Below are 288,358 nucleotides of genomic sequence, written 5' to 3'. Positions count from 1 at the left end.
AAACCATCCAGCTTTCTCTTCTTTCTGTGCAAAAGGCTCGGCAGCACCCAGAGGTGCAGAGTCAGCTTTTAGATTCTCTCGTGGGCTGAAAGTACTAAGGAGGAAAAGGTGTCATCGAGGCCTGGATCTTTTAGAAACAAAGATACACGGAGATAAAGATAAAAGAAACCCGAGAGTGTGCTATGAAATCATAGGAGTTGAAAACCGAAAATGGTCTGTTAGAGTTAATATAAATTCCTCGTTTTACAACTAAAGAAACTAACATGCAAACAGATAAGATGGCTTGCCCAGAGGGGAGGCACAGCAGCTGGGACTGGGAGCCAGACTTCCCCACCCCGGCCAGTGCCCCTTCCTTGCCTGGGAAGACCTCTCTCCCCCCATCACAGCACTTGGACCTACAACCCTGAAAATGACTTCGGAGGATCTGGTCCAACCACCGCTAATAAGGTCACCAGTCTCAGGGGCAAGCTGCCTTCCCTCCAAGCCTGGGTTTCCCAGCAGCCAGGATGAGTTGCTGCAACTCTGCCTCCTGGGGCCCGGCTTCCAGAACTCAGGGAAACAGGAAGGCTTCTGATGGAGTTTCCACCTAGGACCTGGCTCATCAGTAAGAAGGTCATGAACTCGTTCAGGATCAGAAGCATTTAATTATTGGTGGACATCAGAGCTAGAAGGACCCTGCCCTCCATTTAAGTGACAGAAACAGAGGCCAAGAAGGGATATGGCTTGTCCAGGGGCACCAGCAGGTCAGTGCAGGGCTGGGAGTGGGATTCTGCTTTCACAGGGCTGGTCCTGCAGTCCCCCGCTGCCTCTGCCGAGCTTCTCCTTCGTTTGGGTTTTTTGTCCTTCATGTATTCTCCCAATCGATTCCCTCTACCAAGTGCCTACTGTGTACCAGGCACGGTTCTAGTGCTAAGGATACAATATGGAGCAAAGACAAGATTCCGACGCTGGGGATTTTATGTTCCACAAACTCCACATGACCCGCATCAGCCTATGAGACATGGGACTCCTGCACAGACTAAGGAGGTTTCCCCACCTCAGCTTCCGCTAGAAAATGCTTTCCTTCAAGCATGCGCATCCTGTCCCATGGCTCCTGATCACCTACAAGATGAAGCCCAAGTTCAAAGCCTCCATGACAGGTTCTGCCCACTTTTCCCACATTTCTTCCACCACCCCCACCTGCCAAATTGTGCTGCAGGCACACAGATCCATAAGATCCACCTGGAACTCCTGCGCGGGGCATTGCTCAGCCCGCCACCCACCTGGGGCGCCTTTCTTCTTACTCTTCCTCTCCTACTCTGCGGACCCTCTTCCCAAAGCAAGGCATGGGCCATTTGCTGCGTTCTAATTGCATGTCTGATAGTCTGTGAAGTGCTTTACAGATGCTACCTCACCTAACCCCACAGCGTCACTGAAGAGACCACCGGCTCAGCCTTGCATGCCTGAGAATCACCTGGAGGCGCAGTAAAATATAATGCCTCCAGGTCCCACCCAAGATCCTCATGTATTTGGACTCTGGTGCTTGGGCATTAGAAGCTGTAAATGGTCCCCTTGGGATTTCAATGTGCAGCCAAGACTGAGGACAACTAAGTAAGGTAATAGTCTCTCCATTTTGCAAATAAAGGAGAGAGGTGCAAAAAAATTACCAAATATGCCAACATAAATTCATTGATTCCCATTTCTGTTAAAAAAGATTAAAAAGGCTGGGCACGGTGGCTCACACCTGTAATCCCAGCGCTTTGGGAGGCCAGGGGCAGGTGGATCACCTGAGGTCAGGAGATCAGGACCAGCCTGGCCAACATGGTGAAACTCTGTCTCTAATAAACAATACAAAAATTAGCCAGGTGTGCTGGCAGGCGCCTGTAATCCCAGCTACTCGGGAGAATTGCTTGAACCTGGGAGGCGGAGGTTGCAGTGAGCTGAGATCGCACCATTGCACTCCAGCCTGAGTGACAAGAACGAAACTCTGTCTCAAAAAAAAAAAAAAATAGATTAAAAAAAGCAGTTTATGTGAAAATGGGATTTCTCTCTCAGGTGTCTGCTGTAAGGATCTCCAGTGTAGGGTGGCCAGATTTAGCAAACAAAAATGCAAGACACCCAGTTACATTTGAATTTCAGATCAATAACAAGTACTTTGGTATAAGTATGTCTCAAATATTGGACATACTCATGCTAAAAAATATTTGTTGTTAATCTGAAATTCAAATGTAACTAAGCATCCTGTATTTTATCTGGCAACTCTACTCCGGTGAATCAACATAAACAGAAGACTGAAAATAGTCGTATATTATTAGGAGACAAATCCCCAGAAAGTGCTTTCAAGTTGTTACGTAAAATTTGACTCTTGCCCTGACTTTACCTGCATAGTCGTATATTTACTAAAGACTCACAAACAGGATGTCTATAATGCAAAAAATAAAATAGAGACAGGTGAGCTTTCTTTTTTTTTTTTTTTGAGACACGGTCTCGCTCTGTTGTCCAGGCTGGAGTGCAGTGGCATGATCTCAGCTCACTGTAACCTCTGCCTCTCTCTGCCTCTCAGGTTCAGGTGATTCTCATGCTTCAGCCTCCCAAGCAGCTGGGATTACAGGTGCCCACCATGACACTGGTGTAATTTTTGTATTTTTAGTAGAGATGGGGTTTCATCATGTTAGTCAAGTTGGTCTTGAACTCCTGACCTCAAGTGATCTGCCCACCTCAGCCTCCCAAAGTGCTGGGATTACAGGCATGAGCCACCACACCCAGCCCAGGTGAGCTTTCTAGACCTCTGTATGCCTGCTCTTTTATGTGCCTAATAATAAATCTCTCAGTTCAGGCTGGCATTGCACTGGAGATTTTTCAGCGCATTTTGTATATGTATATTATCTTTTGGTTCTCACAACCAACACGTAAGAGAAACAGGTTTGGTACTATTATTCCCCGTTTACAGATGGACAAGTGCTGATAGTGGTAATTATTCAAAGCCACATGGACCTGGGCAGAATTAGAAGCCACATATTTTAGCATCAATGTTGATTTTTAGAAGATACAGTGCTGCTAAAGGTGAAGGTTCACGCTTAGGTTTTATTATCTCAGCTCCAAAGTTCACAAATGTAAAAGCAGTAAATGAATGGCTAGCTGAATAATTGAAATAATTTTATTTCATAAAATCACACCCTCAAGAAAGGCAGGCCTTCAGGAAGCCCATGGTCATAGCCCTGTGGTTCAGCCAGCCCCACTCAGAAAGGTGAGGAGGGGGGCTGGCTTTCAGCCCCCACCCGAGACTCCACAACTGTCCACCTGCCTCACCCTTTGCTTGCTGTACTTGCAGCCTGTTTCTTCCTGCCCTGCCCTCGAAAACACCGCAGCTCCCCACCTTCCTCTGAGCATAATACTTCCATACAATTATCGTAACAATTCAGACAATTTCAACAATTTCAAACAAGTATTGAAAACCCCTCAACCCACGATCTTCTGAAACGTCCATATCAGGTATTGGCAAATTGTTACAGTGCCTGCACCAAAAATAAACAAGGACAACAGAGATGGAGGAAAATTCTCTTCCTGCTCTTTAAACTCCCACAAGCACCAACAACCTTCAGTGTTAAAACATATCTTCAGCTTTGTTTATTAAGTCTCAAGACTTCAAGTGAGGACACACCCTCTGCCAGCTAGCTGGCCCAGCCCTTGTCTCGTTCCACGGGGCAAAGGTCAGGAGAGACCGACCCTCTGGTCGCTTCTTCAGCTTTGAGGAGCAGCCACCGAGGCAGCCTCTCAGATGCCACATCACCCCCACGGTGTCACTGTGTCACCTTCTGGCCACCGGGCGGGCCACACAGGAGCTGCAGTGCTCATCCAGTGTATCAGCCAGGGTGCCCCAGAGGAACAGAACGAATAAGATAGATTATAAATAGAGAAGAGGAGGTTTATTCTGGGAAGTGCCTCACACGGTTGGAGGCTGAGAAGTCCCACGATCTGCCGTCTGCAATCTGGAGACCAGGAAAGCTGGGGGTGTGGTTCAGTCTCAGTCCAAAGGCCCAAGAACCAGGAGCACCAGTGTAGGACAGCAGGAAAAGACAGACGTCCCCGCTCCACCCAAGAAAAGAGAACCGCCCGCTTCTTCCCCCTTTATGTTGGGTTCAGGCTGTCAGCAGGCTGGCTGATGCCTGCCCACACTGGGGAGGGCAGGTCTTCTTTACTCAGTCCTCAGACACACCCAGGAGTCATGCTTACCAGCTGCCCGGGCATCCCTTAGCCCAATCACGTTGACTCTTAAAATTAACCGTCATATCCAATTATACCTTTTGATCCAGCTGGTTAGCAGAACCAAGCTCAGAGAGCCTCCTGCCTGCCCACCCAAATATAGCCCTAAGGCCAAACAGATGCATATTTAACTGGAGCCTCAAACTTAGAAAGACAGAAAACAGAAAGGCAAGTAAAAAGTAACTGTTTTGGTCGATAACCCATGTATTCATCACTTCACTGACAGAGCTTATCGTATGTAAGTTCCTCATAGCAGACGGGCGCATGACCTGTGCACACATGCAGGCCTGCACACTCACATGCACGCACACACACAGGACAGGTTAATCCCTGTATCATTGGCTGCCATGGATTTCCTAAGAAGCTTAACAGGGCATGTTCTGATTTCACCAATGACCTGCTAATGGTTTTACATTTTTCCCAAGTATTATAACCCATCTTTGTCCCCCTTGTCTCCTAATGAAATCAATAAGTTGAGGTGACTGCAAGAGGGAGCGCAAAGGAAGCACCAGAGCTAAGGGCGCCGTGAGACTCTACTAAGCCACAAACCATCATCTTGAGGTGATTATCAGACCTTGACTTTTGCTTCGAGAAATGAAGTTGCAGATATCCTGGTGAAACAAATTTTCTTTCTGTTTTACTTAAAAAAGAAGAATGCAGCCCGTATAGTTGTGATTTTTCTAACACTGAGAAAGCTGTCTCTCACTGCACTCTCCATTTGTGTGCCTTTTCCGCAGCCTATAGTTACAGCATGTGGCATTTCAAACTTCTGTCCCTTTTTTTTTAATTAATTTATTTTTTTTTTGACTCTCGCTCTGTCATCCAGGCTGGAGTGCAGTGGCGCAATCTCAGCTCACTGCAACCTCCACCTCCCTGGTTCAAGCAATTCCCCGGCCTCAGCCTCCCCAGTAGCTGGGATTACAGGCACATGCCACCACGCCCAGCTAACTTTTTTATATTTTTAGTAGAGAAGAAGTTTCACCATGTTGGCCAGACTGATCTCGAACTCCTGACCTCAGGCAATCCACCCGCCTTGGCCTCCCAAATTGCTGAGATTACAGGTGCGAGCCACTGTGCCCAGCCCCTTCTATCCCCTTTCTAAAGTGTGTTCATAGCCATCAATACGCAGGGGCGCAGTTCAGGTTTATTCCCACAATTTGCCTTGATCCTTTTTAAAGGTGGGTGATTTGGCCCTGCATTCATCTTTCTCTCCAAGTTGCAAAAATCATTTTATATATTTAGTTACTTATTTCTTACCAGTCCTCCCTAGCTCTGGGACACATCCCATCAGTCACCACCAGCCACTACCTTCTGCTTAAATTACTTTCAAGGCTTCTCATTACTAGTAGGAATCAACCACAGCAGCCAAGGTCCTTAAAATGGTCTCCACCTACTTCACCCAGAGTCCCTCCCCTTCGCTGCCCTGGCTTCAGCCAGGCTGTTCTGCTCTCATCTCCTTCTAACACACGGCTTTGCATACACTCGTCCCTCCTAGAGCACTTTCACCCCGGCCTGCACATCTCAGGGGTCCCTAGTCCGCCTCTGGACTTCCCTCCAACTGTCCCTTTCCCAGGGATCCTTCCTGGTCTCCCTCCCTAAGTTAACTCTCCTTCTTACACTGCTTGCCAGCACTGCACACCCTTTCTCTCACATCACCTAGTGCAGCTATGGTTTTACATTTATTTCAGTGGTTATTTGATTAGAGTCTGTCTTCTTCCCTGGATAGTAAGTTTCATGAGGGCCAAGGCTAGATAGCCCTAGGACCTAGCACAGAAAGCAGCATGTAATAAACATTCCTCATATATTCCATGGATGAAAAATACAGGCACCCACCCTAGTTAAAGGACACGAAGAGTCTGATGCTATTTTCTCAATTACAGTCCTATTCCACATGATGCACAGACAGAAGTCAGATCGCAGGATTACTGTGACTCAGCTGCAGTCATTCCCAATCAGAGTGGCCCTTTGTTCCAAGTCTCAGGTCCCCTAAGTGTCAGATTATCCCACATACGGCCAGGTTGAATGAGCCTTTGTCAGGGGAAAAGGGTCATATAGTACAGACATATCCACAGTTGCCTGCCCAGTGGGCCATGAAGCCTCCCCAAAATAAGAAACAATGAACTGAGCAGGCACCCCAAAAGTCATTCAACTGCTTCCTATCATTTAGCTACACGGGAAACGCAACACAACACAACACACACACACCCATAACATTATCCCATGCATTCAGAATTATCCCTGCCTAACACCATACACTGATGGAAACATTCCCCTTCCCAACGAAGACAGGTCAAGTTGATCCCAAGGCAAGGCCACCCCACCGCCACTCCAACATCAGAGCTCATCAGAGTCCAAGGTCCCCGGTGACCCTCCTGGATTTCCCTTAGGATGATGCCTTGTGAGCGAAACAGTAAAGGTAACCACACAAACACACTTGGATTTCAAGGGGGAGGAAAAGAAAGAGGAATGAGAACAAATATCTCTCCCTGCAGGCTGGACCTCTAGAGAGGAGCTAGAGGAACCGAGGAATCCAGGAGAGGATTGGTGCGCATGAGGGGCATTGGTCTGGAGGCCAGTGTCTCAGCACATGGGGAGAGGGGAGCCACTCAGCATACCAGAAAAACATTTGAAAATCCTGATTTGACTGCCCCAGGATGACCCTCACTTTCCCCTTCCATGCCAACCTCTCCCCAGCACCGTGTGTGGTATGTTCCAGGCCAGCCCTTCTCAGGCTCACACGTGTGGCTGGAGTTTCCAGGGATGGGCTGCTGGCTTGTTTACATGAAGCCAGGCCTCCAAAGGTTTGAGATTCCACACTTTTTTTTTTTTTTTTTTGAGACTGAGTTTCACTCTTGTTGCCCAGGCTGGAGTGCAATGGCACAATCTCGGCTCACCACAACCTCCACCTCCCGGGTTCAAGCGATTCTCCTGCCTCAGCCTCCCAGGTAGCTGGGATCACAGGCATGCACCCCCACACCCAGTTACTTTTGTATTTTTTAGTAGAGACGGGGTTTCTCCATGTTGGTCAGGCTGGTCTCGAACTCCCAACCTCAGGTGATCCGCCCGCCTCAGCCTCCCAAAGTGCTGGGATTACAGGCGTGAGCCACTGTGCCCAGCTGAGATTCCACTCTTCTAATGAGCTCCCAGATGGCCCCTCTGCCCTGGCCCAGGGACCACGCTTTGAATACAAGGTTCTAGGATTCATTAGACATCCGCATAGCTCTAAGTCAGGCTAAAAGTCAGCAAATAACTAACTGGCCACCAGTCCTTTTGGTTGGCTGTCTAGACTATGTAAGGCATAAATCCACAGACTTCACCCTGTCCTTGATGACTTGCATGAAATGGCTTTGACCTCCCTCCTGCATGCCCAGGGAACAACTCCAAGTCCTCCCCAGATGCCTTTTAATTTGAGTCACTGATATTGCCAGGGGTGGCTCTTGCCCACACCTCACCTCATCTGACCCCATCGGGGACTGTCGTTCCTCTGCCTCACAACAAACCCATGGCAGCTCCCAGCTGACCTGTCCCCAAACACCATCACACCAATTAATGCTAAGGTTTAGCTTGCAGCACACTTGGCCAAAGATTTGGAGTAAAGGGGTTTTGTTACATCAGGGGCCTTCACTGCCAGGGACATGTAACTTGAATTTTAGATGCCCTTGTTCTCAAGAGTCCCATCAGCTCTGTAAGAAAAGATGTTTGCTCACCTCCACAGGCCTCTCCTTCCCATCTCCACCCTCAGTTACTCATTTCTTCATGCAAAATAGGGTACTTTTATATCCGTTTATGGTTTTCTTCCAAACTATGCCTTTCATCCCAAGCAGGAATTTTGCTTAAAAAGAAAACAGCATATACTCCGAACAGAATTTACACTGTTCTCTTAACCACAACACATTGCAGTTGAGGTCTGCATTAAAACTTTTTATTTTCCTCTGCACAACACCTGGGTTAGACTAAGCCATGGAGAATCACTTATTCCACTGAGTCTTAGCAGCTGGCCTGGGACAGCTACGGGGGTTCACACAATCCACAGCACACCATGACCTTCCTACCTGCTTTCCCAGAGATCGACTTTCATGATCATTTCAACATTAGTCCCTTGTAGCAAAATTAGAGCAGCAAGTCTGATGAATTGAAGGGAAAAGAATAATCCAGGCCATTCATTAATTGGAATGATCCATGCCACCCCATCTTTCAGCAGCATGGATAACTGAAAGTTGACTGTACTGTTAAATTAACATCAACATTAAGCTTTCACTATAATTAAACCTGCATTACATTATTCTTTAGGGCCAAGGCATAAATCCCTTGGTGGCTCATGAGTCAACACACCCAAGCCCAGGAGCTGGCTTTCATACGCACGCAGCCAGCCCGTGGAGGAGCCACACTAGCAGTCCTTATAACAAGAAGGCATCCTATTTTTATTCCAAAAGTCCTGGACCAAAAATCAGAAAGCGAAGCCGAAAGCATCTGAAAAGAAATGCACCATTTGGTTTGCCTCCAAACACACTTGTAAAGACACACGCCCTTCTGTTTCTGTATTTTCCCCTTCAGATTTATGACGTACACAAACAGCGAGAAGACAAACGTCCCCATTAAAACAAATTAATCCTGTAATGATAAAAATTATAATAAAACAATTGAGAGGAAGCTCACAGGTAGCAGGTATCCTCCAGGTCCTGGATAACCGTCCATCATGGCAGGTGTCCTGGAACATTCTAGCCGTCGGAAAATAAGACTTGAGAGGGGTGGGTGCAGAGAGTCCTGGTTCACGTGCGTCTCCACAAGGATGGATGCTTGCTACTCCAAGTGTATCTGGACTCTGTGCCTGATCATGATGTGCAACTCGAAAACGTGTTTCCTTTTAGTTTTTTTCCCTTTGAACAAACAAAACCAAAACATGGGCATTAGTGCAATTGAGCCCCTTTATAAGAATCCCAGCTGCCAAATGAGAATGGAACACTGTCAGAATGACAGGAATCAGGCCCAGGAAGAACTGGGGCCCTGACGCGCAGGGGCAGCTCAAAGGTGGCACTCCTGACACAATGACACCATGCCACAGTTGCACCAGCAAATGCGCTTTAGAGGGAGAGGAGAAGAAGAGCAGGGAGAGAGAAGAGAGATCATCCCAGAGTATGGAAAACTCACAGGATTTGACCCCAACCGAAGGAGCAAGTATAGCCTGACCAGGACTTGAGTCTCAGAACCCGTTTTGCAAAATGAGTGATATGGCATGGCTCAGTCCCTGCCTGATCAGGAGCAGAGACTGTGCAGAGGGGGAGCTGCTGTGAGAAGTCATGGTCGGAGTGTGGAAGCACCCCTCAGTCTAACTGTCCTCAGCCATGAAGCTAAGCTGCTGGCTTTCCTCCCTAGTTCTCACCACCCCCAAGGCAAGGGGGACATATCCCATTTGGAGAGTGTTTCTAAGGGATATTAGTGCCCGATCTCATTCAATCTATGCACAAGCTGCAGGTGGGGCTGGGTGGTGGCGTGGTCACCCCTACTTTACAGCCAAGCACACACTACAAATAGTAGTAGTTACAGCAGAGAGATGCCCCCTATTCAGGTCTTCTAAACCCCAAACGCACAGCAACCGGTCCCTTCAGCTGATTATTATATCACCAAGACCTGCACACCCAGAAAGCTTGTACAATTTCCATGAAAGAAAAGAAACAACAAGAGCACCCTTTATAGTTTCCACATTATGGTGGGTAGACATTGAAACTAATTCAACAAATCTTGAAACATTAGAGGAAAGCTCTTTGCCCTTTACGCAGCGTTTTGATGATAAAATGCAAAATCAGCATCAATTAACTAAACATTTTGTTAACTTTATGCTACAAATAATCACTGACTTCTGTTCTTATCTTTGTTTCTAAGCAATGGATAATGCGAATTATTGTTATTATTATTATTATTAATGAGAATTGAGAGCTTTTTATTCACAAAGATACTTGGTCAACAACTTTTCAAGGATTCTTTTAAAGGAAAAAACAAAAGCAAAAATCTTGGAACTATGTTTCAAACATTAAACTTAAAGTAAGATATTTAAGATTTACAACCAATTTATTTCTACTTTGACTTATGATTTTTCCTAGGTATACAGGGATGGTTCAATATAAAAAATATATATCAGTGGAATTCACCACATTAACAGATTTAAGGGAAAAAGTTATAAGGTTAGCTCATTCGATGCAGAAAAAGCATTCAATAAATTTCAAAATTCCTTTAAGAAAAAAAAGCTTCTGAGCAATATATAAGAATTTCTTTAGCTACAGAAATAGTATTTAGCCAAACTTTCCACAATATCATCCTAAATAGTGCAAACTGACCTCTTTCCCATCAATATCAGTAACAAAGTATATTAGTCCATTCTCAGGCTGCTGATAAAGACATACCTAAGACTGGGTACTTTATTTTAAAAAAAAAAAAAAAAAGAGGTTTAATGGTCTCACAAATCCACATGTCTGGGGAGGCCTCACAATCATGGCAGAAGGTGAAAGGCACATCTTACATGGCGGCAAGCAAGAGAGAATGAGAGCCAGGCAAAAGGGGCTTCCCCTTATAAAACCATCAGATCTCATGAGACGTATTCACTACCACGAGAACAGTATGGGGGAAACTGCCCCCATGATTCAATTATCTCCCTCCTTCCTCCCACAACATGTAGAAGTTATAGAAGCTACAATTCAAGATGACATTTGGGTGGGGACACAGCCCAACCATGTCACAAAGCAATAGTCCCTACAGATGCCACTGCTACTCACGAGAGGGGTGGGAAACATTGACCCTAAAGCCAAACTATCAGGATTTCAAACCTAGCTGGGCTCTTACTATTGTGTCATCTCAGGCAAGATTTAAATTCTGTGCACCTCAGTTGCTTACTGGCAGACTCTCTCCTCCACCAAACTTCAGTCAAGCTCGTCTGAGCCCTCTTTTCAACTGAGCCTCATCTTTGGGCCCTGCCTTTAGCCCACCTCTTCCAGTTGTAGCAAGAATTCCACTAAGTCAGTTTATTGGGAATCCTTGCCTTGATATCTGATCACCCTCCATAGGTGATCAGTTCCTCATCTTCCACCTGTGATATCTAAGTCTCCCACCTACCTTCAGCAAGAATCCCCTACTCTTGATGTCTCCTCTTAGTCATTTTCTATCTACACTCCACCCCACTCCCACTCTGCTCCTTGGCCTTAAAGCCCCAATTGTCTCGCTGTATTCACGGTCGAGCCCTATCTCTCTCCCAATTGCCACAGTCTTGACACCTATTTGTATCACCCCAAATAAAGTCTTCTTTACTGTTTTAACAAATGTCTGAATTATTTTTTCTTTACCACTACCAATAAAATAGGAATAAAGATACAACACACCTCATAGAGTTGTCACAAGGATGAAAAGAGTTAATGCATGCAAAGTGTTGAGAAGACTATCTAGCACTTAAAAAAACCTCTATAAACATTAATAATTTTTATCGTACAGTTATACATAAAAATATAAATGAGTGGAAAGCAATCGAGGAAAATGTTACAAAAAGTATAAGAAAACCACAAATAAATTATTAAATATAAAGCTGCTGGGGCACAAAACCAGTTTTAAAAATCAATAGCAGTAACAGGCTGGGCGCAGTGGCTCACACCTGTAATCTCAGCATTTTAGGAGGCTGAGGCAGGCGATCGCTGAGATCAGGAGTTCGAGACCAGCCTGACCAACACAGAGAAACCCCATCTCTACTAAAAATACAAAATCAGCCAGGCGTGGTGGCGCATGCCTGTAGTCCCAGCTACTCGGGAAGCTGAGGCAGGAGAATCACTTGAACCCAGGAGGTGGAGGTTGTGGTGAGCTGAGATCACGCCATTGCACTCCAGCCTGGGCAATAAGAGCAAAACTCTAACTCAAAACCAAAACAAAACAAAACAAAAAATCAATAGCAGTTAAAAACCAACACAATTTTTAAGTTAAACAAAATAAAATAATGTTTAAGTAACAACATAAAAATTCTTTAGTAGCAACAAACTATAAGTTGCCTGGAAATAACCTAACAAAAAATGGGTAAGACATTTATGAGGAACAATAGAGAGAATTTTTCAAAGGCAGGAAGACAAAGTAAGTTGAGAAGTGTATGTTTACATGTGGAAAGACTCAATAATCTATGCAATTCTCTCAAAATAATCTATAAATTCAATACTGTTGCAATCAAAATCTTAATATTGCTTTTCTCAGAGCAAGCAGAAAAATAGCAATGTTTGCTATGTTTACTCTCAGATATCAAGATTACTATAAAGCTATAGTACTTGAATTGCTCATCATTGATATAGATATGGTATACTAAACCAATGATACAAAATAGAGAACCCCAAAGCAGACTTACAAAAAATAAAAATTATAATACTTTAAACGAGATAGTTAACATTCACGGAGTATTAGTGCCAGGTTCTGCATGAAGGAATCAAAGTGCAGTATTGCTAGTTTAATACTCAAAAAGTAGTTACTCATAGTTTCTCCTCTTACAAGTACAGAGAACTGGGGCAGAGATGCAGAGAGTGTGTGTAAGCAGTCAAAGATGGCACACTTACCTCCTCATCAGTCATGGAGCCAGATTTTGGAGACAGGCTGTATGCCTCCATGACCGCTGCTGTACTATGTCTTTTAGAAACATGGTACTCTACAGAAGCAGCCTTAAAATTCAGTGGGTAAAAACTAGAATATTCATTAAATTGTGATGAACAATTGGCTAACCATATCTAACACACACACAGACACGCACACACACATTCCAGAATGATTAGACCTCAATTTAGAAAGTAAAATTTTAGAAGATTTAATTGAATGCCTTCATAGCGTTGGGAAGAGCTTTCCTAAACAAGTTACGAAAGCACTAACATTTTAGAAAAAGATTGATAAACTTAGCTATATTAAAATTTCAAATTTTTCTACTGCTTCTCACACTTGTGCATGAAGATTTAGGCACATAGATGTTCACTGCAGTGGTGTGCAGTGAATTTTACCATTAAATGCCTAACAACAGGAAAATGATTAACTATGTTGTCCTATGTTTATATGATAGTTATTAAAGTGAATGAGGCCAATCTATGTATATTAACATGTCTACACTTCAAATATAATTCTAAAAACATCAAGTGCCAGAAACATCGAATACAAAACACTTATGTAAAGTGTAAAAACATATCACACAATGCCATCTATCCTTGGTGAGGGCTGGGGACAGGATTAAGGAGGAAAAAATAGAAGACTTCACAAGCATGTGATCATTTCTTTGTTTAAAAAGATGATATAAAATAAAATGTTAACAACATTAAATCTAGGTGATAAATACCTGGATGCTCACTTTATCACTCTCTGTATGTTTTGGAAGGTTTTAAATTATTGCTAATAAAAGTAGTTACTAAAAAATCACGCTTGGGGCAAGGCAGGGTGACTCATACCTGTAATCCCAGTGCTTTGGGAGGCTGATGTGGGTAGATCACTTGAAGCCAGGAGTTCGAGACCAGCATTGCCAACATGGTGAAACCCCATCTCTACTATAAACACAAAAAATAGCTGGGCATGGTGGTGGGCACCTGTAATCCCAGCTACTCAGGAGGCTGAGATAGGAGAATTGCATGAACCTGGGAGGCAGAAGTTGCAGTGAGCTGAGATCGTGCCACTGCACTCCAGCCTGGGCGACAGAGCAAGATTCCATCTCAAAACAACAACAACAAAAACCTCAATCTTGGGTGAAAGGTAGACCTCAGACGGGAAAAGCAGAAACAAAGACAGCAGTTGAGTGGCTGCTTCTCAAGCCCAGGCAGGAGGTGGAGGAAGCATGGAATCAGTGATGGCAGCTGAGGTACTTTGCTCATAGATTAAATGCAGGAGGTAGATAAAGTAAATTAGAATAATCCAGAAGACTCCTGAGTTTTTCTTCAGGTAACAAAGTGGATGGTGGAGCCATTAACAGCGATAGGAAGGGTGCAGAAAAACAGGTTTGGGGGAGAAATTCAGAGGCTTTTGTAGATATTTTGAGTTTGAGATCATTATTAAACATCCACATGAATTGTTGGGTAGACAATGCACACAGGTGGATACGAATACAAACCTGGAACTCAGGGGCAATGTCCGGAGTAGAGATAGAATTTGAAAAACCCCAGCTCAAAGAATGCATTTACAGCCACAGTCCTTGGTGAGCTCTTTTCCTCAGAGAGTGTGGATGGAGAAGAGAAGTGAGCAGAGAACCAAATTTGGGGTGCTCCAAAATTAAGAGGTGAATTTAGGGAGAGGGATTGTGGTCTGCTGAATAATGACCCCTCCAAGGTGTGTCCACGTCCTCATCCCCAGCACCTGTGAGTCATTCTATTATGTGGGAAAACAGACCTTGCAGATGAGCTCAGGATGCTGCAATGGGGAGGATTATCCTGGATCACCTGGGTGGGCGCCTGTTTGACAAGGGCCCTTAGAAGAGGAGGCAGAAGAGTTCAAAGCAGGGAAAGAAGATGTAAGACAGAAGCAGAGGCCAAAGAGGAGAGAAGATGCTAGGCTCTTAGCTTTGAAGATAGAGGAAGAGGTCACAAGCCAAGGACTGCAGGTGGCCTCTAGGATCTGGAAAAAGCAAGGAAGGAATTTCTCCCTTATAACCACCAGCAGGAACACAGCCCTGCCACCCCCTTGGTGTTAGCCCAGAAAGATCCTTGTTGAATTTCTAACCTACAAAAGGGTAAAATATCAAATTCACATTGTTTTAAGCCACTAAGTTTGTGGTGATTTTTCACAACAGAATAGGAAATTAATGCAGGGAGTCACTACCAGAGAAAGAGTGGCCAGGGAACCCGGGGAGAACAGCAGCCATAAGATTGTTTGTGTCCCACAAATCCATCGGGGAAACTATTTCTAAAAGAAAGGAGCAGAGCTCTGTGCCAGACTTTGCTGAAAGATACCACTAATGTAGAGAAAGAACTTTGCGTAGGATTTGTTAAGGTAGAGGTAACCTTGATGGAGCAGCTTCATGAAGTATAGGCTTACAACCTGCATTGATTGGAGAGAATTAGAGAGTGAGGCATCTCAGCAGAGGTCTCCTGTAAGGAGCTTGAGAGGCACGGGAGGTCAAACAAGGGTCCTGGGTTTACTTGAGAGGAGTTTGAATGCTGATGGGAACGTGCAGTAGAAACTGAAGAACAGGTCTTCATACAGAGGCAAAGCCAAGGAGTGCTAGGGGGATAGAGTGCAGGGCACGCTCCAAGACACTGGCCACAGAGAGAAGTTACAGGGGGAAAGGTGGGAGTGGAGGCAGCTCCCACCCTTCATCTCTGAAGTTGTGATGGGCCTTCAGATTTCTTCCAAGCTGAGACAAGGACTGGTCCTTTGCATTCCTGTATCAGCCAGGAATTGAACATGAGCCAACCTCCAGAAGGTGACTGACCTTTGAGTAAGGCAGTTCCCTATGGCTGAGGGCAATTCTCAGAGCAAGAGGCAAGCCACCCCCAGCTCCTGTCTGTCACAACTCAACAATGGATGTGTTGGCCCTGAAGAAAGATCTGGGGAGAGCACCACAGTCTCCTCTACAGCCCACCCTCCTTTACATTCACTTGTTTCTTCTAATAAGTGTGCCCCATCAGGGAACAGCTCTGCCAGGATCTTGGTTGGACTGGTTACCTGGGAAATTTACAAGAGAAGATTAGATAAATAAATTTCAACCACCACTGCTGCGATTGATCTCAAGTATGGAATGTGCATAGGAAGATATGGGTGAAAAGATGAAGTCGTTACCTGGGTGCCTCTGTCTGCTTAGGGACGTGAGATGGAGGAGAAAGGAAGGGAAGGGAAAGGGTTTAGGAGGTTGGAGGGGATCCGGGAAGTGAAGGTGTCATTTGGCAGAGCAGAAAAATGTCCCACCATTTATCAGGTAGAAGACCAAGGACAAGTTACTTAACTGCAGAGTTTCCATTTCCTACCTTCCCACCAGTCCCATTCTTCAATGGTATGTTTCTTGAGTGCAGAATCCACTTCAAAACTGAAGCATCAATAGTCTAAGGTAAAAGGACACTAAAATAAATCATAGGTTTTCTCTTATATTCCCTAGTAAAAAACTTACAAATTCTCCCAAATATCATGCCTTGTGTTTTGAGGAAAACAAATCTTAAAGGCAAAGCCCGTTTCGCGAACTTGAACATCAGTAAGATGGTCCCAAAGAATTGAGTTCAACAACTCAAGGTTCTCTGGAACAAGTTCAAAACATTAAAATTTAGTTTTCAGTGTAATGGTTATTAAAAGTCAATATGGGCCGGGTGCGGTGGCTCACGCCTGTAATCCCAGCACTTTGGGAGGCCGAGATGGGTGGATCACGAGGTCAGGAGATCGAGACCATCCTGGCTAACACGGTGAAACCCCTGTCTCTACTAAAAATACAAAAAATTAACTGGGCGTGGTGGCGGGCGCCTGTAGTCCCAGCTACTCGGGAGGCTGAGGCAGGAGAATGGTGTGAACCCTGGAGGCAGAGCTTGCAGTGAGCCGAGATAGCGCCACTGCCCTCCAGCCTGGGCGACAGCGAGACTCCGTCTCAAAAAAAAAAAAAAAAAAATTCAACACGAAGTTTCTCATCAGCTATATAAAACCTGTTATCATTTCTTAGCCTTTGTGGAACACAAATCTACATTGCTAACTGTGTGTTTCCAGAGGAAAAGTCTGCTATCACTGCCTCTGCATTTAATGAACTATTTTGTAACCATAAAAATGTGATTAGTTTATTTATATTTAATCAAAGCACACTACAAAAACTTGATAAACTTACTCCTGAGAGCTTTGCATCATTGATGAAAGATTAGAAAAAAGTATTCAGCAACTTAATCTGATTTACCATCATAAATATTCAAATTTTACATATTTATTCCTCAAAACAGTTGTTTAAGTGGCTTTAATTTATTTTCAATTTTATTGTCTCAACTGTATAATGCAAATCAATTGTTGAAATTGTTCGGAAACACAATCCAATAAATGTAAAACAGTCTCTCTCTCTCTCTCCTCTCTCTCATAAAGTGAACTAAAATGAACATGATGGAGCCTCAGGATCCCATAGTGCATCATGCCAATTTCAAAGTGTATATTTGCATCATACCAATTAAACGAGTTCCCTGCATGTGCAAAGTGAGTAGATGCTAAAATTTCACCATTATCGAAGTTTTCTTTGTTTAAAAAATTACCTCTAGGATTTCTGTTTCCAGTAACATGCAAGGCTGAGTATTTTGATCAAACACTAAAAATTCTGGATTAAAATGTTTTAAAATTCTTAAAAACATCTTTATTACATAATAAGGAATTATCAGGTCAAAATCTAAGGGAAAGTCGGTAACAAGAAATAAGAAGAGCAATGAAATAATTTCTGCCTTGAAAGCCAATCTGGTGAACTTTCATTTTCACAGCCTTTATGAAAAAGCCCAGGTCCCATTAAAAAGTAGAGTCCAATAGGAGAGGCTTCTTCCGTAAGTCTGGGATCCCAAAATATTATATCCTCATTGTAAGGGCATAGGGGAAGTAAATCCCACATCCACAAACACACAGGGACCGCCCTTGGTGCTGAGAAGACTGGACTGAGAGCAGGGGAAGGCTTTGAGAATTTACAATGAAAAATAGGCTTTCTACTCAAATCAATGCAAATTTGCATTAACTAAAACAAAACTTATAGCTTGAAGATTTTTGGTCTTTCCGGCAAATATCACTACCAATAAAATGAAATTAGCTCTATGAATATCAGACGAAAATAAATTTTAAAGCAAAACATCCTTAGGGATAAAGAGAGTCACAGCCACAGCACAATAATAAAAGAAAATTCACTGAGAAACTTTTGTCCGAAGTTACATTGTTTTGTTTTATTTTGTTTTTGTTTAGTGAGGAGTCATTATTACCCTCACTCATGATTGTTTTTTCTAGAACCTGACATATTCCATAAAGCCTAATATCCTAAAGGCCTGGGATGTTCTAAAATCCAGCTTACAGGAAACAGCCTGAAATTGCATGAAAAAGGTTACTGAGAAGTGATATGGTTTAGCTGTGTCCCCACCCAAATCTTATCTTGAATTGTAGCTGGCATAATTCCCACATGTCATAGGAGGAATTTAATGGGAGGTGAGTAGATGCTAAAATTTCATGGGGGTGGCTCTTTTTCATGCTGTTCTCATGACAGTGAATACGTCTCAAGAGATCTGATGATTGTATGAAGGGGAATTCCCTGCACACCCCCTCTTCCTTGCCACCATGTAAATAAGACGTGACTTTGCTTCTCATTCGCCTTCTGCCATGGTGGTGAGGCCTCCCCAGCCATGTGGAACTGTGAGTCCATTAAACCTCCTTCCTTTATAAATTACCCAGTCTAGGGCATGTCTTTATTAGCAGCATGAGAAGAGATTAATACAAGAAGTGTTCTCAAAGAAACCTCTTTAAGGAAGGAAGGCAGAGTTGGGCAGAGAGAGAAGACAACTCACACCATAAGGTTGCAGCGGAGACCTCAGCCTTCTACAAGGATCTCTGAAGCTGTGATGGGCCTTCAGATTTATTCCAAGCTGAGACAAGGGCCAGGACTTCATATTCCTGTGTCAACCAGTAATTGAACATGGGCCTCCTCAAGGAGATGCCTTAACCCTGAATGAGTTCCCTACTGCTGAGGTCAATTCCCAGTGAGAGAGGTGAGCCACCCCTGACTCCTGTCTATCACAGCTGAGCAATGGATGTGTTGGCCCTGAAGAAAGATCTGGGGAAAGCATCACAGATTTGGTGGTGAACTCCCCTACAGTTCACCCCGCTTTAAATTCACTTGCTTCTTCTAGGAAGTGTGCTGCATCAGGGAACAGCTGTCCCAGGATTTTGGTTGAACTGGTTACCTGGGAAATTTACAACGGAAGATTAGTAGAATAAATTTCAACCCCCATTGCTGCAGTTGATCTCAAGGCTATAACCAATAGTCATCATTCTCCTCCTCCACCCTTGGTTGGAGATTCCCCCTAACCTCAATTCGCACCTCTGCTCGTCTACGTAGCTTGCCTGGTGGGGCAGTCCAGACCATCATCTCTGAAGGGTCTGCACCTCTAGTTATCATCTCCTTTGCAAGCTTTGACATCTGCACTTGGCCACTTGTAGTTACAATTGAGCCTGGGAGCACCAAGAGACACCCCGGTGCATCCTCCGAGCAACAATCACATTCTTCCCTGGCCGCTGTGCATCATCAGCCCCACTTCCCCTAGTCAGCTGTGCCCACCAGGATGATATCTCCCTTTCTTTATGGCTGATCCTTGTCATGAGAGACTCTAAGTGACAAAGTGGCTGGTGTAAATTAAAGTTCATTGGGACTTTTGCTGTGTCCTCCTGCAGAGGCATTCTTGCTCTGCAAGCCAGGATCTCTGCACCCACAGAACCTCATATGTGAGAGAAAGAAAGCACACATTCCCTAAGTAGGTCACTGGGGGTGATGGTAAGTAAGGCTGCTCCTACTACTATTCTTTTCTTTGGTTCCAACCTATTTGGGACACAGCAGCATTGACGTAGTATGTGCACTGTCCTGGAGGACAGTGGCCCATCCTCATAGGATATCATCTCTAATCTGGGCCCTTAACTATTTATAGAAGGCTCATCCACCTCTCTGTCAAGCTGGTAGCTTCTGGTGATGTCATATGTGATGGGGAAAGTGGAACCCATGGTCATGTGCCTACTGCTGAATTTCCATTGTGATAAAATGGGTTTCTTGACCTAAAGCACTGTTAGGTGGAATCCTGTGTTGGTGGATGATGATGCTGGCATAGGCCCTGCAGGCAGGAACGGTAAACTTATGCCAAGACTATCTGATGACCCAAGTCTAGAGGAGTCTCTATCCCCTGCATGGGAGAAAAGGTCCACAGAGCCAACTTGCTACCAAATAATTGATTAGTCTCTTAGAAAGATTAATATGGGGGCTTGGTGTTGCTAGTCTCTGCTGCTAACAGATTAGACATTCAGCAGCAGCAGCATGTAGAAGAGCCATGGAGAGTGGGAGCCTGTGCTGATGGGCTCTTGCACGGCCTCATTTCTGCAACTAGGGCATCCACTGTTCCTGCACTGGGTGAGGCAATGACAGGCTCACTAATGTCCACCGGCCAAGTCGCCTATGTGGTTGTTTCTGCCCCTTCCACAGTGAGTGCTCTTTGCTGGTGATCACCATGTGATACCCAGATCTTCACACTCCGCACTCACCCTGATAGGTCCATCCACAGGCCCCTTTCCCAGACTTCCTTGTCTCTTGTGTTCCAATCTTTCTCTTTTTCTAACATCTTACTGCCCGTGAGCCTTGCCATAAATGTCACAGGGCACATATGCTTACCTCAGGCCACCTCACTTTCCCTACAAAGTGGATGACCAGAGGACCTCCCCAGATAGAAGTGCATCAGAAGATTTCCCCTCACTGCTGTCTCCCAGGGCCATCCCTGAGTGTTGCTGCCTGCAATCCGTGTTAAATGCACATGCACCAATGCATCAAGCCATCCTGGCCTGAGAGAAGGCAATCAGTGTAAGCAGATGGAGAAAGAGCAGAAGAAGAGTGGTGGGTGACCTGAGGGCCAAGAAAACCATTTGTGCAACTTCCTTGTTCTCTCTGGCCCTGCTCATGTTCAGTCCTAGATATCCTACTTCCCCTTCTGTTGGGCCCACCCAAGTGTATAAGCAATTGAGTCTGACAGAAACCAGCCTAGCCATGTGGTTACTCAACCTCCCATGATGAAATGCTTCATCTCTATCAGGGCTGAGAAGCACACCAGGAGCTACTTCTCAAATGATGTATTCTCTGGTGCTGATGGCATGGCCTTTCTCCAGAATGCCAGGAGTGCAGTGATTCTCCCAGGGCTTGCCATGAGCTCCGTACGATGTCCTTTCCATACCTCTGTGATGTATCATACGTGCATGTAGTGCCATCAAGTTCTGCCACACCACACCATAAATGCCACAGAGTACCATACAGTTGTCCAGGTCATATGGCACAAATGACAAGGTTACTTGCACCATCATCACCTGGACCTACTGAGAATGCTTTTCTTTCTAGGTCCCAATCAAAGATGACAGCCTTCCACACCACCCAGAAAATGGGCTCAAGCTGTGTTCACGAGGGCCGACTATGCTTCCTCCAAAAGCTAAAGAGGCGCCTCAGCACCGTGCTGCTTCTTTAATGGGAGGAGGTATGAAATGCGATCTCTCTTTACTTTGGAGGGACTCTCCTGTTAAGTCCCTAAAAACTCCACCAATGTGGAAGGCCTCTAAGTCTTCACAGGGCTGACCTCCCAGCCTCGCTATGCATGTGGCTTAACAAGACCTCCAATCCACTTGCCACTGCTTGCTTATCTGGTCCAATGAGCGTGCCACATCGAAGTCGTGGGTAAAAGTGGTAGTCTATAGAATGTCCAGACAGAGCAGGTGACTTCAGACTAAAAAACAACAAAAGTTAGCATGCTTAAAAAATAACTGGGTAATTCTAAGCTCCTCAGAGAAAACTGAAATTTGCCTCATTTAAAAACTAAAGATGCATTTAGAAATATAAAATCAACAAACTATAATATATGATTTAATCTCTACCATTATCAAAATATTATGATTTTATTTATTATATGAGGAGTCTGTTTTAGAAACAAATACGCAAAATAAACCATAAATAAGAATTTTTTTAAGCAACAAAGTGAGAGAGTTCACATGGACTTGGAGTGGGACCATAAAAGTATTCTTTGTTTGTTCCAGGTCAACGTGAACTGCTTCTGATCCTCCTTTGTTCAAGGATGAAAAACAACAGTTCACCAAGTCAATAGCTTCCTTAGAGAGGCTAAAGACTCCGTTTAATCTTCTCTAGCAAAAGTTCCACTCTTGGCACAGCCACTGCAGGTGGAGATATGACTTGACTCACTGTATGGATATTTACTGTCCCCCATCATGGCCCACCAGGTCTGTGTGAGGGGCAGCCTGGTGAATTAAATGAGGCTATGGCAAGGGCCACAGCCCCTGCATCCTTTAAGTCTTTGAGGGTAACATTCATCTCTGACATTCCTGCCATCAACACAAGATGTGGTCATATCTGTGGTTTACGATCTCGTAGGGGAAGAGGCCTACCCCACTACAACATCTTTTATTCTAGGCCAAGGGGCCAACGTGCAGGTTCTGCCAATGAACCTGCCATTGACTCCTATTATACTAGAGAACCAGGGAAACGAAGAATGTGAGCTAGTCTTGAACCAAGATTCCATTTATTACCTGCCTTCCTGGTCTCCAGTCTAATACGGCTACGGTAGCATCTTGGGTCTCCAAATATCAATGTTAGTTTCATAGTCCTTGAAAAGCTAAGGCATTCCTCTTTCCCCAGTGTGCATTTGCCTGAATAAATGTCCTAGATACCTTTAGGAGAGAAGTGGGGGAATTATCGCTGAATGCACCTGCTGTAATATGGTACCATCCTTCCTGGGAGGAGCTCTGCTTCTCCTTCAGTCAACAGATTCTGGGGCTGAGAATTAGCTCCATTCAAGAAACTAGGCAAGAGATCCTGACTATTGTACCTCCTGGTAATCCACACATGCTTTCTTGGAGAAATTAAGCATTGCCTTTGTTGGGTGCCCATCTATCTTCCTCCTAAAACAATGAGCCTATTGAGAGCTCTCTGCAGGGCAGGAACCCCCTGGGTGCCCCACTGCTCTCATCTCTCATTGTGATCATGGCCTCTGCCTTGCATCCAATGGTGAGCACACCACCCAGCCTTTGTAATCCCAGGATCCTGTCATCCCTATTGCTACCAGGAGCCAGTTCTGTGATGTCATCATCTGTCATCAGCTCTGGCACATAGAGCACAGCCATTCCTGAGCTCAGTGACTTTGGGGCCACTCTCACCAGTGCATTCCTTTGTACATGGGAAGTCCTCGAGGCCATCACGCTAAGATAGTCAGCACCATGGATGCTAGCATGTCCACTCCAGCATGCCCAATTCTCTGAGCCATTTGGTCCCTCCCTCCACCATCTGCCTGAGTGTGGGTCACTGCTTTCTCTAGACTTTTAAGCATCATCTGAGTTGAGTCTTAGCGTTCTCTCCAGGGATCTTGACCAAGATGCTTAATCCTGTACCACCTAGAGTGCTCCCTCTCAATAAACTCAACCTGATTCAATTTTATATCTACACTCTTTGATCCAATCCCATGAATATATTCCCAGGTCCTCTGGGACATATTAGCTCGACCCCCCCACAGCTCCTTCACCTGATATCCCCTTTTAGCCAAGCCAGCCCACTCATCCCTAGTCAGGCTGTGCTGAGATTTGGTTCTTGTTATTTTTCTGGTTTTGCCAACAGGAAAGATGAGGGTAGATCCTGATGGATCAAGCATTGTCTTGTATGATGCCTACCTCATTTGAGACCTCTGTATGATCTTCAAAAAAGGAAAGTCTTCCTTTTTTTTTTTTTTTGATCGAGTCTCGCTCTGTTGCCCAAGCTGGAGCGCAATGGTGCAATCTCGGCTCACTGCAAGCTCCACCTCCCAGGTTCAAGCAGTCTACAATCTTCTACATGACATGAGAAATAGGCCATTTCTGCAGGCCCAGGGAACTCAGAGGCATGTAAGTGTTCAGGGTTCCCAACTGTCCAGGGCTCCCACCCTAAGTGTAAGGGTCTCACCTCTTTCCCATTAGAGCCCTGTGTCTGAAGGACTGAGAACTTAACCTACTCAGGGTTCAGACCAGTCCTCCAGCCGACCTGCCTTCCAGCTGCAGATCATCGGGGTTTTCTTAAATGCTGCCAAGGAAGTGCTCTGGCTTTCACAGTTTGCTTGCTTGAAACCAGTGATGAGTCATCCTGCACCTCTGCCTCTCTCTCTCTTCAGCACTCAGTAGCCCCAGCCTCAGCCACCCAAGCCCACAGGCCTTCTGGTTATCATTTCATCAGCCGGCCACCTGCTTCCTCTCCAATTTTTCATTAGGGTCTGCGACTCACAACCACGTCCAGTGTCAGCTGCCTGAAAGGCTTCCTAGAAACAGAGTCTGAGATGGAACTTGCATGCAGAGTGCTGATCAGGGGGTGTTCTTGGGAGATTCTCCTGTAAAGAATCAGAAAGGCAGGATGCTGCAGAAGCTGAAGCTGGCTGCAATGAGGCTACACTTGGAGCCACACCCAGCCAATCCTAAGTGGCACTCTCGAGCTAGGACGGCCCATCAGAGTTGTCCCAAGTTGAGGCAAGAGGGCCGAGCCTTTGCATTCCCTCCTCGGTCAGTTTCAGAACCTGGGGGATATGACCTGAAATGAGGCCCTTCCCTGCAGCAGGAGGAGGCATCCAGTGCGGGCTCTGCCATGGCCATCATCAACTGTCACTGCAGCAAGCGGGGAGACCTGGGCAGAGCACCCCAGGGGTCACTGCAGCCGAAACAGGACTGCTTGTCTTTCTGCTCTCACACTCCTTCCCTAGGGAAGAGCAGAGAAACAGTTGCTTGAATGGGATGAATAGCAAAGGGAACAAAGAAATCCCAATGAGGGGAAACCTCTCAGTGCACCAGCCTCACTGTGTACTGAGAGGCACCCACTCCCTTCCCTGCACTCCTTAGATCTTGTTCACGGGTTGTTGTTGTTGTTGTTGTTGTTTTTAATGTAAGAAACAGAATCTTGCTGTGTTGACCAGGCTGGTCTCAAACTCCTGGCCTCAAGCGATCCTCCCCCCTCGGCCTCCCAAAGCACTGTGATTACAGGCGTGAGCCACTGCATCCAGCCTCACTCATCTTTTTGTACCACATTCTCTGCCCCACCACTCAAATATATCTCAGGTGCTGTGCTAGTGTCTTACACATCTTGGACCCTCAAGGCTTAGCATGGTAGCACCAAAAGGTGTGAAATACAGAAATGAAATCATTAAGTGAGTCATTCATACCCATCATGGTTATTTATATGGTAATTTATATGGTCAAGCTTGACCGTCTTGGAGGGCCACTGTCATCACAAAGCAGAAGGCCCACCAGGGCACCCTGATTTCGTGCAGTGAGCCGGCCCTCAGGCTTGCACAACAACAACCCCCAAACCCTGGCATGTTCCCAGCTGAGCCAACATGCACCAGACCCACCCAAACGTGGCCACATCGGAGGCATCTAGAAACCGATTTGAACACTGCTTCTTGTGGTGAGGGACAGGAAACCAAGAGGACACAGGGGGCCATGTCGAGGTTAACAGGGAGGGCTGCAAGCCCAGATCTCTGGTTTCTGTTCCTCTCCAGCGTTCGTCCTCTCCTACTGTTGTTAAAAATCAAACGTAAGATGCAGAGACCCAGTCCAGGCTGTCCAGAGGACAGGGCTGAGCCTCGCTCCCCACTCCATCCCCAGGGCCCAGCACAGGGCCTGGCACAGAGGCCATATCACAAGTCAAGAAGGAAATCTTTCCTTTCTGCCAACCCTGGATCTTCCCAGAGAGGAACCCTGTGTCCCCTTGAGGGCAGGATGGGTGGTCAAGGCAGGGACGCAGTAAAAACTAAGGTCGTACACCAGCAAGCTATCGACAAGCATTTGGAAAGCTGTGTCTCAACCAAGATAGTTATTGCAGCTTTATTTGTGTCATCAACAGTCAAAAAAAAGGGGGGGTGGGAAGACAACTTACTCTGAGCCCTAGGGTGCTTTGTCATAGGAAGTTCTGGGGGTAGGTACACAGTTACTATTTATCTCATGAATAAAAGGGTGGATGGAAATAGGCCAGGAGTTGGGGAACTTCATACAACAAAATCCAAACTGAATGACGGTGACCAAAACACAAAAATAATACAAAAGACCCCAAATTGTTACTGTATTTAGAAATAAGATGCAAATTATTATTAAAAAAATTGTCAGATTGCTACAAGGCAATTTTTGGGGTGTTATAAAAGGCCTCTGGCCCAGGGGCCTAACAGCCTCCTAAAAGAGAATATCGGGAAAAGCAAGTGGCTAAACAGAAGAAAATAAAGGAAAAGGAACTTGTCATTCAAACTGCATCCTGCCTAGGAGGGAATCCACACACTCAGGGAATCTCAGACCCCAGGACTTCAGACTGAAATGGACACGGCGTCTCTGGCCAATGAGAACCAAAGTCCTTCACGCATCGTGCTCCCTGAGACAAGAAAACGTAGGTGGGCTTTAGGGGAAAAACAAAAACAGACAAGGGCAGTGGGAGTTTTGATTAGCATAATCTTTACAAATCCTTGCTTTGGAATTCCAGCTCGGCCACCTACTACATCATTTGGGCAAGTTTCTGAACGTCCCAGAACCTCAGTGTCCTCATCTGTAAAATGACAATTATAAGAATGCTACCTACTTCATCATAGTGTCGTAAAGACTTACTAAGATAATTTCTGTTAAGTGCTTAGCACGTTGCCCTCCATGCAGTCTGTTATTTTTGTGATAGCGTCAATGTCACCATTCACCTGCTGTGCAGTTTTGAGCAGATGATGAACGCATGTGTCCTCCAGGGGCTCCTTCTGCAATATCCCCTAGGCAGCCCGACATGACTCAGCAACACAGTGCTAGGGCCAGATCCCCGGCTAGACACCTAGGTGTGGGTGGGGCCCTTGTCTCTGACCTGCCATTGAGCCACAGTGTGAAGCCTGAGCAAAGCCATTTCTCTAGGGACCTTGGCTTAGTTTTCCGGTAAAATACAAGTTTCATTCTAGGTGTTCTCTCAGCTACTTCCAGGCTGTTTTGGAGCCTGTGAATTGATACAAACACAGGCTCATGCTGGAGCAGGGATGGCCATGGACATCCTTAACTCTCCTAAGAGCCACCCAGGGCCTCTCAAGTCACCTCATCAGCTGTCCTCACAGGGAGCCACCCTCTGGGAGTATTTATATCCCTCTGCTTTGATTACAGCTGATTAGTAAATTTACAATGTGTTTGAATTTCACTAGACTTACATTTCACAACAGAGAGCAAGGTTTAGTCAACACTTTCATTTGCTAAGGGCAACCATCCAGGCTTAATAAGGCTTTCCCTAAACAGACACCTTCTTTAGAAACTTCTAGGAAGCCAAGTGTCAAACAAAAGTCTAACGTGAGACTTTTCTCTTGATTCCCTATTATGGGCATTTGCAGTTTGCTTTGCAATTGCATTAGCAAGTGCACACTTGCACACGTGCCTGGAAATGTGCACACACGCACAACGGAGCAATGTCCCAGGGTGACGGTTCCTGATGGCCAAGAACAGCACTGGGTACTTGCGTGAATAAGACTTTAACAGCGTGAACAGGATTTTCTGAACAAGTCTGGGGATAAAATACCTACCAGCTGCCAGAGTAAATTACCAAAAAAAGCAAAGGAGAAAAGCAGTTCTTCCAAAAGACAGTCATCCAACCTCCTTACTCCCTGCGCGCAAATTACCAGGCTTCCCGGAAGCCAATCTTAGGTGAGATGAGGAGAAATGGAAGCTATTTACAAGTTTAAAAAAATCAAATTTTTGCTTCTGGACTCCCATGCTATGACGTCACTATCCTGTTGCACTGGTCTGAGAAAAAGAATTAGATCTCTATGGGCCTCAGTTTCCCCATATGTGAAATGAGAGTTTCAATTAAGCACTATCTCAGATCCTTTCTGCCTTCAAAATCATGGGAAATCTCTGTCACAGATTTTTTAACCCATGTGAGGCCTTGGGTCACTATGAGTATCTGACAAACAGGTGGGTCTTCTCTCCAGAAATACAGACAAAGGCTCATAAACATGGAGAAGTTTACACAGAGTGGGAAAGAGGATTGGGAGAACCCCTGAAGCCTGTCCCGGAGGATGGGTTGAAAACTCTCAACTCTGGAGGAGATGTTGAAAGACAATTTCTCCAAAAGAGAAGGAGAAGATACAGTAGCTAGGGAAGTCTGGAAGTCTGAATTTTTAATTTATAAATAGATATTGTGATTTTGTTGTGAGCTTTGAAAAATTGAGCCATGATTCTGTATAACGCCTCTAAGACAAGATAAGATGTTAAAGCAGGTTCATGACCGTGGTCAGCTATGGAAGCGGTACACAAGGCCAGTTAGCAGTGTGGAGTAAGGTTCTGAGAGATGAGGTGGTATGGGAATGTCTGGGGCTGTGGGTAATAAGTTGAGTGTTTTCCCAGATGTTCTCTCCGTGTTCCAGAGAAGGTAGAAAGCTGACTACCGACCAAATCCGATTTTGACATTCCTGTAAGATAGTGCCAAGCACTCAGATCTCATCGGCCCCGTGTCAGAGGCAGCAAGGCACCACACCATGGTTGGATAACCCCACATTCAATCCATTTTACTGAAAGCAGCACAAATAAACTAAGAATCAGAGCACTCAATGACTCATATCAGTGGTATGAATTGAAAGTCAACACTTGTGTATAATCTAACTGAAGGAGAGTTTATAGCGCAGAATTCTCTCTGTTGAAAAGAAAAACTCCAAATGCGTGTGTGTTTCTATGTGTGCACACTCACCATCTTACGCAGCACTGCTCAATCTCAGAAAACGAGAAAGAAGAAGAAAAGGCAACTCAAAACTTTTGTTTGATTTAGAAACAAAATTAAAGAATAATTGTCAAAGCTATCGCTGGAATAATGATATTAAAAGAGTGATTCATTCTGGTATATTTCTAGAGACAATGTTTACCAGGAACTCCCTACTCCCTCTGTACCCATCACTCAGCATGATATGTTTGCCCTGGCTTCAATTCTCTTTTTCAAAGGAATATTTTGGAGTATGCAGCTACCTGTACCTCTCTGTTTAGTGATGATGCCACTCAGCACTGTGTGTCAATTTAATACATGGGAACCTTCATCCCCTACTAGACTGTAGTAATATGCTTACAGGCCAAGGCCCTACACTCCTTGTTGGTGCAGCCCCACGACACCTAGCGTGATGCTTGGCACATAGGTGATCATAAGTGTTGGTAAATTACATTAAAAGTTCGCTCTGGGCCAGGCGCAGTGGCTCACGCCTGTAATTCCAGCACTTTGGGAGGCAAATCACCCGGGGTCAGGAGTTCGAGACCAGCCTGGCCAACATGGCGAAACCCTGTCTCTACTAAAAGTACAAAAATTAGCTGGGTGTGGTGGCGGGCACCTGTAATCTCAGCTACTCAGGAGGCTGAGGCAGGAGAATTGCTCGAACCCAGGAGGCAGAGGTTGTAGTGAGCCGAGAACTGAACGTAAAGTAATGGCGAAAACACGGGCTGCGAGGCAAGGCACCGAGTCCTCATTTTGCCACTCACTAGTTGCTTTAACTTCAGAACTTCTTTTAACTTCCGCCAGCCTCAACTTCCTTAATAAAATCAAGAGTTTGGATCAAGTGTGAAATCCAAGTCCAATTTGGTTTTATCTTCTATGTGGGATTGTTACCGAAGGACTCAGCTTCAGAAGCGACTCACCTGAGCTCCTGCCCATCCAAGTAATCAGAGTATAAAGACACAGGCAACCCTTCAGGCTTGACGTGCTGGCTCTGGGCCTTGGCGGTGCATGGGTGGATGTATGGAGGCTGGCTTCCCTGTTTCGAGTGCCTTCTGATTTACATGGAGCCTGAAACCTATTCTGGAGGCTATCTGCATTTTAAAGGCCTTTTTAAATGGTCTTATCTGAGGATTGCATTTGAAACTTGCACTAAAGGCCCACTTGCCTCAGGAAGAACCTGCGCTTATCAAAGCTCACAGGTAGTGAAATGGCCTTTATTTGGGGAAGCCTTTAGAATCCATTACAGTCATTGGAACGTGGGGCTCTGGGGGGCTCTGGGTGGAGAAGCAGCTCCACTTTCCTGAACCCACTTGAATGCTGCCGAAAAGTGAAAAGAAAGGGAAAAAGAAGGGAGAGAAAGGAAGGGACGCAGGTGGTCAACCTCAGGAGGTCTGTTTTTCCCCCTTGACCGAGTGATCCCAAATGATCTCCCAGACGCCAAAGCAAGAAGCTTTGGTGGGAAATCAGGCAGCACGGTCATGGAAAGGCGGCCTGCAGACTCAGGGTGCATCTCCTGCCGACCTCAGGGCCCTGCTCTCTGGCTCTTCTGCCTCAGGGTGACTTCTCCGTTCTCTCTCCTCCTGGGCGGGTTCTTCCCTGACCCCTCTTCCACCCCCCACATACCATGCCCTTCCCTGCCACCAGGCCTGGCTCTCCTGAATGCCTGTCTTGTCTCCACTGCTGTGTTCACCTCATTGCAAGATGATGATCTGTGTACATTTGCGTCTCCCCTATTGGAATGAAGTTTCTTTGAGGCTAAAAGGTGGTGTATGTACTTTCTGTACTTAGCACACAGCTGGCACACAATACAAGTTCAACGAAAGACTAACTGAATGAGTGAACAAACGAATGAACAAAACTGGGAAGGTGGGGATGACCCAGGAATACATTTATCCAATAAACTCTTACTGAGGGCCAACTCTGTTGCTAGACTGAGGGGACAGTGGGACTCACAGGGTGGTGGGAAGACAGGGATGTTCTCAAGCTTTGCCCCCTCTCAAGAGGCAGGCGCCCTTCTAGTACTTACTGGAGTGCATTGCAATTCTGAATTCTGTGTCTATGTCTTTGGTCTCCCAGCTAAATAACCCAGCATGGAAACAAGGCAGCAAGTGCTGATAAGGGTCACTGCTGGTCACTTCTGGTCCACCGGGACATGCTTTGGAAGGTCCTGTCCTGTAAACGATCAGCTTCCCCTGGAAAAGAGCTGAGAAGCTGACAAGACTGGCAACCTGGGAGAAGGCAGCAGTGTTCTGAAAAGGAAAGCTGCGATCTGTGTCAGGCCAGACCCTCTAGGACAGCCAAGATCCAGCATGCTCAGCGCGCAGAGGGAACAGGACATTGACACAGCTGCAGCGATGGCCAGAGTGTGAAGGAAGAAGCTGCAGCAGGAACCCAGGAGGTGGGGAGTCCAGGCAGGGGACTGAAGCCCCGGCCAGGGCCAAGGCAGGATGTCTGTGCCTGATTTGCTCTGTCTTGTTCCAGCCTCCTGGGACAACTTACCAGGTCTGAGGTCAGGTCTATGACAGTACAGTGGGATAGAGTCTGAAGTTAGCACATCAGAGCCCTGACAATCCTTTCTTTCACCCTAACATCCGGGACACAGTGGTCTTGAGTATTTCACACTGTAAAGCATATGTGTCCACATATACATAGATTTTGAAACTGGACTGCTTGTGTTCAAATTCTGGCTCTGTCGATTACTAACTATGAGACCTTGGGCAAATTCCTTAACCTCTCTGTATCTCAGTTTCCTCACATGAAAATGGGATAATCATAGTATCTACCTAACAGAATCGTTAGGATTATAAGAGGTAATTTATGCAAGTCACTCTGAATAAGCCCTGGCACATAGTCAGTGCTATATATGTTGTTGTTATCACGATTGTTAATATTATTTATATATTAACATACAGTTATGGAAAGGGGGGCATATGTACCCTGATTTTATAGTGCTGTATATTAAATGATGACAGGGAGAGAAGAGTCACCTGGTTAACACGGCTATGTTAAAAGAGAGGGACTTTTACTCCATCTGAAACCAAGTGGCAGAGGGCGTGTGGTGGCAATGGGTGGGGGTGGCTGGGTATGTCTGCTTTCCCTGGATGGAAATTTATAGCGAAACGGGTTGCAATCATTTCTGGTTGTTAGATTACTTACCTGACACGGGGCTAATAATTAAGAGTCGCTGAGAAAGGCAGATGTAGTTTAGAGCAGAAGGGCACAGGGTCCCATCTCCAAGTCCCACAGTAAAGTGGCTGTGTGTGGCCTGGTCAAGCCGCCCACCGTGGCTGGGACTGGTGTTCCTCCTTTAAAATACAAGGGGACTTAAACTAGAAGCGGCGTGGAGAATGACTAGCACCCCAGCTCAGCACCCTGGTGGCTTCCCGTGATTTACTCCTCCAACGTCTCGGCAGCTCCGAGAGACAGGCAAGCAGACCGAGCAGCTTAACTTTACAGATGGCGGCAAAGGTGTGGCTCTCATGGGAGGCGGTGACCTGTCCTTGAGCTCGGATCTCTTGACCTCTGGGGTCTAAAAAAATTACCAAGGCAAGCCTGGGGGAGTGGGCCCCAGAGAAGGAGGGTGCCCCACAAGTAAACAGGAGAAGTGGGGTGTCTTTCTAACGAACCCTCTTAACAGCGTTCCGAGTATTTGCACTCAAATGGTTAACCAAAGTGACACCCAAGGCAGAAACGGGCCTGGAAAGGTCTCTGATGAACAGAGGCTGGTGCGGCGGGAGGGTGTGTGGGAGGAGGGGAGGAAGTGGCACTCTGGTGGCTTTGTGCAATTATTTTCCAAGACTAACAGGATGCTGTTTTCTTCAAACAAATCTGATGTCCTTGTGCCCTATTGCCCTTGATTTAGATCAGTTTCAAAGACAACTTCCCCCAAGGTGATCCGGGCACGTGATGCTGCTTTTAAATTGTCCTTCAGAATGCCTTTGAAGTATTGGTCCTTGCTAGTGGGTACATTTTCCTTGGCCCAGCTAACTATCAAGTCGTTTTCAAAGTAGTTTCTTTCAAAAGTAGCCCCTTTGAAGTAGTTTCTCAGTAGACATTTCAGCACCAAGCTGTACAGACATTTATGTAAAACATCACATCAGCCACCAGGCTGCTTCAGAGGCCAAAAGCAGCCCAGGCTTTATCAAGATCTGAGCGTCCCACCCAGCAAGTGAGAGAGGGCTCCCGAAAAGGCAGAACAGAGGCGAAGGTTGAAAAGCAAAGCCATCTCACTCCCTTGGTCACTTGCCCACTCATTTCAAAGAGGCATAAGGAGCCCCAAGTCTGCATTACCTCTATTCTAGAGATGAATGAGGCACAGTTCCCGCCGTCAAGAACCCTGCAGAATGCAAGGAAAGGCTGACACCAGCCACAGTGATGAGAGGGAAGTGCAGGACAGGTTAGGAGGCTCTGGAGGGCAGAGAGGCTATTGGCTGAGGCTAGAGGAGGCTTCTGGGATGGATCCTGGAAGGATAAATGGGGTTCCTCCATGTGCTCTATCTATCTCTAGAATGCAGTGGCTTATCCAGAGGTGGGCTCAGTTGAAAAAAATAAAACTTGATTTTCAATGTTTGCCAATTTCCTTGTTGTAAACACTCCCACCTAAGAATAGCAAATTTTAAGTTACCGATGGAGACCAATGTGACTTCACTGAATGCAGAGTTGGGAAGAGACATGCAGTGGCCACCATGATATAGTATGTCACCCTACAGATGGGAGAGGCATAGAATACATTCAGGAAAATAGATCATAGCAAAATCATTAGGAAGTGATGGATTTGAGTATTTATCATCTTTTTGCTACTGTTTGTTTTGTTGTAAATTTTTTAAATTTAATGTTTAATAATGGCTGTGTTTAATAACCAGCTTCCCAGATTCCTCAAAGTGTAATAGTCAGCTCTCATGAACTGACACACGGCAGCTCGCACACTCCGGGCTATTTCTTCACTCACCTCTACAGCTGTGGTTTGAGCTACCATCGCATCTGCAGGAATGCGACTCTATCCTTCTGCTCGGTCTCCCTGCCTCAAAAGCAGTGGCTACTCCTCCCGTTGTATCCTGTTTCCAACCCATTCTCCACAGGGTAGCTGCGGGAATCTTTCTAAAAGGCAAGTGTGACCCTGCCATTCCCCTGATTGAACCCTGTGATGGTTCTCTGTGTTTTTTCATTGTCCCCATGGTGTGGACCCCTGCCCATGCCCTGAGTCCTCCCAGCCCCATCTCCTGCTCTCTACATTCACAGGACCCCAGGACTGCCCTGCCCCAGATGTCTGGAAGCCCCTTCTCTCGTTCTTTTTTTTTTTTTTTTTTTTTATTGAATGTATTTTTTTTTTTTTATTATACTTTAAGGTTTTAGGGTACATGTGCACAATGTGCAGGTTTGTTACATATGTATCCATGTGCCATGTTGATTTCTTGCACCCATTAACTCGTCATTTAGCATTAGGTGTATCTCCTAATGCTGTCCCTCCCCCCTCCCCCCACCCCACAACAGTCCCCGGAGCGTGATGTTCCCCTTCCTGTGTCCATGAGTTCTCATTGTTCAATTCCCACCTATGAGTGAGAACATGCGGTGTTTGGTTTTTTGTCCTTGCGATAGCTTACTGAGAATGATGGTTTCCAGTTTCATCCATGTCCCTACAAAGGACACGAACTCATCATTTTTTATGGCTGCATAGTATTCCATGGTGTATATGTGCCACATTTTCTTAATCCAGTCTATCGTTGTTGGACATTTGGGTTGGTTCCAACTCTTTGCTATTGTGAATAGTGCCGCAATAAACATACGTGTGCATGTGTCTTTATAGCAGCATGATTTATAGTCCTTTGGGTATATACCCAGTAATGGGATGGCTGGGTCAAATGGTATTTCTAGTTCGAGATCCCTGAGGAATCGCCACACTGACTTCCACAATGGTTGAACTAGTTTACAGTCCCACCAACAGTGTAAAAGTGTTCCTATTTCTCCACATCCTCTCCAGCACCTGTTGTTTCCTGATTTTTTAATGATGGCCATTCTAACTGGTGTGAGATGGTATCTCACTGTGGTTTTGATTTGCATTTCTCTGATGGCCAGTGATGAGGAGCATTTCTTCATGTGTTTTTTGGCTGCATAAATGTCTTCTTTTGAGAAGTGTCTGTTCATGTCCTCTGCCCACTTTTTGATGGGGTTGTTTGTTTTTTTCTTGTAAATTTGTTTGAGTTCATTGTAGATTCTGGATATTAGCCCTTTGTCAGATGAGTAGGTTGCAAAAATTTTCTCCCATTGTGTAGGTTGCCTATTCACTCTGATGATAGTTTCTTTTGCTGTGCAGAAGCTCTTTAGTTTAATGAGATCCCATTTGTCGATTTTGGCTTTTGTTGCCATTGCTTTTGGTGTTTTAGACATGAAGTCCTTGCCCACGCCTATGTCCTGAATGGTATTGCCTAGGTTTTCTTGTAGGATTTTAATGGTTTTAGGTCTAACATATAAGTCTTTAATCCATCTTGAATTAATTTTTGTATAAGGTGTAAGGAAGGGATCCAGTTGCAGCTTTCTACATATGGCTAGCCAGTTTTCCCAGCACCATTTATTAAATAGGGAATCCTTTCCCCATTGCTTGTTTTTGTCAGGTTTGTCAAAGATCAGATAGTTGTAGCTATGCGGCATCATTTCTGAGGGCTCTGTTCTGTTCCATTGATCTATGTCTCTGTTGTGGTACCAGTACCATGCTGTTTTGGTTACTGTAGCCTTGTAGTAGAGTTTAAAGTCAGGTTCTTTTGGCTTAGGATTGACTTGGCGATGCGGGCTCTTTTTTGGTTCCATATGAACTTTAAAGTAGTTTTTTCCAATTCTGTGAAGAAAGTCATTGGTAGCTTGATGGGGATGGCATTGAATCTATAAATTACCTTGGGCAGTATGGCCATTTTCACGATATTGATTCTTCCAACCCATGAGCATGGAATGTTCTTCCATTTGTTTGTATCCTCTTTTATTTCATTGAGCAGTGGTTTGTAGTTCTCCTTGAAGAGGTCCTTTACATCCCTTGTAAGTTGGATTCCTAGGTATTTTATTCTCTTTGAAGCAATTGTGAATGGGAGTTCACTCATGATTTGGCTCTCTGTTTGTCTGTTATTGGCGTACAAGAATGCTTGTGATTTTTGTACATTAATTTTGTATCCTGAGACTTTGCTGAAGTTGCTAATCAGCTTAAGGAGATTTTGGGCTGAGACAATGGGGTTTTCTAGATATACAATCATGTCATCTGCAAACAGGGACAATTTGACTTCTTCTTTTCCTAATTGAATACCCTTTATTTCCTTCTCCCGCCTGATTGCTCTGGCCAGAACTTCCAGCACTATGTTGAATAGGAGCGGTGAGAGAGGGCATCCCTGTCTTGTGCCAGTTTTCAGAGGGAATGCTTCCAGTTTTTGCCCATTCAGTATGATATTGGCTGTGGGTTTGTTGTAGATAGCTCTTATTATTTTGAGATACGTCCCATCAATACCTAATTTATTGAGAGTTTTTAGCATGAAGGGTTGTTGAATTTTGTCAAAGGCCTTTTCTGCATCTATTGAGATAATCATGTGGTTTTTGTCTTTGGTTCTGTTTATATGCTGGATTACATTTATTGATTTGCGTATGTTGAACCAGCCTTGCATCCCAGGGATGAAGCCCACTTGATCATGGTGGATAAGCTTTTTGATGTGCTGCTGGATTCGGTTTGCCAGTATTTTATTGAGGATTTTTGCATCAATGTTCATCAAGGATATTGGTCTGAAATTCTCTTTTTTGGTTATGTCTCTGCCAGGTTTTGGTATCAGGACGATGCTGGCTTCGTAAAATGTGTTAGGGAGGATTCCCTCTTTTTCTATTGATTGGAATAGTTTCAGAAGGAATGGTACCAGTTCCTCCTTGTACCTCTGGTAGAATTCAGCTGTGAATCCATCAGGTCCTGGACTCTTTTTGGTTGGTAAGCTATTGATTATTGCCACAATTTCAGAACCTGTTATTGGTCTATTCAGAGATTCAACTTCTTCCTGGTTTAGTCTTGGGAGGGTGTATTTGTCGAGGAATTTATCCATTTCTTCTAGATTTTCTAGTTTATTTGCATAGAGGTGTTTGTAGTATTCTCTGATGGTAGTTTGTATTTCTGTGGGATCGGTGGTGATATCCCCTTTTTCGTTTTTTATTGCATCTATTTGATTCTTCTCTCTTTTCTTCTTTATTAGTCTTGCTAGCGGTCCATCAATTTTGTTGATCTTTTCAAAAAACCAGCTCCTGGATTCATTAATTTTTTGAAGGGTTTTTTGTGTCTCTATTTCCTTCAGTTCTGCTCTGATTTTAGTTATTTCTAGCCTTCTGCTAGCTTTTGAATGTGTTTGCTCTTGCTTTTCTAGTTCTTTTAATTGTGATGTTAGGGTGTCAATTTTGGATCTTTCCTGCTTTCTCTTGTGGGCATTTAGTGCTATAAATTTCCCTCTACACACTGCTTTGAACGTGTCCCAGAGATTCTGGTATGTTGTGTCTTTGTTCTCGTTGGTTTCAAAGAACATCTTTATTTCTGCCTTCATTTCATTATGTACCCAATAGTCATTCAGGAGCAGGTTGTTCAGTTTCCATGTAGTTGAGTGGTTTTGACTGAGTTTCTTAATCCTGAGTTCTAGTTTGATTGCACTGTGGTCTGAGAGACAGTTTGTTATAATCTCTGTTCTTTTACATTTGCTGAGAAGAGCTTTACTTCCAACTATGTGGTCAATTTTGGAATAGGTGTGGTGTGGTGCTGAAAAAAATGTATATTCTGTTGATTTGGGGTGGAGAGTTCTGTAGATGTCTATTAGGTCCACTTTATGTAGAGCTGAGTTCAATTCCTGGATATCCTTGTTAACTTTCTGTCTCGTTGATCTGTCTAATGCTGACAGTGGGGTGTTAAAATCTCCCATTATTATTGTGTGGGAGTTTAAGTCCCTTTGTAGGTCACTGAGGACTTGCTTTATGAATCTGGGTGCTCCTGTGTTGGGTGCATATATATTTAGGATAGTTAGCTCATCTTGTTGAATTGATCCCTTTACCATTATGTAATGGCCTTCTTTGTCTCTTTTGATCTTTGTTGGTTTAAAGTCTATTTTATCAGAGACTAGGATTGCAACCCCTGCCTTTTTTTGTTTTCCAGTTGCTTGATAGATCTTCCTCCATCCCTTTATTTTGAGTCTATGTGTGTCTCTGCACGTGAGATGGGTTTCCTGAATACAGCACACTGATGGGTCCTGACTCCTTATCCAGTTTGCCAGTCTGTGTCTTTTGATTGGAGCATTTAGCCCATTTACATTTAACGTGAATATTGTTATGTGTGAATCTGATCCTGTCATTATGATGTTAGTTGGTTATTTTGCTCATTAGTTGCTATAGTTTCTTCCTAGCCTCGATGGTCTTTACAATTTGGCATGTTTTTGCAGGGGCTGGTACCTGTTGTTCCTTTCCATGTTTAGTGCTTCCTTCAGGAGCTCTTTTAGGGCAGGCCTGGTGGTGACAAAATCACTCAGCGTTTGCTTGTCTGTAAAGTATTTTATTTCTCCTTCACTTATGAAGCTTAGTTTGGCGGGATAGGAAATTCTGGGTTGAAAATTCTTTTCTTTAAGAATGTTGAATATCGGCCCCCACTCTCTTCTCGTTCTTTATGACGGGCAAGCTCCCGCCTATCCTTTCAGATCTTCACTTAGATTTGACGTCCCCTGGGAGATTTTCGTTGGCCCCTGAGATCAGAGGTGGTGCCTCCTCTGTGTGCTGGTGGGGTCCTAGGCTCTAGCCACAGAAGCACCTGTCAGCTAGATGTTGGTGAGATGGGTTTTATGGCACCTGGATCAGCGCGGGTCCTGATGCAGACGGTCCAGGTGTGACCCCTGGCTCTGCCATTCACTGGCTTTGTGTCCTCTGAAAAGCCACGTCACACCCCTAAGCCTCTTTCTTTCCCTGTAGACTGAGGATAACAGCAGCCTCTCCATCCTCCCTCAGAGGGTTATTTTGAGCCTTGAATGCTTTCATGTGGACTGAGTGCCTTGAACATGGACGTATTGTCAGTGTTAAATACGAGTTAACTAATACCCGCTTTGTCTCCTGTGTCTGCCCCACACCTGATCCCCATGCCTGTGGAGGCTGTTTCCATCTTTCGTCTGTGGTCTCCATAAGTGAAGCCAGTGTTGAACACCCAGGAGAGGCTCAGGCACTGCTGAAATGGAAAATCCAGAGAATGAGGGGCCCATAGAAGGCAGAAGACGTGGGCCCGCCTGCTGAGGGAGAGCAGGTGAGGAGGCCAGAAACTTATTCCTCACAGTTTTGGAGGTTGGAAGTCCAGAGTGAAAGTCCAGCAGGATTGGTTTCTGGTGACGGCCACCTGCTGGCTATGTCTCCACATGGCCAGAAATATGCACATAAACTGAGGGGCAGGGAGCTCTCTGCTATGTCTTCTTGTAAAGACACAAATCCGATTAAGTCAAGGCTCCACCGTTATGACTCATTTAACCTTAATTACTTCCTTAGAGGCCCCATCTCCAAATACAGCCACACAGGCGGTTAGGGCTTTAGCATAGGAATTGCAGAGACACAAACATTCAGTCCACAGCAACCTTCTTGCCCTAGCCCCCTGGCTCTGTACATACACAGAAAGAACAACACTGTCCTCCCCGCATTCTCTAGTGTGGAGAGGTGAAAGGGAAAATCATCTCATCAGCACTCCACCTAAGCCAGCTGCTCTAGCCACGACTGCTAATGACCAGCTAAGCATGTCCATTGATTCTAGAGCCTGAGAATTTTTTTTTTTTTTTTAACAAGGGACGTTATTAGCTGCTAACTGCTGAGATGAGAAATTGTGGTCAGACCATTCAGGTGCTCAGCCTTTCAGCTGAAGTCCCCTCCCAGGGGCCTGCCTCTGCCTCGGCATACTCAGAATTTTCCAGCCAGTTCGGTTTCTGTCAAGTAATTATTTACAAATTAGATTCCCAGGGAATACATGATCAGAGAATGTAAGCATGGCACCCTTAAATCGCAACAAACTATTGCACAATAAAAGACAAACCACTAACCCAATAGCCGATGTTAGAAAACTCAGGGTCCTGCCACAGTACCAGCCCACAACTAAGAGCATTTATCACCACTTAGTCTTCCTGAGTACAGCTGAGAATTTATACAGGGACAGTGACAGATAGATGCTCTCTAGTCTTAGGGTATCAGTACACAGTACTTTTTTTCAAATCATTTTCTCAATTCAAAATACTTGAGCACTCTATAAAATACGGGAATTATTTGTGGTTTCATTAAAGCTATCATAATTGCTTGTTTTAAAGCATGTACTATTGCTAGGAATAGGTTAGGTATTATGACATATCCTGCAAAATATCTTCAAATAGCCAGTCCCTCTGCCTCCCTAGAACACGGCATATGTTACTCAATGTTACAGACATTCCACTGGAAAGACTACATTTACCACCCTCTCTCTGGCTGCGTGTGGTCATCTGAGCTCTGGCAAAGGCTGTGCAAGATGAAATGTATATGTCGGGGTGAAATGGCAAGGGGGGGGGCTTTCAGAAAGGCTGCCTCATAAAAGCAAAAGGGAAGGGAGTGGCACTCTTTTCCCTCTTTCTCTCTTCTGCTTTCTGAAATATGGATGTGATATCTAGAACACCCACAAATATCTTGACCATGCGATAACCTTGAGATATAAGCAAGCCGTGAGCTAGGATAGTTGAAGAATAAGACAGGAGGGTCCTGAGTAGGGGTGACCATGCCACAGTCACCCAGCCATCCACAGCTTGCACAGAGAGAGTGAACTAGGCTTTGTGTCATCAGAGCCTCTGTTCGTGATGTGCACCCGCACCTGTTCCTCAGTGCTGCCATGCCCATGTCACGCTAGGGTCCACAGCGGGCACATTCATCTGAAACCCGGAGCTCATTTACAGACAGCGCATTTGGGATTCTTTCATTGATTCACTCACAAATTATTTGCTGAAGCTCTGTTTGCCAAGCTTCCAAAAGCCAATTCTGTCCCCTAAGGTTTCCAATCTAGTTCAGACATAAAATCAGTCATTATGTTGTTAAGATATAAGGCAAGATATCTCAAGCAGGACGACTCTCCTGTGCTAGAATTGTACTAGTGTCAAAATATTGGAATTGGATATGGCTAGTCTTTCTTTCTTTTTGAAGGTCTTCAGGATAGAAATTTGGGAGAGAGGTGGCCAACAGGGCAATGCGTGTGCTTGTGTGTGTGTGCATACATGTGCTCTTGTGCATGTGAGGATGTTGGAAGATAGAGAAGGAAAGATAGAGAAACAGAAGAAAAGCACGTGACGCTGCAGATAAATGCAACCAAATTAACATTTCCTCCCAAAGTACCATGATTCTTAACATTTACATATAAGCACTAACTTATCTGCACTTAAGGGCTGTGAAAACTCTAGCCACCATAGCAAAAAATTTAGTATAATAGCTCAACTCCATATAATTTTATTATTTCCAATAAAAACAAAATGTTAAGTATATAACTAAATAGAATTGAGTTTTTATGTTTATGTAAGACTCTTCACATCATTGGACTCACCCATCTATAAACTGCATTTTCTACCATGGCCCCAACTATAAAAAGGATGATATGATTACCGTAATCTCAAGACATCTACACAATCCTGGGAAAAACCCAAACAACTATGAATCTCCCAGTGGGGGAAAGGTCATTTTGATATTTCTCTGATGTTAGTTATTACTAAACTCACAAATTTCAAATTATAGTCATATTATTTGAAATTATAAATATGATATGCCTAGAATAAGCCCCACTAACATGTGAGCACAGCTCGGAGGTAGAATCAGCCACATCATGTACTTTACACTGAAATTCCACTCTTTTTCAAGAGTGTGTTAATGGCCTCTGCCTGCAAGTGTGGGCCCATGTGCTTTTTTCCAAAAACCAAAATGACAATAATTAAACCAGGCAGCTGCTGCCCCTAGCAATATGACAACCTCTCCCTGCTCCCTGGAATTTGCTGGAATCACCCTACTCGAGCTCATCCCGTTCGAATTAGCTGCTCCCTCCCTGTGCCCTGGCAATCTGGGTGAGTTTCCCATCTATTAGCTGAATTATTCAGATGTTTTCCCACAATGGCCCTAGCAGTCCTCATATAACTAGTTTCTAAATCAACAGTGAATTACATTATTGACAATCTGAGCAGATTAATTAAGAAATCTGTCAGGAATGACGAGATGAGAGCTGGCTCCTGTTCAAGGCGGATCCGCGTTCTTCAAGACAGAAGGACGCCTGATGTGACTTCAGAAGTGAGGGGTGACGAACAGCAGCAGACCCAGGCACAGGCCACACCCACTGGGCTTAGCAGCACAGCCGCGTGGACAGGCTGGGCTGGAGGTAGTAAGTCTCACACTCACACAGCTTCACAGGGCTGCCGGCTGGCTTGCATCAACTAAAGTGTGGGGCTGAAAAAAACATTCTGTGCACCCTCAAGCACTTTTTTAATGTGAGCTATGTATTGTTATTCCCATGCGCAGATCCTGGGTGACAGAAACCATCATAGCTATGTCAGAAGAGGCTACTTGGCTTTTAGGCTTTTAAATGCCTGTGTTTTGGGGGGCTTTCAGGCCCCCCAAAAGCCAAACATCCTGGAAAACCCATTCTGGTGCCCAGCAACAAGAAAGCAACTTCTATTCTATATCCATCTATTCCTTCATGCATTAGTCCGTTTTCACACTGCTATAAAGAAATGCCTGAGAGTGGGTAATTTATAAACAAAAGAGGTTTCATTGATTCACAGTTCCACTTGGCTGGGGAGACCTCAGGAAACTTACCATCGTGACAGAAGGGGGAGCAAGGCACGTCTTACATGGCAGCAGGTGAAAGAGGGAGTGAGCAAGGGAAACTGCCACTTTAAAACCATCAGATCTCGTGAGAACTCCTTAAAACCATCAGATCATGTGAGAACTCCCTCACTATGAGAACAGCACAGAGGAAACTGCCCACATGATTCAATCACCTCCCACCAGGCCCCTCCCTCGACATGTGGGGATTACAATTCCGGATGAGATTTGGGTGGAGACACAGAGCCGAACCATATCACTTCATAATAAAATTATAGTTGCTTTCGCCACAGAATCTTGCAATCGAAACCCAACATAAATGCAAGTAAATAAATAAGAATTAAAAATCAGAATATCACAGAGTTCTGTTTGATCTAATTGATTTAATTTGAGGATTTTTTTGAGACCCTACTAGATCCGTCAGCAATAATTTTGCAAATTTTCAGTGGATAACACAAAAGATGTAAATTCCGAGGTCCTAGGTTCAAGTTTGAATGAAGCCCTTAGGAACTGGGTAGCCTTGGACCCGCCACTCCCAAAGCTGAGTGTTTTCACCTGCAAAGAAAAGATCCCTGCCTCCCACGCTGCTGTGAGGATCAGGTAGAAAAATGTGTTTGAAAGAGGGAATGGCTGATGTGTTATCCAACACACAAATATCTCATTTCATTTAATATTTACAACAACCTGCGATAAATGCATTATCTCTGTTTTAAGAATAAGAACATGGAGGCTTAAGGAAGGTGAGTACATTTGTCGATATCAGAGGGTTGCTAGTAGCAGAGGCTGGCCCTGAGTCCCAGGCATCAGGCTCCCACATGAGGTTAGGGGTGTCCTGGGGAACTTGGTTTGTAGCTGAGCTCCAGAGGGTGAGTCAAGGTTTTCAGATGATAGGGAACATGGTGAGGACAGGAATGCTGGGAAGGAGGGTGCCCTGGGCATGCTGTAGAGGAGCCACTGTAGGACCGGGTTGCTGTGTAGGGGCACGGTGTGTCTGAGAACCAGCAAGTCATCTAATGAAGCCAAGTGGTGCCAAAGGAGCCAGGCAGAAGGTGAAAGAGAGGCCGTGACAATTATCCTAATAGCAACAACCACAACAGCAACCTGATTGACACTAACGAGAATGAGCTAGGGGTCTGATGGCATTCAGGGTGTTTCACACATGCTAATTAACCCAGTGCTCCTCTCACCACGTGATCAATGAAGACAGTGAGGCCGAGAGGGGTGATGTCACTGGACATTGGTTATGAAGTGGACTTTGAGAGCCTGAAGGACAAGAGGAAATGTGTGGCCCCGAACAACAAGAGACCATCATGAGAAGGGCAGGTGGCCGCATGAGCAGTGAGCTTCCCATCACTGAAGCTTTCAGACAGGAGTTAGAAGAACATTTTCCTGGGATGTTGTAAAGCAATTCTGACATTTTATCTCTTCCACCTCCAGATTCTGTAAGGCTCAGAATTGGGATCAGTCTCCTGACCTGGTGTTCTTAAAAGTCCTCATTGTGCACACCCAGTCACCTGACAGAACCTAAGGCAAAGAAGGGTAGAGTTTACCAAAAATGGGAATAAATTAAAAGGAATATCTTCCTAGATCAGAGACGAGACCGTTCAATCCATGATGATATGCAGTTGGCACACGGTCAGGAATGAAAAGAAGCTACAGAAATGCAAGTCAGGAAGAGAGACCTTGACCAGAAGGAATGAATGCAGATAAGACTGTCTCCAAAGACTCAGGGCAGGCCAGGCACAGTAGCTCATGCCTGTAATCCCAGCACTTTGAGAGGCTGAGGTGGGTGGATCACTTGAGCCCAGGAGTTCAAAACCAGCCTGGGCAACATGGTGAAACCCTTTCTCTACCAAAAATATAATAATTAGCCAGGCATGGTGGTGCATACCTGTAGTCCCAGCTAGTCAGGAGACTGAGGAGGGAGGATCACTTGAGCCCAGGAGGTAGAGGTTATTGTGAGCCATAATCTGCCACTGCAATCCAGCCCAGGCAACAGAGCAAGACCCTGTCTCAAAAAAAAAAAAAAAAAAAAAAAAAAGACTCAGGGCTGCCTGCTGGACCTGCTTGGACCTGCAGGGTGGGTGCTGATTTAGGACAAGAATAGTATCAATTCGAGATGGATTCTAGAAGCCACTACTCTACAGCGGCCTCACATCTCATCACTCACTGCTGTTTGCTTGGAAATCTGCAGTCTTTAGTTCCACTACTCAACTGAAGCATCCAGAGCTCTGGGGGTTCCTCTCAGGGACAGGCTTGGGGCATCAAGCATCCTTTTCAAGCATTCCCCTTCCCCCAACCTCAGCCAGAGCAAGAGTCTCTGATTAATTCATCATATTTGGTTTATCTTTGAGACTGTGTTGAATAGAAGGGTTTGGCTGCTTTTGTAGACTAAAAACGCTCTCCAAAAACATTAAAGACTGTTTTTAACCTGCTCTGTAAAACACCTAATTCTGTGCACTATGCTGAAATATTTTTGGGGGTGGCAATGTAGATTTTCACATAAGAGTGTCCTGATTTTCCCGAAATTCTTAGATTCTAAAATTCTGCATTTTCTGACATTCTGATTTCCTACTGCCAATCAAAGAGTGACAGTCCACACCTGCCTCTTCGCCCCAGGTTTTCTGTGGTAGAAACTTCCTCTCCTTAATGAGCTGGAAGAGTTTTTGAAAACATTAGACAGGAGACAATATTAAAATGACAAAGCCTGTGAGTAGAAAAAATTCAAGACCAGAGAATAGAAGAAAGTCTCCTGCTTTAGTTACTGAGACATTCTCCACGAGGTAGCCAGCCAGAGGGACATACAGTGATGGAGATAGCCACGTTCATCACACAAAAAGCCAAACCCCTCCATGAACCCACCCAAGCATATACCTGTCTCCAGGCTTACGTAGTGGAGACTGAATCATTCCTTAAGTTGCTAAAATCTACCTTTAAAGGTTCCTGAAAGATGTTGCAATCATTGTGGGAAATAGATCTATGTGTCATGCAAAATGAGCTCATCAACATGATGCATAAATTGGGCACCAATACAAAGTTTAATATTTCAGAGTAAATGGTGAATCTTTAGGAATTCATCTATTTAGAAACCAACAACTGACTAGGAGGATACATTATTTCTTTTGATGGGCTTTTTACCTATATTATCTCATCTAATCCTTCAACAACTCTCAGCATAGCTGCTATTATCCCCATTTTATAGATACAAGAACTAGGGCTCTGCAACCTCACATGAGCTACTTGCCCAAGCTATCGGTACTTGAGCCCAGGTCCTCTGATTAAGCATCTTGCATTCTTACTCCTACACTGAAGGCTTTCAAACAGTGGCCCACAGAGACCCCAAACTAACAACAACAGTAATAATAATGATCCTAACAGCCATGATAATAGCTCACACGTATTGAGTACTTAATATCTACCAGCCACTCTGTTGAGTGTTTTAGACACTTTATCCTTTTAACTTTCTCTGGAATCCCATGAATGATTCCATCACTTGACCAAAGTCACACAGATAACATAGGGCGAAGCTGAGCTGAAACCCAGGAGGCATCAGGTTGACCCACCAGCACCTCTCCTTCCATGGGATACTTCAGAGACCATTTCTGTAGGTGGGAAAATGAGAGGTGGGCACAGCAGCAGGTCTTGGGGCTCCCAATTATTCCTCAAACAGAGCAGCTCTTCTTTCTGTCTTAGGATTCCATGAAGGCATTGATAGAGCAGAGGGTCACAGTAGGTCTTCAACGTGGCCTTTAGCCCTACCTTCTCTGGACTTACACAATCTCCTACCCACCACAAATGAACACATCCACAAATTAGAAACAAGATTCTTTCTATGCAAACACAGGTGCAAGGCAAGTCCTCAACCAAAGGACTCATCTTCACACCCAGGTACCACTTGGGATTTCATTTAATGAAAGGGTTCTGTGGCAAGCATAAATAATTTACTTAATTAAAGTTTCCAAATGGCTGCAGTGGCAGCCAAGCAATGGTATTTCTACTATTCCAAGAGAGGGTGCTTCAGACTCTTGCTTCTCAAAGAAATAGCCCACGGACCGGCAGTGTCAGCCCCACCTGCCAGTTAGTTAGAAACTCACAACCCAGTAGATTCCACCCAAACTGATGAGTCAGAACCTGTATTTTCATAAGATCTCCATGAGATTTGCATGGAGATGAAAATTCGCAACATAGGGCTCTAAAAGACCACCAAGTAAGGCGATTTGAAAAATGGGACGAGATTCCAAAACTTTCAAGTGATTTCCAGCACTGACTTGGGATCTCTCTTCTCCATTATCCATTTGATGAAGGCTGTGCCTTCAGAAATCCCTCAGCATTGGTCCATTTGTCCTCATTAACATCGCATAGTTCATCGCAGACTTATCCTGGTACAGCGCTTGCCCCTGGGAGTGGAGCAGAGGCCAATTATGGTAGCCTCACACAGAAGCATATGACTTTCTTTTAATCCTCGAATGGGGAAGTGAAGTCATCTTTGGAGGTCTGAAGCTGTCAAAGATGAGAAACTTCTTTTATAATAAAACCCAGAGGGAATTACACCTTGTTTACTTTAAAAGTTTTAAACGGAACACATGTGCACTTAGATTCGGAGTCCATGGAGAGGATTAATCATATTTTACATGAAGAAAGACCTACTCACAGGACCCTGGGCAAGTTGCATAGACTTTCTGAGCCCCAATTATTTTCATCCATAAAATAGAAATAATAGTATCGACTTCACAGCATTGATTGAATATGCGCAAAGTGCCCAGAAGACACAATAAGTATGTATATGGCACACACACACACACACATACACAGAGAGAAAAGAGTTAAAAGTTAGTGTGTTATTTCTGCACAGTTAAATTCCAGAAGTAGGGCAGTTATTATCTTCTTCCTTACACTATTCTGTATTTTCAAATTTTCTACAATGACTGTTATTTTAATAATCAGAAAAGATAATCATTTTTAATGAGGATGATATGTCACTACAAATGGCTAACGGAAAGCCATGACTTCTGGAAGGCTGGTGGTGGAGAAGCTGTGGAGGATAATGAGAAAAGCACAGAATTACCACATCGTGACCTTGCCACTTCGGGGCAATTATACCTTGGCCAAGTCCCTTTGCCTCTCCAGACCTCATTTCATCATTGGCAAAATGGAATCACAACGTCTTCTCTGTAACTCCACTGCATTTCTAAGAAGGTCAAATCTGATCATGTATATAATGTGCTTTCTGTAATATAAAAGGCCTCCCTGTTATTATTTCTGTATTATTATTATTATTATCATTTATGGGCAGAAAACATGAACACTCAAGAAAAAATATATTCACATTTTTTACTTTATATGAAAATGTTGACATAGATTATATCCGTTCTTTTAGGAATATTACGTTGGAGATGAAAATAACACGGGTCCCTTCTAATATGGTTGAGTTTTACTGATATTCATTTATCTATTGATACAGGTTGAACTGCTTTAAAATATAATTGATTAAACAAAAAGCTCAACCAGTGATGTGGTGAGTAAGAAAACAGCTTCCTCATATCATTCTTCCCAGTTTTAAGATGAAAAGCTATAGACTGTTGAGTCCAGACTGGGTGGGGGCTCCTTCACTAGGAATACAACATACTGTTGAGAATTATTTCCCCCTGGGCAGTTTTCCTTGGTCCTGACACTTTCTTCTTCAATCTATCTAACTAAAATATATTTACCCTTAGCAAGTTCAATCCTTTTCAGAAAAAACTACAAATGGTCATGTCAAATAATCACGAATTTATTTATTCTAAATATTATTACCACAGAAACCTGCAGTGTAAAATACTTTCTAACCTCGCACTCCACATTCAAACAAAACGTATTGTGCAGACTCTTCTTAACTTATGACCAAGAAAATGCAGCTAGAAAGATGGAATCTTCTCATTTCAGATGATTCCGTAAATGAAAACAAGAGGTTTGTCATTAAGTGGTATTGATGATACCCACAGTGTTCATATGTTTGTCAATTTCATTAACCTCTCAAATTAGGTATTCATAATGTGTTAATGACAGTGTAACACATCATTACATTATTCAATGTAATTTTGTGGATATTATGTATAGTTTGTAATGTTAGAATCTCTTGTCTTTACAGCTGTTAGAAAACATTATACTTTCCAAGATGATTAGGGACATGTGAATACCAAACGGCAGAATCCACAGCTCAAACAATGGTCCCTGCTTGGCCTTGAATTCTGATCAGGGTATGACTAGACAGTTTCCACTGACAAAAGACTAAGCTCCCTTTAACGTGTTATACAAGAACTAAAGAATCAGAAAGCTGACAGAGAGCTTGAGAATTTGTCAATCAAATTTCTTCCCTTCAGGTTGGTGGTGATAAATTGAATTATTATCTATCAAACAGTCCCTCCCTCTCTCATTGGAATAGAGCACACTTTGCTGCCCCACTGACTATTGGGGGGATTAGCCAGTGTCTTGTTTTGGCCAAGGAAATGTAAGCAAACCTGATAAAAGCAAAGGTTTTAAATGTCCTCTCATGGCTGGTTTGTCCTCTTGCACTCCTGTAATCCAGCATGAGAAGAATATGGCCCAGAGAGCCCCTTCCCCTTTAGTGTAGGCCCCAGAATAAGCCCCCTGGAGCAACCCTGAGCCTGAACTCAGCTTGGAACAAAGCCTGCTCAAGCCCAATAAGATTAGCAGAACCTCAGCCAAACCACAGATGCACGGCTAGCTAAGAAACACAAATATTCATTACAAGACACTGAGAATCCAAACTTTTTTGTTACACAGCATTCTCGGGGCAATGGTAGACTCATACAATGGCAGAACTCTTTAACTGTTCTGTTAAACTGACAACTGTTGCAATAGGATCATGGAATCTTCTGAGCTTTGATTTCAGAAGACAGCATTTCTGTCTCTTTCATTAAAATCTTGGCACTTATACAAAATGATATTGGGTATATCGCTTAACTGTTTGTGTGTACTTCAGTTTTTTAATTCATTCATTTGATAAGTCAGTCACATACTTTTTTTAAGTTCTTGTCATGTGTGTTCATGTTTATTATGCTAACCACTGCAAATAAAATAGGGAATAAAATAGACATGTGTTTTTTGTTCTGTTTTTTAACTACAGGTACCCACATTCTATAAAATGGGTGTAACTCCTGGTCTGTTAACCTCATGAGGTAAGTGGAAGAGATTATAAAAGACAGAATGCAGTAAGATCATCTTTGTGAAAGTACTATAAGAGTTGAAAGCAGGGCTGGGCGCGGTGGCTCACGCTTGTAATCCCAGCACTTTGGGAGGCCGAGGCGGGCAGATCACGAGGTCAGGAGATCGAGATCACAGTGAAACCCCGTCTCTACTAAAAATACAAAAAATTAGCCGGGCGTGGTGGCGGGCGCCTGTAGTCCCAGCTACTCGGAGAGGCTGAGGCAGGAGAATGGCGTGAACCCGGGAGGCGAAGCTTGCAGTGAGCCGAGATTGTGCCACTGCACTCCAGCCTGGGTGACAGAGCGAGACTCCGTCTCAAAAAAAAAAAAAAAGAAGAGTTGAAAGCCATGAGCAAATTTGAGGGAATTTTATTTTGAATTTTTAGGACTTTTACTGTTTGAAATCTATCCCAAATTTTAAAAGATCCATGATCCTGCTTATGATAAGTCTATGTCCAACTCTGAAACAGCTCTTCTTATCTTCAGCTTGCAGGAAAATGGAAATTTTCATTTGTTTCATCAAATAGTGTATGTGTTTGATATTAGCCAAGTTCTGAATCCAGCATAAGAAAACCAAGAATCCCTTACTTCATCTCTAAGGCTATTAGAGAAAAGATGACTGAATTCTTCCCTTCCAATTTTTTCGGATTTATTTATATTTATCGAATTTGTGTGTGAATTGATGCTAATTCCTTCACTTTGGCGATTGTTTAGTAACAAGGTTTAAAATGGATGCATTTGAATGGCAGGACTTGGTAAGTGCGTGTCAGTGAAGTGAGAGACAGCCCAAGGATCACAGACAAGTCAACTCCTAGAGCAGCCCCCACCCGCATATGCAAAAGCTCAAACCCAGTGGCTGCAGGACCATACTTCCGAAGAGCAAGAATGACACTGGCAGCTCTCGACCACAGTCCCATGTCCTCACTTTAGTTAAACTTTACAGAAAGTGAAACAATCAGCTAAGAAAAAAAACCAACAGGCAAGTATCTTTCATCTGCGATGCTCAGTTCTGGGTTGGGAGATGGGTAGTAGAGATGTATGTACTTACCCAGAAAGCATTTCCAGTCTCTAGGTGATCTGATCAGCTCAGCCAGGCAGCCTCCTTCAAAGTCATCATGTGCTTTTTCTCTCTGAACCATCGAACCCAGCAGTCAGTTGGGCCCCCGCAAGGCGCTTATCTTGTTTCTGGCTGTTGGGGTAATGATGTGTCACTGACAGCTGTTGCCCACATTTGCTCCTTCACTCTCCCTTCTGTGTAAACATACAGACGCAGTTCGCATCCGTGGAGCACCCTCTATCCTCTCTATCCAGTGGCTTTGTTTTCACTCTCTCCTGGCCCACCAGCTGTATATTAAAGTAAAAGTAAGTGACTTGAAACAGCCCTCTCTACTTCTTTGCATGTATTTTACTTCTGATCTTTGCAACTCTTTGAGGTATCCATTATTATCCTCCTTTTACAGATGAGGAAATCAAAGCTCAGAAACTAGCTTGCCTAGGGTCCCACTGTTAATAAATATCTGAACCAAAATTCAAATCCAGATCTGCCTTCAAAACATTTCCCCTTCGCACAAAGGCACACTTCTTAACAACGGAAGGAGCTCTGCAGCCACATGGCTTTTTCTGCAGATGAATCCAGCTGGTCCTACTTCTAAAACCCACAAATATCAAATGAAGCAGGAAAATGAAAACTGGGAATTTCATTTGCATTTCACTCAGCTCTATAGCGTTACCTATGCTGATAAAGCCCTTCTACATTTCCTCTAAAAAGGAAATCAAAAGGTTCTTTGTAATACCTGAAACTCACCCAAGATCTTGTCATCCTGCCTCACAGCCCTTAAAGCCCCATTCGCATCCGTCTGGAAAGTATCTCTTGGTTATCACAGTTTAGAAAGAGGCATTAATCTCACTAAGCTACTGGAGGGGTGAGTTAGACAAGCAACCCAGTAAGGTTTAAAAATATATATAAAGCACAAGATGTTCTTATATCTGCCAGTGAGAGCATGTTCCCTGAGACTCAGAGAAGAGGCAGGGGAGGCAGCATGGGGAGAACATGGCCAAGCTCAACCTAGAAGAGAATCAGGGGTGAGCACTTAGTTAATGACTGCAAAGTGCTTTGAAAATGAAAGTGTATCTTAATCCCAACACCTGCCTGGTAAACCATGGTTTTTCCCGTCTTGTCACCCCAGAGTAGTGGATGGAGCCAGTCAATGCTCTCCCAAAAAAGCCAACAGTGGTGGTCACCGCCTTACATAGTCCTCATGCCTCACCCAAGATGACAACATATTCAAAGTGGAGAAAGAAGTCCTTTTTTGCATCAACTTAAAAATAATAACAGTTCTGCTTCCACTGCTTAAGGCCATAGCAATCTTTCTCTTGTGGGGAGTGAATGATGGAGCTCAACTCTGCATCCATAGAAAAGGTTAATTTGACCCACTGAAGGCTGCCTTTCTCATGGCTGTTCACATTTACCAGGGACTGTCTAAACACACTGTCCTGTTCTCAGAGGAGACAGGCATTTTGTGTCATCAGCAGACGTCTGACAGACACAGCTGACCCAACTGTCCCCAGTGCAGGACTTCAGCTGCCCTCCTGACTTGGGAAGTGGCTGCGGCATTGAGTGCAATGGTGAGAACCAGGTCCCCTAGGGTCCTGGGCTTGGTGGACTTGCCTCTCAGAGTCAGGCTGTTCTTTTCACACCTTCAAGTGAAGCCAAACTCTGTTTGTCAGCTTTACAGCACTGTTGTACCCATCGACAGAAGCCTGCTTGCTGGCAGCCCCTGCCTGGAGCTTGCCTCTTTGCCTCCTTCACCCCCAAACCCCGCCTTTGGTGGAAGCCCTCTACTGTGGCCCAACATCTGGTCTTTCTCTTTATACTTCAAAGTCAGCTCTGGAAGCTCCATGGTGAAAAGATGGAGCTGGTGTTCCTGGGAGAAAGGGAAGAATGAAAACCTGCTTCAGTGTCATGGAGTGGAAAGAATATAGGCTTCTGCATCAGGCAAACCTGGGTACAGCTTCCAACTCAAGTCATTCACCATCCAGGGGACCTTAAGCCTCAGTTTCCTCATTATTAAATGCCAAAGAGTCAAGTGAATGAACTTGGGCAAAGTTTTGGGGACATGGAAGATAATAAATGGTAACAATTATTAACTATTTCAAGAGAAATTAAGTCAAGGAGGGTAGACTTCCACTGAGTAGCTCCAAGTGACAACTGACATTTATCACACACTTACTGTGTGTCTGGCTTTGATCTTCTCTCATTTACTCTTATTTCATTTACTCTGCTCAACAATCCTATGATGCAAACATTGTCAATATCTGCATTTTCCACAAGATGACTGTAAAGCCCAGAAGGATTAAGTAGCTTCCCCAAGGTCACACAGTAAGTACTGTGATTCAGACACAGACAATCACCCAACAGAGGCCATTCTCTTAAGCACCAGGACATATCTGCCCCCTCCACGGAAGCTGGTGAGGCTCAGGGTTTCCATCTGAGGACCTGTCATTCCATGGCTCTCTGTTGTTGTTTTTCACCAGGGAAGTCAGAGTAGAAGAAAAGTTGACAAGTGTTTATGAATGCTGGGAAAAATTAGTGCCAGAGCAAGAGCGGAGCGGAGAATTGTCTGCAGAATGAGAAAACACAGGTGGCAGCAGCTACCTGCAGACGTGACTTAGCCCAGATTCCCCACGAAGCAGAAACTGAGGCCAACTTAGATGCTAACGTTTTATTGAAAGATCCAATCCCTGGGTAGAAACAATGAGAGGAAAGGGAAGGATTGAAAGCAAGCACAGGGTCGGTGTGTAAACACGTGGTCGTTGCTTCCCAAGCCACCAAGAGATTTAAGGGTCCCTGGGCCATGTGGGGCCCCTGGAAACAGGCTGCACAGAGAACCGCCCTAGAGCAGCCTCCCCAGGAGGCCAGGGGAGGAAGTGGTCTGCCAGCTCCCTCATCTCCCACCTCCTGTTAGTCACAGTCACCCCACAGGCAGTGACACCCATACTTCCTAGGGGGTCATCTAGCTTCTCCAGGTAGCTACAGGGGACACAGATCCCCCTCTGAGGCATTTCACTCTGGCCTGGGAGGGGCAGGGGTCAGGGGCCCCCCAAGCCTAGTGCAGCCTCAGCCAACAGAGTATGAGAGTGGCCATGTGGCGTCTGTCGTCACCTCCCAGGGATCGGGGGCACAGGAGGGTAGCAGCTACCTGGGTGCTTCACAAGTAAGAACCCAAGGCTCCTGGAGACAAGTGAGGCCCAGAGAACTCGAGGACCCAAGAGGGGCCTTAAAATTGTGCCTAAATAGGACCTGGAGTCCCTCTGAGAAGTCACGGGCCAGGCACAGGAGGCCATGCCAAGCTGCAGTCCTGGGCTAACTCACAAGTCTAGGGGCTTGGAGGGGCTCCATCCAAGAATACCAGAGGTTCCCGGGCACCCAGAGCCATAGAGTCAGGCCAGCTAGGGCAGCACACATGGCTGTCCCCACTCTTAAGACAGACCAGAGCCCAGGCCGCCCCCAGGGCTGGGCAGGAATCATTCTGACCACCGGCCTGGGGAAGGCCACTCATCCCAAGGGCTGGTGTCAGAAAGAGGCTCCTGGACTCGGAATGAGAAGTTGCCAATTCATGACCCCCCCGGCCTCCTGCTAGCTGCACACCTTTAGATGAGGCCTTGAACCTCTTCTCTGCAAAAGCAATCCTAGCCAGGCCCTGCCAGCCCCTGGAGCCTCTGTCTCCTCACCTGTAAAATGGGGTAAGGGTCCAGGCTGGTCCAACTCCTGGGGCTACTGTGAGGATCACGGGGCTTTGCCGATGAAAACCCTACTGCCCTGCCCTGCCCTGCAGGTCTGTCCTGCGTGCCCCTGCTCATCCACCGGGCCCATGGGCCTGAGGTCAGGGCAAGGCATGGCCACCCTAGCTCAGTGTCAGCCCAACCCTTCCTATCGGAGGGAAGCAGAGATTGCCCTGTGCAGCCTGCTTCCTGCCCCATGACGAGGGGCTTCCCCTTAAGATGATTTTGTTTGTCACAGCCCATAAGGGGAAGGGTATTCCCTGAACCAGCACAGCCCTTTGATGGGACCAGGGGGCCCCTGTCCTGCGTCCAGCACTCCTATCATGAAGAGAGGGACAGGAGAGTCGATGGGGGAGGGCACAAGCCTTCCCAGGGAGACCTGACCCCATCCACGCCTTGTACCCAAGCCCCCAGAATTCCTAGCCTAGATGTTTCCAAACCTACTTCCAGGGCCCAAGTCCGATCCCCTGGACATCCCAGAGCCTGGGGAGGCCCAAGGCCCACCCCTGTGGGTGGAGCACCCTGGCAGGGAAGAGTGAAGTCCAGGAAGGGAGGAGAGGAGACGTGAAAGGGGGAGGGGAGGCCGAGGGCAGCAGGGGCTGGAAGCAGCTTCCTCCAAGGCCTTCTGCCGGCCTGAAGTCTCAAGGAGTCTGAATTCCAAATTTGAATCCAGCCATCAAGGTCAAGGTAGTAGGAGAGAAACCATTTTACTCAACAACACATAAGCAGAATGTGTCATTTTTTTAAATATGAAGATCTTTACCACGTGGGCCCCATTTGAACTCTTGCTCTGGGGACCTGAACATGTTCGGGAGCTATGTCCTTTTACTCAGACTCCTTCCAGCACCTTCCACCCTCTGCTGCCCTAAACCTCATAGCCCCAGGTGCAGTAATCTCCTAAAACCTGGCTACTCCCTTCTGGTCCGCAGGGCATCTGTTCTAAGGCATTCACCTTGCCTTGATCATGAAAGGAACATCCTTTGAAAAGGCCGCTGTCCAAAATATTCCCTGCTGTCCATTCCTTCACTCATTCATTCCTTTATTCAACAAATGCTTGTGTATCTCCTTCTGTGCCAGGCCACACTCTGGAGATAGTGCAATGAATAACACTGGCAGGAGGCCCTGCCCTCATGAGCTTCTATCCTGGTGGACAAAGACACACAGCAAGCCAGTGAGCACGTGAGATGAACAGAGCATCAGGAAGGGCCACCAGCACCCCGTGCCTGCACACCCACTGTGACTGCCCACGGCTGGGGGCCTGGCCCACAGCACTTCACACAGTAGACAACGAAGCCCTGAGGACTCCCTGTGGCCCTTAACTCCTAAGCGACTGGGCTGGGATTCCCACTCAGATGGTGCTGAGGCCAAAGGTCTCAAAGGCTTTCCACCGCCAGGTCCCTCCTGAGTCAGGACTAGCATTAATTATAGTAACAGTATCAATTAGCTCCTCTTGGCTCCAAAATATAATGGCTGCTTCCTCTGGTACAATATTAGGAGCAGGCACCAGATGAAAAAGCAAACGGATCGAACACCACCCACAGAGATAAACTGGCCTTGTGATCAACGATGGTGGATTTTTTTTCAACACAGATAAACAGGAAAGGAGTTTTGGTTTTGAAAATCAACCGATTTCCTTGCTGTAGCCGTATCTAGGTTGGGTATCGAAGAAAACAAAAATAATTCTGGGCACAGAAGGAAGATGGAATATTTCTGCACTCAACACTGGGCCAGTTTGGCTCATTCCCAGACATAAAGAATTATGGTGTCCCTTTTTAAATAAAAATAAATAAAGCAGTTCAACCCAGATGGGGGTGCCAGCAGATGTGACAGAACCATGGAGAGTGGGTGGGTGGTGTGCAGCACTTGCCCATTGCTGACAGCAGCCCTGTTGTGAAGCACACAGCTGGGAGGACGGCACAGGTGCGCTCACACAGCCGGCATTCCCACAGGCCCGCCCACTGCCCTGATTGCGGGCCACCGCTGACCGCAGGAGCCTCCCAAAAGAGGACGCAGGCGTGGGAGGGCGGCTGCTGCCAGGCCACCGCCCCTGAAAGGGTCAGTCCCTGCTCTCTCTGCAAGGCCCCCTGCCCCCAGCAGCCCTGGATCCCCTTCAATCCAAGGCCCAGCTCCTAGACCTGAGGCCACAGGCTCTGCTTCCTGGCTGCCTCTCGCTGCCTGAAAGCCTCACAAGCAACTTAATTAGATTAAAAAATACCAAAGGCTACTTAATAATAATTGAGCATATATTTTCAAACAGCCAGAAGAGAGGATTTTGAATGTTCCCAATACACGGAAATGACAGATGTTTGAGGTGATGGATATGTTAATGCCCCTGAATTGATCATTACCCATTGGATCCATGTATCAAAATCACTCTGTACCCCATAAATAGGTGCAATTATTACATGTCGATTAAAAATAAAATACCAAAGGCAGGACTAGGATAGGACAGGCTTCATGGGGGATTTCAGGAAGTTCCACGTTCAAATCTTGGCTTAGGTGAGTCAACCCCTGAGCATCAAGTTACTTATGGGAGCTGAGAAGAATCTCAACCGTGCATGTAAGTATCTCAGCATAGCAGTAAGTAGTAGTAGTTCTTTATGATAATTTTAGCAGCGATACCGGGGAGGTTTCTGGAACAAGTTAAATTTAATAAAGGTGAAAACCTCTTTCACGATGTTAAAAGTTTGTCTCGCTCTGCCGTAATCCCACCTACACACACAAGAGACCTTTTCCTGGCTTTTCATGTTCTATATGTTTGAGGGGTATAGAATTATTTTTCCAAGCACCTTTTGTTCTGTCAAACAGATAAAGAATTGATAGATACATAGAAAGTATTGGCATTCTTGGGGTTATTTCTAATGGTAAATGTCATAATTTCATTAAACGAGACAAATATTTAAAAGACAACAAGTTGACAGTGTTGGATGCCTTTGGTGTGGTTCATTTTGCGTGACAGGTGACAATTCCGTTTCTTCTTTCAAGTGCAATGTTTCTAAAACCAGATGGAGCCGGGGGCCCTGAGTGCTCCTGAAATTGTGTATGTGTACTCCTTTTTCCACAAGAGTATCCAAGCTCTTACTGGCATCTCGAAAAGCCTCCAAGCTACCTATGGGGATCACCCTCTCTGGCACCAAAGGGGATTAAACACCTGTTTGCTGAAGACCAACTAGACATCATCAGTTTTCCCCTTTCAGGACCCACCCGTGAGCACCAGGTATGTTCCTGTACCCCGTTTTTAGTTCTCCCTTCACTTTCTCTGTCTGCCTACTTCACATACTCAGGTGCATCTTACAGGGATCCTTTTTCTGAAAATAAACACTTGGACATAGCATAGTGCAAGAAGGCAGGGGAGTGTGGTGCCAGGAAAATGGAAGCAGTATAGTGAGCCTGCGGGTCAGGGGGCAGTGGGGACAGTGGGGCAGCATCCTCCCCACTGCCCCCACCTCCAGGCCCTGCTTGCTAAGGGGCCCACCCCCAGCCACCTCGGTGCTGTAAGGGCACTTTCGCTGGGGCCAGAAGAGAGGCCAGTTTCGCTTTTTATGAACTTGATCATTGAGTTATCCTGGTCACCTACTGCAGGCCGTGGGGGCCGGACACGGGAGATTCAACAACAGGGAGGCCCTGCGGCCTCTGCTCCACCGAGCAAGGCCAGGCCTAGGATCCTTCTAGCTCTCCCAGGAGACCTTTGAGCACCTGGTTCCCAGTGGCTTGAATCAAACAAGGTGATACTTACACGGTTGAAAACAAAAAGAGCTGCTAGTTGGATAAATGAACTTATGCACATGCTAGAGTTTGATTTCAGTTCTGTAATGTACCTTGCTTTCTCCCCAACCATGGGGTGGCCTTGGGAGCACCCACCAAAGGACCCAGGCAGGGACCATCTCCAGGCAGTGACCAGTGCCACCACCAGCAGCCATGAGACTGTGAACATGTTTATTTGTTCATTTGTTCATCCGATTCCTTTAGAGCCAGCTACTCTGGGTTTCCGAGAAGCCTCACTCTGCCGCTGTACTACCAGCTGTGTGGCCAGACCTAAGTTACAGCTTCTGCTGACCTTGATTTCCTCATCTATAAAAGTGAGGAGAGTTCTGCATTCCTCAGAGGTTTGTTGTGAGGATGGAATGAAATAATTATGTAAAGCACATAACACCACACCTGGCAGGTAACAGGCATTCAATAAATACTATGAGTTGGATGGCATCCTGGCCCCAGCATCGGGGTAGAGAACATTCAGACATTGTTAGCTGCCACTTGACCAAGGTTCACAGATTCAAAAGAAATAAATGAGTGAGTGCTGAAATAAACAAAAGGGGTGGGGTGGGTGCTAGAGGAGCCGTCACAAGCACTGTAAGCGACAGTGCAAAGCTGGCTTGCTCGTGGCTTGTCATAAATGCCCCAGGCAGCTGGGGCTCTGGCTGGGAGACAGGCGGGCTGCTATGTGGCCCTGGAATCCGGGTAGCCCATAAATGATGCATCAAGAGCAGAGCTGGCCACAAACCATGGCGATGCAGGCCACGGGAACATCTGTGCAGACTGAGAGGCCTCCGAGCAAAGGCAGCCCCAGCTGTGCAGGCCTGCCTCTGCAACCCCACACTCCCCACCCCTGCACACCCTCACCCCCACACCCCCACACACCCCACCCCCGCTGCAGGTGACCACTCACCCTAACTGTCCAATGGTGCACCCTCAAGCAAGTCCACCCCATGGTCCCCAGCTCTGGTTTACACAGCAAATGACATTTATTGCAACCTTTAGACATATAAAATGTTTTAAAGAAGACAGGCACAAGGGTCCCCAATGGCAGTACATGCTCTTTTCTCTACTATTAGGTGGGAGGATGGAAAGGAAAATCTTATCTCTGACTCCGAACACAGAGCCCTGTAGGAACGTCCCCCATTTAGTGACCCTAGCAAGTCCCAGTGCCCAACTCAGGCCTGGCACACAGGGTCCCAGGTGAGGCGCCGGAGCAAGTGTTCTTGCAGAGCCAGTGACCGTGGAGCCTGTGACCACGCAGAGGGAGACAAACACTGGTGGGAGAAGTTGGGAATCACCCTGTCCAACATTCTCGTTCCCTGGGAACCTTCCCTCTTCTTGTCTCCACCCAATCTGTCTTGAGGGAACTCTAATTTTTTCAGCAATTTTAATCTCAGAAATGAGCAGGGAAGGACTCTAGTATATGTGAAAGAGAAGGATCCTGAAAACAAGTAAATATCCTGGCCATGGACACTCAGTGAATGTTTAACCTTGCAGGACGGCTGCACTGGTACTTGGTGACCCAACAGGTGATCGGGATCTGCTGGTGATCTTGGTTCACTGGGTGATCCGTGGTCCTCTGGGTGCTCTGATCTGCCAGGTGATCCTCCAGGGCACTTTAGAGCTATAATCATAGCTTCAGAGGAACACAGTAGAATGGAATCTTGCTCCACCACTGCAACAGCCGCCCGACCCTGCCCAAGCCCTTTAACCCCTGGGGCCTGGGTCTTCTCATTTGTAAAGTGGGGGAGACCGATCTCTATCTCACAGGGTTGCAATGAGTATTAAATGAATTATTGTTAGTAAAGTGCCCATCAATGATAGACTGGACAAACAAAATGTGGTACATCTATACCATGGAATGCTATGCCACCATAAAAAGGAATGAGAAAGAAAAGGGACATGGATGGAGCTGGAAGCCATTATCCTCAGCAAACTAACACAGGAACAGAAAACCAAACACTGCATGTTCTCACTTATAAGTGGAAGTTGAACAATGAGAATACACGGACACAGGGAGGGGAAGAACACACGCTGGGGCCTGTCTGTGGGTTGGGTGGTGGGAGGAGGGGGAGCATCAGGATAAGTAGCTAATGCATGTGGGGCTGAATACCTAGGTGATGGGTTGATAGGTGCAGCAAACCACCATGGCACACATTTACCTATGTAACAAACCTGCACATCCTGCACATGTATCCCAGAACTTAAAATTAAAATTTAAATGTATTTTTTTAAAAGTATCTTAGCAGGACTGCCACAGCAGAGTGCTCTGTGGTTTGCTATCTTTTCAATACTAGTTTTAAATTACAATAAAATTAAATGTGTCTAAGACCATAAGTGCAAACTGCAGAAACCCTTAATGCAACTATTCGTACTATTATTATTATTTTCATGGGGAATGGAGAGGGAAGGGTAAATTATAATAATAAGATGATATGTTTATCAGATAAGACTCCTATCTGAGAAAGGATATTAAGAAAAGTAAAAACTAGCCCAAAGAACCTATCTGTCTCTGCGCTCATTTCTTTTACATAACGACTTCGGAGAAAATGTTTTCATTCATCAAATGGTCAAACAAATGTTAAAGCCCTGAAGATTATTTGGAAAATCCAGTCTAAACTAACACAAGATGAGATTTCCCATGGGTTAATCCAATGGGAGGTTTCACTTGGTCCTGAATTTCCTCATAAAATTATTTAAAATGCTCTTTTGTTCCTATTCTCCTTTGCTACCAATTTAAAGGAAAGAAAAGTGGGTCATGCATTCAACAGAAGAATGAACCAGGCCGCAAAACAAGCCGAGAGTGAAAAGGGAAGTTTTCTGACAGCGTATGTGGCCTCCAACACTAAGCGGTGAGAAGCGCAGAAAACTCAGTCTAAGGAGCAATTATATTTTAGAGTCAAGAATGGGAACACTGTTTCAAAGAGGAGCAGAATTTAGAAAAGCACTTAACTGTCTAAGACTGCCGAACCCAAACTCTGTCCAGAGACCTGGCCACAAGCAGAGCTGCCGGCAGCCGGGCTTGAGGCAGTTATCTGCTGAGAGGGTGGTCAGCGGTCAGCGTCCAGGGCTGCACGCTCACGGCTCTGCACACGCGGCTGCTAACCCTAAGGCCACTGCCAGGAAGGCGCCCCAGGGACACTTGGACTGCCCACGATGAGAAAAGCAGAAACAGCAGCTGCTGTCCTGCGTGTCACCAGCATCACCACCTCAACTGCTGTGCAGAAACACCTGCCCAGAAACACCAAGAGCTTGTCCACCAGCGCTGTGCATAGCAAGCTGTCCTGTAGAGTGGGCCAGCAACCATTCTCCTAACACACAGAGCACAACTTACACGTCCAACCATCCAGATCAACTCGTAGTCAGTTTCTCAAAGGCAGACAGAATGGGTCATCCATTGCTCTATGTTATCCTTCCCAAAACATAGTCAAATAATTTGCATAAAATAGACGCTCAGTTAGAGTTGGTGAAATCACTTAATAAATGATGAGAGGAAAGAATCCTCATTCCACAGATCCAGTTCAGCTTAAACCTGATCCAACAGATGAGCAGTTCTCAAACTTTTGGTCTGAGGACCCTTTGCACTCCCAACAATTGAGAATTCCAAACAGTTTTTGTTTATGAGGGTTATCAATGTTTACTGCATAAATAATTAAAACAGCCCACACATTAAGTCACTAGGAATTGAGAGCAAAATGTTCAGTGTTCAACCAAGCTTCCCGTAGGTAAAACGTGTACAGAATGAAGCTGTATGGCAGTCACCAGTAGGTGCAGGGGAAACCCAGAACAAGCCATACAGCACAGACCAGCCACAGGCGCCAGGTGAAGGGTCTAGACGCACACCTGCAAACAAATCAGTACCCTGTCAAAACTAATTGTGATCACTTTTGAGAGCTGAGCAGTTCCAGCATAGGGAGTGGCACTGTGCTTGGCATTTTCACATATGTCACCTTGAATGATTCTCCTAACACTACAAGGATCCATACTACCTCTGTTTATCAGAAGCTCTAAAGAAGAGTCAATGAGATTCACTTAACTAGCATCAAACAGCTCCTAGAGGCTGGAGAGGGATTCCAGTGGGGCCATCCATATTTCCAAAATCCTTGCTGTCTCCACGGATCAAGCCGTTTTCCTAAAATTGATCATTTCTTTATTTCGGGTCCCCAGATCACTGCCACCGTTGTTCAGAAATGAACAATATGAGAATGTTCACAGCAGGCTACTGTTATACATTCTTTGTTGGTTTGTCTTCTTGAAAAAAAATTTGATTAAGGGCGAACAGAGAATGGTCGCTCAATGTTTTGAATCAGAAATTACATTTTTAAGATTTCAGAAGTGGTAGAGCTAATTCCTATTAATGTATATTCTTGGACAGGGCTGACCTTCCCAGGGGCTGGAATTGTTACTCATTCACGTGTCCCCAGGGTCTGGTATGGTCCTGGCTCACAGAGACGTTCAATATAGATTTGTTGAATTGCCTATTAAGTATATGTATTATATGTTGAATATATACATATATAGATAGATTCTCTGATTAAAATTTATTTTTTCAAATTATATTAGAATAACACTAAAGGAAACCTATAGTAATTGCTGTTAATCTGATAAGGCCAATGGAAAAATTATACAGCCATAATGAAATTTTCTTTTTCCTTTAGACATTTTATTTGCATTTATTATTATTAACAGGTACCATATATTGAGCCCTTTTTTAACATGTCAGTCCCATTTTAACTTATTTATGATGACATGTACTACTTGCTGACTGGTTTAGACCTTTCTTATAAATTAGTAAAAAAGCATAATTTAAGGATATATGTGGATAAGTAATTTAGACAGAGGATGAAAAAGGGCAATCATTATCCTAGAATATAAAAAATTATAATTTCACCAAAATTGCTGAGACACGTTTTTCTGTAGAATGTTCCTCCAGAACTCCAGCAAGCTTCCACAGAAGCATGAGGTTCATCAACACATTGGATACCAGATGTTGCCGATCAGAAAGCTGGATTGAGTAGAGGTGATGGGGTGAGGCTAGAGTGACTCTTTCATAAAAGAGAGGGGGACAGGGCAAAATAGAGCAATCTTGTCAACTTATAAATAAGTCCTTTATTCATAACCACGAGCTAATGTGAACCAACATTAACCATGAGCAATTTAAAAAAAAAAAAAAAACAGAAAATTAGGACTCCCAAATAACCATTTAACAAGCATTTTTTGAACACTTTCAAACCTAGAAAAAAAACAAATTGGGCCTTTAAAAAAAGAAGGAGCAGAAAGAGACAAGTCAACCAAGCAGTTCCTATCGCCGCTCGAGCCTGGCGTTGCTCTGAGCTGTGCATTTCAATGTCATCCTTTTTGCTTGTTCTTTCTCTGATTCAGAGATTAGCCCAGCATATTATATGTATGTTTCCCACTTCCTGACCACACACTTTTATCTAAATTTCTTCAAGGTCTCACAATGAGACACCAGCAACTTCTTTAAGAACTGATGTCTTTTTCTTAGCCAGCTCTTGTGTAATCATTTCTTGTTACAATTTCCAGATGGCATAAGTGCCTTTGTTCATTCAACAAATGTTTATCGAGCTTTTTTGTAGGTACCTAGGACCCGGATTTGAGCAGGTGGAAAAGGGCCTTGCCTGCATGGAACTTGCATTCTAGTTTTAAGGGGCAGAAAATAACAGAGGTGATGAGTCAGACTGGAATTATACTGCATAGTACAGCCTAGAACCAGAATGGGGAGAAGGTAACAGGCTGTGTGACAAGTTTTGGAAGAATATTCCAAGAGGAATTGAAAATATATGAATGCTTTGGGACAGGAATAAGCTAGGCACGTGGAAAAACAAAACAAAATTATAAGTCTAAAATGTCTGAAATACAATAACAAAAACATCCAAAATGAGATGAAGGAGGAAAAACAGGTAGAGGCCAGACCCTATAGAGATTTCTAGGTCATAGTGAGGATATTGAAATTGACGCTAGGGGCAATGGAAGTTCACGGGAATATTTCAAGCAAAGTAGTCAGAAAGTGTGATTTATCTTTCAGAAAGTTTTGACTAATACTTTTAAATACACCACTCCAAATTCTAGCCCCAAGTTCTTCTTTAATGGCATGAATGCCACACAGATTACATGGAGATAGAGCAGAGGCTATTAGGACATCTATTAGAAATTCCATTTTTAATAGATTTCTGATTCTAGCAAAAGAAAATAGCTCTAGTCTGATAACTCAGCTTGGCATATATTAAAAATCTGTTTGGAAGCAAACTGTTTTAAAAGTACCTTTGGTTTTAATTAGTTTAGCATTTTAATTCTAAGAAAGCATGAGAAACCTTAATAAGAAGCATTTTCCATTTGGGTGTTTAAATCTGCACCATAATGTTACATTAAAATCGTTTCTGGTGTGTTAATTAATAATTATCTTAGGAATATTGCAAATGTGAAAGGCCACTGTGACTCACCGAGCTTCATTTGAGCTCATTCCATTTTAAAATTCTATTAATCCTTGTTATAAATGACAGGATCATTTAATTTCTTAAGTGAGACATTTTTATTACACATTGGGCCTTTCATCTAAGTGAATTTTATTGGCTATGACGGTCCTAAAACTCATTTTTATTTTTCAAAATGCATTTTGTCAAATATTTTGCCTCTAATGAATGAATGTTTTGACTCCAAATAAATCCGGCTATGCTTCCCCAGTTCTCCTCCCAAGGATCTGAAGAGCACTCACTGTATACAGAGCTCAACGGGGTAAGAACAGAACAGACAGGTGTCACTCAAGTCCAGGGTACATCCATGAGCTTTGCAATCACAACCAAAGCAACCACGTGGAAAGGCGCTTTTGTGCACATAAATGGCCTTTTACCATTTTTAATTTGCAGCCTATAAACAGCAGTATGATGGATAAGATAAAATCATTCAAAATGTTAAAAAGATAAATAATTTAATGTTTATAGCAAGTTAGGATACATCGAAAGGCTTGTATTGGGGTTACAGAAAATCGATGTCCTCTAAGAGGTGACTGCCCCATCTAATCCTTCCTTTCCACAGTCATCAACATTGGTTTAAAAATATTAAAACATTTAAAATATTGTTCCTGAAGAGGCTCCTTGGTCAAAGGCTGGAAGAGTTGCATTCACTTTTATGCTAAACTCACTCAACAGTTTGGCATTTTCCACATTGCAAGGGAGCCAGAAGTCTGTGGGGTTCAAGTAGTTTGCTCAACTCCTAAATCTTATTATCGCTAGTATTCTAATGATACTATTAGTATCCACCCCTTCTAATTTCATATCTCTTCTACTTGCTAAAAAGTAATAGGAATAGCAGCCCCTTTGATGGAAAAAAATGTTTTGTTATTGGGTGCTTTGTTTTTTATTCCTTTTTTTACCTCTTTTTAAAAGTAAAGATCCTTCTTAAAGGTACAGATCCTTGCTGTGACCTGTGTGGTCATTTTGATAACCATGAAACAAGTGGGGAAAACTGAGGCTCCAAGAGATTAAGGTACTTGCCTCAGGTAATGCAGGATTCACAGGCAGATGTATCTGGAACTTTCCACGGGTGCTACGCTGCCTGCTGTGTTAAGGTTATTGTGACTTGAGGCAAATTGTGGCCTGGAGTCACTAAGCACTCAAGACCACATATGAAGGCACAGAAAGCATCAGCACTTACAGTTTCTAGGTCTCAAACAGTGAGTACATCTCAGGAGAACTTCGGTGGGGGTGGCAAATTAAAGAAAGCCACACATTGTTTGACACTTGTCTCACGGAGATAGGAGTTCTATTTTCCCTCCCCTTGGACCTGGACTGACCAGGGGCTGCTTTGACAAATAGAGGATTATGAAAGTGACTCCAGGCTATGGCTGTCAGAAAAAATACACAACACCCAGCCCCATTTGAATTTCAGATAAATTACAATTTCTGCATGACTATGTTCCATGCAATATTTGAGACACTCTTATACTAATAATTAGTGTTATTCATCTGGAATTGAAACTGAACTGGGCATTCTCTCATATTTGCTAAAGCTGGCAACCCTACTCTAGGCCAGTTCCAAGACTTGCCTTTAGGAGAACTGGAAGGTTTCACCTTGGCCCCTTGGAGTCCTGAGCTCTCATGTAAGGAGTCTCTATTGCCCTGATGGAGAGACTGTGTGAAGAAGACTTGAGGGGACAGGGAGGTAGGGAGGGTCCCATTGAGCCCAACCCTGCAGCCCACCCTGCCAAGGCTCTAAGTATGGGAATGAAGCTGTCTGGGATGGTCCAGACCAGCCCCCAGTGAACTCCACTGTGCAGTCCTGGTCCACACCAAGTGAAACAGAAGGCTCATCAGTTAGGCCCTTCCTGAAACCCTTATCCACAACATCATAAAGCATGATAAAATGGTTATTGGCCAGACGCAGTGGCTCAGGCCGAATCCCAGCACTTTGGGAGGCCGAAACAGGTGGATCACAAGGTCAAGAGATCGAAACCATCCTGGCCAACATAGTGAAACCCTGTCTCTACTAAAAATACAAAATGTAGCCAGGCGTGGTGGGGTACACCTGTAGTCCCAGCTACTTGGGAGGCTGAGGCAGGAGAATGGTTTGAATCCAGGAGGCAGAGCTTTGTTGAGCTGAGATCATGCCACTGCACTCCAGCCTGGCAACAGAGCAAGACTCTGTCTCAAAAAATTAAAAAATTGTTATTATATTTAGTCACTACATTGTGATGATATGGTTTGGGTGTGTCCCCACCCAAATCTCATCTTGAATTGCAGTTCCCATAATCCCTATGTGTTGTGGGAAGAACCCATGGGAGTTAATTGAATCATGGGGGCAGGATTTTCCCATGCTGTTCTTGTGATAGTGAATAAGTCTCTGAGATCTGATGGTTTTATACAGGGCAGTTCCCCGCACATGCTCTCTCTTGCCTGCCGCGATGTAAGATGTGCCTTTGCTCCTCCTTCGCCTTCTGCCATGATTGTGAGGCCTCCCCAGCTATGTGGAACTGTGAGCCCATTAAACCTCTTTCCCTTATAAATTACCCCATCTAGAGTATGTCTTCATAGCAGAATGAGAATGACTAATACATGTGGGGTAGTTTACTATGCAGCAATAGATCACTGGAACAGAACTGAAAAAAGAAAGAGGAGCAAAAGTGAAATCAAAGCTAAGGCCCACAACCATTGGAGGGTAACAAAAATCACAAAATGGCCTTGAGACTTTGGAAAACAGACAACTGTTTATTCCACATTAATTTTTAAATTAAAGTGTTGAATTTATTGTAACCTTTACTTTGGCTTTTTGAGTGAAAGTTGATAATTCACAAATACAGTTTTAAAAATATGCCCTGAAACATAAAAACAATTCTAAGGAATATTTCTCAATCTTCACCTCGATAGGTCTTTCCCTTTACTGCATGGTACTTTTTAAAGAATAATTTAGAATAGCTTGTTTATGAGATATCAGCAGCTGTTGATTCATTTGCTAATTAATGATTCAGGCAAAATCAGTGTATAATATCCAGTGATAACCAGTTTATAATTACGAGTTCCTTCCTTGTCATAAACCTTATAAATTACAGACAATTTCAGAATTTTTACTCATCATTAGCTGCTGAATAGACTCTTCAAATGATTCCATTCATCTTCTCATGAATTACATGCAAGCAAGAGGCCTGAGCTTTTTTCTTTGTCTTTCCTTCTTTATTATCTCCCAGGACCAGTCAAGGACCAACACCTGTGGATCCTGCCTCCTAAATCGCTTTCAAGGCCATGCCCTTCTCTTTACCCCCTCGTGGTTTAGGACAATGATGACAATATTTTAACCAGTCATCTTGCCACCATCATTGTTCCTGGGCCAACCGAATGGTATCCTTCAGATCCCAGGAACCTCTTTGAATTTGTTACCTTACCCGGCAAAAGGGACTTCACAGCTGTGATTAAATAAAGGCTGCTGAGGTAGGGGGATTTTCCTGAATAATCTGGGTGTGCCTCGTGTGATCACAGGATTCACATAAGAGGGAAACAGTCCGTTACAGTCAGAAAGAGTGAAGGTGATGGGACAACAGAATGAGAGGCTGGAGTGATGTGCTCTGAAGACCGAGGAAGGAACCATGAGCCAAGGAACACAGGAGGCCTTGAGGAAACAGAAAAATCGAGGAGACAGACTCTCTCCTGAAGCCTCTAGGAGAAACACAGCTCTGCTGACACTTCGATTTCGACTTCTGACCTCCAGACAGTAACAGAAGAAATATGTGCTGTTTTAAGCCACCAAACTGGTGGTAATTTATTACAGCAGCAATGGGAAACTAACCCACTCCCTGATTAGTTCTTCACACCAGCAGGTCTCTTTAAGACACACATATGTTCATATCACCCCCTGGCATAAAACTTTTTATAAAGACTTCCAATTTATATTGGAATAAAGTCAAAATTCCTGAACGTGGCCCACAGGAGCTGTTCCAGCCTAACCTTTGTCCTCGTTTGTTTTCATTCATCCCCTTGCTTGCCAAACTCTAAGCAAAGTGGCCTTCTTTTTGTTCATCTAACAGTCCAAGTTCTTCCTGCCTCAAGACCTGGGACAGAGATCAGAACCTGTCACAAACCTCATCTGTTTTCTTCCTAGTGCCATAAAGAGGCTATACTTCGAGTCTCCCTTGAAGTTACCTAGGACCATGTGACTCTTTGGTCCATAGACGAAATAGAAGACTGATCTCTACCCCTGCTGACCCAGGCCCCTGCAATTCACCCTGCCACGCTCTGCTTCCCTCTGATAGCTGAACGCACAGGACATGGGGTTTGGAGGTTGGTAGAGTCCAGTTACCATGTGGCTGAATGAATTTCACTTTGGCAGTGATGTGAACAGTGGTGGATTGGGATAGAAAGACTGGAGGTAGAGGGACCAGTTAGGAAACCACTGGAAAAAGAATAACAAAAATAAATGTATATTGTTACATTGTTAACATTTATTATATCATAAGTATAATATATACCAAGCACTGCACTAAGAATGGAATCCCATTAAATCTCATTTACTCTTCATAACAACCATAGGGGTAAGACCATATAATTAAGCCTATTTTACAGATATGAAAACTGAAACAGAGAAGTTAAGTAACTTCCCAAGATCATACAGCCAGTGAGCAATGGCGTGACAATTTGAACCCAGGCAGTCTGGCCAAGTCCAATGCTTTTAACTACTACTTTATACTGGGGTTGCTGTTACTTTCAAGGACAGTGACAGCAGAGAAAGAATTCCCAATGTAAGGAAAAAGATGTCAGACATGACACAAAGTGTTTAACCACAGTGAAAACAGAGGAGGTGTGTTATTCTGGCTCTTTCCAGCGTTTAATTTAGTCTCATACAAAATCCCCTGGATACTAGATTCCCCTTTTTAATAGAAACCAAGCCTTGGAATCAAGTAACATTCCACCATTAAGGTGTCCTCAAACCTGTGCCTGGTTACTTCTGCCCTTTCGCTCCACATCTCTCACAACCTCTAGACAAGGAGAGGCCAAGAGAATATTGCAGGGAACTAAACAGAGATCACAGCCAAGGGTAAAAATGAGGACATTGCTTCTTGGGAAGTTGGAGTGAGTACTTGGGATCACTCCAAACAATTGTAATTCTCTTGGGTGCTTGTCACCTTTGCCTTTCCAGTCCTAATCTCAGTGGTAGGTATTTATAAACAGTACCTGTATTAGTTCATTTTCATACTGCTATAAAGAACTGCCTGAGACTGGGTAATTTATAAAGGAAACAGGTTTAATTGACTCACAGTTCTGCACAGCTGGGGAGGCCTCAGGAAACTTAGAGTCACGGTGGAAAGGAAAGCAAGGCACCTTCACAAGGCAGCAGGAAGGAGAAGTGCCTGGCGAAGCAGGGAAGAGCCCCTTATAAAACCATCAGATCTCATGAGAACTCACTCACTATCACGAGAACAGCATGAGAGAAATTGCACCCCCATGATTCAATTACCTCCACCTGGTCTCTCCCTTGACACTTGGGGATTATGGGGATTAAAATTCAAGATGAGATCTGGGTGGGGACACAAAGCCTAACCATATCAGTGCCCAATCCAGCTGCTCCTGATTAGGGAGTGACATTAATAGAAGGCCCCTCCATAGTCCTGGATTCATAAAGAGTTCTCTGCACTTAGGTCCCCTATTGATTTGATCACATGACTTTTTTTTAAATTATTTCTTCAAATAACAAGTCTAGGCCTGCATGCAGGCTTGCTTCAATTAGAGGCCAGCACTACAATAATTGTAATTTTTTCCTTTGGTATGCGTGAATGTTCCCATAGGAACGTAATTTAGCTGGACATATTAAATCATGTCATCGGCAGTCACAAGCCAAATGAATTATTGATCAGTGGCTGTGAAATCAAAGTGCATCTGCAGAATTACATTTGGGAGCAGGGATTCATTTACAGCAAACTTGACTCTGGAAGCGCTCCATGTGACTGAGTGCAGGGTGGAGGGATCTTTCCATGGCTTTACTTCTTATTCTCTAAGTATCTGTATTGTGTCTTTGAAAGGGCCTTGCTGACTCTAAAGTAAATAAAAATGCTGCAGTGATTATCATTTCAGGTGATTGTCTTCTATTTATGAGTAGAAATAGAAAATTGGATTTTCCAGCCTGTATATTACCTCCTACCCAAAATGACACCTCCACTACCAATATTCCTCAGCAGCCATTGAGTCACGCTGTGGCAGGCACTGCCCTCCACTTGCGGGGCTCCTTTGCTGGCCTTCCTTGCTGGGATTGTTCTTCCCTCATACAGCCACATGGCTAGTTCCCTTGCCCCTTAGGTGTCATGCTGTTTAATCGTCTCCACCCTGTTAGGCCAGCACAATTATTATCCCCACTGGACAAACAAGGAAACAGGCAGGGTTAAAGAACTCTCCCAGAACTGCACAGCTAGCAAGCAGGACAGGTAAGATTCAAACCCAGGCGGCGTAAGTCCAGATCAGATGTGCAGCGTCTCTACCCATGGGAGACAGGAAAGAAGAACGTGGGCAGCAGGTGTCTGGGGAGCCTACCTGGCTAGTATCTGAACAGGCCATGGAATGTAGCGTGGGGGTGATTTTATCTTCATACCCCTCCTCCCCATCTCCCATAGGCACTTTTCAAATTTGCACACAGGTCACGTGGGTCTTCTGAAAATACAGATTCTGACTCCCTCGGAACAGGGTAGGCCAGAGGTCTTGCATTGCCAACAAACTCAGGTAGTGCTGATGCTCCTGGCCCATGGCCAGGTCTGGAAGGCTGGGTCAGGGGAGGAAGGCTGAGTGAAGAGGCTGGTACATCTGTCAGGGTCCTGGCGGACCAAGATGGCACATCCAAGGGCTATTGAAGAGCTTATTGAAGAGACTGTTTCCAGAGGGGCGCTCAGGTTAAAGGAACCAGCAGGGTGACTTAAAGACCCAGGACCTAGCAGCAGGAAGCTGCTACCCAGGTCTGAAGGGGGATGAGGAGGGGGGTCTGGCCCTGGAAGAGGGGCCATCAGGGGAATCATTTCCAAAGGAATCATCTGGTGCCTGCGCCTCTGCTAAAGAGGTGGTTAGTTTGTGTGGTCTCCTGCATATAGTGTTCAGCTACACCTTGGCCTCTTGAGCAAGGAAAGCCATGCCCCCTCTGGGCACCCTGTAACCATAGTCTCAAGGATCCCACACCTCCAGTAACCTCCATCCTCTCCCACATGGAGCCACAAGAACCTGAGACCTCTTCTACACCTTCTAATGGACTCGGAAAGCTGGAATGGGGTGAGGGTGACCTGCGTCTTTCTCCCAGGCATATAATACTGTGGTCTCAGCTTGCCTCCTGCCTTCAGAAATCTCTGGACCCAAAATAGACAACAGCCTCTATGGCTGAGCACATCCTCCAACTGCAGGGAACCTGTGTGAAGCTCTCCTAAAGACTCCCCCAGATTCCACTTTGACAGCAGCACCAAGACGGGACCTGGGACTTCTGGAGCTCAGCAAGTGTCCAGAGGGAGAAAGCTGCCAGGCTCGTCATGATGCAGACACTTCCATGGGCCCTAATAATTCCCCTGGAGACCTGCCCTTGACTTCAAGGAAAGACACCACCCTCTACCGTGGAACTCCCCCACCGCCACAGACTCCATGCACCCAAGAACGCCAGCCACCCGACTTCCTGGGGATGGCAGTGCTAGGATGGTGGCTGGTGTTTATAGGGCCTATGGAAGGTGTCCAACATTAATTTCTAACACTCTCTTTAGAATATGAGAACACTTAACACATTTTGTTTTCAACTATGGGTCTTAGTTGCACAAGAAAAGCTTCATGCATCATCTTACTACAAATGAAACCAGAACATACCCGTAGATGGACTTGTTAACAATGCTGGTAAAAGTGTGGTTAGGAGAGGTGGCTGCACCTTCTCAGAGAAGTGAGCTTTGGCTTTGGGTTTTATTGCAACTCTCACCTTTACTGCAACTGTAACTGAGCCTCGTTACAAATCCTGCGCATTTACTCTTCCCAAGGGCCTTGTGTGTGACGGATACTCAAATATTTTTTGATGTCTGTAATGCAACCCCATGTTCTTTGTCAGATGGATTTTAAGCATGTGATTAGAGGTCATAGCTGCAAAACCAGCTGGTGCCAGAGGTCCTTCCTCCTCCATCTGAAGCAGCATTTCCTCAGAGAGTCCATGGAGTTTGGGAGAAATGGACAAGAAAGAGCTGAAGGAAAGGGGATCCCCACAACGTCAGCTACACCAGCCAAATAAACAGAGGCCATGGGAGGGGTGACAGATGTTGCTGTCAAAACACATCATCATGAGCATTGTGACACTAAGCTGATACTGTGTCTAGTAATAAGATTGACATATGAGGTTCAAGTCATACAATCTGGGAGGTTTTGTTATAAAATGATCAAAATACCTGCAATTTCTCTCAGGACTTCATCTCTCTATATATTGTTGGAAGGCATCTGATTCCAACTATACTGGCCACTCCTAATGGGTTTTTCTTCAAGCAAATTTTATGGCCTTCAGGCTCCAAGAAGCATGATATCCACTTTGTAAGTCCTTCCTAATTGGTTATCCACATTCCTACGCACTGCACCCTATGTCCCAGGGGCATGTGGTGGCTGTGGAAGGCCTGCTTTTTCATGATTCTGTTCAGCTGAGCATTCTCTTTGAGGAGTAGGATCCAATTTCAGTCTGGATTGTTAATGGTATTATAATAACCATAATACCTAACAATCATGATGTGCTTACTGCATGCCAGGCTCTGTTTTAAGAACATTACATGTGTTACTTCACTTAACCCTCCAATAATCATACGACACATGTGCAGATTAGGAAACTGAGGCACAAAGCTGGATAGACTACAGTGACCAGTGACAGGGTGAATCATTGAGTCAGTGAAAAAAACAGAGATGAGGACTCAATGCACCTGCTTTCTACTCCAAATTTCTATGGGTGATCCTTTATGTTTTCCCTCTCTGCTGACTAGCAGATGACAAATAACTCTGTATTTGCGAGAAGAATCTCTCAGGTGTCCACACACGGTTCACTTTCACTCTGTAAGTCTAACTGCAAGACTTCTTTAGGGAACATCACCCAACAGCATAGACCTCATAGTGATGCAAAACAAGTAAGTCACATTTGTGATAACCAAAAATTGCTTTGTGTAGTAAAGCGTGACTTTAATAATTTACAATGGATATACTCTAATAGCACCATTTCTATAGCTCACACCCTGGCAAAAATTTTAAAGCCTAACTTCCATTGGAAAAATAATTTTCTCTTTTGCAAGTGGTCTCTAAATGAGAAAAGGCATTTGTATCAATTACTTGACACAGGAGACATAGTGTTGATCTACAAAATGAATTTTAGAAGGGAAAGGGATGAGAAGAGAGAGAGAAAATAATTTTAAGTAAATTGCATGCCGGACCTGGCACAAGAGTGTCTGGGTCCCAGCAAGAAGAGAACCTAGTTACTCCAAGGCAACTCACACCTCACGCTCTCTTTCCACTGCCACTTGTTCAATTGCACCTAACACCTAGTCCCACTGTACTCATGTACATTATTTACCTATTGAGGCAAAGCCTACAACAGTAGAAATGGTCACAGAAGTGTTGCTTAGAGAAAGGAACATCATTTGAACAGCTGAAGACTGCGCGTTATTTATCAGGATATTCAACCAAGCCAAAGGAAAAAGCAGCCACCGTGCATAGGGAGTTACAGCCCTGCTTGGCCCAGCGGTGACACAAATGGAGTGACAAAGTGAGCTGGGAGAAGAGAGCAAAAACATCCTCCCAGGTTCTCCTGGACAGAAAGCGGGACCTCTCCATCCCCTCTACAAGCATAATTCGTGTGCTTTTCAAGCTCATTTCAAAACAATGGAATCCTTGAAATCAAATTCCAAACAGCCTGGAAAAAGAAGATACTGACAGTTATGAGAACCAGAGATGGTTATTTCTAGGTAGGTTCTGATTTTTTTAGTTACTTGTTTTCATCTGTTCCGCACTATACCATGCATATTACACATCGTACTGGAAAAAAATGCATTGATTCTGAGGCCACACATCAATAAATCAATTCCTGCTAGACAAGACATAGACAAATGAGTATTGCAGAATGGGAGGAGCAGATAGCCAAAAGGGCTCGTGACCTAGCCCCACTGCCTCCTCCACAAATTCTGACTTTCAGCCGCTCACCAAAGCCCTTTGAGCCTTGTTTTCATATTTTAAAACAGCATTATTTTAGTATTTTATCTGTCTGTGTCAGGCCTGATTTTTCTGCCTGAAATTGTATCAACTGAGTTCATGGTGCAAAAGGATTCTGCATTTTGTAAACCTGTCTTTAAAAGCCTCCCTTGCAGACAAGGTACCTGTTAGAGCCTCCTGGGGTTAGCTGGGGCCTTTTGACTGTTTGAGCAAATAGAATGGGTAGAAATGGGCCAGGTGCAGTGGCTCACACCTGTAATCCCAGCACTCTGGGAGGCCGAGGCGGGTGGATCACCTGAGGTCAGGCATTTAAGACCAGCCTGACCAACATGGTGAAACCCCGTCTCTACTAAATATACAAAAATTAGCCAGGGGTGGTGGCACATGCTTGTAATCCCAGTTACTTGGGAGGCTGAAGAAAGAGAATGAATCACTTGAAACTGGGAGGCAGATGTTGCAATGAGCCAAGATCGCGCCATTGCACTCCAGCCTGGGCAATAGAGTGAGACTCCATCTCAAAAAAGAAAAAAAAAAAAAAAGAATCGGTAGAAATGCATTCTGCATGTGAGAAATACATGAATTTTTAGGGGCCAGAGGATGGATTAAATTATGGCCCCACCCCCATAAATCTTTGCCGTTCGTGGAAATGGGGGCTGAGGGACTCTCTTTGTTTGTTTGGGCTGCTGGAACAGAATCCCAGAGACTGAGCAATTAATGAAAAACAGAAATGCATTCCTCACTTCTGGGGCCTGGGAAGTCGAAGATCAAGGTGCCAGCATATGGTAAGGGCCTTCTTACTGTGTCCTCACGTGGCAGAAGGCAGAGGGCAAGAGAAAACAAACTCCCCGCATTGAGCCCCCTTATAAAGGGACCTGATCCCACCATCTACAAGAGAGCAACCTCATGGCCTAGTCACCTCTCAAAGGTCCCACCTCTTAATACCATCACATCAGCAGCACCTGAATTTTGGAGGAGGCACATTGAAACCATAACAAGGATCAACACAGTGAAGGCACCAGAGATGAAGACAGGATAGGGGAGAAAGCACCAAAAGAAAGTGGAGCTCACAGACTGAAGCCGGCACTTACGAAGAAGTCTGAGTTTTGAGGCAACCCAGGGAAAAGCGGAGTAGATGATTATCCACAGTGGGAATAAGGAAGAGGTGGTGAAAATGGGCACTAGGCTAGAAATGCCTTCCTGCCATCACAACAGCCTAAATTGGGGCTGGGACACCATCTTGAAGTCCAGCTGTTCACAGACAAACCCTCACAGGTAGTAATACCCCATTGACAAAGCATCTTCCTTTCCCTACCAGAAAGCAGCCCCCATGGGGAATGGGGATAAGGGAAATGATGGGAGAGCCAGAAGTCTTCATCACACCCTAAAATGCCAGGACACGAATCCTTTCACCAAATTCTCAAAAGATCCATCATTCTATACTACTCAGCCACAATATGGAACACAGTAATGGCCTTGGCAGCAACTTGGATGGAGCTGGAAGCCATTATTCTAAGTGAAGTAACTCAGGAATGGAAAACCAAATATCGTATGTTCTCACTTATAAGTGGGAGCTAAGCTATGAGGATGCAAAGGCATAAGAATGATATAATGGACTTTGGGGACTCAGGGGAAGGGTGGGAGAGGGATGAGGGATAAAAGACTACTTATTAGGTATAGTGTACACTGCTCAGAAATTACCACTAAAAAGCTTATCCCTGTAACCAAAAACCACCTGTACCCAAAAAACTGCTGAATTTTAAAAAATAATAACTACATGTGAAAAAAAATCTATCCCAATAATTCTCAAACAAGATTCCCTGCACCCAGCATATCATTGATTCTCACAGAATTCCCCTAACCAGGTGGATTTATCCAAATGTATTGATGGTTATGCAAACACCTACCTAGCAACAGTCCTGGGTTGAATTGTCTGGAGCCTAGAAGGAGGTGGAACCTCCAAGATTCATATCTGAGAATGGACACCATTCCTGGACATCCCAGGGAAGGTCTAAGCTGTAAGGAGATGCATAAGCATGGGTAGACACAGTGGCATTGTGGCCAGGAACTCATTGTAGGGACAGAGAGGCAGTCCAGTCTGCTGGTCACAGCACATGGTAGATGTTTCAGTGAGGGCACCATCTCTATGTGTGACAGACCCCAGGAACGGAGCTCTGCAGAGCATCGGTCAGCAGGTTGCAGGATTCCTGTGACCACACCTTCGGTGGGAGGCGCACATCAACACCAGGGAAGATCAACAGAGGAGATGCTGCTGGGAGACCTGGGATGCTGGTAGATTACAAGGCAAGGACTTAAGGACAGAAATCGGCAATAAAAAAAAAAATTAATAAATAAATAAAAAATCAAGGACTGGGATTGGGACTCAGTGACAAGGCAGAATTCCAGAAAGGCAAACTGAGCAGCCCTACTGTAAACTCAGCTCTAGAACATGGAGCCCCAGAAAACCTAGCTCATGGGCCTCTGCCCACAGTCAGGCAGGCAATGGGGACAGGGAACACACAGTTGGGCCAGCAGGAAGAAAAAGGTGGTTCCTGGTTCTGAGAAGTAAGAGATTTCAGGGTCTTGGAAATAAGCCCAGGCCTGAGAGACAAAACCAACAGCTTTAGGGTTATTTTTTTCTATATACTAAAATAACAGTAATGTTGTTTAGAAAATCAGATAATAAAAACACAAAAAAGAAAGGTAACCCATATTGATTCTCCTAAGTGATATCCATCATTAACACCCTGATATATAAACTTTCAGATTTTTCCTATACACACATACACACACACATATATATATATATACACATATACATTTGTGGGTTTTACATATATCAATATGCAAATTTTATCCAAAAAATGTATTTATATGAACTGGCTGTTTCATGACCAGCTTTTTAAACTTAGCAATATATAATGCATATTTTCTCATTTCCATAAATATAGATCAATATTCATTATTTTGCATAACTGATATAGTATTTATTTTATACATGTAGCATAATGTGCTTTACAAAACCCCCAATGCTAAACATTACTTTCCACCTTTTTGAATTCATAAATGGTGCTGCAGGAAACATCCTGTATGTTATTTCCTCAGTCTAAGTTTGCGAAGGTGAAATCATCAGATCTAAGCCCATTTTTAGTTGTTACGTATTGCCAAACTGACTCCATGTAGCAGCTTGCACGCTCATGAATATTTATGTGAGAGGTCCAGGATCCTGTCACTGCCATCTTTCACACCTCAAGGGCATCTATCACTTGGAATGTCACTTGTTTATGTCATTCAGAAGGGGTCTCAGGTCACTCGTAGCTCCCTTCCCCCCAGGTAAGATCTCAATACGACACCTGCAACTCACGAGAGCACAGACCCCAAGAACCATGTAAATCATATCTTCTTGGGAAAATGTATGTGTCTTTACTCATTTTTACTTCCATATTAAAATCTTTTCTTGGAAATTTTTAATATTCTATTTGAATATGGCTTCTGTTTCTCACAATTCAGATCAATGGGCCACCAAACAAATCTAATAACATAACAAAAAATTGCCTTACAAGAAACATTTAATATCACCCTCATTATTTGATTCCATTTAAGCAGTATTAATAGTCCTAGCCTTGTGCAAGCAGAGGCATTGAGTCATGGTGATGAGAAGCCACATGCTACACTGCATTTGGATTGGAGCTGCTGTGCACGTTGCATGTAGACTGAGCCATCCAAAACATAAGCACAATTATGGGAGAGGGTGCACATAGCTTCCTCTTACAGCAATACCTAACTAGAATTTTAGAGAAGAGAAGAAGATACTTGGGGGAGAAAGAAAGACTACAAGTCTATTTAGACTTTCAAAAAAAGATATTTCACAAAGTCTCAAAGACTGTGTGTTAGTAATAGAGATGTTTTTGTCACGAATGTGACATTGGGTAAGAACTGGGAAAGATAGGCATAGACGAATATAGACTGAATGAGGAAACACACCAGGAAATCTTTGAGTTCCCTTAGTCCATGGAGGGCTCTGGTCTGCAGGAAGCTTTCCCAAAGCTAAAGAGAAGAGAAAGGGAAGGGGAGGGGAGGGGAGGGAAAAAAGGAAAGGAAAAGGGTAAAAGGAAAGGAAAGAGGAAAGGGAAGGGAGGGAAGAGGAGGGGAGGGAAGAGGAAGGAAGGGGAGAGGAGGGAAGGGGAGAGGAGGGGAGGGAAGGGGAGAGGAGGAGAGGGAAGGGGAGAGGAGGGGAGGAAAGGGGAGAGGAGGGGAGGCAAGGGGAGAGGAGGGAAGGAAAAAAGAAAGAAAAAAGGAAAGAAAGGAGGGAGCAAGTAAGATGCATCTAAGATAATACATTCAGGAGAAGTAATCTAAGCCAGGATTTCATAGGGGCCAGTGACATAATAATAGATAGATATTCTGGGGAAAGGCAGTTCTTTGGATAAATAATTGAAGGAAACACCTCATTTTCAATATCTCCCTCTCTTTCTAGAATATTCCCAATGCACATTATCATTTTTAAAGGCTATAAGAAGTCCTTTGATTAGGAAAATCATCTTTAATTGTGTTTATCCCACAATTATTTAAAAACCCATTTATAAATGAGTACCTAGTATGGTCTCACAGAATACCAATGTTTCATGAACCATAAGTTAATCTAAATTGCACATATGAAACCCTGGTTGCCAGAATTCTTGTTTATAACCAGTGGTATGATAGTAAACTGGCTCACCATTAAAAAAGAAAGAAAAACAAAAAAAAACCTGATTTGAAGTGTTTGCCAATTCCCATGGTGTAAATACTCCTACTGTGGCTGATTTGAAGGAGGGCTGTTTAACAACCAAGGAAGGTTTTAAGGAATGGTGTAGACTATTTCTCAAAATCCCAGAGTGTTCTGCTATCCTGTACAGCAAGCCAAACTATTAAACATAACCATAAATGTAAGCAAAAAGCATTTCTCAGCCTTTACAGAGTTGACGATCCATAGTTCTTAGGAAAAACGATGAGATTAAATCTTTGTGAAATGGTAAATGGATTAATTTCCCCGTGATATACCTCATTCTTTTCTGGTGAATATGTCTACATGTCTATATAAAGAGATTAGAGAACTAGAGGAAGGGCAACAAAAATAATAAAGATTAGAGGAGCTTCTGTGTGAAAGTAGAGTCTGCAACAGTGAAAACTGAGACTGAACTGATTGAGGCCTGCAAAGGCACTAAACGGTACATGAAAAGGGAGAACATTTTTTAAAATACCATTTGTTGATCAATTCTGTGTGTTCGGTAGTGATTATACAAACAGAGCCTTCAGGGAAGGCGTCTTCTGGCTTAAGTCTTCTAGGCATAAGTAGGAGTTTTTCAGATACACAGAGGAGAAGAGAGCATTTGAGGCAAGAGAACCCACGAACACCCCAAAAGTCTGAAGGAATCGGTACTCATTTATTTCAAAATAAATTCAAAAATACACCCCCATATTAAATTAATGACATAACATATTGAACTGATAGCCTTGAGTCAGCCACCTCGGGCTGAGCAAAAAGTTGGTGCCACCAAACCCCTCTGATGGTAGAGACCACAAAAGGTGGTCATCACATAGAGACGCTACAGTTCTGCCCCAAATCACCCTCACTGTCCAGCCCTGAGGAGGGAACACAGCATCTCTGGGCAGGGAAGATCTGTTCATTGCCCAGCCCTCCTCCTCGTCCTTCACCATCAGTGTCAGGTAGGCTGATGACGAGGAGTTGGAAGCCAAACTTCTCATTGACACAGTGTGCATTTGAAAGCAAGCATGCCTTGGCTGTTCCCCAAAAGACCTACTGGGAAGGATTGTTTTTGTCATGCTGTTGTCATGTTGTCAAATTGCTAGGCCTGAGAAAGTTCTACTCTTCATAATGAGGACTTTAAAAATCAACTTTCCTGATACTGGGTATGCTTTCTTTCAGCCCTTACTTGCCAGTTTCGAACTCTGGAGTCCTGAACTCAGGGAAGGAGAACTGCTAAAAACACATTACATGGCCCTCTCAGTCAGTTCCAGGCTGCTGTAATAAAATACCTTAGACTAGGTAATTTATAAGTCATAGACATCTATTGCTTACAGTTCTGGAGGCTGGGAAGTCCAAGATCAAGGTGACGGCAGGTGTGGTCCTGGTGAGGGCTGCCCTCTGCCTCACTGAGGCACCTCTTGCTATGTCCTCACATGGGCAAAAGGGCAGGAGGGCAAGAAGGGACATGTCTCTAAGGACATTAACCCTTCAGGAGGTTGGAGCCCTCCTATTCAATCACTGCCCCAAAGGTCCCACCTCTTAATACCATTGCATTGGAGACTGTTTCAACATGAATTTTAAAGGGACATAAACACTCAAACCATAGTAATATTTTTCCCTAACACATGTGTAAGCATGATGTAATTTGGGAGCAATCAAACAGTGTACCATTCCTATGGAAGGCACAAAAAGAAATCTGGACTTCCCCTATTTTTAATCAGGAATGGAGGTCTAAGTTATCAGGAGCTGCCCAATGAGACTGACACAGTTTCGTGGGTCACATGGCAGTCAGCTGCACGGAGCCTCCAGGGACCCAGACACTAAGTACACAAGATGTTCATGCACCACAATTAGGATTAAATGAGCATATGGCAGAAGAAATTTGCTTGCAGGAGGAAAAAAAATGAAAACTAATATTGCAGGGAAAATGGCACAAATTAGGCAGAGTCACTCGTGGATCTGTGAACAGGAGAGTACCAACCTGCAGAACCACTGCTAGGGAGCAGGGCATGGTGGGAAAGTTCCTGGAATAAGGCTGCATGCAGAAGTGCAGATCACGCTTCGTTCCTGCATACAACTTAAAAATCCAACTGTCCTGCTCCCTGGTGATGTGTATGTCTCTGGCAATGATTTAGCAAGCAACATGGCTTGCTTTGAAGAAGCCATCCTTTAACTATAATTGAAAGATAACTTCCTAGAGAAGGAATGAGCAGCCAGTTTAATTTCTCATCTTAACTTATATTCAGTTGCTCTGGCTTCAGAGAGGATTTCCCTGAATACTCCTCATAAGCAGACACATGGGTCAAGGAGCCAGACAGGACATGGGTACTCCCTAATCAGGAGGCGGAACAGTTGTGCAAATAAGCCCTCACTTCTTTTTTTTTTTTTTTTTTTTTGAGACAGAGTCTCGCTCTGTCGCCCGGGCTGGAGTGCAGTGGCGCAATCTCGGCTCACTGCAAGCTCTGCCTCCCGGGTTCACGCCATTCTCCTGCCTCAGCCTCCGAGTAGCTGGGACTACAGGCGCCCGCCACCGCGCCCAGCTAATTTTTTTGTATTTTTTAGTAGAGACGGGGTTTCACCGTGGTCTCGATCTCCTGACCTCGTGATCCGCCCGCCTCGGCCTCCCAAAGTGCTGGGATTACAAGCGTGAGCCACCGCGCCCGGCCCAGCCCTCACTTCTTAAAATCAGGCTTAAAGGCTTTATAAAAGGCATCCTTTCTTAAGTCATTTTGTAGCAATCAAATTGGCCAGAAATGTGTTCCTAGTCCCCATTACTGGGAAACTTTGGCCCCTGGTTGGGTTGTCAGGGGAGCTCTAGGCTTGGACATTTGTACATAGTCATCCCGGCTCTTGTTAAGGGGACCTAGATATTAAATCTGACACTCTTCTGGTTCAGTTTTCTTACACAAAGAAAATCAATTTTGTGGTGCTATTGCCAGTTAAAGTTCTTTACAATCATCAAGTTCTTGACAAAGTTATATCATTAATCAGGAGGAAGGTAGAACTCAGTGCAAACTAAATATTATTGCCTGAAACACACTTGTAGTAACTACTCTCCAAAGGCGTCCCCCCCCCTTCACCGCCAGTTAACCACACCTCCCAATACTTAAGCCCTTCTGTAGCCCTTCCCACATTCTGGCTGGCTGGTGTAGCCAATAAAATGCGATGGAAGCAATGCTGCTTGACTTCTGAGACAGGGTGCAAGTTTCCATATTTGTCTCCTGAAAGACTTATTTTGGAGAAAGCCAGCCACTATGCAAGAAGCCTAAATACTCTGATCCTGCCATGCTATGAGGAAGCCCAAGCTACCATGTGGAGGAGCAGTATGTAGAGAGGCCCAGGCAACCGCAGTTGTTTCAGCCATCTTAGTTGGGTGCCAATCATATGAGAGAAGAAGTCATCTAGGACCCCAATCCAGACAAACTTTCAGATGAATTTTAATTATAGTCACCATCTGACTGTAAGCACATGAGATTCCATGTCAGAACTGCCCAGCTGAGTTCAGCTGAGCCACAGAGCTCTAAGACACACAATACATTATTTTTTTATATGACTAAGTCATATAGCATACAGCAATAGATAGAAGGACCAGTGTTCCCCTCATATTTCACACCCAAGGTTTGAACACTGTCTTGGAGTCAAGAGGCAAATGCATATGCTCATTGAACAGAGAATGTTCATTCAGAATGAAGCAGAGTATAGCAGGAGGTAGAAGTGTCATACCATGAAGGGTAGCGGATTGCAGGAACTGGTGCCATCTGGGCCGCCATCATTGCCTAAGGGACTAGACAAAACTCTTCCACAACCACAGCTCTCTCACACCCTCCTAAATTTGCACAAGGATTCACCATTGCCCAGGGAGCTTTCCTCTGAATGTCTGCCTGAAAACTTCGTACTCATCATTTAAGTTGTGACCTCAATGCTTACCCCTCCAGAAGCCTTCCTGCCCTTTTCAGGTGGCCTTTCCCCTGACTCATATCTGACTTTCTACCAAGCATCTTATAGCCCAATCGGTTGCCTGCCACCATCGTATGGGTGCCTGCCACCATCATATGGGTGCCTGCCTGCATCTTTAGCTCCTGTGCAGCGGAGCCCCTGAGGGCAGGGACAGTAACTGTATTAGCCTCCTAGGCTGCAGTCAGAGAGAATCACAGACTGGAAGCTTCAACTCCAGAAATTTATTTTTTCACAATTCTGGAGCCCAGAAGTGGAAATCGACGTATGAGTAGGGTTGGATCCTTGTGAGGCTGTGAGGGAAGGACCCTTCCAGGCTCTCTCCTGGCCACGGAGATGGCTTTCTCCCCGTCTCTTCATATCATCATCTCCCGCTACGTGTGTCTCTGTCCAAATTGTCTTTTCTTAAAAGGACACTGGGCATATTGGATTAGGGCCCATCTTGGACCTCAGTTTTAACTGAATTGCCTCTGTAAAGACCCTGTTTTAAAACAGTCAAATTCTGAGATAATGGACCTTGGATTCAAACATATGGATTTATTTGGGGTGAGGAGCAGTTCAGACCACAGCAGAGGCTTGTTCTTCCCTGTGATCCCAACTCTTAGCTCTCAGAAGGAACCAACCCTGCTCACACCTCAATTTCTACCCTGGTCTCCAGAACTGTGAAAAAATCAATGTCTGCTGTTGAATCTGTCAGGCTGTGGTTCTCTCTGACAGCAGCCTGGGAGACTAATACTGGTACCATCCCTGCCCTCAAGGCTCCCTCTGTACAGGAGCTAAGGATGCAGGCAGGACCCATAAGACAGCGGCAGGCACTCTTTAACTATAGGAAGCTCAGTAGAAATTCAGACGGAGGTCTTAGCAAGTAGATGCTCTAGGAGGCAAGAGGAGTAGGAAGGCCACAAGGCAGAGGCAGGAGATGGAGGGTGGGAAAGAGAAAAAAGGGAAGAGGGGTGCGGACTCAGTGTGGCTCAGCAGGAACGAAACCACCCTGTCAGAGTTTGCTGCAACTTTGAAAAGGCAGCTCCTAGAGTTGTCCATACGTAATCTGAAAGAATAAGAAACAAACAAGATAATAACAGTATAGAAAAAGGAACGTTGGCAAGACATGAAAAGTGGTTTGGAGAGGAGAGTGAGTAGAAGAGCAGAGAGGAGGCAGGGAAGAGATGCTAAGAATGGGAACTGAAAGCTGCTGTCCCCAGCACACTGAGTGCAGGAATCACATAAAATGCCACCAGGGAAAGAGATGAAATCTAATCCTCCCACCTTGACTACCAGACTAGAAAACATTAGGATAATAAACGCACAAGAGAAAATAGAAAGAAAATAAGTGGACGGGGCTCTGACTCAAAATAACAGAATTTCCTGTGAGCACCAAAATGGAAACATATCCATACAAACCTTCACAATTATATACATAGGAATATATGTAATCAGAGCACAAACACATCGTGATATTCACAGCTTTGCCGCATTCAATTTAAAATATCAAGGCCAGGCATGGTGATTCACACCCGTAATCCCAGCACTTTGGGAGGCCAAGGCGGGGAGGATCACTTGAGCTTAGGAGTTTGAGACCAGCCTGGACAATATAGCAAGACCCCAGTCTCTACAAAACATACAAAAATTAGCCAGATGTGGTGTAGCACACCTATAGTCCCACTACTCAGGAGGCTGAAGTGGGAGGATCACTTGAGCCCGAGAGGTTGAGGCTGCAGGGAGCTGTGATCAGGCCAGTGCATTCCAGCATGGGCAATAGAGTGAGACCCTGGCTCAAATAACAAGAATAATAATAATATCAAGAAATATTCTTGAATCACTTTGTCTAATTATTAGTGAATAATGTAAATATTTAGACATGTGATGAACAAGATGGGGAAAACCCACCTTCACCTGTGACTTTAATTCTATGAGAGAAAAACATTTATTTTACATCTAACAATCATGACCTAAATAGATGTTTTATAAACATAGCACCAAGTAAATATCTTGATCCCTACAATTCTTGAAATTATTTAGGTTGTTAAAAAAAAATGGTTAGGAAAGGCCGGGTGCAGTGGCACATGCCTGTAATCCCAGCACTTTGGGAGGCCGAGGCGGGCGGATCACGAGGACAGGAGATCGAGACCATCCTGGCTATCATGGTGAAACCCCATCTCTACTAAAAATACAAAAAATTAGCCTGGCGTGGCGGCGGGCGCCTGTAGTCCCAGCTACTCAGGAGGCTGAGGCAGGAGAATGGCGTGAACCCAGGAGGCAGAGCTTGCAGTGAGCCGAGATCCCGCCACTGCACTCCAGCCTGGCCGACAGAGAGAGACTCCGTCTCAAAAAAAACAAACAAACAAACAAACAAACAAACAAAAATGATTGGGAAAATATTCTACATGAGACATACAATCTCCTACCACTTTGCAAAGGGCACAAGCACACCCACCGACGTTTAAGCAACATGCATGCAGCTGTTTGCAAGTTGGTCTGCAATAGGCGCCATGGCTTCTTTATAAACAATACATTGTTTAACGAAACCCCCTAGTCCACTTAGAAAAGATTGTTTTAAACCCAACAGTAGCCAATATAGACAGCGTTTGGAAGTTTTCAACAGTAACGTGCAAACAGACTCACTATTTTCTGAAAACAACACTCCTCCAGTTATCCCGGCGCTGGAGAATCAGGCACCGGATGGGAAAGAGCACGTGGATAAAACGTTCTCCTGATTAAATGTAGGCCAGAAGTCAGGGGAGGTGGGGAGGTGGGGAGAAGATAGCCATGTGCTTAGAAATTCCCGGCTTCTCATTATTAAAGTGCTCTCGGCTCACCTGCTACATCCAAATCAAACTGGCGGGATTGGCGTCAGCACCCGCAAATCGGTATTGTCTGAGCAGTGGGCAGCTGGAACCCCCTGAGCGTCTTCTCTTGTCAGGGATGAATCAATCATCTCGAAAGATGTCAGCATCTGCCCAAACCATTTTATATTAGAATAAATGGCAGATGGTGGTGTTTTTATATTTAATCAGTTCCACCAAATGCAGTTTCATCTCTTATAAAACGAAACCATCTGCAGCATGTAGGTGCACAGATCTTGCTAAATGCCCACCATTGAGCCCTTTCCCTGAAAGGTACAGCTAGACATGTGAACATTTGCTGACATTAGGCACGATAAGCCCAGAAATCCTTTAAAATAAAGCCCCATGTTTTTAATAAATACTTGCACGTAATCATGCTAAATATTTCTGATTGATGTGCCCTCCATATGCAGTCTGAAACAGAGGTTTCCCTTTCATGCCCAGCATAGGTTTCAAACATTTCTGGAAGCCTCTCATTCTAAAATGCCTGAAAATATTCTCATAACAAAAAGGGTCATTTTTTTTTTTTTTTTGCCTGTGAATCTTCTTTATAAGAATTTTATCTTTACTTTGACATGAATTCTTTCAGAGCAGGTTGGCTATGGCTGCCACAGTAGTCAACTTCACACACACACACACACGCCCACAACAACAATATAAAATATCATTTACACTTACATTTGCGTATCACCATTTGGGTGGGTTCTGACCAGATGCAAAAAAAAAAAAAAAAAAAAAAAAAAAAAACAAAAAATAAAAGACCTACTTATTTCAAAATGCTGGCAGATGGAACCCCTACGTTTTGGCCACAGAAAGCAGCAAGCAATCTTACCACCAACAGGACTTTCTATGCTTTATCTCTCCTAGAAGTGGAAGCCAGGGTCAGCATAACGGGGTCCCGAGAGGGAGCTCTGTTCTTACCGTGAGTGCTGGCTGGGCCCCCTCTCCCCAGGAGGCAGAAGGCTGCAAGGCTGGGTGATCCGGAGTCTTTGATCCCACTGGGAATGGAGGAAGCAGCGTGCTTTTCCCATCAGACTTGTATAGTCAGCAGGTGAGACGCCATTCAACCTCACGACGTCCTTTTATTATTGTTTTGAACTTTGACCAGCTCCAGCCTCTCAGAGCCCAAATTCCTAAGCTTGGCCTCCAGAGCTCTTCCAACCTGGCCCCAGCCTGCTTCACTCTCCAGCTCTGCTTCCTGAACTGCCCATCACAGACATGTTCCATACATCTTATTTTATAAAACAGATGTCCCCCAAATCCCCCCAAAGGAATCCTCATCAATCTGAGCCTCAACGTCTGTTTCCTATCAATAGGTGTCCCGGAACCTGCCATGTGCAGTCTACCTCTGTTGAAGAAACAGTCTCTTACCCATTCACAGAAGTTCATATAGAAATTAGACATAAACTCTCTTGGAATATAATGCTAGAAAAGATAGGTATAATAGTGCCTACCCGAGCAGAGAAATCTTTATTGCCCCTGAAAAACTGATTTGCTTTCAAATGTCAGATTGTTTCTCTCTTTGCCCTGGCTGCCAGGAACCTCTGAGTTGAATGTGATGTCAAATCCTACTTACTATTACCACCCTTCATGTTTCACCCTCTGCTTCCTGCTTTATTCCCCGAAGTTTCTATTTTATCTTTGTTAAACGTAGCGAGTTCTCATTATTGCTACCCTTTGGGTTGGTTGATGTTCCATTTGTAGGTATATTATAAGGGCATATGTGACTGAGTATTTCAAGATATAAAAAAGCCTCAGATGCTTTTGAAAATAGAATCATATAATAAAATTCAAAGTTTTAGATCTGATTTCTTTTAACCTGGGTATGTGTTTTATGAGAGTGGCGATGGGGGAGAGAAATTAAATTCATTCTCTTTTGATAGTGGCGGTGAGAGGGCCCTGATATGATTTGTGTGTTTGTGCCCTCTAAATCTCGTGTTGAAATGTGACCCCAATGTTGCAGGTGGGGCCTGGTGGGAAGTGATTGGATCATGGGGTGGATCCTTTATGAATGGTTTAGCACCGTCCTCTTGGTGATGAGTGAGTTCTCGCTTGGTTCACGTGAGATCTGGTTGTTTAAAAGAGAGTGTCACTTCCTTCCCCGCCCTCCCCCTTGCTCCCATTCTCACCATGTGACATGTCTGCTCCCACTTCAACTTTTGCCATGACTGGAAGCTTCCTGAGGCCTCATCAGAAGCAGATGCTGGCACCATGCTTCCTGTACACCCTGTAGAACCATGAGCCAATTAAACCTCTTTTCTTTTTAAGTTACCGAAATGCCTCCAGTATTTCTTTAAAGCAATGCAAGAGCAGCCTCACACAGGCTGTCTTTAGGCATCGGGAGTCTGTCCTGACTCCTGGGCATGAGCCCTGCAGTTCAGCAGGTGATCTTCTGCACACAGTGAAGGGATGAGAAGGCAGCCAGGGATCAAACAAGGTGTGAGGGAAGAAATGTGGAATGGGGAGATAAAACTCCTTCCTACTGGGAAAACAGTTTTGTTCAAACTAAATAGGGAAGAAAAGAAGGAAAGGAGAATGTTTGGGTTGGGAGGAACTGGTAAATGTTTAACCAATTGAATGGCAAACAGGTCTTTGAATTCATAGTGACTGCCCTTTCTCCCTGGTGGATTCCGTTGCTACTTTTGCCCAGCATCCCTGCTTTCCACCTTCATCCAGTGAAAATCAGCCAGAGAATCTCATCGCCTTGGCCACAGTCAAATGAGTAAACCTGTGCCCAGGACAGAACATCAGACTCCTTCCTTGGAATCTGATGTAAGGATACTTGGAGGAAAGAGCTAATTTTTCTCTAAGTGTCCTCCCCTGGGGTGGGAGGCTGCTGCTGTCACTGCCATGTCTCTCACTGCCTAAAGGAAGCAGATTTGTAGGCCAACATAAAGAAGCTCAAGCTCACAGAACCTGAGTTTCTGTCACTTGTATCTGAAAGAATTCTGCACTCACATAGTCTCATTTTACAAGTCAGGGGAGAGAAGCCCAGACAAGCGAAGGAACTTCCTGTGGCCACCTAGCAAGGGGTCTGGGGCTCCCAACCTTGCTCAAGGCCATCCTAGCTGCACCCTGCCACTCAGTTCCCCTGTGTAGGCTGGAGGTAACGAATGCCCTATGTTCAGAGTTCACTCCCAGGAAGAGGAAAGACCGCAATCTTCAATGAGTTCCCTCTCAGTCCCCTTCATCCTTGTCCTTTCCCCTCCCTTATCCTAAATTCACAGGGAAGAAAAAAAAAACTACATGACTATGCACACTCTCTGAAAAACTACCAAAATTAGGAACTCAGCCATTCCCCTGAGCCCTGCTCCCAACTGGTACCAGTAAAGACGTTGCCATTTTTTTCAATAAGGAAGAACTTGCGTGGTGAGATTTCACATGTGTTTGAACAACAATTCATGTTTGTCTCAGCCTCCCTCTGGCTGAAAACCCCCAACTGCTTTGCAAAAATGATACTTGCCATTCTCTCCATGGAGAAGAGGAAAACAGTGAGAAGGAAGCAGAGGTGTTTCTCCCAGGTCCTCTATCACAGCCGCACAGAGAAGCGGCGTCTTGATTCACACCATGTTGGAGGGAGCCTTGGGATCAACCCCTGACCTAAGCCCCATTTAGTGACTGTGCCAAGGGGGTGAGTTACTTCCTATCCTGAGTCTCCTTTTTTTTTTTCACCCATAAAATGGAGATAATAGGAATGTGATTCAGTGAAATCCTGTATTCAGAGCACCTGACACAGGTCTTGGAACACGGCAGGTCCTGTGTTAATGTTAATTTCCTCCTCCTTCCTGTCTCTGCTGATGAGGAAAAGAGTGTTTCCTGTGGTACACCACTCTACCTGCTCCCAAGTAAGCCACACAGAATTATCATATCTTCTCATACATAAATATACATCAGATGAATGGTGTAACATTATTAGCATAATGAATATTCTAATTATGGCTGTAACATTAAAACTGGCACCAAACATTAATCTCTAGGGAATACCAATTGCCAAGGTTGTAATTACCAACCTGTGATGGGGGGGTACAGAAGGGATTGAACTTGTGAAATCAAGGAGCCATTACATTTTTCAAAACACAGGAGGAAATCTATTACAATAGAGCATTCACACACACACACACACACCAGCATCCCGCCACTCTGATATCATTTCTTTTTATATCACGTTACTGAAATGACAGAACAGGTGAGTGCCATAAATTTAACTAGGACCACTGACAGAAGATCTACAAAGGCTAGGAGCTAGCTAGGAAACTTCCCCATATTTCTCTAACAACAGCCCTAGGCAGGTTTTCAGCAGAACAGGCCCATTTCCCACTTGGGAATCTGAGGTGTAGAGAGGTTAAGTAATAATAATTGTAACCAAAACAAAAAGTAACAATTTTAAGTGTTTTTTATCAGCAACATTTCCAGAGTGATTTACACAAATTATAGTTATTATCACCCCTGTTGTATTCCATGATACAAACACTTAGCAAAAGTCATTTGGCTAAATTTTGGTGGTGCCAGCGTGAAACCAAGGTTGTCCCGGAAATGCTAAGAAACCCTTCCCAATGTCCAAGCTCACACAGGTCCATAGTCAGGAAGCTGTGATTAGAACCCCACTCTGGAATATGGCAAAGTCTACACTCTAGACAATCATTTCTGGCATTCAGCAATTAATGTGACATGATTTCTTATGGGTTTCTGGAAAATAAAAGAAATATAGGTTCAGCTGGTTGCCTAACTGAACTGGAGTGCTGATCACAGAATTTCTGGTAACCCAGGGCAAAGTCGGTCCCAGGCATTGTCAGACACCAGACTTGAGTCAACAACTCAGATGGGAACAAATGAGGTCACAGCTTATAATTTTAGAAGACAAGAATATAGGCAGAAGAATGTGCAGATGAGACTAGGGTGCTAACACTGGGGAATGCATACGCGTCTCAGCTATCTCATCAGCAACATAGGCCTGGCTTTGTCTGGAGTTCAGGATTTAAAGCCCCGCTTGTCCACATCCTTATTTGTTTTCTGTAATGCACCTGAGCCCACTCTTGGCCTCAGGCATCCAGGGGCAACTGAGGTCCAGAAGCCTAAGCCTTGAGTGGATATTGTACCTGCTCAGTTAAAGAAAGTGTGTGTGCCTCCATCCACAGGCACCACGGGTGCCACGTGCTGGGCCAAGTCCGTGTGCCCCTGTGTGTTCAGCACTGGAGACCACGTGGGGCAGAGCATCCAAGAGCCGGTGCTTGGACCTCCTTTGGGGTTTCAAGTGAGAGCCTTCACAGCCACAGAAGCCACGATCATTTGTCTCTCTACACACTCTGCCTTTGCTTTCCCCAAATCCCAATCAATCCTTCCATCAATGTGTCCATTCACTCAGGCACTCATGTGTTCATTATTCAGTGCGCATCCTTGACAGGTGGAGACGCTGACCCCGCCCCAGCTCTGGGAGTGAGCAGGCTAGCCTGGCGTCCTCTGGGGTTTGATGAGGGCCAGGCATGATTAAAGTCCATTGGAATTAAGCCTGGACATTTGCTGCTGGGGGTTACATGGGGGCAGCCTGACAACAAAGTCTCAGAGGAAGCCAAAGCCATGCAATGCAGAGAACAAACGGGTCTGATGACGCCAGCCAACCCAGCTCTCCACTCCCGACTCCCTGGCACATTTCAGTAAGCAAAGCCAATAAAGCCCTTCCTCCATCCTTTTTTTTTTTTTTCCACTTTAAATCTGCTTGAATTAGGTTTCTTGTCATTGCTTCTGGAAGAATCCTGACTTATAAATCAGCCTTCAAGGCCCAGCTCATGGCCTGCTTCCTCCGCAGAACTCTTCCCTCGGTGAAAGGAGAAAGCAGCCCCTGCCTGGCTCTATGGCGGATTGAGAGCCATGCTACTGTGTGCTTTCCCCCAGTGCCTCCCCCGCCTGGCTCTATTGCGGATTGAGAGCCATGCTACTGTGTGCTTTCCCCTAATGCCTCCCCCGCCTGGCTCTATGGCGGATTGAGAGCCATGCTACTGTGTGCTTCCTCCCTCCCCCGCCTGGCTCTATGGCGGATTGAGAGCCATGCTACTGTGTGCTTTCTCCTAATGCCTTCTCAATCAAATGCTGAGCTCCTGAACCAGGCAAGCCTCTTACTTTACATTCTGGGATGCCACAGGACCTGAGTGCTGAGTAATAAATGCTGGGTCAACCGGACTTACTGCTTATTTGCTGTCTCGCACACTTTTAGCCGCTCTGCTTTCATTCAGTAGAATTTTTCCCAAAGCAATCCCTATCTGTCCCCTGACCATCTTTCAGAGGGAATATTCCACAAACTAGCCCTATTCGTGCATTCAATCAGCGGATATATCCTTTAGCGCTTAGTATGTGCCGGACCTTGGTGCTGGGTACAGGTGGCACAGGCGTCAGTATGTCCTCGTGGCCTAGTTGGCAAACAAGTGGCCCTCAGTGTGAGAAAGGTCATGGCAAAGGATGAAGATGCTACAAGAACCCACAGGAGGAAGCACCACCTCTAACTTTGATATGATCTGTCATGTGGCTGCTGATGCAGAACTGGAGACGGGATCTGGATGTACAGACAGGTGGGGATGATAGGAGGCTGAAAGAGCTGATAACTTCAGGAAAAATTAGCATGCTGTTTGTATAAGGGAACATATATTGAAATCCATCTGTCATGGTCTCCAAGGAGATTCTGCAATATAAAATCGGTATAAAAATACAAGAAAAAATAAGCACTCACATGACATCATAAATAAATAGGTTTGGCAAATACTCACAGAATTGGCAATTTGTTACCAGAGGCCACAAACTCATAGCTCCCTTCAAATTTTAATTTAAAAACTTACAAATGCAGACGAAAACATCTGCATTGTATTTCCAGAGGAATACAGCCCTGTGACTTCAGAACCTTATATTCTCAGTTTCCCAGGGAACCAAATCAAAGGAATCCATCTTGATATGCCTCCTCTCTCTGAAATCTTACAGCAAATTCATTCAGTGAATGCTTCTAAAACCCTATATATGTTAAGCAATATGTTAGAGGACCACAATACAATGGTATATGTTCCCAGAACTTCTAGTCTGATGGCAGATCGAATCAGGAAACATTCATTGATCACTTGCTATGCACTGTGAACCGATGGTATTTCTACGGAATGCCACAGTCAGTGATGACAGGCTGATAGTATTCTGACTGTGCATTGCTTTGCTGTGTGTATTGCTATATTTGCCTATCTAACACCTATGGCCTCTACTTTGGGGGAAAGGACCATGCTGACCTTTTAGGGTCCTCTCACCCCCTCTCAGTCCAGATAGTGTGGGTAGGACTGGCAAGCAGTCCTGACTCCTAGAAAGGATAGGAAGCCCAGGGCTAGGCAATGAGAACTTTCCATCACTCTGTCCGCAGCCACTGGGTCAAGGGAGAATGTGACCCAGTATGGGCCAGTTAGAGCCAGAGCATCAACCTTGAGAATGCTAGAGACAAACAGGAGACTGAAGATCGCTTTCCGTTGGCTTAGTGACCTGAGAGGACAGAAGCCTGAAGTCTCCTGGATCCACTATGTAGGGAGCATGCCCCTGAATATGAAGCCACGGGAAGGGAACAGATTCTGTCCCACTGATTTCAGTAACCACTGCTCTAGTTCTGCTCACTGGAAGCAGATGGTTCTGCCCTGACACTTTTTAATTGCATGAACCCACAAATTCCCTCCTTTGGCTTAAGCAGTAGAAAAGAATTGCTGTCACTTGCAATCAAAACATCTTAATTAATACTGTGTTGAATCCACTCAACTCTGGGGTAATCAATTAAGGTGAGAGCCATGTATCTTTTCCTGTGTACTCCACTGGCCCTTGTCCAGTGCTCCCTGAAGGACCCACGCAGCAAGTACTCACTAGGAGGATGAACAACCCCGATTATAACTTTACAGGGTAATTCACACCATGTTCATGGAGCAGGACCCACACCCTGGTTCAAAGTGTTTTAGCAAACGGGTATCAGTGACTGAGTCTGGAGGCCATAAAGTTGTTCTTAGCTTTGTGACTTCTCCCCAGGGCAAGCTGGCTCTGGGAAACTAACAGGTTCAGATGAAACTCACAGGAGAATGATTAAAGCAGATGGTAATTTATTAATAACAATAGTAGCTGCCAGTCATTGAACAGTTACCATGAGACGGACTCTAGGCTAGACATTTACACATCTCATCTCTGTTGCTGTATTATAGGCTCAGGAAAGAAAAACAACATCCCTCATCCGTCTTCTCTTTCAGAAAGGGTCGTGACAGCCAAGGATGGCTTTGTAAGCAGATGCCATCTGCTGATGCAGCCTAAGCAGCAGGTCCCTTGCTTGCCAAGGCCCCTTCCACGGCCCTGCGTGCTCTCCTTGGAGGGCATGGAAGGAAGGAAGGAGGGCACGGAGGAGGAAGCGTGCAGCTCTGCCCCAGCCTGGGGTCTTCCTCTTCGCCCTGGTGATGGTCCTGAGCATGGGGCAGAGTCGATAGGCTGCAGCGCTCTCTCTCCGCCACACCAGTGTCCAGCCCGTCTCTGACCCTAACAGGAAGAATCTGAAGAAGCAGCTGCTTTGGTCCTGCTCCGTGTTTGGAGGTATCACACCCAATCTCACTCTCAAGGGCCAAGTCACCCCCAACCATCGTGGGGGTTGGAGGGCAGGGTGGTGCATGGACCTGGCTAAGCAGCACCAGCCACTGTGGCAGTAGTGCGACAGCCCATGCCTAGTGAGACCCACAGGTGACAGTTGCCCAAGGTCATCTCTGGGAAGCAGCTCTGCACAAGCAAGAAATGGCAGGGGCGGTCCCAATGAGCGCAGTGAACAGTCCTGCAGGTGAAAGGGACTTCCCTAAACCACCGAGAATCCGCAGCAAGCTCCATCAGCCATCCCTGAAGAAAGATTGAATTCTTTCCACTCACTCAAAAGAAAATAACATTACAAAACTATCGTCATATGAAGATGTTGTGGTTTTTTCCCCATTCTAAATAAATTTTAATGCCCATACCTTATTGTGTATTTAAAATCTGTACTTTTTTTTTTAAGAGAGCACCAAAAACTGTATAAGCTTTCGACTCCACACAACCTGGATGTATCCTTGGCTTTGAGAAATCCGACATATCAAAAGTTAACTCCCCATTCTCCAGCATAAGGCCTACATCTGTTTTCTTTATTTATCAATAGAGATGCATCCCTTATTTTTAAACCTAAAGGGGGGAATACTTTTGACTACTTTTTTTTGTTTTTTTATTTTTATATATATATTTTTATTATACTTTAAGTTATTGGGTACATGTACACAGCGTGCAGGTTTGTTACATATATATACATGTACCATGTTGGTGTGCTGCACCCATTAACTCGTCATTTACATTAGGTATATCTCCTAATGCTATGCCTCCCCGCTCCCCCCGCCCCACAACAGTCCCCAGTGTGTGATGTTCCCCTTCCTGTGTCCCTGTGTTCTCATTGTTCAATTCCCACCTATGAGTGAGAACATGCGGTGTTTGGGTTTAGCCTAACAAGGTTGATGAAGGTGAGAAACGCCAGTTCAGTACCTGGAATTCACCCCTGGGGCTGCAAGAGGGTGAGAACCCCTGACAGACAACCAGTCAGAAGGAGAAGTGGAGGCGTCCAAAGAAAACATGAAACTATTCCATAGTTGTATACAGGATCAGTGCTGAGGATAAGAACCCTCTTCCCACTACAGCCAGCTGATTAACTGCCAAGACAAACCTGGACTCCACCAAATCCAAAGCTGTCAAGTGGTGGCCATTTCCAAGTTTCTCCACTCTGTGTCCACACCCAAACCCGCTATCACCCAAGCCTGGGTGGCTTTCTGCCCTGATCTCCGCCATCAGCCACTGGCCTGTCCTTTCTGCCGCGTTTTCCATTTCCTCCTCCCACCCACAGCATGGGAGGGAAGAAACTCCCAAACAGAAGCCACCTTAATCCTACTGGCCTTCAAGTTTAATTCCATGCATCCTCTCCAGATAATCTCAGCCAGCACCCATCAGCTTCCCTAGAAATTGCCAAGTCTGAGCTTCTGCTTATAAACTCCCCCGCAGCCTGCAAGGGAATGCTCTCTGTCCTGGTCTTCCCGGTCTCCTCCCTCATCTGCCCAGGGGCTATCCAGTCCTCTTCTTGCACAAGCTGGACATGTCACCACCTCTCCCGCCCCCTCACCAGGGTCTCATATTGGTCCAAGAGTTGCCACACAGAATTTGAGTCCCTCTCAAGGCCCCCATTCTCTGCTTAAGAAGTAAGCCCCCAAACAGATGGATGCAAAAAATCAAGGATGCAGAAACACTCCATAGAAGTTGGTATAACTAAAATACTTAATTCAGTGATGTGTCTCAAGAAGGGAGAATTGATAAAGCCATGGACTTAAAAAAAACAAAACAAAAAACAGTGAACTCTGCATGCTTGTAATACAGTGGCCAGCACATGCCTGATGTCCCCTGGGAGAGGGCCAGTCTTGGAGTCTGTTGGGATACCCTGGAGCTGGGCTATCAACTCCTCTGGGAGGAACTCCCCAGCAGATCTACCTGCTGCAAAAGCTCCTTGTGTGAGCAGACAGATGAGGGGGCCACTTGCTCAAGTGGGCAAACAGCTGCCAAGAGTGTGATTTAAAGGATGCTATGAAGACACTGTGCCCCACACATCTCCCTGCTATGCCCCCCAGCACACTCTGGCTGGGACTAAAGTACCCATCATTGGAGCTGCAGGCACCCAGCCTTCTCAGTTACTGAGCAGAGAATGCATAGATGTCTCCACTGACCTTCTGGTGCCCAGAGCCTAAATGCAGGTGAGGGGTAAAACAAGCACATTTCCCGCAAGGACAGGTGGGGCACACACAAAGAGGAGGATCTCACTCTGTTGCTTACTTCTGTTCCTTCCATTTTTTCCCCTCTGCCATGCCACATTCCACACAGGATTTAAGGCAGCTCCAGGCGTTTTCTGGCCTCCACCATCATGAGCACGTCCCAAGGGTCAGCATGAAGAATGCTGGACTGGTCCCTTCAGAAGGTGACTGCGACCCAGTGCTGAGGGAGCCAGAAGAGGCAGGAAGGACACAAAAGCCACAGGGGCTGTGCTAAAAGCCAAAGGCTAAGATGGCCCAGGCCATGCCAGGGAGGGGTTATGAGAACAAAGAGGTGTTATTTTGCAAGTCTCATCCCATGCTTTCCGTATGAGCCACCTCTGCAGAAGACCAGCCACCCCTTCTTATCTCCACTCTACCTCAAACCAGCTCCTACTCTGCCCTGGCAATTACTTCCCTGTATCTTCAGTTTACACATCCAGTTCTCTACTTCCTGGCAGTGATTGTTGAACAAGAAAGTTATGAAAGCCTTTTAATGATTTTAAAGACACATTAAAAATGATAAAATGTGGAATCACCAAATATTTGCATTCGTGGCTATACTCTCATTTTGCAATATAAGAAGTGTATATTTAATTTTTAAAAAAGAAAAATCTGTTAGGAGAATATAGCATACAGCATACAGTGGGGAGAATAACTGTAAACACTGCCCAGGGATTTGGAAATGAATAACATAGACCCTCTCTCCTTTTTCTAAAGAAATTTAGAAATTATGTTGCTGCTAAATGCAAACTATTCGATATACTATCTGGCCACTGAAATTCAACCAAGAGACGCTAAAAGTCACCTGCTCCCTTTTGGAAGGTCTGTTGCATTTCTACCTCCATAATGACCGGATGTGTAAATGTAAAAGAAAAAAAATGTTGAGGCCACAGTTATGTGAAGCTCCTCATCCAAGCTCTTCAGGTCAGCAAATTACAGAAATCATTTTCCATCCAAGGGTCGAGGCTAATGCAATAAGCCCAAATCAAATACGACATGGAGAAATCACATATGCTGATAGTAGATAAACAAACTAAGCCAACTTTAACTTACCAAAGAACAAAGGGGTAAGATGATATTGAAGGAAGGTTATGTAATTTCTGCGTTAAATATTGGATAAGGTACTCACAAGCAGTTCTTTACACAAGGCCACAGACTCACTTTTGCATATGATGCTATTCACATTGAAACATAAAAAATGCTGTTGATACTTAATATATCTCTGTAGTTTGTGTAATGACATTAAACTGTTGTACTTTCTAATTATGCTATTTTTAATTTTGATGCAATAATCATGTCAGTCAACCCAAAGATCCTAATTCAATTAACTGTACATAGAGAATATTCCTGAAAATTTTATCATTAAGATTTTGACATATTTAGCACCACCTGATGGTACAAAAGAGAGATGGGAATGGGTCTTAATATTTGAACCACAGAAAGGGAAATTATGTCTTATTATATTAATGTATATGTCTTAAAACACAAATATTTTGAGAATTTTAGGATGGGGCATCAATTTAGAAGATTTTCATGTAAAATCTATCAAAATTATATTTATATAGAAAAAATAAAACTGAGAATAAGAATTTACAAATCACATCATTATTTCTTCATATCAAAACATTTTATTTGATAATCTAAGTTATAAAGAATAACCCATATACAATTATGTATTTAACAAAAGCCCTTGAAATGCCAAAAAAAAATGCCAATAGAGAATACCAAATATCACACATGTTGCCACATGATGCTTCCCAAAATTTGGACTCTTCCATATTTAAAATACAAAGACTTAAAATATGATGGAGAATTCCAGTTTTATTATGAAACAGAAAAAAGCTATTTTAAGCCTCTTGCAAAACCAATCGGCAAGTTGTGACAAAACTCAGAGGCCTAGGCAACCCAAATTATAACATATGAGGAGTAGAAGCTGAGTCTACACTCAAACAGGAGAGAGGGTTGCAGGGCTACAGAGTTTAGACAAGGGTCAGAGGGCAAGGGTCCCAAAGGAAATGGCGTACTCATAGAGTCAAATGAACCTCCGTTGTTGGGGACAGCAGGGAGAGGTGGGGAGTGGGTGGCTTCCATGGACACAGAAAAGGAAAGCAAGACATGGTGAGCTAGATGGGAAATCTATCAGACACGCCATAAATGCAGGAAGCAGACTGTCAGTGAGGCAGGAAGCAGAAGAAATAGTATTATGGGCAGGGTTTCATCTACACATTTCAGATGACTTTCAAAGTAAAGGCTGGAAAGAATGCCCTCAAACAGGCTGTGTCCTGTGAAGAATTCCTGCTAACGCATTCGTGGCCCTGCCCTCCAGTGTGTCACTCTGCAATTAACTGGACCAGAAATAATTTGCTTCATTCAAATATAATTATAAGAAAAAAAAGCCAGCACCCAGATCAATGAAAAGAAAAAATACTGCAGGAAAAGAAGTAAATCTTACATAAACTAAAGACAAATATCAACTAGAAAAATGTTACTATGGAGAAGCTCAAAAGTATGATCTATAACATATCAGCATGTGTTTAAAAGAATTAGGCAAATCACCTTGACAGAATATGATCTCGAAGTAGCTGCGAGAACTCAGGGAAACTACATTTCACCAACAACGGGTGATAAAACAAGTTGGTAGTACTCAGAAAAGATTTGGAAGACAAATTAAAACCATCACAGAAACAAAAGCCCCATTGACAGCAGTTTTGAGGAATAGAGAAACTGGTAACCTAGCAAGACATAGTAATCAAAAGACTGAGAAATGCAATCGATCAAAATAAAGTTAGAATAAGCAAAGGTTTAAAAGAGCCAGAGAGAAAATGAAAGATAAGGAAGACAAACCAAGAGATCCAACATATGCCTAATTGGTATCTCCAAGATGAAACAGTTAAAATATGCTTATATTTGTATATATCTAAATACATTAAGAAAACTTTTGAAAAATAAAATGTTTTGATCTATAGAATCAAAAAACATATCCCAGAGAAAACTGAGAGTCAAAAAAAATTTAAGAAATTGAAGACTAAGTGTATTCTATAAAATGATAAAAGAGAACATTAAAACAAATACAAACTTTGAAAATTGTTGAAACAAATACACAGATAAGAAAATATTAAGTCACAAAAGAAACCTCAATTAATTCCTCAAATTAGAAATAATAAAATGCCCTGATCAAAATGAACAAAGCTAGAAATTAGTAATAAAACTAAAACATAAAACTAACAAACAAATTCCTACCACTTGGAAACTTAAAGGCTTTTTCTCAATTCATAGTTAAATAAGAAATCAAAACTGGAATTTTGTTATAATTAGAAAACAGCAAAAATTAAAATGCTATTCAGTAGAACCAATGGGTTACATCTAGAGTGGAACTCAGGGAAACACCCATAACCCCAAATACATATATTAATAAACAGAAAAAACTAAAAATATTTGAACAGATCATCCAAAGGAAAATAATAGAAAATAGATCAAGCAAAGTCAAGAATAACAGAAGGAATGAATTAGCAAGCATAAAATATGAAATTCATTAGGAAACTAAAAAAATGATAGTAATGATAAATCCAAGAGCTATAAATAACTGAATATATAAATATATAAGTTAATTATTTTCTAACCTAATTTTAACAAATAAAAAATACACAAATACACACTGTAAAACATGATAAAGGGAGAAATTTTAGGACTCATAAGAGATCACTTTACTGAATTGTCTGTAACTCTAAGAATCTGAGTAGGTGAAATTATTTTCTAGAAAAGATAAATCACCAAAACTTTCATCAAAAAATTTAGGAATTCTAAGTAGACCAATTACTCTAGAAGAAATAGAGAGAATTGTCAAAGTGCTAATACCTCCCCGGAGCAGTGAGTTTAGATAGCTTGACACGAGAATTCTATGAAACCTTTAAAAAACAGAAGTCTCCAGCATTCTTTCGAACTATTCTAGATGGTGAAAAAATAAAAAAGACTCTTATTATTTTCTTTTTTTTGAGACAGGGTCTTGCTCTGTTGCCCAGGCTGGAGTACAGTGGCACTATCATGGCTCACTGCAGCAGCCTCCACCTTCCAGGCTTAAGCAATACCCCGACCTCAGCCTCCCAAGGAGCTAGGACCAAGGGAACATGTCACGATGCCCAGCTAGTTTTCCGGATGTTTTGTAGATATGAGATCTCACTGTGTTGCTCAGGCTGGTCTTGAACTCCTGAGCTCAAGTGATCCACCTTTGCCTCCCAAAGTGCTGGGATTATGCTTGGGCCACCGTGCCCAGCCTCCATTCTTTCTAAAGCAAGCATTATATTGATGAACAACAACAAAGAGGACCCAAAACAAGAAAATCTCGTTTTAGAAGAACAGTGAAAAATCCTTAACAGAAATATTAAAAGAACAATATATGACAACCAAGCAATATAAATTTCAGAATATAAGAATTATTAAATATCACTGAATCTATTAATATAAATCATTATATCAAAAGAAAAATCAAAAGATCACCTCCATATGTGATGGAAAAGGCATTTGACATAAGTCAACATCTATTTCTATTAATTATTCTTAAATATGGTAATAGGTAGATGATTTCTCAATTTGATATAAAAATATAACATTTATTTTAAAATGCCAATTAAATGTGTTTGTGTATATTTAGTTTGTGTGGGTGTGTGTTATCTAAAAGTCAGACTTTCTAATAGAGGAAAGCTAGAAGCTTCCAATTTAGTCAAGAAAAAGATAAGAAAGCTCATGATCACAACTACTGACTTTGTTTCACAGGTATTTGGCCATCCAACTAATAAGAAAAATACATATGAAGTATAAAACTTGGAAAAAGAAATTCAGATTATATGACTTTCAGCTTGGAAAATAAAAGGAAATCATTGAAAAACTATCACAGATAATTTAGTAAGATAGCTGGATGCATATTTTATATAAAGAAATCAATCACTTTTCCAACTCATGGTCAGATTGATGAAATTCAATATGCTGCTATAGACCAAGTTCATATTAACTTCAGCATATAATTTAAAGTGAAAATAGCAAAGCACTGAAGTATTTATATGTAGTAAATTACTGGCCAGGCACAGTGGCTCATGCTTGCTATCCCAGCACTTTGGGAGGCTGAGGTGAGTGGATCACTTGAGGTCAGGACTTCAAGACCAGCCTGGCCAACATGGTGAAACTCCGTCTCTACCAAAAATACAAAAAATTAGCTGGGCATGGTGGCGGGTGCCTGTGGTCCCAGCTACTCGGAAGGCTGTGGCAGCAGAATAATTTGAACCCACGAGGTAGAGGTTGCAGTGAGCTGAGATCATACCAATGTACTCCAACCTGGGTGACAGAGTGAGACTCATTTTTAAATAAATAAATAAATACATGTGTGCCCTCCCCACCAAAAAAATTTAAAATAACGTATGTAGACACATAAGCTTACATATGCGTAAAACATCTATAGAAGGAAACTCCTAACACTGGTTGCCTCTAAGGAAGGGAATCAGATATGGAAGGGAGGCTGCCTTTTCACTGTACTCTCTTTATACTTTTGAGTGTTGTATCATATGCATATAAGAACTGTCCAAAATATAAATAAAATATATTTTGACCAACATGAAGGAAATATATACTTACTGGCAGTGTTTCTCATTCCACAGTTAGTTCTTAAGGATTCTTATCTTTGGAGTCTTAAAATACTCCTAAAAATTCTGGGTCTCAAAATTTATATCTTGGAAACTGTTGAGAAAAACAATAACTATTCTAATCATGATTCTCTTATAACATTTAAAGTTGTTTTAAACTAAAAGCATAGCCTTATATCTTTTTATGTTGATTTTAACCACAAAGCATCTTAGCATCATTATAATGTGACTGTGTCATCCATTGTGTGGCATTTTGCCTTCCTCAGAAGGGAGGGAGGGAGGCAGTGGGTCAAAACAACGTGAGTCTGCACGGGGCCTGCTATCCAGATCACCAGAACTCAAGCCACAGTGCTGGCACCTACAAGCTGGTGACCCTGAGCAAATTCCGCATCTGTAAAATAAGGATGATCATAGCCTCCCTCTCAAAAGGCCGTTGTGTGGACATTGAGTGAACTCATTCTTACAGAACACTGCACGAGTTACCAGCCCATGGTAAATAGTATAGACGTGCAGCTAGGATGGTTTTTCAGATTTGGGATCTCAGCTCAGTTCTTTTGGAAAGTGGTGTGCCCTCTTAGATGGCCCTGCTGAGGAAGAAGAGCCTATGCCGCTTGACTCTTTCAGTCCTAATTCCCCGTTTGTGGTTTCTTTGTGTGGGAAGGTAAGAAGTCTGAAAAGCAAGAAACGCGTGCCCTACTTCTGAGTGTGGCACAAAGGATACCCACAGTTTGTGGGCTCCTCCTATTTTAAAATTCTAATTCTCAAAAACAAAAACCACTGCTTTCTTCCGTTGGGTCAGCGAGGCAGTGGATCACTAAGCAAAATTATTTTTCACTTTAGAAGAAACATGCTGATTTGTATACAAAGAAAAAATAGGCTTTTTCAATGCAGAGTAAACTTAACAAGAGATTGTAAAAAGATCATCCTTATATCCAAGATAGCCATTAAATTACAAACTACAATTACATTTTCTTCTACTACTAATTGTTTAGTGTTAAAAAGGGATCAAGGAAATAAAAATTTAAGAGTTAACTTATTCTCCTGCAAACACGAACTTAGCGTCTGTTCTGTGCCAGGCAATAGCGTTAATTATTGAGTATGGAAAACAATACCAGAGTTCGTTCTTCTGAGCACTTCAACCTAGCACCTCCTCTAATATGCTGCAATAATCAATGTTTTAAGATCTCAATTAAAGAAGGTTTAATTCTGTATCATATTTGCATTTTGGAAAACATATCTTACTCAGATATTGTCTTTACAAATCCTGGTTTCTATCTGTGTTGCTAAAACACCCTTTTCTACTTTTTGCCTAAAGAACAAATCAAAAGTGGGTCAAATGTCTTCTTCTTCAGAAACTTGTCCCAATACCCCTCCATGCCCCCATCAACTCCACTGGGTTGGCTGGCACAGGGCCTAGGCTCTCTGGGGTATCCTTGCCATAGCCCTGAACATGCTCCGTTACCAGAGTCTCTCTTTCCTGAGAAGCCCCAGCTCCTTGAGGGCATAGATTCCATTGTCCTCATCACTATATTCTCAGCACCAATTACAATGCCTGCACTGCAACAGGTATTTCATAAACGGTGGATGAAGGAATGGATGAGCAGTTTCAGAACCATTCTGGCCCTCCCTTTACCCACCTGGCTCAACCTCAGCTTCCCCCCGGGATTTCTATGGCATGGCCACTGTCTTAGCTAAAATCCACTGAGCACTGCTTACAGTGCTACCAGCAACTATGTGCAAATCTAGAAAATACTGACAATCAGTAGGACATCTTTAGGCCATATCATTCTCTAATATGATGGACTAATTCATTCTCTAATATCATGATTTATAATTTGAGTAGAAACAGAACATTTGGTATTCAGTGAAAATAATTTGTTTTGGGAAAAAAAGGATAAGAATATCCAAGAATACCCAAATCGATAGTAATAGCATGCAGATGTTCTTTGTCATGAACTTTACTGTCAGCGCACTGTTAGGAATTCCCTTCTGTCCTTGAAAGAATAGACTTCGAGTTCAACCTGAAACTGCAAAGTACACAAATGCAAAACCGCACACACTAATGGGTACAAAATCATCACCAAACCAAAAACAGGTAGTAGCTTACAAGATGACTAGTCTGTCTCAGTCATTCTAGGCAAAGCCTCCCATGCATGGTTCTCTGAGCCTTTTGCATCTCTTCCCTTCTGTTGGTTTTCGGGCATTTTTCTACTCTCTTGATCATTTCAGTACCAGCAGGAGGGTAGGAGAGGCAAATAGAGATGAAATCATAATCCTCTTTCCTTCCCCCTCATGGTATTTATGATAAAAGGCTTGAGGGAAAAGAGAGCTAAATTTAAGAGCTGAAATGAGGGCTTTGAATAACCCTAGGGTTTTGATTCTTCATGGCAATGGCTCTCTCCTGTTTTCACAGACATTTGATTCAAGTCAACAAGTGCATCCTGAGAATCTATTCTTTCCCAAACAAAGTGCTAGGCATTTTGAGAAATACAAGAGAACCAAAGATTCCAGCTCTGCTCTCAGGAAGTTTTTCATCTCTTGAGCAGTACAAGGTTTACATATGTGAAATAACCATGAGCCATTAAGACAGTAAGAATAATCAAAAATCCAAATAAATAGAATAAATACACGTATGATGGAAATTCCCAGCGTCAGTTGCACACGCTCAGACTGGCTCTTCTCTCATCCCCAGCTACACAATGGCTGATGAGAACTGGCCTAGAATCTTGTCTCCTCTTTTATAATATATTAACACCAAGAGCAGCAATATACCAAAGTTCAAATATGGTAACAAGAATGAAGACAATGCAAGATTTTTTACAAACAAAGATACTCTGAGAGCCTGGCCACCGGGCCACGCCAACATCGAAAGGAATTAATTTTTTTGGTTTCCAGCTCTGAAGCTTCTCACTCAGGATTCCAACAAACCACTCCCCCTGGTGACCGGAAGACCCGAACAGTCACTATCTCATCCCTGCCCCGTAAAGAATGTCACACAAGGGCACTTGTTCTACAGTCATGGTCAAATAGCCAGTGGGAACGCTTTGTTCCAATTTGGAATCTAATTCTGTGATATGTGTAGATTATAATACATTGCAATTTTTCTTCATTCTCTTTGCATGTAAATTAATCCGCTGCACTGGAACTACTACTTAAAACAAAGGGGGTTGATTTATAGTCAGTCTCTCCCTCATAAATCACACCTGCAGCGTGGTGCTCAGGGCCCGCCGGGCTGTGCCAGCACTAACCTTTTATAAATGATTTGGGGTGACCTCCCATTGTGCAGCAGCCTGATACAATCCCATTCTCCCTTCCCACATTCGCTTTTCCTTGGCTGGTTATTCCCACAGGGACTTCAGACCCTGTGTTTGCAAGCATGCCAGTTGTGTTCTGTTTTGTTTTACTTTTTACATCTAGGAGTGTCAAAATTAAAATCTATGGCTTTGCCCCCCTGTATTTGCTGTCTATAGAAATACAGCTGTGCCTCTTGTCCTCTCCCTTGTAACCACCATTCCTTTCAGCGTCTCATCTGGGTCACTTTTAGAGTCAGAAGTCTGACCTTTCAAGGGCCTAGAGTGTGAGGGGGCAGCCGGCTTTCTCATTCAGCAGAGGAAGCTGGCTAATAACCACAGAAGTTCCCCCATGAAGTGTTCTGTTGGGTCTTAGGGGAGAAATGCTCAAAGTCCATCATTTCCCGTGCATCTGGCTTCCCTGCCACTTTCAGAGACCTACAGGAAGCCAGGCGGAAAGCGTGTCAAGGAAGCAGGGACTCAGGATAGCAGCCATGCCTGGGAGAGCTAAAATCAGCCATCACCAGACCCTTTCCTGATGGAGTAGGCAGTGTCAGGAGAGAAAAGGGTGACAACATGTTCTTAAAGCCCAGGGTACTGACAGCAGTTCCCTGAGCCCAGATCTGAAAACTTATTTATCTTTCCTGCAGTCTTGAGATGTTAAAGGCTCCTAGCACAACACGCACAGCAGAGCTGGTAGCATCCCCTGTACACATTGCCCTGTTGTTAACGGCTGTTATAATGGCAATGGTATTGTTACAAGAAAAACTTTAGATAAATTAATTCAACAGGGTTTAATTGAGCAAAGAACAATTCTCGAATTGGGCAGCGCTTGGAACCAGAAGAGGGGTTCCGAGAGCTCTCCACTCTGCAAGTGCGCAGGCAGCATTTATGGACAGAAAACACAAGTGTGGAACAGAAACAGCCTGACTGATTACAGGCAGCCTTTGCCATATTTGAATGTGGTCTGATCAGCTTGCGGTCTGGGATTGAATGAAGTTCGGCTGCTGTGATTGGCTGAGACTCAGTCATGATACAAAAGTATACTTCAAAGGTGGGCTTTCAGTGAGTTTACATACTAAGTTGTCTTGCAATCTGTTACCTAAGGACTCAAGGTAGGGAGGCCTCCTCGGGCCAAATTTAGCTTAATTTAACAGTGTCATTATTAACAACAGTGAGGGGTGGGCAGCTCCACCTTCCTGGTAAAGGGGATGGGAACCTCTGGTCGGTCTCCACTGGGTCACCTCGGGCAAGCCACACAACCTCAGCAGGCGTCACTTTATTTTCTAGTGCAGTGAGCGTAGGGGCCATGTTTTAACTTACTTCTGGCTGTAAAGTTAAATTATTCTGAGATGTATGCAGTCAAGGAAGATTGACGTTTATTAGGAAAGCACTCCCCCAAAACTTCGGTATAAGAACCAGGTAAGTGTTACCTGGTGGGAAACATTTGGGACATACTAGGTTTCCTTATGGCAGGACTTCTCAGAACCTTTTTTGGGTCTCCTTTTTTTTTTTTTTTTACTGTTTTTTTATTTTATAGGATTATTTAACTTACCAAAAAATACATGCTCCTTATAAACAATACAGAGGTTAATTAATCAAATATTGATAACCTCACCTTTGTTACTCCAATACCAGCCCCAGAGGTAAACAACATTACGTTTTGGTATGTCTGCATCTTCCCAAAATCTCAGGTCCACCAGGACTCTCTAGGAGGAGGGTGGAGCAAGAAACCTTATCCAAATTGTTTGACCATTGTACCCATTTTCACATAGCATCTCACAGGTCTATGTCTTATTCCGGTTTACATACTAAGGGAAATATTGAAATAAAGCTAAGGATTGCTTTTGATGGAATAAGATTCTTTTACCAAATCTATAAGAAATCCACACAGGTAACAGGTCAACAAAAACAACACTATTTAGACCCCAGATCACAGGATCCATTCATTCTTTTTTTTTTTTTTATCTATTTATGTATTCATTTTGAGACAGAGTATTGCTCTGTTGCCCAGGCTAGAGTGCAGTGGCACAATCTCGGTTCACTACAACCTCCACCTCCTGGGTCCCAGCGATTCTCCTGACTCAGCCTCCCAAGTAGCTGGGATTACAGGCATGTGTCACCACAACCAGCTAATTATTTTTGTATTTTTTTTTTTGTCAAAAAAAACAAAAAAACTGATGGCCATGCTGGTCTCGAACTCCTGACCTCAAGTGATCCACTTGCCTCAGCCTCCCAAAGTGCTGAAATCACAGGTGTGAGCCACAGCACCCGGCTGATCCATTCATTTTTAGTAAGATTTGGGAGAATCTTTAAATCGCCCAGATGCCACAAACAGCTTCTCTGAAGGAGGCTCTCAGACCCAGTGTCTGGGTTCCTCCCAACTTGGGCTATCACTTACCCTGTGTGTCCTCAGTTTCTCCAAGCATCAGGGATGGAAGACGGTGGGACTCAAAACCACCCCTGCCACACACACAAAGGCTGGCAGAGGCTGACACTGTGATCATTAGGTTCTCAGCTCCAGCAGCAGGTCCTTGGCAAGCACTGTTGAATTTGTGGAGGAATAAATACAACACTCATTAACAAAGTGAGAAAACAGCTAACAAAAATGTAAGGCCTATCACCTGGCCTGGCCACTGGTCAGAGCCTCTGTTCTCCAGCTTGTAATATTTTACTTAATCAACACAAAAAAACCTCTGAATTCAGCAGTATTATTCCTGTTTTGCTGAGGGTTCAAGTTTGCATGACTAGAAGTCCAAAATCTTGGTTCTACAGCCTCTGATTACAAGCCAAGTGATCACACTCCACCACAGTTGCCTCTATCCTTCCTTCCTCCAAGTCCTGCAGTCTAATCCTTAGGGATTGTGGATTGGGCACGACAGAGTGCAAGACAGCTGGATGCAGGCAGCACACCTGAGGTCTGGGCAGATTGAAGGGTAACTGTGCGGTCTTTAGCCTAAGTGAGCTCTCATGGTTTTCACTCTATCAGCACCCCCATGACATTGTCTATTTCATCCTATCTTCCATCCAACTTTCAGCCTATTCTCAAATGAAAGTGATTCCATTATAGTGGCAAGCTTGGACATTTTCCAAACATAAATAGCAACATTAACACATCATAACCAAAAACACAGGGAAAATATTACTACTACTGTGTGTCTTCCCAGGTCACAGACCGAACTTGATTAAGTACTGAAATACAAAATGTCCATGTTGGCCTCTAAACCATAGATCATTGAGATGCACTATCATTTATTCACTGAACATGCACTAGAACATGTACCTGTGCCCTATCCTGAGTGAGACACCAGAGATGCAAAGGTGAATAGGACAGGTGCCCTGTCTTCCCGGTAGTCACAACCTGGAGAAGAGGCCAAACCTGCATTCAAACCATCACAGCACAGTGAGTACCTAATAGTGGAGGAATCAAACCCAGGTGTAGACAAAAAACAAAATCAAAACAACGACAAAACATTTGCAATAAAATCCAGGAAAAAATAGAAAATATTTTTAAAGTGAACCCTAGAAACTGTATTTTAGGCCCAACTATAAAACCTGCTCTGGTTTAGTTTCCGTAGACTTACAAGTTTCCATTTTCCACATCCAAATGTGCACAGAAGAGATTCAATACCTGTGAGGTTCCAGTGGATTTCAAAATGCACTCACCTCTTGGTAGTGAAACAAAAGCTTATTCTTGCAAAGAGTATCTCATGATATGTATGGAGAAGATTTCAAATATCCAAGATTAGACTGACGATTAAATATTTGGTGTTGGAGCAGTACAAAGCGTTCTGAATCTTCAGAGGGAATGTTCTCAGCAGAGGACGCAGCAAATTCAAAGTCCCTGCAGCAGGAAGGGGCATGGCCCAGTACAGAATATTAAGGCCAGTGTGGCTGGAGCCAGGCAGCCAAAGGGAAACGAAGACACAAAGGCAGAGAGTTAGACAGCACGGTAGGTAGTTGTTTTAGGACATGAGGACATGTCATCCTTTTAGGACATGAGGTAGTCCTTTTAAGATATGAGGCGTGGGGGAATTTCACCTCTTTTTTTTGAGACAGTCTTGCTCTATTACCCAGGCTACAGTGCAGTGGTATGATCTCGGCTCACTGCAACCTCTGCCTCCTGGGTTCAAGTGATTCTCCTGCCTCAGCCTCCCAGGTAGCTGGGACTACAGGCATGCACCACCATGCCCAGCTAATTTTTTGTATTTTTAGTAGAGACAGGGTTTCACCATGCTGGACAGGCTGGTCTCGAACTCCTGACCTCATGATCCTCCCGCCTCAGTCTCCAAAGTGCTGGGATAACAGGCATGAGCCACTGCTCTCGGCTCGTCTTTATTATGAATGCAATACGAATCTATTGGGAGATTTTTAATAGAGGGGTGATATGCTCTGATATACATTTGTTAAAAGGTCATTCTGGCTGCTTTGGGGGAAAGGAATGGAATTTAGGTGGGAAAGCCTGGTTGTAGAAAGGCCAACTCAAGATTAAGAGACAATCATGGAAAAGTCCAGGGAATAGCTGGCATTGGCTTGGTCCCGGGTGGTAACATTGGAAATTGTGAGAATGGTGAGACTAGAAAGATACTTTGAAAGTAAAGCCAATAAGGTGTGGTGTTAGATTTGATGTGAGGGTAAAGGAAGTGGTTAATCCTCAATGAACCCTGGGTTTTTGGACTAAGAAACTGGGTGGATGGTGATGCCATGAAGCAAAATAAGTTTTGAGGGATGAAAGTGGGAATAAACAGCAGAGCTTTGGCCTGGTTAGTTATGAGATGACCCTAGGACATCAAAGTGGAGCTGCAGAACAGACAGTGATGTGTGAATGTGACCTCCTTGGCAGGGTCTGAAGGAGGGATACCTTTGTGGTTCATCATCATGCATCCTCTCACTGAATCTGCTAAGCAGTGATATGATGAGTCTTGCAGAGTAAATAATTATCCACATTTTCCAGGGAGAGTACTGAGGCTCAGAGAGATTGAGTTAATTCAACAAAACCTGCATCAACAGGTAAATCACACCTCTGAGAATACAATCTCCACCAGCAAGTCTAGTGCCCTTTCTACTACACCACAAAGAAAACCACAGAGAATGTAGCAAGAGAGTGGCTAAGAATAATCTGACAGAACGTGCAGGTTTGTTACATAGGTATACACATGCCATGGTGGTTTGCTGCACCCATCAACCCGTCATTTACATTAGGTATTTCTCCTAATGCTATTCCTCCTCTAGCCCCCAACCCCTCGACAGGCCCTGGTGTGTGATGTTCCCCTCCCTGTGTCTATGTGTTCTCATTGTTCAACTCCCACTTATGAGTGAGAACATGCGGTGTTTGGTTTCCTGTTCTTGTGTTAGTTTGCTGAGAATGACGGTTTTTCAGCTCCATCCATGTCCCTGCAAAGGACATGAATTCATCCTTTTTTATGGCTGCATAGTATTCCATAGTATATATGTGCCATGTTTTCTTTATCCAGTTTATCACTGAGGGGCATTTGGGTTGGTTCCAAGTCTTTGCTATTGTGAACAGTGCCACAATAAACATACATGTGCATGTGTCTTTACAGCAGAATGATTTATAATCCTTTGGGTATATACCCAGTAATGGGATTGCTGGGTGAAATGGTATTTCTGGTTCCAGATCCTTGAAGAATTGCCACACTGACTTCCAAAATGGTTGAACTAGTTTACACTCGAACCAACAGTGTAAAAGCGTTCCTATTTTTCCACATCCTCTCCAGCATCTGTTGCTTCCTGACTTTTTAATGATCGCCATTCTAACTGGTGTGAGATGGTATCTCATTGTGGTTGTGATTTGCATTTCTCTAATGACCAGTGATGATGAGCTTTTTTTTCATGTTTGTTGGCTGCATAAGTGTCTTCTTTAGAGAAGTGTCTATTCATATCCTTCTCCCACTTTTTGATGGAGTTGTTTGTTTTTTTCTTGTAAATTTGTTTAAGTTCTTGTAGATTCCGGATATTAGCCCTTTGTCAAAATAATAGATTGCAAAAATTTTCTCCCATTCTGTTGGTTGCCTGTTCACTCTGATGATAGTTTCTTTTGCTGTGCAGAAGCACTTTAGTTTAATTAGATCCCATTTATCTATTTTGACTTTTGTTGCCATTGCTTTTGGTGTTTTAGACATGAAGTCTTTGCCCATGCCTATGTCCTGAATGGTATTGCCTAGGTTTTCTTCTAGGGTTTTTATGGTTTTAGGTCTTACATTTAAATCTTTAATCCATCTTGAATTAATTTTTGTATAAGATGTAAGGAAGGGATCATTGTTGAGATGTTCTACTAGCTATCCATTATCCCTTCTTTGAACTTATAATCAGGCAAATGTCTATAAAAATTGTGTAAGACTTTGAAATGGGCCAGAAAAAAAAGATTGTAGTCTGTCTTGCCTAGTTCACCCTTCCAAGTTTTCACTAACTTTCCTTGTCTTTGAGCTATTTTACAACTATAAACTGTAGAAAACTGATAGTAATGCAGGTGATCTGTGTCCACAGAAATGCAAATTTTGTTTGGTGGTGATGGACTTGGTTACTTCTCCTGGAATATTGACCTGTTTTGTGTCTATTTGTAAATTCACTTCAGTGTCCCTGATTGCCTATGTATGTATATTTTAAATTCTCTTTTGAACTGGTAGTAATATCTTACTGGTTCTTTTATTAATAAATGAGTTAAAGTAAAGCTTTGATAGCCATTCATTCATGTTTGTATAAGTCATGATTTTAACACTTTTTAAAAATTATGTTTAACATAGATTACTTAATAATAGAAATGTTAAAATCATTTAAAAAATATTCCCCCAAATTTTGAAGAATTTATTTTTCTGAAATAAAATGCTTACATTTTAGAAACCACTTTTCGAATTTTAGAACTATAGGTCAATGTACCAGTAAATGACCTGTGAGACTTTCTTTTTTTTTTTTTTTTTGAGATGAAGTTTCACTCGTTGGCCAAGCCGGAGTGCAATGATGCAATCTCAGCTCCACCTCCCGGGTTCAAGCGATTCTCCTGCTTCAGCTTCCCAAGTAGCTGGGATTAGAGGTGCACAGCACCTCACCTGGCTAATTTTTTGTATTTTTAGTAGAAACGGGGGTTTCACCATGTTAGCCAGGTTCATCTCGAATTCCTGACCTCAGACGATCCACCTGTCTCGGCCTCCCAAAGTGCTGGCATTACAGGCATAAACCACCTCGCCCAGACAACTAGTGAGACTTTCTTATATTGAATAGTTTGTAGTGAGACTAAGGTTTCCATAGCCCACAGATCATGAATGCTATATTCAAACCATTTTCTAAATGGTCGTGGCCAGGTGCAGTGGCTCACACCTGTAATCCCCGCACCTTGGGAGGCCAAGGCGGATGGTTCACTTGAGATGAAGAGTTCGAGACCAGCCTGGCCAAAACGGTGAAATCCGTCTCTAATAAAAATACAAAAATTTAGCTGGGAGTGGTGGCAAACACCTGTAATCCCAGCTACTCAGGGAGGCTGAGGCAGGAGAATCACTTGAACCCAGGAGGCGGAGATTGCAGTGAGCCGAGATTGCGCCACTGCACTGCAGCCTGGGCAACAGAGTGAGTGAGACTCCGTCTCAAAAAAATTAAAAATAAAAAGTTTTTTAAGTGGTTGTGAGTCTTTTGTAGCGGAATGCCAAAAACTGTTTGCTCCTCACCAACCACTTAACTCTTCGTTGAACAAAGAAGATGGGTTTTGAAGCAACTTGGTACATCCATTCTGACAAAGAAGTGTTGTGTAAGTGTGGCTGCAGTGATGGATAGGGGTTGGTGATCTAATGAACATTTTATAGTAGAACAAAAGCAAATATCTCCTCCCCTGGGTATGAAGAACTGGCCACAGAAGATGGGAGTTGAAAAATTTGTAGAAGAAGCCAAAAGCCTATTAGGAAAAAAAAAAGACAGACCCAGACATTCAAAATTGAGAATCTGTTAAGACTAATCATGTCCCTGTCCCAAGATTCCCAGGAGGAATTGATCAGGAAGTCACAGAGAGTTTATTTGCTGGCTTGGACTCAATACAAGGCCTGAAGTCTTGTTGAGAAGGGCTGCTCCCAACATAGCTTGTGCTGGTAACTCCTAAACATAGCCACCCAAGCACTGTGTCCTGTGGCAGGGAAAGCTTTGCTAAGCCTATCTATATGAACTGTGGGAACTGTATGCTGGGAGGCCACCCATAGACCACGATCTCAGCTTGTGCAGAAATGGAGAAAACAAGGGCATCAATACAATGGATGTGTGTTCACCGGGCTGTGCAGGACAGATCTTCAGCAGTGCCACCATGTGGTTGTAAGGAACAACTGTTAATAGTGGCTATTGAGCACCTTCCCAGTTCCTTCATGGCTGAGATTTCCAAGCGGAAGTGACCGAACCTGCATTATGTTTTAACTGGACCTCATAAGAGATAATTAAAAAACCAGAATTGGAAAAAAATAAAAGCATTTGACAAATCTTCATAGCTTTTCAGCTCTTTCAACTTCAGCTCCTGCCCTTTCTGAAGGACAGAGGAGAAAGGGGGCAGGAGTTGCCATCTATTGCTGGTAAAGCAGGTAAGATTTGAGCCAGGGGCCCAGGCCCATCTGATCAGAAGCCCCTGGTCTCAGATTTTAAGACTCAGGTATTCTGGCCATAAGACCAGGACTCAGTGACGTTCTGCCAAAGGCCATAAAACTTGGGACAAAAATGCAAATTATGGAAAACTTTAGTTGCAGATACCTTTGCTTCTAATGCCAATAGAGCTTCTTGGGACAACTGAAAGACAAGGCTACATATAAAGGCTTTTTGAGTTCCATAAAGAAAGACACTAAATAAGTCCATGCCAAGCCAGCCCTTCAGATAGGTAAGCGGAGAACCAAGTCAGAACCCCCAGAATAGACACTGGATGTCTACCACTGCAGTTTTCACTTCCACATGACCCAGAGTTGCACTTCCAGGTAGGCCTGGTGGTTACTGAAAGTGACCCAAGGTGGTGAGGCTGTTAGTCCAGGTTCTCCATTAACTTTGGCCCCACCTGCAACCATCGTTAGGTTAGGAGAGGAACTTCAAGTACAGACTTCACCCGTAATGAAACTAGCTCAAAGCAAGAAATTCTTAATAACACCATCACCTCCTATTTCATACACACTCAGGGTCCAGTCTCTGGGTCAAAGTCCCATTTGTTTCCTTATGTGCCTTCTGAATGGTCCCCTGTCCTTAGTCTCTGTAAAATGGAAACAACTAGATGGAACTTAGTAGCTCACTCAAAATGTGCATGTTTTCTTTAATATCAAAAAGGTCTAGACTTCTGGAGGGTTATAGAACTAAAAGCCAGAGAATCTTACAGTGATCAAAACTGGTCAAATGCCATTAGCTAAAAATCTTTCAGGGTTTTCTCTCTAAAGAAAACAGAAACCAGGCAATTTTCAGCATTTTTCTCTGTCCTAAATCTATCCAAACAAATATGCTGGGGAGAAGAAGATATAAGCACTTAATCATGAGAAACATATTTGACAAAGAAAGATCATAATAGGAACTGAGCAGGGAAAGAGAGCACAAGGAAAGGGGGCAGGGGAATAAAATAGGATGACAGGAAGAATGAATTACTTCCCTCTTGGTCAGTCATTAAATTTCACCCAGGCTAGTGGTGAAGGAAAGTCATTCCCATACCATAAATAGGAACAGAGCAGTCCTTTTTCACCTTCAAATTTCAGCCAAGGGTCCATATCACGAACCTTCCTTCAATGTTTATAGGAAAAAGGAAGTGTTATAAAATATATTCTCCTGAATAAATCTTAGATAGCTTCAGCTGTAAGATTGTTAAAATTAAAAGAAACAAGTGGTTGAGCAATTGAAGATTATCAATGCTAACTGGCAAAGGAGAGGATGGCTGGGTATGAGTCACTTTGAAAATACTGGGTCTAGTTTCCTGAATGCAGTATTATTCATTAATTATTCCTTCCTGCCTGCCTTCCTTCCTGCCTGCCTTGTTTCCTTCCTTCCTTCCTTCCTTCCTTCCTTCCTTCCTTCCTTCCTTCCTTCCTTCCTGCCTTCCTTCTTTCCTTTCCGCATTGTGCTTTAAGTAGTTCATAGCTTCATGGGAGAGAGGCACCTAGTACACAAATAGCTGCATTAAAATGAGAACAGTGGTAACAGTCACAGAGTGGGCCTGTTAAGATACCTCCACTCCTTGGCAAGTTCAAAAAGGGCAGAAACTGAGGTTGAAGTAGCTGAGAAGTTATCATTATCATTTAACTCCAATTTTACCTAATTTGATTTTTTAAATTCTCTCTCCTGAAACCCAGGTAGGATATAAAACAAAATCTGGTGGCAGGTATAAGGAGCTCAGGACATGAGCAGGACCTGGGTAGCAGGGTTGGCTTGTCCTTGGTGGGGAGAACAGGTACTGCCTTGCTCATGGGCGTGACAACCAGCAAAACAGCAGTCGCTGTCATTTATTTAACGTGGACTATGTCCTCTGCATTTACTTACCTGCCAAAGGGGATGACCTTGCCAATTCGCCTTTTATAGGTGAGAAGACAGAAGGTAAGAGGTTCAGTAGCAGCCCAAGAACACATACTTTTGGATGAGGTGGGATGGGGTGAGATGGGGTGGGATGGGATGGGATGGGATGGGATGGGATGGGATGGGATGGGATGGGATGGGGTGGGATGGGATGGGATGGGGTGGGATAGGGTGGGATGGGCTGGTATGGGGCAGGATGGGATCGGATGGGATGGGCTGGGGTGGGATGGGATGGGAAAGGCTGGGATAGGATGGGATGGGGTGATGGGATGGGGTGGGGTAGGATAGGGTAGGATGGGATGGGATGGGATGGGGTAAGGTGAGACGGGATGGGATGGGGTGGGATGAGGCGATGCGATGGAGTGAGGTGGGATGGGGTGAGATGAGATGGCATGGGATGGGGTGGGGCACTGTACTGGAGGGAGTTCTAGGGGACAGGGATGGACAGTGCAAAAGCATAAGGGTAAGCAATGCACGAGCTGGCTCAGGTTGCCCAGATCTCAGAGCCACGACTGGAGCAATAGATGAAAACGAGGTCAGGGGTCAGCTGGCGCCCATGCCGTGGAAGCCTTGATGCTCCCTAGCCTGCATGCACCCATCACTGCTTCTTCATACAGATATCTACAAGAGTGAGGTACAGGAACAGTTGTCTCTTCTTTCTTGAGAATGCAGCACAAGTTCTGTTTTTGTCTTCAGGTATTGCAAACGGCAAGACAAGACCACCAGTTTCCTCAGTCAGAGCCAACGTGGAGGTGGCTCAGAGGTCACTTGATGCCACCATCAGCAAAGGCTGAACAGGGTCCCTGAGGCCCAGGGACTCAATGGAGCCTCAGAGCTGAGAGATAGATCAGAGCTGGGATTGGGGCAGCCTGGGTCTAAATGGAGCACCTGCTGCTCAGTGCAGCCTGTCAAACAGGGAGCCATTGGCCCTTCCAAAGAGCCAAGAAATGGGAAACCCAATCTAGGCCTTCAAAGGTGGGGAAAAAAGTCACATCAGGCCAAACCAATCATGGAAGCCCCTCTGTGCAATGGGCAGAATGTCCTTCAGGAAGCTGTCCTCCTGTCCTCCTTCAGAAAGGAGATCCTCTGCTGCCTTCAGGGGTGACAGGAGCTGAGGTCAAACACAACTTCGGATCACACCTTCTTCCAAATCAACCCCATGCTCTGCAGACATCACTCACAGCACAGGCCTAAGGCCCCTCTCCACACACAGCACACACACCGGCAGGCCGGCCGCTGGGAGGAGACAAGCCGTGTGGACACTGTGGGAAGGAAGGTGTTGAGGAAGTTTAAGAACAGGCCTCCCTCCCAAAAAGAGCTAATGTGTGGGGTCCCAGTGGGGGCCCAGCCTGCCCAGGAAACCACTTAGTGACTAATACCATGGACAGTCAGAATTCTCTTACCTTAGGCAAACTCCTTGTAAGAAAATCACTTCTTAGAATCAAAGAATCACAGGATTTTTGAGCTGAAAAACTCTTTCGTCTTTGTCTTGTGTAGTTGCTCATCTTAAACGGTGCTGAGAGGAATTAAGGACTCCTGAAACAAAAAAAAAAAAAAAGAAAGGAAAAAAAGAAAAAGAAAAATACGACCCAACAGGGGGCCTAGGCAAATCTGCTTAACTAAAGGATCCCTGTGAATAACACCTACCAGGCAAAGAAAGTCACGTTCCATCAGAAGACACCAACAGCATCTTTGGTTAGGAATCAGCCAGCCTCCACCAGCCTCCAAATGCTAGCCACGCAGCCTGCCTTGGGAATGCAGTCTACAAGCCATGCCTTCTCCAGCAGAGCCAGGAGGCCAGAAGCCCCTCAAGGGGGTGTTGAGCCAGAGGTCCGAGGCCTTGCAGATCTGACGCTCCAGAACCTGGGGTCCCCTCCCTGTGCCTCACTATGGGGAATGGAGATGGGAGGTCCTGGAACCCAGTTAATCCAACCTAATTCCTTCAGGCCCAACCAGGGTCCAAGCTCCAGGGCTAGGCCTGCAGGGTCAAACACAGACATTTCCTGCCCAGGAGGTTCCTGTGAGCCAGTGAGACACCTCAAGACAGCGTGGGGTGGGGCTCTGGCCAGAGCCCGCCTGGCCCTGCTCTCCTCAAGGGACTTGATCCAGCGCCTCACACTTGCCCTTTGGTGTTTTCTGGGCCTCGCGCATACCTTGTCCACGTTATCAGTGCTTGAAACAGAACTAGGTCTGGGCAGGTCACACCAAGGGCTGATCAATAGGCTTCCCGAGCACATCTGTCCGCCTGTTCTGCCTTGCAAGCCACTAACAGGCCGTGAATACTGATTCAGGGCCCTGGCTCCAGGGAGGCGAGCAGTCAGGAGGTTGGAGGGGTAAGGATTCCCAGCTGCTCAGAGGTAGAGTGTGAGAAGGAGATGCTGAGAAGCTCCCAGTTTCCCAGTCCCTGTCACTGTCATGGGAAAGAGAATGATGCCATTGAGAAAGATGTGTGGAGGGCAACCTGAGGAGCCGTTTATTTGAAGAACTGGCACGTTAGCCAGATAGCACCAGCAGCAGGTATGAGCTGAAGGGCCTGTCACCCTCCCCAGGACCACCTGTCCTGCTACCTGAAACTCAGTGGCCCGGGGCCATTGCTCTGGAATGATTCTGGAGCATAGACATCAACACATTCATGTAAGTTCTATCCCAGACTCCATGTAACAAATCTCAGGTCCCAGTTACCAACTGAGGAGAAGGAGGATTAGGCTCTGGGGAAGCTCCAGGGACCTCAAGGAGTACAAGACTATTCTGAGGCTAAAACAGTTGTAAATTCTAAGATGGAAACCAATACTGTGCAAACTAAAAAATGGAGGGAAAGAAAGTTCCCTTTCTTTGCAGGCGAAACAGGAAGATGTGCACTTTAGTTCTGAAGTGCACCTGTTTCTGTGTGCAGTCTTGCCTTCATGGGGTTTCTAATCCAAAGGAAAGCTACACTGCAGCCCAGCATAAGCAACTCATAATGAGGTAGCCGTGACTTAAATGCTAGTGGTGTCCGCAAGCAGTTCGGTCAGTGAGTGAGCAGCGTCTGTCTGAGATTCCAGGTCTTTGAGTTGACTGGACACTGCAGGCCTAGCCCTGGAACTTAGACCCTGGCTAGGCCTGAAGAAATTGGGTTGGATGGAACTGCGTCCCAGGACCTCACATCTCCATTCCCCATAGTGGGGGCAGCGGGGAGACACATGGTTCTGGAGCGTCATATCTGCAAGGCTTCAGGCCTGTGGCTTAGCACCCCCTCGAGGGGCTTCTGCCCTCCTGCCTCCTCTGGAGAAGGCACTGCCTGCGGACCTCCTGTGTCACCCTCATTTGGGGTCCCATGATAGGTAGCCTGTATTAGATGCTCAATAAATATCTGCCAATTTTTAAAAATTCTTTGAAAATACAGAAGAGCCCCAGAATGAAGGGACCTGACAAATTAGAAGTTTCTCTACAAGAAATTCACATTTGCAAAGCAAAGAGTCTCTCCCTTGAAATAGGCTCACTGTTGTGAATGTGGAAATGTGAAGTGAAGGCTTTCTTTGGAAATCACTTTGTACGCTGCCAACACCTTCCTGTGCTTTTGCTCCAACGGCTGATCCACAGAAAAAGCAGGGTGACAACCTCATTGTTCATGGGTGACCAGCACCTGCCTGTGGGGTGGCCTTTCTTCGAGAAGCCGTGGAATACAACGCATGGTCATTTGTCAGACGCTCCCAAGAGAACAAATCTTCCAGAAACAGAAATGCTCCCACAGCTACCTTCCCCTCTGCAGGCCAAGAGCTCAGACCACAGCCTTCTGAGGGTCTCCAGCTGCCAGGTCTGTTTGGGGGGAAGTTGATGAGGTCAGGCAGGAGAGAAGGAGGAAGTGGGGAGCCACAGGGAAGCCGGGCTTGGGAGCTTCAGGGCCTCTTGCTGCTTCTCATAGGTCACCTGCCCTTCACCTTCCCCCTGCCCAGCACCTGACAAGAGGACCTCCCTAAGGCTGCTCTCCCAGGCTCACAGCAGTGCCAGAATGGAATGCAGAGGAAGGCTTCCTGTGCAAATGCCTCTTAGAGGGGTAACTGGCCTAAGCTCTCCCTAAGGCGTGAATAGCTGATATCTCTAAGGCAAAGATTGATGGGAGAATAGGGAACAGGCAGGTGTGGGTAGCTCATTGAGAGTACAGAAGAGGCAGCATTGCCACCTCATAATTCTGTCTCAGGCCAGTCCCAGGGAACCCACGGCGAAGGCCAGCTACACAGCCGCAACACCAGTGTGCGGGCCGAGCTCCCAGGTCTGGCTGTCTCGGCATGGCCAGCCGGCCCCAGAGTTCCCTTGTCATTTTGTCTTTTAGGAAGGCCACATCAAATTATCAACTCAAGGTGTTACTGTGATGAGTCCATAGCTTAGGTCCTCATTCCTCCTGCCTGCCTCTACATGGTGTGTGGCTTTGGTCTCTGTGGACCTCAGGTTTGTGAGGCTCTCTAAAGTTTCACTGTTGAAAGGAGCCCTTCATTCCCGGGAGAAATCCTGGTATTCCCAGAATGGGAACAGCTTTCCCAAAAGACTTAATTCATGTCCCACCTGGTCCAGAGAACCCCATGAGGGGGTTACCGCTGTCCTCATGAGAATGAGGACGATTTCTGGAATGCCAATCTAGAGACGTGTGAAGAGCTCCGCCTAGGCTGGGCAGTGGCTGCAAAGTCGAGGTTTGCAAAACACAAATCCTTTCTACTGCTTCCCCTCCTCTTTCCTACTCCCCTTTCCATTCTGTTCCTTTCCCTTCTCTCCCCTTCTTTTTCCTTCCATTCCTCCTTCTTTCCTTCCTCCCACCTCTCTTTGCTATTCTGCCTTTAATCCTACAGCAGATCCCCCATGATTTCCATACAGAATGTTCTGTATTTCTAACACACTGAGGCTGAAGCCACACAGAAATTGAGCTATGAGGCCGGGTGTGGTGGCTCACGCTTATAATCCCAGTACTTTGGGAGGCTGAGACGGGCAGATCACCTGAGGTTAGGAGTTCGAGACCAGCCTGGTCAACATGGTGAAACCCCATCTCTACTAAAAATACAAAAATTAGCCAGGCATGGTGGCACATGTCTGTAATCCCAGCTACTCAGGAGGCAAAGGCAGGAGAATCACTTGAACCCGGGAGGTGGAGATTGCAGTGAGCCGAGATTGTGCCATTGCACTCCAGCCTGGGCAACAGAGCGAGACTCTATCACAAAAGAAAGAAAGAAAGAGAGAAAGGGAGAGAGAGAGACAGAGGACGGACGGAAGGAAGGAAGGAAGGAAGGAAGGAAGGAAGGAAGGAAGGAAGGAAGGAAGGAAAGGAGGGAGGGAGGGAGGGGGGAAGGAAGGAAGGAAGGAAGGAAGGAAGGAAGGAAGGAAGGAAGGAAAGAAGGAGCTATAAGCTACTAGCTCAAGTGTATACCTCGTACTACAAAAGGGAAAGGCTTCTTTAAACCAACTTAAAAAAAGAAAGACAAGGCAATGTGTTTGCTCATCCAAGGGTGCAAGAGCTTTACTGTGTAAGCTGTCCACCTGAAGGGTCTGCAGCTCCCATTCGGGTGTGAACAGCTTCTCTGGGAGAAACACCCATCCAGGCCATCCCTTCCTCAGAGCATCCCATCAGAGCCTAATAGGGAAATTATTGTTACAGTTTATTTAGGGAAAAAACATAATTCAACACATGACCCTGCAAAACTCTACAGTGTAACAGGACATTGAAGTGACTTTTGCTCTGGCACAGGGGAGCGCTGAGTGAAAAGATCCCTGGATTCTGAAAGCCCGGTTGTCCCGGGCTGCCACTTAGGTTGGCGTGCTCGCATTAATGTTCTGCAGCAACTTATAGTCCATGAGCAACCACAGGACTTTTATTGTCTGCCTTCCTAAATCTGTCCTGCTATAACTTAAAAAAGAAGTTACAGCATCTCTACAACACTATTTGGTTTTAACTGGGTTGCTAAATGTGTTTGTTGAAGTCAGCTATAAGGCGTTAAGCACTTCAATGGTACAGGGTGTCAGAGATAAATTCTGCAGTCAGTGTGTGGCACTGGATGAGATTTATTTTGCAAACTTTGCCAACCCCAAAAAGGAGATTATATGTTTTGGGAGATAGGGCACCATCCTGTTAGTGAAGTTCATTTAGATGTATTTCTTATACCAAAGGGCATTAAGTCTCTCTATAAATATTAACAGAATTGTGTTGCAAAGTATAAGTCCCAAATGGGTGTGTCATTTGGCAGACCGTGCCCCCCAGGTATGGCTTGTGCCATCCCCAGGGAGAACTGGCTTCTCTCTCCTGCATGGCATCAATTTTATAGGCTTTCATTCCTCCGAGAGAATTAGAAAACATTTGGAGTCAGCACTTCCACAATCTTAGTTTTGTTTCTCAGAGTAGCTGCATATTTGGTGGCAATTAGGATGTTCAGGTGCTAAATCAATGATTTTCTCCATGGCCCAAGACTTATGTTTGTAATATAATAGACATACCAAGGGTGCCATCCCCTTACAACTGTTTATAAAAATAACCCAAAAATGAACCTATTAATTTTATTTCTAAAAATTATTTTATTTAAACCAGTGGTTTAAATAAACTGGGGGCAAAATTTTGCACCTCCTTCCCAGAGACATTTGTCAATGTCACTTTTTGTGTAACATCTTGGGGTCATGTATTGGCAACTCGTGGATAAGGCCAGGAATGCTGCTGGACATCCTACAATGCACAGCACACCCCAGGCCGGAATCATTCAGCCCAGGATGTCCACAGGGCCAAGGTGAACAGACCTGGCAGAAACCTACTAAGAATTCTCTTTCTTATAGAAACAAGAGACAGATAATTCTCTATGTATGAGTGTTGAGTGTTTCCAATGTACCAGCACTTTGCTGAGGTTGTCTTATTTAATCCTGTCTCCATCAGAAGCAATCTTTTCTGATATGACCTGATAATTGTGTTGTATAAAGTCCTGGTATGATCAAAAATGGCCAAAGTCTTCAGTATCTCTACCTCCAACCCCAAATTTCTCTCCCTCATCTCACTTAACTTCCCGGTGGCATTCAACACTGTGGACCACATTTCCCCCTGAGAAACCCTCTTTTCTCTGTCCAGCAGCTACCTCGCCGGCCTGGCCTTGTCTGCAGCCTTCACAGACCTTCTCTAAGCCAGTCAGCGCTGCAGCGACTCAAGGTTCAAGCCCAGGTCCTCTTCTTTAGGGCCTCTCAAAGGCAACTCAGCAAACACCCAACACTTAACCCAAACTCCTAATCTCCCTCTCTGAATCCTTGTCCTCTTCCAGGTCTCCCAGGCTTGGTCAGGGATGGCCCCACATTTATCCACTTCTGGCGTCGGAGCCCACAGGTCTTCTTTACCCCTCACCTCCCAGCTGCCCATAATCCAACCATGAACTAGTCCTGAGCTTGACTTTCAAACATCTTCAAATCCATACACTTCTCTCCAATCCTATACCACCACCTTTGCACAAGTTACCATTACCTTTAACCTGGACAGCTGAGGAGACTCTTGCCAGATCTGCCTGCCTCCCCTCAGCTCTCTCTTACCTGTGGCCACAGCGATTCTACCAACCATGCATTACATCGTGCTTTCCCGTCCTCACCCAGCCTACCTACACGCATACATACACACGCACACACACACATGCACACACGTACATACACACATGTACACGCACACACACACACATCTTGAAGCCTGTCACTGGCTTTCTGTGGCTCTTAAAACACAGCTTCTGAACTTGGCCTACATGACTCTATGCGTTCTGGTCCCTGCCACTTAGCCCTTCAGACACACTGGCCTCACATCTCTCACATTCATCTTCCCCCTCTGACCGCAGGACCTTTGTCGAGCCTCCTCCCTCGGCTGAGATCACCTTTTCCTGATCACTTTCCCCTTTAGCTCGTACCTGTCCTCCAGATCTCGGTTCAGCATCATTTCCTCCTGGAAGCTCTCCTGCTCTCCCAACCGGATCCCTGTGGCAGCCTCTCAGAGCGCCATGCTCTGGTCCTCTGAAGCTCTCAGCAGCCGCAATTTGGTCTGTTTTCTTTGAGTCATTGCTTGGTTGTTCTCTATCTCCCAGACTGGACTATGAGCAACTTGAGGACAGGGAAACTGAGGCCCTAGAGACACTAAAGAACTTGACCAAGGTGAATGAGTACACACAGTGGCCATCTGACCCTTCGGTCCACCATTCCTTACCCACTGACTATGTGATGTTGAGGAATTGCAGTGAAACATGAGTAAATATCTAAACTCTGGTTTAATCTCAGTGTCACCTAAATAACAATAGGACAGATCTTTTAAACAGGATGGATGGATGAGTGAATGAATGAAGTCTTCTGCTTTCCATTTGCCCTCTTCAGATACTTAGCTGACTTTTACAGTTTGCAAAATTTAAGAATTGGCTACCTAGGGAGACACATGCCCACTTTCACCATCTTTATCCTGATTAAGCGTTGAGTCACGCCTCTCAGTGACATGCTACTTAATGGATGTTCTTCCATCTCAGTCAGTAGCAAGAAGGACCACTTCTGAGTCCATACCTTTTTGCAACATTCACCATTTGCTTCCAAGTAAGGAAGCCACTCGGCTTTTAGTGTCCAGCATACTTCTTGTTTAAGATCACCCTGACTACCACAAAGGCCTTTTTGTTGTATCAGCTTCACTACAAGAAGAAATGCTTTTAAAATAAACCGTGGAGTATCCCTTAATAAAGGAATAATTGGCAGCCAGTAGTTCTGCTGTACCTGAGGAACACTGAAATAAATCATGGTTAAATCAAGTTGTTTCCATAAAGGAAAAGTGTAAAACCCTGGAAATATCTATGTAGTATAGAAATAGGATGAGAGGGAAACACAACTCTTAAAATAGAGCCCGTAGGAAAGTTCATCAAAGGCAGATGCTCAAGAAAACGTAACTTTTATGGTTTCAAAAGGACAGTAACGTGAATCAACTGTCCAGTGATCCTACCCAAAACACAACCACAGCTCCCTGTAAAGTGGTGAGTTCATAAATAGGTGGCTTTGTTCTAATTTTCCATCTCTAAATTTAGATTCATTGCAGTATACATCTCAAGGTCTTAAAATGCATACCAGTGAGTTTTTACCAAATTCCAAATTGACTTTATTCATTTTGTTCTGCACTTAAAAATGTGAGATGTATTTTGCACAGCCCATGAATTACAGTTACCTGTTGGGATGGGAATGGGTCTTTAGTTTTTCATTTCTGGAACCACCATTGGATGGTGTCTGACAGCTTTAAAAGACAACACAGAGCTGGTTGGGGGTGGGGTGTGGGTGGGAGTGCTGGTGCCTCTTGGTGCCACAGGGCGATGGGCTTCACTGCCTTGGCACCAGAACTGGCATGAGCCCTGGGCTCTGCAGGGTGGGAGTTGGCAAACTCTGTAGATAGGCACCAGTTAAGCCCTTGTTTTACTCTTTGCTCCCAGGTCTCCTCTCTCCTCCTTTCTTCCCCTGCCTTCTCCACTCGGCCCACGGGAGCAAAACTGGGCAGCCCAGCCCTTCTCTCAACCACGGTCAAGTAGACTCAAACCAGAAGCCCAGCTCTGCCTGGCTTCCCTTCCCTAGGTGCCACATCTCCATCTGCAAAAGGACATTGCTCTGCTGGCCTCGCGAGGCTTCATGAGGATTTCATGGGAGGACGCAAATGCAGTAATGTCGACCATCCACATTGATTCACGTCCCCCCCTCCGCCTCCCTGTTGCTAAATTCACCTGAGATGTTCTTATGACAATTTCCCGAACTACCACCTGCGTAGACCAAAGCTCTCCTCTCATCCATTCCTCCTCTTCCTCTCCCACAGCCTCATGACCAAGTCTGCTCCTGCCTTCTGTGTACTTTGGAGTCTTATTTAGCTTCTAACACTTCTGGACCAGAATCACAGCTGGGTACAGTGTCTACTACGCCTAGATCACAAAGAGGCAGAAGTCATCAGAATCAGCTCCCCACAAAATAACTTCCAAAGGCAGCACTCACCAAATGCCACTTGTGTAGGTCATCTCCTACAAAGTTCTGCGTGCAAATTATAATTTGTTTTAAAGGCAGTGTTTCTGCTACTGAATCATACACTATCTCAGGCAATCACAGGAAAGACCTGGGCAAACGCAGACATATAATGTCATACAAGGACGGAGCTGGGGAAAAGAGAAGCATTGCTGGGCTGGGGAAGGCTGCTTTGCCCAGTCCAGGCTACAGTACCCGTGAAGTTACTGCTGCCCTAAGAGCACTCCCATTATAACAGACTGGGTTCCAGAGGCGTGGGCAGAAGGTGAAAGGCCAGGATGGGAAGAGGAGAGACCATTAGGAGCTGGGAATGAAGACAGGAGGAGGCAAACCAAATACAATCCCAGAGCTTGGTTTTCCTACACAGCTGCCCTGAGCCCACCCCTCGCCCCAACTGCCCAGGCAGCCCGTTCTAGGTGGTGATGGTTCAGGCTGGGGAGGACAGCTGTGGCTCAGCAATTAGGGGCAAGGGCAGGCCAAGACACCTTGATTTTTCACTTTGGTACCTGTGATTCGAACTATTTCTTCCCCTTTTTGGAACATTGAATGATGCCATCAGTGAAACTGCAAATGATAGGCACGTCCCGGTTCACCAACAGATTACCCCCGTCACCAACGTGAATCTTTGCCACACATTAAGGAGGGTTGGATTCACTTGCTATGAATGATGGTTGTAAGGACCCCCCAGCCACATAGAATTCAAAATTCCAGCAACAATCCCAGCATAGGCACACAGGGGGAAGGCCCCTGAGGATCCTGGCACATGCCCACCCTGTATCTGCCAGCCTCTCCCTGTACCAGGCATGCAGGGAGGAAGGAAGCAGGCAACCTCCCCAGCACCATTCCTGAATCGGGGCCTGGAAAGCAGTGACCCCTGGCTGCAGTGGTGGCTTGACTCCAGAACTACACCCTAACACAGCCCCTTGTAGGCCACTCTGTTGTGGAGGCACACCTCAGGCACAGCCTGGCACGGTGGGGACTCAGGGACTCTGAGGGCCTCACACCATGCAGCTCAGCCATTCCTGTGAAAAAGAATGTGCAGACCCCCGGTGTTGGTACGAAGAGGAGGGTATTGTCTTTTACAACCACAAAACATCCACAATGCAATCGTCTCCCAACCTCAATGCCAGAACCCCTGCGGCAAGCTGGCCAGGTGAGGTGGGCTGCTCCAGGTGGCTGAGGGCACCTCTGAAGCTGCAGCACAGCTGGAGAGGGGTAGCCCTGGCCCCAGCATGGTGCATTTGCTCTGCAGGAAGAGGCACTGGAGCTGAGTCTGCTGAATGATGCAGTTCACTTCCCTGCCTCTCACAGGCACAATTTGATATATTTTTCAGAAACCATTAAAAAGCTTAAGCTCATTAATGTAAATGTTTCCCCACCTGCCCTCTCCACCCAGGTGCCTGGTCATGTGCCAACTGGCAACTGTCAATGATAATTGCACCAATTCACCAGGGATCATCCTACCGGCTCCCTGTGCCTCTCAACTCTTCTCCTGGAGGTAAATGGCATGGCTGCCTGGAGGGCCCTGAAGCGTCAGCAGGTTTTTGGAATGGGCAGCCTCTAGTTTTGAATCAGTTTATAGCAAAGCCCCAGAATGGTGGGGGCAGACATCTGGGGCCTCTGCTCCACAACCACCAGTTGGAAACTTGATCTCAGCGTTCCTTTCTAATTCACATTCTGCCCTGACCTTCAGCTTAGATATCATCTACTTAGAATAGATGGAGAGAAATAAAATAGCCAATGACTGTTGACTTGTCATTGGGCATCCAATGCAAAACACCACGTGCCCTTCCACTGAGACCAACCCTGGCTCTTCACTTTGGAAGCAACCCAAATTCAGCCAGTGACTTGCCTTAACTCTGGTACCTGGCACACCTGATGATAGAACTCAAGAGGGAAAAAGAAAAACATAAGAAATAACCAACAGGGGGAAGTAACTATAGCCCTAAACAGTTCAAAAATAAATGATCTGGGCATTACTGTTCAATGGAAGACCATAACAGTTTAACGGTGTTCATGGAACTGGAAAGCCGCTTCATGCTACCAATGTGTGTGGGTTCTTGAATATGATTTGGGTCTATGTCACCACCAAATCTCACGTGGAATTGTAATCCCCAGTGTAGCAGATAGGGCCTGGTGGGAGGTGATTGGCTCACTGGGATGGATTTCCCCCTTTGGTGCTATTCTCATGATAGAGTCCTCAAGAGATCTGATTATTTAAAAGTGTGGCACCTCTCCCCTCTCTCTATTCATTCTGCTCCAGCCACGTAGCTCACAGCTCTGGAGCCTGTACAGGATTCAGAGTGGCTTCTGCTTCTGGGGCGGCTTCAGGAAACTTTCAATCATGGTGGAAGCCTCCCCAGAGGCCCAAGCCACTATGCATCCTGTACAGCCTGCAGAACTGTGAGCCAATTAATCCTCTTCTTTATAAGTCTCAGGTATTTCTCTAGAGCAGGGCAGGAATGGACTAGTACATCCTTCAATTAAAATCACAGTGTGAAAGAGAGGCAGTCTGTTGAGGACTGCTTTGCAGTTAGTTTGATCAATCATGGCTGAAAGCTGAAAGCTGGCCAACAAGAAGAAAAGGAGATCAACTCTCTTTTGTAGTTAATTTCTACACTAGAAATCCACTGCATTCATACCACTCATTGTCCATTGTTCTAAAACTGCATCTATTCTTCCAACCTGATTTTGCTGGTTTTATCAATTCCTCTTACTTTTCCCTTTCCTTTTCTTTCTTAAGGATTTCCATGTCTACTTTCAACCCTAACCCCCCTCCCTCTGAGGAGCAGTATCAGCAGGTGGGGCACTGAAGGTCAGTATGTGCCTTTTCCACTTGGGGCTCCCAAAAATATTGTCTTTGATTACGGACTGCGTTTTTTTCTTTTCTTTTTAACTTGTGTTTGAGCCACTGTGTTTGCCCAGTTTCTGAAACTGTCCTGAGAGATTCAGCTGTCCACCGTCCTTCCAGCCTCATGAGCAACATAGCTCACTGTCTCAAGAAGGGCTCTGGGAAGTCCCAAAGCCTTCCCGGGCTGTGCCCCAAGGCCTGTCCCTCCCTGCTGGCCCTGACATGCCAGCCAGCTCTGCTCTCCTCATCCCCAGCACCACCCAGCCAGGCTCTGGGATGCCTGTCTGGCCACATTCCAGGACAACCTGATAGTCCTTCCTCTCTGCCTGTTCTCTCCACCTGTCCTCACACACTCGTCTCTCCTCCTCTGACGTCCACTATCTTTTCCATGGCAGTTAGAAGTCGAAACAGATCAAATAGAAAAGATATGCTGACCGTTGCTCATCCACTCCCTCCCTCTTTGTGTATCACATACGGCGTGCTGGATAAATTTCTGGTGCATGTGCAATTTGGAGAAATTCCAGAGGTCTGCCCTCCTTGTCTCCCTGGGTCACAGGGAAGCAAATGACAAGGAGTTGGCTATGGTCCCCACTTTATAAATGAGGAAATTACTTCTCACTGGCACTGAGAAGTCATTTTTTCTTTTATAAAGTGGGGACCATAGCCACTTGACTATGGTCCTGACTCAAGCAGGGCCACACAGCCAATAATTGGTCATTCCTGTGCTCAAACTTCAGGTGTCAGCTTCCAATTGCTCCAATCTGTCAATGTCATCCTGCCCCTCAGTTGCTGGCAAGTGAAGATATGAAGTAAAGTAAGGCTTAACCCTTGAGGAACTTAGGCTTATAATGGGCCCAACAATAGATAGGTGAAGGTTAAAATTTGCAAAGGCAGCAACAGAGAACAGACCACGATTAGGTGTCCAAGGAGTGGTGCCCACCACGGGGCATGGAAATGATGGGATGGCTGGGAATTGAAGGGGTCAGAGATGCAAACATGACAACAGTAAGATTGGACCTGAACTTTAGCCTTAAAGGGAAGCAGTAACCAAATTGATGAGAAGAATGACAGTGGTGGATTGGCAGGTAGCACAGTCTGGGGAAAGGCAGTAAGACAAGAGTAGTTAGAGCTTAATCAGAGAACAGGGAGAAACCAGGCTGTCTGAAGGAGAGAGCCCCATCCATGAGCAGCAGTAACCAGGTTTGCTAGGCTAGCTGGGACATAGGGACTGAATGGCAGACTAAGGATCTGTCCCGGCCTTCCCATGTCATTCTGTGTCCTTGGTAGGAATGACATGCGTAGTTGTTCTGTTTTACAAATGCTACTCTCATTGAATTTTTAAATATTCCTCCCCTATTTTTATTCTGTTGTCTGTTTTCTCTTGTTTCTAATATCAGTGAACCTCCACAATTTTAGAGATCTTAATGAATTTATTCACATGAATTTAATGTAAATATAAAGAAACTAATTCCCATCTTCTTTATTAGCTTATAGTCAAACTAAGAGCTTCAGGCCTGAGAATAATCTTCCCCTAAAAAGAGATGTACTCTCTCTTTTCTGCTGACAAAAACTACGTAACAATCCTCTTTTCCTTTTTGCCCTTGCTGGTAGGAAGCTCAGAGATACATTTTGACTCAGCCACAAAAATTAATTAACCCCCCGGTTGTCATATTTGCTTTGCCTCCTTTCTCCTTTATTTCCAGTGCTTTGTATGTTTATAAAGCTTATTGTCTCTATATCCTTTGTTGAAGTTCACCTCAAAGCCTTTGTGGAAACAGGCAAAGTAAGTAAACATCAACCAACCAACAATGTCACTTTCTGTTTCACTCAACTCTTTCCTTCATTCATTCAACAAGTATTCAGTGAGCCTTGGCAATGTGCTAAATCTGTGCTGGGAGCTCAGGATTAAGAAAGAATGGGCTGAGTGCAGTGGCTCATGCCTGTAATCCCAGCACTTAGGGGGACCAAGGCCGGAAGATCACTTGAGGCCAGGAGTTCAAGTCCAGCCTGGGCAACATGGCGAAACCCCCTCTCTACTAGAAATGCCAAGAAAATTTAGCTAGGCTTGGTGGCACATGCCTGTAATCCCAGCTGCTTGCGAAGCTGGGGCACGAGAATTGTTTGAACCTGGGAGGCGGAGGTTGCAGTGAGCCAAGGTCACACCACTGCACTCCAGCTTGGGCGACAGAGCGGGACTGTGTTTCAAAAACCAAACAAAAGAAATATATACATACATATTTCATAAGGCTTATTGCTTCTTCACTAAAGGAAGAAGATAAATTGATTTCAAGTTTCATTAAGTGAAGCATATGGGAGAATTCGCTACATAAGGAAGCAGGAAAAGGAGTCCACTTCCTTAAAGTAACTTTTTAGAAGCAGGAAGGCGTCTCTCACACATCTGAGACAACCTGGTATCCAGGCATCCTATGATCTTTCTAAATTTGGTCTCACCTAGATTTATTAGAGAATTGACCTAAGCAATACACTTTTGGGTCTGTTTTTTTAACTGACAAATAAAAATTGTCTATGCCTTATATTTATATTTTATTTATATTTTTCACAACATCATATGTGTATATTGTAAAATGGCTAAGTTGAGCTAGTTAACATATGCAATACACCTCACATACTTCTCATTTTTTTGGTAAGAACGCTTAAATATGGCCTATTAGTAAGATAACATAGTTATTGGTCTATGTGAGAAGCTGAAATCCTCCGGCCAGGCGTGGTGGCTCACGCCTGTAAACCTAGCACTTTAGGAGGCTGAGGCAGGTGGATTGCCTGAGCTCGGGAGTTCAAAACCAGCCTGGGGAACATGGTGAAACCCCATTTCTACTAAAATATGAAAAATTAGCTGGGCATGGCGGCATGCGCCTGTAATCACAGATACTTGGGAGGCTGAGGCAGGAGAATCACTTGAACCTGGGAGGCAGTGGTTGCAGTGAGCCGAGATTACGCCATTGCACTCCAGCCTGGGCGACAGAGCAAGACTCCATCTCGGGGAGAAAAAAAAAAAAAAAGATAAAGCTAAAATCCCTAATAAAGGAATCCTTGCTCGAAATTAGAAAATATTTTATTTAAAAATTATGCTTAAAAAATCCCAATTAAAATGATGCCATTACCACTGTCCACTCTCAACACACACACGAATTAATTTTAAAGATAAAGCTTATTTCTAAATCTTTACACAAAAGAACTGATTTTAAATGACATGCAATTAGTAGCAGATCTGAACCACACAGAGCCCCAGCTTGGTGCTCCGTCTCCCCAGCCATGTGAGGACACAGCCCTCTTGAACTTCTAAACTGCTCCTCGGGAAGCAGAGCAGCGTGGAAACAGCGTGAAAACCAAGCCAGCCTTTCCATTCACCAGGGGTTTTCATTCCTATTCAATATACTGGACAAAGTCACCCACAGAGCAACTGAATTACTTCCTGGTCATTCTCGAAGTATTTCAGTTCTCAGGCAGACCCGGGGCATACAAAGTTGTGTCCGAAATCATCACTCTACCTCTAGGTTTCTCTGTAACCAGCAATTTACTAAAAGTACTTCCTGGGTCTCAAGGTGGGAACTTTATGAGCTTCAGATTCTGCAGCCTCCCAGTCTAACCAAAGTTATACGTGATCATTAATTTTATGTTTCAACTTGACTGGGCTACAAGATACCCAGATAGTTGGTAAAACAGTATCTCTGGGGTACCTGGGACAGCGTTTCCAGAAGAGATTAGCACTTGAATCAGTGTCCTGAGTAAGGAACACCAACCCTCATCAATGTGAGTGTCATCATCTATCCAATGAATAGAGTAAAAGGTGAAGGAAGGGTGAGTTCGCTCCCTCTGGTTGAACTGGGACATCCTTCTACTCTTGCCTCCTGACACTGGCACTTCTCGTTCTCTGGCCTTCAGACTTGGACTAAATTCCCCACCAGCTTTCATGGTTCCCCAGCCTGCAAATGGCAGGTCATGGGACGTCTGGACCTCCACAACCCTGGGAGCCTTTAACATCGTAAACCTCCCATGTGTCTATCTCTATATGTCCTATGGGTTACGTTTTGCTTAGAGAACCCTGACTAATACTATATACTTCCCAATGCCTACTTTAATCCTCAAAAGAAAGCTGAATCTGATTTGCGCAGTTTTATTCAATAAAGATCTCTATGACAATGTCAATTCAGGTGATTGGAACAGATAAAACTGAGCCAAAATGCTGTGTGACACTAAAAATCCAGAAAAATTTACAGAAAAAAGTTATGTGTTATTGTTTATTTATATTTATTTTATTTTATTTTATTTTTGAGAGGGAGTATCACTCCCATCGCACAGGCTGGAGTGCAGTGGTGCAATCTCCCCTCACCACAACCTCCACCTCCCGGGTTCAAGCGATTCTCCTACCTCAGCCTCCTGAATAGCTGGGATTACAGGCATGTGCCACCAGGCCCGGCTAATTTTTTTGTATTTTTAGTAGAGATGGGATTTCGCCATGTTGGCCAGGCTGATCTCAAACTCCACCCGCCTCAGTTTCTCAAAGTGCTAGGATTACAGGTGTGAGCCACTGTGCCCGACCAGGAAAAAGTTATTCTTACTCTGTTTTTCAATCTTACTCTATACCAAGCTGTAATGGGTATACATACATAGACTATAAAGCAATGAGACCCCTTGTTTATATCCCACAGTGATGCCCAAGTTATCTTCAATATGCTATATTCATTGGTTAATGTGAGTACTTGGGGAGTTTCTAATATAACCTTTAATGTGTGTGAACAAATTGCCAATAAATCCCAGAATAGACTTTAAGAAGTCAGCATGATCTTTCCCTGCTAGATACCATCTTTTAAAAGAGTAGGAGAAAGTTGTCTGGAAAAAAAAAAAAAAAAACACTTCGGCATGTAAATTAATTTTAAAATGGGCACGGTAGTTTTACATTTTGAAGATAAGAAGATTAACCAGAAGGAACTGAGAGAGAAAATTATCAAACCTGAATGGGGAAAAATGCTTTAAAAAATATAGCTGTGAAGAGAGCTGAGTCATTTGTGATAGAATGTTAAGGCCCTGCAAAAGTCCCGACCATGGTCACAAGTGGTTTACATAAATCCATGTGCCCTCTTCTTTGAGCCAATCAACTGCTCTCCAGCCCTGCGGTGAGTGGCATCGCTAGGATGAGTCAATGACACTGTCACATAGTAGAAAACACAGCCTCCTTTCATCTCGATGATGTGCTTTCTTGAAACTTCATTAACCTGAACCAGAAATCACATCAGACAACAGGGAAGAGACATGGGATGACTTTTGACATGAGATTGAGAGACAGGTGGGTGAGACTTCAAGAAAACTGACACAAAGATAAGACAGTTTCATATTCAAGATGATCTTACTCTTCTGAAAACCCAAACATCAACGTCTTAGGGCCAGAAAGTAAAACTTCTAATGAATAGGATGTGAAAGTCACCAGGCAGACTCCTTGCCTTTCACCATGACACTAAATGAAAGCACAGAAAGTCCAGCAGCTAAATGAATGTGTAAGATTTCTCAGACAAGATCTCTGGGGTCGCTCTAATTATAATACCCAAATGTTGTTAGCAACAATAGAAAGCGCAATTTAAATATGTGATTTGGTGATTTTTTTAAAATACATTTGGGGCTCTTTTGAGAGTTCTGAAATTTCCATAGCAGCTGCGTACTTCAGACCTGGTGGCATTTGGGGAAACACTTGTCAAATCCATACTTGGAGCCCAAGCTGCCTGGGTGAAAACGGATTTTTCCCTATTGTTAAGTGAAAATTCCATGAGCAAAATATTCTTACATTGTGTCCAGTAGAAATATACCTTTACACTGAAAATATTACCCTAATGAGCTTGCTTGTGATGTTCACACTGGAAATAACAGAAACATGCAGGCCCTCTCTTTTTCTCTTCTATGACCTTCTCCTCCACTTTACTGACAGAGTATGAGTAAGCTGGCAGAAAATCAACAGGGACAAAGGGAACCGCTGGCCTCTTGGTTACAGAGGGCCCTTTCGATACCATCCTACATCTACAATACACCACCAGTTTCCTCCTCCGTGATGTGGCATTCTTTAAGGAATACTTTAGAAGGGCCTGACTTAGAACTATGCCAACAGCTCTTGGCACCACTTATTTGCAGACTCTGGCCCAACTGGCTGAAATCAGTCTTTGCTAATTTATCAGCCAGCACAGGTCTCAGCTGCAGTTTTCAGCTTTGATCAAAGCTGAAGCCCATATCATCGTAACATCATGTGTGAGCCTGGGTCTGGATCAGCAGTGGCTGGGAAGACTAAGGAGAAGCACAGAAGGGACCCGGAGCATGGCTGGGCCCACCTGCTCCCCTCATTAGGATGGGATGAAATAGTGCAGCTGATTGGCCCAGGGAGAAGGGGGTGTGGGCTGGAGATGGAACAGAGGATGGTTAGAGAGGGGCTCCCAGGAGGCTGGAATTCTATCTCACCGGCTGCCATCTATTAACCTTGACTAAAGACCTGGCACCGGCCTTGGCACTTACAGATGGTTAGGAACCCAGCGCTCAAGGACTCAGAGGCCAGAGACTGCTAGTTCTAATACAGGTCAGACCTGTAAATGCATGAATGGGGAAGAAATAATCAACCATGGGACTACAGAGAAACAAAGAAATATCAGAAGGACAGACTACAAGGATAGTTTAGCTGCAAATTCACCCAAAAACAGGGAAAATTAGAGGAGGAAAAAAGGTTCCAGAACCTTCATTCAAATCCACTTATTAAGCACCTACCAATGCAACCATTTATTAAGCATCTTCTACATGCAAGGCACACAAATATTAATAGATAGAGTTCCAGCCCTCCAGGACTTCAAGACACAGACACAAACAACTGTGGAAAAGACAGCATGGTAATAAGATATTTCCCTGTGCAAAGTACTGTGAGTGAGAGACCCTGTCTGGGGGAGGATCTGGAGAGCTTCCAGGAGAAGTTGCCATTCACAATGAGCCTTCCAAGGTGAGTAGGGCTTCGACTTGCCAAGACGGGAGGTTAGCTTTGGCTCAACTCTTGGGAGCCTGAAGGTAACAATGCCAGGTGCACAGCTTTCTTCCCTTTCCTGGAGGTTTGAAGGGGGAGGCTCACAGCCTGCAGGCAGCATGGCCTGCGTTCTCTTACGAGATGTATCTCTTTGAGATATGGCTCCTTGCCCTGCAGAAAAGTGCAGCAGTTAACTGGGGCAGCAAGGAGACCCGGAATTCTGGGAGAGCACCGGGCAAAACAGAGGCTGACCCAACGCAGTGGTTCTCGTACCACAACTGCCCCATGGCTTTCAGTTCAATTACAGGCTTCTCAACCTCCCTCTCTCAGTCCTCCTATAAATGACCCACACTGTGTCCCACCCACTGCTCTTCTTAACAGGCTGTGCAACCTCAGGCAGCTGCTTGAACTGCTCTGTCTCAAATTCATCTTCTGTAAAATGGAGACCATTAAAACCAGAACCTCACAGGGTCCCACTGAAGAGTCAATGGAGTAGTGCTTAGTACAGGATTTAGCCCAGAGCCAGCTCTCAGGAACTTTTGTTATATTTAATGATCATTTTGTAACTGCATGATCTCCACCACACCCACGACTTCGCCATACCCCCACATCCACGTCTGCAGCTCTCTTCTCTTTCCCCATGGCCTGCCCTAGAAGTCTGACAGCCTTATGGGCATCACCCCAAAATTACAACGAACACCTCTAACTTTTCAGACTCCTCAAATTAATCGTCTTTCCTCAACTGTGCCTCCTTCTTCCTTGATCTTGGGGATGACATCGGCACACAATGCTTCCCCAGAAGAGAAGTCAGATGCTAGCACAGACTAGCCCTCTCATTTCATCCAATAAATAGATCTGATTTACCAGAACCCCTTGGCTGGATAATCTCCTTCCCCTTCCCAATACCATCTGGGGACTCTTTCTCCCCTGCCCAGCCCCGGTGCCCCCAGGCTGGGGTCCCCAGCATGTCTCGCACATGATGGCAACACACACGTCTGTTCATGTCCATGTCCTGGTGACAGCCTCCCTGGCTTTCCATGGCTTTCTGAATAAGGCCTGTGCTGCGGTCGGCACCTGAGGCCCTCCCGGTCCCTCCTGCTTTTCTGGCCAGGCCTTCATAAATGTTGGCCTCACATTTAGTAAAGTATGATGGGTTCTCCATGAATAACTAGAATGGACGAATGAATGAACCTGCCACTTGGTGCCCTGAAAGAACCGTTCCTCTGGCCATTCTGAACTATTAATATTTCCAATTCCCTCAACGTGGCACCCTTGAAGACAGGCCTGTGCCTGCCGCATACCCAAGCTAGCTGGCTCCCTGCTGGATTGTCTGCTTCCTGGGCCCTTCCCGGGTGGAGAAGGTGGCCCTCGGTGCCTTCACGGCGCTTCAGATCTGTCTCCCCACTTGGGATGTTATTCCCTAGGCATCAACTTATTGCTGGTCTTCCCACTAATCTCAGAGTTTCCTAAAGTCGGGAATGATGTCATAGTTGTCTAGGAGTCACTGAGCACTGCCCGGTCTAACACTACGTTCTGTTAATGATTTATTAACCTGCAAAGGAATGGGCCACATGCCAACTGTGTCACACAAACAACACAAGTGAAGGGAGACATCAGTGTGGCATCTCTTTTTTTCCTTTTGGCTTTATTTCCATAGGGCTTTCCAGTATCTGCCCCATTCTGTCTTACGAGAAGAGAATGGACCTTGGGGTCTTTCTTTCCCCTTCCTTTTTCTGCCAGGCGCACTTCCTGCTGCATTGAGAGACTTTTGGAAGATTTGCCTTTCCCTCAAATTTCTCATGATGATGAAGAACTATAATTGCCACTGAATGGTCCAGTTTAGCACAGAGAAAGCCAACCAACATTCACCAGCAGACTTTAAACGCTGACGGTTGAAACAGCCAAGAAAAGTTCATTAAGTGCTAAGCAAGAAAAAGAGCCAGAAAACGAGACAGAACGGCTCCCTGGGGCATTGCAAAAGCAGGCCTTTGTGAGGAAACATTCCTGAAGGAATCTGGGGAAATGACATTGTGAAACTGCAACAGACGGCAGGATAGGACAACGGGCTCCCAAATAACTGGGTGGCGCCACACCAATGCTCCTTGTGGAGGGACAGCACATCACAGAGCCCCTTGAGAGGCAGACTGGAGAAGGCTGCCCTAGCACACCCAAACATCAATTCGTTTTCAAACTTCTCAATTGTTTCTTTTCTTTTTGTTTTGTTTTGCTTTGGAGACACAGTCTCTCTCTGTCGCCCAGGCTGGAGTGCAGTGGTGCCATTTCAGCTCACTGCAATCTGCCTCCCAGGTTCAAGCGATTATCATGCCTCAGCCTCCCAAGTAGCTAGGACTACAGGCACACCACCACACTCAGCTAATTTTTGTATTATTAGTAGAGACAGAGTTTCACCATGTTGCCCAGGTTGGTCTGGAACTCCTGGCCTCAAGCGATCCACCCGCCTCAGCCTCCCAAAATGCTGGAATTACAGGCATGAGTCCCTGCTTCTGGCCTAAACTGTTTATGTAAAGAACATTTGTACTCCCCTTGCCTCAGCACCAAAGGGTATGAGAATTCAGAAAAGCATGCCTCCCTCCTCTCAGTTTGCAGTTGAAAACTGGTCAAGAGGAACCAGGTACATCTGGGTTTTTTCTAAAGAAGCCAAGGGTAAAAACCATGACCACTATACTATGGACAGCTCTGAAATGAACAAAATTGTTTTCACACACAGGACCAGCCAGAGGTAAAGGTGCATCTTCAGAAAATGTGGTGTCAATGCAATGTGCAGAAACTGTGAGGGGTGGGGGAAGGGGACTCTAAGTAGGATGGTCATATCGTGTATTGTCCACACGAGGTCATTTTTGAGAGCAGAAGGAGAAGTTACTACTTATAACACCTGGACAACTCGTTGTAAACCAGCACTACCCAGGCAAATAAGTGAGTCTGGCCACCTCACCCTGAGTAATGTACTCTGTGAACAAATTGCTGAGGTGAGGAGGAGAAAGAATATCCTAAAAAAAATAAATAAAGAGCTCTCCCTGGACTTAGTACTTTGACTTTTTCCTGATGCAGTTTCAGTCCGAATCACACAGGCATTTCTTATCAGCAAAAGCAGCCAATAAAATACAGAAGGACCATGAGAGAGATGGGCCAGAGCTCTTGTGAAAGTCTTTCAACACACTGGCAGGCTTCTGCCAACAGGAAAACATTTAGCAAGAGGTGTGCAAGCTATTTGTAGATACAACCCGATCATTCAAAGGTAACTGTGATCTGGCACACAACAGCATGTCCCCTTTAAAAATAAGCTCATAAAAGTGAAGCTTTGCTTCACATGTATAAGTGTTTCTGCATCAAATATATATATATATATATATATATTCCAATCAGGTGATTTTGAAAAAGTGAGAAACAGATACATTACCCGGGCACTGAAATGCCCAGGTTCCTCAGACTTCAGAACTGGCTGAGCCCACAGCACTGCCCTTGCCGGCTACTTCAAGGACAGGTGATTTGAGACAAGCCTTCAAGTCCGCACCCCAAAAAAATCACCTGGAAAAATCTGAAGTCAGGATAACTATAGTTAAAAAAAAAAAAAAAAGCCCAGCAGATAGTGCAAACAAACAGACAGACAACAAAAATCAAGAGCGTTGTCTTGCAGCAGGTTCTTCTGTTCAGTGGCCAAAAGTTTACTCCTGGATCCTTCATTTTAAAAGTAAATAAATATGGCCAGGCATGGTGGCTCATTGTAATCCCAACACTTTGGAAAGCTGAGTGTGTGGATCTCTTGAGCTCAGGAGTTCAAGACCAGCCTGGGTGACATGGTGATAGCCCATCTCTACAAAAAATTCAAAAGTAGCCAGGCATGGTGGCATGCACCTGCCTGCCTACCCAGCTACTCAGGAGGCTGAGGTGGTAGGATCGATTAAGCCCAGGAGGTCCAGGCTGTATTAAGCCATGATCACATCACTGTACTCCAGCCTGAGTGACAGGGGGAGACCCTGCCTCAAAAAAATAAAAATAGACCTAAGTCCTCTTGACTCATCCTCAAAAGCAAACCTAAAGGAGAAAGGGGGCTTCCCACCCATCTCAGATCTCCACTTCTGTGCGGCCACCTTGCAGTGATGCTCCTGGTGCTGGAACAGAATGAGGGGTCATGAGGAAGACATTGTCAAAATCCTCAGAGAGGGAAGAAGGAGCGGCTGCCTCCCAGCACGGAGGCCAAGTTGCAAGTTGACACAGCCTAGCTGCGAGGCAGCCACACAGGCACGTGGCACTGGGTGGGAACAGTTGGCCCTCCAGGCTCAGCACATCTACTGGTCTTGAGCAAGTCCTTCATCCTCTGGAGACAAGCTGTGACTTGGCTCGTCTCAGATGGAGATGCTGTGCAAAGAGCAGGTTGCTGAGCACTCAGTGCCAGACAAGCCCACCAATTTTTAACTTTGTGTTAAAAATTGTGTATTCTGTGTGTTCTGGGTGTGTGACCCACAAAGAAAATGGAAGCTCCTGGAATTCTGCTTTCTGTTGACTGTCCTCACAAAGTCCATTCACCCCGAAACATTGCCTGCACCACTTCCCTTTCCCCAAGCATAGTTCACATTTTGGCAGAGTAAACCTGTTCGTGTGAACTAAGGTAAAATTTCATTAACTTGGAATCTGCTGATTTGGAATCATTCACACTAGGCTGAAGTTTAACTTCACACCCAGCAATCCTTTTCTTCTTTCACACAGCAATTTAAGTGTATAAACAGTATTTGGAGGGGGAAGTGTCAAAATGCATCAGAGAATACATTGTTTCAACACATCCAAAGCACTCACTCACACGTAATTGTTACAGGAAATAAGTCATCGTTAAATATTCAGTAATTGTAGCTCCCTAAAGACTCCTAACAGGCAACATTTGTATCTTAGTTTTGTTACTGTAGCTCATTCAATTCCTCTACTATTCAGACTGCTGTTTCCCTAAATTCTCCCAAATGAGTGTCATCTTATTCCATTTGAAATGAAAAGGGTCCTATGTCTAATAAACATTAACTTTACAGTGCTTCATTTAGTACCCAATAAGAGGGTGGTATTGACTGTGCTGATTTTTATATTTGAAAGTGAAGATCCAAAAGTTTCCGGTTGCTCTGCTACCAAACACTTTCTTTGTGCCCCATATCATGCTCTGTGTCCTACAGGAGATATGAATCCAGCTAGGAAGGCAAGTCTAGCCCTTATGAGAATAATCTGGTCCCAAAGTCTAGAGTACTAAATCCAAGCACAATAGAACATCTCCAAAGGCAAGCGACTGAGCAGAATTCAGACCTGAGCCCAGAAGACTGTTTCAGTCCTCTGGAACTTTGCACATGCTGTAGTTCCTTGGATTAAGAGAGTGCTTTCTCACCACCACCTCCTGGGCTGTCTGCAGAAGTCAGCTCAACAATGCCTCCTGAGATGCCTTTGGGCCCTGGTACTCTTGATCTAATAACAGCATCAATACACCTGCCATTTGCCTCACACTGTGCATGCCTCTGCCATCGCACATTACATTTCACATTCCCCTGCTCATCTCTACTGTCTGCACAACTGGACTGTGCACTTCTTGAGGGCGGAGACCATGCCAGTGCCTCTGGGAGTGACCACCATCTTCCCAGGAAGCAGGAACTCATTGAGCTCTCCATAGAACTTTGTCAAATGAATGAATAGATGAACTTATTCCTGTGTTCTACCTCTCTGTAGAAATGTCCTGGCTTTAGACATTATGAAGTAAGTCAGGGCTGTCACATGGTTGCCCGGTAGCCCTCCTGCATCAGAGGTTGTGCAGCCCTGCTGAGTGTGGTCATCATTTTTAAACATCGCCATTGCCAGACAGTTGCAAAGGTGCTACCATTCTTCCACGAGGGAAAGTCCCTCAGCAGAGTGGACAGTGAGCTCTCTGTCTCCATGACCCACACCTACCAGCCCTCAGCCACCTTCAGCTGGTCCCTATGAACTGCTAGCCCGTCTTCAAGCATCCGTCTGTAATCATCTCCATGGCAACCACATTGCTTGCAATATAGTACCTGTTCATAAGAATAAGCTCATCTTCTGGAAAGAGAAAGGCCAGTCTCATAAATATCCTGAGCAGTTGAACAAAGTACTAGTGTTCTCGAGGTAGGCTTACTTCAAGAGCCTCTAAAATAACAGTGTGGACTATGATTCAGCCCATGAATGCAAATAATGCATGAATGCCTAAGGAACAGATATTTTGCTGCCTTCCTTTCATGTATATTTTAGTGTTTTCACTTACTGGATCTACGTAGTCTGCTGGACTTCATTTCTTTTTTACTTCAACTTTTCTATTGTTACCCTCCCTAATACATCTGTTGCCAAAGAACCTGTACTCCAACACCAAAATCTTACTTAATAGAAAATTAATCAGTCTTTAACATTTCCTAACTTCATGTGGGTGACCCATTTTGTTCCTGATGTTTGAATTGCTCTTTAACCTCAATTCAAACTTTCAGTATTCTAATTAAACTTGCTTCTAACCTAAGCTTCAATTTAAAAAACAAATGCCCTCTAGAGCCCCTCACCCTGCCAACATATGGTCATATTTAATCACTGGATTCATGAGGCAGGGGACTGTACTGGGCTCTGCCTCTGATGTGCCAGTACCTCCTGCTGGTGCCACCACCAGGGACAGGTGTCCTATCTGCACGTTCCTACCCCCACCCCACACTTCCCTTGAGCCCTGTGCAGGCAAGAGACCAGAAAGTCAGCCCAGGAAGACAGAGGCTCCAGTGGGCCCCAGATCTCCATAGCTCACTGCCTCTCCACAGCATCTTTCTCAGTCCATTGTCAACCATATCTAAGACTAAACAGAGAGCTGGGCCTGCTACAAGCAGGGAAGTGGGGAAGACGAGGTGCTGATGTGGCACATGGGAAAAACCACTGTCTTCACATCATCAAAGCCAGCTCTGAATTTTTCCTTCCTGCTTAATGGTCACATAAGCTTTGACAGGTGGGTCACCCTTCTGTGCCTCAGTTACTCAGATGTAAAGGGACAATAATAATAATATCAACCCCACGAGGTGGTTGCAAAGATTAATCGAGATTATATAATTAAGGCACCAGAGCCTGGCACACTATAAACACTCAATAAATATAGACTTTATCTGTCTGTCATCTATCTGTCTATTATCTCTATGTATCTATATCTAAATACGTCTTACTCCTCTAATCAATTATCCACTTCTTGGGAACAGTTACCATTCTGATTTATCTTTTCATCCATCAGAGAAGGTAGTCACTAAGTGCTAGTTGATTTAACGTTGTTAAATTCTCACGCTAACCCAACTTGCTGTCATTTTCAAAATATTTTAATTATTATAAGATATTGCTAAACAAACATATGGACTTCTCTTTTTCCTTTCCATATCAGGCTTCCTGGGATAATTTTTTAAACCTCTATACATCCTGCTTCTTATGAGAACATCTGCAACCCAAAGCAGCCAGAAGCTTGGGAAATAGTACAGCAGAGAGTTGCCACCTCATATAGGTAATGTCACATGCATGGAAGCTGTCAACATAGAGAGACAGAGACAGAGAGGAAGAGAGAGTCAGAGGACACAGAAAAAGACAGACAGAGACAGAGAAAGAAAGAGAAATAGGAAGACAGAGCCAGATTCAGACATGGAGAGAGACAGAGGGAGGACACAACACAGAGGGAAGGAGAAAGACGGAGAGAGAAGGAGAAAGAGACAGACAGAGAGAGATCAACCAAAGTGAACTACTGAATTATAAACAGATGTGCATCTTATTTTGGGAGTACTTCACACAACCCTTCACTGCAGACTACACTGTATCTGGCAAGACCAATAAGTTGTTTATTTGGGCAAAATGGAGGCAGAGCGTGGTTATCTATATGCATCAGGTAAAAAATAAAATTTTCCCTAAATACAGAGACTGTTAAAGTCAAGTTTAATTTTTTGGTTTGAAATAACTGGGTAATGTTTCAAACATCTACTTCATACCATATGTGAAAGATATACTCTAAAGGAATCTTGAGCATTAAAGGCATTTTCAGCAAAATGCTTATGAGTATTGACTATGTGCCAGATGCCGCAAAAGGTACGGGTGGCAAAAAGATGTTCTTCTCTTAGCAGAGGGGAGGCAGCAGTGAAACAAGGGCATTGAAGTAAACAAAGCCCATCAGTGCTGTGATAGATGTTGTACAGTGTGTGTGTTAGGGGAGGGGGATAATTTAAGCTTGCAAATGAGCTCTACAAGTGGGATCCTTTTTTATATATATTTTGAGACGGAGTCTCACTCTGTTGCCCAATCTGGAGTGCAGTGACGTGATCTCAGCTCACTGCAACCTCTGCCTCCTGCGTTCAAGCAATTCTGCCTCAGCCTCCCAGGTAGCTCGGACTACAGGTGCATGCCACCACACCCAGCTAATTTTTGTATTTTTAGTACAGACGGGGTTTCATCATGTTGGCCAGACTGGTCTCAAACTCCTGACCTTGTGATGCGCCCGCCTCGGCCTCCCAAAGTGCTGGGATTACAGGTGTGAGCTACTGCACCCAGCCAAGTGGGGTCCATTTTAAAAAGCAGATAAAGTAAAAATTCAAGTGTATTCAAAACCATACTTAGGCTGGGCGCGGTGGCTCACGCTTGTAATCTCAGCACTTCGTGAGGCTGAGGTGGGCAGATCATCTGGGGTCAGGAGTTCCAGACCAGCCTGGCCAACATGATGAAACCCTGTCTGTACTAAAAACACAAAAATTAGCCAGGCATGATGGTGGGCACCTGTAATCCCAGCTACTCAGGAGGCTGAGGCAGGAGAATCGCTTGAACCCAGGAGGCTGAGTTTCCAGTGAGTGGAGATGGCACCACTGCACTCCAGCCTGGGCAACAGAGTGAGACTAAAAACAAACCACACTTGGCATGGTGCCCAAGTGTTCCCATCTAAGACCAATTCATAAAAAACCCTGAGAAAAATGTTCCTAAATCAACCCTCTTCCACTGCTGTAATTGTCTGTTGGGGTGGCAGCCACAGAGGGAAAAGCCCAGCCCAGAAAGTGAAATGCCTGTCTCTCACCAGTTTGTTACGGGAGGACTGAATGTACCCTGGGACAGGAGAGACTCCTGCAGCAGGATAGTCCCCAAACCAGAGGCCAGCCCCTCCAGCACCACTGTCAAGGAACAATGGCTCCTCCTCTCTTAGACTCAGCACTCCGTCTCGCTTCGGCTCACCAATGTGTTTTCCAGGCAATCAGCAAACATTATTGAGTGGCCATCACAGGCACCCCAGGCTTCCCCTGGAAACACCAAAGTGAAAAGACCTCACTACCCAGGATGCAAGCACTGATCCTTGATATAGTGTTTCAGTAACACATGACTCACGGTAGGCAAACTGCAGGGATACAAATGAAACTGGGAAATCCATGCATGGGATTCTTCTTCTTCTTTGGCGTCTTCTCCCAGATCAGTGAGCATTCCCCTTGGAGCTCTCCGGAGGGCAGAGTAGAGCGCATCTTGTGCCAGAGTTATTGGGGCTGCTGCCTCCACTCAAGAGGCTCCTATTTCTCCATCACCCAATCCAAGAATCCCTCCATCAAGTCTGACCCTAGAAGGCGCAGCCAGAGTGACTTCCAGGACCTCCTGCCCTGCTGAGCCTCACTCCAGCCCTTGATGGCGGGAGCACCCTCTGACCTCCGTGTTTGTGCTGCCTGTTTCCCATACCCTCAGCCACCCAGGTCACTCACAGGAGAGTGGCCAGCTCTGTCTCGGAGCCAAGTGTCTTCTTTCTACCCCATCATTGTTTGGCCTCCCATCAATCAATTTCTGGCTCATTATAAAATTAGCATACCCACAGTTGCCACAACCTACAGATGACTGTTTTTGTCTGAAGCTTTTTAAAAAGCAGATTCTTCAGAAGCTATTCTAGATAAACATATGCCACCCTTATATATAACCAGGATTTTGGAAGAGGGCTATGCATTTTACCTTCTGATGAGAAATGTCATTCTTCCACCAATCACCAGTGCCCGTCAGCCTCCCCATCCCAAACCAAGTCTATTCTGGTCCCTGAAATTCTATTCACTCCTTGGAGTTAAAACTTACAGGATCTTTGGGAAGCTGAATATATACCAGCTATAATTCCTGCTGCTGTGGGCTTTAGTGATCAGGTCAGTTGTCCATGACTGTTGATGAGCAGGACCCTGCTAGAAGGAGGAAGAGAGGGTCCAGAGGCACCCCAGGACCAGGCAGTGCCAGGGAGCCGAAGAGGGAGGGGTGCGGAAAGAGCAGTCTTAGGACCCGGCCTCACACCTGCATAGCAGCACGTTGGCCTTGTGGGAAAGCAGAGAAAATGTGAACATTCTCCACTGTGCCTAATTCATTTGGAAGGCACCTCCCTTGAAAATCACAGCTCGTGAACTTCTGTCGTCTCTGCAATGCCCTTTCCCTCAATTTTACAAAGTTATCGCATGTCATTATGTCATTGCATCACACACCTTAAAGGGATGGGGTCAATTTTTTTAAATTCTTAGAAAAATGGCCATATTTTAGCATCTTGATGATGGTGTCGAGGAAGCCCACCTTGCTTTCCTTTTCAGGTGTTTATCGGCAAAAACCATCCCCGTTCTCAGTCAAGAGCTTCATAACACATTTCCAGAAGCAGGAGGCCCCACCGGCACCCAGGAAAAACTTGCAATCCTGATTGAGACGTCTGGGCAGGTCTGGCTGGACCGTGGGGTGGGCTCTCTGGAACTCCATTTGCCCCAGAAACAGAAAGCCTCCTGGGAGACTCCTCCTAAGGCTATGGAAGGCCAGGAACACAAGGTTCTTCAAGTCACAGTGCAGTGGGTTCACAGGGGAATGAGCATCCCCAGTACAGACTGGCCTCAGCACATCTTCACCCTCCGCAGTTCCTGAGGGTCCCCAGGATCACAGGAGGGGGTGGTGCGCCCACGAGGAAGGCTTGGGGCTGAAAGTGACAGAAAAACCTAACCACAGTGGCTTAAACAAATAAGGGACTTATTTTTCAGCTTAGTGGCCCAATGCTGAGGTCTCTGAGGCCATCTCAGCCTCTCCCTCAAGGTCTCCAGTAGTGGGAACGGCTCCACTTATCACATCTGCCTCCTTTTCTTAAGAAGAGAGGAAACAAACCCTGTAGCAGAAGTTTTCAGGAACTCTAAGCAAACTGTACTTTCTTAGGTCTCTTTAGCCAGCCGTACCCACATGGCCACCCCCAGCTGGGAGGCAGCCAAGGCAAAGGGGATTGGAAATGGAGGTTGGGACAGTCCGCCTGCCCCAAGGGGAACACGGCAAGAAGGGATGAGCTTGGAGTAAGCAGCGCTGCTTTCATGCCCAGTCCCAAACTGAGAAAGCAGCATCCACCATCTGCAGAGTACGGCGTGGCTTGGACACATGGTGGATGGCTTCACATTGGTGCTGCCTCATGGCTGTGACCCTCCCTGTGCAGCATGGTGCCTCCTGGTGCCACCTCATGGCACATGGTGCTGCCTCATGGCTGGGACCCTCCCTGTGCAGCAGTGGGAGGTGGTCCCGGGGCTTTGGGACAGCCCCACAGAGACATAGGTGAAGCCCTGAAAGCACCTTTGTGGTGTTCATGGGTCTCCCGAAGGAGCTTGAGTAGGAAAGTGGGGGCAAAGAGGATGCCACGTAGGAAGAGAAAAGGAACTGCCACGTGTCCATATGGGAGCCCCTGGGTCCTTCCAGGAATAACTGAGTGAGATTTCTCCTGGGCTTGAGTTCCCACGATAGCAAGAGACCATGTTGGTATCCTTGGCTTCTCAGCTTGGGGAAACAGTGACCTTCAGCAACTGGAATCCACTAATCGTGTGACCGAACAAATGAAAGACCAAAAGACCATTGGCTAGGGCACTAACTTGAGAATTTATTTCTGAAAAACAAAGTTTTCTTTTCAGATGAAGTGGGATATGAAACATTTATAGAGGGTCTAATTCATGCCAGATACTTTACACAGATTGTTGTATTGAATCCTTATAACCACACTATAAATAGCCATTATTTTCATTTACTGATAAGAAAACTGAGACTCAAAGATTTTGAAAAACTTATCTAAGATCATGCACCTAAAACGTGGAAGAGCCACATAAACCCCATAGATTTTCTGAATCCAAAGTCCACAGTCCATCCTGAAAAGTGCTTGGGTGCCAATTCCTCAAGTTTTATCTGAAGAATTATGTGTGTTCTATATAATACCCCACCTATATCTAAGAAGATCTAAAATAGCTACTCCTATAAACATCTTGCCACCAGGTACCTAGTAATGCCTCCCAATGTTGAAGATAATGAAAATGCTGGGACTTTTCCCAAGGGAAGGTGGGAAATCCAGGTCAGACCCAGACTCCAAAGCTCCTTTAACAGTGCTGTCTACACCAAGGCTAGCGTCCTGGCTGTGAAATCCACAGTCACCCATGAAACGGCTCAGGGATACCCAGGATGAGGGTCAACCAACTGAGATACAATTTAAGGAGAGCCAAAAATCTCCGTCATCAAGATAAATAATATTTTCATGCAACATTTGTTTTCTTAACTATTATGGATACATAATAGTTGTACATATTTATGGAGTACGTGTGATATTTTACTATTAACAGAAGCATACGATGTGTGATGATCTAATCAGGGCAATTGTGGTATCCATCCCTCAAGCACTTATCATCTCTTTGTGTTAGGAATGTTCCAATTTTTGAAATTGGAATTTTAGTTTCTTTTTAGTTTTTATTGAAAATTTTTTTTGAAATATACCATATCTGAGTTATGTTTGAGTTTTTGAAATATACCATAAATTATTGGTTACTATAGTCTCCCTATTGTGCTACTGAACACTAGATCTTACTCTTTCTATCTAGTTGTATTTTTGAACTCCTCATAGTGGGGAGGGGGAACCAAAAGAGGGGATGGCAAATTTTTAAAAAGTAAAAATTAATGCAAAAAATCCATGATGAACAAAGTATCAACATTTTAAATAAAGACAAGGTGTTTGTGTGCTTGTCTGTTTCCAATCAGCTGTGGTTCCGTGTCCCCATGAGACTGCTTCGTGAGGGTTGACAGTGGCATGCTGTGTTAGGCTGTTTTTGTATCGCTGTAAAGAAATACCCAGGACTGGTTCATTTATAAAGAAAAGAGGTTTGACTGGTTCCTGGTTCTGCAGGCTGTACAAGCATGGTGCTGGCATCTGCTAGGCTGCGGGGAGGCCTCAGGGAGCTTTTACTTGTGGCGGAAGAAGAAGGGGGAGCAGGCCCTTACATGGCAAAAGCAGGAGCAAGGGCTGGGGTGGAAGTGCCACACACGTAAACAACCAGATCTCATGAGAACTCACTCACTATCATGAGGACAGCCCCAAGCCCTGAGGGATCCTCCCCCATGACCCAAACACCTCCCGCCAGGCCGGCCTCCAACACTGGGGATTACGTTTCAACATGAGATTTGAGCAAGGACAAACATCCAAACCATATCATGTGTGGACAGAACAACATTGGACTTAATATCTAGTCATGGGTTTTGATTCCAGAGGTTCTATTCACGTTTTCTGCTTGGTTCAGAATACGGGAGGACATTCTAACAAGTACATATGGGGGTGCATGTGCTTCCTCTTGCCTCAGGCTCCAGTTTGGCCCCATGTGGCATGGGCACGGCTCATCATTTTGTCAGGACAGAGAGGCGACAGGAAACTGAACAAGGAAGAGAACCTATGGTGGAATTAGTACGTTCACAGCTTCCCGTGGGCTAACAGCATCCACGCACACGCTACGTGATGTGAACTGCTGTGTCCCTTGCAAACATCCCTCTCTTGGGGAGAGACTGTAATTTTTAAATGACCCTAACAATGTTGACATAATCTCGCCACTCTAAAAGACACCAGTGTGTCATAGGAGCAGATGCAAAACATGTTCCTTGTTCATGGGAGCAATGATAATAACTTTGACAACAATAGAGAGGCTAGAAGGTATTCGGCTGGGAACAAGACAATGCAAACAGGACTGGATTAATTTGCATTAAAAAGATTGCAAGAGCAATTAGCACCTCATTAATATGACATAAATGTTAATTTATACAGATCCCAAGTGACCCTCCAGTTCCTTCCTCCCCACCAGCGTGAGTGGTACGGTAGGAAGCACTCCATGAGAATGGCTTTCAAAGGCTGGGAGCAAGTCCATCTGCCCAGGCCTTCCAAGGAGGTGCAGATGAGCTCGAGTGTCCACTTAGTTGAGGCCACAGCAACCTTCTCACACGAACGGGCCGCCTGGGGGAATTCCGCCGCAGCCCGCAGAAGGCTCTGCGTTCACAGGCGAGCCTCGACCCTGCTGCACACAACAGCGCAGTGGCCGTGGTGGCCCAGGAAGGGCTGCATCCACGCTGGGAGGGGCGGAGCCCGCAGAGAACTGCACAGCTAAGGTTTTCCACCACAAACCTGAAGCTCGTGAGGATCAAAGCAATTGCCTTGGAAAATTGATTTCTTTATACCAGTATGAAAATAAAATAAAGTAAAACCCTGGAGGGTTGTGAATGGCATGAGATATAATCGCACCACTTGAGAGTGAGAGGCACTTAGCGCCTGAGGGTGTGATTAGGGCGTCCTACATCAAAGGACGGTGTCCTAAAATAGTTCACCCAGTAAATCATTTCACACAATTCATTGTAAATGACACTGGCAGGAAGAGGAGATTCTGGAGAGCTTCTACCAATCCTTTTATTCTCCACTGACCCTTAGGAGGAAGGAGACAGGATGGAAAAGGAGTATGAAGGTAACTGGGTGTGGGCACCTCCCTGTGGGAAAGAAATCTCACTGTTATTCTCACTTTGACTTATAGGGACACTGACCTCCAGGATGTGGTTAAACACACACGCAGTAACAAACATACTCCCACATATTCTCCCACACATGCACGGGCGCGTGCGCGCGCGCACACACACACACACACACACACACAGCTTGTGCCAGAATCTACCTCCATTTAAGAATTGTCCTGGGTGTTCGTCACCACATCAGTCTTGCAAAGCCTTCTGCAACTCTGCCTAGGGACATGATGGCAGCACCCCAACACCTGTCCCACCACCCCAACACCTGTCCCACAACAGCATTCACAAGCTCCATGATGCACCCACGACGCAGGAGAGTCTCCCAAATCCAACTTAAGGCCAAAGATGTGCGGAGCGACCGGTGTGTTCAGAACACTCTGCCAGGCACAGTGGGACGCAGGGGATTCTGAGCAAGTCCCCGGGGGGGGGGAGGTTAACACAGTGACTAAGATGGACAGGCCCCAAGAAGCCATTCAAGGCCATTACTAGGATAGAGAAGAACGAGGACAGTTAGGAGGACTCCATGGAAGAAGTCAAATCCGAGATGGTCCTCCTGAAGAATGAGGGAATTTCAGTAGCCCCATGTGGATAGAAGCACTCGCGTGAAGGGAAGAACGCAGGCCAAGGCACAGCACAGGTGACTCGAGATGGGTGCTCAGAACCCAGGTCTGGGCCGCAGTTCTTGAAACCCTCTGAGACGTGTCACATAGCAAACAAATGGACAAGGAAGTAGAGTGTTGGAAACGGGAATCGACTCAGAGAATGTGAGATAGAGTCACTAGATTGGTGTTTCTCAAACTCAGATCCCAGGAAGTATTCTCAAATCTGCAGCTCTTCCTTGGAAAGTTAAAAGTTGACTGTTTTCCTCGTGATAACCGTCTTAGAGGAAACGCTGCTCTGGGCCTGTCTTGCACCGCCTGGTTCACTTCCCAGCAAGCCTCTGTCTTAGTGCCTGTGTTTGCTTCTGCGCTCATGGGGGTGTTGGCGCCGTGGAATTCTGCTTTAATGGATGCAGGCTAGGAGGGAAGAATAGAGGTGACTTGATACACAAGGAGTGAAGTTGAGCCAAGCAAAAGGTCAGATGGCCTCACAAAGCACAGTGTGAATGAAAGCTTCACAGAAGTTCACATGGAGGACTCCGGTGGGAGAAGTGAGTCTCCAGAGACAGGGCAGATTACGAGGCTGGCTCCACCAGGCCTGGCCTGGCCACCAGCACCAGGACACAGCTGGGTCAACAAAGCATCATCGTAAACTCCACCGGCAGTGGATTTGGGCTTGGTGCATACTTCATTAGAAAAACTCTCTAGTTTTGTAGACGTATAGGACTACACACAGAACGAGGTTGACTCCTAGTTGTGTTTTTGCACAAATAGAACATGTTTAAAACAACACCAGGGGACTGGGTTTTTTTCCCCTTTACAAAGGAGTTGCTACGTTACTCCAGTCTGAAAAACGCTACCCCAGACAGAGAGCTTATTGAGGGCAGGGACCAAGTCTCACTTATGTTTGGACTGCTGTTTCTAGCTGGGTGCCTGGCATGTGGTAGGGATTTGACAGAAACTGGTCGAATCACATGGACATCTGGGTGTGTGACATCTGTTAGAGGCAGGGTAGATTAATCCTCCAGGTGCTGTGGTCGCCCTTGGGCAGAGCAGGTTATGGCAGATGATAGTGAGCCATGCACTTGGGATGGCACAGAGTCACCGAGAGGAACAATTGCACCTCACTTCAGGACAGCTGTCCACGCTAATTTAGAGGACAGCAGTGAGCAGAATGGAAACTCAAGAATGGGGTCTCCAGGTCAACGAAATTCCAAGATACTGTCCCATTTTCTCAAGGGATTCTTCATGTATATTTTTAACTTTCTGAATTTTTACGAGTGTATATTACTTATTTTTAGGAAAGTTTAAAATACTAAAAAGTACAATGAATAATATAACAGATACCTATATTCTCAACATGCAGAATTAACAATTACAATTGGCCCTGCCTATCCACGGGTTCCCAAATCTTCACAGATTTAATTAACCCAAGATCAAAAATGTAGTTAGAACTACGATGGTTGCATCTGCACTAAATATGTACACTTTTTTCCCATCATTATTCCCTAAACAATACAGTATAAGAACTAGTTACACAGCATTTAGATTGTATTTGGTATTATAAGCAATTTAGAGATTATTTAAAGTAGAGGGGAGGGCATGTGTAGGTTATATGCAAATACTACAGAGTTTTATATTGGGGACTTGAGCATCTGAGGATTTTGGTATCTTGGGGGATCCTGGAACTAATCTTCCATGGATACCAAGGGATGACCTTATTAACATTTTCTCTAATTTGCATCAAATCTTTTTATGTATACACATTTTGAATTACAGATGTAATATGGATATAGTATCTATTAAAGGAGGAGGAGGAGGAGGAAGAAGGAGAGAGAGGGTAAGTAAGGAAAGAAGGAAGGAGGGAGAAAAACAGATAAGGGTAGAGAACTAATCACACATAAAGCAGAAGTGGGCCAGGCATGGTGGCTCATGTCTGTAATCCCAGCACTTTGGGAGGCCGAGGCAGGCAGATCACGAGGTCAGGACATCGAGACCATCCTGGCTAACATGGTGAAACCCCATCTCTACTAAAAATACAAAAAAAATGAGCCGGGAATGGTGGCGGGTGCCCGTGGTCCCAGCTACTCGGGAGGCTGAGGCAGGAGAATGGCATGAACCCGGGAGGCAGAGCTTGCAATGAGCCAAGATGGCACCACTGCACTCCAGCCTGGGTGACAGAGTGAGACTCTGTCTCAAAAAAAAAAAAAAAAAAAAAAAAAGCAGAAGTGACTTTCAACCAGTTCCAGGACTATCGAGCTTATCTGCTTCACCTTCTTTTCTGAAACAACCTCCCTCCTAACCTTTTTATTTTCACATGCATATATATGTATCCATATATGTATGCATTGTTTTGTGTGTGCTTAATTTGCATGACTATCACACTCAAAGTTCTATTCAACTTGTTTTTTTCACTTATCACCATAGTTCTGAGTATCTATTCATGTTGACATATACAGATCTATTTCTGTCCTTTTAATACTGTGCAGTATTCCATCTTATGAAAATACCACACTTCATCTATCCATTTCTCTATTAAAGGACATGTAGGCTATTTCAAATATTTTGCTATTAGAAACAACGCTACAATTAACATCTTTGTCCATGAGTCTGTATGCATTTGTCGGAATGTTCTTCTAAACTGTATGCCTAGAAATGATATTGCAGAGTAGCTGGACCTGCATGTTTTCAGTTTTACCAGATATTGTCAAATTACTCTCCCAAGTAGCTCTGCAAATTTAAACCTCCTCCAACAATGTGTAATGCCCATATTTGTGCAAAAACTTGATACAATCATACTTTAAATGTTTGCCAACTTCCCTCATGACTTTAAGTTTTGGTATCTTGATTTCATATGCAATTTAGATATACAAGTAAAAGTGAACACTTATGTGTATGTTTACTGGCAACTGTGTGTTTCTCATCCATGAGATGACTTCATATCCTTTACCCATTTTCCACTGCATTTTTTCTTTTTCACTTGTAGTTCTTTACATATGTTAAGTTCTAAACTTTTGATATTGGTTAAAAATTCACATTTTTATAGAGTCGTTGACCATGGAGAGAGTTTAAATATTGACATTGGCTAATCGCGTCTTGTTTCAGAAAGTTCCCTCTGTATCTTCTTCTGTAATTTTACATTTTTTATTTTTCAAATTTAGACACTGAGTCCTCCTGGGATGTCTGTTTTGTATGTGGTCTGAGTTAATGGTGATCTATTTTGTCCATAAGCAAAGACAGTGATGGCAACATCATTTATTAATAGTCCATGCCGCTGCACTCATCTCCCAAGCCCCCCTTTCACATCACAGACTCCCACATGTGGCTCTTGTGTGCTCTTCCTCCATCTGCCTGGCCACCCCTGTGCTGGCTCATCCTGCTTCCATTCCTATTGCTTTATAACATGTCTCGATGTCTGATAGAGAAAAATCTCTCTTATCCTTTTCCTTTATTATCGTCTTGGCTATTCTTGCCTTTGTCCTACTATATACGGTTTTTATAATTTTATTTGGACCTACGAATAAAGGTATTACAATGACTTGGATTTAAATTGTGTTTGAATTATAGGTTATTTGGAAAGACCAACAGGTTTACAAAAATAAGTCTTTCAATCCACCAGTGCCATATGTCTCCCTCCATTCTTGTCCTTCCAGTTGGGCTTTTATCATTTTCCCCATAAAGATGTTGTATCATTTTGTTATGTTTGCTCCAAATTTGTTATACTTTTGTTTCTTTTGTAACATAGATGTTTTTTCTTACATTTTCTGCTTGGTTCTGACATATACAGGGGTGGTTCAAAGGGAAGTAAGATCAATTATTTTACAGAAGCAAAGAAGCTAAAGCTAGTCCTTTGGGGGTAGAAAGCAAGTGGTTGGAGGATGGGCCTTCCAAGCAGAGGTAACAGAAGACCCCACTCAAACTACTATAAGCATCTCGGCTGGGCTGAGTGGAGTGGCATGGAAGCTTGGTGGGAGAAGGTGAGATCCAATACGTGGGAAGAGGCCAGGCCGTGGGACACACAAGTCAAGCCCATGACCGTGATGACGGGGGGGCACAGTTTCTCTCCATCAATCCCCCGGTTTGACCAACGGGGCTTTCTCCAAATTTCTCATGGCCCTGACTCCTTTTGAGCAGCCAGACATGGACGCAGCCTTGGCCTTAGAGGGAGCACTGCCTTAGTAATGCAGAAGGAAAGAAAAGAGCTAATTACTAGACTTTTAAAAATGAAAATACACTTTTGGACTTTATAGAAGAGATAATAGTTTCAGAGAGTAGACATAAAAGTAGCTTGAGACTAGACAAAGATTCTCAGACACGGCAAGAAAGAAGAGAACCAGAGGGGAAGCCAGAGGGTCCAGTCAACTGGAAGCAGGCGCTGGAGGTGTTTCCAGAAGATCTGAGCATCAGGAGGACCTGGGTTTCTCTCCAGGGGGTCCCACTGAGCAGTAGGAGCCCAGAGCCCTAGGGGAGATGCATGTCCAAGCAGTTGGGCTCAGGACAGCCTTCTGGGGCTTCTGGGCATGGGCCTAGGCATCTCCCATAAGAGGTGGAAGAGCTGTGGTAGTTTCCAAGTTCCCAAAGACCCAGAGCTATTTAAGAAAGCAGAGCCATGTAACCTGTGGTCCCAAGATGGGGCAGAAAGTAGCTAAAGGAGAGATACCTGGCAAGGCCCTGTGCCTGAGACCATCCATCAACAGCTGGGCCCAGACCACATTACACAGTCACAGCTGTCAGAGCTAGCACTCATTCGGCTCCTACCGCGTGCCATTGTTTTACGCACTGACCGTATAGTGACCCACTTAGCCAGGACTGCCAACAAGACAAGCAAGAGAAGAAGAGGAGTCCCTGCCTAAGCCCATGCATTAGGGAACAACATGTCACAAGTGCAAACAAAATTACATATAAAGAACATACATGTAAGTGCCTTATCATTCATGATTGGCACTCAACACTGACACAGTGTGGTTCATCTGTGGTTGGCTGAATAATGGCCCCCCTAAAAAATATGCACATCGTAATTCCTAGAACCTGTAAATGTTACCTTAGATGGGACTTTGCAAATGCAGTTAAGGTAAGGATTTTAAGATGGGGTCATTATCCTAGATTATCAGGGTGGGCCTGAAATGCCATCATCACAAGTATCCTTATGAGAGAGAGGCAGAGCGAGATTTGACACACAGGGGAGGGCAGGAAGCAATGCAACCATGGAGGAAAGATTGGAGTGGTGTGGCTAGGAGCCAAGGAATGCAGACTTTGGAAGCTGCAAGAGTCAAGGAACAGAGTTCCCCTGGAGCATCTTGAGAGAGTGTGGCCCTGCCAACACCTTAACTTCAGCCCAGTGAAAGTGATTTCAGACTGCAGCCTTCCAGAACCGAGAGCGAAGAAATACCTGTTGCTTTTTTTTTTTTTTTTTTTTTTTTGAGACGGAGTCTCGCTTAAGCCACCCAATTTGAGTAATTTAAGAGTAATTTTTTAAAGGAAATTTAATAGGTCATCCTCAATCCTCTGCTCTCATGACTAACACCATTCAGGCCCAGGGGAGGCTTCTTCACACATTTAGCCTTGTGTCCTTGAAACAAAAGATGACTGTACCCAAAGGCCATGAAAGTCTGAAGGCTGGATACAGATGCCACTTAGGAGCACAGCAAAGGATGAACAGTGGAAACAATTAGATGAGAGGAAAGACAGAGGGATGCCTCTCCCCAATCCTCCCTCTCAGAGGGCAAGTCTACCGTAGATCCCTAGAGGTGCCAACTCTCCTGTCCTTGCTTCTACTCATGTTCCAGTTCATAGTTCCAGAGATATACACAGATCGCTGTGGTGTCTGCAGCAGATGGTGACTGAGGAACATTCTGCAACATTAAATGATTCATACTACTGTCACATTCGTAGATATGTGGATATAGATATCATATGCATATAACATGACACGAATCTTTTACATGGGCAACCAAAGGACTATTGAACACTAGAATTGCAAGGAGTTTCTATTAAAACTGTAATAAGGTATTTATTTTTCAAAAGTAACTAAAAACTTCACCTGTATTATTATAATTTGATGTTAATTGTTGAAATGTATTAATTATAACGTATACTTTTGAGCAGATTATGTTAAACAATTTGAAAGAAAAATAACTTTTTGAAAACATACATGGAAAAGAAATAACTTTAATATCTTGAATTAAAATATTTTTAAATTTATATCTTAATGAAAATGTATTCAAATTTTATATATCTTGAATACAATTGTATTTGATATTTTAATCCTTTAGATCTTTACTGTTACTAGAACCCAAATTCTGTGGAAATCTTAAGTATAACAACATAATTTGTTATGTTGCTAAAATGATGACAAGAAAATTAAGTTTCACGTGGAATGAATATACGATAATACATAAGTTATGTGTCTTTATTGCTCATCCAAACATCACTGGCTCCTTCAACAACACAAGAGTTCCAACATGGAGGAGCCTTCTATCAGGGTAGACACTTAACAAATGTTCACTGAATGAGTGAGTGAATGTGGGTGTTTACATGGCAGTAAAGCCAGATAGTGCAGGTCCTTGATCACTGGTCACACTTTAGCCAGGATGTGATCAGCATAGAGACTCCTCTTGTGCAGGGGAGAGATGCTATTAGAGCAATATAGGGGAGATTAATCGAACATTTGGATGCAAGAGAGGCTGGAATTAGGAGACATCAAAAGTAACACAACTAAGCACTTTTGCTTTCACTTTTAACTATTAAGTTTTCTTTTTTTTTTTTTTTTTTTTTTTTTGACAGAGTCTTGCTCTGTCGCCCAGGCTGGAGTACAGTGGCAGGATATGGGCTCACTGCAGCCTCCACCTCCCAGGTTCAAGTGATTCTACTGCCTCAGCTTCCACAGTAGCTGAGATCACAGGCATGCACCACCACTCCCAGCCAAATTTTTTCGTATTTTTAGTAGAGATGGGGTTTCACCACGTTGGCCAGGCTGGTTTCAAACTCCTGAGCTCAAGTGATCCTCCCACCTCGGCCTCCCAAAGGCCAGGAATTACAGGCGTGAGCCACCGTGCCTGGCCTGTTTATACTCATTTTAAGCTGCGGTTCTTTTCTTTTGAGCCATGGGCAGGAATGCCCTGACCTCTCGGGTGCAGGTGTGCAGTACTGCCCTCTGTAAGGAAGGCCTCCGTAAGTACTGCCCTCTGTAAGGAAGGCCTCCGTAAGTACTGCCCTCTGTAAGGAAGACTACTCCAGCTGTTGGGGGTGGCTTGGTGCTGGGGAAGATCATGGACTTGGAGTTTCTCAGGCCTCATTTGAGTCCCAGCACCACCACTTCATCTCTGGGGATTCTTAGGCTCTCATCTGAACTTCTCTAGACCTCAATTATTTCACCTGTAAAATAGAGACAAGGCTACCTCCCTCACGAGGTGGTTGTGACATGGGAAACAGTGTGCAAAGCAGAGTTAGTGACTAGCAAATAGTGGGTGGTCAATAAATAGCAGCTGCTACGTTCCTTCAGGCTCCAGAGCCTGCGGGCAATGAATGGCATGCACGCTGTGTGCAGATCCCATACTCCAGACCCCTGCCGCAGAAGGGTGGGCCAGGAAGCAGCAGCTTTGCCTTAACCATAGCGAGAAGCTATGTTTCCTGTCAGAAATGCAGGGTCTTGGCCCTTTCCCCCAGGCCAATGAATCAGGGTCTGCATTTCAACAAGCTCCCAGGTGGCTGGTACACAAGATGGAACTGGAGAAGCATCTAGACTAGTAGTTTCCAGTCCTGACCACACATTCAAATAACCTAAGGAGCTTTAAATAACCAGTGACCCAGCCCCATCACAGACATATTAATTCAGAAACCCAAAGAATGGTGTGAGCCTGGGCTTTATTCAAAAACTCCCCAGGTGACTTTACTGTCCAGCCACGATCAAGCCCCACTGGCTGTATCAAAATACATGAAGCCTTAGGACATGGTCTCATTACGGCTTTGGTGGACTCTAGGCACCTTTGCCTCCAGGAGTCCCTTCCTATGTAAAATAATATTAAAAATTAGTTTACTATGTCTTGGTATAAACAGAAATATGTTAATACTATATAGTAAGATATTTTCTTTAAAGTTTCCTTTTTAAAATTTTTGTTATTGTACTTTAAGTTCTGGGATACATGTGTAGAACGTGCAGGTTTGTTACATAGGTATACACGTGCCATGGTGGTTTGCTGCACCCATCAACCTGTCATCTACATTAGGTATTTCTCCTAATGCTATCCCTCCCCTAGGCTCCCCACCCCCCAGCAGGCACCAGTGTGTGATGTTCCCCTCCCTGTGTCCACGTGTTCTCATTGTTCAACTCCCACTTAGAAGTGAGAACATGCGATGTTTGCTTTTATGGTCTTGTGTTAGTTTGCTGAGAATGATGGTTTCCAGCTTCATCCATGTCCCTGCAAAGGACATGAACTCATCCCTTTTTATGGCTGCGTAGTATTCCATGGTGTATATGTGCCACATTTTCTTTCTCCAGTCTATGGTTGATGGGCATTTGGCTGATTCCAAGTCTTTGCTATTGTGAACAGTGCCGCAATAAACATACATGTGCATGTGTCTTTATAGTAGAATGATTTATAATGCTTTGGATATATACCCGGTAATGGGATAGCTGAGTCAAATGGCATTTCTCGTTCTAGATCCTTGAGGAATCGCCACGCTGTCTTCCACAACGGTTGAACTTATTTATACTCCACCAACAGTGTAAAAGCGTTCTTATTTCTCCACATCCTCTCCAGCATCTGTCGTTTCCTTTTTTTAATCTTCTGATTCAAAACACAAGCATTAACACATTTCATAGGTCCCTGAAAGTGTGCAGGCCTGAGGCATTGAGCCCCTGGATACGTTGGCCCTGCTTTGGGATATTATATAAAGATAAGCGTGGCAAACACAGTTAATGAGAGAAGAGAGTTCTTCATGGAGCTGTAAAGCTGATGGCTCACAGAAAACCTGATCCAAGGTAGAAGAGGGAGAAGGAGAAGAGGAAGAAGAAAAAGAGATAGCAAAAAAGAAAGGAGGAAGGGAAGGGAGGAAGGAAGGTCCAGATTTTAATAAAATTCTAACCCAATGGAGGAAGTGCTGGGCGGGGGTCAACACAAACACCTGTATCTGTACAGCTATGATGAGGAGTTAATGCAAACAATACTGCACACCTCTATCCACTTATCCATTCTTTTAATCACTCATTCCTTTGTTTCTCCAGTTCACAACAGAGCCCCACACATATGCAAAACCCCAGCAATTTAAAGACGCAGAAACTATCATCCCTTCCTTCTATGGGCCAAACACTTGAGGCAGGCAACCCCATGCCTGGTTTATTTCATTACTTTCTCAAGAATGTTAATGCAAGATTGCTAGAATGACCACACTTAATTAAAGCAACATGACCAAGAAGAAATCCGCAGGAAACACGTGGAAGTGCAGCGAAAGCTTCAGATATTCTCCCTGTAATTACAAGTTGTGTGGCCTGACAGCTGCTCCCAAGAGAGGCTTTTTGTAAATTATTTTTATTATTTTTTTTTAGAAATCTGGCATGAAAGGATTGGTTATGAAGGCGAATCCTTGCCAGCAGAAATCTTGAGTGGACTGTATCCACCCCGTAGCTGTCCAGACACAGAGATGAGGTTGAAAAGAGAGCAGAGAACTTAACAGAGACCACCCCACATAATGGGGAAGTCAAAACCAGTGGAAATAAAAATTTGCCTTTTCATGGGCACTTTGTTAGAAGAGGAAGGGAAGAGAAAAGTAGTATTCAGAAGTTGCATTTAAGCTGAGTGATTAGAAATACAGTACCACCATTCAATGCACAAAAGAGCAGGGAGTTTGGATGTGAAAATTAAACATTTTGAATGTGAAAGTTTCAAGTAAACAAAAGATTAATTACTACACGCATCGACTTTTGCATAAAAAAACAGCCGCCAGGCCTGCATGCTTCTCTGTGATTTCCTGTGTAAAAGATAACTCTAAACTATGAGTTTTCCATAATGAGATTTTTTTAATATGAGGAAATGTATGCAAAATATATGCAGGTGGTAACATTTCATAACTAAGATGCCTTGCCAGGCAACATGCTAGAAATCACTGAAACTCAAGAAAACGTGTTCGAATCTAAATTCACACTTGGTGAATACTTTGCTTGTTCAACACACTTTATAAAATACTAACTAATGCTCCTGAAATTGATGGAACGTATTATTTCATCCATTACAGAAGCAGAGAAACTCATCTAAAGAGACCCAATGCATCAGAGAAGGAACGTGGCAGAATGGGGCCTGGAAATCTCAAGTTCTCAGAAGCCATCCTCTCACTGACGAGGTCACTGGGAAAGGACCAAGCAGACCATTGTAGTTTTGTGATCCCCAAACTGGATCCATACCTGGCCTGGGGTAGGCACTCAATGAATGCATAAGGAAGGGAGGGTGGGAGGCAAGAGGCAAATAAGGGAGGGAGGAAAGGAAGGAGGCAGGAAGAAACGAAGTGAATGGAATGGAAGAACAGACAGGTTTGGGAGTGTCATGGTAAACATCTTACGAAGTTATTCCAAGGTCTTTTCCAGGGCAAAGTGATACCGAATAGTGTAGCTTTATTAGTTTGATGGTGAGTACTGAAGGATTTATTGTATGTTTTTTAGAAATCTTGAAAATAAATAAATTTCCATGCAACATAAAGGCTATTGATTCACCAGATCTTCAAATCTTGTCTTTCTTTATCTTCACTGAAGTAAGTCTTTAACCACTTCTGCCTTTTAAAATGAGTCCATTCTCGGCCTAAGGTTCTCCTCTCTTCTGGACAGTGAAGGCTCCTAAGTCTTCCCCAGAGCCCTGGTCACTCCCAGTGGGATTACCATCTCGGGCACTGGAAGGTGTCTGCCCTGACCTCCGTATACACACACAGACATGGATTAATGTCAATGCAGAGAGAATGCACATGCATCATGTGCTGTTCATTCAAGCGAGAAGTGAAGGATGGCATCCCCATCACATTCCCAGAGTGCCCGATCCATTACAGAGCATCTATAAATAGCCATCGAGAGAGAATTTGGCATTGGAGAGCACAGCATTCACCCCCCAAACATGCACAGCTGGCAATAAGGCCCAACACCATGGCAGGTGGAATACCAGAGGCTCCCATCAGGCTGTGGTGTGCAACTGTGAGAGCTTCCACCAGTGGGGAACTGGACAGACACCACGAGTATAATGCCTAAGACTCTGGAGAAGTTCTGGGGAAGTGGTCATCACAAGGATAATGGAATTGAATGGCCATTGCTAAGTGGCATCATTTATTGGAGAAAGACAATGAAAGCCTGAGAGTTATTAATCACCAACTTCAGGTGAAGCGTGCAAGTCAGAAAACCTTCCTGGCAGCATATAAGTAGGTAGGATCACATCTCCTTCAGCCAGATGGCAGGAAAAGCTGAAGAGCTGGCTTAGGCTTGAATTACAAGGGCAGAAGAGCTCCAGAGATGGGTGAACTTTCAGCCCTGACAAGTCTGCCATGCCAGCAGAGGACCTGGTTGTAAAGGATTGGGAATCTAATATTTGGGATGGGGACATCTGGGTCAACATTCCCCCAATAACTGTGGGAATGCTCTGGCCTTGCAGAAGGGTCTCTCTCCTCCTTGTTAAAGGCTAGTGCTCCCCCCTTGCTTGAAAAATGCTGCAAGGCAGGGGTCCCCAACCCCTGGGCCATGAACCAGTATCCATCCATGGCCTGTTAGGAACCAGGCCACATAGCAGGAGGTGAGCAGTGGGCAAGTGAGCATCACCACCTGAGCGCCGCCTCCTGCCAGATCAGTGGCAGCATTAGGTTCTCATAGGAGCACGAACTCTGTTGTGAACTGCACAGGCGAAGGATCTAGGTCACATGCTCCTTATGAGAATCTAATGTCTGATGATCTGTCACTGTCTCCCATCCCCCCCAGATGGGACCATCTAGTTGCAGGAAAACAAGCTCAGGGCTCCCACTGATTCTACATGATGGTGAGTTGCATAATTATTTCATTATATATTACAATGTAATAATAATAGAAATAAAGGGTACAATAAATGTAATGTGCTTGAATCATCCTGAAACCACCCCCGATCCCCAGCCTATGGAAAAACTGTCTTCCACGAAACCATTCCCTGGTGCCAGAGAGACTGGGGACCCCTGCTGCAGAAGCTCTGCACCACAAAACAATGTGGGCGTCTCCCTGATGCATGCACCCCTGGGCCTCTGCCCCCACTTCCCCTCCTGCTAGCCAGGCTGATCATGAGGTTCAGGTCACAGCAGTACATAGATGGGGAATTGCAGGAAGTGCCTGCTACAGGAAAAAAGGCCCCCAGAGAAGCTACAAGGCCTCACCGAGAGGTATGGGCAAAAACCAGGAGAATGTGTGGGGTTGGGTTCTGAGGGTACAAGACTAAGACGGGCAGAACCTAAGCTTGGAATACGGAGAGTTTATCGATGTGGGCCTGCCCTTCCGTGATCCAGGGTTGTAAACTCTGGCAAGGCCCCTAAGCAGTGCTAACACGCTCTAGGAGGGCTCCTAGGAGCTTGAAGGAAGCAAAGGTCTGCACTAAGTTAATCAGAAATGCCTGGGCCACCCTCCTGCCCATGAAGGAAGGGACAGAAAGGCTCAGAAGAGTGTGCCCTCTAGAGCAGGTCCAGCACGTCGGCTCGGAAAGCCAGCCATGCTCTTCAACCAGAGAACATGCCATTTACCAACTAGATAAAGAACGCACTGCTGAGAGGGAGCCTGCTGAACCATGCAGGGTGGCTATGCTGTTGTTACAGAATTGGACTCTTGAATGCAAAGGAGGCCAATGGAATCCCAGAACAATAGAAGCTAGTGTGTCATTTGGCAGGGAGCAAGGTAGGCACAGTGACACAGGGCATCAAGCCCAGAGTGGCAGCTGGAGCACCTGTCCCCATCTTCAGAGGGTAGATACATAGCAGCAGAAAAGGGCACCTCTCAATCCACACACCCTTAACAAAAGCTTTTCTCAAGAGAAACTAGTCAAGAGGCTTCAGGAAAATGACCAATAGAAAGCCACATTTCAGCCCTGGAGCTGAGCTCATTTTCAGACCTGGAACCCACTGACTGAGGGAGAGGGTGAGCCCCAGGAGGAAGGACCCTCCAACATCACCGCAGTGTCTGTACAAACATTCTCCCCCATCACAGCAGTGTCTGTACAAACATTCTCCCCCAGATCGTCCACAAAGAGACGCATGCCATGTGAGGACCACTGGGCGCAGGATCTGAGGCGACATTGGTACCTAGGGACCTAGGCCTGGTCCTGAACCCTCTGTTAGAGTGGAGGTGTGCAGGAGCCAGTTTTGAAGGGAGAGGTAACCAAATCCAGCTCACAGTGACTCCTCTGGGTCCACAGACCCAACCAGCAGCCCTTTCCCCAGCCTCCAAATGTAGAATTCAAACAACTTTTGAAATTGGTAAAACTGCCACATTAGTTCCTAGGAGTCGGTGGTAGAAACTACCTCCATGGGGAAGTTCAAGTGGAGGCCCCCACTCCAAGACACACACATCAATGCAGGAAATCAAAAATAATATCACATCCCAGAGGAAATGCAGAGATTAAACACCTAGAGGATGCGAGGGCTGCACCCAGCACACCCCTATTTAATTCATGTCTGACCCTAGAAAATCCTGACAGACTCTAGAGGATGACAGTGGACATCTGCAACTCGATCAGGCAGTTGCTGTTTGTAACTGGGTGGGAGCAGCTTTCCTGGTGCAGGTGAGCTCGGTGTCCTGTGGCCCAGGAACGCAGCCTGTACCGGGTGAATGCATTCTTTTCCACCCTTATCAGGAAGGAGAACCAGAACAGGCTGCATTCATGTGGGACACCTGGCAGGCTGCTTGGGAGAAGAAAGCAAGATCAGAAGATTGAAGCAAGCTCATGCGAGCAGCACATCATGGGTGCTGGACATGGGTGCAGAGCCTGTTCACACCCGCCAGAGCACAAGCACCACTGGGAAGAACTAAGCAGCCAAGTGTGCAACCGGCCAGCTGCTGCCAGCCCCTGTCACTGCCACCATGGTGCTGACACAACAGGCAATTTGTTGACTAGAATCAAATCATCATTCACTTACAGCCTGACCTTTCCTGCCCAAGGGCTTCAGCCAGCTCCACTGCCCAAGGGCCCATGGCATGTTTGCTTTGCCAGCACATCATCCCACAAAACACTGCATCAGACCAAGCGTCCGACCTTGTGACAGAGGCGGCACAGCATGGGATCATGAAACCCGTGGCCATCCTTTTGGGTCCTGCCACTATCCAGAAAGCTGCTGGCCTGATAAAACCATGGAACTGTCTTTGAAAGATGTAGCTGAGGCCGGGCACGGTGGCTCACACCTGGAATGCCAGCACTTTGGGAGGTGGAGGTGGGCAGATCACTTGTGCTCAGGAGTTCAAGATCAGCCTGGCCAACATGGTAAAACTCCATCTCTACTAAAAAATACAAAATACATGGTGAAACTCCATCTCCACTAAAAAATACAAAAAATAGCCAGGCATGGTGGTGCATACCTGTAATCCCAGCTGCTTGGAAGGCTGAAGCAAGAGAATTGCTTCAACACAGGAGGCAGAGGTTGCAGTGAGCTGAGATTGCACCACTGCACTCCAGCCTGGGTGACAGAGTGAGACTCCATCTAAAAAGAAAAAAAAAAAAAAAACATAGCTGATAGCTTGGAGCTGATCCACTGCAAAGATGGCACACAGCAAAATCAATGATCATCAAATAGTACTATGTCCCCAGCAGGTAGAACACGTGGATTCCAAAACAATGGGCTGGATGCAAGTGTGACCACACCACTACCCCCACTCCAGGAATCTGTGCTCCCAAAAGGGGCCCATGTCTGTACTTTGGGCCCCTTGCAGCAAGTGTCCAGTAGGCAAGGAAAGGAACTGCCAACCTGGGGAATCGCAGGGGGATTCTCAGGAGGATGAAGCTACTGCACAATGGGGGCAGAGAAGACTCCCTTCGGCACTCAGGAGATCCATCAAGGTGTCGCCTTGGACTCTTTCATCCATATTTGATGGTGAATGGACAAGAGCAGCAGCCACAGCCAAAGGAGGACGTGATGACCAAGGGCTCAGCCTCTCAGGCGTGGAGGTCTGGACCACCCAAACAGGTAGGCCACCTAGAAATCGAGGTTAGAGATGGAGAATTGTCAGCACAGAGGCAGTGGTTGACACGGGGAGAGATCATAGGAGCCTCAGAACACTGTGAGGAGACGCTGGCACGGAGGATCAGGTAGGAAGAGGAGATCGCATTGATCAACCTAATAGAGTCCGAAACAAGCAATGCTGTTGTGGGAATGGCCCAGCCCATCACACCATCAACATCAATAACAACAAAAAAATTAACGACCCACAGGACTTGCAATCGTGAATGAAGAAGTGCGATGCTGCTTTGTCTCTGTCAATCTTTACGTGACTGGACAAATTCACTCATTCTTTGATTATCATTCATCTCCTTGATTATCAAAGTACTGTGCTTTGCCGCCTTCTCCCCTCAATGATAAAAGAGGATAAAATTCAGTTAATATGTGCATTTTCATTACAAGACAACTAAAGAAATTACCCTTATTTTACTTGATATGTTTTTACACGCTGAGGAATTGGGGTAATTTGGGAAAGGTGGCAATTGTGGGAGGTCCCACACCTGCCTGCTCTCTGCTGTAGCACCTTTGGGGAAGCACATCTGTCCCCAAGAACTGCCCATGTGCATGGAGCATGCAGGCAGCCCTCCAACAAGCAGGAGACAGTTCTGCTTTATAGACCCACACATTTGCAAAGGAAACCACATCAACTCCCTTTGCTCACCAGCGTAGTTCTTCATTCATAGATTCAACCCAAAACCATCAGGTATTTGAAGAAAATAAGTAAATAAATTGTTAGAAGTCTAGATAAAGAAACAGGACAACCAACCCTGGTGAAAAGAGGAATAATTATTGGACAGAAAATAACTTTAAAAAGATGTAACTGGCATGGTCAGAGAGACTGGCTATGCTGTTATAGTTATCCCCAAAGAACTCACTGCTTGGGGGAAAGAAGGAAGCAGAGAACAAGAAAGTACCTTGGCAATTTAGAATCTACTTGTGAATATTAAACATTCAGTATACAGGTTAATTAAAATTTGAACACAGCTAAAGACCAAGTTTCTAAAGACAAATAGCACAAGCTGCAAAAGACAGAGAGAAAGAAAATATGAAAGGAAAAGGAAAATGTATAGAAGCTAAACCCAGAAGGTTCAATATCACCTAATCTATCTCCAGAAGCAGATAACAAAATGCCAGGAAGGATGAGTTAAAGGGCATTTAAAAAAGACCTAAACATGTCCTGTTAATATTTCAGAGGCCCAAGGCTAAAATAACAACTGTAAATACTTCTAGAAGGAAAAAAAGAACCTATAAAGAATAAGAAGTAACTTGACCTCAGATTTATCGGTAGAATGTAACATTAGAAGACAAAGGAATAAAGCATTCACAAATTTTAAGGGAAAATTATTTTGAAACTAAAATTACATTCCAAACTATCAATCAAGTGGGGCAGTGGAAAATAAAGATATTTTAGGAGTTGTAAGACTCAGAAAGTTTTACTTCCCTTTCTGAAAAAAAAAAAAAAAACACATCATAGAGCAGTAAATACTCACCAGGTACTTTTCTTAGCACTTTTCATGTGTTAAAACTCCTTGAGTCTTCACATCAACACTATGGCATTATTAATATCCTAATTTTACAGATGAGAAAATTGTGGCACAGAGAGGGTGACACTCTGGTAAAATGAAGAAGAAACTCAAGGAAAACGATGCTATGCAATTTAACTCATGGTGAACCACGGAGGAGATCAATGAAAAGAAATCTGAGATTGACAGCTATACCCTGTGCCTAGAGAGCAAGTGACCAACTAGAAGAGAAAGTAGGAGGGCTTGGAGAAAAAGGCCTTCAAGACAGAAGCAAATCCAATTACATATATTAATTGATTAAGAACCTGGAAAGTCTAAAAGCTGCATATGTTTCTTCTCCCAGTGGTTAGAAAAAACAAACAAAAAAGAAGCAAGAAATGCCAAGGTGGGGGGTGGGGGAGATAGCTCCATAAAACATGCATGGACCAAATATGAAGCAGATTTAAAGATGGCCTAATTTTGAGCAATGGTTGTAGTTTTAAGAAAAGTAAAAATACGACAGGGCACGGTGGCTCATGCCTGTAATCCCAGCACTTTGGGAGGCTGAGGTGGGCAGGTCACGAGGTCAGGAGATTGAGACCATCCTGGCTAACACGGTGAAACTCATTCTCTACTAAAAATAAAAAACAAATTATCCAGGTGTGGTGGCGGGCGCCTGTAGTCCCAGCTACTCAGGAGGCTGAGGCAGGAGAATGGCGTGAACCTGGGAGGCGGAGGTTGCAGTGAGCCGAGATTGCGCCACTGCACTCCAGCCTGGGTGACAGAGTGAGACTCCATCTCAAAAAAAAAAAAAAAGAAAAGAAAAGTAAAAGTACATTTAATCTTGACCCTTGGAAGATTATCCTTCAAATGGCACTGTTCAGTGCATACATAAAATTACTTTTATTTGTTTTGCAGTGAAAATGTTTAAATAATCATAATAAAAGAAATGCTACATTTTAACTTTTTATTTTCATCATAGATTTTAGAGGCATAGAAAATCTAATTATAGTTACTGTAAAACATACACATATTTTAAATCTTAATGATGTAAAAATAATGGCATAGCCAGCCAAAAAGGAAAGAGAGGTAGGATGTACAAGGGTGCTAATTTTCTCACCAACAGATAACATGTACAGTTGATGGAACTACAACACCGAAGGTACAATACATTAAAGAAATAATTAATAAGGTAGACTTCATTAAAATTTTAAAAACTCTTGTTCTGCAAAAGATACTGTCAAGACAATGAGAAGACAAGTCACAGTCTTGGGAAAAAACGCATCTGCAAAAGACATGTCTGATAAAGGACTGTTATCCAAAATATACAAAGAACTCTTAAAACTCAACAACAAGAAAGCAAGCAGCCCAAATGAAAAACAGACAAAAGATGTGGACACTTCACCAAAGAAGATATACAGTGGTAAGTAAGCATATAACATCACGCATCACTAGGGAATTCCAAATTAAAACAATGAGATACCCATCGTAGCAGGTAATAACAATAATGTCCACTATTAGAGTGGTGCAGATCTAAAGCTGAAGGGTCAAGAAACAGAGAAGCATATTACTTAAAGTTTACAGATAGATTTACAATAAATACAATCAGCAAGAATCAATATATGAAAGAGAGATGGTAGAGTACGTATGGAAGGGCCCTAAACTCTTTATCTTTCCTAGTGAGGAGTTAATATACATTTCCAAAGTTGATTGATCAAGAATAAGGAAAAATAATTTGAGATGAAGTTATGATAATAATGTCTAAAACAATTGAAAGCAAAAGTACTTATCTTTGGGGCATGGGTGTCCAAGAATGGGGAGATGTCTAGAAAGAGACTTATTTCATTTTGTATCCTTCCGTGCTGCTTGGATTTTTTTAATAGTGTGCATGTAGTGTTTTTATAATTTAAAAAGCGATTTTTAATCATCAGTAATTTTTCTGTTAGGGAAGAAATCAGCTGAAGGATGAAGTTTATGGAAATTTTTTCTAGAAGCTTAATAATAGATGTCAATAACAAAGCATTGCTGAAAATAATGAATTTTTGAATTATGAAATGCCTTTAAGTTTTTCTCAAATTGCAAATCTCGCTGAGGGTGTTCCTCCAAGTCCTACTTATCAGACGTACTACTAAGTTTAAATTATAAAATTCTTACCTGTAATTGAAGCCAGCTGCAACCTTTTTGACAAGGACTAATTGCCGATAATGATTTAAGTGCTGCAAATTCACATGCCACAATTGTTTTAAATAGGGGAACCTCTCACAGCTTTCTCTGAAAAGAACTGTTAATCTTTGCTGCTGACTTATCAAATCCTTCAGTCACCTGTTTGCCATCATTTTCATGAGCTGATAACGTGTTTATTAGAGTCATAATGTGCAGGTGGAGGAATAAAGGTCTCATTTGATGGCACTGGAATTTCATCTAACATTTCTACATGGAAAGAGTTGGCACAAGCCTCAGGTTTGGCTTAGCAGAGAAAGACAATAAAGGCATGTATTTTTTTTTAATTTGAAGCAAACGAAAAATGAGCATTTATTTAACGTCAGGAACTTTAGATGACATAGCTGGGTAAACCCATGACCTGTAATGTCCCTTTAGCCTGCTGCAAATCAAGGATCCCTGGTGCTGAACAACAGCCAGGGGGCTGCTACTGGGGATAGCTCCTCCTCGCCGTGCCTCCCTGTCTCCTTTCACTGCATCTGATCTTTCCTTCTCTTCCTCAGCATTGCATCAGTTCCCCTTGGCTGCTCATTGCTGGGTTTGGAGGCACTAAATTGTTACAACCTCTGCTTGTTGGGAAAGGAGGAGTTTGGCAGCATATATTCAAAAGTTAACACAACCTTTCTCTTTGCAGTTCTACCACTAAGGATTTATCTAAAGAAAATAATGGATCGGCCTGGCTCGGTGGCTCACGCTTGTAATCCTAGCACTTTGGGAGGCCGAGGCAGGCTAATCACCTGAGGTCAGGAGTTCGAGACTAGCCTGACCAACAAGGAGAAATCTTGTCTCTACTAAAAATACAAAGTTAGCCAGGCATGGTGGCACACGCCTGTAATCCCAGCTACTCAGGAGGCTGAGGCAGGAGAATTGCTTGAAGCCGGGAGGCGGAAGTTGCAGTGAGCTAAGATCGTGCCATTGCACTCCAGCCTGGGCAACAAGAGCGATACTCTGTCTAAAAAAAGAAAGAAAGAAAGAAAGAAAGAGAGAAAGAAAGAAAGAAAGAAAGAAAGAAAGAAAGAAAGAAAGAAAGAAAGAAAGAAAGAAAGAAAGAAAGGGAGGAAGGAAGGAAAGGAAAAGAATAAAGAAAGAAAAAATAAGAATGGATCATGTGCAAATTTCTAGCTGCAATGATTTCAATTACAGTAGTTTTTATAATGCTGGGACACTGGGAACAATCTAAAGGATCAGCCATAGGGGGCTGGTCTGATGCCTGAGAGCTAAGACATGGGAAGGATGTGCATCCACTAAGGACACCTGGGCTCCATGGCCTGGAAAACTGTTACCAGAAACGGGTCCCAATCCAGACCCCAAGAGAGGGTTCTTGGATCTCGTGTAAGAAAAAATTTGAGGCGAGTCCATAGAGTAAAGCAAACGCGAGTTTATTTAAAAAGTAAAGGAATAAAAGAAAGGTGGGATATGTAAGGGAACTCCATAGGCAGAGCAGCCCGAGGGCTGCTGGTTGCCCATTTTTACGGTTATTTCTTGATGATATGCTAAACAAGGGGTAGATTATTCATGCCTCCCCTTTTTAGACCATATAGGGTAACTTCCTGATGTTGCCATGGCATTTGTAAACTGTCGTGGTGCTGGTGGGAGTGTAGCAGTGAGGACGACCAGAGGTCACTCTCATCACCATCTTGGTTTTGGTGCATTTTGGCCAGCTTCTTTACTGCAACTTGTTTTATCAGCAAGGTCTTTGTGACCTGAATCTTGTGCCAACTTCCTATCTCATCCTATGACTTAGAATGCCTTAACCTTCTGGGAATGCAGCCCAGTATGTCTCAGCCACATTTTACCCAGCTCCTATTCAAGATGGAGTTGCTCTGGTTCAAACAACTCTGACACTTACAAAGGTGTGACCTTTAGCCAATTGCTTAAGCACTGTCAGGCTCAAATTCCTCCTTTGTCAAATGGGAACAACAGCATCTAGCTCACCTGATCGCTGGGGATTAAAAGGTCTCAGGAACACAAAACACTCCGCATAGTGCCTGGTCTGTTGTCAATATTTGATAAATGCCACTTAATGATAATAGTGATTATAATAAGGCTAGCAGAAATATTAAACCATAACAATCATGTTGAAGGGGAAGATGGACTGAGGGAAAGAAACATCCCTGTGGGAATTCAAGTCAGGAAACAAAAAAGTAGCTGTTCTTGACCTCATTCAAGTAGTAGATGCAAAATAAAAGACAAATTATCAAAGTAAAAGGTTAATGGCGATTATTCCTGAGTGGTAGAATTATGCTGATTTTATTTTCTTTTGGATTCTCTGTATGTAAAACTTTCTACAAAGAAAGTATTTTACTTTACTAATTAAGATATAAATGGGGCCGGGTGCAGTGGCTCACGCTTGTAATCCCAGCACTTTGGGAGGCCGAGGCGGGCGGATCACGAGGTCAGGAGATCGAGACCACGGTGAAACCCCGTCTCTACTAAAAATACAAAAAAATTAGCCGGGCGTGGTGGCGGGCACCTGTAGTCCCAGCTACTCGGAGAGGCTGAGGCAGGAGAATGGCGTGAACCCGGGAGGCGGAGCTTGCAGTGAGCCAAGATTGCACCACTGCACTCCAGCCTGGGTGACAGAGCGAGACTCCGTCTCAAAAAAAAAAAAAAAAAAAAAAAGAGATAAATGGTATTTTTTTTTTTAAATTCCTCCTTTAGATGACTGCATTCACAGAATTTCAGAACCGGAAGACACTTTAAGTACCATCTACTCCAACCTCATCACTCTACTGATGAAGAACCAGAGCATCCAGAATGGAGCGCTGCCCCCACTGGATCCTGCAGGGAAGGACCCCCAGAGCCCAGGGGTCCCCACAGCCTCACAATGTAATTGGAATTAGACTCAAGGCACAATCATCTGGGCATCTCCAAGGACTAGATCTTGGTTCTCTCCTTTTATCCCAGATATGTGTCATAGTGCCTGGCACATGGTAGGATGGCAGTAAATATTTGTTGAATGAATACACATATGAATACAAATCACTTGTGCTCCCATAAGCATTAGAACACAAGTGAACAGCTCTGAAAGCAGCAGTTAGTCTCCTGGGGGTATCTGAGAAAGCTTCCTAGCAAGGAAATAGCAAAATCAGGTCCCAGAAGGTGAGTTCAAGTGAGTTCTGTCAGAAGCGTTTGAACCAGAGTGACTCCATCTTGAATAGAAGCTAGGTAAAATGAGGCTGAGACCTGCTGGGCTGCATTCCCAGGAGGTTAGGCATTCTAAGTCACAAGATGAGACAGAAGGGTGGCACAAGACACAAGTCACAAAGACCACCATTGATAAAACAGGATGCAGTAAAGAAGCTGGCCGAAACCCACCAAAACCAAGACAGTCATCCTCAATGCTCATTATACGCCATTATGAAGCATCACGTGCTAAAAGACACTCCCACCAGTGCCATGACCATTTACAAATGCCATGGCAATGTCTGGAAGTTACCCCTACATGGTCCAAAGGGAAGAGGAACCCTCAGTTTCAGGAAATCCCCATCACTTTCCAGGAAAACTCACCAACAATCCATTGTTTCCCATATGATCAAGAAATAACCATTAAAATCGCCAACCAGCAGCCCTTAGGGCTACACTGTCTAGGGTACTCCATTCTTTTATTTCTTTGCTTCACTGATAAACTGCTTTCACTTTATTCTGTGGACTTGCCCCAAATTATTTCTTGCATAGGATCTAACAACCCTCTCTTGGGGTCTAGATCAGGACCCCTTTCCGGTAACAGTTCCAGACCCAGCAAACAGCCATGGAATGAAAACACACTTTGAGTTGGGGAAGAGGCTACCATCCTCGTCTGGCAAAACCTAAGGTCTGTGCAGGAAAAGGTGCATGCAAAGAAGCAGGAAAGGAGAAGTGGCCAGAATGGACTTCCATTCTTTCATTTATTTCTAGGCCACCTTCCAGGCCAGCTGGTTATTTGTGAGAATGATATAAAATACATTGCTAATAGCTGAAAATGGTTTAATGTTTTTGTTTTTTTTTTTCTGTCCAGGTAACATTTTCTTTTTCACTCCCAGGGCCTCTCTGACTTCACCCCTCCTCAGGAGAGAATTGCAGGTAATTAGGGCTGTCAGCAGGAGGGATCTCAGGGCGGGATCAAATCACCTCCCCTGACAGCTGACTTCCCCACCTCCCCACACGCCCTGCCAGCAAGCACCCAACCCAGCCCAGTCCCACCCTCTCCAACAAACATGCTCTGGGGGACAATTTTATGATGGATTTTTTTCATTTAAAGCTAATCACATTATCCATTTCATCTGCTCTTCTGTACCTCTTACAATTAAAGAGAGGTTGAAAGAGATTAAAAAAAAAAAAAATACAGCCACTGATTTCCCAAGACTTGATTTTCACCTCTAGTCCCCATTCATAAGCACTTAAGATGTTACACTTTGTTCTGTTGGAACCCATTATTTCCCCGAGAGACTCGATGTCTGCTTTGATAGGAGCAATTTATCACCCTGGCGAAATCATGCTACTGTTTGGAAGGCAGGGCCAGGATTTATGAATCCTTTTTCACTGAGAATGAATTTAATTCCCAGGGGTGGAAGTGGTATTAAAAGATTCGGCCTGCTGCACCTGTGGCATCTGAGAAGGCGGCTTCCAATATGAGTGGCACATTCACCCCTGTCCTGTGCTATGAAAGCCTTCACCTTCCTAATGGAGGAACCTCGATGAGGGCCTGAAATTCAATTCAGTTGGGTGTGATACAATGGTTGTACTTAACAATGAATTCAAAGCAATAAAATTGACTTGCACAGCATTTTTACTCTATTTTTAGAGTGTATGAGTTTTTAAACTATTATTTATTGAAGATACTTTTTCAAAATATCCATTTTTAAAGCACCAAGCCAAATTATTGATCTATTGGGACCAATTCCTTCTTGCAATTTATAGTGTTCAGTTTCCTTCCACGTGTTATAACCCAGGTAAGATGCCACAAGGAGCACACTGGAATCACCTGGGGAGCTTGACAAGCTATTGATGCCTGGGTCCCACCCCAAAAGGGTTTAAGACAATGTCTATGTACAGTCTCAGCATCAGGAATTTTGTTTAAGCTTCCCAGGTGATTCTAATATATAATCAAGTTTGAGAACCACTGCTATAAGATAATAAGTTTGGTATTTTTGAAACAAGAATAGCAGTTTCAAATTAGACATCCATCCTGCAAATGGTCATCTATTTTAAATGAACCAAGCATGACTTCCTACACTATTTCATTGATCTAGTTGGTAACTGGAGAAATATGTCTTACATCATCATGGACAAATGTATGGTTTCCATAATGAATTGTCTTTACTATCCTTGAGCTTGTGTGCAAGTCAACAATTCTTGCTAACGGTGGTACTTTTGCTCTATGGATTATTTCCAACCCATCAAACAACTTCTATGCATCACTTCAATCTCATGCATTACTACTGGATATTAATTCATTGTGCCCAATAATGGCCACTCTTTTCTGCCTGTACCTCTACTCATATTCTCTGCTCCTCACTTATTGCCCACCCACCCATCCATCTAACCTTCCTCCACTCTGCCCTTTGTTTGGCACTGGTATGACAATGACGAACGAGACAGTCCCTGCCTCACAGGAGCTCACAGTCTGGTGTGGAAAGCAGACAACAGAAACCATAGGAAAGCATGCCTACGCCATGCAAGAAATGAGCTGAGGGTCACAGGGAGCACCAAGAGGGGCCTCTCATGCTGCAGGGGGCAGGGAAGATGGCCGTCCCCATCACAAGAAGTACTACCATTTGCACAGTCACTTTTTGTGTCACTGAACTCTTAAATTATTTATTGATTGTCAGTGTATAACACAGGGATAGAGAGATGCCCACAATACGTAGGTATTATCTAATTCTCTTTGCATCTCTATTCAGTCATTCCTTGGAACTAAATAAGTATATGCATTCAACAATTAGGTTAATGGTCCCCATCTTCTTTGGCACTAGAGACCAGTTTTGTGGAAGACAATATTTCACAGACCAAGGTGAGGGGGATGGTTTTGGGATGATTCAAGCACATTACATTTATTGTACACTTTATTTCTACTATTATTACATACTCATTATAATGTAGAATCAGTGGGAGCCCTGGGCTTGTTTTCCTGCAACTAGACAGTCCCATATGCGGGGGACGGGAGACAGCGACAGATCATCAGACATTAGATTCTCAAAAGGAGTGTGCAGCCTAGATCCCTCGCGGGTGCAGTTCACAATAGGGTCCATGCTCCTATGAGAATCTAATGCCATGCTGATGTGACAGGAGGCGGAGCTCAGGGAATGCTCACTCATCCACCACTCACTTCTGCTGTATGGCCCAGTTCCTAACAGCCCACAGACTCATACCAGTCACTGGCCCGAGGTTGGGGACCCCTAAATTAGGACATTAGTGAAAATAAGGAATATCAGGATTTGTGCATCTTCTGATTTAAATATGTTTCTTTGTTTGGGGGTGATGTATGTACCAAAGACTCTTCGTTTTGGTCTGGCTGGTTCCATGGTTCTTTTAAAAGAACAAAGCTTATACCCAGGCACACATAGCCACACCAGGAAGGCCGCATGCTTACTGGCTGTCATCAGGGTCAAGAATGCTGTGATCTTCCTGGGGCTTCCTTTATAAACATCATTGACACTGGGGATTTCTTCACATCAGAAGGTCAGCAAATGATAAAGCATGTGCCTATTTTAAGACCAAATGCAGGACACTGGAGAACAGAAGATAAACATGAATAGCAAGAGCGCCTAGACAGTCACCTAGGAGAAATGCCACCATGGAGACTCAGGACAGCATGGGACAAAGTCACCATGTCCACATACTTGAAGGAGCTGAATAAAAAGTCAACACAAAATGGGATATAAATTAAATGAAAGGACCGTGGGAGGGTCAGTCACATCAACAAGGGGCCCAGGGCTCACGGCGTGTTTGCCTTCCTCTATTTCAAAGGAATTTGGGATCTGATTTTAATGTTATGATCTCACAAAATTGGAACTGTAAGGGATATTAGAGATAACTGACCCAATATTAATTTATAAATGGGGAAACTGAGGCCCGGAGAGGCAGATCCATGGCTGAGGCTGTGCTTTGAGCAAAGGTCAGAGACAGAACTGAAACACTCAGATGTTTAATTGCCAGCCCATGACCTTGCACCATCATCACAAAAGGTTGACCTAAAATCCCTCCCGTGACCAAGACCTCTAATTCCCAATGCCACAATGACAGCAAACCCATTGGTGGTTAACTCAGACATCAGCTGCAAATCTTGGCCTCCAGATTTGTAGAAGAAATATGGTTTATCTATTTTCACGATGACAAATTTCATCTCAGAGTCTCGTTAAGCTCCGAGAGCACCTGGTGCCAAGACAAGGGGGTGCCACAGTGTGAAGGCATGGAGGGAACATCTGTGGTCCTGGCCCTTGGCCACTATCATCTATCAGTGGATATATTTTTGTTATCCACAAAAATGGTCTCCTTCCATCAGGTCTCCGGGGTCCAGCTTGTGCCATTAACTGCTACGTGCTCCTGCCCCAGTTATGACCCCTCTTCAGGTGTCGCAGCCCCCAGGCCTCCCTCGGGACAAGTCACTACTCTGCCCTGTGGCTTGTCTGCAGGTGAGTGAGAGAAGGCACAAGGAAGAACCTGTGATATGAGGGACTGCTCAAAGCCTGTCCACCTGAACTGCCAGTGAAACAATTCCACCTGCTGCCACCTGGGAGACTGAATTAAGGCTCCTTTCCCAGGCCCTACCCAGGGAACTTCAGCAGTGACACGGCGTTTCTGTCCCCCAGGAATCCTCAAGTATATCTACGGTTTCAGTGGGAACCCTCCATCATCCCCTCCAACAGAGAGTTCGGCACTGCCCAGGGTCTGTGCCTGAAGACAGAGCCTTAGACACCTTCTCAGAACTTTTCTCCCCTTCTCCCATCTCTAGAATCTTTATTTAATCTCAGAGCAACAAGGAACAGAAACTGGCTCTGTGCTAGCAATCTTCCAAATGTATTGCTCATACCCTGAGTTCTTCTGAAATTCACAAGCCAGGTTGGAGTTCCCTGTGCTGTTTCCTTACATCTTCCCTGTGGCAATGAATGCTTCGCTCTCCAAAGTGGGGAGAAGGCTATGGAACAGCAGGGAAACCAGGAGAAAGAGATCATGAGGAATGATTGAAATAGACTCGACCTCACCAAGATCAAAGTGGCAGCACCTTGATGGGTGGATGGCATTGCTTGTTCCTTGGCCGCACCTTCAACCCCACACCCAGTCAGGTTCCAAATGTCAGTCCCACAGGGGAGATTGCCACAAGCAAGAGACATTAGAGAATTAGGACCAGCCACTGCCCTAGCAGGGACAGAATGCATCCAGCTAATGGTACAGCAACAGCGTTTCACCCTGAGGTCCACCACAAGCTGACTTCTCTCTCAGCCATGTCATCCTTACCTGGACAAGGCAGAGAGCAAAATCTACTTTGCAGTGTTCTCATAAAGATTGCATTTAGGGAGGAATGTCCTGAGCAAGGTGCATGTGTGTGATTGTTGCAGGATAAATAGCAGCCATTGTTGATATCTTTCTCCTCTGTCACCGCTCACATCCTTTAAAAAAATTGTGAAATTTCGATCTGGCATCCTTCTGGGCTTACCAGCTGGCATGGTATTAATGAAGAGACACTGGGTCATAATTTTGGTCACAAAACAGGCCATGTGGGGAAAGATGTGTTTGAGAGAAGCCTATATTTATAAGATTATCTGGAAAATGTGAACAATTGCTAACGAAAGCGATTTGGCAAGGGCATAAATGACTCAGGCCCGTTCCCGTTTCTAGAAAAACAACTCAGACCGCTTTGTCTCCCCAAGACTATGAATGTGGTAGTTGCTGTGAGCTGCAGCCCATGATACACGCTGTGCAGACCAGGGGTCTCCATCACCCATCGCCCTTCCCTATGGCCACACTGAGTCAGCACGTGCTCCAGTGACTCACAGGTTCCCAAGCCCACCCCCCAGAGCTCTCAGTTCAGAATTATCGCCAAAAAGGGATTCATGGAGGAGAAAGAATTTCAGAAAACATCTCCAGGACTTGCACCTGAGAATGCAAGGGCATTCCAAGTGAGAACAGGTGCAGCCTGGCGGGCCGCATGTGCTTCCTGCTGGAGACATCCCAGCCTGACCCGCTGCCCAGCATTCACTCGTCAGAAGCACACAGCACACCTCGGCCCAGCCCTTGGGTATTCCAGAGATTTTCCTCTGACGAGTCATGCTACACTCAGATACGCATGGAAATTGATACAACCGCCGTACTCTCCATTGTTTTATGTTCAAAGAGCTGGGGGTATGTTGATTGATAATCTCCTAAAGCTGCATTTTATATAAACTTGGAGCTAGCACTGACTAGACCTAGACCAACACCTCCAGAAATAGGTTGCCCTTCAGTGCAGCCCTTGCCAGGGTAAACAGTTTATGATACCGATGTTCAGATCCAGTTTCTTCTAAAACACAACCCAAGTTTCACTATCCCAAGCTGTCTAAAGACCTGGAAGCTCCCATGAAGTTAATCAGTTATCCAATGTGAATCCACTAAGAAATGGGAACCCCAGAGGATACATTAGCAAAGGGTGTCCAGTCAGTCTCGTAGTGAAATAGGTCAATTATATTTTCTCCCTCACTGTCTCTTTTTTGAAAAATAAGAAAATTCCAAGTCACCTACCAATAGCTGGATTAAGATCCATGGCTCAGCCAAACAACACAGCAGTGAAATGACCGCCGCAGGCCCTCACCACATGGGCTGTGCCTCCCAGGCCCCATCCTAAGTGCTTCACTTACATTCACTTGTTCAACCCTCACACCCACCTGGTGAAGTTGAAACTGTTATTATCCCCAATTGGCAAAAGAGGAAACCAAGGCACAAAGAGACTTAAAGTCCTACAACTAACGATTGGCAAAGCCTGGTTCCAGCCCAGACAGTCCAGCTCCCGAGTCCACATTTTTGAACACAAATATTCAGGAGGTGCAGCAAGACAGCCCTGGGTAGCAGGCCAAGGATGACAGAGTTCCAAAGTGAAGGGAGAGGATTTGCAGAAGCATAACAGCTGTTATACAAATGCTATAAAATCTGCCCAAAGCCACAACCCTCTCCAAGACAGGAGCATCTCACCATGGCACACCCAGTGGATCACAAGATTCACTCTTCTCTTTCCTCCACTCACCTGCTGCCCATCCTTGAGACACCCAAGCACCACAGTGCATCCTCACATGGGTGAGCAGGGCCACTGCAGCAGGAAGAGGGGCCCCTCCTTTATGGAGACCAGGAAAGTCAGCGGCTCTTGTGGCTCTCTTAGGGCCATTCCCCAGGGAAGGCCCGCAGGAGCCCAGCACCCCTTAAAGTTCCCCTGGACGTTCCCTGCAAAGTGTAACCTAAGGCTGGGTCCTGGCCTGGCTGCCTGCTGTCTTGCCTGGCCTCCACTACACTCAAAGACTGTGAGCTGTAACCAGGGGAGCCGGGGTTATTGCCAGCTCCCCGCAATGACTCCCCGCTCACAAAGACGCAGGAAAAGCACCAGGCTGGGGAGATGGCCCTGCGCCTGCCTCCGCCTCCCATTTGGAAAACACACAAAGAAAGGGAAATGGTGCTGTCGAAGATCAGAGCAGACATGGCCAACCAAAGTAGCAGACAAGGAGATTTCATGAGCTCAGTGGGATTCTTCCCCATGTCGATGGTCAGCGAAGAGTTCAACATTTTCATTAAACGCCAGAAAGTACGTCTTGGAGAATTACTGGTGAGAAACCTTCTAACAGAAAAACTTTTTGGTGGTTTTTTTTTTTTTTTTCATCTTGACCCAGATACTAAACACCACATAACTGACACGGCCCCCTTGGAAGGCCCTCTTCATGTTGACCACAGTGCTGAGACACTCAGGGTTGTGCTCAGACCTAGAAGTCTGGGCCAACTGACTAACAGAGGCGCTTAGGCAACAGCACCCGTCTTCTGAGGATGCTTAGAATATTTTTCCCAAGTTCTTTGAATCTAGGACAGGCTCTCTCTGACAGTGCGATGGCACACGGAGGGGATGCTGCCATCTCAGAGGCCATTCGACACTGGCACCATCCTGCCCCTAGCACTGGTTCCCCTGGTTCTCCGGATCTCGCTGGGAGGGGACAGCAGGCAGGGTAGACCCCAGTCTGCCCTATTCACCGTTTAGCACAGGGCCAGGCAACAAGGGACTCTCACAGCGGGCCTTACTAGAGCACAGTGCACACTCGGCAAAAGAGGACTTTCTTCAAAGGGTTCTGGGCAGGAAACGTCGAAGAATGAAGTATCTTGACGAAGAAGGCAGCCAAGAAAATGAAAGCAGTCTGCTCTCGGAAACTAAACCACCCTCCCGCTTCCAACCCGGCAAGCCCTTCAAAGGCTCCCGCACGCAGGCCTGTCTGCGGCATTAACCCAAAGCCAGGCTTCTCCCTGCCCGCAGACAGCATCAGCAATGCTCCCACCGCCACCCCACCCCACCCAGGCCTGCAGCCTCACCAAGCAGGAGAGGGGCCGGGGATGCTGCAGAGGAGGCTGGATAAGGCCGGTTTTCTTTGTAAGGTAGCAGATCCCTGAGATTCCCTGCGGGCTTTTCCAAAGCGCGGACTCTGGCCAGAGTTCACGGCCGCTCTGCAGAAGCCTCAACCACGCTGTTCACAAACCCAGCTGAGCGCTCTTACCCGAGGCTGCAACTTCCATCATCCGCTATTTTACGGCTCATTCTGGCGATCTAATTTGGAGATGGGCAATGGGCAAGTTGCCTGCTAAGCCAAGGGAGAATAGGGGCGCTTAAAAAATGGTATGACAAGAGGTGCTTTGTGGCCCTCCACAGACTTGGGCAAGAATCACGCGGACCGCGGGCAGTGGTGCCCTCTGAGAGCACCTGGAAGGGCGGGCGTCAGGGCGCGCGCTGGTCAGGCCCCGACTGCAGCCTCGTCCACTGCGAGGCTAGGGGAACGCCTAGTCGCTGGCTTCCCCGGTCTGGGGCCGCGCTGTCTGAAACCTCTCCAGAGGGGAAACTGAGTTCTCTCAGCTGATGAGGTTTCCAAGAACTCCAGTCCCCAGGGCCCTAGAATGCTGGCTCTGGACGCATGGGATTCTTAGACCTGGGTCACCTGCGTCAACAGCCCTGGGCTGGGGGGAGCGCAGCCCTGCACCCGCACCTGCCCTGCCGCCTAGGGGGTTGGAGGTGGCTCCACCCGGCTCCTGTTGGGGCGCAGCCCGGACGCGCCCGGCGGGCGTGGAGGCCGCTCCCGGGCGGGGTAAACGGGCTGGGGCGCGGGGTTAAGGGGCGGGGAGGGGCGGAGGCTGTCTCCCGCCCGCGCCTGCCGCGGATGAGGGCAGCACCTGCTGGGCCGCTGAACGCCCTCCCCTCTCTCTACTACCCACCCCACCACCACCCCAAACACCGCCGCGCCGGCTTCTGCGCGCCCTGGGCCAGATGCGGGGGACAAGGCGTGGGTACGGGAGTAATGAAAGGTGCAGGGGAGGTCGGCGAGGGGGCGGGGTGGGGGGGGTGCAGGGAGGGCTGAGCCCGCTGTGCAGGTCTGCGCGCAGCAGCCAGGAGACCCAATCTTTGTTTCTTTACCAACTTTACTGAATACGTATTTAGGAGCATACATACATACATACATACATACATACATACATACATACATACATATATACTTTTTTTCAGCCTTTCAGGAAACAGAAAGAAGTGTTGAGAAATAAGGTCTCCTTAAATAAATAACCGAAGAAGCTCCAGGGCGCATCCTGAGCCCGGGTTTGCTAGCCTTCCTCCCCGCAGTGGGTGAACCCATAAAGTGAAATAAAGCATCCAGGCCGGAGCCAGCGAAGGCGACGTGGAGAGATGCGACTGCAAACACAATCTGCCCCCAGGAACACCTCCCCCCTCAGCTGGAGATGTGGACAAACAGGAACCAGCGATAGCATTCTTAAAAGGTTAGATAAGGAAGGCAGGTGCAGTCTACCTGGTATTTATCTTCTTGGCTTTTACTTCCTAGAAATATTTATCCTTTATTACCTACTGCACTATATTTAGGACCTCACTGGGTTTCCGGCCACTTTCTGTTTGGACTGGTTTTTTTCTTGTTACCTTGTTAATACAAGCACACAGGTTTAATTCCATTTAAGACTTCTGAAGGATTCTCACCCCCACCCCCATCCCACAGTCGGCCGTCTTACCAAGTCAAGTCAATTTCACAGGTGTTAAATAACATTGAATAAGAAATACATAATCAGCATAAAAATTAAGTGCTGCATTACAACACAGGAAAATACCTCATATTCTGCCTAGTTTCTATAACATTTCTGTGAACGGCCAGGGATCCTGGCCCCACTATTGCAGTATTTATTTTCTTACTGATTTTTCATGTGTTACTTGAAAATCCTAATTTCCAACTGAGAGAAGGAATGCATTTTAAATGCGATGTGCCAGCAAGTTGAAGGGCTGGAGAGAAGATTTAAGTCATTTTTTTCCTTTCTCCAGACTTCCTACTCCAGGTGGGAGAGGGGTGGCTGTTCTAATGGGGTCATGTTTGAGACTAACATGCATTTATTGGCCTGCCCCCACCTCTGGTTTTGTAGACTGTTTTTGTGTTTAGAGCATATTTCATACGGAAATGAGAATTACCACCTTCCTCACACCGCTACTCACGTGCACAGAAGAGGGGGAGTGTAAATGTCTGATGCTCATGTTCTCACAAGTGCCAGCCAGAAACAAGCAGGACACCAGCCCAGACCCCGCATCCCACTTGGGCCGGAGCCAGTCTGTGACCAGACCTTCTTCTGTAAGCTGTCGTAACAGAGTCCCAGCTCTGAAATGATGTCAGGACTCAAACTCAGGCCCCTGGGCCTTAAACATTTGGGCGTTAAATCCCATGCCCCTCACCACCTGAGCTACATACACTGACTTGACCAGGCAGAATTTTGCAATGAGTTGCACACTAATTGGCATCCATGGCATAAACCACATCAGTCATGCAAGTGGAATTTTCAAAACCCAGAATGAGTCCCCAAACTTTGACTTGGCTTTCATAATCCTAGTGGTCCCTTCCACGTCAGGAATGTCACATCCTTCCCAGGCTGGTCACACAGGTTTCCCGCCACTACTCTGCATACATGCACACACATGTATCTGACACTCCAAATTCACCCAGGCATCCTTCTCAATAACTGATGCTCCAAAGCAATTGGAATTAGAAAGTAGTGACTTCGGACCACTTCTTGATTTCATTTGGCCCTTTAAACACTACTTATTGTGATGAAATAAGCGCGGTTATTCAGTAACCTAGGCTATATCCAGTGCTGCGTCCTGATCAGGCTAGGTGTTCAGTAAATATTAATTATTGGACCCATATGCACTAAAAGAGCCTCTGGTGTGATTCTCCCTTACAGCTCTTCAATCTGGACATTCCCTAGGGGCTAAAAGGTTTGTTCTGGTTACTGGTTCTCCTCCTCTCTCTTCCCCCTCCTTATCCTGGGGACCACCACCCATGAAGGCAGACCCCTGTAATCAACATAAGCCAGGCTCCAGGAGGGCCTCACGGGGCATTGACTTTGCCTTCTCCTCTCAGGCCAGCACAAACACAGCCTAAGATTCACCTTCCCAAAGACCAGCACTGCTCGCCCTCAGTCTCCACAGAAGTCTGCAGTAGCTCAAATTAAACAAGGCTTCCAGGCCAGTAGGTGTTTGTTGAGTGAATGAATGAATGAATGATTGAAAGAATGAATACATAATATAAATAATAAACAAGGTTACTGCCAATTGGCCCCTTCCTGTCCATCCTTTTCTCTCTGCATTCTTGGGCCAGCAGGTGGTTCCCTGGCTTTTAGATTGTATCGATCACTTATTTATTTATTTTTTATCCGAGGGCTGTATGGAATGTCTAACTTTTAATTTCGTCAAGGAAGGCTGTTTTTGAGGGACGACTATGCCCATCATTTCATAAAAGAAACAGCAATTTTCAAAAATAAAAGGCTGTAAGCTGAGTGCATTTAGGAAGAAACGATACCATACTTTTCCTTATTTCACCCAGACCATTGAGAATTCTGTGGAGAAGTTGCCCCAGTCAGTGCCAGTGGGGAAACCTCCCTCTAGGTCATGCCCTCTGCTGATGGCCTCATGTCCCAACCCTGTGCCGTTCCCCAACACCATTCCATGTACTCCAACTTCGGTGTCAGCAATGACCTCCTTCTTTCTCTCAAAGTTTCCACCTCTCTTCCTTTAAACCCTGCAAAAGTTCCCAGTTACTGTGAAATAGCCTAGACCTTCCTCACACACCAACATTTGGGGAAGGGGATATCTCTCCCTGCTGTTGACAGGTCCGCCAAATCCATGTATCTCTGTATCTTAACACTCCCTTTTAGTTCCCTCCACCCCCTGCTGCCCCGTGTTCCCCAGCATCCAGCCAAGGCCTGTCCATATTATTGATGGACTGATCCTCTTCCACTAAAGGTAGAGAAAATGAACGCTGAGATTTCTTTAACTGGCAAAATAACTAGATCCTTCAAATCTAGTCACTGTCCAAATATGATTCCTTACAACTGATGTAATAAGCCTATTTATTTTAGAGTCTGAATAAATATCAAGTCACTTTGGCAGCTTTGGAGGTTACCTGCCATGTCGTCAGTGTGCCCAACACAAACAGTGCCACAGAGGTGTTCTGTCTTTTAGACATGAAGAAGGCAGTGTCTGAGTTGTTTCCTTGGCCTAAAATGACCTCTGCCCCCTCCAAATCCTGTGCCCCTCTCAAAACTTCATTCAAGTCCCTCGTCTGTGGAATCTTTCTTGCCTGTTTCAGCTCTCTTGAATCTCTTCTGCCTCTGAATCCAACATCACTTCTAGTCCTTCAAATTAGCATTTAATTATCAGGCTGTCTCGTCTTGTTCACCACGGTTTCACGTGGGTTATTCTGGTCTCCCTAAGTGGATTGTTGTGGGCAGGGCCAATCTCTTCATGCCTTTTACCTTGTCTGGGTCCTGCCCAAGAGTACCAGGCATAGGGCTGAGCACTAGGAGGAGCACAAATGTCCTTACCAGGTGCGTGATTAGATCTCTCCATCCGTGGTTGGTCCCTAAGACAGTTCCTTTGTGACCAGAGACAGGAATCCGCCAAAGAGTTGGCTGGTAAGACTGTTACCAGAAGCAGCGGAAGGGATTTTACCCTGACCTCATTAAAGCAACATTCTGGAAAACAGTCCCACCTTCTCATAGGATTCTAACTGAGAATTTCAAGGGGAAAAAAGTGAGCAACGGTAATACTTGCAGTGCATTGTATGGCCTACCCAAATAACGAGACTAAGACATGGAACACAGGCACTGTAAAAGACACACGGGATGCTAATGGGGCTCTGAGGAAAAGGAGCACTTCCCTCAGGGAGCCATGGGCAGTGTTCACAGAGATGGAGGCAGTGGTAGGAGGCGCCTGGACTATAGAATCAATCAGACTGGGTTCAAGTCCCAGCTCTGTCATCTGCTAATTGTATGGCCCTGGGCACTGGAGTGCTTTGCTCCTGGAAGTGTGGTCTGGGTCACAGGCGTCACCTGGGAGCTTGTGACAAACCTGGATCTCCAGTGGGTGGCAGGCCCTACTCCAGGCCTGCTGGGTGAGACCCTGGACTGAAGCAAGTTCCCCCGAGGAAGTGTAAGGGCACATTAGAGGTGCTGCAGGGAGTGATGCTCATACCACTCCTCCACGCCCCCCACCCCACGCCTGGCACCACCACTTCTAACAGCAAACAGGGCCTCCAGTTTCCTCTGAAGAAATGGTCCTTCCCTTGTGAATTACTCACCAAGTAACCTGGGGTTGGAACTAAACTAACTGGTACCTTGGACGTCCCAGCCACAGCAGTGGGTCTGTGGATGGGCAGAGGGCCCAGGCCAGGCTCACCAGGGTGGAATAGACAAAGCAAGTCCTATCTGATGACGAGGAAAGACCATCTGCTCTTTGTCTGAGGATAAGAATGAGAGAACAAGGCATTCTCACTACTGTGCATCCTCCCTTAGAGGATGTGGGAGTCACCAGTACTGTGTGCCACCCCCACAGAGGACATTGGGGCCATCATTATGTCACTGCTGTGTCCCCTTCTAGACAGCACGCTGGGCTTGTCACCACTGTGTATGGTCTTACAGAGGATGTGGGGCTTGTCACTGTTGTGTGCAATACTATAACTACATGGGACCCAAAAATGGGTCCATGGACCAAGAGTGGAGAGCAGTGGAAAGATAGATACCAATTATGATAACCTTCTTTGAGCCTGGATAGAGGGAGCTCGGTCTAAAAAACTGTTTAATTACATGACCCAATAAATTCCCTACTGCTTAAGTCAGGCAGACTAGGTTTTCTACACTTGAGAATTAAACAAAATGCACCTAGTGCCCTGCTTTGGCCCACAGTGGGAGCTTGGGAGCTCGGTACTGAGAATTGCTACTGCAGTGATTGTTATGGTGGATGAACTTGCAGTCTCTGTAAACTTTCAATGACTCCAATTTAAATGTAGACAAAGAAGGAAAAGCACAAGACAAATGGTATTGACCTTTGGCTAATCTAGAGAAAAATGGAGCTTGGGAGGCTATTCTCTTTGGGAGAATAAAACTGGGGGCACACAAATGGAGGGCTTGAACGTATCTGAGCAGGAGATCAGGGTCAGCATGCAGACTTTGCAAGGTTGGTCAGTTCTCCCAGGAGGAGAAATGCTTCTTCCCTCTCTGGATGCTTCCTTTCGGTAGCCTTTCCTACTGCCCACCTAGGGACAGAGAGTGCCCATCCAGTTGGTATTTTAGGATGCATGACTGGGGAAGCTTGGTTCAGCTCTGGTCTTCTTTTTCCTCTCTGGAGTGAGCCTGTTGGTGAAAAATAGGAGTTCTCTGCTGCTGCTCTGGCCTGTTGTCACCCTGCTCCAGGAAGTCATCCTTGGGCCAGCCCCTCCAGTGGCAGACACCTGCTCTGGGTTACTGCTGCAAAGACTGGATGGCTGAGTCACTTAAACTGAGGTCAGCACAGCCAAGCACTTAGCCACTGCATGCAAAGTCGTATTTGCTAATGTGACGTCTGTTAAGAATAAAGACACCTCCATCTTTACTCACTGTTTCATCTCTTAACCTACTCAAAAGTCAGGCAGGGAGGGGGGGCTCTTTTGGGCACCCCATGAAAGCTGCTATAGTCAGGATAAATCGGAGGGGGTGGAGATGGAAATCAGGGAGCAGCTTTGAAGCCCCTATGAAGGGCGAAGGCTGTGCTGGTGAGACAGCAGGTAGAGCGAAGGACAGAAAGCGGCAGACGTCAGAGAAGGAGAAAGGGAAGCCCCACAGGCCTCGCGGGGTGGGGGGTGTGGCGGCAGCCAGGGGTGAGGGGCTCTGGGGCTGACAGGGCATCTCGATGGAAAAATCCTGTGGGAAACAGAGTTGTGGGCTGCCAGTCAGGAGGGAGGGAGAAGAGTATTGCATAGAAATGAAACTGACACATAGTGTGGATGGGATCCAGGGGAGAAATGCGGAGCACGCAAAGGAGTCAGCTGAGGACGGAGCCACGGGACCTCTGTGCTCGGGAGGCTGGAGGAGGAGGAGGACGGCACCCAGGAGAGCGAGTTCCCCCGGAGAGAGGTCAGGGAGCGAGGAGAGGCGGGAAACTGCAGGGAGGCAAGGCCGGCTGCAGGAAAGGAGCCCAGAAACGTCACACGCTCATAAGAAAACTAGAGAGTCCAGAAGGCCACAGAGAAGACCCGGGTGGGCTCCGAGGGCAATCAGTTCCCAGACCCAAAGGACCAGACATCTCTTAGGAAGCCCCTGTCCCAGCAGACAAGGAGAGAGAGCCTGTGCCAGGGGCCGGAGAGAAACCCGCGCAGGCAGCCACACTGCCAGTTTGGATGCCAAGCAAAGACAGCCAAGGGCATCCAGGCCAAGTCATATCACAGACCACCCAACCATGGCATGGCCACCCTGTGGGAGCAGGAGCAGGAGCAGGAACTCTGTCTCTGAGGCAAGCAGAGCCCCCTCCGCCGCCCGCTCCCCAATTCCTGCTCCATTGTGGGTGCAGCTTCTGATGACTTCAGCGGAGATGAATCCCAGAGAGATGACTATTTTCTCAAAGTTGTGCCTTTTTTAAGCACTAAGTGGGGAAAAAAAGTTAAAAAAAAAAAAAAAGAAAGAAAGAAAGCTGCACAAAAAGAACCACAGAGACTCCAAAAAACAAAATCTGATAAGCTGCATTCAAATCACCTACTTAGAAGAGAAATTAATGTTAACTGCTAGGATCAAAGAATGAACTAAAGACATGGCTCTGAAATTTTTTTTTTTTTTTTTTTTTTGAGACGGAGTCTTGCTCTGTCACCCAGGCTGGAGTGCAGTGGCACAACCCCGGCTCACTGCAAGCTCCGCCTCCCGGGTTCACGCCATTCTCCTGCCTCAGCCTCCCAAGTAGCTGGGACTACAGGTGCCCACCACCACACCCAGCTAATTTTTTTGTATTTTAGGTAGAGATGGGGTTTCACCGTGTTAGCCAGGATGGTCTTGAACTCCTGACCTCGTGATCTGCCCACCTTGGCCTCCCAAAGTGCTGGGATTACAGTCGCCAGCCACCACGCCTGGCCACGGCTCTGAATTTTTAACCCCAATTTTTCATTCCAGTCACATGCTCTGACTTCTCTGTGGACTTCCAACATTGATTCCACCACTGGAAGCAGCGAGTGCCCGGACCCTGCAGCCTGCAGGGAGTTCCCACCTGCCAGCCTCAACCTGGCTGCACCTGGCCTGGTATAAATGGACCCTCCTACTCAGACACAGGCCGGGCATCCTCCCTTAGCCCCACAGCCCTCCCTTACCATTTAACAGGTATCTGACATGTGACACTTGACGAGAAAAATTATCCACAGGATCATCGAGGGTCAGAATCTTACTAAACTGGCCTGGTGTGGTGGCTCAAGCCTTTAATCCCAACACTTTGGGAGGCCAAGGCAGGAGGATAGCTTGAGCTCAGGAGTTTGAGATCAACATGGGCAACACAGGGAGACCCCTGTCTGTATGTGGAAAAAAAGAAGAAGAATCCTACTAAACCATCTCTCATGGGGATGGGTTGTTTTTTTAAAGGGGAGGTCAATCATTAGGGTGGTACAAAAGTGACTGTCCTTTTTGCCATAGAAAATAATGGCAAATGACTAATCTAATATCACAAAAGAAACATTATACTCAAAGTATTGTACAAATAAAAAATAAATTATACTTTCTATTTTGTAATATCTCACTGTCTCCACTGGTAAGAATGGAGGGTGGGAGAAGATTTGCGGCATTCTCAAATAAAGCTTTTGCAGCACCAAGGATATTTTCAAAGACTCTGCAAGGCCAATTGAAAGAAACTATTTTCCCAACAGCATTTCAGGAGAAAGTAAGTGTTCTACCAAAGTAATTTTTCTAATACGCTTGGGCTGAACACTTAAGACATTCTAATTTCAGTTTAGAACCAATCTTATTGTTCAGCACTATAGACATTATGGAAAGAAGACTCAACTTCCAGTGAACTGAAAAGAAAAAGCCCCAGTGCATCCAGGCCAGCTGCCCGACTGTTCAGCTCGTGTACTGTTACTACATGCTCAATACTCATTAAACCTTTCGCTAGCCCTAATTACTCAGATAAAAGCAAATGTGTTCATAAAGTCCATATTAAAATATTATCACATCCTTCCACACTATCATTGGGCACTGTTTTCAGATTTTCTCCATTAAATTGAAGACATTCTCAGCCAGTGGCTCACACCGGTAATCCCAGACTTTGAGAGGCCGAGGCGGGTGGATCACCTGAGGTCAGGAGTTCGAGACCAGCCTGACCAATGTGGTGAAACCCCCGTCTCTACTAAAAATAAAAAAATTAGCTGGGCGTGGTGGCACATGCCTGTATTCCTAGCTACTTGGGAGGCTGAGGCAGGAGAATCACTTAAACCTGGAGGCGGAGTTTGCAGTGAGCAGAGATCACGCCATTGCACTCCAGCATGGGCGACAAGAGCAAGACTCTGTCTCAAAAAAAAAAAAAAGTGAAGACATTCTCAGTCATCCCTCAAAGCCCAAGCAAACCCATGTGAGGAGCGTCAGCACTGGTCCTCCTCTGTCTGGATCTCAGCTAAGGTTATGATCATTACTGACTTTCCTCGCCAGAGTAACAGAAAGCAAGAACTTTCACTGCAGGCTTTCCATGGTACTTGGCACTCAGTTGAGAACATGCCTGATATATTCTAGTGGACGAGAAATGACACAGTCATGGGTTCATTGACAGTGCATTAAGCATGTCCCTATCCACATGTGGGCAAAATCAAATAATTCTATATGAAAGGAGAAACAGTTACTCTCTCTTCACATATGCACACGGGCACACACACCCAGGTGCTCTCTCTGCAGCACTATCTCGTCCTTTGTTTCTGTTAACTAGCAACTACCTCTTACTCACTCCAAGGAAAGAACCACCTTAGCAAAATAGAAGCATTCTTTCTTTCTGACACTTCCACCTAAAGCCAGCATCTCGGCCCAACCTAGCAGGGAAACTCACACTGGCCTCCTTCGATACAGTTACTGCCATTTGTAAGAAAGGGGTGCAGACGGAGTTTCACATCCCTGTTTTGATGAGTGCTGCTTCTTTGTAATTCCCAATGGTCACCCTTCAGATTGGTTGTCATCCCACACGCAGTTAAGAAGTATCTTCCAAGAAAGAGTGAGTAACCCTATCAAGTGAGTCCTGTAACATATAGGTTTACACTTCAGTCTGAAATAGCAGGCCGAGGCCAAACATCTTATAAGGATAACTTTGGGATCTACCAGGCAGAAACCATGAAGTAAAGTTTTAAGACATCCTCCTCTCTCTAAGCCTCATACAAGTTCTCAGGTTGAGATCCACATTTCCTATCTGTGTGTTTTGGGGGAGGGTTCACCCACCTAAGCATTTACACCACATGCCATGCTAGGACCAAAAGCACAAAGCTAGGCAGGACCCAGGATGTGCCCTCAAGTGGCTCACACCAGGAACGCTTGGAAAGGCTTTGCTGGCTGAGTGACCTCAGAGGCTAATTCTAGACCCCAGAGGCAGTGACCCATCTGACCTGGGCAGACTTCCCAACTGGGTCACCATTAACGAGGTGTGTGGAAGAATATACGCTTTCCAAAATAATGCACGTGACCTCGAATATACAGCATCATGTAGGTCTTTTTTGATTTTTTTTTTTTTCTAATTTTAAGTTCTGGGATACATGTGCAGAAGGTGCAGGTTTGCTACATAGGTAAAAGTGTGCCATGGTGGTTTGCTGCACCTATCAACCCATCACATAGGTATTAAGCCCTGCATGCACTAGCTACTTATCCTGATGCTCTGCCTCCCCCCGCTCCCCTGACAGGCCCCAGTGTGTGCTGTTCCCCTCGTGTAGGTCTTTAAAATGTTCTTTGAATTGTGAATGATTTCAAGCATATAAAAAGTATAAAATAACATAACAAACAGCCATATCAACACCTGTGAGATTTAATCATTCTTAACCTTTTGACACACTTGCTTCAGACCTTTCATTTTAGAGAAGAAAAAGATCTACAGAAGAATACAGGTAGAGGTGAAGTCCTGTTTATAAATTATGTAAATGTGGTTTTGCCTGTTTTATAAACATTGTATAGGTGGGGTGTTCTACTTGCCTTTCAATATTTTGTTTGAAAGATCCATCCATATGAATACAGTACACGGGCAGTCCATTTTAACTGCTGTATAGTATTCTACTGCCTCATAAACAATTCTTTTATCCTGTGTCCTGAGGCGGACATTTAAGATGTTTCCAATTTTTTTGGTATTACAGGGCCACATCGACGTTTTTACACAGAACTTCTGTACACGCATGAGAAATCCCCCGGGATACATCCCTAGAAGCAGAGGTGCTGAGTCAAAAGTGTGCGGTTCTCCCCATTTGCCAAATATTGCCAAATTGCTCTCCAAAGAGTCTGTACCAATTTACATTTCCACACAGCGACTCATGATGGTTTGCGTTGCTTCACGTCTTCCCCGTTACTGGGGATGAAAGGATTTGAATTCTTGCCAGCCTGATGGGTGAGGTGGAATCTCGTTGCTGCTCTGATTTGTATTTCCCTGGGCTGAACCTGTTCTCATATATTTACTGGCCTATCAAGTTTCCCCCTCTATTCTTTGCCCGGTTTTCTCTTTGTTGTTTGCCTTTCCTAATTTTGAAAGAGTTATTTATATATTCTTTTTTTAACTTTTTTTGTAACAGCTTTATTGAGATATAATTCACGTGCCATACAACTCACCCACTTAAAGTGTACATTCCAGTGGCTTTGACAATATTCACAGAGTTGTGCGTCCATCACCAAAATCCATTTTAGGATTTTTTCATTAGCCCAAAAGAGCCCCAGCGATCAGCCCTGGGGTCCTTCACTCCCCCATGGCCCTAGCCACTGTGCTTCTGTTTTCCGTCCCTCTAAATTTGCCTGTTCAGACGTTGCATAGAAATGGAGTCACACAGTGTGTGATCTCCTGTGTCTGGCTTCTTTCACCTAGCATAAATGTTTTCGAGATTCGTCTATGGTGTAGCGTGTGTCAGTACTTCATTTATTTCACTGTGGTAAAATATATATAACATAAAATGTATCATTTCAACCATTTTTAAGGATACAGCTCAGTGGCATTAAGTACATTGGTGTGGTTGACCAACCATCCCCACTCCCCACCTCCAGAACTTTTTCATCTTCTCAAACTGAAACTCTGCCCCATTCAACACTCACTCGCTGTTTCTCTCTCCCTCATCCCCTGGAACGCATCATTCTACTTTTCGTGTCTGTGAATTGGACTACCCTAGGTATCTCATGTAAGTGAAATCACACGATATTTCCTTCATGTACACTGTCTTCGCATAATTGTGCATAATTGCACCTTAGCACGATGTCTTCAGGATTCATCTGTGCTGTAGCGTGTGTAGGAATGTGCTGTCTCTTTTTTCTTTTTTTTGTTTTTTGTTTTTTGAGACAGAGTCTTGCACTGTCACCCAGGCTGGACTGCAGTGGCGCGATCTCAGCTCACTGCAACCTCCGCCTCCTGGGTTCATGCCATTCTCCTGCCTCAGCTTCCCAAGTAGCTGGGACTACAGGCGCCCGCCACCGCGCCTGGCTAATTTTTTTTTTTTTTTTTGTATTTTTAGTAGAGATGGGGTTTCACCATGTTAGCCAGGATGGTCTCGATCTCCTGACCTTGCGATCCGCCCGTCTCAGCCTCCCAAAGTGCTGGGATTACAGGCGTGAGCCACCCCGCCTGGCCAGAATGTTCTGTCTTCTTTATTTTTTTTTATTTTTATTTTTATTTTTATTTTTTTTGAGACGGAGTCTCACTCTGTCGCCCAGGCTGGAGCGCAGTGGCGCAATCTCGGCTCACTGCAAGCTCCGCCTCCCGGGTTTACGCCATTCTCCTGCCTCAGCCTCCTGAGTAGCTGGGACTACAGGCGCCTGCCACTACGCCTGGCTAATTTTTTGTATTTTTAGTAGAGACAGGGTTTCACCGTGGTCTCGATCTCCTGACCTCGTGATCCGCCCACCTCGGCCTCCCAAAGTGCTGGGATTACAGGCGTGAGCCACTGCGTCCGGCCGTTCTGTCTCCTTAAGGCTGGAGAGTATTCCGTTATATGGATACTGTGCATTTTCTTTGCCTGTTCATCCACTGGTGCACGCTAGGGTTGTTTCCACCTTCTGGCTCTTAGGAATAGCGCTGCTGTGAGCACTGGTGGGCACATATTGATTTGAGTCCCTCCCTTCAATGCTTTGGGGTGTATACACAGAAATAGAGTTGCCAGATCATATGGTAACTCTATATTTAATTCTTTGGGGAGCTGCTATACTGTTTTCCTACATATATATTCTTAGCACTTGTTTTTTATTAGTTACATTTGTTGCAAATACCTTCGCCCAATATATGGTCATCTTTATCTTTCTTGCATAGGAATTGTAGTTTTAATATCAAATGTATGAATTTTGCCTTTACGGCCACTGCTTGTTGTATTTTGTTTAAGATGCTTTTCTACCCAACGTTGGAAGGTATTCTATCATTCCACTTTTGTGTATAAATCTTTAATCTATCTGAATTGACATATTTATTTGTTGTGAGGTAAGGAGCTAATTTAACTTTTCTTCCCATTTGGATAACCAAATGTCCCAAACAGCAAATATTTCCCACTGATGCGTAACCCTGCCTCTGTCCTAGACCAGCGAGCGAATCTTTCGGCCAGTCTGGCCAATTGATCTGCTTTCTGTTCCTGCCTCGATGCTGCACTGTCTAAATGACAACAGCTTTTTAATAAGTCAATGCTTGGAAAGCAAATCCCACAGCATATTTTTTCCATTAAAATTGTCTCTGTTTGGTCCTTTACTCTTGCACGTAGGTTTTAGGATTATCTATGCAAACTCCATGAACTGCATTGACTTTAGAGTTGAATGTTAAAGTGTGCATGGAAATCCTCATGATATTGTACCTTCTCTTCCGTGATTCCAAGATCCCAATTCCACCTGCTTCATTTTGTAAACAAGGACATGTTGGCATTCCCACAACCATACAGGGACAGTGAAAGAGACCAGGCCAGTGGCCTTGGCATATTACTCCTTCCACCAACTTCAAACAGGAACTTCCCCACCCTAATGCCAGAGCTTTGCCCTCTATTCCCTTTCCACCTGCGCCCAGGCGTTAAGTCATTCATTCATTCATTCAGTTAGCACTGTTGAGTGTCAGCAGGCCTTTGGGCTATGGTTGCGGTCACACTTCCTACTTCCAGGAGCCTGCAATAGGACACAGCTCTGAGGACTGAGCTGAGCCCCACAGTCATCTCTTGAGAGTTAAAACTGGCTCTGAGGCCCTGTGTATGGTCAGTGAAGATGGGAGACACAGTGGCTGGGAAGAGAGAGACAGTGGTGCAGGGTGTGGAAGGGGCATTGGGGGTCAGCGGCTGTGTGTGACTCATGCCAGTCAACCCACAGGAAACCAACTAGAGAAACCAGAATGTCAATGTATTAATTTTTAACTGAAACAAAAGATGACCACCAAGTTTACCAGCACTTACTTCCTGTGGCCAAACATTTGCTCCGTGTAGACAAATTACACTGGGAAATCAAATGATAATCAGAAGTTTGCTCGACAACCTTGGAGGGAAAAGAGTCAGAATCGTTTCCAATTTGAAGGCATCCTAACATCACGTGAACTCATTTCTACGGCAAGGCATTGCTGGCAGCTACAGTGGACCCGCCTCTAGGCCGGGAGCCCTCCCTGCACCGGGAAGACACTGTCTGTGTCTCCCTCCCTGCTTCTTCCGAAACATTCAGCCCATTCTCCAGAAACACAAACCCTGTCTTTGCACATGATCACGCTCTGAACGTGGCTGTAGTAAAAGCATGTTCAGGAGACAGCCAGAGTGTTTTGCTCCTCTGATTTGACTTATAATTTAACTCTTTAAACAAGTTATTTCTAATTTCTTGGGGACAGGAAGAATGTGCATTTGGCCAGCAAAGGAACTGAGGCTCAAGAGGTCACAGGCCTCAACTATCTTAGGCTACCCAGATGATGGCTGCCAAACTGGATTACAACCCAGGTTTTAATCTAAACTAAATCCAACTAAAAAGGAGGAAATGTCTGAAAATGCCAATCAAAGCACGAAAGGTTAAGTGGCTAAATTTGGCACCTGACCACATCAACCTCTGTGGCTAAGAAGCTGGAAAGTGGAGACCCTGACTTCTACTCCTTTATAACTTCCCACAGTACCTGGTCCAAAATGTGCTCAGGCAGGCTATTCACACATGTTGACAGCTAAGTACCCCCCTTCCCCAGATGGTCCCAAACATCCACAGAGGCCTAAGGCTAAACCACATATTTTTTTCCCTTTTCCCATCAAGTCACCTTTCAACCCACACCAGGACTCCTTCAGGGAAGAGCTGGGGGTCCCTGAGTCTCTTCCTGGAGGGTCTGCACCATCCTCTCCCTGTCCCACAAGTCTCTGAGTCTCTGGACCTTTCTGTCCCCCTGTCCTCCCCACTTGGACTCCACTTCATCTTAGAGATGCTCCCATCGGGTTTGGGTTGGTGATGCTTGTCCTTAGAGGCACAGGTGGGTCCTACCTCCATCCTGGACCTGGGCACCCTTCCTTCACGGTGGCCATCCCCTCATTGCTAGCAAAGCCTCTGTGGCTCCCTGTCCCACTGAAGATTCCCACCCTGCCAGGACTTTGGAGCAGAAGGAAAATTCCATCTGGCCTCACATTTCACAGGTACTTCTTGAGTGCCTGGGGTTTAACCTCTCAGCTCCTCAGTTTCTCCATCTGTAAAGTAAAGGAGGTCAGGTTGGATGATTTCTGAGCTTACTTGCATCTCTGTTCATTGGTGATTCTCAGTGCATGAGCATTTTTAAGGATCACTGGAAGGGAGTATAACATAAATAATCAATTTAGTGAAAACACATACATTCCAATGAGATGCAAATTTCTTTAAGATGACTGTAGCAGTAGTGTAAAGTGAGTCTGGGTGATAGCATGGAAGTCATCCCTACACCGCCTGCAAAGGGACTGCCCTCAGGGAAAAATACCTGAGTAGTAAAGGAAAAGGAAGTGATGCTATTTTATCATGTCGACTTCCCAGTATACTGTCTTAAGCTATTTGATGTTTCGGCTTTTATGGTAGGAAAAAAACATCTACCTGTAGAATGTTCAAATGAGTTGTCCATTTTCACGTTCACATTACAAACAAGAAGAACATTTATCATTTAAGGTCATGGAAGCCTGTTTATGTAAGCTTGTTATGTTCAAGGCAACAAATTCAGAGTGTGTAGGCTGTACGTACAATGCAGTTTTTAAATCTGTTTACATTAAAAATTCTTTCTTTTCTGACATCTTCTGGTTCCCTTTTTCCTTATCACAAGGTTTCCTGAGCTGGGCTCTATAGACATTAAGAGACTTCCGGATGTACCTCAGAGGGCCCTCAGCCCCCTAAAGTTGTAGGGCATGTGCACTCTTTCATAGTGGCTTTCATCTGATTTTCAAAGGGACCCTTGCCCCGCAAAGTGGCCTCTGATTATGCTTCTCGTTCATAGGCAGGGGAGAAAAATTTCCCAGCAAGACCGGTATATGGATAAGCCACCTAGCAGAAAGAACCTCAATTCTGGATCAGAGAGACCTGGGTTCACGTCAATTTGCCAGCTGAACTCTACTTTTGGACAAGTTAATTAAATACTGTGATTCTGGGCTGCCTCCTTTCTGTAAAATGTGGGTGATAGCATTTGCCTAGTTTACGAGTTACTGTGAGGATGAAACTGTGAGGTGCTCTCTGTAAGCCCCAGCACACCATTTGTGCTCAATGGCTGGTAGACCCCTCAACACTAAGGAAAACCAGAGCTGCCTCCCCAGGGTAGATCCCAGCTCACCAGCACATCCTGCAGAGCTGTAAGACTAAAACGCAAGCACAAGTCAGTCAACTAAACCTCACTGAAATCAATGTTTCTTTGCCTTCACAAGTTCAATTTCTCCTCAAGGTGGTTTCTATGCAGTCCCCGTGAGAACTGACTGAGAATCTCCATACTCCAGATGTCTAATCCCCAGCTTCCAACATCTCCCTCATGCAGCCGCTACAAGAGGAAAAATGGCTTCCACACCCACCCAAAACCTTCGCTGCAATGCTGTTTTGTCCTTCCACCTTGGCCAATAAAGCCACTTCCTTGTGCTTGAGGCACCTCAGTATCCCACTTCTACTTCTTTCTTGACTTTCATTTCTTATACCTTGTCTTGAGCCACATCCTCTGTGCTAGAAACAGCTCCCACTTCCTGCTGGCCCAGCACCTCTGAGCACTTCCTCTCCATGGCTACACTCTATCAGGAGTTTCTACACCCATATCACTGGGGGGCTGTTTCTAAACCCTCCTCCGGTTGGGAAAGTGGAAAGTTGGTAAGTTCCCTATAAAATATGCTGTGTGCTGGAGACCAGGAGGCCTGTCCAGTTCCCTGTGTCCAATATGGGGCAGCTCAGACCCTCTCATTCCCACCTCTAAGCAAAAGCAAGAGTCTTCATGTGAGTTTCTGAAACTCGGCACCTAATGCTATTGTTCTCATGGTGCTGTGATAAGGAATATGGGTCAGTGTTTGAACTCCAGCTTCCCCACTAACTGGCCTGCGATCTTGAGCTCTTAACCTCTGTGAGCCTCAATGTGTTAAGTAGGTAAGACACAGTCTGTATTCAGATGACAATTACAAGGTTGCTGTTAGATTCTACGGTCAGGCAAGACAAGACCTGCAGGAGGGAGGAAAAGGGGGATTCTTCCTGGCTGGGGTAAGGAGGAAGGGAACATCAGAGCTGAGCCCTTCCAATTCCCATGAGCCCTATAAAGTTAGATTTATGTAATAAGTTTATTATTATATAAGAACAATAGTAAGTAACTATTTATGGAATACCTACTTGGCGACAAGTGCTAAATATGCCTTGGTCCTTACCCTGGCAACACGGACCTTCCTATTCCCGTTTTGCAGATGTGGAGTATGAGGCTGAGAGGTACATGACTTCCCTCCAAAGCCTGGTGGAACCAAGTCTGTCTGGAGGCCCTACCACTGCCACACCCCTTCCTGGTGTTATTTGTAGCTCTAGAAGAAGAGAGGGACTCTAAGGTCAAAGGTGTTATAGGTATTGTAATGAGATGATGAACCAGGAGGCCTCTGGCATTCCCTCTCTCTCTCTTAAGATGGTCCTTCTTTAGGGACAGGGGCAGAACTAAAGCCTTGGAAAGAGCCTAAGCAGACAAGCAGCCAGGGAAAAGGGCACCCAGGTCCTGGCTGGCACCAGCCTGGCTATGGAACCCTCCCCACAGGAAAAAGATGCCCATGTCAAGAAACTCAAGCTTAAGTCAGTAACGGCACCATGATGGCCTCGGTCACTTCCTCAGGACATCTGGACACACCCCAAGGCCTTACAGAATTCTCAAATTTGGTTCAATGGCACTGTCTGATTTTCTAGACTTACAAATCTGTAGATTATCCAGAAGAGCAACCAAAGTGCAACTATTTTTATGGTGCTCTCTGTTGTAAGACATTTTGCAAATTCAGAGTCCTATGCTTCAGATTGGAAGCTCTACCCAAACTCCAGGGTCAATGGATTAAAGGAATGGATCTGGCTCTTGGCAGTGCCTGGGATGGCCAACATGCAAGCTCCCTAACCCCTCACCTCCTCCCTAACCCCTCACCTGTGTTACAGGTGAGACAGCCCTGGTCGGTTCTCCCAGGGAAGGGGAGATGCATCACACTGATGACAGCTACAGAGTGCTGAGACACGGAGTGGACACGGACACCCAAGATGGCATTAAGATCTGCCAATGAAGCAATGCCCTGAGTGACTGCTATTAGGAATAGCACAGAACGAGTTTCTTCATCACCTCCTTTGAGAGGGTGCCATGATGGAACAGATGTAATTTTCACCCTCAGCTGTGGTGGACACCTTGCTATACAGTTATTAGCTCTGTGATCTTGAAGGGGTCATTTCAATTCTTGGCCCTTTGTTTCCTCATCTGTAAAATAGGGTTGACAACGTCCACCTTACAAAGGTTTCATAAGAATTAAAGGAGAGGGCTGGGCACAGTTGCTAACACCTGTAATCCCAGCACTTTGGGAGGCCAAGGAGGGCAGATCACTTGAGGTCAGGAGTTCTAGACCAGCCTGGCCAAGTTGGTGAAACCCAGTCTTTACCGAAAATATAGAAATTAGCTGGTCGTGGTGGTGCATGCCTGTAATCCCAGCTACTCAGGAGGCTGAGGTAAGAGAATTGCTTGAACCTGGGAGGCAGAGGGTGCAGTGAGCCAAGATTGTGCCACTGCACTCCAGCCTGGGTAACAGAGCAAGACTCTGTCTCAAAAAAAAAAAAAAAAAAAAAATCAAAGAAGAGGATATGGGAAAAGCCTTTGGCCCATAGTAGGTATTCAACAGAAGGAAGCACACTTTGGTGAGAGACTGAAAGGTTAGCGACCTATAGCTAGGCTTCTAAACAGAAACCCCAAGAATGGGATTCCCCATGGCAGCCAGGAACCCCTGCAGCCCACAAGGTGTGTATATGGCCCAATGGGCCCACCATGGAAAAGAGCACCACCCCCTGCCCTAATTAGCCTCAGGCTCTGAGGGGCCTTAAAGAATTGTGAGAGATCTCTGACGCACAAATTAGATGCATTTGCCAAAGGAAGTTACAATGTTTAGCTTTCCTTGTACTTCCAGAATCAAGTGCTCCGAATAACCACTTCCAAAAGTGCAGGCCTGATGGCTGCATTAGGTGCTAACAAATCATTAAAAGGTGGATGATTTTTTCTCCTAGTTTCTCACCCCACTCCCTCCCAGCAGGCTTCCTCAAATGATTGATGGTCTCCATGGCAACCGTGGAAGTCCTGCTCACCTGAATTCCCCACCCCCGCCACTCAGCCAGTTGGCAGGACAGTGGAGACTGCACTGAGCCCTCTGGGATCCCTGAACAAAGGTTATTTTGAAATAGCTTACGTGGCCAGGAGGTGAGTACTTTGTTCCTGAAACCAGGTGCTGAGATGACAAATACTTCCCTTTAACGGTTGGGGCTTCATCAGACAGGGGACCGTAGGTCTGATGTACATTAGAATAATCAGACGAATTGAAACAAGGAAGAGCGTCAACCAGGCTATAGGCCTGTGAGCAATTTCTGTAGAAATGTGAGCCAAAGAAGTGATGTTAGTCTTCACAAGTAGCCATTGTTTGTAACATTTCTGCAATAGCACCACCTGAGAAAGCAGCCGCTTCTTGTCAGGGCTCTTAAAAAAAAAAAAAATACTTCCCTAAAATCAGAGCAACACAAGTCAGTATAACGGCTGTCACCTGCTAGCTGTTGGGACCGTGCTAAAACCTTTTTCCTATTCAAAAAGGTTGTTTCAAGTACATTTAAGCAGGAAAAATCAATGAGGGAAAATCACAAACTGAATCTGGCTACAAGGAGCTCAGAGAGAAGAAAATCAGGCTTTCCCAGCCTGCAGAGCTCCCTGCCAGACAAATGACAATGACAGGGACTGAAATTAAAAGAGAAGGGACACAACGCCCTTTCCACTTAACTCCAAGGGCAAGCTCTTTTGGTTTGCAGCTACATTTGCCAACCCCTCACCTAGGAGTCTCCCGAGAGATACAGGAGACATTTCCAGACTCTCAAAAGAGCCCATAAAATGGCTTTAGAAATGGGACTAACCTTTTGCAAGGTGAGAAGTCTGCCTTCACTACATATCTTAGGAAAAAAAGGTAACTATGAGAAGCAAGACTCGAAATCTACCACAAGAAAACACCAACAACAAATGGAATTAATAGCTTTGTACACCAAAGAATGTACCTGCTCTTTCATTCAACCAGCTTTTATTAAACTATTACCTACCAGACACTGTGGGAGTTACTGGGATGTTGGAGTGTATAATTCTGGATCTGTGCCCTGGAGGAGCTTGTATGGGAAAGACAGACGCTAAACAAACAGTTGCGACACCGTGGATTAGCCCTGTGCCAACAGCAGGAATGAGGTGACATGGGAGCTAATTCATCCGCTCGGAGGCTGAAGAACAGGGGGATTTTGCCAGATGCGGCAGGGTGGTGATAGGATTAGACAGGATGATAATGGAAGTCCAGAAATGTGAGTTACAGCCACACCTTAAGGCACACTTCTCACTTCCTTAGTGCCCTATGAGAATGCCTGGCCCCTACGGCTGCAGAGCAGTACAAAGGTTAACAAGATGTGGGAAACCATTCTGAGAATTTTTATGCTAAAGTCATTACATTTGAGAGCGATTTCATGTTGGCTGGACTTTGGTCTCAGTCAATATGATTTCATCTGGCACCATGTTATGTTACCAACTTAAACTGGCTGCTATTTCCCCAAAACAGTATTTCCCTAAAAATCTTCACATATATGTCTGCCTTTTCATCAATTAAGGAGTATTTACTGAACACCTCCATGTGTTCATATCCTATTTGACATCTATAAATGAATCTTAAAAAGTGCAACTAAGCAAGAGTGTATCAGTGGCATCCATCTTCTGGTTTTCCTTTTCATTTTGATTGGTTTGCTATTCAATATGTACGTGCAATTTTTTTCTTCAAGAAAGGATTCAGCCTGTCACGCTTGTCTGTGTTTTTGGTTTTTGTGGAAAGAGCCTAACACGCAGTGGACACCAGGACAATTTTGCAACAGAGGTCAATGCTACCTGTGGGTACTGGGGTTTCACTATCCCCAGGAAATGGACCTACACGTTAACATGGAAAGTTTGCCATTTACCGGGCTTCTGATGGTGACACATTTGAAAGAACTAGCTGGCAAGTGGCACCAATAAGAAGTCAGTGATTCGGGCCGGGCACGGTGGCTCACGCTTGTAATCCCAGCACTTTGGGAGGCCGAGGCGGGCAGATCACGAGGTCAGGAGATCGAGACCACGGTGAAACCCCGTCTCTACTAAAAATACAAAAAAAAATTAGCCGGGCGTGGTGGCGGGCGCCTGTAGTCCCAGCTACTCGGAGAGGCTGAGGCAGGAGAATGGTGTGAACCCAGGAGGCGGAGCTTGCAGTGAGCCGAGATTGCGCCACTGCACTCCAGCCTGGGCGACAGAGCGAGACTCCGTCTCAAAAAAAAAAAAAAAAAAAAGAAGTCAGTGATCCATCCAGGGTGGTCCAGGCTCAGCCACATAACAGAACCTGCACTGTCCTCTGCACCCATGTCTGACATTGGTCCTCCCATGAAGCTTCACGGGGGCGAGGACCAATGCTCCAGGGAGCCCCTCCAACACACAGGCTCGGGCCCTCCCCCTCCTCACCTGAGTTATATCTGGGCTCTCTTTTTCTTTAAGGGGACAAAGGAGAAAGAACGCCAAGCTTACTGGTGCATTAAATGATTGAGAAATGTTTGCCATTTAAAGCCATTTCACTTCCTGCCTGATACCACAAAGAAGCTTTTTAATGAAGTTAGCCTTTGCCTTTCTCAATGCCACTATGCGCCTGGCTTGTTTTGCCCACTTTCTGTTTTCAAAGCTAGGTATGATCAGGAAACACGTGGTTTCTATTGCTTCAAACAAGTAAATTTCAACTCAGTCGATTTAGGGGAAAAAGTCAGGGGGCGTCCAGAGGACAAGGTAGAGGGGCGGAGCATACGAGGATGGCCAAGGGGGCACAGACAGCAGGCAGCGGGGTCCAGGTCTTCACCCTGCTCCGAAGGGGCCTGGCTGCCCTAAGTCAGCCCAGGCTCCCATGGGAAGCTGAGCCCTCAGGCTTGGGGGGTACTATGGGCTCCCAGAGTAGAGTCCCCCTCGTTCCGCATGTGCCCTTGCTGACTAAACCCTAAGCCCCAGGGTTGGCACATGACTTTCCACAGTTACAGCCAAAAAGACAAATACCACAAATTGCTTCGTGACCCTTTGTCAACAGTGCTCCCAAAACGAGAAAATCTATACCACAAGAGTCCTACCACTGGGACACAGCCAACTTCAGGACCAGCACGGACAGCCCTGGCCAAACCATCCTGCTGCTACTGAAGTACGGGTTGTCCATATGACTGACAGAATCTCTGGTTTAAAGTAACTGTGGCTACTGCTTCTTCCGTGCTTATGGGCATGTCGGGTACTTAGCACTTTGTGTATGCCTATTCATTTAATCTTCCCAGCATCTTGCAAGATACGTGTTGCTGTCTCTTTTAGACAGAAAGAAGCTAAGGAATTTCAAGGTATCTGGCTCAGCTGCTGATGCAGCCATACCCAAGGTGTGAGAATGTAAGTCCATGCTCTGTATTACCAAGTACAATGTTCCAGGGTTTTCTGTTCTGTCCCCACCTCCACCCCCAGCCAATATCTATGTTTGAAAAAGGGCCATTTCTAGCAGCCTGTTCATATTTATTCATTAAGTACTTATGAAGGGTCCACTGTTCGGCAGGCCCTGGAGATAAAGAGATGAATATCATGGTGTCTGCTTTCTACACGTGTACTCTCCAGTACTCTCCACGATGGTACCACTAGCCACATGTGTCTAATGATTGCCCAAAATGTGACTAATATGAATTGAAATATGTAAAGTGTAAAATACACACCAGGCTTCAAAATCTTCTTATGAAAAAAGTGTAAAATATCTTAATAATTTTTCCATTGATTCTATGTTAAAATTATATTTTAATATATGGATTAACTAAAATCGTTTTTATTTCCATGCATTTCTTTTGCTTTTTAAAATGTGGCTGCTAGATAGTTTGAAGTGACCTATGTGGCTCACGTTCCATTTTTATCGGATTGCACTGCGCAAGAGGCACATGTCTGGCGAGGAGGAGACTTGAACAGAGCTGTCCCCATGGCCCAGGCAGGCGAGGAAAGCAAAGGAAGCATGAAGGGAGGCCAGAGGAAAGGAAGGGAAATGCCACATCTGCCTTACGAGCTCCGATAGGGAAGTCGAGCCCTCTTATCAGTGGTCTAGTTGACTAGAGAGATAATCTACCATGCTCGCCAGCCTGTTCTGGAGAGACTCAATAACAACCCTATCACGTTAGAGGGCCTGGCTCAGCAGTAGAACACAGGCTGGCAGCAGAGACTGCGGGATTCAGCTCTGGACACCAGCACCAGCTCAGATGGGAGCTCTGCTGTGGTTTTCACTTTGCTCTGGGCTTTATTTTTATCAAAAAGTATTCCAGGCCCCAAACCTCCCTCCTTAAACTTCCAGGAGAGGTTCAAAAATCCCACCTGCCTTTTTTATGTAAATCATTCCTCTCCCCTCAGCCCCTTGGCGGCTCGTGATATACACTCTTTGTTGCTTACTCACTGTCCACTCCTCTGTCGTATCTTACTGGAAGAAGCCCATTTGGGTTCAGAAAAGCCATGGGTCCAGCAGCCCCAAGGGATGGGTCCTGATCCTCTGTCTAAGCCAGTCTTGATAATTTCACTCCTCACTGCCCAGCCTGCCCTGTAGTTAGGGGTGGGCTATCACTCAGTTCTGCCATGACACCAAGGCCAGAGACCGCTTTGCGGCCAGTGTCTAGAAAACTTTGAATTCTTGGTAAAATTAGACAGATGAGGCTCAAAATATCTCTCCTGCCCCAAACATCTTCATTCTGCCCTAGACGTGACCACTGCAGCTCCAACAGCCATATTGCAAACAATAGAAGAATCCTAAGAAAACTGCAGAAGGTTAGTGCTAATATCACTGAGTTTATGAACCAGCACCAGCAACCACTGACCTCCTGTCTTCCTGTTACATGAGGAAAAATAAACCCCTCATTACTTAAAAGCCAGAGTCAAGGAGTCAGATATGCTGTTACTTACAGCCTTTGACATATACAAACCAAACATAAAGCGGGAAAATAGCTTGTCCAAAAATGTAGACTGTTCCAAAGAAACTCAACGTCAACATCAACCACTTCCCACATCACTGTCTGCCTGATGTTTAAGCACATTTTAATCACAATTCCCAGGGAACTCTGTGTGTTCTTCTTTTTTGAATGTATTGCGTCCATATAAGAGGTGGGAAGATTAAGAGTTCAAACTAGTAGTTATGGTTGGAGACCTACAGGTGGCATTCTTAATTCTATATAAACCTCACAGTTCCAGGGAAGTTTCTCTCCATCTATGCAACATATGTAATTTTTTCACTCCCCAATGTACAAGAAATTACAGGCAATATTTTATTGTTCCTCAAAAAATTAATATGGTCATTGTCTATGCTCAGAAGTTTAAAAACAAATTTTTTTTAAGTGTTTCTTCCTCCCCAGACACTATTTGGCTGCCTACCCAGTGACAAGTCCCTGCCAAACCCCGTGATTCAAAGCCCAGTTTTGCTCAGGTGTGGACAGCCCTGGGCTTGGGGTGACCAGGGCCCTCCCTGGCCCTAGGGAGTAAGTCCTCATTCATCCAAGCTGATCGTAGCAATTCCCTTCTCCTTGATGAGGCAGGTTTGGGAAAAAACATAAGACATAATTCTGGCTAACAAGCTGAGAGAGGAAGTCTGCTGGGAAACTTCTGAGAAAGCTCCTTCCTCTGAAAATGAGGCATTCACACAGGCCAGGCTGCAGGAACCACAGATCTGAAGCTGCGGTCACTCAACACAGAGATGCCTGTTTTGCTCGTGTGAGAGTTCAAGGCAGTTCCAAGTGGCTGGGACAAGGGAGCAGAGGGCACAGGGAGCTCTGCTCCATGCAATTATTGAGACTCAAGCACAGGCTATACCATCTTCAAAACCTGGCTTCCACAATTGCCCTGAGGGTCAGACCCCAATTAACCAAAGGGGGAAAGAGCTTGGTCTGCTGTCCTTGGCAGCATCTCCTAGAAGGACAACTTAGTGACCCCAGGATCAGTTGCATTGTTGTTGGATGACAGCAGTAAAAGCGCACAACATACCGCCCTGCTGAAATCGAGAATTCTTTGCATCACCTGAACAAAGCTCATGTGTTTTAAACACTCCTGCACAGAGACGCTTCTGGGCTGGGCATGATGGCTTTCACCCTCCATCCATTAGACTCAGCCACATGGCCACGCCTGACCGCAGGGGAGGCTGGAAGATATGGTCTGGCTGTGTGTCCAGAAAGAAAAGGAAACAGCTTTGGTGCAAAAATGAAAATACAGAGTGCCATGTTCATAATTACTAAGAATTTCAAAACAGAGGCAGCAGAGCATTACGTCAGTGTAGGACCCTTCTCAGCGTGGGTTCTGTGTGGCTGCACAGGTTAAACACTCAATTCGGGCCTGGACAGAGGAGGTTCTTGTCATATGGTAGCCAGCACCATCTCCTCCCTTCCTGACCCCCCATGTACCTCCGGCCCATGCTACCTGTTTTCCCATTCACATTCAATCTTACGTCGTCTTTCCCCATAGCTCCTTGTGGTCAGGAACCACATCACATGCCTGAGTGCACATAGGCACTTTGAGTGACTAAAGGTATCACCAAATCAAATTGATTCTAAGTGTTCGGGGTAACAATTTCATGATGCAAAATAAAGCACACAGATTTGAAGGTTTGATGTGGCTTTGACAGGAGTAACTAAAATCAGTTTAGCAAATCAGATTAAATTTGTGGCCTGCTTTCCTTGACAGCATCTCCTAAAAGTACAGCTTAATGACTCCATGAACAGTTGCATTTTTATTGGATGATAGTAGTAAAAGTGCATAAAATAACTCTCTGCTGAAATAGAGAATTCTTTGGCACCACCTGAACCAAGCTCATTTGTGTGTTTTAAAACAATTTGCGTTTGGCCTCATGCTATGTTGTTCTTGCCTGCATGGCCCTGATGGTGCCAGTGTGGGATGATTCTGCAATGGTACGCACTCCTATAGCCAGGATGGCCTGCAAGCCCTGTCATCCAGACACCCTCCTTTCCAGCCAGGTCACCTAATAGTGACAGCAGTGGTTTCCTGAAAGGGGTACAGTCCAGTGCAAACCTGTCAGCTTCCAGGCACTTAAAAGTCCAGAAGGAGGAAACCAGCTGCAAAGGGATGGCCCAGGCCACACCAGGCTCTGAGCTTCCAGGTGAACACCCAGCTGCATTTTCATCTTTTCATTATGTTGTGATGATGATGGTGACGGTGTTAATGATGGTGATGGTGAGGATGATGGTGACAGTGATAGTGATGGTGATGATGGTGATGGTGATGATGATGGTGACAGTGATAGTGATGGTGATGATGGTGATGGTGATGATGATGGTGACAGTGATAGTGATGGTGATGATGGTGATGATGATGGTGACAGTGGGAGTGATGGTGATGATGGTGATGGTGATGATGGTGATGACAGTGATAGTGATGGTGATGATGATGATGGTGATGATGGTGACAGTGATAGTGATGGTGATGATGATGATGGTGATGATGGTGACAGAGATAGTGATGGTGATGATGGTGATGGTGATGGTGAGGATGATGGTGACAGTGATAGTGATAGTGATGGTGATGATGGTGACGGTGAGGATGATGGTGACAGTGATAGTGATAGTGATGGTGATGATGGTGACAGTGATAGTGATAGTGATGATAGTGATGGTGATGGTGATGATGGTGACAGTGATAGTGATAGTGATGATAGTGATGGTGAGGATGATGGTGATGGTGACAGTGATAGTGATGGTGATGATGGTGAGGATGATGGTGATGGTGATAGTGATAGTGATGGTGATGATGGTGATGGTGAGGATGATGGTGACGGTGATAGTGATAGTGATGGTGATGATGGTGATGGTGAGGATGATGGTGACAGTGATAGTGATAGTGATGGTGATGATGGTGATGGTGAGGATGATGGTGACAGTGATAGTGATGGTGATGATGGTGATGGTGAGGATGATGGTGATGGTGATAGTGATAGTGATGGTGATGATGGTGATGGTGAGGATGATGGTGACGGTGATAGTGATAGTGATGGTGATGATGGTGATGGTGAGGATGATGGTGACAGTGATAGTGATAGTGATGGTGATGATGGTGATGGTGAGGATGATGGTGACAGTGATAGTGATAGTGATGGTGATGATGGTGATGGTGAGGATGATGGTGACAGTGATAGTGATAGTGATGGTGATGATGGTGATGGTGAGGATGATGGTGACAGTGATAGTGATAGTGATGGTGATGATGGTGATGGTGATGATGATGGTGACAGTGACAGTGATAGTGATGGTGATGATGGTGAGGATGATGGTGATAGTGATAGTGATGGTGATGATGGTGACAGTGACAGTGATAGTGATGGTGATGATGGTGATGGTGATAGTGATAGTGATGGTGATGATGGTGACGGTGAGGATGATGGTGACAGTGACAGTGATAGTGATGGTGATGATGGTGATGGTGATGATGGTAACAGTGACAGTGATAGTGATGGTGATGATGGTGATGGTGAGGATGTCCACAGTGATAGTGATAGTGATGATGGTGACAGTGATAGTGATAGTGATGGTGATGATGGTGATGGTGATAGTGATAGTGATAGTGATGATGGTGACGGTGAGGATGATGGTGACAGTGATAGTGATAGTGATGGTGATGATGGTGAGGATGATGGTGATAGTGATGGTGATGATGGTGACAGTGACAGTGATAGTGATGGTGATGATGGTGATGGTGACAGTGATAGTGATGGTGATGATGGTGACGGTGAGGATGATGGTGACGGTGATAGTGATAGTGATGGTGATGATGGTGATGGTGATGATGATGGTGACAGTGATAGTGATAGTGATGGTGATGATGGTGATGGTGATGATGATGGTGACAGTGATAGTGATAGTGATGGTGATGATGGTGATGGTGAGGATGATGGTGACAGTGATAGTGATAGTGATGGTGATGATGGTGATAGTGAGGATGATGGTGACAGTGATAGTGATAGTGATGGTGATGATGGTGACGGTGAGGATGATGGTGACAGTGATAGTGATAGTGATGGTGATGATGGTGATAGTGAGGATGATGGTGACAGTGATAGTGATGGTGATGATAGTGATGGTGATGATGATGGTGACAATGATAGTGATAGTGATGGTGATGATGGTGATAGTGAGGATGATGGTGACAGTGATAGTGATAGTGATGGTGATGATGGTGACAGTGACAGTGATAGTGATGGTGATGGTGATGATGGTGATGGTGAGGATGATGGTGACAGTGATAGTGATGGTGATGGTGATGATGGTGACAGTGATAGTGATAGTGATGGTGATGATGGTGACAGTGATAGTGATAGTGATGGTGATGATGGTGACGGTGAGGATGATGGTGACAGTGATAGTGATAGTGATGGTGATGATGGTGATAGTGATAGTGATAGTGATGGTGATGATGGTGATGGTGATGATGGTGACAGTGATAGTGATAGTGATGATAGTGATGGTGAGGATGATGGTGACAGTGATAGTGATAGTGATGGTGATGATGGTGATAGTGAGGATGATGGTGACAGTGATAGTGATGGTGATGATGGTGATGGTGATGATGATGGTGACAGTGATAGTGATAGTGATGGTGATGATGGTGACAGTGACAGTGATAGTGATGGTGATGATGGTGATGGTGAGGATGTCCACAGTGATAGTGATAGTGATGATGGTGACAGTGACAGTGATAGTGATGGTGATGATGGTGATGGTGACAGTGATAGTGATGGTGATGATGGTGACGGTGAGGATGATGGTGACGGTGATAGTGATAGTGATGGTGATGATGGTGATGGTGAGGATGTCCACAGTGATAGTGATAGTGATGATGGTGACAGTGACAGTGATAGTGATGGTGATGATGGTGATGGTGACAGTGATAGTGATGGTGATGATGGTGACGGTGAGGATGATGGTGACAGTGATAGTGATAGTGATGGTGATGATGGTGAGGATGATGGTGACAGTGATAGTGATAGTGATGATGGTGATGGTGATGATGGTGATGGTGATGGTGATAGTGATGGTGATGATGGTGATGGTGATGATGGTGACAGTGATAGTGATAGTGACAGTGATGATGGTGATGGTGATAGTGATAGTGATGGTGATGATGGTGATGGTGATGATGGTGACAGTGATAGTGATAGTGATGGTGATGATGGTGATGGTGAGGATGATGCTAATGTTAGCCTCCTCTCAAGTTTATCATTCCCTCATTGAGTGAATTTGTATTTGCAACTGTTTATTGACTTTTCCACTCAGCAGGTGCACCTGGACATCGGGGTCCTTGAAGGTACCTATGGTCCAGCCTATGACTGTGAGGAGAGTGGAGAGGGAGAGTCCTCAGGGCTGGCCAGCAGTCATCTTCCACTTCTGCTGTGAAGAGAGGAGAGCAAGAGCAATTGTGTCCACATGGAGCTGTTGACTCCCTCCTCTTCCTCAGAACCAAGAAACTCCCATGTACTCTGCCCGGCATATGTCCAGTAGGAATACTACACATAAATTAATCCAAAGCTTTAAGAAGTGAGTGCTGAAAATGACTTTGGATGACATTTATCAGATGGGAAAACGCACACACAGTACTGAAAATGACTTTGGACGACATTTATCAGATGGGAAAACGCACACACAACACACGCATACACATGTGTATGCACACACGCCAATGACAGGGCATTTACTATATATCAGATACAACACCAAGCTCTTTTCATACATCATCTCGCTTATAATCCTGTGGGTGGTATTATTATCCCCATTTTACAGGTGAGGAGACCTGCCTCCCAGGTCATTTATGTAGTGGAGCTGGGGCACCATTGCAGACTGAGTCTTCTTTCTGCTGTCCACTACCCCCCAGGAGACTGGACTAGTCCAGGAAATAAGTCACAGTCCTGAGACAAAGTCAGAGCCTTGGAAGCAGTCAGGGCATCTCACTTCAGGACCCCAGAGTATGGGGGATGGTAGCTGTCTGAGGCACCAGGCTCCAGACATGGTGTCTTAGTCCATTTTTACACTGCTGTAAAGAAATAGCCAAGACTGGGTAATTTGTAAAGGAAAGAGGTGTAATTGACTCACAGTTCCACGTGGCTGGGGAGGCCTCAGGAAACTTACAATCATGGTGGAAGGCGAAGGGAAAGCAATGCACATCTTACATGGCATAAAGAGTTGGGAGTGGTAGCTGCCAAACACTTTTAAACCATCAGATCTCATGAGAACTCATTCACTATCACGAGAACGGCATGGGGGAACCACCCCCATGATCCAATCACCTCCTGCCAGGTCCCTCCCCTGAAACGTGGGGATTACAATTCGAGATGAGATTTGGGTGGGAACACAAAGTCAAACCATATCACACAGGTCCATCCCATCTCTGCTCTTGGTCTCCAGCTCTTTGCCCCCTTGGCAAAGTCTGTGGCACCAAAGAGGGAAAGCAGGCTTGGGAGGTGTCCACACAGAAGACCTGGAATAGCATACCCTGCTTTCTCAGTTGCAGAATTGTGTACTTGAGATTCTGGTAACTTCTGTTGCATGAATCATTGTAAAGTATTGTTTTAGGTCATACATGGTCATTATAGAGGCTTAAGGGAAAACAGAAAGAATATTCTGAAAAAGAAAAAGAAAATTAACTATAGTTGTTCCATTCCCCAGATATAGCCACTCTTCATATCTCAGGGCATTCTTTCTGGTATATGTACACATACACACATGCACACACATATGCATGTATACACACACATGCATATATATAAATATATGCTATGTATAATACATGTTTTATATGTATTATACATAGCATATGATACATGATGGCACTACACTGTATCTACAATTTTGTATCTAATAGTTTAAACCTAACATTACAACATTATCATCTTCCTAGATCATTAACTACTCTTCAGTGTGATTTTAATGGCTTTAAAATATTTTATTACATATATGTAAATACCATATTTATTTATTCCTCTATTATGGACATTAAAGTTGTGAATTTCTAATTTTACATGTGTATTAGTGAGATAAAATTTAAAATAAAAATCCTTGAACATAGATCTTGATGAACCTACCTGAATATTTCCTAAGAATAAATTCCTGAGAGTTAAAATGCTGAGTAAAAGCCTGTGAACATTTTTAAGGCTCTTGATCAACATTGCCAAATTGCTCTCGAGGAAGGCATTACCAAATTAGGCTATCTTTGGTGGTTGCTTAATGAGCTTGGTTTGAATTATGTGTATGTAACAGGGAGTTTTAGCTGGCAGAGCTAAGGTCTAGACTGCCACACCCTCCCCTGAACACAAACATCAGTACCTGTCTGCACCCAGAGGTGCACAAGGGAGTTATTATTTTGTACTGAGAAGAGTAGAAGGGGTCGTCAGTAAAGGAGGGTCCAGGGGACAACAGAGGAGGGCTTATGGGGTCTCTTCCCCGGCTGGTCCCGGCTTCTCTCCCTAAGGGGAAGAAGAGACAGGGGAGGCCTCTGGAGAGCAGATCTGCTTCAGATCTAGGATCACTGGGAAAAGCTCACTCATTCTGTGTCTGCAGCAAGCCTAGCACCCCTCTGGCCCCCTGAGGTTTGGAAATTTGGGGAACCCTTGAAGGTAACATCATGCCTGGGACAGTGGCCTTCTTGAGGCAGACTGAGACAGCAACAAGATACCTGCTAGTTTATTCACAAGCACCAGTCTTGGATAGAGAGAAAGATCCCAATGACCCCAAGTGACCTGGTTTGGGGGTGTGGGCAGATGCCAGAAATAACTGGGAGTACTTGGGGAGGAAGTTCAGATTATCCCTCTGATGGCAGCTCTGAGCCAACCCATCCTAAGCCAACAGACAAATGAACTAGATATTCATAATTTTCTCCATAATTTTTCTGCATTTGATTGTTTTATCATGGCTGGAATCCACTCACCCATCCTTCCTCGTACTGGAAGGCTGAACGGCCCACATGTGGATCGTGGCCTCCTCAACTCCATCAACCTCAGTTGAGGAGAAAGTGCGTGGGCTGCAGCGGCTCAACTACCAGACCTCAAACTCTGACTCCCAGTCCATAGCCCTAGATCCCAAACCAAAGCTCTATCACATTCACATGTGTCTAACAGCTCAAACTGAGGGCTGGCTAAGAGCTTCATAATTTAGCAGTTACAAGAACAGGGAGAGCGTCAGAGTAAATTACACAGTTAGAAGGAGGACAAGTTTAGCAAAATTAAGAATAGTGCTTTAATTTACACTTCCCTAAAAATATAATTGTTTATTTAAGAAAGCTTTTTGCCTTGTTAACAGAAATTACCAAATGAAAATGTATTTTGACTCCATAAATGTGTTGGAAGTTCACCAATCTAACATTACATAATAAAGAAAAAGTCTAATCAATATTTTGATTTATGAAGGTCAAAAATCAAGGTGTGAGGTGTTTCCTTGAAGTTCAAGGCTTCAAGAGATACGCTTTAGAAGGGAAGTCCAAATTACCACAAGGTGTATATCATCATCTAATTGTTTTTGCCCCTATAAACATCAGTTGACATTTACCCTATGTTCTTCACCCACTTGGCCAGCAATCTAATAATAATATTAACAATAACAATAAATAACTACCGATTATCAAATACTTATTACTTGAATGTCTTGGCTCATTGAATGCTTACGTGTCTATGATGTGAACCATATTCTTTTTCCCATGCAATTAATTTTGTTATTGCGGTAAGAACATTAAACATGAGATTTACCCTCCTGATAAATATTTAAGTGCACGATGCTTTATTGTTGACTATAGGTACAATGCTGTACGGTAGATCTCCAGACCTTATTTATCTCGCTTGACTGAAACTTTATGCCCATTGATTAGTAACTCCCACTTCCTGCCTCTCCAACCCCTGGTAACCAACTACCATTCACACTCTGATTCTGTGAATTTCACTATTTTAGAGAGCTCATATAAGTGTAATCATGCAGTATTTGTCTTTCTATTACTGGCTTATCTCACTTGCAATAATTGTCCTCAAGTTTCATTCACGTCATTGCATATTGCAGGATTTCCTCCTTTTTAAAGACTGAATAACATTCCATTGTATGGATGGACCACATTTTCTGTCCGCACTCATTTATCCACAGACATTGTCTTAGTTGTTTCCACATCTTGGATATGTGGCAATATTATTAAGCCCTTTTCACGGATGAGATAACTGAGACTCAGAAAAGGCAACCCACCCACATTCGAATATTTGGTAACTTGCTCAAACCAGATCTTGCCTACCACCGACTCCATATGCCTGATGTCCGCCAAGCATTTGCAACCACAAGAATAAAAGTCACTGGGTGCACATTCTATTCCAGGTGCTTTATACACCGTATCTAGAACCGAGCAACCTCGCCTGGCAGACAGCCCCCTGACATGAACCTTTATGAGGAAAGCCAAGTTAGTCAAGAGGGAAGCCCCGATCCCAGCCCAAGCAGTCAGATTCCAAAGGCCCGTTTCTGCTGTTCGAAGTTGTTTTTCTCCCCGCCTGCAAATAAAAACACCTAAGGGACCTTTTTTTTTTTTTTTTTGAGACAGAGCCTCGCTTTGTCGCCCAGGCTGGAGTGCAGTGGTGCGATCTCGGCTCACTGCAAGCTCCGCCTCCTGGGTTCACCCCATTCTAATGCCTCAGCCTCCTGAGTAGCTGGGACTACAGGCACCCGCCACCACGCCCGGCTAATTTTTTTGTATTTTTAGTAGAGACGGGGGTTTCACCGTGTTAGCCAGGATGGTCTCAATCTCCTGACCTTGTGATCCGCCCGCCTCGGCCTCCCAAAGTGCTGGGATTACAGGCGTGAGCCACCTCGCCCGGCCGGGTATTTTTTTAATGTTGGTTCCCGGGTCTTTTCCTAAGAGTTTCTGATTCCATCTGTCCAGGGTGGGGCCCGAACTTCGGCGTTTTATTTTAAAACCCCTCGGAAGAGTCTAACAGTTCACTGGGCAGCCGGGGCCGACAACGGCTGCATGGCTCCCCTCATTCTCCACGGGGCACATTCTGCCCTCCAGGGGCTGCCAGGTTGTTGAGCAGTGACCAGGGAACCTCACCCAATAAGCGAATTTTTCGGACGGGGGCTTTGGAGAGAGCCAAGCGAGGGAAGCCTGGGCCAACGCGGTTTGGGAAGAGATAGGAATTGGCAGGAAAGGATTTCTTAGGGGAGGGGACGTTTGTGCTGAGTAAGAGTTCACCAAGAGAAAAAGGGGGAGAAAAATAAACCTGCCATGCTAGCGTCTCCACTTCCCTTTCCTGCTAAACGGCTGTACAGACGTGATCCCCCAGAGGCACGGCGGGCTCCGGCCTGCCCCTCAGCCCTTCTCTGACTGGAGAGGAAAGCACGTGTGCCCATCAGCCCACGAGCTGCAGCCACCAGCCCCACAGCCTCCTGGATGAACTCAATTAAGCCAACTCATTTCAATTTTTGCTTCAGCTCTAAAAAGACAAATGAGGATCTGGGTGAAGAATCGTTAAGAGATTTTTCATTCTAATTGAGAAACTCACCCAGAGAGGCTGCCAGAGCCCAGGTAATCAATCTCTTGGGCCGTGTGTGACAGGGCAGCCTTCGCGCCCCTATTCCACGGGGAGAAATCAGAACTTCCGGTGGACCCGCAGGGGTCACAGGAAGTCCCCTTTGCACAGACCGGTCCCCATTGTCGGGAAGAACAGGGTGACATCCAATCAGCTTCTCCAGGTCCAAATCAATCACCTACATTTCAATTCCCTTTTCTCATCAAATGCCAGCTGTGAAAGAGCCTGGCCTCATCAGAATTCTGCTGTTGATGAGTGTTGAAACTACAGGAATTAAGAACTAGGTCACCGTAGGGGAAGGCTGCTCTGTGGTTTCATTATCTAGGTTGCTGGAAAGCCCCCATCTCACAGGGATCCCCCTAGTCACCAGAGCACCGTGAGGCGTGGATATTCAGCGTCCAAAATGCATTTTTTGTGGGGACAGCAGCACACGTTGGGAAGGAACACAGAATCGGCTGTGGCCGGCGGGTCCATTCATGCAGTGAAGATCCTCCCAGACCCCTCCCGATGCCTACTGGGCGTCAGGCCCCAGGAAACAAAGCTAAGTCATGCTAGCCCCTGCTTTGGAGAAACCGCTTCCCGGTGACTGGGATGGAAACAAGCAGCAGGCCCCTAGGATGCAGAATCAGAGGATGCCCAGGAGGGCCCAGCTGGGATGTGCAGGGAGGGACGCCTCAGGGCTGTGAGCTTGAGCTGAGCTGAGTGCGAAGGATGATGAGGAGGAGAAAAAGAAAAGAGAGCAAAATGGAGCTGGAGCGAGAGCAGAGAGATGCATCGGGGGAGAAAGCAATGTGTCCAAAGACACGAGACAGAGAGGCCCATTCCCTCTGTGGGAGGTGGAAGAGGGGCGGTGGGCCCTCTTTGAGCCCATGTGCTGTGCTAGGGAGGCAGAACTGTGCCCTTGGACACAAGAGACTTGTTGGATGACTTTCTGGCAAAGGCAGAACCTGATCAGATGCATGTGTCTGAAAGGATGGTGCAGGCAGCCTGCAGCCCAGGAGCAGGGTGAGAGGCTGCAGGATCACAGTGGGCAGCTGGGCCGCCCTGGGGAAAGCACTGACTGGAGGTTTGCAGGCTCACCAAGCTGGAGGCTGCATGTGAGAAGGAGGGAGGAGAGCTCCAGGACAATCACACATGATCATGATGGGCACGTGCCACCTACGCTGTACCCACTAAGCACTTAACTTGCATTATTTTATCATCTTCAAAATCCCTTGCCACAGGAGCCATTATAGTCCCCATTTTGCAGATGAGAAAACAAAGACAAAAAGCAGTTGAGACCACAGAGCTATGACATGCAGTACAAGGCCGTCTGCTTCCAGGGTCCCCTGTTAACCATAGCCTAGCGTGCCCATCCAAGGCTGGCCCATGATGGCCAGCTTGCACAGCAGGGTGGATGGCAGGGCCAGTCATGGGGAAGGAGGGCACTAAAGGAGAAGGTCTGAGCTGAGACACCACTGGAAGATCCAGGGCAACAGGCAACGCTGCCCAGTGGGAATTCTTCTGTGCTATGTTCTAGAATGCTCTGTAACTCTGCCCTGTCTGATACAATAGCCGTGAGTCGCATATGTGAAATACGGCTAGTGCAAGTGAGGAGCTGAGTTTTAAACTTCATTTCATTTTAATTAACGTTCATCACCACATGTGCAACTGGCTACCATGCCAGTTACGGCAGATCTAGGGTTTGCAGACAGCAAGCAATGTACTTTATGCATCTAAAGCTCAGGAAGGCACCTGGGCTAGTGATGTATGGACAATGGTTTCCGCTTAGCAGCTCCAGGTACTTCTGGCTGGTATCATGCATTCCTATTTGGTAAGAAAACTAAGGCTTGTGGATGTTACACAAGGCCCCACATTCGTGCATGGATGACCCAGGCACAGCACAGGGGAATCCAATTCTGAAGCCCATTTGTTTATCCACCACGGCCCCCAATACCACCCCCAAGTTTTCCATAGAGCAGGATAAGAACACAGGCCTCTGGGTTTGGGGACCGCCACTTACAGGTGAAATCACAGGGGTGCATGCATGCGACCACCCAAGGTGTGTGCAGAATCTAAGAAAAGGTGCTAAGGACAGAGTCCAAGGAGACATGGAGAAGAGAAAAGGCCCCTGAGGGACCTCAGAAGAAATACCCAGAAAAATAGGAGGAAGATCATGCTCTCATTCATTTTACCAAGCACCAAGCATCCACTCTCATTTCTAGCAAATGAAAGAGTGATTATCTGGTCCTCAGTGAGTCCTGTTCACTGAGGGCCATACTACAAGGCAGAAGTCAAACCACCACCTGAGACAGAGGCCCATGCAGGGCCAGTGCCAGGGCAGGAAAGTGAGAACTCGCCCCTGGCTGATCTGACCCAGGAAGGCTTCCTGGAGGCAAGTAGGATTCTTAGAAGCTAATATCCCGTGCACCGGAGAACTCCCTGGGAATGGAGTGGAATTATTCCCCTGAATAACTTAAGTGAATTTCTAGTGGAGCACAAAGTCAGTGTAAATGTAAGCTTCTGGAGGTTGCCTCGGTAAGGCCAATGCACCACTGAGGAATGATACAAAAAATGCCAGTAAGTGCTTTCCATGAGGTCATTATTTTTATTGAATCATAAAATATTGAGCAGTTCTGTTTTATTTTTAAAAAGAGAAACTCAAGAGATGAACTAGAAACAAGCCAAGTGAAGTTTGTTTGTTAGTTCCATTAAAACATTACCTGCCAGAGGAAAGAATGTACTATAATTATCCTCTATGCTCAATGCATGCTAAATACCATCTACATGTGACCAGGGGTTTATATTCTTTTCAACTCATCTGCTGCTATCTTAACCATTTCAGGGAAATAAGCTGTAGAAAGTCAAATCAGGGCTTAAAGAAATGAGACTTGGGCTCAAAGATAAATAGTATCATTGCCCCGATTTCATTGTTTCAAATATAAGATTTTATTTTGAGACGAAAGTTTAATTAGGCAGAGGTGGATCACTAAATTCTTTGACTTCAGAATCGTACTTTCTGCAAGATTTCACCTGTGAAATTCACAGCCTTTAATTACCGCCTCACATGTTAAAAGAGAGAACCTTTCTTCTGAATGGCTAATAATGTTATAAGAGGTAATTACAGAGCAGGTATCTGTGGTCAGTAACACCAAAGTACGTAGACGGCAATATTCTGGTTTTTGAACTTTGAAGGCAATTTGTTAGGGAAACACTTTCTCCCCCAAACAATGTTGATGTTTTGGATTTGTTGGTCTTTTCTGATCTTCTTTTCTTTTTTTTTCTTTTTAAGAAGGAAAAAAAGAAACATTTAGAAATCAGTCCTTTACTGGATGAATTTCTTCACTTCCCAGAAAGCAAGAAAACAATTGTTTCCTGTAATTGGACAGTTTGATTGGAGGCAGGTGGTGCTGAGCTGAGGAAACTGGAGCCACAAAGCCAATTTTGGCTTCAAGCACATTCCCTTTAGTTCTAAGTTCCAGCAGTACAACATGTAAATTGGCTTCACAAAAGCCGACTATAAATTTAGTTCCCATTTCTCTAACAAGCACCTTATCAGCGATGAAGAGTTTTGGCAAATGGGGACAGCGTACAGATCAGACGCGGTTAGAAAGCTGCCCTGAGATACCCCGGCACTAATTCCTTGAACATGTTCTTGCTACCACAAAGCAGGAATTTATGAGTGATCCCGGGAGCCATCGTGTGCCATCGTTTTAAACTATGGTGATTTCTTCTTTTTTCAGGTTAACTGGCCTTTGCGTTGCTCGTGCTGCATTATCTTGAGTTAATATTTGCTCTCCATATTTTCAAGTAACAGGCCAAGTCAACATGGCATTGCGGATTGCAAACATCAGCCCTGAGTAAGGCCCAAACGTCAAGGTCTGGGAAATAAGTGGGAGCCGTTAATTATTCCCTGCTGCCTTCACCCAGTCTCTGAGCCCTCTCCTCCTTTCTCTTCCCATGTGCTGGTTCATGCGTTTTTACCCCTTGCAGGGCAGCTGAGAAGCAATATTCCTCTTTTACAGATGGAGAAGCTGAGCCCCACGGAAGTTAACTGCTTTGGCCAATGTCACACAGTCAGTCAGGAGCAGAGAAGTAATGGGCCCAAGTGCCAGCTTCCCAGCTCACTGCTCCAACTACGTGCTAATTTCCTCCCTACTGTAAATACATAAATTAAAATAGCCATTTATAAGAGACATGGGGGTTTCTAATGAATGGAGGCTCATTCTTGGAGGGAAGGCAGGAGGAAATTTATCTGGTAATACTATCCAGTTATTGTCTTTATATACGCTCTATATTAAATCAGCTACTGTAAAGGTCCAGCATGTTTTATTATTAACTTCTGACCATGCTTAAATTTTTAGAAATGTTAATCTAATGTCTAGGTGAGATTTGAGCTTCTTATTATTTTTAGAACTTGGAAATAACCTTTTCTGATCCCAAATAGATTAATGGCTGAAATGATAACTTCGTTCTCAGATAAATTTCACTGGTCAGTCTGCCTTTCTGTACAGAATTATTTTACAAAAACAGATTGCAGAGTTTGCTGAGTGCCTCAGAATTGCAACACTCTTGTTTTTCAAGGCGATTACATCCAACGAAATGCCACTACGTTTTCCTCTCCAAGCCAGTGGATACCTGCAGTTCAAAATGTTGACTTCACTGAGAGTCCCAGAATCTAAACACTGGAGGTCAGGTGAATTGAGGTCTTCTAGAGTGACGAGGACACTTTTGCTTTTAATCATTGGCTAAAGATATTCTCTACAGACATGCGAGTCTGAAAGGGAGATGATGACTTTTTTTTTTTTTTTTGAGATGGAGTCTCACTCTGTCGCCCAGGCTGAAGTGCAGTGGCGCAATCTTGGCTCACTGCAAGCTCCGTCTCCCAGGTTCGTGACATTCTCCTGCCTCAGCCTCCCAAGTAGCTGAGACCACAGGCACCCGCCACCAGGCCCGGCTAATTTTTTTGTATTTTTAGTAGAGATGGGGTTTCACCGTGTTAGCCAGGATGGTCTCGTTCTCCTGACCTCGTGAGCCGCCCGCCCCTGCGTCCCAAAGTGCTGGGATTGCAGGCGTGAGCCACTGCACCCGGCCCGAAAGGGAGATGATTTCTCTCCCAACCTATTGGAGAGAGAATTCTCCTGCCCATTTTCATGTTGTAATTACCCTGTCCTGCCCCAGATGAACAGCTTCACGTGGCTGCCACCCCAGGGCTGCTGGGGCACACAGGGAGGAAGAAAGACAAGCTCACAAATACTGTGAACATTTTCTAAAAAGGAATGCGCGCCAATTAAACCTGTCAGAAGGCAGACTGAGTTTGCACAAGGAGTGCTGGTTGATAGATAACTCAGAAATCTTGGCAACAATACAGAACCAATATTTTTATAGAGGTGGCACCATCTTAAACAATGTCCTTAGTGTGCAAGACACAGGCAGCCCTTCTATCAATATCCAGCAAGGGGAACTTTTTCCTCCACCTCCTCTGAACAAACAGGCTGATGAAGGAGCCGGAATGGAGGTGGGAGGGAGACGGGTTGGGCAGGACACAGTGGGAAACAGGAAAGTGATTTTAATGATCTCTTTCAATAACGCAGCCACCTCCCTCAACTAGATGTGACTCTGGCCAAGCTAGGTTAAAACAGGTTGCCGTGCTAAGCTGGAACCAGCCCCTCAATTCTGTTTGTTTGTCCTAACCTGTGTAGAAGTAGCTACACAAACTTCGGTTTAACTACACGCAGTCAGCAGCACATTCGTTTCTCCTCAATCAGACACAAGACCGTCAGAATCACCACACTGCTATTGACAAGTGCAACGTTAGCAGCATCAATGTCCCTGCCTCCTTTCTCCTCTCTGACCTGGGCACCTCCTCTGGAATATTCCACCTGTTCACCCACAAGGACTTTCACACTCTGTTCCTTAAAGAAAAAAAAAATAGAAACATCTTTGTATAACAGCATGTCTTCCCAAACCTGTATCTCTTCCCAGAAAAATAAAAAAAGAATTGAAGCTTTTGTCAACCCAATCCCCAGGTTATCAGAGCTGGGGGGTTCCATCTGGGGTAAGGTGAAAACAGCAGCCCCCTGATGGTGCAAACATTGGCAGGGGGCAGTGAGCTGAGATGTGGCCCATGCCCATCACTGGAGGCTCGAGGCCAAGCAGAGCACCAGGAGAGAGGGTCATCAGACGGTGGCGTCCGTGCGCCCCACCCCCGGGGGATTCGCTTCCAGGGGCTGCCATGGCAAGGCACCGCCAGCTGGGCGGCTTCAAACAAGAGAAACACATCCTCTCACAGTTCTGGAGGCCAGAAGTGCAACATCAAGGTGTTGGCAGGGCCCCGCCCCCTTTGATCCCTGTGGAAAAGAATCCTGCCTCCCTCTCTGGCCACTGGGGTGGCCAACAGGCCCTGCCTTCCCTAGCCTGCAGCTGGGCGCCTCTGTCCCGGCCTCTGTCCTCACATGGCGTCTCCCTGTTTCTCTATGCCTTCCCCTCCTCTTACAAGGACACTTTACTCCAATACCTCATCTTAACTAATTACCCCCCAATCCTATTTCTAAATGAGGCCACATTCTGAGGCACTGGGGGTTGGGACTGCCACATAGCTTTTGCAGTGGGGTTGGGGAGCATGATTCAGCCCATGACATCCACTGCTGCCTTTCAGTGGCTCCTCTGCTCAGAGAATAAAATCCACATCCCATGGTCTTGCCTTCCATGAGCTGGCGACTTTCCAGGCTCACCTCCTGACATCCTCCTTGTGTTCCAAACCCAGGGCCCTCCCTCCCTTTCAAGGCTGCCCCTGCATTTCCTGATGCTGTTCCTTCCTCCAGGAATGTCCTTCCCTATCCAGCTTCAGTGCCCTCCTCTCCCTGGAGTTTCCTTACGTGTCCTCAGCAACAAAGAAACAGAGCTCCATGTCCCTTGCCTTGATTTTCTCTTAAGGGATTTACCACGTTCTACTTCATGTCCTAATAGTAAATGATGTGATTTTTCTTTGACCCCTGTGGGTGCCTTAGAGCTGAAACTTGCCCTCGTAGTGCCTGTCAAGCAGCAGATACTCAATGAGTGTTTCACGCAGCTGGTAGATCTGACACACTTAACCTGGCATGGGTGCTGACATTAGGACTTCTGGCCCCTTGGAAGGAGGAAGACAGGAGGAGGGTGCTCTGGAGTGGGGAGAGGCGCAAGGCAAAGGAGCATGATGACTCTGCAACAATCTTACTTTCCTCACGTCTGCATTTACTACTTAGAACCTTGGGCTCCAACAGCACTGGCCAGCGGTGGTGACTGACGGGTGGTGAATTGAACCATGGAGAGACAGCCCTGAGTACCTGTGAACACCGCTGGCCCTTCTGAATCCTGAGACCCTGGAGAATTTCTGCGAGTACAAGTCACCACCTTCCAGAAGGAACCCATGGCCACCGAAGAGCTGCTTCTGACCCAGCCCCAGGTACCATCTTGTGGTGAACTGGCCTCTGAGCTCCCCAAGGGGAGTAGGGGCTGGATGCTGAGCTGCAGAAGGAATGGCTGGAGGAGACCAGCTACAGCTGCTCCTCGACCTGCCACACGTGAGGAAGAGCATGCTGCTGTGTTAGATGGAGGATAGGCTGGGACATCGGGGTGCTTGGGGTCCACCCCAGAGCTCCTCACTGCCCAGGGACACCAAGCTGTCCACTCAGTTGTTTCCTGTCAGCTTCCTCAGGGGTGGTGGGTGATCGTCTGCCTGCCAACGGCTGGCATTACAACAGGTGGTGTGTGTAAAGTCCCCACATGCTTCTTGCTGCACAGCAGGTGCTCAGGGGACGGTCAGTATTGTGGCTTATCTCATTGCTTCCAACAGTCAAGTTGTTGGCATCCCCAACCAGCCGAATGTGCCCTCCTGGGCTTCTGAAGTGTCAGGAGAAGTAGGGAACTCTCAGTAGGGACTGGCAGGTCCATCCTGCAGCTACCACCCTTTCTCCCAGAATCCACCCATTCCCCACACTGAGAAAAGTCAGCCTCCTCTCCGATTGCCCCTTCCTCATCTTCACAGACACACAGTCCCCCCTTGCAATGTCTCTGCATCCTTCCATCCCACTCTTTTCCCCCAACATAGTAACCTTCCCTGAATGCCTGACCAGCAAACCTTCCAGCAGCATGCCAGTCAATTCACGTTCTCAACTGGTGCTGAGCCCCTCCCAGTCTGGTTAGCTTCAGGAGTAAGAAAGCCACACCAGTCCTGCTGTTCGGAGATCACTGTCCAGCTGGGGAGGAGAGCCTGGCAGCCAACGTCCTGCACAGCCCGGACCTGACATCACTCTTCTGCCTCTTGTCAATCTCTCTCCCCACCACAGCAAAGAGAGCTGCTGCTAGCCCTGAAATAGACCTGGCAGAGCTTTCCAGCCCCTGGGTTTTCTTCCCATCAGACTTTCTGCATGGATTTCTGGCCTCACACCTTTCTAGGTTTCCAAATCCCACCCATAATCAAAGCCCTTTGAGCTCATTCATTTTCCAACATTTCCCGGCAACTCTAATGCCCAGTAATCATGCCTCCTTCAACCTCCTCCCTCAGTGCAGCTCAGATCGTAAGTTGGCTCCCATAGTTATTAAGCTTTTGATGTAAATGTCTCTTCCTCTCCAACTAGAATGCAAGGGCGCTGGCCATGGGGCTGGAGCTGAGTCTCGTCCTCTGGTGTCAGCAGTGACCGAAGGACATACCAGGGCTCCCTGGGGCACAACCCCTCCCCTGACCAGGGATCGTAACCAAGGACACACCTCCGCAGGAAACAGTCCTACTCCAAGCACTGCGCTCTTCAGCCCTCTGTTTAGTTTGGATGGATTTCTACCTATGTCCTTCCTTATCAGGCAGGAGGCAGCTGGCCGGGAGGGCTGCTCCTTCCTGCTCCCTGTGAAAGGCCTGGCGAATCCACCAGACCCCTGGGCTCCATCAGATTCGGAAATTCCCAGTGTCAGAATCTCCTCCTTCCACTTTATCCCATCAAGAGGTCACCTAACTTTTTCTTAAATTTCGCCAGTGTTGGGCTGTTCCCCAGCCATGAAGGCAGGTCAGTCCCTTCAAAGACAGCCCTAATACAGCCCTGATCGTTGCAGAGGTAATCCTGTTTGTGGAGCTCGTGGTACACGACGGCCAGTCCAGGTGTCTTTAGTCCATACAACTACCTTGCGAATGGCACACTATGTTACCATCTCCATTAAATAAGAAGAAGCCAGGGCTCAGAAAAATTCAGGCAACCTAACTCTCACACGCATACATGATACAGTCCGAAGTATAGCTGATCTCAAGGCCATCAGTCTTTCCTTAATTTCATTATTGATCTTCTTATTAATAATAAAGTGCCTCATTTTCATTGTGCCAAATTTTACCATGGTATATTTTCCACCCTCTGACTTGTGCTCCATATCTTGGCCCACGAATGACTATTTTATCCCTTTTTCATGATGATCCTTCAGACATTGAGAAGTCATCAACCTGTCCCTCTGACCCATCTATGTGTTTCCGGAGCAGAAGCAAGCAGTCACCTGCAGGAACAGTGCATATATAACAGGGACCCTTCTAGGCCTGGCCTCAACAACCCAGCTCCTGAGAGCATAGCTGCCTTTTTAACTTTTTTATTATTTTTAATTTCAACTTTTATTTTAGATTTGGGGGCACACGTGCAGATTTGTTACATTGGTATATTGCGTGATACTGAGGTTCCGGGTATGACTGATGCTGTCACCCAGCTGGTGAGCATAGTACTCAGCAGCTTTTCAATCCTGGCCTCCCTCCCTATCCCCTCTAGTAGTCCCCAGCATCTACTGTTGCCATCTTTATGTACATGAGTACCCATTGCCCAGCTCCCGCTTATAAGTGAGAATAAGCAGGATTTGGTTTTCTGTTCCTGCATCAATTCACATAGGATAATGGCCTCCAGCTGCATCCGTGTTGCAGCAAAGGACATGACTTCATTCTCTTTTATGGCTGCGTAGTATTCCATGGTGTATATGTACCACACTTTCTTTATCCAGTCTACTGTTGATAGGCACCTGGATTGATTCCATGTCTTTGCTATTGTGAATAGTATAGCATAATTTCTTGAAAGCCATGGCTAATGTCAGTCTTTCCAGAGGACAGAATAAACAAGTGCATATCAGTGCCCTTAACATTGGTTTCAGGAAAGAGGAGCTGCTGATTTGATGTCATTTCAGGGCCTCCCTCCCTGGAAGCGACCACAGCCCCTGCTGCCACATGACTCTCTCTTCTCTCATCCCTAAAGTGGAAGAATGAAGTCTTCTGCTGGGGAGAAGGTCAGATCACAAAGTCCAGGGAGGGAAATCACAGAGGCCGAGAGCCTCCCAAAAAAGTGAATGTTGATCCGTGTTTCCTTGAGCAGAGCATGTTGGGAGAGGAAACCCATCTGGGCTTGGAGGTGGCAGCCCGGCAGTAGGAAGGGAGAACTGGGGTAGGGGGGACATCTGCACATGTCCCTGAGAGTCTCACTGCTGACACCTGTCAGCAACCTGGGATTCTCCAGGCCTGTCCACTGGGATCTTGTTGTCAACCTGAAGCTTCCTTTCTGCATGACTCCAGAACAGCTCATAGCACATAGACATTGCTGCAAATTCTGGCTCCTCCAAACCAGGCCAAGATCATCCAATACACCCAGTCATTCATCAAGACAGACATGTCTGTCAAGCTATTGCTTTTTGCCAGTCACTATGTGAGAACAGTGAGGTGGGTCCGCTACAGGTTAACATAACAGAATGAGCTCACCCTGGCTTTGCAGCCAGACCTGGTTCCTGTCCAGATTCACTGACTTGCTGAATGACTTTAGGCACCCCCTATAGCCTCATCTGCAAAATGAGGATAAGGATGGAGGCCACATCCCAGAGTGAGGTAAAGGTTAAATGAAGAGGATGCTCAGCCCTGCCGCATAGGAAATATTCCAATGCTAGTTCTTTTCCCTCTGATCTCATGCACCTCAGAGACCAGCCAATTACTGGCTGTTCATGACAATCTTTTATTTTCAATTAATAGTCCTGATACATCATTCAACAGATATTAGGAATGTAGAGGCACATGTATGGTATCCTTGTGATAGAGCACTTTATCTTTTTAAAGTATTTCCTTTCTTCTGTATGATTGTCACCCCACTTCTATTTAGTTTACTTCCACTTTTAACTTCCTGGTTTTCTTAAATTCCACAATATTTACCATAATTTTATCTACTGACACGTAGAGTGTCAGCCCCACCCGGAGACATACAGGGGCCTCATTCACCTCACCATAGGATGTCCATGTTTTCAACAAGGTTGCTTGTGCCGTTTGACAAATTATATATCACCGTGCCTTCTCCTTCCACTGAGAGGAGTGTAGAGAAGTGGTTGATAGTGTGTGGCCTAGAATTGGATCACCTGAAGCAGATTCCAGCTCTGCATTTTGCCAGCTGTGTGCAAGTCACCTAATATCTTTAGGCTTGGGATACTCATCTGTAAAATGGCAAGTCATGATGGCTAATTTGTGGGCTGCTCCCAGGAACTAAATGTCATCCTGCAAGCCCAGTGCATGGCACATAGTAAGTGATCAATATACTGCAGCTATTGATGCTCTTTTCTGTTGCTACTCGTGCGATCTCTACTGCCTACACATTTGTGTGGAGTGTCAAGTGGAAAGCCAAAAGAACAGGAGAGAGGAAAGCCAACTGACGTCCTGCGCTTGACAGCACAGACCCCAGCAAGGCCGCCCTTCTTATGCTGGAAGGGGCCCCGGTCAGACTACACGCTGCCTTGGGAAAGCATTGTTCCCATCACATGAGCCAGGTGAGAGGGGAACAGAACACACAGGAGCAGCCACGCAGCTTCCTTCGGGAAATTAACAAGCGCTGCTCAGTCTCTGCATAGCCATAAAAGAACCTCTGCAATCCCCTTCGGACCTGGGAGCTGCCAGAAGGGTCTTCTTGAGCCTCGGGGCTCATGGCTGGCCTCAGCCTCCAGAAGTAGAACTTGATGCCCTTGGGCCAGCTGGCATCTGGTTTCCCCAAGGCACCCAGCCCTCTGTACTCCCAAGATCCTGCTGCTGCCATGTGACAGCTTCAGGAGCCAGGCCTCACCTCCCCCCCAATTAGTTCATTGTGGGAAGGCCCCTGACACAAACAGGGATCCCATGTTATTGTCTTTTGCTCAGCACGTCCCTTAAATGTGGCCCCCATGTGCCCCGAGCCTTTAAGAGAAGCTGGGGCTGGCTGTCTCTGTGCACCCTAGTGCCCAGCACCCACTGTGCCAGCCCTCACACAACTACATCATCACCACTCCCTCACTCTGATGTCCCCTCCTAGACCTAGAAGGCCCTAAGAGCAGGAGTTGCATTTTCTAATCCACGTATTCTAATCAATGTAGATGCTGGATAAATGAGTGAAAGAACACAGGGAGGGAAGGCAAGAATGGAAGGAGGGAGGGTGAAATGAAATAGAGGTTCCTAGAAGGTGGATCACCTTTCTGCCTGTGATCTCTGCTGGTCTTGTTCCTGTCTGTTGCTGAGTACTTGCCAACCAAGCACTGCAATTCACCACCTGCGTACCCTTCTTTTCCTCTACAACTGAGGGAAGAGACTTGTTAGGATAGTTCTGACCTAGTATATTTAACCAGAGAAAGAAATTACTGCTCACTTCCAAGTGTTTCTTGACACAGTCCTTTGGCAAACAGTGCATTGGAAGCCATGAGTAACAGAACAGTGAGCCTGTGTACTCAGGCTGTTGAGCAAACCTTGACCTGAGTCACTAGAACTGGAACACAGTTCCAGTTTTTTTAATTTGAGCAGCTGTAGCTTTCAGTGGGGCAGACGAGGTGGGCAGGAACATCAAAACATGAGATTCTTAGGACTGAACTCCTAAGTCCCAGGTACCGTGCACCTGAGCCGCAGCTAGTGCACACCTGAGTGCCAGGTAATGCTGGTGATGCACACCCGAGCCCCAGGTAGTACAGATGATAATGCACACCTCAGCCACAGGTAGCAAAGGCAGTTCACGACTGAACCCCAGGGTACTGTACACCTGAGTCCCAAGTGTTGTAACCCTGAGTCTCTGGGTGCTGTGCCCTGGCTGCCAGGGGTCTATACCTCTTCAGTCCCGGGGTGCTGCAGGCTTGATGCCTACCTGACAGTAAGTCACTTCACCAGAGAACCCACACTTCAGAGTCTGACAGTCCAAGATGCACTGTCACAACCCTTGCTCATGTGACTCTCACCACAGTCCTGTGAGCTATTGCCATCACTTCCACTTTACGTAAGGGGAAACGGAGGCCCAGGGAAATTAAGCACCTTACACAAGATCACCTGTAAGGGGGTGACAGTGCCAGGACGTCAGTCCAGGCCTTCGGATTCCAGGCCTCACATTCTGCCTGCCTGAGCCACTCATCCTGCTGATGAGAATATAAGTCGACACACACTTTGAAAAGGCGCTTATAGCCATGTATAGACAAAGGACTTGAAATAAATACGTTTAGTACTTTGACCTGTTAAGTACCTTCTGGGAAGCCATCCAAATGAAATACCCCATAATATGGGAAAAAACCTTTCTGCACAAAGATGTTCATTGCTTTATTACTTATTGAGAATATACTATATTCTAAAAACTTGCAAATTGTCTAAAATATTCAACAGCAGGAAAGTGGCAAGTACATTAAAATATGTACATTAAACTATGCATTTATTTAAAAGATGCTATTTAGAAAAATACAGTAAAAATGTGGGAAAATAGATTAAAACTTTAAATGAGGACAGGAGGCTGCAAACCTGGATATATACTACTATTCAAATATATATTATTATTCTACAAATTTATTTAAAACCATTTATTGAGCACCATCTGCATACCAAATGCACTCTACAGGTATTAAGGATAAAATGGAAAATGAAAAAAACAAAAAAACTTAGGTTTTATCTACTGAAGCTTACAATCAATGGGTAATTACAACTATGTGAGAAAACTAATCGGTAGGAAAAAACAGACCAAAATAAAATCTACCAAAAAGTAACAGTAGTTAATTTCTGGTTGTGAAAAGACAGGTAGTTGCTTTTTCTTCTCTTTTCGTTCTTTTGCACTTTCAACCTTTCAGTGATGAACAAGTGTTGCTTTTTAAAAATAAGACTTTATTTTCATTCATTCTTTTTTTTTTTTTAGATGGAGTTTCACTCTTGTTGCCCAGGCTGGAATGCAATGGCTTGATCTCAGCTCACTGCAACCTCCACCTCCCAGGTTCAAGCAATTCTCCTGCCTCAGCCTCCAGAGTATCTGGGATTACAGGCATGCACCACCATGCCCAGCTAATTTTGTATTTTTAGTAGAGACAGGGTTTCTCCATGTTGGTCAGGCTGGTCTCGAACTCCCAACCTCAGGTGATCCGTCCACGTTGGCCTCCCAAAGTGCTGGGATTACAGGGGTAGCCACCGCTCCTGGCCTGACTTTTTCTTAAAGACATTTTTCCTCTTGTATCTACTGCCTGCTCCACACCCAAGGCTCTTGGACAGACTCCAGGTGCCAGGCTGAGAATGTCTTTGCAAGTCCCTGTTAGCTGGCCCGGTGCCCGCCAGGTCATGGGAATTCAGCAAACGACCCCAGTGGGGGCAGCGTGGCCATCTGAAGAGGCCTCAGCTTTGCACGACACAGAATGAATGATCCCAGCTCAGCCCCTTCCTGGCTGCACAACCATGGGCCCGCCAGGCCTCAATCCCCTCTGCGTTCATCTTGTGGGATGAACACCCCCACAGAGGGTGTGGACAGACGTGATGTGCACAGTGGGTGCCCTATTAGTGAAGGTTATTATTTGTTGAACTTGGTTGAACCCAGGCCACCTTCAGCAGCTGCCCTAGTCCAATCCTTCTTTTCTTACTTCCACTTGACAAGTGTCACTAAGCCCATGTATGAGACTGCCTCTGAAGAGTAATGCTGGGGTGTTCAATGGTGATGACAATGATGTCCAAGGATCTGTTAAGCCACATCCACATGGCCTGGCAGTGGCTGCGTCTCCCTCCCAAGAAAGACCCCAGAGCAAGTCCCTTAGGAACACTCCCTCTCTAGGAAGGTGCTGCCGTGGAAAGACCATGGCAGGGGCTGCCAGGTCTAGGAAGTTCTCAGCAAACGTGGGCCGGGGAGGCAACTGACCTTCCACGCCCAGCATCTTCTGTGGAAGGCATGATGCACTGCCAGCCCTGCTTCCCCTCCTCTGTGCTTCTCACCTGGGCAACCTAAAGAAAGTGTGTGTGGAGTTGGCAGCGCATCCACGGTGGAACATCAACAATGCCGGTGATGAGGGTAATTTTCAGATGAGTTGAGATAAGCCTGCTGCATTCCTCTCTGACCTTCGCCGTCATTTTCACACAATAGGTGGATGATAAAGTCGAGCTGTGTCTAAGAGCTCCTCTAGACAGAGAGGAATGAACAAAGGCAGCCTGAACCCAAACAAACAGAAGCAATTTCGGCTGCAGAAGTCCTTCAGGGCTTAAAAGCATTGTTTGCTACGCATTAGGCATTTCTGAATCTGAAGAGAATCTTTTTTCTCTCCCTTTCCTATTTCTCAAATGAGGATGATCTAGGGAAAAATATTAGGGGAGTGGAGGTCAGGAGAGGAGTGTGTGGATTCAGCTCTGCCTGGGGCAAGGTGCTTTTTCTCTCTGCCTGCCATCCCCCCATTTCCATCTGTAATAAGGCACAGGCTAGACCAGACATGCTTCCAGTGCCCGCTAGCTCCACCAATAAGGACCGTGAATAACACTCATTCCCATTCCCATTTTACTGGCTTCTGAATGTGAGAAGATCATTGCCAATTTTTCTCTTTGCTCTTTCAACACTACTGTGATGGTTAATAGTGAGTGTCAACTTGATTGGATTGAAGGATGCAAAGCATTGGTCCTGGGTGTGTCTGTGAGGGTGTTGCCAAAGGAGATTAACATTTGAGTCAGTGGACTGGGAGAAGCAGACCCACCCTCAGTCTGGGTGGGCACCAGCTAATCAGCTGCCAGTGCGGCTAGGATAAAGCAGGCAGAGGAACATGGAAGGACGAGACTGGCTGAGTCTTCCGGCCTCCATCTTTCTCCTGTGCTGGATGCTTCCTGCCCTCGAACATTGGACTCCAAGTTCTTCAGTTTTTGGACTCTTGGACTTCCACCAGTGGCTTGCCAGGGGCTGTCAGGCCTTCAGACACAGACTGAAGGCTGCACTGTCGGCTTCCCTACTTTTGAGATGTTGGGACTCGGACTGGCTTCCTTACTCCTTGGCTTGCAGATGGCCTATTGTGGGACTTCACCTTGTGATCGTGTGAGTCAATTCTCCTTAATAAACTCCCTTTTATATATACATCTGCCCTATTAGTCCTGTCTCTCTAGAGAACCCTGACTAATGCAACTACTTAATAAGCCACTCTGCTTTCCTTCTACCACACTTATCTGCTCATAGGGCAAAACCTGTCAGGGATATGGAGCTCTATGGGGCAGACAAACCCAACAGCCTCCCATGCAAGGCATCCGAGAGGGGTTAGAGGTAGTAAGGAAAGGGGCTAACGGAGGTGCCTCCTGGATAGATAAACACCAGTTCCAAGTCCTCAGGCCCCAGAAACCTCTCAGGACCCAATCTCATTTGTTCAACTCCAAGTCAACCATGACCCATGGAAAGCTCATGAGTCCACGGTGGCCAGCAGGCAAGAAACAATGTTGCAATATACTGGTGTTTGCCATCGGTGGAAACCCATACTACGGAATGATCTCATCTGTGTGCACCTGCTCCAGCTGCCCTAACAAAGTACCACACCGGGGCCTTAAACAACAGAGATGCATTTCTCACAGTTCTGGAGGTGGGAAGTCCGAGATCACGGTGTTGGCAGGGCTGATTCCTCCCAAGGCCTCTCTCCCTGGACTGCAGAGGCTGATTCCTCCCTTTGTCCACACATGGTCGTCCCTTTCTGTGTGTCTGTGTCCTGATCTCTATTCTTACAAGGACACCAGTCACAGCAGATTAGGGCCCACCCTAATGACCTCATTTTAATTTAATTAACCTCTTTTTTTTAATCAGCATACATTACTTATTTTTATTAATGTAAAATAAAATATATTAACATTCTATTAGCTACACGTCAAAACACAATTTTAATGGCTTAATCATCTTCTGTCATATACATTATCATATTTTTTATCATACTTTAAGTTCTAGGGTACATGTGCACAACGTGCAGGTTTGTTACATATGTATACATGTGCCACGTTGGTGTGCTGCACCCATTAACTCGGCATTTACATTAGGTATATCTCCTAATGCTATCCCTCCCCCTTTCCCCCACCCCATGACAGGCCCCAGTGTGTGATGTTCCCCTTCCTGTATCCAAGTGTTCTCATTGTTCAACTCCCACCTATGAGTGAGAACACGCAGTGTTTAGTTTTCTGTCCTTGCAATAGTTTGCTGAGAATGATGGTTTCCAGGTACTGAAGGTTAAGACTTCTCATGTGATTTGAAGGGACATAGCTCAGCTTGTAACATCCAAACTGCCATTTTACAGATTTCAAAGCAAATTGGTGACAGAGGCCAGAATGGAGTGCCCATCCCCAATCCCTACGCCTCTGCCTCTCCCACATCGCTCCAGCCATGCTGTGTCCCCCAGCAGCCCTGCAGTCCTAGTCCATCCTGAATGAAGTTTCTATGTGCTCTGTTGCTGAAGAGTGTTGGATTTAAAAATGAAAAGCTCACTTACCAGCTGGGAGGCCTCTGACAACTCTCTTAAAGCTCCCGAGGCCTGAATGTCCTTGTCCACAGAATGGGAAGTTTAATCCTACATTCATAAAACTTGTAGTCTGCACAGAGTCTGCATGAGCCTGCATCTCAGCGTGAGGACAGGGAGGGAGGGCGCATCCAGTCAAACAAAAGTGTCAACAGCACTCCCAGGCAGTGTGGAAACTTGCTGAGAATACACTTTATACATCTCTAGAAGTTTAATTTTACAACAATAATTAAAATTAAATATAGATAATCCACACCAGACTTGGTTGTCCTCTTTGGGTTTCTATGTGTGTGTGAGAGAAAATACTGACTCTTCTAGAGGGTTCCAGACTGCAGACCCCCGCCATGTGACAGATACACCCCTGAATAGGCCCAGCAGCCAGCTTTCCCTGTCCTCTCTGTGTGGGTCGCTTCCTAACATGGTTTGGATGTGTGTCCCTGCCCAAATCTTTTGTTGAAATGGAATCCCCATTGTTGGAGGTGAGGCCTGGGGGGAGGGTACTGGATCATGCCAGCGGATTTCTCATAAACATTTCAGCAGCACCCCTCTTAGTACAATCCTCGCCATAGTGAGTGAGTTCTTGCAAGATCTGGTCATTTAAAAGTGTGTAGCCCCTCCCTCCTCGTGCTCTTGCTCCTGCTCTGGCCACGTGAGATGCCTGCTTCTGCTTCACCTTCCTCCACAATTGGAAGCTTCCTGAGAGCTCTCCAGAAGCCGAGCAGATGCCAGCATCGTGCTTCCTGTACAGCCTGCAGAACGGTGAGCCAGTTAACCCTCTTTTCTTTATAAATTACCCAGTCTCAGGTATTCATTTGTATTTCAGAAATACAAGTACAGCCTAATACACTGGCCAAGGAGGGGGCCATGTGAGGCTCCCAGAATTCTAGAAGATGGAGAAGCCCGGAGCTTCCAGATCCTGGTGCCATGTTTGTTCATGGTGTGGAAACCTCCTCTTGGTATTCCTTGTTGCTCACCTACAAAATCAGAGAGAAGAAGGCAAATGTTTGCCATTCTCTGAGGCAGCAGGGAGAGGGAAAAAGGATGCAGCCTCATAGAGAGGTGGGTCTGAGGTCTGAGGCCCCTCCACATCTTAACTGGGTGATCAGGGGCAAGCGCCATAGCTGCTCCAAGCATTTGTGTCTTCACTTGATAAATGAAGATCACGCTGTGATTGTTCATCAGAGTGCAATTGTTCAGCTCCTTATGTAAATGAGCATCACGGAGCATTGCAAGTTCCTCCAAATATTTATGCAAAACTCTGGGAACAGGGTCTGGCACATGGTGAGCATTTAAAATACACATTAGTTTCCTCCGCATGTCCTGACAAGCCAACTACATGTGCGAGCCATCTCCACCCTAGCTGTGGCAGATATTCAAAAACTACCTGAAATGGGCAAAGTGCCTTGCAGTTTAGAAGATGCTTCATGGTGCTCAATATTTGATAGGTGATCAATAAGTGTTCTCTGGGTAATGCATCGCCTTGCTTAATACTCTGACCTAGAGAGGTAAAGGGGCCTGCCTTGGCTACCCTTCACCTAGGTCTTCAAACTCCAGACCCAGGGCTTTTTCCAGAGCAAACAGATACAACTTTTCTCCTTCCCCTGCATAAAGCCCAATGCCATGACCTTTATAAGAACTGTGATAAAATTTTGGAGCCAAGACATTGAAATTGCGGTTTGTGTTTGCCTTCACACTATTTGGGTAACTGGTCCTTCAGTTACCCTCAAAGCCTGTTTCTCTGCTATCACCAGAATGTACAGGCTCACAGCCTTTATAGGTCTTCTGCTCAGTTGATGAGGCTTCTCATCAGGTAGAGGCCACCTCCAGCCGGTGCCATCGTTCTTCACCCTTGCTCACTGGGACCTCCCACACTATGCCGGACCTCCCACACTATGCCAGCCCTCCCCCACCCTCTTCAGCCTGCAAGAACAGCCACGTTCAGCTCCTCCAGTCCAGGGACTCAGCATTTGGGCACTGCTGGTGTCTGCTCAAAGGTTCCGTATTTGAGACTCAATGGCTAAATTCAGTAATAACACCACAATTTCACCCAAAAGCACTATAGTGATTACTGAGTTATATTAGGAGCTTATTTAAGACAACATCTTATTTGCACAATGTAGTTCAAATAGAGGGTTAGTGCAGTCAGCGTGATTGTTCAATTCCTAACAAACATGAGCATAGTCACTCCGCGAGTGCCGTACCGCTTTTACACATGTGAACAGCTAGAGCCGAAAGCATAAATATATGTCTTTTAAGGTGGTGGCACAGTTAGAATAAGAGGGTTTAGGTTTACGTGTAAACAGGAATTTAGTTGTCTCTTTAGCACCATATAGTAGGATGTAAAAATGCCTCCAAGACAGCTCTCTTAAGGAAGCCAAATCTGCTACCCCAAACCACTGCATGTTATTAGTAATCAGAGTTTCTGTTTATCAAATACCTTCTGTGTCCCAGGCACGGTGCTATGCCCTTTATGTAAATATTTCATGCAGTTCTTTCCTCCCTGCACTTCTGTGAGGTCGACATTATTAGCCCCATTGGAGAGAAGATAAAATGGAGGCTCTCATGGGTTAAATGACAGGTGAAATGGCTTGGATATTTGTCCCCGCCCAAATCTCATGTTGAAATGTAAACCTTAGTGTTGGAGGCAGGCCTGGTGGGAGGTGTTTGGGTCATGGTGGGTGGATCCCTCAGGGCTTGGTGCTGTCCTCGAAATAGTGAGTGAGTTCTCTGAGATCTGGTTGTTTGAAAGTGTGTGGCACCTCCCCCCTCTCTCTCTTGCTCACACTCTCCCCATGTGATACCTCGGCTCCCCCTTTGCCTTCCACCATGATTGGAAGCTCCCCGAAGCCTCCCCAGAAGCTGACCAGATGCCAGCACCTCACTTCCTGTACCGTCTGCAGAACTGGGAGCCAATTAAACCCCTTTTCTTTACAAATTACCCAGCCTTGGGTATTTCTTTATAGTATCGCAAGACTGGCCGAACACAATGCGTCTGAGGCCACGCAACCCCAGCTGGGGTTCCATGTGTCAAACTCCCATATCTGGCCTTCTCCTGGGTCCCATACTCCCTGCCCCTGCAAATGTGGGAGCTCAGCTTCGTTCCACACACCCAGGAACCCCGGGGTGGCCTCCAAGCATGCTAAGTGCTTGTCCTCTGCTCCTACCAGCCAGACCTTCACCAGCCACCAAATGAGCCGGAAAGAAGCCAGAAGCCAGAGGCTGGGCCAGACAGGGAAGTGCCCATTCTTCGCCATGCCACCCCACAACCCCCACCACCAGATGCACAGGACTGATGTGGAAAGCTCTGGGCAGCAGGGGACAGGTGCATGGGGGTCCTCAGCTAATGAAGTCCCAGGGGTCTGGGTGCATCTTGGAACTTCTGGGGGGTCCCCAAAATCCCACCCTGCCCATGGACCACAGTCCCCCCTGCACCAAAGCCCCCAAGCCGCTCTCCTCTGCCAAGAGCCACCACTGCTCCCTGTGCCTCCTTGTGAACCTGGCAGAGGGCTTTCTGTGCTGGGTTATCTTCCTAACAAAGAAACATGATTTTCCTCACTTTACAAGAAAACACACAACACACAAACTGCCAAGCTGCACGGAGAGGTGCAAGCAGCCGTTTCTGCAAGGCCTCTCAAGGTCAGCACCTCTGCTGGATCTCAGGCTGTGGTGTTGAGACCTTCTCAGTCATTGCAACCCAGCCAGATGCTGATTCCCCCAAGATCAAGACTCATCTAGGACTCCTCCGGACAACTGTTGCCTCCATCTCCCTTTCTGAACTTAGGAGAAATGCTAACCAGAAGCTACACTGACTAATTTGAGTTCAACCCTGCCCCTCTGGTAAGAAAGCTGTAGGGCTGGAAATTAATCAAGAATTATACCGTATATAATATAGCTAATTGTGTATTATATTTCACACATAATGTGAATTCATGTAAGGCAACACATTGAATTATATTGCAGAGCAGCAGTAAATCTGCTCAGGTGCTTTTAAAAGTATTTTCTTTTCAGTACACTGAACATGCCATGGTGAGGTCAATTCCACTTTATCCATCGCGAGCACTGCCACCATGAGCCTCATGTGGGCTTCTAGAGCAGAGGTGCCCTGTCCTTCACACTGAGGGCTGAGCGCCAAGAGCACTGTGCTGAGGCATGTGCCTGACTGGGGACACACGGGGCGAATAGGGCACTGGAGTCCATCTATACCACAGCTTCCTTGCCCTCAGTTTAGTAACTGGGGTGTGGTCCACACTGTTTTTCAGAGTCCCCATAGGATTTGAGCCACCCAAGCTGAAACAACGCACCCTTTATTAGCTTCCTTCCCTTCTATTATGGGGTGAACTGTGTCCCCCCAAAGTGGTACATTGGGGTACTGTGTCCCCACCAAAGTGGTACATTGGAGTACATTAGTGGTACCTCAGAAGATGATCTCATTTGGAAACAGGGTCTTTACAGAAGTAACCGAGTGTATTAGTCTGTTCTCATGCTGCTGATAAAGACATGCCCGAGACTGGGCAATTTACAAAAGAAAGAGGTTTATTGGACTTACAGTTCCACATGGCTGTGGAAGCCTCACAATCACGGCGGAAGGCAAGGAGGAGCAAGTCACATCTTACATGGAAGGCAGCAGGCAAAGAGAGAGCTTGTGCAGGGAAACTCCCCCTTATAAAACCACCAGATATCATGAGACTTATTCACTATCATCAGAACAGCATGGGAAATACCTGCCCCCATAATTCAATTACCTCCCACTGGGTCTCTCCCACAACATGTGGGAATTCAACATGAGATTTGCATGGGGACACAGCCAAACCATATCACTAAGCGAAGATGAGGTCATAGGGTGGGCCCTGATCCGATATGACCTGTGTCCTTATAAGAGGGAAATTTGAACCTGGAGACATACACACAGAGGGAAGGCAGTGTAGGGAGATGTCATGTGGATATGAAGGATGGGAGGGAGGCTTCTATAAGCCAAGGAATGCCTGAGGCCACCAGAAGCCAGGAAAGGGGACAGAACACAGCCTTCTCCAGAGCCTTCAGAGGACGGGGCCCTGCTGACAGCTCTGTTTCAGGAGGCCCTGCTGACAGCTCCCCTCCAGGACCACAGGCCAGAACATTCTCTTGTTGGAAGCCATCCAGCTGGCAGCTTTGTCACAGCAGCCTCAGAAGCACACACTCCTTCCCTGCCTCACTTCACACCAGTGTTCCCACCTGGGGTTGCCTCCCAAACTAAAACCCCCACTAAAATCCTTGTCTCCATGTCTGCTCCCAGGGGAACCCAAACCAAACCAGCCCTGAAATCTCATTTCAGCTTCTAAATCAAAACCATGAAAACTCAACGTGGTTCTTCAGAAGACAGAAACCCCCGTAGGACTAGGATTGGTCTTCCCAGCCACCCAGTAGCTCACAGGTGAGCCAGGCAGGCCCAGTTGGTGCCTACTTATCTCAAGGCAGGGATGTGGTGAACGGGCTTCTTCTAGGGTGAAAAGAGCAAGGGAGCTAAAAGGGCAAGTCTGGGCATCCCTGCCCCCTACAGCTGTGGGAAGACAGAACTCATAGTGGGGCTTCCAGGAACAAGCAAGCATTGCCCAGGCCCCTGAACTCCATGCAGAGAGTGGCCGGCCTGGGCTGTCCTGCTCTGCTCCAGGGCCCGGTACGAGAACCCCTGGGCTACAGAGCATGCCAGGTGTCAGAGTTTCTTTTTCCAGAATGGACTGCCGACTCCTTCCTGCCTGATCAAGGAAACTAATTCCTATAGCCTTCACCCAATGTTAGCTTGTCTCATATCAAAGCTGAAGAAATGACATGGAATTTGCTAGAAAAAGGAGTGACCCACAGGCACAGCCAGATCCTGTTCCCACCTCTGCCATGACCTCTGACTTTAGGCTGGCCTCCCCTTCTGTCAGACAGGTGGGCAAGACCAGAAGACCTCTAGGTCCCCGCCAGCTCTTTCAGGCTGCAATCATGGCCCTGAAACACATATGGTTAAAGAACTCCCTAAACTTTCACTTTCCCCTCTGTGTAATGAGCCCACATCCCTCACAGGAATGGGGTTTGTGTGGAACCAATGAGCTAAAGTCCAAAAAGCCTCTAGCCAGGGTGACCAGCACCTAGTCTGTGTTCTAGCTCAGTTGGTTCCGCCACCTCCTTTTCCCCTGGGCCCCTTCTCTGCCAGGCTAGTCTCAAAGGCTGCACTCACAGGCTTGAGTGTGAACTTCCAAAGCACCCCTCTTGCCTGGATGCCTGCACCCAATCTGCCCTCTTTGCCCAAAAGATACCTCCAGAAGTCTCTGGTGGCTGCAGCAGGAATGAAGTGTTCACTCCTGGTGTCTCCTGGTCTCAATCTGAGCAGCGGATGGCCACAGTTGGGGTGGGAGACATGCTGGGCTCTGAGGCTTTCCACACCAGAAGCAGCTGCTACAGAAGCAACAGGCCCCTGTGGCTTCTCACCACCCAGCAGAAATACTGGAGATGGTTACCAAAGGCAGTGAGAAAGCCTTGTTCTTCAGGCATATCCCAGGAGAGTCCCACTCATGAGAGTGTGATGACCAGCAATAGGGCAGCCTTCTTGTCCCTTCAGCAGCCTTCACCCACAGGGGAAATATTTTTAGTTTGTCTATCTCAGGATAGCCGATTGGGAGCAATTAGAAATGACCACAGCAGAATCACCACTCTCTGCCTTGGTGAGTCACAGTCAGGAAGGACTCACGCAGAGTGGACCATGGTAACTCCAAGCCACATGGTACTTAGAGAGATCTGCACCCAACACTGAGGTCACAGCTCCCCAGGAGTAAAAGGTGATGGCTGTGTCCAAGCTGCTTATCTGCATGTATTGGTCTACAGGGCTGCCATCACAAAATACCACAGACTGGGTGGCTGAAGCAAGAGGTTTATTTTCTCACAGTTCTGGAGGCAGAGGTCCAAGATCAAGGCTCTGGCTGATTCCATTTCTACTGAGGGCTCCCCTCCTGGCTTGCAGGCAGCTGCCTTCTTGCAGTTCTGGCAGGGCCTTTCCTTGGTGTGCACGCATGGAGGGAGAGGGAGCTTTCTGGTGTCTCTTCTTACAAGGACGTGAATCCTATTGGATCAGGGCCCCACCCTATGGCTTCATCTAAGCTTGGTTCCTCCCTTACAGGTCTCATCTCCAAACACAACCACACTGAGTGTTACGGTTCAACATAGGGATTAAGGGGTACAGGGAGAGACGCACAAACATTCAGTCCACAACACAGCAATGTGGTTTGTGTCACTGTCAACATTACAAAGCCAAGAGGCAAAGACACTGCTGGCCAGAGTATGCGCGGTTGAGGTAGGTTTTCCGAAAGTGCTGAGCCTCCACCCTCCCTGCCCTTGCCCTGCTGCTGCTGTGCCCCTGACAATACAGACCCCATTCAAGAATTCCAGCACAACACCGGGCACTGCAGACACTACTCACAGCATCTTCTCAGTGGCTCACAACCACACCAGGAGGCAGGCATTGCTGTTCCCATTCCCCATGGTGAAAACCAAGGCACAAATAGAATGGGGGACAAGCCGGGCACGGTGGCTCATGCCTGTAATCCCAGCACTTCGGGAGGCCGAGGTGGTCAGATCACCTGAGGTCAGGAGTTGGAGAACAACCTGGCCAACATGGTGAAACCCTGTCTCTACTAAAAATACAAAAAATAGCCAGGTGTAGTGGCACATGCCTGAAATCCCAGCTACTAGGGAGGCTGAGGCAGGAGAATCACTTAACTCCAGAGATGGAAGTTGCATTGAGCCGAGATTGCACCACTGCACTCCAGCCTGGGCAACAGAGTGAGACTCCTCCTCGGAAAGCAAAAAGAAAGAATGAGGGACAAAGCCTGGCTGGTCAGCTGTCGAATCCAGATTTGATGTGAATCTGTCTCGTTTGTGCATTCCAGTGTCAGGTGTCAAGTATGAGACGTGTGAGGGCACAGAGATGAAAAAAGACGGAAAGAGACTCACGTGTCATGAGAAAGACCCAGTGAAACCGGGATACCCATAGAGTTTCACAGGAAGTTTGGGAGGAGAGCGTCTGGAAGGGCTTCTTAGAAGAAACGTGCCAGGGCTGAGTGTCACAGCAGGAGCCACTAGGCAAAGGGAAAGGAAGGAGCTGGAGGCGGGGACAGCGTGAAGAGGGGAGCCAGCCTGGCCTGAGCAAGACCCTGAACAGCTTCATGGTCCTGGGCACGAGGCAGGGGGCCGGGATCCTTCCAGAGGAGGCTGGAGAGGCAGGCAGGGCCCACTGGGGATGCTGAAGTGGAGACAGACATGTCCTGAGAGTGTGGGAGTGCGGAGGTCCTGAAGGTGGGTACCCTGGGGAAGGACATGCCACTGCATTTGATAGGGCTCACTGACAGCCACGAAGGCATGGGTTTGAGGAGGAACATCCAGAAGGAGACCACCTAGGTTGCTCCTGGAGGAGGCCCGGAGACAGAGGGTGAGGCTGGACCCATGTGGGGCAGTGGGGAGGGGATGAGAAGCAGAATTAGGATGGTGCTGAGGGAGGTGGGATGGCTCAGACTCAACATTGCTTGGACATGGTAGCAAGAGAGACCAGGGAACCTAGGATGCCTCCCTCACTGCTGGCATGGGCCAGGGGAGAAGGGTGAGCCCACCCTTTGAGCAGGGAAGCCAGATGCCAGCACAGGCAGAGCCAACTTCAAGTCACACAGATCTCATTCAAACCCCACTCTGCTGTCTCTTAACTGTCCAACCTTGAGCAAGTATCTTGGCCCCGTCTGTAATCTGGAGATGAGGACAGTACCAGCCCCACAGAGCTGCTGTGAAGATCCCATGAGGAGGTACATGCAAACCACTGGGTACGATGTCTAGCACTCAACAGACACTAAATTGATCATGGCTGTCATTTAAATTAGCCACATAAATGTGTTTCATTCTTGGAAGGTCACGTATGCCTCACAGAGTATCGTGTCCCAGTCTTTCCACAACTGCTGCATCTTGGAGTGTCCTCTAGCTTTCAACCGTGGATAATGAGACCTGCAGATAAGCCATTTCCAAACTCCCCAGTAGAGCCAGGCGCCCCATCCCCATCCCACAGTTCTCACTGCCTGGTCCTCATTTCTGTGCCCACCTCCTTCCCTGGATGGAGGCTCTCAGGCAGAGCTGTGTGACCTCCCTCTCCCTCTCCATCTGTCTGTGCAGAGCTAGTACGGGAGGGCTTGGCAAATGTTTATTTACTGAGCAGGAGTTACCAACTTTTCTCCCAGCTGATGATTTAAATACAAGTTTCAGTTTGATTCCTCCAGTAGCTGACCAAAGGTGGATTTTAAACTAATAAACACACTGTATTTAGCACACTCAGGGGATTCACCAGTTCCCCTGGGGCTGGTCTTGGCACAGTTTCATCCAAAAAAAACAACTAGAGGAACCTTCGGCACATTAAACACCCATAGGCAATATGCACTGTGTGGGGGGTCAGGTGCCCATTGTCTCATTTCTTCCTCTGCCCATGAGGTAGGATGTGTGAGCCCCATTTTACAGATGAGCAAACTGTTGGTAGGCAAGTCTACTTTGCTAAAGGTCATGTAGCTGCTGCATGTTTATCTGCATTTGAGACTAGAAAAGCAATTGATGTCTGTTCTGGGAATTAGGGACACCGGTGCTGAGAACACTTAAAAATAGCCCCGTGCATTTTCCCATTCTTGAAACAAGTTTACTAATCAGGAACACAGCTGAAAAAATCCAGCAAAATGACTCAGTTCCAAGTAAAATGTCATTTCTCCCCATCACTTTGGGACAACCCCAGCAGAGCCGGCACAGCATAGAAACAGAAAGAGAGACAGACAGAGAGTCCAAGAGGCAGAGAGGAGAAAAGGGGAAGAGGCCACATGGGTGCAAAGGCCAAAACGATTTCCTCTCACAGTGCCCTGCAGCCTCAGTCAATTCCGGGGGTGCTCACGAGGCTAAAACGCTGGTTGTAAAATCAAGGGCAGGCTGGAGGGCTGGTTTCCTGTCTTCTAAACATACTCCTGTTCCGATGGTATCTCGTCCCCTGCGTCACGAAGGAGGGCTGCCCTTGACACTGTGAATGTCTCAGGAACACCTCAACCCAAAGGAAGCTGGGGTGTAGAAAGCTGGAGGTTCCTAACACCTTCAGGAAGAGCATGCTCAGGTCCTGCTCAGGCACTGGGCATGGCCGCCTCCTGCTCCTCCTTATCTACCCTCCTCCCCCTCCCCCTCCTCCCCCTCCTTCCTCCCTTCCTCTTCCCTATCTTCCTCCTCCTCAAGCTCTTCCTCCTTCTCCCCCTCCTCTTCCTCCTGCTCCTCCCCTTTCCCCTTCTCCTCCTCCTCCTCCCCTTCCCCTCCTCCACCTCCCCACACAGAGCACCTCAAGCCCTCCAGGTGGGCAGTAACTGTCCAGCAGAGCTGCTGTCTGTGAATGTTATCAGAGGAAACACTTGAGAACCGAGAAGCAAACAGAAACCATTCTACACCTGCTGTTGCTCCACTTCCTCCGGGCCCCAACCTCCAGCCAGGTGTCCTCATGGGAAGAAAGGGCCCATTCAGGACTGCAGCTAGTGGTTCCCAGTTGAGTTCCTCCAACATGGTGGGAAGAAAGGAAAATACAGCAGGAGGCAGCAGAGCCTTGTGGTGAAGCCTAGGGCTCAGAGTGCAGCCCACCTACTGCCCAAGCCGCATGTCCTGGCTCTGCGACCTTCGGGCAGGCTGTGGTTTATCATTATTTGTAATTTGTAACATTGAGTTACAAATACTGGGACTAGTTCATAAGATTTATGAGGATGAAATGAGTTATCTGCTTAAACCACATAACACAGTGCATGGCCCTACACTTTGGGAGCTGGCGTGCCTGCCCTGAGCCCCGCGCATTCACACTGTGTCATGTTTATGGCTGTGCCACCTGACTCCTCACCTTTACCCTCCACCCCTCACACACCCTTCCAGGGTACCCCGGTCCCACAGGCTGCTTCCCATCTCTCCCTGAAATGCAGCCTGTCCTTTGGAGAGCCTTCCTGGACCTTTTCCCACTCTTGTTCATGCTTGACCATCATCAACTTAGTGATCTTTTCCCTAATAGATTTCATGTTTTCTCAGGCCCAGAGCCATGTCTAATTAACAGTGACTAGTGGTTATGCGAATCTATTAATTCTTACACCTAAAAGAGAACTCCACAGAAAGGAGGTGCTCAATAAATGCTCACTGAGCAATCATCAATAACGAGCAAGTCTCAGAGAGTTGAAGTAACCTGCTCTGTGTCACAGAGCTTGGAAGTGGCACATCTGGAATTTCAAGGCCAGTCACACCAGAGCAGGTCCAAGTTCTACTGCCCCTCAGTGTCCTCCTCCTGTAGACAGTGATGCACCTGGGGGAGCAGAAGCAGTAGTTCCCAAGTCTGCTGTGGAGCAAGAGGCTCAGAAATAGAGATCTCGGAGCCGCCCGCACACAGCCTGGGGTAAAGGACAGGCCATGTTGCCATGAAGCATCATTTCAGCCCCTCGTTGCCTGCAGAGGTCCAACACTGCACAGCTTGGCTGGGAGGCAGGACGGCAAGCAAAGTCTCCCTCCAAACAAGCCACCCCGCAAAAGGCTTGAAGGAGCCCCTGTATTCAAAGACCACCCACTTTAATACAGATAATACTCTAGTAGCTTATATTTATTGATTTCCACACCTGCTAGAGACTGTTCCCAGCATGTGTGATTAAGAGTATCTATAATTGCCAGGCGCGGTAGCTCACTCCTATAATCCTAGCTCTTGGGAGGCTGAGGCAGGTGGATCACTTGAGCTCAGGAGTTCGAGACCAGCCTGGGCAACGGGGTGAAACCCCATCTCTACAAAAAATACAAAAATTAGCTGGGTGTGGTGGCACATGCCTGTAATCCCAGCTATTTGGGGGAGCTGAGGCAGGAGGATCACCTGAACCTGGGAAGTGGAGGTTGCAGTGAGCTGAGATCATGCCACTGTACTCCAGCCTGGGCAACAGAGCAAGACTCGGTCTTTAAAAAAAAAAAAAAAAAAAAAAAAAAAAAAATATATATATATATATATATATAAATATATATATATATATATATATATATATATATATATATATATATATATAATTATTTGATCCTCATGGCAACCTTACAAGATGGGCACTGTCAGCCGCCATCGTCAGCATCTTACAGATGGGGAAACTGAGGTGGGGGAGAGAAGCAAGTTGCCTAGTGTCCCGAGTATCACACTGCTAGAAATTCCTGCAGCCTGGGTGCAAGCAGCGGGGCTCCAGTATCTGTAATTTTTACTAGTTTGCCACTCTGTTTTGATGTGATCTTTTTAATCTTAAAGGTGAGGTGGGGATAAGTTCCCAAAGGTGCTCATTGAGTCCCACGGTTGTGGAGTCACTTTCTGTGGAGTCCTCATGACAGGCCCTGGAGGCAGGAGACCCGGAATCACCTACTCCCACGAGCCCACGCCAGCCTGGCTCAGCCATGCTTTTAGAAAGTACTCCCAGGAGGCTATTCCAACACTCCAGGGGCACCCCTGACATCCCTGCACCTGCCTGGACATCCTGTCCTCTCCTCCCTTCTTCCAGCTCCTTCCTGGGTCTCAGGGAGGGGGGTGGGATTCCGGTGGGGTGGGGGAGTGGGAAGCACTCCATCCAGGCCAAGGGAGGAGTCGTTTCCAAGCCCTAGTCAGCACCTGTTTCTCCCCCTCTGGCCCATGGTAGGAAGGGAGCTGCCAGGCATCCCGCCCTCAAGGCCTCTGAGCGAATGAAAGCTGGTGCACGAGCTCAGAACCTGGAGGCTCGGAATGTGGCGGCTGCTAGCTGTGTGACAATGGGCAGGTCACTGAGGTCCCTGGCACTGGGTGGGAGATCATTAGCGCTCCTTGCCAGGATAGCCTCTAAAGCCCTTCCTCGGGGGACCGGTCAGCACATGCAGCCTCAGCCCTCTCCTGCCTCAGAGTGACATCACTGCCTCTCGGGGCAGCCCCCTCACCAAGCAGCCTGTGTCCCCTTAGTCTCCGTAATCCTTCAGCCATCAGCCACTCTGCCCTAGCTCTCTCACGAACATTGGGGGGTTTGGCTAACAGTGTAGTAGCAGAATACCAACATCAGGGTGCCCACCCCACAGCATCATTATTGCTGAGTGGCAGCATCTCTTTCCAGATGTGCACTTATCAGTGTCTCATTGGTAGTTCAGAATTGGGATGGGAGAGAATTAACACCACAGACATGGGAAAATGCTATAACTTGGGGCTTTTTATTTTTGGTGGGGAAGGGTGTCAGTTGTTAAACATTTACCAGCATTTCCCTGAAGCCCAGGGTGGCAGGCAGAACAGGACCCTAGCTTCCACCCGTCATGTCCCTCCCTATCCTCCTCTTCATCCCAGGAGCCCAGCTAGAGACCGGGAGACTTCCAAGTAGACGGTGCCCTTTATGATGGTGGGTGGAGTTCACACATCACGGGGCCAGAGCACTGGGACACATGCGTCTGTATCCCAGCCCTATCATTGTCATGGGGTCTCTAAAACATCATCTCCAAAGTCACAAAGCTGCCCGACCTCAGTTTTCTCATCTGCAAAAGGAGGCTTGCTGGAGATAGCAAACAGAACAGATCCTGGAAACTATGATGCCAGCCTCATACCAGACACTGCTGTTTGTCCAATAGCCCACTGTTCTAGTGCTTCCTCAACCTTTCCACAAGTTTTTCTTCCTCCTAATTCACTTTGATCTTCACGAGCTCTTAGAAAATCACCCAGTGAAGTGTGCCTAAAATGTGGCAAACCCAAGAACAAAGAGTTGCTTTTCACAGAAGTGCTTATAAGACATGCCCAGCTCTAGACCAAACTCTGAGCTAAAAGAGAAATCACCCCTTCAAGCTTGTCACATATCTCCTTTCACAACTATGGGAACTGAGGCTTGTTCAAGGCCACAAACCAAAGTACCATAGAGCTGAAACAGAAGCAGCTAGTGTCACACGTTGAAACTGGGAGAAATGGCTGCTTTCCGCAATTTACCCACCCGAAGTGTGATGTGTTTCTGACTCAAACATTTCTTGAAGAATTAATATTGCACAAATCGACTTTAGCCATCCAGTACCTGTTGGTGTCACCTCCTCTGCTGGGCTCTCTGGAAAGGCCCATTTGCCCTCTCCTCTGTCAGATGGAAGAGTTAGAAGGCATTTTCAAAGCTTCCGTGCATCCAGGGGTCTGGATAAAAATTAGCCTGCACCAAACAGACGCCTTTAAAAGGCGGTAGTGAGGTAGGTGCCCTCTTCCTGCAGTGCCTGACCACTGCTGCCACAGCGTAGGCACAGAGACGTAGGGCTTTCCAGCAATGACAGCCCAGGGTCCATCCTCCAGTTCCTGGGTGTCTTGGTCTGGCTTCCTAATCCCCAGATGGCAGCTTTGAGTGCTCCTTTTCCATCAGAAGCAGATGCAGCAGCAGCTTCTTGCTTTCAGGTCAGCCCCAGGAGTAGCCTCAGAGGTTACAGCTCTCCCATTGTCCAGTTCTATATTCTTACAGGAGAGATTCCAGACGCCCAGTTTAAAGCCTGTTTCTTTAGGTCTCCCATTGATTTTGTAAAGAAAAAATTCCCTGTATTAGAGCCTTTTCTGTTTAACACACCTAGAGTGGTTTCTGTTTCCTGCAAAGAGGTCTAATACATCTATTCTTAGGTTCCCAGATCTAGGCAATTTTCATGCTTTGTGAATTTAAGGAATGGCTACCTGAAAAATCTATGAGTCTCTGTAAAGTCCTTCCTGGACCCTACAATCATCTCCAATACATTGTCAGTAAAATACTGAAGCTCCACCTTCCTTGGGCCTTTCTATTAAGAAGCATCTGAACTTACACTATGCTGGGCTTTCTCTTACACACACGAGACAAATAAAATATACAATGATACAGTTTGATCCCCTACAAGAAAAATTTTAGAGGCTCACACTGAAGTATGCCCCATGGGTCATTACAGGTCACTCACTAATGGAGAAAGACTTGGGGTGGTATTAGCTGGGACAATTGTCCTCTTCTCCTCTTTAGACTCCATCCACATGTGCAGGGGTACAGATCACCCCCTCAACCACCGTAAGTGAGATCACTCTTAGGAAAAGCAAAATCCCATGTTCCTTGGCTCTTTTCCGAATTCATCCCAGTCATCTGATTCAAGAAGTAATTTCAGATCATCTTCCCATTTCTGCTTCATGTTGTATCATCAAAAACACGTGTCCAGTTGGTTAGCAGAATCAGAAACATACGTCAGTCTCGATAGTAGAAGAGGCAGGGATTTTCCTGAGGAGTTAGTGTCAACCTCTGAAAGATGAGGCAGCAAGAAAATCACAAACACTAAGAACGTGCTTGCAAAATGGGGCAACCAGGCTTTTCCCAGCTCCCTCCCCCACATCCTCCTCTCCCTATGACTGGCTGGCCCTGGGCCTCTGCAAGCCCCACCTCTACCCTCAGCCCTAGCCCAGACTCTAGGGCAAACCCAGGGAGCAGAGAGGGGGTCTCCCTCCCCCGCCCCCATCATCAGCCCAGACTGCCCAGGCTTGCTGCCCATGTGCCCACGGACTGGGCCAGGGGAGCCCCATAGATGGCCTTGCTCTCTGCAAACAGGAAGCTCAGGGCTTGCCCTAGACACTGTCTTCTGAATCAATTCTCAGTCTGGCATATTTCACAGCTTTCATTTCATTATGCTTTAATAGACTTTTAAATAAATTTTTTCATTGAAAGTCATATATACACGGTTTAAAAAAGAAAAAAAAGCCGGAGCACAAAAAGATATACAATTAAACAGGAAGCCACTTTCCCTTGTCAGACGCAATACCCTATGCCCCAGAGATAATCACTTTCAAGAGTCCTATAGGTTCCCTTCCCAACAAGTCATCACATGTACAGAACGGGCCATTACATGCACAGGACCAACAGCTGCTAATTTAACAGATTTTTCAGACTCTCCCTCCTTGCTATTATATTTAGAAAGCCAGATCTTTGCTTTTCCAGCCTTCTTTGCAGCCGGAGATGGGTACATGACCCTATCCTGGCAATGAGATGCATAGATGAGTTAGCCTGTGGCAGGGAGACAAGGGGCCAGGTGGCATCTAGGAAGCTCTTACTTTCCAGATTTAAAAAGAAAAGACAATGTGCCTGGCATTGGCCAGCCCCTTCCTCTTTTCTCATGGTTGGGTGTGATACTTGGAGCTGCAGCAGCCATCTTGGGACCATGGGGTAAAGAGTGTTGGGATAAAAAACCAACACATTTTATGAAGGCGCAGCAGAAGAGAAAGAACCCAGATCTCTAAAGACATTGCTAAGCGGATGGACACATACCACCAGCTCCTAACCTCCAGACATGGTGTTCCATGAGAAAAATAAACCTCAATGTTTTAACCAGTGCTACTCAGGTTTTCAGTTACTTATAGAAGAACCCATCCTAACTGATATAATATAGAAGCATCATTAGTGAATTTACTTTTCTTCAAATGGGTGCAGACTAGACAGTGCCCTGCACTTTGCTTTCTTCACTCAGCATGCACCTTTGCAACGTTTCCCATACCCATTTACACAGGCCTAGCTCATTCTCAGCTGCTTCAGTCTTCTGCTGCACAGAGCACATTATAAATAAAGCTGACATCCTACCAATGCACATTTTTATTGGTTGCTTCCAATTTTATCCTACTAAAATGAAGGCCGCAAGAAACATCTCTGTATCTACAACTCAGTACACTTGTTTCTCTCTGTACAGTAATCTGTGGAAGAGGCAGGCCAGAGACCTCGCCCCTGGCCCCTGTCCTTGTCCCCTGCTCACTCCACGGACTGGGCACACCGAACCCTCCTTGGGTCTCCTGGGCCCACCATTGCCAAGGGCTCACATCTTGATTCCCCTTTTTCTCCACTCACTCTGCTGCCGTCTTGAACGCTAGGACATCCACTACCTTGGCCAGAGCCTTGGGTTCCCCTAACCTACATCTCAGTTTGGGTAAGTGGCCTTGAGCTTCTTCTTCGGGGACTGAAACTGAGGCTTGCTCTCATCTGGCTCTCCTTGCAGCCCACTGCTCTCACCCAACCTCACCCCAGCACCTGGACCTGCTCCCCAGCCCTGCACCATCCACCCCTTTCCAGAACCTGCCCCTTCCTGTTCAGGTGAACAGGCCCACATCAGGCCGACTGCCAGGCAAGCTCCCACAGGAAACAGAACAAGCAGCCACACCCCACCTATAACCAGGCTCTGGCCCTGGTTTCAGCACCTGTAACCCACCCCAGAAATTCACACCAGAAACCTAACCTCAACCCCAACCAAAATCCCATTTGTCACCAGAAGCTGACAAACGCCATTGCTGGGTAGAGAGGGACACGCCAAGATGGAGGTCAGATATCTAAGAACACACAAAACAGGCATGCAGATTTATGTACCAGCGAAAGCAGATGCATGGAATATTCCATCAGATCTGACTGGTTTATGCTCACCAGCCTGTGCCCAGCCAGCCAGGGCACGCTAAGAGCTGAAACACACAAGAGAATGCTCTCAGCACAGATGTGCAGGTGACATTTTCAGGGTAAAATCCTGTCTTCTAGGGCAAAAAGCCATCTTCTCCGACTGGCAGATTCGCAAAGCTGCTTGCACCCAGGACATAGCCTGCAGTTCCCCCTCCAGCTCACTCCTCTTCACTCATCCCCACCAGCCAGCTACACCCAGGCCTTAGGGAACATCCAGAAGGCGGTGTCCTCTGAGACCACCTGGTCCAGTCCTCTGATTTTACAGATAAGGAAACTGAGGTCCAAAGAGGTCAAAAAAGTCACCCAGTTGCTTTGTGACAGGGCCAGGAACAGAAACACTAAAGCCACCTTCACTGAGCACCTCCCTCCTATGCTCCCAACTCTACTTTGACATATGTAGTATCGCTCCCTTTTCACTGATCAGAAATTGGACGTTGACGGAGGTCAAGGAAGTAGCTCCAAAACACACAGCTGGTGAGGAGCAGAACTTGGGTACAAACCAGCCAGACAACCCTCCATCCAGGACTCCATCTGCCCCAGCTTTACTGAGGAGGCTTACATCCCCATGACACCATTCCTAGGATGAGAAGGAAAACTGTGGGTAAGAGAGGAAGAGAGTGTATGCGTTCACCAAAGGGAGGGTTATGATTAAGCAATGAAAATGTGAAAATAGTGTCTACAACAGAATCTTGCAGGTGTTCAGCCCTCTCCTTAAGCAAGGAAGCGCTCACAAAACAATGGATGGCAGCACATCAAAGGGACAACGGGGCCAGGCATGGAGCTCACACCCCGTGGAATCCCAGCACTTTGGGAGGCTGAGGCAGGAAAATCACTTGAGCTCAGGAGTTCCAGACCAGCCTGAGCAACATAGTGAGACTTCTCCTCTACACAAAATCAAAAACATCAGGCGCGCATGGCAGCACATGCCTATAGTCCCACCTACTAGGGAGGCTGAGGTGGGAGGACGACTTGAGCCTGGGAATTCGAGGAGGCTGCAGTGAGCTATGATCTCACCATTATACTCCAACCGGGGCCACGAGAGTAAGACTCTGTCTCAAAAAAAGAAAGGAGGGGGGCACACAGATCCCAAAAAAGCTCCCGATGGCCGAAGTTGGAACAGTGTGAGCAACAACGTAACTCCTATTGGATTATAACCCGGAGAACACAATAAGTACCTATGAGCCAACATCGATATAAATAAATGATTGAACAAATAACAGGAAGAAGAGACAATCCACCCTTAAAGAAGAATTCCAAACAATTTATGTAGTTACCCACCTCTCCAAGAGGTGGAGCATGACTTTCCCCGCCCTCAGGTGTGGGCTGTGTTTGGTGACTTGCTTCCCAAGGGCAGGTCTGAGAAAGGAGTGGAGGAGGAGAGAACTTTACTGGGAGAAATCTAACAAACACAACTCAGCCAGAAGCTCAAGGTCATTGGTGGCAATCAGTCCTGTTGATAGGCACGCACCCTTGATCTCATACGATAAAAATGGCACTTCACCTCTGCGGGCTTCCCCCGAAAACCCGTAACCCCAGTCTAACCATAAGAAAAATATCAGATAGCCCAGACTGAAGGGCATTCTACAAAAATACCTGGCCAGTCGTCACGACAGCTGTCAAGGTCTCCAAAACAAGGAAAGTCTGAGAAACTGTCATAGACCAGAGGAGGCCACCAAGATGTGACAACCAAATGCAATGTGGGATCCTAGAGGGGAATCTTGGGACAGAAAAAGGCTTTAGGGAAAAACTAGTACAATCCACATAAACCATGGAGCTTAGCTGACAGAACCAACCAATATTAGTTCCTTAGTGGTGAGGAACGTACTAGGGCAATGCAAGCTGTCACAATGGGGAAACCGGTGAGGTGTGTCCAGGAATCCTCTGCGTTATCTTTGCAATGCTTCTATAAATGCACAGCCGTTCTAAACCAAAGGTTGCTAGTTTATAAATACACCGAGATGTCCCACTATCTTGCTAGGGGAGTCGTTCCCAACTGACCACCCATTAGACTGGTTGGGAAGATTTTCAAAACTCTTCAAAGGCCCTGCCTGGGATGAAGTGAACAAGAATCCCTAGGCCTGGGGCCTGAGCATCAGGACCTTGACAAGATCCCCTGGTGATTCTACCATGCATTAGGGTTGAAGCCAGTGGCCAGGGTAGGACAGGAGTTAACTGCACAGGGCTTCCATGGAGTGAGATGGAGCTGGGAAAGGATGCTGGAACTCTCGAGGCTGCAGGAGAGCCGCATGGAACGGACCGCCGCCCCTCCCCGCATTACCTCCGAAGGCTCCTTGTTGGATCCTGGACATCTCTCACTCCCCTGTCCTGGGTCAGCCGCTGCTGGTGGGATCAGGTGGTGGAAGGGTTCAAATTTCCTCTGGGTGTGAACGTGCAAAGTGACCCTAACCAGCCAGGCAAAGAGCAGGTGTTCTCTTTCATCCAGCTGGGGTCACTGTCCCCTAAGGGGCCCCAGGCTGGTCCTTCCTGTCTCACTGAGGTCTCAGACGTCATGCGCATTGGGACTTGGCTGAACTCCAGGCCATCAGCCCAACAGCGCTAAAGCTACAGCCAAGCCGCAGAGAGCCGTGGTCTCCCACGCCCCACGTTGCTGGGCAGAGGAGGGAAGCATTTCAGACAGGCAGGCTGGCCCCTGGCCAGCAGGTCTCCAGATGCCATGCAACACACACCTGAGCAGGGTAAGAGAATAGGTGTGTGTCAACAGTATTTGAAAAAGAAAATAGCTGCACAAATACAGCACTTGTTAACACAGGTGTTTACAGGTGGAATTATTTTTCCAGGGCTGCTATCTCCCAGCCTTCTTTGTGCTTCTCAGCTCACACCTGCAGGGACTTTCCTACGAAGCCAAGGCACAAAGGGGAAGTGGATAGTCCGTATCGATTTTACCACGCAGGAGGTCAGCGATCAGCTTCAGGCCCGGCTGGTTTTCACGGTTTCCCTTGCTGGACTCACTTCCATGTTTTCAACCTGCTCTAACAGGATTCGGCCTGCACTCCACTTCCTGCTTGGCTAAGGCAGCTGCTGTGACCACCCCAGGCAGTCACAGCAAGTGGCCATTTCCTGGGGCCAGGGCACGCTGGCTACTCTCGGGACATAATTATCTATCTGGTCCTTGTCTCCTCTCCCGCAGGAGAGGCTCAATGTTTGTATTTTACAGACAAGGAAACTGACACACTTGTCTAAAGTCACAGGGCCAATAAGTGGAGAATGTTGTGCCGACGTCAAACCAGGGAAGAACCCAAAGAGGCAGCTGCAGAGGGCTCCAGAAGTGTCTCCAAGGTGACCCCCCCACCACCACCACCGCCCCCACCAGGAGCAGCAGTGCTCTCTGTGGGACACCCAGAAGCACAGACATTCAACTTAAAATAGGATCTCATAGAATAAAGCAGTCCGTCAGGTGGTAACAAGTCCCAAGGTATTAAAAATTATAGAAGAGAAACTTAATGCCTCTGAACAGCACACTTACAAATGGTTAAGATAGTCATTTTTATGTTACGTGTGTTTTAACACGATTTTAAATTTTTAATTAAAACACGTATGAAAGAGAAACTTAAAATGGAGAACATTCTATTCTAGAGGGAGACTGAGCCAACTTTCATCATCAATTAGCCTGTTTTTGGTAAATGTACCCATTTTTTGCATTCTGAGACAGAACTCTGTCCTTTGGAAAGATTTTCTCTTAGATGAGCCTTTTAATTCATGCAGATGTGGGCCGCAGTATTTGAGTATTTCCCGTTATATGGGGGAAGCCCTAAAAAGGTGAACTGCCCTAAATGCAGATTTCTCAGTGTGAAGTTTTAGGTGCTCTGCTTCACATGTAAAAGGCGAGACAGGAGACAGGAGTGAAGACAAGGTGGGGAGGGAACAGAAGAGCAGGCCCTGCCCCCACCCCCAAGGCAGGGAGGAAACACCCCCACCAGCACCCTCTAAAAGGCTGGCACAGCAGGCAGGCTCCAGGAGCCGATGTAATTGTCCTCAGTAAAGCTGTTGAAGATGGCTGCCTGGGGACACAGGGAGGGGCTCAGTCACACTTGGGGAGAGGCCAGACAGAAAGAGCAGGGCCTGCAGAGATGCTGAGATCCTCTCAGCCAGAGGCCACTTGTGGAAAAGCTCAACAGTGCAATCTGGGCAGGAGGTGACAAGGGGCAAGCAGTGTGGACTGACTCCCAGCGTGCTCAGAGGAGCCTGGCAGGGTCCAAATGTGCTGCAGTCCCCCGAGAGGGCAAGCGGAGAACATGGGGACATTTGCCATTGGTAGCTTTTGATGTCCTTGTTCCTACAAGCCAGGGGGAAAGGTCATGACTTGATTTTGGCAGCGAAACCCTTCAGCCCAGCTTGAGGAGCAATGAGGCTTCCAAAAATGTTAAGAAACATTGCTCCATTCCAGCCTCCCTCCTTCACCTCCTCTCACAGACTAGCATCACCTGTGTTCCAAGTCACAGATGAAGAGTCCGAGGGTCAGAGAGGCAGGGTGTTCACAGGAGGGTCTGTGGTTTAGAGGCTGTCCCGGGTTGAAGCCCAGGTGTCTTGGTTCCTAATGTGAGTCTTCCATCCTCTATAACACTTTTTCCCAGGAAAAGGAGTTTCTCTGAGAGAAGGGGGGAGTCTAGCCCCCTCCAAATCCCTGCTGGCTCCTCCAGAGGCCACCTCCAGCCCTGCCTCTCCCTCTACCTGGCAGAAGAGCCAAGGAGGGCCAGTACACAGGCTGCACGCCGCTGGAGGCCAGTGACTACAGGGCTGGCAAGGGGAGAGAGAGACCTGAGAGAGGATGAGATTTTCAAAGCTCACCACCGAGAAGTTGAAAGGTTTTCCATTTGAACTATGGCAAGTCTCTAAAAGATGAGATGGTATCTAATCAGACATTAATTTATATCGTTCAAATTAAGATGACCTCATATTATAATCACAGATCTGCTACATTACTTGGAAGTAATTAGCATGACAGGCTATCCTCTCTGCCTACCCTTTTGGAAGCTCCAGGCTTCACACTGACCTTCTCCCACTCCTCCGCCTTCCGTCAGAGATTACCCTTTGCAGGGACAGCATCTACCAGAGTTCACATGGCAGCAAGCGGAGGCCTCCCCAGCATGCATCTCCAACCAAGAGTGGAGATTCGGTGAGCATCTGTGCACCAAGGACGTGGGTCACACAAGGAGATGGACCTTTCATCAAAGGACATTATTCCTCTTACTTTCCATTAGTCCAGGGATCCCCTCTAATGGGCAAAATGTCCCCCACACCCACGCTCATACACACACACACACACACACACACACACACACACACACAGGTACACACAAACACGCACAAATACAACACGCCCACAGGGGCAGTTCTATGATACAGACTTGTGTCCAGTTTTAAACCTCCACCCACCCACACACGGGTCCCTGTCTTCTGAGTCCTCGCTCCAGGTCCAGCATGTTTCCAGCACATCCTGGGTCCACTCGATGTGTATTCACCTGCCAAAACCTGAAACGTACAGACACATTCTCCTGAGCCTTGCACAAATGATCACCTCTGGTTCCACGGGACTGGCTCTCGCCTCAGCACCCAAGTTGAGCAAACTATTTCTGTTCCCTCCGATCCTGCAATTTCACCTGGGATGACAGCCACCCGGGCCATCACTCAGAGGCACCCCCAGTAACAAGCGGGCCGAGCTACCCAGGCAGCAGCCACCTCTCCAATGTCAGGGACATTCTGCAGCTCCCTCCGACTTAGCACTGCTTCATGTCTCCTGGCGCCAACTTCCCACTCCATGATGGCTGACATTAGCGCCTGTAAATAATCATGAAATAAAGAGAGATAATTAATATTTAGCTTTGCCAGAGGGAAGCACTTAGGTGAAGCCATCTTGTAGTCAGAGGGGCTGATGCTTGTCAGCTGGAGGGCAGGACTAATGAGATCCATCAGGCGGTGGTGACAAGGAGCTAAAAAGCAGCTCCTCATCTCCAAAGGGACTTCCACAGGACAAACAGACTCCGAGAGTGCAGGCAGAGGTGAGCCCGCACGCAGGCGGTCTTCCGTTTCCCACCCACATCCTGGGTTCTAGGGACCTGTGATCAACTTCAGGCCAACTGACTAGGCTTGAATACCCCCAGGGATGGGGTGTTCACTTCCAGTCCAGTAGCTTTGGGACAGTAGAAAAGAGAATTGGGGCTTTGGTATCTTAAAGGCCTGGATTCAAAGCCCATTTGCCCCTAGACCCGCCCCTTCTCCCCCTTTCTGTGCCTTCTTTCCTGGGGAGGCGTCTCAATGCACACACAGCATCCTCGCCAGAAGCCTGGGTGCCATGCCACCTCCCCTCCCCCTCAGCCCCCACATCCAGCCCATTGCCTGGCCCTGGAGAGCCTGCCCCCTTCATCTCAGGTATCCGGGCCCCAGGAAGACCACCTGCCACCACCAGTCGTCATCAGCTTTCTCCTGCTTTTTGCAATGGCCTCCTACCTGGGATCCTTCCTCCGGTCCTCCCCTCTACTCCTCCATCCCAAAATCCATCCTCCAAACTCCTCTCCAGGTAAGCCTTCCAGAATACACTCCTGACCACACACTTTCCTACAGAAAATTGCCACATGCAGGACAACTGCCAGACTCCTCAGTGCCACCTCCCCAGAGCTCCACACTCAGCCCCAACACCTGTTCCTGCAGCACCTCCAACCCCAGCCCTGCCCCATGCGTGTATACACAGGAGTGCAAATCCACATATGTGTGCACCTGTGCACACACACACGAATACCCTCTGGCCTTTCTGTCTGCTGCCAGTTGCTTCAACCTCCAACAACTGTGCTTGCGGTCATGCAGCCAGGCCTAGATCCAACTGTGCCTGGATCATGCAGCCAGGCCACTGGTCAACAAGTCACTATCCACTCCTCAAGTCTCAGTTTGCTCATCTGTAAAATGGGAATGATAAAATAATATCCACCTCTTGGTGTGCAGGGGTGCTATAACCTCTCAATGAAAAAATGTATCTAAAGCTCTGGGACCATGTCTGGCACATGTAAAGAGTTTGATAAATGTTCTTTGCCTTTCCTCCAAAAATAGCCAGGGCTGCATCTTAACAGACATCAACTGGGGTTGGGCAAGTAGGAAAAGGGAAGGAAGATTGGACAGGACAGAGGGAGGGGCAGGGCTCTTTCAGAGGGTGCCAGCAGGGTGCAGGTGTCCATCTACACGGGTTGTCCTGCAAAACATCTCTGAGACAAACTGTAATAACTTTTTTTTTTTTTTTTTTTTTTGAGATGGAGTTTCGCTCTTGTCGCCCAGGCTGAAGTGCAATGGCACAATCTCAGCTCACTGCAAACTCTGCCTCCCAGGCTCAAGCGATTCTCCTGCCTCAGCCTCCTGAGTGGCTAGGATTACAAGTGCCCACCATCAGGCTTGGCTAATTTTTATATTTTTAGTAGAGACAGGGTTTCACCATGTTGACCAGGCTGGTCTCAAACTCCTGACCTCAGGTGATCTGCCTGCCTCGGCCTCCCAAAGTGCTGGAATTACAGGCATGAGCCACTGCATCCAAAACAAACTGTAATAATTCTTCTGATGATTTGGATGAAAATATTTACACAACAAGCACATCTGAGACAAAAAACATTAGAATCTTTTTAGACTAATTTGCTCAACACAAACACCAAATCCAAGCTGCTTCAAAATGAGAAGGAGCAAGATGGTATTTCTCCCTCTTCCATGGCTCAAAGACACACAGCAGAACAGTGTGGCTGGGAGGAGGCAAGGAAAGGCCCTTGGCACTCACAGCATCCACCAGGTGGCTCCCCAATGCTAGGGGGTCCTGGGCTGGTGAGTTTCTAAAGGAAAAGGATTTCTCTGGACAGAGGGCTGTGTACTGCTCTGCATTTGTAGGAGAGATCTTTTACACCAGTGCCCCCCCACTCGCCATGGTGAGTGCCATCTGCACACCCACACAGGGTCCCACACACATCCAGGCACTGGGAGAGAGGGCGGGCGGAGGAGGTAGAGAAGATGCAAGGCAACGATCAGGAAAAGAGAAACACAGAGGGAGACAGTTCAAGAGAGTGAGAGACACAAAGGAATGGGGAGACAGAGAGAGGTGTAGGCTGAAAGAATGAGAAAGAATGGGCTAAAAATAAAAAGACAGAGGAACAGACAGATAGATAGAGGAAAGGAGAGAGAGAGAAAGAGAGAGAGAGAGCAATGGGAGCATATTGCTTTTTCCCTGTGTCGACATTTGCACACATGTACAAAAGCAACAGTGAAGGAAACTGCACACATCAAGGAAATGGGCAGTGGCACCAAACCATATTAACAGTCACTGCAATCTCCCCTGCAACACACATCAGTTTCACTGACGAATGCTGTTGTTGAAGAAGGAAAAAGCATTAATTTCGTTATGTCTCTATACTTGATGACATATTTCTAATATTCTGTGTGAGGAGATGGGAAGGACACATACAGCCTTCTACTATGCTCTGAAGTGAGAAGTTGACTACAGGAAAAGCACTTATGTGAGTTACAAGCTAAACTAGCCACTTTTTTCATGCAATATCATTTTTATTTGACAACTGACAAACTATATATCTTCAGACTTAGGTATTTGGCAGACATCCTCTTGAAAATAAACAAAGTAGGCCTGTTCATTCAAGGCAAACAACTGACTGCATTTATTGTCAACAACAAAATCTAAGATTTCAAGTGAAAATTAGAATTTGGGGAAGCTTGTACTTGACTGAGAGCATTCCAAGACTTTTCTGCAGAGATTGATGCTGATATTAATTACGGCTGCTTCTGGATATTGAACAATGAAATGTGTCAACATTTGGGAGATCTTCATAACTCAGTAAACCAGTATTTAACATGACAATGTAAAACCATGCATGGGCAAAAGATCTATTCGAAGAACAGATAAACCAGCAGACATTAAGAGTACTTAGTCCTTCTGAAGACTGTATGCTTCTCTGGAAATGAGAATAATAACCCCCCTTGCAAGAACCTGCTAGCAGTGTCTGACATGTAATAGACATGTCACAGCTTCTGTTCTTAGATTACAGAGGTGGTGAATGAAGTATCACCATGGCTCTACCCATCTAACTTTAGTAGGCCCCCCCACCAACACACACACAATTACCATAGCATGCTCCCAATACAATATCAGCTCTTTGCACTTGGCTGGGCTGGACTGCTACAGCCCAGTGCAAAGTGGAATTTCATCAGCACATTGATCATCTTCTAAGCATCTTCAGTCACAACTCAGTAAACAGCCAACATTGTCCCGAAGAGTGGCACCACTTCAAGTATCGGGTCATGTGTCTATATAGCTCCATATCCATGCATGTGTGTGTATGTTTTTGTTACTGAAAGGGCATGGGGGCGGTGGGGGGCATGTCTATACCTGACTACAGAGAGTGAAGCTGGCATTTAAAATCTACTACACTTTAGCAGTTGTGAAATATGCAATGCATCTTTTATTTATTATAGTCCTCATTCTGTATAAAAAATAAATTTATGAAGTGATGGATTTGTTAATTAGCTGATTTAATGATTCCACAATGCAAACATGTATGGAAACATCACATTGCACCCCATAAATATAGACAATTATTATTTGCCAAGTAAAAATGAAATGGATAAAAATGAGCTTGGTGGAGCGCAGAGCTGGCAGCACTGTCCTCAGCAGCTTAGCAGCTTGCTCACCCCATTCCACGAGGGATCTGGGAAAGGCCCACACTGTGGCTCTTAGAGCTGACTCCCAGCCCAGCAGCCCAATCTGGCCCAAACAGAGGGTATGGCCCTTACCCTAGGGTCAACTAAAGACAGAAACTAGAGCGTTCACCCATCTCTTTCCCCACCTTTCCCCAGAGGTCTGGAATATAGATTGAGCTTAAGCACACAGGACATGGTTCTGTCTCAACGGAGCCAACATCTTGGCCTAGCACAGGCCACTTTGTGACACTCTGTCTTATCCCCCAGGAGCACAGCCACATGGGCAGAAATCAGGGTGATGTTCTTCAAGCCAAGAAACACCAGAGATAGCCAGCAAAACACCAGGAGCTGGGGGCAGACCTGGAACAGTCTCCCTCGCAGGCCCAAAAGGAACCAACCCTGCCCGCACCTTGATCTTCGACTCTGGGTCTGCAGAACAATACATTTCTGTCGTTGAGGTTGCTCAGTTCTGGGTACCGTGCCGTGGCAGCCATGTAAACTCATAAATCCTGCCTGAAGCTATTATCACACCTATTTTACAGGTGAAGAAACTGGAGCTCTGGGGGATTAGGGACTTTGCCCAAGGTCACTTGGCTAAAAACTTACTGAGCTAGAGTTAGCCTTTCTTTCGCACAGCCCCTCAACTGTGGGTGTCTCCACCGTCTCCCTGGCCCCGCAAGAATTGGCAAATGGTGATTTATTCACCCGTGAGCTCTGAGGTGAGCGATCGGGTTTTTTTCTAGCCTCAGCACGAAGCAGAGCTTTAAGATGATAAACCTTCTTTACCCTTGACACACCCCAAGTGTGGTCTTGAAGGATGGAGCCGATCACCTACAGGTTTAAGGAGCCACATAGAGAAAGGGCCGGTGTGGGGCTCCAGGCCCCAGGTTTAAATCCAGCTCTGCCTTTCTCCAGCCGTGGAAACTCAGCACGTTTCTCTGTATCCCAACGTCTTCATCAGTACCAGGGATGACAAAGTTCTGAGAAGGATTACATCAGAGCGTCCAAGCTTAGGGTGTGCTGTGGCATGCAGTCGATGTTGAATGAGTGACTGTTACCATCATCATTATTACTGTGCTTTCTCATTACGATACCAAATGTATTCCTGATAAAATTAAACTCGAAGCCTCTGCCCCAGGACCCACTACAGGCCTCTTGGAATGATCTCCCTTATTTACGGAGAGAATGCTCGGCAGGATGAAGAGGGAGACCCAGGGTGGACCTGGAGGGGAGGGGGACAGCGGGACAGCAGCCCTCCCACAGGAGCCAGGCCCCCCTCTTCCACCCACCTCCTCGCCACCCCGTGTGGCTTCCTTCTACCAGCTAGAAATGGGACTTGGCTTTTTAAACTCAGCCCCGATGTGGTCACACTCACACTGGAGAAACGCATGTCCGCTCCGTCAGGACAGGACAGGCAGGAGGACCAGGAGAGACACTCCCAGGCCAATGGGCGTGAGCCCTGGGTCCAAGTCTCAGCAAAAGGACCCAAGAGAAGACCCAAGGGAGGCCTTCTCCCCCGGAGTCAGGGCTTCTTCCCTGGAGAGAGGGCTGCAGGTGCTTCCCATCCTCTTGGGTCCATGAGTGGCTGCTCAAAGGGACGAGACCTCCTGGGGAGGCACTTCTGTCCCTTGTCAGGTTAAGTCCTTCACCGGTTCCCACCCCGGACAGGACAGGGTGCACTGAAGCTCCACTGCATGCATGACAGCCTTCCTGGCTGGGACCCTCTCGCCCATTCCCCAGACCCCTCTGCAGAGCTGAGGAGTAAGGAATTCGGCGGCATAGCCCCACTACAGGCGGGAGTTGGATCCCAGCCACACCACTGGCCATGAGCTCAGGCACATCGCTGGTCACTTGACCTCCCTGAGACTCAGATTTTTGGCCTCTAAGTAGGAAGCATCCAGGGCAAACCAGCGAGGAAATGCAGTTGACCCCTGACCAGACTCCCAGCCCCACGGCCACCCGCTGCGGGATCTGCAGGCTGTGGAAGGAGCTGAGTCAGGGGTGCTTGGGGGGATGTGTCGGGAGGTTCCACCCTCACTGGCGGGGGTGGAAGGGGAGGCAGAGGCCAAGGGCTGCCATCAGGCACCGTCTCAGCAAGAGAATCAGGAACTAGAGCCCCCAGCTGTGAGGGCCCTGTGAGATTTCTTCAACTTTTGTCACTTCCCCACTTTTTCCCCTTTGGTTACCACCCTTCTGCCCGGCGTGACTGTTAATTAACCCCTTATAGCTGCAAGGGCTGGCCTGCAGGGTCAGCAAAGACAGGAGCCAGAGGACGGCCCCACCCCAGCCCAGGCCAGTCCCGAGATGGGGCCAAGCCAGCAGGGACTAAGTCCAGGCTGAGCGAGTGAGGGGCGGCCCAGGCCTGGAGCCACTGCAGCCAGAAAGGTCCTGGGCCCCCAGCCACCCTCTGGGTAAGCTCCTGGTGAACGTCCAGGCCTGGTTGTGCAAACGGCCCTACTCCCAGTAAGTTGCAGCGGGGGGAGGAGATCTCGGCCTGCGAATGCTGCTTTGCTGGTTATACTCTCACCTCTGCCTGGATCCACCCAGCTGTTTCCACGTCTCCTCTGCTCCCAGGCCTGGGGGAGAAAGCCCAGGAGGGAGGCATAGAGCGCCAGGCCCTCGTGGCTCCCCTGGCTCCATGCAACTGAACTCAGCCCCAGGGGATCTCTGCTCTGACTCGAGAAAGTCCAGGGAGAGGAAGGGGGCTGAGGAAGGGAGCAGAGCACACCCCAGCACACTCCATGATTCATCTGGACCCAGCGCATGTGTCAGTGTCCATGCGTGTGCACATGTGTGCATTGAGGGTAGCACGTGTGTGGTACTTTCGATCTGAAAACACACAGTATCTCTCCAATCCTCACAGCAGTCTCATGAGCAGAAACGTTTGTGTCAATACACAGATAGGGACACCAAGGTTTGGACTGACTCCGTGACTGGCGGGGATTCTCACGCAGCCTGGGGGGCTCCCATGGTGGTCCCTGCAGACACCCTGGAACTCTGCTGCAGGTGGTCGCGGCTACCAGGCATCACCAGCCCATCTCTGAGACTTCCACACACGGAGATTTACTAGTAACTCATTTGCATATCTGCCTCTTGCTGGCAAGATCTCTTCCCTACCCCAGCTCGAAGGCTCGGTGCTGCCATCCAAGCCAGCTTCCTGTGTTCTGTCCAGAGCAGAGGAGAGAGAACCACCCACCCAACACCCTTCGTGTAAAAAGCCGTAATCCTCCTGTGCTTGCAGACTTCACCACCAGCCTGCAGCCTCACCTTCCCCCAAACTTCCCTCCTGGTTCTAATTTTTCAGTCCTTTACTCATCTCTGGGGGAAGCGGCCCCGGGGGCGGGAGGGACGTGGGAGGCCGAGAGCTTGGTGTTGAAGTTGGCGGCAGCCCCGGGCTTGTGCTCACCCAGCAGTACCGGCCCCACTGCTGCCTCGGAGAGACAGAATAAGATCCACATCCTAGCCCAGTGCCAGGCCTGGAGAAGGCACGAGACGAACAGGCCCAAACCACCCAGGACCTGGGCAAGCCCCTCCGGCCAGTGCCTCTGGCCCTGCGAGGCACTTGACCCCCCTCACCTCTGCCCCATGAGTCCAGATCCTTCCTCCCTGGGCGGACCCCTTCCCACCCACATTGGATGTCCTCTGCAAAACATCACACATCATCTGTTCTCCATTCCTGGAGATCATGACACCATCACACAGGCCTGAGCCCCTGCTCTATGTGATGGCCCGTGGAGGCCCTGGTCCTCCAGCTTGTCATCCAGAGAACGGGACTAACGTTCCCTTTAGCTCCTGGTTTGGGGGTGGGGGAGGTTCGTCACGCAGCAAAGAGCAACGGCCCAACTGAACTCAAGATAGGTAACATCTATCACTCTCTGCAATCTGCAAGCTCGTCACTCTGCCTAGGAAGATTAGATTAGTAATTGCCCGGTCATCGGAAAAATCCAGCTCCAGATACCTAATATCTTGTTTTCTTCCGTCTGTGCCCACAGTGTTTGTGAGGCTAACTTGGCTGGCATTTTTTCAAGTGTGGAAACAAAGCAGGCAGCTTTCTCCTTTCCAGGCACGGCCTGCCCCACTTCGGTCATCTCCCACACTTGACTCTTCCCCAGACACCTCCTCCAACCCTCTGAGTTTTCCCAAATGGGGCCCAGGCCAGACTCCAGCTATGTCTTGGGGCCCTGGGCACCAGGCTTCCCTTCCCTCCCCTCCTGCTTGCTGATCATTGTCATCAACCCTGGGTTTTTCTGAAAGAAGCACAGCCCGTGTGTCTCAGGTCCTTCTCCCATCTCCTCTTGGCCTCCTGGTTGGTGGGCTCCACACAGCAACACCAGCCCCCACACATCCTGACCCCTACTTCCCAGAATCGGTCATTTGGCGGGATTTGAAATCATCTCTGCTTCCAGGCCTGTTTGCATGTCACACTCTTGGGAGAGATTCTTAAAAGCATAATTTTTTAAATAGGCAAGAGCAAAGCAGCCCCTTTGGCTAGGGTCTGATGGCTACATCACACCCTCTGGAGAGAAGCACGGCAGTGAAGTTCTGCAGGCGACTCCTGCAAGTCTTGGACGTGACAGGAACTCAGGAGGTCACAAGGCCCCTCAGCCATTCGACCTGACATCGCCAAAACTGGAGGTCTCCTGGGAAGCTGTCTTTTTCATCTCTGTTCCAGGAGCAGAGTCAGTCTTGCTTTCTAAGCTGGGGCTCCTCAGATGGGGCTGAGGCTGCATAGGGTCGGGAGAGCACGAGTCTGGGCTAGGCTGCCCCTTCCTCCCACGCTGGGCCCTGCCACGTCACCGTCAGCTTGCCAACACCCCCTGACCTGTCTGTCCACGTGGCCTAAGCTTTCCTGTCTTTTCAAGCCAGTCTTAACTAGGATCAAAGGGTCCAACTCAGGCAGAGACTCACCTCTCGTAAGATGCTGCATCTGGGGCGTGACTGCTCTTGGTGAAAGGGGAGAAAGTGAAGGGGCTCCTGCATGGGTGACAGGCTAAACTTGCTGACGCCAGGACTCGGTTGCTCTCAGGGAAACACAGGACCCCAGGCTGAACATTTTCAGGAAGATCCAGTCCAGTCAGCCAGCCCCTTCTGCTGGCAAGTCAGCTCCCAGGGCCTGGACTCCCAGGGAGAAGGAATCCAGAGACCTTAGGCAGAGAGACATCAGGCCGAGGGGGGGACCGAAAACTTTACATCTGAAAAATACCTCAGCTCTTTTCATTCTCTGGTTGAAGTTGAAAACGAGTGTTCTGCAAGTCAACTGCAAGTGAATGCCTGGACCAATGGAAAATGTTCAGGAGGGTCCCAGCCAGGCTCCCGCTGAGCCCAGCTCCTTCTCCCTCAGTCTCCTTCTCTGTGTGTGTCTCTGCCAGCCCCCGCCCTCTCTCCTCTCTGTCCTGGCCCCACTATGCTCCCTCTAGGTGTGTACATTTCTGTCTTTGCTCTCCTGCTCCATCTCTTTCTATCTCTCTCCTTTCTTTCCACCCTCAACCTCCCCTTCTTAGCCTGGAGGAAGCTGTAATTTAGGGCCTCTTTCCCCAGATGAATCTCTCAATATCCACAAATGTTAACTTCATTAATTTGGGAAGGATTTATCAGTACAGAGGTTAATTGTCTTTCCCTGACATGTTTTTACTGAATACATCTGGGTGACAAAATTAATTTCCTCATTAGCTATTTTTGAAAGTGGAACAAGCTGAGGGGAATCAGGGCAGGGAGAGTCTGTGCCATGTGAGCTGTTCTGGGCTCCCCACAATCTGCCTGGGTGCTCCCTCCTGTCAGAGGTCACGGGGGCCTCCCGAGGGTCTCAGCTCTGCAGGACATCCTGGCTGCGATGGGGTGGAGGCAGGTCTCTCTGGGCCCAAGAGCTCCAGGGATGGGCCTATGCCGAGTGGGGTGACCCAGGCCCACCTGGCTGCCCCAGGCCTCTTCCTTTCCCGTGTGGGAAAGCGGCTTTTTGGTGGGACACCCAAACCACTGCTCCTTTGAACAGACTAGGAGATGCAGACAGAAACAGAGATCTCCCAAACAGCCCCAGCTCAAGACCTGTTCAGCTGGACCCAGGAAGCCAGACCCAGTTATTCTGAGGGCCTTGGGGGTTAGAAGTCTGTGTCCTTCATCAGGCCCTGATTAGCCAGGCCCACAGGTGCTTCCTGGGGTGACTTCCAGCCCAGACGCCCCAGTGTGGGGTGGCGCCAGGACCGCTGCAGTTCTCCCTAAGGGAGAGGAGGATGTGGGAGCTGGCCAAGTGCCCAGCCCTAGAATTCAGAGTGGGGACATCTCGGACCACCTACTGGAAAGGTGGCCACGTGCAGGGACCTATATTCTGGTGCAGGTGTCAAGCAGCGAAGAGCCTGGGACCGTGGGCCATGCACTTGGCCTCTCAAGGCCTCGCTTTACTTGACTATGAAGAAAATGGATGCCCTACTGCCCAGTCCCAGGAACCTCCCAGATCCAGACCCCGAGGCTACCGCTGCCCCTTCTTATCTCGCTGTAACCTGTCTTCCCTCCCGGAGGAGTCGCCCTGCACTTCACTTGGACCATTTCCCCAGGATTGCTCAGGACAAAGTCCAGACCAGGCAGCACCCGGCATCCAGAGCTTCTCCAAGCAGAGCTTCATCCTCCTCTACCCAGACCCTCCCAGGCCAGCAGGCATGAGCTCTTGGCTGCATCCTATTAGAGCAGAGAGGAAAATAGACCCAGTGGGTCAGGAGACTGCCCTGGGCCCAGGCAAGGACAGAGGCCAGAAGCCCATTCCTCTCTGGGCCAAAGCCCCGACCCCACTAGGGGATCCCAGCCTCCAATGTCATCCCCGACTGCAATGGGGGATCCCAGCCTCCTGTGTCACCCCTGACCCCACTAGGGACCCAGCCTCCTGTCTCATCCCCAACCCCAGTGGGATACCCCAGCCTCCCGTGTCATCCCTGTCCTCACTGCAGGGCCCCAGCCTCCCAGGTCATCCACGGCCCCAGTGGGGGACCCCAGCCTCCTGTGTCATCCCTGTTCTCCCTGCAGGGCCCCAGCCTCCTGTGTCATCCCCAACCCCAGTGGGGGACCCCAGCCTCCTGTGTCATCCCTGTCCTCACCGCAGGGCCCCAGCCTCCCGTGTTATCGACCCCTTCCTTTCTAGGAAACAAGGCGTGGGCCGCAGAGTTCGAGTTGGTCCTGAATTTCCTGTTTCTTTAAGCTGAGACATTTTACACACATGGGCACACTCCCCAGCTGCCACTTCTGATCTAGCCCAGAGAATTTCATGCAGCAGCAATTTCAGGAACAGGAAAAACCAGACCCAGGGAGCTATCTGAATGTCACAAGCCAGTCGCCTGGGGCAGGAATAGGACGGGCTGCCAGGTTCTCCCTCCCTGTCTCCATTTCCCTTCTCACGGCCACTGCTCCCTCCTGAAGGTGGCAGCAAGGGCAGAAGGATCCTTGAGACAGCTGGCTTCCCATCCTTCCCTGGGGCCTCCAGGACCACCGTCCCCTCCCCATACCCTCCTACCCACCGCGGAACAACCCTGGCTGCTGTACACACAAGCGGGGCCCCTCGTAATTGCCTTCAGTTGAGCTGTGCTGAGCCCTCCTTCCCAGAGACCCTTCTCCTCAGCTCCACTCCCCTTTCAGCCTGAAACGGTGTCTCTACCACCGCCAGGCTCTGTGGCAGCCCTCCCTGCAGTCAGCCTGCCTCATGCAGGGTTTTCTGAAACAGGAATTCCAGACTTCTTTGCTGGGGAGGTCAATGGACAGGAGTCTGGCCATGAAGTGGGACCAAGCAGGATGTGCCCCTGCTCCCCAAAAGTGAGAGAGGCACTCTGGCTGGCCTGCGGGATGACCAGGAACAGGCCTCAGGGTGCCCCACGTCCCTGACTCTGAGCCTGTGGATGAAGGGAATCTGTCATCAGGGGAACAAGGGGGTCGAGGAAGGCCTCCCAGAGGGGCTGATCACAGAGCTGGGTTCTGAAGGATGAAGAGGAGTTTGCAGAGCCAATCAGAGGAAAGGGCATGCAGAGGGAGGCTCTGAGACTTAAGAAGAGCCCGGCCCCACTGGGGAGCCTCAAGCTGCTCTGTGCTGCTGCCACATGCCCTTCAGAAGGGGAATGGGGGGCAGGTGATGGAAGGAGCCCTGTGTCTTCCCGTAGGGACTCTTAGCAGGAGTTAAGCAAGACCAGTGGCAGAATCCAACTTGTGGGTTAGGAAAAGACCCTGGGAGGCTGTGCAGAAGCCAGCCCAGGGCTGTGGGAGCCAATAAAAAGTCTACCTTGAAAGTGGGGAGCACTGGTCATAAGAGACTTTCTTCTAATGTGAGCATTCCCTCTACGAAGGAGAATGGAGGGACATTTACAGACACTGTCAGATGAATTCTCAGAAAACCTTGGGGAGGAAATTGGAAAGCCCTGCCTGCCCCAGGCATGGCAGGCATACACGTTCCTGGCTAGTGAAGTGGTTTGCTCAGGAGATTTTGCAGAAAAGTTAGATGGAGCTCCATTTTAGAGATGAGGAAACCGAGATAGAGGATGCTTCGGATGACAGTACTTTGGCGCCTGTGCCACGAATAGCACCCGGATCACCCTGGACCACCTGCCTTTGATGTGGCGCGGCAGCTGCATACATTTTCCTGTGCAGGCACTTGGATGGCCTGTGTTGCCTCCAAATTTGGACATCTGGCTGCTTCTCGGTGCCCCCACCTGAAACCCAATCCACCTCTTCCGAAGCCAGCAGATAGTGAATTGCTCAGTAAGAAAAAGGTCTGTGCAAAACAGAAGACTGGAAAGAAACCTCAGTGCCTCCAGGAACCTCATGTGAGCTCAGTTTGACTCTGCAGAAGCAAGCTCCTTGCTTTTAGAGGAGTGATTGTGGCTGGGCATCATCCAGACCTATGTGCAGTTGTTGGTTGAAGGCGTCTCTCCCACTAGACGGAAGCGCTCAGAGAACTAGGCAGTGGAAGGTGCATGACTGGGAGGAATGAAGGATGGCCATCCTGAGGCTGTGCTTGAATGGAGGCTTATTTAACATGGAGCCTCGTGCAAAACACCCTGGAGCAGGCCCCTGTAGGGTTGAGATCCTCCCTGTGATCTGCTGCTTCCCTCTCCAGTGGTTTTTATCTTTGAACAGAGCAAATCGTGGCTCCACTCAGACCTGCCCCGTGAGAGTCGAATGCAGCCACTGCACCAGGTCAGGGGTGAGGAGCTTCTCAGCCATTCCGACAAGGCCTGGTCATCAAAAGCCATGATTTTCTTGCATTCTGGGCCTTGTGACTTCTTGAGACGGGAAAAATGAAGCGCCGTTCCGCGATTTTGTTCTCAATCTGAAGGACCATTGCTTTGGAAAGTGGTCAGATTCTGCCTTTGGTTGATTTTGGGATTCAAAACCATGGCGATGGGAAAAGGGAAATGCATTTTAGGATTTCAGATATTGTCTAAAATTTGCACATCATTATATCCTGCAATCTTAATGGTTCAAGCATCTCTCGCTCAACCAAGAGCCTCTACTGGCCTAAATGATCAAAGCATTTCCAGGAATTATTCAAGAAAAAAAAAATCTGCTCTCGTCACTCACCGGCTGAAACCCCCTCAGTGGCTCCCACTGCCCTCAGATGTAGTCACCCTCCTTACTGAGCTTAGTGAGGGCTGCACTAAGCGCTTTGCATTATTGTCTCATTGAAGTATCACGACAATCACGAAAGGAACTATCATTAAACCCACTGCATGGATGAGAAAACTGATCCTTAGAGAGGTCAGGGACTGGTTCAAGCTGACTGTGCTGTACAGTGTCAGAGTGGGGATGACCCCAAGCCCACCAAGGCCATTCTTAGCACCTCCAATCTCCATGACCATCTCCTAACTCTCTCCGTCCCCCTCATCTAATTCCTACCCATGGATGAAACTGTTTGTGTCTCACCTACTGCTCCAGTGAGCCCCTCCTGCTTACCTCCCTGGGCCCCAGGCTGGCCCCCCTGGGTGCTCCTGGCAGCAAAGCCCATGTCTGATTAGGGAACTTGTTATTAGGAAGCTTCCTTGTTTGCTTTATCCACCTTCTCCAGACTGGGACCCCTGGAGACAGAGCCCTTAGCTCCCGAGGTCAGGTGGTCCCTTGCTGTGCCCAGCACAGAGCCTGGTACCTGGGAGGAGGGCAGTAAATCTGTGTGGAGCGGGTCGTTTCATTCTGCACTGGAGGATCATTTTCATGCTCCACAATCCACGGCTATCAAAAAAATTAATATTAGCTTCCAGTAAAGTCTAGAGTGGTGCTTCTCACACTAGACTAGGCAACAGGACCACCCGGAGAGTCAGGTAAAACTCGGAGGCGCTGGCTCCAGAGGCCCAGACAGGTGAGGCTGTGTGGCTGGTCCTGCCCCCGCCTCTGAGGGGCACTGCTCTGCAGCCAGCAGCCCACCCCTGAGTGCACCACTCAGCGACCAAAGGCACCTGGCTGGGCGATGACTGACAGTGAGGCAGCTCCAAAACTCCCTTCCGCAGCATTTACAAAACAGACACGGTCAAAGTTTTCTATTTGGAGGAGTCATATGCTGCAATGGGGGTTTTCCCTTCATTTTTGGAAATGCCATGAAATAAAATGTTAAATGTGACTCCAATATCCAAACCTGAGGCACAGACAACTCACCGCAGTTACACCTCAGAGAAAACATGGGGCTCCCCGGGAGAGGGGCCTCACTCAGCCTGGAGTTATGTTCTGACTTCTCAAAACATGAAACCATTTATATTGGCTCCGGCGCATTCAAAAAACAAAAAAAAATTCCCTTATGTCGCATGCACGCGCGCGTGCACAAAAAGATCAGCTTTCGGTTCACAATGAGTGTGCCCCTGGGTCTTTTCTGTATTTCACTCACTGAGGCCTGGGGGACCAGGCCCAGGGGGAACGACGGGGTGCCTCCGTCTGTGCTCCCTGTCCCTGTTGGCCAGAGCTGGTGAATCACCCGGCCCCAGCAGCCTGTGTCCTTTCCCAATTACCGTAGCTGTCAGAGCTGACTAAAAAACCAGTAGCAGCTGGCAGGAAATGGGTAAGAAAACTGACCACAGAGAAACTGTAGGACTCTACACAGCAGCGGCAGATAGACTCGGGGACAGGAAGTGGAGCTGTTAGGACTCGGCCCTCGCCTGTTCCCGGGCACCTCAGGGCCATCGAAGGGCGTGTGCACCTGAGATGCTGCTGTGCTCGCGTCACGCAGTGACCCCGCAGCAGGCACCAGCCACGGCCCCCGCAGGGAAAGAAGCAGTCAGGAGTGGTGGAGAAGCACCCCCAAAAGCCCTTTGAGACTCCTGCAAAGGCAGTGCTTCTGCCAGTCCAGGGGTGATGGAATCGCAGCCGGCAGAGCCTGCGCTGTTGAGGTCAAATGACCTGCTGGCCGTGCATTGCCTCACCAGGCTCCCTGCAGCCAAAATGACCAGCTCTCAGGCAGGGAGAGGCCACCATACATTGAGAACAGTGCTGATGTCGAGGTGGGGAAGCGCTTCTCTACGGAGTTACAGGTCCAGCGTTTTCAATACTCCCACCGCGTTTCAGCCAATGCCGAGGGCGGGCCCTTCAGAATCCCTCGTGATGAGAAAGTAGCAGCCAGGTGGCATGCCAGATCCTTCCATGCATCGTCCCACTCCTGTTCACATACCCTAGGAGGCAGCTCAGACTATCCCCATTTTATAGATGTGCAAACGGAGGCTCGGGATTAAATAGGCCTGGCCCTGGGTTCCACCACCTATCCACCTATGTGGGGCAGAGCCCAGATTCAAAGTCTGACTGGGGTCTCTGCCCCGATGACCTCTGCTCACAGCGGGCCGCTAGGTGCTGAGATGGGAAGAGGAGAGAAGGGGTCAGAGGGAGAGGGGGAGTGAGCACAGCGGAGGAGCCTTGCCTGGGCCCTGATCCTTCACCCAGAAAGAAAATGGGGTGGTCAGTGCTTAATCGCATCTTCCCAGTGGCCCAAGGTGGATGTCCGCCCAGGACACCACCCCAAGCAGCCCAGCAAGGGGGACCCACCCTCTCTGCACCAAGGCAGACCCAAGGTGCTTCCAGGGGCAGCCAGAAAAGGGTGGCTTCTGTGTGGCCTGCTCTGGGACAAGCTGCTGTGACAAGAAGCTGCAGCATCTGCTATTGAACTTGTGACCCGGGCCTTGGTCCCTAAGAGGGAGTAGGGCACAGCTGGGACAGAGGGTGAGGGTCCCCTTCCCATCTCTCAGAGGTGGCAGAGTGCACCTGCTCCACAGAGCGTGCGCGGCCCCCTCTGCTGGCGCCTGGTCCAGCTCTCGGGTGAGCAAGATGGGAGTTCAGCTGGGCGTGACTCACCCCTGTTCCTGGAACTGTCTGAAGGCGGGGAGGATGCTGTGGGTAGGCTCTAACTGTATCATCTGGGCTGGGGCCGGTAGCAGATGGTCCTTATAAAAAAAAAAAAGTACTTCCATGTGGGCTTAAAATAGCGCAGCACTCACCATCAGCTGAATGGGGAAATGTACGAGCCAGTCTTTCACGTGGGAGTGGGCACTGCAGGCTGGAGGTTGGGACAAGGGGCCCAGACACCAGCCACAGCGGCCGAGCCCAGGAGGCACAGAGGAGACACCTCAGCACCCACTTCATGCCTGGCCTAGACCAGGCAGGTGGCAGACACGGGCCCAAGCAGGCCCTGCAACGACGATGAAGATGACAATGAAGCCACAGAACCCTCCCGTTGCCACAAGGGAGCCAGCTGGGAAACCGAGACGCCAGAACACCGGCCATCCACCACCCTGCCAGTCTCTCAGTCAGTCCAGGAAAAGCCTTTCTTCACCCTGGAAGTCGGGAAGATGTGGCTACCTAACAGGTGGCAGAAACAACTTTTGGTCCTGAGTCAATCTCTCTCTCTCCCCAGGCCCTACAGGAATGCAAGCGTGAGGCCTGCAGCCTCTGGAGTCCACCCCTCACCGATGTGTGTGTTCTGGGGCAGGTCACTTCCTCGTTCTGTGCCTCAGTTTCCTTATCTGTAAAATGGATGGAAAGCCCCACCTTCTCTAGGGCGAAGCCCAGCACCCGGAGGTGCTCTGTGAAGGGAGCCCACAGCCCTGCCTCGGTTCTCCCTGAGGCCCGAGACAGCCCTTGGCCCCTTCCTCCCTTTTTAATACTTCCCTTCATCTTTCTTTAAACCATGCTGCACTTTGACATGTAGAGGTGATCGCTCTGAAAGTCGGGGTCTGGAGCGTCGCCTCTTGCTGCTGCTGTGTTGATGTGGAGGGAAGGGGGTGACAGGAGGTAAGCCGGGGCAGGGACAGCAGGTGGGGAGGCTCGCTCCGTCCAGCCCAGCAGCCAGGGCTCCCAGGCATGGCAGGCCACCTTCCCGCCCTCCTGCCACCTGCCCTGCCGGGGCTCAGCAAATCGGAGCCCAGGTCGCCGTGGCCTTTGAGGGGTGGAGACCCTCCCAACTGCAGGGCAGGGTGAGGGAGCTCTAAGGGAGCCACGGGTCCTCAGTTACTCGCCCAAGGAAGGTTTGTCAGAGGTGGAGGGTCTGCACTGAGCCCACCTTGGTGTTCTGTGTGGACAAGCGTATGGTGTGCTGGTAAATGTCAAACAACCAGCTCCACTGGGGCCTGGGGAGGGGATTAAAAATAGCTCTGATCTGTAGCGGCTGCCAATTTCGGCGGTATCAACACTCCCGCTGAAGCTGGTTTCATCCTTGCATGTGGAGTTGGGAAGAGACCACAAATGGGCTGCCATGAGCTCCAACACCCAGCACAGGGCTGGTGGATACGCGGTAACGTGACCACCCTTCCCACACAGGCTGGCGTCCATCAGGGGCACAGACACGTGATAATGACCCAGGCTCAACTGAAAGGCGGCAGAGCAAAAGAGTCAAAGAGTTAAGACCCGGACCCTTGAGTTAGGCTCGGGTTAACTGTGTCTGATTCATCCCGGCTCTAGTTACCAGCTGTGTGGCCTTGGGCAAGTTGCATAACCACTTCGGGCCTCGTATGTAAAGCGAAGATGATAATAGCGTCTGTCCTTTCACATGGGTGTCTATTTTGCAGTAATGACCTGCAGTCACGAGCTATTCTTTTTAAGGGATGGACCTGAGGGACAACACATCTGTCAGGAGAATGCTGAAACCTCTCCCTCCCGAAATTAAATGATGAAAAGTCTTCCCTCCACCCCGCAGCCTCCCCAGCTACTCCTTCACCCCTCTTCTCTCACAGGCGTCGTCTAAGGGTTTCCAGGCCGCCCCCACTTCCTCTCCTCCACTCGCTCACCCCACGCTGCCAAGCGGCCTCTGCCCCACCACTTCTCCAAGGCGACTCTTGCCAATGTCACCAACAACCCCATTTTCTAAATCTAAGAGACATTTGTCATCCTGGGACTCTATGTCCCAGCAGCCTTAAGCCCTGCTGCCCAAGCAACTTTCGAAACAAGTGTGTCCCCAGTGTCTGTGACGGGTCCATCCCCTCTCCCTCCCCTCTGTCCGTTCTCTTTCTGTCTCTTTGACTGGGCCAGAGTCCTCTACCTGGCTGTTAAAACTTGAGTGCCTCAAGTCATAGGGGGAGCCGTGTCTTCTCCTGCTGAACCCCCTGTCTAGGTTGGCCCCCGACTCCAGCGGCCTCTACTGCTATCTGCACCAGCCTCTCCCAGTGGTACCTCTAGCCCTGACCTCACCTCTGACCCCTGGGCAGCACGGCCAGAGGTCTATTCCACACCGCCCCCTCACACACATGATGGCTCAAAGGTCCCCAGGTTCACCATGCCCAAAACTGTGCTCACCACCCGCTCCCAGGCCCGTGGTAATAACACCACTGTCCGCCATTCATCTTCCCACCTTTCTCTCTGTTGCCCCCAGGTCTACCCCACCCCAAGTCCTGCCTCCCCCTCAAGGCCTGCACAGCCTTCCCTTTTTGTCTTCTGTCTTCATCCTAGTGCCCCCCCTCCCGCACCCATCCAAATAAGAGCCATCTCTCTGGGTGCCAGGACCGTGGCCCTTGGGCTGGACCCCTGCCCCCACACTTGCCCTCCCCTCTGTCTTCCACATCCTTCCAGGGCGACCTTCCCAAATCTGAGATGTGGTCAGGTCACCCATGTGCCAAAACCTCCTGGGGTGCACACCAGGACCCCGGCGCAGCTTCTCAGGGCCTGTGTGCCTGGCCTTGGCATGTCTCTCCGGATTCCTCTCCCACCATCCCCCGGCTGTCTGCAGTCTTCATAGGGGCCACATCCTCCCTCCCAGGGTTTAGGGGATGTCATTGTCTCTACCTGGAACGATCTTCATCTTATCCTCACCTCCACCCCACCCCTTCAACCCAGTGGTTCTGAGCTCAGGCACTCATGGCTTCCCCGAGGAAGCCCTCCTCCTTCCTCCATGTCCACTCCCCCCGAGACACTGCTGCACTGTTCCCCCTCTGAACACCCTGGGCCCTGTGTTCACGGCAGTTCACAGGGCTGATAACTGTTCACTTATTCGTGTGGATAATTAACTAATGCTTACCTCTCCCACGAGACTCTTCATCCCCGAAGGTGTAACTGACTGGCATTTCTAGCGGTGGAATTCTTCACTGTGCGGTGCTGTCTATGAACGGCAGGAGTGTCCCCAGCCCCCACCCACTGGATGCCAGTGGCTCTCTCAGGCATCATGACAAGCCTCAAAGGCACTCAGGCCTTCCCACAGCCCCAGGAGGCTAGACCGCCCCAGGGAGCCCTGCTCCCCTAGGTGCAAAGAGCCGCAGGGACAGGAGCTATGTCTGGGTTTGCTCAACCCCAGTGCTTTAAGGTCCCAGCACAGAGTGGACACTCAGAAAACGCATGTTAACTGTGTGAATGGGCAGCTCCTACCTGCAAGCTTCCGCACAGCTGCTCTGACTGCCTTTGTGGGTGCTACAAGGATTTCGCCTTTGGGGGTCCAGGAAGCCATCATGCCTGTAAGCAGTGGTCCTCAGCCCCCTGGAGTGAGATCATGGCATGGCATCTGCCCAGAGCTCAACCAGGCAGGACCCAAAGCCAGCACCTCCCTCACCTCACCTGAATTTCAGCAGTTCAGGCACAGGTGATCAAATAGACTCTCCCTGGACCACAAGGACAGAGGCAGGTGCTGCTGGTTTCTCTCTCTGATGGTCAGGATCTCAGCTCTCCCTTCCTGCTGCCAACCTTCTACATAGGTCCACCCAGGGAGCTGGCTGCCATAGAAAATACAAACTCGGAAGCATGCGCCAGGCCATCAGCACAGAGCAGGCACCGCTGCAGGGAGGGTGTGTGCAGCCCGAGGTGCCAGCACCGAGCGCAGGTTCCTGCTTCAAAACCCTTTCCTGTGGCTTTCAGCTTTCCTCTTCCATTCACAGTGATCAGCCTCTTTTCCCATCAACCAAATTCCAACCACTTCAGGGGACCTTCACTAAACTGGCAAGAATGAACATTTGGCTCCATTCAACGAACATTCATGCACCAAACATTTACCAAGCACTCACTTTGCATTAAGGGAGCCACCCTAGAACCTGTCTTCACGTCCCCTTCATGGCTTTGTGCATCTTCTCGAGGCCTCCGAGTATGTCATTTCTGTTCACTCTATCCAGATTAACAAGATGGCTCTGCACTTCTTCTGTGCTTGGACAGTCTAGGCCCTCACAAGCAGCAAGCAGTATCTCCCCCTGGCCCTGGCCTGCGTGGGCTCACAGCTAATGACGTCTCTCTCATCATCTGCCCACTTTAACTCCACCCTCTCATTCTGCGTCAAGCACTCTGCCAAGCCTTCCTGGAGACCCTTCAGAGCTGGTGATATGGTTTGGATGTGTGTCCCCTCCAAATCTCATGTTGAAATGTGATCCCCAGTGCTGGAGGTGGGGCCTGGAGGAGGGTGTTTGTGTCATGGGGGCCCTCATGAATGGCTTGGTACCCTTCCAGTGGTAATGAGTTACTGCAAGATCTGCTGGTTAGAGTCTAGGACCTTCCCCGCTCTCTTGTTCCCTGTCTCACCACGTGACGCACCTGCTCCCCTTCACCTTCTGCCATGAGAGGCAGCTTCCTGATGTTCTTGCCTAAAGCAGATATGCCAGCTCCATGCTTGTACAGCCAGCAGAACGGTGAGCCAAATATACCTCTTTTCTTGTAAATTAATCAGCATCAGGTCTTCCCTTACAGCAATGCAAAATGGACTAACACAGTTGGGAAGAGAAGAGGTTACACATCTGAGACCCTCAGAGAACAAATTCAAGAGTTTTTAATGGAGAACCAGAGTGTACAGTGCCAAGGAGAGGCCAGCAGATGCTGGGGCAGTAAGAAGCTATAGGCAGGATGGGCGCTCGGCTGGCCTTCAAGGGTAGACAGTAGTAATCGTGGCAATGGGAGCTGATACTGACTGAGTGCTAACACGATGCCAAGCAATGTGCAGGGGCTATCTCATTTAATCTTCACAGTCACCCCATGACACAGGCGTTATTCTTATTCCCATTTTACAGGTGAAGGGACTGAGGCACATAGAACCAACTAATTTACTTAAGGTTGTGCAGCTTGTAAATGGCAGAGCCAGGATTTGCACACAGCCGTTTGGCTTCGGGGCCAGTGCTCTTCACCACCACCAGGAGAGTTTGGGTGTGTGGGCTATCTATAGCTGTGCAACAAACTTCCCCAAGTTCAGCAGCCTAACACAACACATGTAGATTATGTCATAGTCCCTATGGGCCAGGGACCTGGGACTGTCCAGCTGGTCCCCCGGCTCCAGGCATCTCACAAGCTGCAATCAAGCTGACAGCCTGTGGTCATCTCGGGGCCTGCTTGGGGTAGGATTTGGTTCCAAGCTCACTCACATAGCTGTTGGCTGGAGACCTGGATTCCTTACTTGGGGGCCTGTCCCAAGGCCAGTGACTTCCTTCAGGGTGAGTGACCAAGCAAAGGCATGAGTGACAGTGAGCAAGACATGTGGCCTCATCATGGAAGCAGCATATTGTTACCTTTGCTGTAGTCTGTGGTCTGTCCACGCGAAGCGAGTCCCGAGATCCAGCCCACACTCCAGGGGTGGGCACGATGAGAGGCCGTGACAACAGCAGGGGGGTCACCAGGCAGTCCTGGAGGCTGCCAGCCACGCGGGGCCGCGGAGAACCCCAGGTCACAGACACCACTGTCCTTAGTTTGATTCTTCACCCAGGAGCCTGACTGTGTTCCTTAGGTAATAATAATAGCCCCAAGGGGAGCTCAAACTTGATTCCCAGTCTGAGAGACTTCTTCCTCCTGTTCCTCCCAGAATCCAAGTGCCAAATCAGACGAGCACGTCTTAAAGATCATCTGCGCGCTCGGCTATGTAAAGAAACACAAGCGTATTTGTATTTCGCTGGTGTCAGGCCGAAAACTTGGCACCATCCCTCACTCCTCCGCTCCCTCGCCATACGATTCTAGTCAGCCCCCAATTCCTCTAAAGCAGTGATTTTTTCATCTCTCCTTTTCTCTCCGACTGCCCACAGTGAAGAGAAACCCTAATGGTTCTGGCGTTTCCGTTCTTCAGTCACTCCCAGGTGTCCTGATAAGGGCCCTGTCATACAGTCCTGATTGATGTTCAAAGACCATTCGTGGCTCCCACAGCCAAAAGGCAAGGCCCACACTTGAGTCTGGCCTGCAGGGCCGTCAGCTTCACAGCCCAGCCCACTCCCCACAGCACCCCCTGGCTCCAGTCCCCTGGTCCACATGCCTGGCACCTTCCCACTTCTAAGCCTTCATCTACCCCTTTCCTAACCCTCAAATGCTTTTCCCATTCTTCTTACCCAAATCCTGGTGGCCCTTCAAGGTCAAGTTCATTCCCTCCCTTCATTATGAATTTTTCCAGATGACTCCAACTCTTCAAGGCTGGACTTGGCAAGAGGCAGTGTGTGTTCAGCGGGATCAGTGAAATCGAAACACTTGTGACCACAAGCCAACTGCTCAGAAAATCATCTGGGTTTGCCTCCCCATACCTGCACCCTGCTCTTGTCTTCACTACCTGGTGACTCCGTCTGGGTCACCTGGACTTAGTTTTCCAGCCCTCCTGGGGAGCAGTTCTCAATTCCCTTCCCTCTGAACACCTGCTTCTGTGCAGCCCCATGTGACCACTTTCTCGCTCCCCCAAATCTCCTTCTCCCCGGATCTGTTCTCACTACCCCGCCACACCACCGTCAGGGGACAGCCCTCTCTAGACACCCACTGCACTCACTGTCTGGAAGATGACTCAGCGATCCCCTTAGACCCCTGTGTAGTTTTCGATCTTCTATCTAGTTCCCAACGAGACTTTGAGCACTTTCTTGACAAGTCCAATTCATCTCTGAATCCAGAACAGGGTGGGGACAGAGGGCATACACATAATCCCAGGAAAGACAAAGGTGAAAATTGTCCACGGATATACCTTCCCGGGAAAAAAAAAACGTACACTGAAGTGGCTTTACTCTATTTTCTTAACATTCAGAAATACAAAGCTATCTCTCCACCCACAATCCCAGACTATAAACTCAGCAGCACACGCACAGAGGGTGTAGAGAACAATGCGGGCGGGCACAGGGAGGGTGCAGCCGAGTCCCCCTTTTCCACACTCGGGGGTGAGACAGCGGGGCCTCAGATGCAGATGTGAGAAGCGGATGTGAAGCAGATCTGGGGGGGCCTCAGCAGCCTCACACAAGACCTCCAGACATCAGCATACACCCCGTCTTCCCGACAAGCTTCCCTTTTCCTGGTCCCATCAGAGGACACCCACGTTACTCACTGCACAGTTACAGCTGAACTTTCTATTCTGCCATTCTCTTTTCACACATTGTTCAGAAATACACGCTGCTGCCCATTTCATTTGCTTTTAAATAGCATGCCAAAGAGGAGACACGCCCAGTGGTCTCCGAGTCATGCCCCACGGGATCCAGGTCATTTGCCTAAAAGGCAGAAGTCAGACCTGGTGAAAGCTCACAGGTAATAACAGCCGGGGGGCCGCCCTTGCACCTGGCGTAGGCCTCACCAACCAGGTGCCTGTGCAGAGGTCTCTTAACTGTTTAAACTAAGGTAGGTTTTTCTGAAAAGCAGCCTCTCTCAGATTTTTTGGCCTCAGGACCACTTTGCCCTCTTAAAAATTATTCAGCATCCTCAGGAGTTTTGTTCATGTGAGTTTAGATTTGATGGCATTTGCTGTATTACAAATTAAAACAGAAAATTTTAAAATATGTATCAACTTGTATCAAAAATAACAATAACAAATTAATGACATGTAAACATAAATTTCATATCTTAAGAAAAATAACTACATTTTCTTTCTTTTTTTTTTTTTTTTTTTTTTGAGACACAGTCTTGCTCTGTCGCCCAGGCTGGAGTGGCAGTGGCCCAATGTCAGCTCACTGCAACCTCTGCCTCGTGGTTTCAAGCGACTCTCCTGCCTCAGCCTCTCCAGTAGCTGGGGTTACAGACACCCACAACCATGCCCAGCTAATTTTTGTGTTTTTAGTAAAGACAGGGTTTCATCATGTTGGCCAGGCTGGTCTCGAACTACTGACCTCAAGTGATCCGTCTGCCTCAGCCTCCCAAAGTGCTGGGATTACAAGCATGAGCCACCGTGCCCCAGCCACTATATTTTTCAAAACAAAAATATCAGTGAGAAGAATGGCAATAATTCATGCCTGTTCGAAGCTCCTCAGTGTCTGACTTAGAAAACAGGCAGGTTGTCAGATCTGCTTCTGCCCTCAGCCTGGGCCATTAGATCACTTTAGCTGAGGCATGTGAAGAAAATTCAGCCTGAAACAAATATGTAGCTAGAAAAGAGAGACACTTTTGTAATAGACTTTTCAGACAATTGTGGCTATTCCTCTTCTGTACTATACCAAAATTCAAATTATGATAGTTTCTCATAGGTTAGCTGCACTGTTGAATGAGAACCCATCTCACCTATTTTTTTACATGACTACATTAAAATCTATTAGCTATCCTGCACTTTGAATAGATCATTTGTTTACCCACTCGTGATTTTGCAACAAATGTATTGGTCATTTGGCAAATATTGATTCACTGACGTGTGCAGATCTATCAAACGTTGACACATTTCATTACACAGCCAGTGCATTAATATGACCATAAACTCCATCAGAAAAGTCCGGAGGCGTTAGGAAGCTATCAAGCTCACAGCAATGGATACAAGTTTTCTAAAATTCTAATTTTCACACGAAAGCTTTAATTGTATGGCAACAGATACTATCAGTTATTTTTCCTGAAGTCACAGGCTTACTTCATTTATTTTCAAGAAAGTGTCTGCCAAATACCCACGTCTGGTTAACCTAGTTTAGGTTAGAGAAGTCCCTCTCAGTTCTAAAAGGCCAGCCTCTTACAGAAAGTTCTGAGGGTCTTAAAGTTCAGGCAAAGCAGAAAAGAGATCTCCAGGGAGATATTCCTTGCAAGCAGCTCCCAACAGCCCAGGGAATGACGATTAAATTGAACCGCATTTTCCGAGGGCATTGGTAAGAGGTCAGCCTACTCCACAGCTGACCTCTAAATCCCAAACCCAGCATCTAGTGTAGAAATTATGAAAATGGCCAATACATTCTTCTGGCAGTTGGTGCAGTGCTCAGTGCATGAGGGTTGAAGTAACCACGCAGTGTGGGGCACCAGCCAAGACGCTGTTTCTACCTGGGGGCTGTCTCACCGTGCAGGAGGTGCATTTGCTCCACGGTTTATTGTCAGCATTATACACACAGGTAACCAAAGCCCTTGTCAACGGTCACAGGCAACCACCATTAGTGAGCAAAATGTAACCAACGAAGGCTGGGGTGTGAAGAATCCAGCCAGCCTGACAGGCAGGGCACCATGCTGTGGTCAGGAGACCTGGGTTCCAGGGCCAGCCCTGCCTCCAACATGCTGGGGACCATGGTCAAACCACTTAATGTCTTTGCATGGGCTTCTTTGCCCTATAAATGGTCAGGGGTGAGGTAGATGAACTCAACAGGTGCTGAAATTCTCCTCTAAGAAGTAGAGATATAATTACAAGATGTCAGCACATAGTATCATGTGTATCCACCCTAAAAACTCCATGAACTCCCAATGGACGCATTAAAAAAATCATTGCTTACAGGTAATATTACTTTCTAACCAAAGTTTTATTTTAGAAATTTTAAAATATTGTCATAACTAAGAGAAAAATCTGTAGGATAGCAGGTGATGCTGGAGCAGGGTTAAACAAATAGACCACGGGGATATGTTAGAGTCTAGAAACGGATCCATTATAAACGGACATTTAATATGTGATAAGGGAGGCTGAAGCAGCTTTAAAACATATCCACAAATTAGTTGACATCTCTCCCATTGAGAAGTGAGGTTTATGTCCCCTCTGTTTGAATCTGGGTGGACATGTGACTGTCCACCAATGGAAGTGACATGTCAACCAATGGAAGTGACATGTCTGACTTCCAAGGTGAGGTCACAAAAGGCCATGCAGGTTCTTCCCTGTTCTGCTGCAACACTGGCTCTTGGTGTCCTGAGCTTTCATGAATAATTCAGACCACCCTGAGGCCTCCATACTGTGAGGAAGCCCAAGCCATATAGATGCCAAGTTAGGCACTCCAAGGACTGTTCCCAGCTGAGCCCAACTTTTGAGTCATCCCAGCCCAGGTACCCAAACATGTCAGTGAAAAGCCCCTAGATGATCCCAGTTCCCCACTGTTCACACCACCCCAGCCACTCAAGTCTTCTCAGCTGAGGCCCCAGACACGGTAGAGCAGAGCCAGACAATCCCCATTCTGCCTAAATTCCCAGACTTCACAGTTCACGAGCAGAATCAAGTTGTGATTCTTCTATGCCACTAAGTCTAGAGGTATATGTTCTGCAGCAATAGATAACCAGAACAGTAGATGTTTCTAATCACTGAAAAAATACCAACCTTTCAAAAAATGATAGAAAGACTTAGAAATTATGTTTAAAATAATTTAAATTATAATAAATATTATACAATATATAAACATAAAGTATAAAATATTATTGTAAATATTTTAAATTATAATTTAAAATATTTAAAAATAAATTTTAAATGGATTCATAAATATTTTATTATAAAATTATTGAAATAAATATATAAGAAGCAGTTTTTAAATCTAGGGATGGAAAAGTGTTTCATAAGTGTTACTCCCCCTTCACCAGCAAAAAAAAAAAAAAAAAACAGATGAAATAAGAAAAGGATTGACAAGTTTGGTCACATAAATATAAAAATGTTATGACCAAAGGCACCATAAACAAAATTTAAAGCTAACTTGCAGAAAGGCAGAAAGGATACGCAGCATGGATAACATCTACAGTATGGAAGAGCACTGACGCGTTGTAAAGGATCAACAATTCAAAAGAAAATAAAGGAATGAATACGAGCAGATAATTCAGAGAAGATATATAAATAAAACAGTAATCATATAAAAAAAGATGTCAAACTTTATTAGCAATGAAGCACATCCATATCAAAAAAAATTCAAAAAACCCAAAAATATATTTTACCATTATATTGCTGAAAAGTTATACTGATAAGAACATATAAAAGATGTACTATTATATGATTGATAGGAGTGTAAATTGTGGTAGTCTTTTCAAAGGACAACATTAAATCTATCAAAATTTTAATTTTCACACTTTTCTACCTAGTGAGAAATTTCCAGTTGTCTATGTCATGGAAATATCCCCATATGCCCATATGTGCAGAAAAATGTAGGTAAAACGATGGTAACTGCCGCCATGTAAAAGCAACCGACTGAAATAAACCTGAATACTCATCAATAAGTGATTGTCCAAATAAACTTCGAGCAGACATATTATAGATTACTGTGCATCATTTTAAAATAATGAGGCAAATGTACACATATATATATAAAGAGGTTAAGAAAAATGCCTGGGAGAGACACCCTGAATTGTTCATAGGGATTGTTTATGGGAGAAAGCAGGTCAGGCGATCATAATTAGAGGAAGCATTTCCCCTTTCGCTCTATGCTCTTCTGCATTTCTTCATTTATATGTGTGAGAGCATGTTCATGAATTATCTGTGTAAGTGTTATCAGTTAGAGACTTTTAAGTTTAGGCACAAGAACCTTTAAGTCTTCTTTGTGAGTCCATGATCCTTAATCCTGGGTCCTCTGGAGCCCAAACCCACCCCACCTTGCCAGCAGCCAAGTTCCTCTGTACTTCATGAAGCTAAGCTTCGGGCCCCTCACCGACCTAGGCCTTTTCTAAATAGATATTCATTTTATACCTAATTTTGTATTTAAAATCTCACATTTTCATGTTAAAAAATGAGCCTAAAAGTACGTCAGTTCCAGGACCTGCATTTTGCACCCCAAAATCGCTCATGCTGGTGTCATAGCCCCTTTCTAGAGCAGAACAGCAAAATCTCCAGCTAAGGCCTTTTGTAGTGCCTTCCTACAGACTGAGTAGCATATGAGATGCTAGGAGAAAATAAAAAGGAGTGGGGGGAGGGGCGGGGAAAATAAAAAGGGGTGGGGGGAGGGGTGGAGAAAATAAAAAGGAGTGGGGGGGAGGGGCGGGGAAAATAAAAAGGGGTGGGGGGAGGGGCGGGGAAAATAAAAAGGGGTGGGGGGAGGGGTGGGGAAAATAAAAAGGAGGCGGGGAGGGGCGGGGAAAATAAAAAGGGGTGGGGGGAGAGGCGGAGAAAAAAAACCAATCCCCAGAAAAGGAAGAGCTACCAATAAATAGACATGAATTCAATGAAACCCCAAAGAGTCCTTCACGGGGTGCTGAGAAGCTGGAACAATTGTACAGGAAACACCATTTACCTGGGACCCAGACTGTCCACAGATAAATGTGAAATATGAAGAAAGTAAAGGCAGCCCCTCTGAAATTAGCATAAACAAGTAGAAACTCTATTGTTTAGAATGGGAAAAGGACACCTATGGAAACCCATAGGAATCCAGAAGAAAATCAGATCTGTCTGAGGAATGAATTGTAATTCTCCAGTCTCAGTGGCAGGCCCACCTCACTACAGAGATAGGAGATAAGTGCACCAGTGCCTGAAGTTAGTAAGCATTCAAACCAAATCACCTGCTCCCTGGCTCTGATTCCACACTCACTAGGCAGCCGAAGAGGTCTGCCAGGTACACTTCCCCAAACAGAATAGGAAAACCAGGGGACTCAGCGCTCCAAACCCTCTGACAGATGGATTTCTCCTTATAAAGAAGAGTGACAACAGCAAGATACCCGAATAAGAGGTCCCGGCCCTTGTCTCCTCACAGACACATGGATTTAACAAGCATCCATGGATAAAAATATTTTTAAGAGAGTTCCAGAATCCAGTTGAAAGTTTCCAGCTCCCTGGTGAGGCACAAAATACAAGAACAGTCCCCATGGAAAGGGTAAGAAGAGTAGTTTCACTTCACCCACATCACCCCTTCCCCAAGCTGGCACAGCTAAGCACTGAGAGATGCTCTTGGCCTACAATTTTTCCCATGAGGGAAAGAGAGAGCAAAGTGAGCATCCAGCTTCCCCAGCCTTTCAGGGCACATCCCAGGAGGCCCACTTCTCTTCTCTAGCACCTCGCCCAAAACATTGAGGAAATTGGCATGGCTTGATTGCCTGGGATCAACTAAGAATAAACAAAAGGGGCTGGTGCTCACAGCAACTGGCATGCATATACCAACAACCAGCCAAAAGACCCCACAAGCTGGCCTGCCAGCTCTCCCAGCTGCGGACCCCTCCACACACC

General features: G+C 46.2%; 3 long non-coding RNA genes across 3 annotated transcripts; all 3 read right to left on the bottom strand.

Annotated features, from left to right (window-relative positions):
- Positions 1-61,907: 61,907 nt before the first annotated feature.
- On the bottom strand, positions 61,908-218,102 carry LOC129467416 (uncharacterized). The gene is made up of 7 exons (XR_010116963.1): positions 217,841-218,102; positions 166,939-167,166; positions 118,139-118,271; positions 109,498-117,997; positions 108,616-108,758; positions 102,917-103,018; positions 61,908-62,073 (listed from the first exon to the last, which is right to left on the bottom strand). It is a non-coding gene; the product is annotated as an uncharacterized lncRNA (long non-coding RNA).
- A 17,888-nt stretch (positions 218,103-235,990) lies between these two features.
- On the bottom strand, positions 235,991-281,568 carry LOC134733479 (uncharacterized). Its single transcript, XR_010116965.1, has 3 exons — positions 281,436-281,568; positions 280,632-280,974; positions 235,991-236,553 (listed from the first exon to the last, which is right to left on the bottom strand). It is a non-coding gene; the product is annotated as an uncharacterized lncRNA (long non-coding RNA).
- LOC134733478 (uncharacterized) lies at positions 248,791-255,638 on the bottom strand. The gene is made up of 2 exons (XR_010116964.1): positions 255,323-255,638; positions 248,791-250,860 (listed from the first exon to the last, which is right to left on the bottom strand). It is a non-coding gene; the product is annotated as an uncharacterized lncRNA (long non-coding RNA).
- Positions 281,569-288,358: the final 6,790 nt, after the last annotated feature.

Source organism: Symphalangus syndactylus, chromosome 18, assembly GCF_028878055.3.
Source record: "Symphalangus syndactylus isolate Jambi chromosome 18, NHGRI_mSymSyn1-v2.1_pri, whole genome shotgun sequence".
NCBI lineage: Eukaryota > Metazoa > Chordata > Mammalia > Primates > Hylobatidae > Symphalangus > Symphalangus syndactylus.
The sequence above is the reverse complement of the archived record's forward strand: the minus strand, read 5'-3'. Positions and strand labels throughout refer to the sequence as shown.